General features: G+C 40.0%; 2 protein-coding genes and 1 long non-coding RNA gene across 23 annotated transcripts; 1 reads left to right on the top strand and 2 right to left on the bottom strand.

Moving 5' to 3' along the window:
- Window positions 1-15269: 15269 nt before the first annotated feature.
- KIF25 (kinesin family member 25) lies at window positions 15270-58332 on the bottom strand. Of its 2 annotated transcripts, XM_066178700.1 has the most exons (15): window positions 58207-58332; window positions 57392-57457; window positions 53323-53439; window positions 51308-51446; window positions 46432-46535; window positions 45135-45223; window positions 43556-43598; window positions 39736-39803; window positions 34758-34832; window positions 30264-30413; window positions 29017-29193; window positions 23109-23260; window positions 20428-20625; window positions 17877-18032; window positions 15273-16231 (listed from the first exon to the last, which is right to left on the bottom strand). In XM_066178700.1, exons 1-15 carry the CDS (start codon window positions 58282-58284, stop codon window positions 16074-16076), a joined length of 1770 nt encoding a protein of 589 aa, XP_066034797.1. In that variant the 5' UTR covers window positions 58285-58332; the 3' UTR covers window positions 15273-16073. The 2 variants fall into 2 exon arrangements, with proteins under 2 accessions (XP_066034798.1, XP_066034797.1); XM_066178701.1 differs by lacking the exon at window positions 17877-18032 and having other exon boundaries at window positions 15270-16231.
- A 4729-nt stretch (window positions 58333-63061) lies between these two features.
- Window positions 63062-177938, bottom strand: AFDN (afadin, adherens junction formation factor). 20 transcript variants are annotated; one of them, XM_066178679.1, is made up of 34 exons: window positions 177427-177938; window positions 143767-143962; window positions 142141-142256; window positions 140446-140609; window positions 139825-139985; window positions 138676-138833; window positions 133413-133524; window positions 132831-132998; window positions 131415-131459; window positions 126807-126901; window positions 125783-126045; window positions 123555-123624; window positions 121344-121459; window positions 117773-117834; window positions 116701-116906; window positions 113015-113035; window positions 112124-112269; window positions 109794-109888; window positions 107418-107683; window positions 106777-106920; window positions 105363-105561; window positions 103628-103731; window positions 102073-102159; window positions 85910-85975; window positions 85679-85752; window positions 85070-85188; window positions 83847-84041; window positions 83489-83580; window positions 82866-83054; window positions 79235-80257; window positions 72729-72863; window positions 70015-70528; window positions 65978-66056; window positions 63062-65244 (listed from the first exon to the last, which is right to left on the bottom strand). In XM_066178679.1, exons 1-34 carry the CDS (start codon window positions 177535-177537, stop codon window positions 65100-65102), a joined length of 5736 nt encoding a protein of 1911 aa, XP_066034776.1. In that variant the 5' UTR covers window positions 177538-177938; the 3' UTR covers window positions 63062-65099. The 20 variants fall into 20 exon arrangements, with proteins under 20 accessions (XP_066034776.1, XP_066034778.1, XP_066034777.1 ...); XM_066178681.1 differs by having other exon boundaries at window positions 72729-72857; XM_066178680.1 differs by having other exon boundaries at window positions 142141-142253.
- Window positions 177939-180847: 2909 nt separating this feature from the next.
- LOC136287679 (uncharacterized) lies at window positions 180848-184966 on the top strand. Its single transcript, XR_010720254.1, has 4 exons — window positions 180848-180923; window positions 182883-182938; window positions 183033-183170; window positions 184898-184966. It is a non-coding gene; the product is annotated as an uncharacterized lncRNA (long non-coding RNA).
- The last annotated feature ends 55109 nt before the right edge of the window (window positions 184967-240075 follow it).

The raw sequence follows: 240075 nt of genomic DNA, 5'->3' as shown, positions 1-240075 counted from the left end.
CCCCTTACTTTGATTCATACTTTAATGTTGTTGTTTTCTTTGTTTTAAATAAATCTGTTCCTTAGATTTTTTTTCCCTCTGCTTAGGAGGCAGGTAAGGACTGCAGAAAGTCACTTTGCAAGGACAGACAGAGTGACTGTGTCCTGCTTAGTCATGGATAGGTCATGCAAATATATGTGTGTGTGGTGCTGCAGGCCTGATGATGGTGGAAGCGTAGGGTGTTTGTGTGCCATACCAAGGGTACTTCTTTGGTGATCTTGAGAGTGGTGGATCTGGCTGGGCTGGCTCTCACTAGGGAAATAACCATAATTATGCTGTTTGATTCAAGCATTTGGTGTGGAAAACATCCTGCTACCTTGTTACATGCAAATAAATTTAAGTTTGATTTCCTCCCCTCATCAATTCCCAGCATTGGGAAGCTTGTTCTTGAAGGCCCTGCTTTGTGCCCAGATTTTGACAGCCATCTAGAAGCAGAGGAATACTATTCTACTGGTTGGGGAAGTGTGTGTTGTGCAGTGTTTGTCATCAAAAGCTGAAGATTAGCCTAATTCAGGAAAGGAAGGCAGCCAGACTACAAGGAAGGTTTGAGCTGCTGTTTTGATGGCGAGCTCAATAGTTGGTAAATTGCATTCCTATAAGTCATTTAAGTGGCAAATCCATGAAGTCCATCATCTTGCTACTTCTGTGTGAGTGTGATGTAGAGACAGGCTGTGCAGGTGCATCTGCATTTACTGAAGTGGGACCAGCTGCTCTACATCCTCTGACATGAATCCAGCACCAAACCCAAGCTGCGTGCACTGTAGCCGTGACTTAATTGACTGTGCCCTCTTTGATCACACTGTTCTTTCTTTTTGTAACAAACCATTAGGAGCTGTGTGTTCACTGTAGCCTCTTTCCCTTTGTTCCAAACAAAGCCAAAATGCCTTTGCAAAGTACTTGAAGTATGTTTACTGCATCCAAAATTAATTCTTCCAAATGGATCTAAATGGGTAAAGGAAATCAAGCCTCCCAGTGTCAGTCGCTCCCTGTTACCTGGGTCCTGTTTGGCTCTAAGCCATGGAAGATGGGCATGGCCAGGATCCAGCAGGCCAGTGGCTGTACTACAGGGAGCAGCCTTGCAGCAATGCAGGAGCCTTGCTCTTGCAGCCACCGTGAAGCTGGAGGGATGGCTCTTACTGCAGCAGTGCCTGTCCATGAAAAAGGTGAGGGGGAGGTCTGGAGTGAGGGCCCCACCAACCTGTTGCTTTCCCATTCATGCAGATGCAGTTACTTATGGTTCTGGGAATGCTTGTTAACAAGAAAAAAAGGCAACAATTCAGTGGGTATAGTTGTTCGGAAAAGTGTCATAAAGTGCATGTGCACCATGTGCACACTTCTCTCAAAGACAATCACATGCATATCTGCTTCAGCCTAACCATATCACGGAAGTGTTTACTGCCACCAGGGAGCTCACTCTTCTGGTTTTGCAGTTAGCAGGCATCCAAAGGATTTGGTGAAGCGCTGTAATCCTGCTGCCACTGGTTACAAAATGCACCAATGCCTGAAAACAGTGTAACTGACTCTTGCATGAGCATCCACTGCCTTGTACATTCCTGGGGGATTCCTATATTTATTCATGGCTGGTAGGAAAGGCAGACTCTACAGGTCTGACCGTGTTCTCTCCATGGTCTGTGCAGCTCCCTCCAGTACTGTAAGTGACATATGCATATGAAGGGGAGACCAGACACTTTTGTGTATAGACTGAGAATGAATATCTTACGAGCACTGTGAATATCTATTATGCAACTTTTGTATTATTAAAAAAAAAACAAAAACAAAAACCCACATTTCTGCTAGTAATACATTTATTTTTTGTTTGGATTTAGAAGGTCTCTTATTTTTGGGTTTGATAGTTTGGTAGACATTAGTGTGTAAGCATTTATCAGCTGATGTTAGAAACTAGCTGCCAATATTTGTACATATTTGTAAAATACTTATGTTATAATCACTCTATTTTAATGGTAAAAGTTTCTCCTTTCTATGAAAGGATTTTCTCGTTTAAAATAAAATATAAATAATTATATGTACACTTGCAATAAAGTATGGATAGAAAAAAGGTAATTATGTAACTTTTTTTGTGTCCAAGGAGGACTGTGTCTTCCATTTGAGATGGGTTGTTGAAATTAATTTGCTGCCAGACTAATCCATATGAGCTCAGCTTGTGATGGCAAACCCAGAGGCACTGTAGTCACTGGAACAACTTGTGTTCCTCCTTGCTGTTCTCAGTAGCACAATGCCAAAGGGCTTTTGCCAGGTATTAAGAACACAGCTGAGCAGGTTCGAGTCAGCGGGACACTAAAGGGAGCTGAATCTGACTGAATTGACAAGGTAAGCTGCTCTTAGGTGTTAGTCAAGAAAACCAAGCGTGTGAACTCCCAAGGATGTAGAGAGATCCTGTCAGCATCCTCCTGGGGGCTGCATCCAAGGACAGCTGCCAGCCCATGGGATGCAAAGTGCCGCTGAAGAGCACTCCACCAAAGTCACCTAACCTGCTGGCCTGGAATCTGGCAAGGATAAAGGAAAGTTTTCTTTTCTTAGATCATAAACCCATGAAGGAGTGCCAGAGGAAGACGATCTTGATCTCTTCACTGGGAGCCTCTTGTAAATGTTGTTTTCCTTTTCTTGGGAAGAAATTTACTTTTTATGTACTCTGATATTGTAGTGTTGCCTTTATTATTAAGATTTCCTGTCTTGTACCTCATATTTTTGTCCAGTACCTGCTGTGTTTCCAGTACACGAATTTGCAAGGACTTTGGAAACTCATCCAACTTTGGCTTGGGGATGTTGGAAGAGGGTGATTTGATACATGGGGCTTTGTATGGAGATAAAACTAAAAAACAGATCAATATTTAGTCACCCACATTTGAAGGACTTGGTCGCTTTTCTTTTTTTTCTGTGCTTGGCAAGTAGTAGCACTTTCTTGCCCTCTAGGGTGGAGTGCTGAGTCTGTCTCAGAAGATGGGGCTTCTCATGGTACCAGCAAATCCTGTGTGGGTTCAGTCAAGTGCTGCAGTGTGGGATGGGGACAATGTGGTTACCACACTGGATCTGTGTTGAGGCATTCCAGCTGTGGGAGCTGCATGGAGGTAAGGTCTGAAGGTGTGTGCTAAAGCTGATCAGTAAAACAACCCTGGTCTTTCGGGTGAGGTGAGAGCAGTTCTTTAATGGATTTCTTGGCAGCAAAGTCTGAGACACTGAAGGCTGATACAGTGTTTTTTAAATGAACATTTCTGAGCAAGAACTGGTCCTAAAGCCTCTCACTGGAAAGCTGTAGCTCCTTGCCTCCCAGCAACGTGGTTCCTCTGTCTGGGTCGGGTGGCTCCTGGTTACTTTGCCCGAGCTTCTCGTTCAGGCAGCTGTTCCCTCATCCGTCTGCTCTGCCTCTACCTCGGAGCCCCCGCTATGATGCCTCCCCCTTCTTGGAGCGTCCTCCCGGGTTCATGGTGCCAAGGCCTGACTCCTGCCTTCATGTCTCTCCTGAGCGCCCACTAGTTGGGGCGTGGGGAAGAGGAAGGGACCCATCGTGTCCCTTGGCGATGCTGCCCGGCCCGTGACGGCAGCGGCACCAAGGGCGCAGCACGGGTGCGGCGGGGCCGGGCCGGGCTGTGAAGCGGGGCAGGGCCCGGCCGGGTCGGGCTGTGAGGTGGGGCCGGGCCGGGCCGGGCTGTGAGGCGGGGCAGGGCCGGGCCGGGCCGGGCCGGGCTGTGAGGCGGGGCAGGGCCGGGCCGGGCCGGGTCGGGCTGTGAGGCGGGGCAGGGCCGGGCCGGGCTGTGAGGCGGGGCAGGGCCGGGCTGGGCCGGGCCGGGCCGGGCTGTGAGGCGGGGCAGGGCCGGGCCGCGTCGCGCGGGGGCGCCCGAGGAGCGCGGCGGCCGCTGCGGCCTCAGGGCCGGGCTGCGTACCGGGGGCTGCGGGCGGGCAGGGACCGGCAGCCGGCTGGCCGAGTGGTGCCGATTCTCGTCGGGCAGCTTCTGTCAGCAGCCTGTGGGCTCCAGGCTGACCGTCTCCACTGGGACGAGGCAATTCGGGGTGATCGGTACTTGGGTGAGCAGTGCCCAAAGCTAGCGGTGGCCGTCGGGTCCTCACTGAAAGCGTATGGGATTGGTTCAGGTCTCGGGGATCCAGCTCCTGCAAGGAGGGATGTGTACCCAAACTGCCCTGGAGAGAAAGCTGATGCCCTTCAGTCTCTGATCACCCTTGGCACGGGATAATTCAGCCGTGGAGCGCTGATACAAGTTCAGAACTTTCCCTCCCTTTGACAAGTTGGTTTACGAAAGGCAGAGCCGTTGAACGGGATGAGAAGTCCCAGGGGTCCCGGCAGCTGCACCCTGAGATGCTGTAGCTGGGACAGCATGGATGGAGGTGTGTGTGTGCTGAGCCAGCTCTGGGCCTTCCGTCACCCACGGGCCATGGCTGGAGAGAGGTTGGGTGTGAGGGAGCCCCAACTACCACTCCAGTGAAGTGGCTTTTCTCTCCAGCTTGGAGCGAGCTTCCTTTCTGCAGAATCTCTGCAGTGTCAGGGCACCACCACTGGGTATTTCCCTCAGGTGCACCCAGGAAATCAGATGTACTGAATTTTTAATTCCATACTGAATTCTTAATGACATCTGAGTGCCGTTGCAATCACTTGCCCGCCATGTAACTCCAGCTCCACGGCCCCCTTGGGTGGCTGAATATTAGGGTTGGGCTGCTGTCTATTCACATCTGGGCCCTTCTTCCCTTGCCTTCAGCCCATTTGGAGCAGGAGCAGCTGGCACCATGGCTGAGCCCACAGCTTGGTGAGAGTGCACAGGTGCCTCTTGCACAATACCCTCCTGGCATGGCACATTCTGTGGTAGCCCTGACTGGTGCAGGGCTTCAGCAGGAGTGGAGCACAGGAGAGGGTGAGTCTGGTGTTAGCAAGAATGCCATTGGTCAGCAGGGATGGGCTGGAGGAAGTAAGATGATGGAGAAATGGACAGAAAGGACCTTGTTTTGCTTCTCTCATCCAAACAGCGTTTTATAAAGTAAACACAGCTCAAAGTAGTTCCCGTCCTTCCTTTGCTGACACTGAAGCTCATTTCTGGGGGGCACACTCCAGCCCATGGCCATATTTTCATGCTGCCAGTCAGCCAGGTAATGGCTGTATCTGTCCTTCTGAGTCCTGAGTTTGTCTCTGCAAGCAGGAGATTTTAGTAGCTAGAATAAGATCCAGTTAGCAAGCCTTGCATGGAAAGTCTGTTGTTCTACGGCAGAGGTGTAATGATGAAAAATCGTATTTCTCCTTTCTGGCAGACTGCAGGGGCAGCTGAGTATGGGTTATTGAAGAGCATAGCTGTGGTATTTTAAAATTCTACTTTGTTTTTACTCCTGGAAATATAAACATTGCATTTTTATTTTAAATCTCATAAATACATTTATACCAATCTCTGTTTTTCTTTTTCCAATCAATGCTGTTCTCATGATACAATGAGATAATTGGATATGGCATTTGCTGCTTTCCAATCTGCAGCCTTACATCTCAAGCCACCAGATGGAAAATACCACTTCAGTAACAGCAGAGCATTCACTGTAGGAAAAATTATTCTGTGTTAGCCACTGAACGTGTTCAGCCCCTTTGCTACAAGCAGATGACAAACAGCCTGAGCTGTCTGACAATCATGTCAATGGAGATCAATTCCCACATCCATGTTCTCCACCCTTGTAAAAAGAAAGCCTTGACTGTGGGTCCCTGTCAAATCAAGGGTTTTCAGACTGGAAGAGTTGCATCAAGGCTACTCCTCTCCCTGCTCTTCTGCTCAGTGCAGGCTTTGGGGCTTCCCTCCCCTCTGCATCCTCTCAAACTCAAGTGTATTCAAAAGAGCTCTGGCTATTGGGATAGAGATTCCTGAGCAAAATCTTGCACTGCAGGAAGGCAGGTACTTTTTCTCTTCCATGTGTGACTTCCAAGGATGAGAGGGAGGAGGTTTTTGCCCTATTCTGAGATACCCACTGCTGGAAATAAGATCTGTGATGCAGTTTATTGTTGTTCCTGACAGTGGTATTGAAATCTTCCCTGTCTGGCTTATGAGCTCCACTCCTGTCTCTAGGGTTAAATGGCTCTCTGAGTGTATGGAAGACGCATGGGAAGCCAGCCTGGATTTTACCTGTATTGTCCCCTGAAGTGGATCCTTAACTCCTCTGTGTTTGCAGGACCAGTGACACCATCAGTATCCCACTCCTCTCCCCTGGCACACATGGTGCACCACTACTGCTGTCAGGAAGGGTTTTCTGCCCATGTGGTCTTTCTGTGGCTAATGAAAACTTTCTGCCTGTGGTCTTTCTAGTCAGATGTGAAGAGAGGGCTCCCATAATTCTTATGCCAGTGCTACTGGATTATGTGATACATTTTTGGGAGCTCCTGTTGTTGGGATGGTTGGGAAGGACGTGCCAGTCACCAGAGTGGGTGCATTAAGGCTGGTGAGGCACCTGGGGGCAGGGGACTGTGTTAGTATTGTCAACTTTGTCCCGCACGTGTGCAGGTGTTGCAGTGCTCTAGGTTTTCTTTGGAAACTCAGCTCCCTGAATCATGCTTTTGCATAAGGCTTACAACTTGTAAGAAAGAAAACAAGGAATGCTTCCCAGCATCCCTGGGTAAAGGGAAAATTTGGCAATAGGAGTGTTTAAGGGGTCTGTGCCAGAAGGGCAATAGAGAGCCTCAAGTATAGGTGTGTTTTGGAACATTGAGATCCAAGCCTGCCCTTACACAATGCCTCAGGCTGGGAGTGTGGGCAGCTTCCTTGGAGTGGCTGTGCCCCTGGCCTGTCCCCACCCAGCCTGGCTGGCAGCACTGGCATTCAGGTACAGCACATCCTGCAGTGGGATGGGTGGCAGGGTTTGCTGTGGGAGCAGCTGGATTTGACTTTGCTTAACAGGTGCTCTGCATATAATCGGGAGGATACAAACCATTGCTTTCCAATCTGCTTCAGCAGAAACCCATTTGAGCGCCAAAATTTTCAGCATTACCACTGAAAAACATTGGGCAGCTTAGGCAAACTTAGGGAGAGCTCCACAGCCATAATGTCAATTTTATCCTGCTTTCAGGATAAACAGAGGCAGATAGGAGCTCTTAGAGGCTTCTTTTCCCCAAGGACACTGCCAGAGCATTAGCTGAGCTTTCAGACAACCCAGTATCTTTAAGGTTAACAAACTTTAAAGACTCCTCAAAGCTGTTGCCTCCTCAGACTGCTACTGCCACCACTCTGGCCCTGCTTCATTGAGGCTGTCCTTAGCTCAGAGCTGCCTCTCTAACTCCAGGCAGGTGCCCACAAACTTCAAGTATAATTTCTTCCCATTTCAGGATGAATGGTTAAAACAGAGATCCCCACAAGGCATGATGACAGCAGAGACAGTGAAGTGGTGACATCCCAGGTGTGGAGGAGCACGAAGTGGTTTCTGCTGTCTCTAAGCCACTCTGCCTGACGGCAGGGACCAAAATATGTTCCTAGTGGCTCAGGTGTTTAAATTGCTGCAGCTGGTAGCAGGTCCAGGAGGAGGTTGCTCCAGAGGAAGGCAATCAAGGCACAGGAAATCAGCTTCATTTCTGAGGCAAAGAGCCAAGTAAGAGAGAAGGGCTCAGCAGAAGCTCTGGGAAAAGTGAAGAGGAGGCTCCAGTGTCGTGGTCATGTGGATGAGTTGCCCAGGAGAGAAGTAAGAAGAGAGAGCCTTGCTGGGGTAATGGGGTGGGGCTTTTTTGCTTCTTAGTCTTTTCCAAATGTTGTTCACTCTAAGAGCCATACCAGTTGCTGGGATGTATCCTGCAAACTGTTTTCACCATCCTCCTATCTGGTGTGTCCTAATGGTGAAACTGCTGACTCTTCACTGGGATGTCCTGGTGTAAGGAATAACTTGCAAGGACTACAGGCAGCAATGGCATGGGAGAGGGCAGCAGTAACTTGGCAGGACCTTGATAATTATTCTGTGCGCACTGCATTATTAGGCCCGGGCTTATTTTACTCCTGACTGCCCTTATTTTATCATGTCTGTGGCTTTCAAGTTGCCTGAAGCTTGGAATTCTTGTGGGAGATCAGCTCTGCAGTCCCGATCTTTTGAGCTGCAGAGGACCTTAGCCTCAAACATGTCAATATTCCAACAGTGTCCTCTCCCAGGGCACATGTGGTATCATTGCTGAGTCCAAACTGGGAGCAGCCTTGTCTGGATGTAGGCCACAAATGCCTGGCAGTGTGAGCAGCTGAGTGAAGGGGACAGCAGGATGTAGCAGTTGGGCACCTGCAGGGACTGACCTGGTGGCAGTGCCACTTGGTGAGAGTGGGTGGGAGACACTGGCACCCTTCTTTAGGGGGCTCTCAGACCTGCTCTGTCAAAAGCAGGTGAGACTCTGGCCAGGATCTGACAGTATCTCAGCAATGAGGAATGGGACCTCAGCTGCCTGGTGCTAAGTGCCAGTAAAATCTGATCTGCCAGGGTTGTTTTCAGGACTTCTGTGAGTCAACATTTGTATGAGTCAGTGTCATGGCATCTCCACTATCTCGTGCCTGCCATTACTTTATCAGAGCTCCCTCAGGACTCGGTGCCCTTTTCCATTTTTCCCTTTCTACTCCTTTTGGGAAGTAGATGGTGTCCAAAAGTCCCTGGGCTTTTTTGAGGCTGGATACTTTTGCTTTCTTGTGTCTGGTGAGGTTGCCTTGCCTTCAAGCTTCCCATCACCACGCCACCCTGTAACTGTGACATTGTGTGTGGCCCAGAGCACACCTGTCTGCAGGACTCCTGTGTGCTGTCCATGCCTGGCCTTGTAGCGTGTAACCTTCTCTGGCTCTCCCAGAGTATTTGGGGATGTTGGGATCCTCTGTGCTTAGCTGGTCTCTCCAAAACCATGTCCTGGGCAAAGGTGTTGTTCCTGCCTTGTGCAGCACCAGGCTTGCCTGCAAACAGGCAGAGGTGTCCCCAGTGGCACCACCCCTTCCCTGGCTTGGCAGGGATGTTCTGTAGAGGGACCACCTCACCATGCCATGGAAGTGCAGGGCTCACTTCAGGAGAGACACAGCAGGAACGAGCATGGGTACTTGCCTCCAGTAGAGGAGGTGGATTGAGGGATATGAGTGGAGAGAGCAGCTGCTCTCTTGGCCTGAATGTGGTCTGAGGTAATACCTGTAGTGACTTCTAAGCTCATACAAGGTCCACAACCAGACTGGGTGCAGTCCTGGGGGTGTGAGGATCAGGAGCAGTACCTGTGTGCTCAGCTTCCCCAGGTGTTGCATTTCCCTGCTGTGTAACTTGACCAGGGAAGGTTTCTTTACCGGTACTTCAGGACCCTTCCTGGGACTGTACAGGTAGCTTGCTTATTGTCTTCTGCTCCATGTCCCCATGCAACTGCACATTTTAACATTTTTGTTATTCACCAACTCTCCTGTCTTTTGTCTGTATTCCTTTTGTCTGTATTCCACAGGAGCTGAACTCTTGACTTGCAGGTGGGACTGCAAAAGTTGTGACATTTTGATATGTCTGGGTTTATGGGACTAAGGTCCTAAGAAGGGTTTAACATAGGCCTACTTGTGCTGGAAAACTGTAGGCCTATTGCTTGCATCCCAGGTCCTGAAAGTGGCTGTTGTGAGTTTCTTACAGCCAGGTGGTGCCCACATCAGTGTGTCCATCAAAAGTCCTCTCTCCTTGTTCATGTGGGCAAACGAAAGAGCTGATGCTGCTGAACAGCTTCTTGTGTTCAGGCATCAGTGTCACATCCTGCCCCTCGCTGTTGCAAGTGTTATGCCAAATCTAGCAGGTAAACCAGGTTCTGGTAAGGAAGCGAAAGTCAGCCTTTCTTCTGGATGGAGACTGGGAGGGCAGTGGACTGGGCACAACTCTTCATAAGGCAGCATCAGTGGGGGCTGTCCAGAGGTACAATGCCCTTTATGGCCCATTGTCTTCACTGGAGACAGCCCAGGCAGAGGCTGTTGCATTGCCTGGCACCTTCCCAACACCTGGGTGGTTGTCCCTCTGGGCTGAGCCCTACACCATCTCCATGAGGTGTCCCTGTTTAGATCCTGCAACATTGAAGTGCCTTCTGTGAACTTTGTCCTGTCTCTGTTGGGAAGTGCTTCCCACAAGTCAGACACTGTGAAATAACTTGTCAGATCTGACTGCCTAAGCTTGGTTGCATTAGGAGACACTGAACACTGGCATGGTAAATACCTGCTAACCGTTTTCCATGGGTTCAGCCTTGGCAGCAGAGCCCATCAGAGCAGCCTGGGTTCCTCATCTACCTCATTTCTAGGTAGCACATGGATCACTGCATGCATCCACCCACACCCAGCCACCTGCCTTGGGAGGGTGTGGGACATGGGTCAGGGGAAAAGGACTGCAGACACCTGGATCTGAAATGCAAACAGAACTTACCAGAGCATGTGTAATGCATATTGTGACAGGAACATTGGTGCTGCTTGGCCAAAAGGCTGGAATTACTGGAGGCCCAGGCCTAAAGCCTAAAGAAGTGGTGCTCACTAGTGTATCGGCTGCCCTGCAAAATGCTCCCATTTCTGAATTGAGTTGTGTGTTTTCCCTGGAGCTTGTATAGTTTAAAACAACAGCTCAGAGAATGTAGTGGGCCAAGTCTCTGTCTATGTGTGCATGCTCAGAATGAGGTGGAGGAGGCTCATGCTACAAAAAGCCCAGATGTTTGAAGGGAGGGAGGGGCTATCATCTTCTGTTTCTTGGAACTTCAAAGCTTCTGGTGTGGCTTCCAAAACTTTTTATAGTAATTGGGTGGGGCTTTTTTGTTGGTGGTGCCTTTGGTTTATTTGTTTTGTCTTCTTTTATGTAGAAGAGGGACACAAGTCCAGAGGAAAATGAAAAGGAAAACCACTCTTGGTGGTGCTGCCTTTAAGTGAACTGCTGGGCACTGACTCATCCCAGCCAGGATAACAATTTCATGTAACAGAAAGAATAAGAGGGGATACGTGCTGGAGGAGATACTTGCAAATATGAAGCCAGGGGAGCTGGGAGAAGGAGGGTGATAATTTGGCTTAACTGAGGTTCCCCAGGGAAAGGAGCAGAGGTGCAACTTTAGGCCTGCAAATCCATGGATATAATGTGCTAATCTCATGAGATACTTGTGTGAATTCAAGAAGGCTCAAATTTAATCTTGATTTTTTTAAAAATAAACAAAACAAAAAGAGGAAGATGCATCATAAGATAAAACCTGGTTTGTGGATGTGAAAAAAGGCAAAAGTAGTTGTAGGCAGTGTTTCCTCTCTCCTGTGCCCTTCAATTAGATCCCCCTGTGCCCTCCATTATATGACGTGGCATTTTGATCTGGCTGGGGCTGTCCCTGTTCAAATGCCAGGTTGGTTTTGTGAAAGGCTGTAGAACCTGTGGCATCCCTGCACTCTGGGCCTGTTTGCTCCTCCACGAGCAGATGCTGCTGCTTCTTCTGGCTTGAAGGGACTTGCAAGCCCATCAGCTTGTGACTGCTTCTTCATAGCAAGAGCCAAAAGCCTTTTCCAGTAACCGCTTCATTCTGCCTATTCCTTGCATTTTGCAAGGGTTTGGAAAAGTGCTTCGTAAAATGGAATCAGCAATTTAATAACAAATTAAACATTTTTGTGAACCTTCCAATGCTGATTATGGTTTCTCAAGCCTGGCTAAAAGCAGGCTCTCTTTGTGGTGTGGCTGCTGCCAAGTCATGAAGCCACACATGGAAATTAAATATATAATTTTCAAACGTCAGCATAGGTCAAAGTTTTGTTTAAGAGTGGGCAAAAGGCACTGGCTGCTTTCATTACTGGTTTGTTTTAACCCCGTGATGATATGTAGATCTCTTAAGCAATGCTAGATCACAGTGCTTTCTTGGGTTCTGCTGATAAGAGTCTTCCTAGGTGATGAGGAAGATGAAGGGCTTGTCTGGAGGGGCTGCAGAGTGCTGTGAACTGCAGTGTGGGTTTAGCACTCAAAGCTAAAAAATGGTAACCTGCCCTGCACAAAGATGTATTTTGCAGGTGCCAAGTCAAACATCTTCAGAGACAACTGGTAGAGACCTGCTCCTGTGCCACGTGATCTGCTCTGCCTCATTTTGTGCTGCCTTTCCCTGTTCAGAAAGCTGACTGCTGCAAGGGAACTGGGGACAGATTTGCAAAGGCTGAAAGACACGTTGGACCAGCAGTGCAGAGCTGGACAGGCACGGTAGGGTTCAAGGCTGAAAAACGTAACTAAAAACCTTTCACAGCAGTCGCATGTTCTTCAGGATAAGGTTCTTGAGCAATCAGTTTCCCTGGCTGTGGCAAACTGAGAGCTGGTGCTCTAAACCCTTTGCCTGGACTCCCTTGCTAGACTAGGGAGTCTTCAGAGTTATTGCTGAAAGTAGATCTATCCTCTTAATCCCTTTCCTTTGGCTGCAAGGCAAACCACCAAGCACAGCTGATAAAATCCGTCTGTAATGATAAATCCGCAGAGAAATGTGGGCACCAAACTGTACTCTTGGGCCACATTTTGGACTTGTACTTTAAAGGTCATTGTGTGATTCTAGATAAGTCTAGATTTCTGCCAGCTTTGTGTAGGTTTACATGTACACATTTCTGTGTCTATTGCTGTCTGTTATCCCAGACAAGCACTTGCTGCCATTATGCCTTGGGGATTGTCTGGCAGAGTCCCATTTTCCTTGCTCTATCTCCAGATCTGCTGAATGACCTTCAAGCCAGAGTGTTCACATGTTCTGGGACAGATAAGGGCTCAAACATTTGTCTTTGAACTGGATCCAAAGTTTCTGCTTTCTGGGAGGATGCTTGGCCTTTGGGTTAGAGTGTGGAAGCTGCTTCCCCTTTTAAATAAGGTGCTCTGGAGTACATCTGCATGACCATGAGGCCCTGGGCCTCCCAGGCAGGTGCTGTGCTGGTTGGCTTCACACCATTGGCTCCTTGGCCACCTGGACACTAAACCAGGATGCTGAGTACCAAAAGTCTTCACGAGAGCAAATACTCGTTTGCTGTGGTTTCTGCAGTGGGCAGGCTCTTTGAGGAAGAGTTGGAGGTTTCTGGATACTGTTGCTGAAATTGTCTGCTCAGCTTCTCTACAAGGTGATGAAGGCAGCAGCATAGATTGAAGAGGAGCTCCTGAAGGCCAGTTGCCATGGGTAGTTGGGGCTTGTGGTGCCACATCATGTGGATGTGTGCCTATTTCCTAGGGCTAGCCAGGGGACTGTGTGAGGTGTGACATAGGTGAGCACTGACTGAAATGTCACTGGAGGAGAATGAGAGCCCAGCACTCGAAGGTTAACCTGTTGACTGCCACCAAGGCATATGGATCATGGATAGGAAACAGCACCCCTCTGTTCTGGGCAGCACTCTGAGACAGTGACCCAGTGACTTGTCTGAAGCAGTGTTGAGAGGGCTCTAGCTTCAGTGCCCTCAGACACCAGCTGGATGCTGCATTATGCACTCATGGACTTTAGTGAAAGGATCTTCTCCTGATTTATGTTGTTTTCACTCTCATTTTGTTGTGCCCCGGCCCTTGCAGAGAGCAAAGCTGTTTTAGCGTATAGACTGCATGGGCATTCTTAAGAACAAACACCTTTTCCCTGGTGCTTATGCCCTTCTATCTCAGTATTTCAGAATGCTTTCAAATACCACTTCACTCTTTCTTTCTCTTTCTCTCTCAGGATAGGCTTTTAGTGAACAAAGGAAATCTTGAGGTCAGCTCTGTGAATATCTGTCACATCTACTTTTCGAAAACAGATGTAATTTCAAAGCATGAAAGATCTAAACAATGAAAAATGACAGCAAAGAAGTATAGGGCCTTGCACATACTGTTTTGCTTGCTCCCCAAGACATCAGTTACATGTCTGAATATTCTCTGGCAGGCCCGAGTGACTCTTGGGACAGAAGACAATTCAGCTTAGATGTGGGAGTAAAGCCATTTCACCCTTACAACTTTTACCCTTCTTCCCTTCTGACACTGGGATAGAGCAATCACATCTCTATAACCCAGGAGATTCCAAATCTGAAAGCTGTTAGAACAAAATGTTAACCCTGCTGCACTGCATATCCTGTACACTGTTGTGCAGGTTAAACAGTGTGCGATATGCTATGCTGACAAGGAAAACAGGAGTAGGGAATGCTGCATACTCTCAGTTTGGCAGAGTTCATCTTAATGTAGAAACTTAACCTTTTTGCTTCTATCTGAGGGGTTTATTTCTCTACTTCAATAATGAGTATTGGTGCTTTTCTCCTACAACAAAGATTATAAATAAATCCAAAGTTTTGAAGGGCAATTTTTCAGAAAAAAAAAAAAGAAAGAACAGCTCATGGCAAGTTGCACTTCTGTGTAACACTTTAAAAAGTCAAATCCTTAAAATACTTGAACTTGTAACTGCTGGTGGAATCAGCCCTTGTTACTTAACCTCTCTTTGAGCTGTAATCCAGGCTGCTTTAGTAGCCCAGCTGTCCAGAGACTAACGTGAGCTTGAAGCTGCTCCTGCATTTCATTTACCAGGCTGACATTCCTCGCTCTGACACTTTCTCACCTGAGACTGCTTTCCTGACCACTCAGCTTCCTAAATTCCTGTGGCCAGATTTGTTTCCTACCCCTCTGTTACTGCTGGAATCAGGTAAATTAAGGCATTTTTTACCCTCAAGACATTATTTAGGAAAGCAAGTGTTGTTACAGCTCTCTGGTTGGATACTTACGTTCTGAGCACCAGAGCACTGCAAGCAACACAGCAGCTGTTCTACATTCAAGGGTGAAATTCCAATAATAGTATGCTACATAATCTCTCAATAAATATTTGTGCTTGTGAATGTTAAGTGACTTGGAGTACTATAAACTCCAGCTTTTGGGGCAGGCCACTGCAATTTAAGCCTTCTTGCAGTGACCTAACAATGACCTCTCTCCCAGTCTAGGGGCAGAGTAAGTTGGTGGAAAAAAATTTGAGTGGCTCCTGAGGCCTCTGTAGAGCAACAGTTTAGTGCACAGAACATGACAGATGTTGTTTGAACCCCTTATCTTGGACCTATTTCTCACCTCCTAACATTGCTTAAACTTTCTTGAAGCTTCTCCCAGTGTCACTTCATTCACAAACCCTGCATGATGTTGTCTCACCACTGGTGTAAAAAGGTGAAAGCCTCTTGCAGGTGACAAACAGCATATCACAAGCTGCTGTTGGGTGTTTTGTGTCTTATTCCTTTCTTAATCTGCAGGCACAGCTTCAAGGTTCTGATGTGTTTAACTTGCTTCAGAAATGCAAGTCTAACCATAGGCCAGATTACTTACAACAGTTGTACAAGTTGGGTCCCATCAGATCTGTAGTTCAGGGCCTCTCAGCATTCGTGGAGCAAAAATACCCCCAAACAGGCAAAGTTGTGGGTTTAATGAACTCAGCAGAGCTGGGACTCATTCCAACCATTTAACTTAAGTGTGTTTTCAAAAAGTTGTGTAATCCCTCATTTGCTTTCTAAGCTACATTCCAGAGGGATAACAGATATAGCTTTACTCATTTTTCTCCATCTCACTAATGCCATTATTTCCTACCTAAAACCAGAAAACAGAACTCCACTCAGAACAGCTGATGGGTTCCTTTATACTCCTACCTGCTGCTAGTGCATTAGGAATGACCCCACACATGCTAGATAAGAAGAGCAGTCAAAAAATGATGTCTCATTTTAATCCAAGCTAGGAGGAATATTTCACTTGCTGCTTTGAAGCACTGGAATTTAGACTTGTGACTTCTGCTGAGAATTCAGAATGCACCCTTGGCCTTTCAGAAGCAAACCATCCTAAATCAGGACCCTGTTGACTTAGGGCAAGTAGAACTAAGGAAACACATCACCAAAGCCACATCTTAAAGCCCAGTTTATTTCTCTACCATTCCACCCTGGTGGGTAGCTGTTGTCAATACTTGCTATTATCTTTGGAGCAAGAACATCATTAGCAGGTTTATTGCTTACTAAGGCCATGTTGAGGATTGTTTATTTTATCTGGCAGCTGATATCTAAAAGAATGGCTTAAGGACAACAATATATATTTTGGTCCGAGGAACTCATTAATGATACTTTAATCCACAGGGGTCTTGGGTTTTATTTTCCTTTACTCGACACTGGGAAATTTTTTTTCTTGACTTGTCCTCTCTGAACTTGCCGAGCGCGAGTTCCAAATCCCAGAGACTGCATTGATTCTGTTAAGTACTTTTGGCCAGGAGAGATGCAGAGCATCACCAACAGTTTAGCATCACCTCCTAAAAACAGGGAAAAGAAAAAACATAGTTATTTACCTCATTATTTTCAGTAAGTTATACACTGTTACCATACTGATCTACACAACAGTAAGCACAGGTTACCATTGCTTTCATGAAGCAGAAGACTGCTCCTGAAGAGGGCTGTTGAAACAGACAGCTCCTTCATGGTGAGTCTATATCTAACAATATGACAGTTGCTCCCAAGCATTTCACAATCTGTAATGTAGATTTTTTTTTTCCCTATTAGTTTCATCAGTTAATCAGCATGTATGTTATGGGTCTGGAAACTTACTTAAGTTTCGTCAAATATTTGTAAGTTTGGGGTAATGGCAAAATGGCTTGTTTGACAATAAAACAAAACAGACTTGAAGTTTACAGACAATGATTAAACAAAGGAGGAAATGGCCATGTCCTGGGTTGAAGTATATTCTATCACCATCTTCATGAACTGTTGAAACCAGGTGAGGCAGTGCTCCCTGCCTCCTCCACTCTGGCTTATCCTCTGTTAATGGGCCCATCAGCACCTTTGCTACACAGCTCACAGATAACCCCCTCCTGGGCTACCTCCTGGTAATGGGCCCATCAGGCCTTATCACATGACTCACCATCCCATTGTGAGATGCTCCGCCCAGAGGGAGGAACCAAGCATTCCAGCCTGGATATAAGCTGAGACTCTGAACACCAGGGGGGCGCTTACCCACTGGATTCCCAGAGGACCCGAGCTACCAGACCTTTCTACAGGATCACTGCTTCAGGAAGACCACCTCATCTGGACTGCTTCCATCACTACGCTCAGGTTGTATTCTGACTCTGTCAGTGGTCTTTTGTATTATTGCATCTATTCTAGTTTACTTACTTTCTTTTTTTTTCCTATTAAATTGTATCTCTGACTTGGAGCCTCTCATTTGTTTTGCCTTCAAACTACTAGGCCATTTTCAGCACTTCACCAAAGTCAGACTTGGTTAAAATCAGGCTCAGTGCCCATACAACACAGCTCTCACTTCTCTTTTTGGCTTTCCCTTTTCACAGTAAGGACTCCAGTACTAAGTGAAAATCAAAGCTTAAGTAAAAAATTCATAGTATTTCAGAAACATTGAAGAACTGTTACCTCATTCACTGTCAATGCCTTGAACTGGAGATTAAAAGCGTAACGGCTAATATTTTCTGGCTGAAAAAAAATGGACTAATGTACTACACATGTGGACACAAATCTGACATTAGTGCAGGAATAACACTTGCTTTAAAACTGCTTCTATGTAGATAAGGAGCTAAAGAAAAGGAAGTGACCCCAACACAAAAGGAATTTGTTGCAGAGTGCCATGCCCTGTCTTCCTGCTTTGCCTTGCTGCTACAGGGCACAATGTTACCTGACATGAAACACTAGTGAAATGCAACTTTTACCCTTTACATGATCCTATTGAGATGTTGTTCTTCAACTGAGCTTTGGAAACAGCAAGGTTTAGCCAAATTCAGGAGTTCAGAACTGTCGCTGTGTACTCACGCTTTCCCAAGCCAGAGTCTTTGAAATAAAGGCCAAATTCAAGCAAGGAGTATAAGATCATCTTCTAGTTTTACACAGCAAAGGAGAGGCAAAATCAGGAGAAGCAATCTATATTGTTGAACAAGAGTCAGAGCACTCCCTCACCCACAGAGTCCTGGAGCAGATGTGTAAGTTTGCTGTTCCGATATGGGACGTGAGCGCGCTGCTCAGCTATGGCACCCAGAACATCAGCCAGGGCGGACAGGCTGCGGTTAATAAAGGAGGTCTCTCTCAGCGCTGCCCCTGTCACTCCAGACATACCTGGTGTAGAAAAAGGCACTGGTAATGCTATAAGCTAAGCTACTTCAAAACTGTAATGTGGAGATTCTGTCTTCAAAACTGTAAAAGAAGATTCAATGTCTACAGATAGTCCAAAGCATCTCATGTTAAAATTGATCTCTGCAGATGTGCAATGCATTTTTGGCTCCAGAGGTATTAAGAACAAGGGACCAAGAAAGTGGGAACACCTTAAGATCAGACAAGATAACACTGCTTTTGAAAACACAAGTCCATAATGGCCCCAAAGAGAAGCCTATTTTGTCCACCATTTTTTATAATAGTTAGCTGTCCCATCTGTATTTTCTTGGAAAAAGGGGAGAGGCACTAGCTGTAGAGAGAAAACTGTTCAGGAGCCACAAGTGTAAGTATTTGTCTTCACCAAAGCATGTGGAGTGGTGTTTTGTGGCATGGTTTGCTGTAAGGAAATGGATAAAGGAAAATTATGCCCTTCTACCATTCACCCAGCATGGTTGTATGTGGCTATGCTGCCCCTGAACAACACTGTGAAGGTTTGGTCTATGCAACACATTGCACCAATTCAAAGAGGTGCTGCAACCTCAACTCTTTGATCAGTCTGGATGAGGGTGCTGTTAAGAGTAATTAATTCCTGCTGTCCTTACCTTTGCTATTTGGGGAAGAGAAATTAGCTCTTAAGCATTTAGCATCATATTATTCAAATTCAAGCTTTCTTGAGGATAGTGGATGAGGTACAGATGCACCTGCAGTTATTTCTCCTTACCCAGAGCACATGATCCATGTCAGGCAGAGCTGAGGGCAGTGGGATGATCAGATGGGGCCAACAGCTTCCTGTACTGCCTACTCTCCTATCTCTAGGCAGGTACAGAGAGTGGCCAGAGATCTTGTTTTACCCTTAGGCCAGCATTTTCTAGCAGAGGAGTTCAAAAGGGCAATGTGAAAAGGTACAGTACAGCAAAGGTACAGCAAAAACCCAGGAGTCTGGACAGGGAGGGCTGTAGAACTGTGACTGTGGGAGAGGATGAGTTTGGAGTGGTAGAGTCTTCAGTTGTCAGACAGAGAGCAAAAGCCAAAGAGTGGATAACAATCCAAGATAGGATGAATCTCAGGGTAACTTTACTGGGGTCATTATATATACAGCCATCCCCAGGCTTCTTGTATATCAAGGAAAAGTGGACTCCTGGGGTAACAGGAGTTATCTCCCTAAAGGAGAAAACTGCAAATAGGGGAGGGGGTACATGTTTAAACTGCTGATTATCTGCATTTGGTTACATGAATTTTGACAAAGCATTTAGCCGAGTTTTCAAAGTGAAACATGGTTTGCTAAAAAGGGACCAATTGGCTTGTAAATGCTGCAAATGACCAGGCCAGCTGTACAGGCAGCAGGGCCGGGTGCTGATGTGTGTGAGAAGCTTGAGGTACTGCTGCTCACTTAGATTTGCCCACATTTTAAAACAATTACAAGTTAACATTGCCCTCACTTTCAGCAGAGTATGTGCATCAGCACAGCTGATGGCAGAGGTCAGTCTGCTGCATGTGCTGGGCCACATCTAACACTGATGTGAGCACAGCTCTTCTGGCTTCACTGGAGGATCTGGCCTGCCGAGCCCCAAACCAAGGAAATGTTTGTCCTGGTTTAACTGAGAGAACACACGCCCTTGTTGCTCAATTACATGTTTTCAGCATTTAGAGAAAATGAAAAAATAATATATTATATTAGGTTTCTCTGTAGAACAAAAGTTTAACAGTGAGCAACAGCACGAATTCTTGGCAGTAAAGTAAAAGACTCTTTCATAATACTGGTTCACTTTTCAAAACATTATTTCTGGAATGATACATTTGGTTGCATGGTTTTTCTTGGTAAGAAAGCTTGTCCTTTAGGAAATAATCAAGTTTTTGAAATTATTGTGTGCATAGAGGAAGCAGGAGGAAAATGCTTTGAAGAACCAATGAAAACAATATTATCTTTTCAACACTAATTTCCTCCAAGACTTTTTCCATAATAAAGCAGAAAAATCCACACACGGTGATATCAATTATTACAGATATTTGTAATATTTACATAATTTATGCCCTTTAAACATTTCTGTACCAAAGACATGCTAATTTTCAGAGTAGAAAAACAGGCCTAATAAAAGCAGTCTGAACAAATAGTGTATCTATGATATGGGTAACCGTCCTGGGCTTATTTCGAGCTTATACAGCCATACTTTAAGTTAAACTATACTAGTGTAAAACTGGATCAGTCAGCCCTCAAAAATTTTTTTATGCCAGGATCCGTGGGTTCAAACCACCCCTGTGTGAGAGCAGGGGAGCATGTATCCCTCCATAAAGAACTAAGGCATTTATTGTAACCTAGATCTGTGAGGATCCATGCCCACAAACAGACACGTTCACTTACCGACACACTCGCTCCCAGCCAGGTCCACCAGCTGCAGTCTCGTTTTGACTTGCTTCATTTTCTCAGTTGCTTCAAGTTGCACTGGTGAAGAGGCTCTGGAAGAAGAGGTGGATTTATTGTCTCTCATTTTTTGTGGAAAGGTGCAGGAAGCCTCTTTATTTAGTCTCTGACTGGTTTGTTCATCTTCCCATAAAGTACCTGGTTAATGGAAAAAAACAAAAGAGAGCTTTGTACTGACAGTGAAAATTGAGATGGGGAAAAAATGGGGCATTAATAGGGTATGTACAGTACCTTCTGCTTCAGGCTGTTCTAACAGAAGCAATGTACAAGCCAGAATCCATGGCACAGGCAGGCCAAATGACTTTTTCTATCTTATTTAAAGTTTCACTCATCAAACTGATCATACCAGTTGGTTACAAGCTTTGGTGTAGATTCTGTTAGATGCAATATCCCCATTGTTCACACATTCGTGTGGTAAACAAGAAATGGGAGTCCAGTAAGGACTTCAAAGAGGCTTTTTTAAAAGTTTTAGACTGATTGCAACCAAAGTGCTACTTCAGATGCTTTGGAGCAACAGGCTCTAGAAACTGGTTCTATGTGTTTGACACGTCACCTGCTGGTGCTCTGCGAAAAAAAAATCCTTATCCTGCCTGTTCTATTTTTGTGCTTTGCTGCTGTTCCCCCAAGACTTCCTTCAGCCCTCATATCCCACTGCAAGATCTCCACATGATGAGCTATTAGCCTCAACAGTGTTATTTCCACTTGTTCAAGTTGGTTACCTACTAGTATCATTCCTCAGCAGAAGCATCTGGCTTTCTCTCTTTGCTGGGAAGGAAGACATAGATTCTCTGGGAAAGCTCTTTTGCCTTAGCTTAGCAGAATATTTGAAAAATGGATTTCCCAAAGCAAGTTTGGTTGTTTTGTTTTTATTTTTGTTTTGGTTTTTTTCTTAGTGTTTTGGTTTCCATCTATCTCTTTCTTTCTCTCCCTGAAAGAACAAAAGAATAAAAGGCACATATTCTGCTACAGGTCATAGAGACAACAAACCTCCTTGGGTGCTTACAGAGTTCTAGTTGGAATAGTAGAAAGTTTCCAACTGCAAAACTTGACTAGGGAGCAGACTGACTTGCATTACAGAGCTCAGTACTTCTCCAAGTAGGCTGCTGCTAAACCCTGAGCCAGCTCTTCCCAGTGTAGGCCGAGCAGCTGTGTTGGTTTACACACAATAAATGGCTTCAGGCCATACAGTGTCAAACTAAGTGTTCTTACTCCTCTTCAGTTTTAGATAATGAAATTAAGAAACAGCTCTCCTCAAACAACAGATAATACTGATCAAAACGCTAAAATACCTTAATCAAACCTGAAAAAGTGCTGGCTTGTCAACCTGGCTTTAGGTGCAGAACTCATCGCAGACTTTACAACTTTTTATTTAGTGGCTGAGGTACCTGACGTTGAGATATCTGACAATGACACCTGGCTTTTAAATCAGGATCCTTTCCTTTCAAACAAGAGACAGGCTGTGCTATCACACGCTGCTGCAGTGCTGCTCTGTTCCCTTACAGTACTCATCTTCCCCCATGTGCTGTGAGTCAAAAGTCAGACAATTAGACATTTCTGCAGAGCTTTGCTGCCAGGAAACACTGCATGGTGGGGTGGCTGCAACTGGAAGTGGCAAAGGGAATTCTGGGCTAGACAAGATGGCTGCTGTGCTAATGGTGCAAGCACTGACTTCAGAAAAGTACCATCAATCTAATTGACAAAAATCTGGAGCTGGCTAGAGTTAACATCAGGAATGCTGGACCTGCAACTTGTAACTGTGTCTTTTGGCAAGGCCCATAGGTTAGAGAGGGCACTGTTTGTTCTGCTTTGCTGATACTGTTGGTTTAATTTCTGATAGCCATCTAAGGGAAAAAATGTTAAATATTTCCCACTTTCTAAAATCATATTGTTGTTGCAGAGTATGAAGGAGATGGACCACAGCACTGGAAGCCTAATTATAACATGAGCAAAAGAAAACAAAGTTACCCCCAAGAGCCCCAAAAGAAAGTTGTTCCTCTACCAATAAACTGGTAAATCTTGGTGTGGTAGTGAAAAGTAGAAATATCAATGTTTTGATAGTAAATAGAACAAGTATTTTGTCTGTTCATACAGTGGCCTATTATTAACAGTTCAAAAGTTTCTGAATTTAAAGGACATTTTTGCAAGGCAGAGAGTAAATAAATGCAATTCTTTTTCAACCAAAAGCATATGATGATCCCTAAAATTTATGGTTAGCTTAACCACAAACTTTGTATGACGTGTAATTATTCATTCTAAGTGATTTAATGACTTTATTTGAGTATCTACCTTATCAAGATCTTTACTATCTTATACCTTATGACTTTCTGTTAACATTTATTCATTGGTTCCCTCATGCAACAAAACTTCAACAACTCTGTAAGTCAAGGCACGTAAAGAAAAGTGCCAAGATTTTACGAAACTGAAACTTCCAGTAGCATTCAAACATGAAAATGGTCTGTTATTTAAGAAGGAGCATAGAAGTTTGAAAAATAGAAAAGAACTGAGGGAATGTATCAAACACTGGAAAAAGGAAGAAAAAGCAATATGAAAACCTCCCAGTCCACAGACTGTTTTTCTAAAAACAACTGGCTCTAGATGTATTTTAGCAACATCCTACTTACCAAAGTTATCTCCAAAGACAACTGTAGTTATGGTCAATGTCACTACCAGATGAGAACGAGAGGAATGAGCATGCACCAGTGTTGGGTGCGTGACTCTCAGCTGTAGGCCTTTGTTGACTAGATGCAAAAATTCAGATGCATTTTCAACAGTCCTAAGAAGAAACAGAAAGGATATTTACCTGACTTGCAGGAAAAGTCACGTAAGAAAGCTGACAACTTCAATGAGAACCTCAGCATTTCCATTCCCTGCTCTTCTCCATATACTACTCTCAGTTTTGAGCTGCACAAACAACTGTATTAGACTTTTCCAGGTGGGATAAAGATGAAAATTCAAGCCAAAAGCTGTGATGCAGTCCTGAAAGTGCTGCGGAAGTGGCCTGCCAGCCTTGCAGGTCCAGAGGTACTGTAGCTCAGCTCTTGAAGCAGCAGACATTTCTATATCTCCACACTTTGGGAGAAAAGACACAGGCTTAGACATTGGTGGAATCTCTGGTCTTACAGAAGTAGATTTGTCCAATTTATGCTGAGGTAGCTCATTTTCTTAGGTACAGAATTAGGCAAAAAAACCCCAAAATTTCTCTGGGCCTCTGGAAGTCATATTTCACATTTGGAATTAAATCCAGAATCCCTGGAAAAAAAGTCCAGTTCCACTGTTCAATGAGCACAATGTCAGAATAAATAGACATAATTTTCTACAAACCATTTATCTCACACTATCTGTTTTCTTTTCCTGTCAAAGGAAGTACTACAAATATGATCGATCCAAGGGCAAAGACATAACACACACAATGAAATGAACATAGAAAATGAAATAAACAGGTTAGGTAAAGAAAAAGACCATTGTGATTTTCCCTAGGTTTGCAATGTTTAAAACAAATGAGGTAAGAGTGCCTACCCTTTTCTTTCACTGTGTTGCCTTCTTCAGTCATTGAAGGTAGAACACCTAAACAATTATTTTTAGATGGGGGTATAAATTATGACTGTGTATCATAGCCTGGTCACTGAATGCTCTCTAACCATTAATAACTCTCATGACAGGCCACAGATTTGGTTCCACAACACGGCAGTCAGCAAAAGCAAGCATGTGATAAAAGGCAATGTCTTTATGACTTAGATTTGGCTGATTTCAGTAAAAGTCACACTGGGCACAAACTTACTTTATGCTAAGAGCCATACTTGAAGAGTTTAGAGAGAGAACAGTAGAAGAAAACAAACTATACTCAACTAAAACAATTTCCTCAAAAAGCAAGGCAAGGGCATCTGAAGCACAGAAAAGCATTTGGCCGCACTCTATCTATAGGCACTTAGGAGAAGCAGCCATCTAAGTGCAGTTCCCTTTGTATGCAGGGCTGCATGAGGTAAATAATCACTATCGACTTCCCCTATCAATCCTGAGCCACACATGCTGGCCTCCACTGTGACACCTCCACCTCTGGGCACCCCCTGGGGATATCTCCTGCTTGTCTGACCTGGTGCCAGCAGAGAGCCAGTGGCTTTAGTTCCTGCAGTCAGAGCCTGACACTGGGGTGATCCGACTGTTGCCTCACATCCAAGGAGGCACACATCCTGCCTTCCCAGGCCTTGAACTGAATCTTCCAGTGGCTAGTCAGCCAGGACTAGAAGGCCTGATAGGGAAGCAGCCTTGGCTAGGTGTCTTGGTTTGGAAAGACAGGTGTCTGCCAGGGAAAAGCCAGAGCTTCCCTTGGAATGGAGAATATAAACCCGCTCCCTCTGAATTATTATAATTTTGAAATCAAGGGGCTTTCAGGCAAAGATATGGGAATAGGAATAACAGTTCTTTACTATGAATATTAAAAAACCTAAAAATGTAGTAGTACAAAAAAGCAAACAAACAAAAAAGAAAAACACTGCCAGAGTCAGAATATGACCTGAACATCCTGTTGGTCAGGATGTTGGGAGCAGTCCAATTAAGTCCTCCTGGAGTGACAGATGTGATTCTGTTGGAGTAGAGATGATCCTATATAGAAGGGTTCAGTGGTGGTGAGATGGATCCAATCTTCCTCTGGGAATCCAGTGGAAAACAGGCTGTCCTGGTGTTCTGAGTCTCAGGTTTTATCCAGGTAGGAATGTTTGACTCCTCCCACTGGGTGGAGCATCTCACAATGGGATGATGTAATTTTATCAGTCATGCAGTGAGCCTTAATGGCCCATTAACAGCACACATCCCCCTGGAGGGAGGATGGGTTGTGGAAGAGATAAAGAAACACTGCCTCACCTGGTTTTAACAGCAAGACACCTGCTTTATGAGATAAAGAAAACCACCTCTTCAACAGATGGGAATAAAATACCTCTTGCATTGCAACCCAAGACACTAGGATGCAGCACCAGGCTGTTGGCTTCCGCAAGCTGCTGCTGTGAGCTGGCCAAGGGTCAGTGCTCCAAGCTGCTGCTCTGTCCCTGCATTTGCCAAGGCAGACAGGGCTTGGGTGTGCTGTCAGTGCTGGTCACATATGGCTGGGAAGCTGTAGCTGGCTTTGAAAGCAAGCAACATCCCCAGCCCAGTGTGGTGAGCTTGGCATAGTAGCTCCTCCGCAGGACTGACAGAAATAATATTTTAGTATAATCTCTACGACTTCATCGTGTTCTATGTGCCGCACGTTCCAGGACCAGATTCTACAAAGAGAAGCCCTGTTGTGGTTACGTTAAAAATTTGATGCTGAAAGTTCTCCAAAGTCAACCAAGCTATAAAAGAAGAAAGAGACTAAGGTTTTTGTGATTCAGTAAGATGAACATGTTAGCAGGAAAGAGACTACTGTACTTTCATGGATATATGGAGAAGCCAATGAGACCCAGCAGGCCAATATATTCTAGATCAAATATTATCATAAATGAGGATGTGTTTTTATTCAAAGCACCAGCTGTTTACTTTAGATTTCAGGCAGCTGGGTGGCCTCATTCAATGGTTCCTTTACTTTGTTTGGGTTTGTTTTTTCTTATTAACCTTTCTATGTAATTATTAATATAACCTGTTTATGAATTGGACTTTTTTACTGCTTGCACTGTAATTGAGATACAAGTCCATATTTTTATTTATGTTTGCATTAGAATTTAGTATTAACTGATTGAGATAAGTGGCTTTTAAGAGTTTCAGTTCAAGGCGCCAGGCTCCCTTGCCATAAATTAAAATTTGCAGAAATAAACAGAGCAGTCATTTTATTAACTGGAAGGACAAATGAAACCTTATTGCAGCTTCTTTTTTTTCTTTTTGTCTCTATGGCACAAGACCCACTGCTTCCCACCTCTCCCTTTCCAAAAACCTAAGAAAAGAGATGGGTCACCCAATAACTATGCAAAACTCCCTTGAGAAGTAGAACAGGCATTTTTCAGGAATAAAATTATGCCAGGCCAGCGTCTTAGTTACTGAAATACCATAATTAAAAACTACTTGGAGGTTTGGATGAAACAGGGAAAGTTCAACTCCCAGCATGCCTACACTACATGCACCCGTCTTCACTTTCTAAGTCATATGGCTCCTTTCCTGTCTAGTCAAAGGAAAAAGATTAGCTCCTCCAAGAAAGATTCAGCACACACAGGTTAAGTTCTGCTCCCAGCCTCTTCTGGAGTTTTTCATTCCCTTGACAGCAGAGTCTTAACTAGATACTAAAAGTTAGAGTAGAGTCACAGTTGGGAAAATAAAAGAATAGAGACAGAGAGAAACCCATTGGTCAGCATAATTCAGACAGAAAGGGCAAAACTATTCATCACTTTAAGCTCCAGTCACTTTTCATTCATCCCATGTTCTTATGGAGCATGCAGAGTGCAATCAAGCTTGTAGAATTTCTATGGAAATTTATTTAACCTCAAGACCAAAGAGCAGGCAAACCCCAGACAAATGTTAATCCTTCTGAGAATATTGCAGTGCTTATTATTTCATAGAAACAAAGGAGAGTCCTATAGCTCCCACAGTGAAGAAAACTACTTGACAATTTCTCTGGGTTCCCACTTTTCTATGAGCAATTAAATTGCTAGAAAGTACAAATGAAAAATGTGTATCACTAGGTAGAATAAAAGTAGGTTTGCACAATCCTCCAGTACATTGTTGTATTTTTATCAAGGCTTGCTGGGAATAGCATTAAATCCACATGAACAAACTACTGGTCTGCTTATGTGACTAAGTCCCACAGGACAAAATTATCTCCACTGATGATGCATTTTATTTAATTGGCATGGGATGCATTTCATATCTGACTGCTAATTCCCCTCGGAAAAGTAGAGATTGGACCATGACAAGAATTATTATAGAGAAGCAAAGAAAAACCATCACGTTTCCTCAGAAACATAGAAAACACTAATGCTGTTCTAAACATTTCAATAGAGCAAGATGTTTCTTTTCACAAGCATTATTTACTCAAGGAGTAGGAGGACACTTCTTTATGTGACATCTTGATAATGCACATGCTCCCTTCTAGAATCTGTTCTCATGCCGGGTGCTCACAGAGAGATGTCCAGTTTAATTCCACTGGGTACCATCACCTCTTTGGTGCAACTAGTACTGCTGATCCTAATTTATTTTTTTTCTAGCTAATGTTCATACTATAAGCACAAGGCCCAAAGAAAGGCCGCAAAAATGGTGAAAGGCCTAGAGGGGAAGCTACATAAGCAGAAGCTGAAGTCACTTGGTCTGTTCAGCCTGAAGAGGAGACTGAGGGGAGACCTCACTGCAGTTACAACTTCCTTGTGAGGGGAAGCTGAGGGGCAGAAACCAACCTCTTCTCTCTGGTGACCTGAGGGAACAGCCCAAAGTTGTGTCAGGGGAGATTTACATTGGATATTAGGAAAAGGTTCTTCACCCAGAGGGTGGCCAGGTACTAGAATGGGATTCTTGGGGCTGTCCTGTGCAGGGCCTGGAGTTGGCCTCAGGAGTTGGTCTTGTGGGCCCCTTCCCACTCAGGACATTCTATGATAAACGACACAACCATTATTAAAATGAAGCATCTGAAACAGATTCCCTCTTGTTAATAGATGAAATTTTATGAACACACGATTTTTAACATCTAATTACCCAAGGTAAGTTTTTTTAATATATAACAAGAAAGCACTGTACATTTGCTTTGTATTGCCACACTTACCTAATGCCAAGAATCATTTCCATGAGTACTAGAACAAATCCTCCTAATGCTTAGTAAGTAAAAGAAGGCATTAAAGTAAGTATAGTTGTAGCCTTAAATACCCTAGCTTTCCCTAGCCTGTCAAGTTGTGTAAATAAGGATCAAGCCTGGCATACACCAGTGCTGGGAGGGTACATCTTAAAAGTGAATGGTGAAAAGCTTTGCTGCTTCTTAGCTTTTAGTTTGAAGAACCTTGATTTTCAAGACCTACAAGTTCAAATGTCAACATAACAATTCCAGCTTTAACACCTCCAGTTATGAAAACAGAACATTAAGCAATATTAAGATGGATATTTGTATTAAAAGATCACTTAAAATCTTATTCTAATTTTTTGTAACTCCAATGCATAAAGGGAAAGCTAACACCCTACACCTGCTAAACGATCTGCAACTGGTACATAAATTTCTATTATGATCTGTAAATTTTATAATTCAGCAAGACTGAATGGAAAGTGTTTTGTGACTAGATTATCCCTACTTTTTCTACAGCTGACAAGATGCCAGAGATCCAGCAACAACTAAATATGCAGCAATCTTCATGCATTCTGAGTGGAAGGCACTTAACACAGGAGTATAACTCAAAGTAATTTTACAGTTATTTCTGGAAGTATTTTGACATTTAGAGCCAACTGCAGTCTAATAGGCTGAGCTAACAGTAACAGAGCTGTTCTTTTGCATATGGTAAGGACATTGTTTGAAAGCTATCTGGTGCCTATAATGCAGTTTGGTGACAGCTCTACAGATCGGGTTTGGATGGTGGGAACAAGCCATGTACTCACTCATGTGTCAGCAGCGGCACATCGCTCTTCCCTTCTTTGGTTGTGACAACATCGCGTTTGACGCCAAACACTTTTCCATAACTGTCCTTGGCCAGAAGATCAAAAATTTCATTATTATACACTTCTACAACAGAAACCTCAACCCAGTAACTTCCTGGTGGCTTTTCTGAAATAAGCCTGGCAAATAAAAAAAAAAGAAAAACATTTTAAAATCTGAAGGAAAAAAGCAAATGCAGAAGTCAAACCCCAGATGAACAATCTGTAAACAGAGATCTATTCTTTAATTGTAATAGAATTACAATCTGATAGAAGCATTTACTAAGTATCTGCAGGCATGGAATTGCCTCATCCATATGCTAATGTCACCTTGAAGAATCAGAATATACACTTTCTTTATACTTGAAGAAGTAAATAGAATTTAATTGTCCAAACAGCTGTGCCAGCTTGTTTTTTCCACTAGCCTCCCACCTCAGGATTTTTTTATACCATTTCTCTGCTGGCAGTTACTGTACTCAGAGCTCAGAGTATAAAATCTGGCAGACTGCAAGCAATGAACAGAGATGGGAAACTATATATCTGTAAGAAGTTATCTGTTCACAGCCTCAGAAAATCCATAAATTAAGGGCTTCTCTATTCAGGAGAGTATTTACAGTTAGACAGTTATTCTCATACAAAATTGGTAGTTTGATTTAGCTTATACCCTTCTCCAAAACAAACAGGCTTAGCTGGAAAAACTTCTAATGGCTCTTCTACTATAACATAGCAGCATATTAGTTCAATCCTGTATTAGACTGAACTAAAAAAATCTAAGAACCCTAAAACAAAAACAGACTGTGGTTAAAAATTCTACTATCTTTCTTCCTTGGGACTGGGTTCTAATCTGAATCCTCTTCATGTATTCCAGTTGTCAATTTTCACAGAACTTTCTGGAACTTAATTATCTTTTGGACTCCCACAACTGTGGCTGAAACATTTTCAAAAGTTTAATTAGAGTCTGAAAGCCAGATGGACAGATAACATACAGTAAAACTGCATAATCTTATTGTCTTAGAAAATCGGATTAAGCAGGAGAGAGACTAGAAATCTATGTAAGACCTTAAATATCAAATGGTGATCAGAGAAGCTACAAATATTAACCGTTGGGAAGCTGAAATCTGTAATGATAGATACATTACAATCATTAATTCATCCTTTCTATACAGTTTAGAGTGACTGCCACTGACAGAAAGGCTTTACTTAGTTTTTACCTGAACACTTCTTGGGTAGCTCGAGGAATAATTCCAAGTTCTGATTCCTCTTCTATGGAGAATGCTAAGTTCCCCTCTAACTGTGGTCCCAACATTGTGTATGTCTTCCCACTTCCAGTTTGCCCATAAGCCATGATACACACATTGTACCTGAAAAATAAAAGTGCTGTAATTTATTTTACCATTACCAAATGCGTCTGTTAGGTGGCAAGTCAAACTCCAAACAATTTGGGAGCAAAAAACCTAAACAAGAAAATAAAAACACTGCCCCGATTTCTTTCTGCAGATCTCAATGTCTGACAGCAACATAATATCACCTAAACAGATTTTATTTTTTAAGCAGAGTTAAAGGGATGCTTTTAAGTAGAAGTTTAAAGGATCCTTAGCTTGGAATGATTGATACTATTAGACCACCTTGCCTGCCCAACTTTCAATTTTTGCACTACTGAACTGGTTTTTAATCAGCTCCTGAACCACTGCAGTTTACAGTACAGCAGTTTAAAGTAAACCATTTCTGGGCTTGATTTGTGTTACAGTGTTGTGCTGCAAACCACTGCACTTGTATCCTAACAGCTGGGAACAACTCATCTCTCATAGCCTTTTTCAGACAGGCTCATTGGTCATAGTCCTCTGAGAAGACAGCCCTAAAAATAGGAGGCACAAATTTTAAACCAAGAGCACCAGTTGAGAATGAGCATGCACACAATGACTACTCTGGAACAAAGGTGGCAGGAACTGCTCTGGTAAGGACAAGAGGAAATGAGAATGTACAGTGTCAGTGCAGAGGAACAGGCACCTATGAAACATCATCTTCTGAAGTAGACAAGTAAATATGTCTAATGAGCAGAACTCTGAAAAGGCCTCTTGGCTGCACTGAAAATAATAAAAGAAGAATTGTTCACACTGTGAGCAGTGTTGTGGAGTCTGTGCCACAGGGATCAGAGCTGAGATGTATGAATCCTATCTAGAAAGTGTGTTACTAACACAATCGGATCAAAGTCAACACCTTAAACAAAGTAAGTGGGTGGATACAGATGCATCCAGCCACAGCGCTGCTTTGTATGGAGGACCAACACTGTGCTGTGCAGCTGCAGTTTTGCCCCACCTTGGCTGTGCCTGCTCTGCTGCCCCTGCCACCAACTCGACGTTGACCACAGTACTGTGCCAGCCAAACCCTTGAAAGACATGCAGTTATGCTGACAGGACTGCTCTCTCCCTGGACTGTTTGGGTTGCAGAGATAAGACATTAGCGGAACCTTTGTACACGAGAAGTGCTTCACAGTTTGCAGAAATTTCTGTCCTACTAGAGACTTGCAAGAATGAGCTTGCTCCTGTTCTGCCAGGGAATAAAATTTCACTGCCTAAGCTACCTCCTCTGTGGGCAGACCTAAAACAGCTGCTTTTGATTATCCAATGCTTTTCCTCATATCAAAAATGTAGTTTCAAGCACATGCCAGCTTATTTCAATGAACACCCCTCATCTAATTGTTTTAAATGTATGGTTTCAAGTAATGAAATACTTACATGCATATTAAACATGCCTAGAAGCATTTCAGGAGGATTATTTTGAAAGCTTTCACTTGTTATTAAGAAATGTGGCCTGATAAGCCACACCGAAAATATCTGTGTACCCTTTCTGGAAACGTGAAGTCAAAGTTGCAGTCAATGAATCTATAGGAAGGTCCCTCCAGATTTTAGCATGCACTGCAGAGTATAAAATAGGAGTCTAGTCTTAGATTTGATGAAGTAAAGGAGAGGAGATAACTGTAATTGAAAACAAAGAGCACTACAGTAAAATCAAATGTGATAGCAATTAGGGCTGTAAATCTGATTTGAGGGATTTCTTGAAATATACACTGCTGACATAACTCAGTACCAAAGTTCCCACTAATTTTGGTAGTTTTTAGATAGACTAACACTGAGTAATTTTCACAGTTCCACCCCTCATACACACTGCCTGGCCAGCCTGTACCTTATTGAGACTTGTAGCCCTATTTCAAAATTAAACAGATCTTTGGAACTATAAAGGGAGCCAGATGTTTTTCCTTAGGAAAAACAGAATTACTCCTCTTTACAGTCTCACCTAAAGGACTTTCCTATAGTCCAGCTATTTAAATTTTCCTTAATTGCTGTTAGCTGTAAGACAGGAAGCATCATGGACAAAATAGTTCTGACAAGATATGGATGATATGATTAGTTAAGTGAACAGAGGAGTGTAACATTGAAGACAGAGGTGCACGTTGGGTATCAGTAGTAACTTCTTTGCCAAAGCCAAAACAGTGTTTTAGTTAGCCCAAATGAGCTAAACCTGGCCACAGCAGTACCATATCTAAGTAGGTACAGGGGATAATGAATTGTTGGGAGATTCAACAAGAGGACAAGCAGCAGATTACTTTATATTTATTTATATAATAATAGTTACTTATTAATACTTATTAATTACTAATAGTTTACTTCATTGGTGTTCTAGCTCCAGCATAAAGCTTTCAAATGGAGAAGTCTGAAGATTTTTGACTTTGATTCACCTTTGTGCCCTGATATTTCTCCTTCTCCACTTTATTATTACACATAACAATTATATTCCTGTTTAGAAAAATTCTTATTGTCAAGCTAAAATATCAGTAGTTTTGTAGCACTCCTCTCTTAAAAAGAGAGACTCTAGCAAAACTCTTTGCTAGAGTTCACTCCAACAAAGTTATCCCTAGGAGAGAACACTGGTAAAGGAAATGAATAGAGGAGAAATTAGTTCTTTAAAATAAACAAGTTGGATTCTTCAACACTGTAAAGAAAAGAAAAGTTATCTTACTCCCTTGTTGGCCCTGTATGGCTCAATGTAAACTTTGAAGCCTGCTATACTTTGTCTGGTTTACACATGGAACAATCTTTTCTTCCTGTATATTTGTACTGAAAAATGAAACAATCCATTAAGACAGAAAAACATAGAAAAAAATAAGGAAAAGGAGAGAACACTCCCTTCTACTCAAGCTAAAAGTTGTTACAGACCACTTCAGAACCCAGACTAAAACAATCAGGAGCAGCAAAGAGGTTCAAGGTTCAGACTAAGTATGTCTGTTTCACATTTACAGTGGGAGAGCTGCTGTGTTCAAAGGCACAGACTCGCCTTTCCTGAGAATCTGCTTCTATTTAAACAGCACTTCTGGAAGAACAAGACAGGTCTTTTGTTTTCAGTAACAGAACATTTCCTAACTGAATATAAAAATTTTAGCTTTTAGGACAGGAGTTGCCCGTTTTAAGAATTAGTAGGTGGGAAGTACAGCAGATCAAGGTACAGATCAGATACGTCTCAAGACACTTAAGGGATGTGTTGAACCAAGGCAAAATTATGATTGTTGCAAAAGGAGAAGTAAGGAGAGAAACGAGTAGTTTTATGACTTCTTTAAACTCCTGCAGCTTAGTGGTCCTAGGTTGGTCAGCTAAAGAAACTGTGGTTACTCATCACTGGTAAACAAGAATAATGCAATCTATGACTTCCCTCAGCCAGGGAGCCCATGGGGACCTCTCTGTAGCATATGGAATTCCCAGTATTCACAGTATCTTTAGATACCTCTCCTAGGATGCTTTTAAGAAAAGCAACCTCGAAAACTTCAATGTGCAGACTGCTGGGAACAAGGATTTTCACTGTTCAACTATGCCACTGTGAATGGAAAGGGACTGTCTTTTCCTCTACAGGGAGCAAAAGGTCCGTGACAGCCCCACCATATAATTAAGTGGTATTGGAACAGGGATAAAAAAGGAACAAAAAGGAAGTTATGTATAAAACTCAGTTCAAGCCTCAAGGAATATAACAATATGCACATCAAAGCTTCTATGCAAGAGTAGCTTAAGTTGGCTCAGTACTTAAGAAAAATCACACTTTATGAGCTTCAGTAGCTAGAAGTAATTTCATGTATTTGTTAGTGCTTGTTACTGATCAGTTTTTATTCAAACCAGAATTCTGTTTTACCCCAGTGCCTGGTGGAGCACGAGTATGATTGAGAATGCTCAGTTGTGGTTCAACCAGGAACTGACTGCAGCACCTCCTATGGCCTGTGTTGGACACATAACCAAACAGAAAGTGGCCCTGGTGGGCCTTTTGCACGTAACGCAACGTTCACAGTGAACACACTGATGGAAAAGATGTATCATACAATACAATGTCTGCAACTGGAAAAGTTATAAAACATAACCTAAAGAACACAAAGAAAAGACATCTTCCATTAGAAGCATCAGTTTGACAGAAGCAGATCAGAGGAAGAAAATTGTTTGTTTGTTTGTTTTTACAAATTTGTCTGCTCTGCTAAATTTTGTAAACCATATTTTCACTGTTTATACAGGGAAACAACACTCACTTGGTGCTGAGTAGAAAGAAAACAGGAAAATGGAACTGCAAAGTCACAAAACTTGACTAGATCACCATTATTAAGTATTTTTTTAATTGATAGATTTCAGTAGATTATTGTGCTTTAGCTTTCTTACTGCAACCTTTTAACTTACCCATCGAGGAGAGATGTAAGCAAAGGGGCAACATCTGCAAATACTGCATCTTGAGACTCCAAATCATTGTAAACTCTGAGGAACAAAGTGCAATGATTAACCAAATTAAAAATATAAATGTTGTCACAAGAACACAGACCATAGAAACTGTAGGCCAGTGACATAAAATCTGACATTTCCGTGTCAGAGAACTGAAAATTAGAACTCCAAAGTTCTCACTCACATTTTGGGAGCAGCTGTATTGTGTTTTGGGGAGAAAACACACAGGTGTACCCTTGTGGATTTCTGAGCTCATCCTAAAGCTCCTGCCTTCCCCTCTGGCACACTTTTTTTTGGCTGTACTGGATCCCTGCAACTTTTCCCCACCTACTAGAATGTGAAATAGCCCTGCTCCCTGGGCTTCCTATGTAGCACATTATGGAAGACAGCGGTCAGGTTGTACTGCCCCTTTAGATGCGGGTAAAGTTTGCGGGGAAAAAAAAAAAAGACTGCAAACTTGCTGAGGACTTGTCTCAGAAGACTCAGTGGCATAGCAGAAAACAGAATGCTCCTGAAGGTCATTTTTAAGGATGCACTATCTTTGTGGGCAATATTAGCCTAAGGTATTTCCATCTCCAGCCCTGATGAACTACCTACTCTGAAATCAACATTTTCACTCAAGGGAAGACTTTCTTTTACATAGTGATGTGGAGTGCAGACCTGTTTGTAAACAGAATGGAAGATAAATTGCATGAGTTACTCCACCTCTTAGAAAAGAGCAACAACAGTTCAATACTTGGGCCACTACAATGGTGTCTGAAACAACTCCATATGTTTTTTGAATGCAAGGAGAAAAAAAACTCTAACAGTTATCTTCAAAGAAATCTTTCCTCCAACTCTTTCAGGTCTGTATATATAAAATCAAGACCTGAAAATAGGAAATCATCAAATTAATTTCTTCTGTAGCACATCAGAAATGTGTCCTCCCCAAGATTACAGCCTTCAGCACCCATTATTTATACAAGATGAACAGAATCTAAAATATGAATGTCATTACCCACAGTTAAATACTTGAGGTATGAATGTTTATTTTTTGAAAAAGTTTCCTTTTCTGGTGTCTTTCTGTGGTGCTTGTTTCTTTTTTTTGGGGGGGGGGGGGGGAGCAGGGGGTGGTTGTCTAGCTCTTTTCCAATAGGTGATATATTTTCTTTATAGCTCACAGCAAAATGGCTGATTAGAAACAGGAATTTTGGTAGCAGCAAACATTACAAGGAGTAGTCACTTCTCTGTGTATACAGTACACCAGTACACTTAACAGTATCCCACAGATTGTACAGGATACTACAAGGTTAACTGAATAAAGACTAAGTGTGCTCTTCAGCATTTACTCAAGCTTGTTTGTATATCTGACTCTGGTAGAGTCTATAGACTGCACAAATAGAGGTTTTGTATTCATGCTCTCCATAAATAAAATTATACAGAGGGATCACAGATAAACAGATACAGAATTGGAGCCAACACACTGAACTCAGCATTTTTCCTAACAACAGTCAGAGGAAGGAGCAAGAAACAATATGGCAGCCAGAGACACAATAATTCATCTCTGTGCTTCATCCTAATCCTTAAAAGCAGTACACTGGCCTCAAAACTGAAATATGAGCTGAATCTCTGTTTCAAAAAAAAATATTATTAGAATTAGTGTTCAGTTTCTTTCTGCATCTTGCTAAATTCTTGGCCCAGAGCAACATCCTCTGGCAATGTGTTCCACAGACTAATTGTAAGCTGCATGAAAATGTACTCTTTTTAATCAGGAAAGGAGCACTTGTCTGGCTTGATGGACAAATAGTGCTTGTATTGCCATTCCACTGACGTGCCATCATAGTGCACTGAGAAACCCAACAACTATGCAGGGATGTGGCACAGTTCAGACCGGGAGGATACACGCACTGAATACTCTGTCCCTGCTTTGAATGCACATGAGCATATGCTTCAGTAAACTTTGCATATGCAATCTGCAAGGTCAATATAAAAGAGTAAAAGCACTTCCAAACACTTTTCTTTGCTTCATCTATCATCTGCAACTGATGAAATATTCATTAGCACCCAGTTCTCCATCTTAACCAGCTAGGTCTCTAACTCAGTACGTGTTGAAATTTTTTTTTCTTTGCACAATAAAACATCCCAGAGCTACTACATAAATTAAAAAAAAAAAAAAAAAGAGAGAGAAAATACTAAGAAAGGCATTTTAATGATTAAACATTCACAGCTGATGACTTTTGTTGCCTAAGAAAGCAAACACATTGCTGCTGGCCACAACCCAGGCTAGAATCAATCACTCATAGCAGTTCATTTGCACAGCAAAATAAAATCACCAAATCAATTAGCTTAGAAAAGACCTCCAACGCCATCAAGTCCAACCTTTGACTGAATGCCACCTTGCCAACTAACCCACAGCAGTAGGTGTCACATCCAGTTGTTTCTTGGACACTTCCAGGGATGGTGACTCCATCACCTCCCTGGGCAGTGTGTTCCAGTGCTGAAGCACCCTTTCTGTGAAGAAAATCTTCCTGATGTCCAACCTGAACACAGGCTGGACACACACCTAAGCCCGAGTGCAGCTTGAGGCCATATCTTCCAAGTACAGCCACAGCTGGGGTCAGTACAGCTGCGTCAGGGTCAGGCTCCAGTAGCTGATCCAAGGAAAGGCACGTGATTCCACATTACAGTAACTACTCAAATATTTACTCAACTTCCTAAAGGGGTTTTACTGCCACTACTTAGCTGCTGTGGTTCAAACGCTATCCACAGTGAAATAAAGTGGTTTAAAGTAGTCTTGAACTAGTTTATGCTACACTGTAACCACAGCCTTGGCTGAAGCATGGACACCCACTTCATTAGCTATCTGAAACCATGAAAGATGCTGCAAATCCAAAGAATCTCTTTCTAAAACCCCACATATTTTTACCAGAATGATAGATTTGTCCCTGTGTACTGATTAATGTGGATTTCACATTGAAAATTCTGAGCTTCCTTTTTATTTTGCTAACTGATTTGCCAATAAAATTATAAAAGCATAACATGTTGAAAGCTGGAATTTTCTTCCTGAGCTGAAATCAAATATTTTGACATTTATTAGTTCCATAAAACATTGCTAAAAAAATAAACATTTTAGAGTTCATAAGAAACATATGCTTTTCTGTTTATAAAAAAATAGCTGTACTGGGACACTAAAAAAACATTCCAGGAGAACTGCATTCTTTGGGGGATTTACATTTTTTTAACCCTTTTCCTTATTACCAGGATCTACACCACATTTCCAGAATCACAGCACCTCTGTGTCAATAGCACTAACTGTGCTGCTCTACAGAGCTGAATTCCAGCATTACTCTGTGTTTACTTCAACTGGTATGGCTGAAGAATGAATTACTTTGAGTAACTTAGCAATATGTGAGGGGGCCATGAAGAGATCTCATATGCCTTGAATCAAAGAAGTGCTATAACCTGTAGGATCAGTAAAGCTTCCCCAAGATCTGCATTATCTCAGGATTTTTCAGGTGCTTGGTGGCCTACATGACAGCAGTCCCCATTCTCCTGTGAGTAGAAAACTGCAGCAGTTTAGAAGAACGTCTTGGGGAAAGGGTCAATGACTAACAACATTTAGCAAAGCTACAGGAATTTTGGCTGAACAGGCTCAGACATTAAGTTTAAATCAGGACAGATATTTCATGCTGGGTACATCTGACTAAATCAAGTTTTGCCATCAAGTAAGGGAGCAGGAAATTGTCCTCCTGTATTCTGTTTTCAAAGGGCTTTGTATCATGGTTCATGGTAGACAGCCGCCTGAGTCATTGCAATATATAGATGCAAAGTTTGCATTAGAAAGAGGCATTGGGGTAAAATTTTGTATTTCTTCATTTACAGAGTCCTCACTGTATTATTTAACTCTTCATTCCTGTACTCTGAGGTCCAAGTCAGCACCATTTTGAGAGAACAGAAGGCACCCTTCAGCCTGACTCCTAGCAGTTTTCTGTCTCAGTGACAGAGACTGGCAGTGACTCTGGTGTCCGACTGAAGCCCTTATCACAAATGGTGCATTCAAAAGCTGATTCAGGTCTGTGGATTTTTGAGCATCTAATACAGAAAGTAGTCCCACTGTAGCCTTTCCCTTGGGGAGCACTGATTCCCATGCTGCTGCTCCGCCTTGCTGCCTCTGGTCAGGCTGTTTGAACATCAACTCATACAAGTGCTCAGTCCAGTTTCTGCCAGTCATGCTCTATGTCTAATGCTGAAATCTTGCAATCCACCTGAATTCATAGAATCATTGAATTGTCTGGGTTTTAAGGAACCTTTAAAGGTCACCTAGTCCAATCCCCCAGGAATGAGCAGGGACATCAACTAGATCAGGTTGCTCAGAGTCCCATATGACCTGGCCTCAGATGTTTCCAGGAATCTGATTCCTAGTCCCTCTCTGGGAAACCTGGTCCAGCATTTCACTGCATTCACTGTGAAAATATTCTTCCTTATATGTAGTCTCAATTAACACTCTTTGAGCTTAAAACCATTACAGCTGTTCCTATTGCAACAGGCCCTACTAAAAAGTTTGGCCCCATTTTCTTATGAGCTCCCTTTAAGTACTGAAAGGCAAAGAACACTTCCTTATCTTTAACCTTCCAACATGTTGCAAGGATCAGGACAGCTACTCAGATTGTGGAAAGAGTCAAGGAAGTCTCTATACAGGTTTCAAACTTAGCTGTATCAGTAGTCTTCACTGAGAGGGAAGACTCTTATCCATTCCCTGAAATGCATTATTTTGGCCTGGGAAGAACAAAATTATCACATTAAAAAAACCCCAAGAATTTCTCCCCCTTCTCCCCTGCTCAAAAAACCCAACCAAAAAGAGCATTTTCCTCTAGCTAGTGCCTACTAAAAAAAAATTAGTCTTCACTACAGAAATCTTCCACCAATTCAGATTTCCAGATTGCTACACAGGACTACCCACCTCTCAAACTGAAACGTCTTGTTTACTGAGGCATGACCAGGACGGCCACACTTGACAAGGACGGTCTCCTAAGAGAAAAAGGCAAATTATCTATAGTTAATATCACAGGCACACACAAAACCAAATACGCGTCAATTCTAATGTATCAGGCAACAGCTTTAAGGATCAGGAAGTCCAAGACCCTTCTCTAGCAGTCACCAATTCATGAGGCTTTGGAGCAAGTATAATGCAGAGAACTTGCAAAACCACAAGAAAGGCTCTCCAAACCCATTCAGGTTATTAAATAACAACCAAAAAAACATGCACTTAAGTTCAAGAGAAAGATCCGAACACTTACCTGAACGTTTTATTGGACCTAGAAAGTCACAGGCAAGTATATGCAAGCTCCCCAGCTGCCACTACAGGCACAAAAAAATTGCAAGAAGGAGTTCTTTTTTTTTTTACTATTGGGCAAATTTTCAGAGTGCCTTTTCAGATTGTTTTCATAGATATCTCTGTCTAGAACTAAGCAGAAGATGCACATTTCATTAAATAACATGCTAGTCCACAACTGAGAGAAAGAGCTGCACTACAACAATCTGTAGAATTCCATGAGTTTTTAATGGAATCCACTTTCCAGATGAGTTATACAGTAACTTTGTAAGTCTGACAAATATATAAGCAGCTCTTTAAACTCTTACCAGAGTACAATCTTAGCAGTCTGATGTGGCTTAGCTAGCAAATTCTGTGCTCTTCTGCTCCTCATGGCAAATGTTGCTTAATTGCTGAGAAAAGCAAAGAAAAAAGATGTGGGGGCTTACAACAACTTGGGTGGAAGCTCTTCAGCACACAAAATAATTCATCCCATTCAAGGAGATTTTCTATCTTATTAACCTGTGGTTATATTACTGCACTTGATGGGAATGCTGAAATTCCTAATGTGCGTCAGACAAGTAGGTTGGAGTGCTGAACTAGTGGCCTTCAAATAAGTATTGCCAGAAGTTATAAAGAGCTGAGCAAATAACAATCACATAACAGTATGTCCAGCATGCAAAAGGCTAATAAACATCACACTTCTTCCTTTGAGTTTATGAGTATTTCTGCCTCTTTGGAGAAGAGAAATGTATAATTACCAAACTAATGATGACAAAATACTTACTCTACAGAATGAGCTATGTTATCCACCCCAGTACTGACAAATTTAGCTGAGTACAGATGTCAGTATAACACTGTTACAAAATGGCCTGACATAAAAATTCTAATAGGATCAGTAACCAACAGGCTCCAGGGGAAGGAAAAATGAAAAAAGTCTGAAAAATACATAGAATGATGGAATATATTTCTGATTCAGATATCAAGTTTACTTCCAGACCAGCTTTCTCCAAGGTGAGAAATAAGAGAAAAAGCCTCTATTTGCATAACACAGAAACAAAAGAATTGACTGTTAAAAGGCAAAAGTTTCCGACAAGCATTTGTAATGACCACATCCAGTCAGGTTTTGAATATCTCTAAAGATGGAGATCCAAACCCTCTCTGGGCAGCCTGTGCCAGTGTTTGACTGCTCTCACAGCTTCCTCCCATGTTTAGGCTGAATTTCCTGTATTTCAGATTGCACTCATTCCCCCTTGTGCTGTCACCACCAGAAAGAGTCTGTGCATTCAGTACCTCCTCATCTGCTCATTCTCTCAGGTAGCGACAATGCCAGCACTGTTCAATGGCCTAATCTGTGTGGAGTGGTTCAACCTGATGTGTGGTGTGTACTCACTCTCCACGGTTATTGCACAACAAGCTTCAGAAGAAAGGCTCAGACAGTTGATGTTATTTTGAGGAGCTGAGCATACACAGGACAGCAAAAAGAAAACTTCAAAAATCTTCAAGCGACTCAAAACTGAAATGCAATATTCTTCTGTACATCTAGTAAAATCTTAAGCCTTTTTTAGACTTAAAATCAGAATAATGTTTCTCTAGACAAGATGAACAATGTTAGAAAAGACCACGTGTCTTAAGAATGATATGAATTTCTAAACAAACAAAAAAAAAACCCACTCAGAGACTAAATGGAAGTAATGTAGTTTCTGTGCATCTGGTTCTCAAATGTGGCTCTGCTTTCTAACACAATCATGGCAAATAGCTTCCTGGTTGTGTTGCACACAAGTATTTTCAGGAAAAGAAATCTGGAGAGACAGTCATGATCTAAAAAGCAAAGCTAATAAATTCAGCATCTCTACCACATACAGTCTTCCTTCACCTTGATCTAAAATTTCCTTTAAATCATTGTCTGGGAAATGGTTAACCTGTTTCCAGAAATACAATCTTTGACCGGGTTGCAATAACAAGGCAAGCCCCATATTTTAATCTGAAAATTGCACATTTATCCTAGCCACAAGCATAACAGCTTCAGTTGTTAACAGCAAAGCAAACAGGCAATAAACATTGTTCTCCTTTACTTTTGTAAGGTTAGTCTAAATGGACTGCTTTTTCTAAGGATTCTTGCAACACTTTTTTTTTTTCTTAAAATAAATTCACATTAAGAAACTAACATTTCACATTAAGAAACTAACATAAAGACTAGAGGTGTACGATCAAAACTGAAAAGTATTTTAACTAAATAAATGTCACGGCAAAATAAAATATTTGAAGTCTATGTTGTGTTTTCCAAAACCAGGAAGTCAGTATTTTGCAAATTTCATTTCTCAATCAAGCCCATGCTTATATTTATATTCCTGGAATATTTAATAAGACTGAAGGTCACTCTTTCATACAAACTAAAACTTATAAATTGGCATAAGAAAGCAGACACTGCCTTGCCTGTAAACGTATCAATAGTGTAATACATCAGATATCAGTACGAAATAATCCAAAACCTAAATATTGCCTAATTTCATCCTTAGGCAATAAAATTTAACAGGTCAGAAATGACTGCAGTATTTTATAGTACAATAAATGTGTCAGGATATCCAGAGTACTATTACAGACCCCTGTTTTTTATCTCCTGACATATTTACTCGTTCTTCATCTCTTTATGAGTTCCATTAGTTACCTAATTGCACACATACAGATATGGATAAATATAATTATCCATTGTATGCAAGTGAGAGCTGCCTAATGAAACTATAATTTGGGAGATTTAAATGCATAACATACTGTAGGTCACTTCAGCAATATTTTAAGCACTACAATATAAAAGAGAATTTGGCTCATCACCATGTAAGTAACAGCCAACTAAGCAGCCAACTAAGAACTATGGCAGCTATGAAAATTAAAACCCAAGTTATTACTCTGACCTTAGCTCACACTACTGTGCCTTTTTAAATTTTATATCTTGGTAATGGCCTCAATTAATGCTGGAATGTCATTTGGATTTGCAACCTCAGTGACCATTCTTCCTCCAATGGATCTAAGCCAGGATACTTTAACATGCTTGACTGCAGCACCACATATGCTGCTGTGGTTCACGAGGTATCAGATTACTGTACTAATGCATTAGCTGTGTTGCAATAGTAAAATTTGAAAAAAGCCTGACATAATTTTAGAAACAGCTACAGCACATACAAGGGGCTCAAAGGGACTGACAACAGGAAGTCAGCAGCAGTTTGACTGTTGCCAACATTCAACCTCCAGTTAAAGGATGGCTGCCCCAGCAGAAGCTCCAAGCTATTACCACTGCAAAGAGTCAGGATGAGAATAGCACAAACCACCTGCTACTGCATCCATGGGTAATCAAATCTGAGCACCACCTGACCTTGTTGTTTCAGGTTTTTTAAACTCATGATCCTCATGCCCCTCTTGTTTCTTCTAGTATCTATGTATGTGCTGTTGAATTCCACCATCAAATACTCACATCATCAGCTGCATATGCCACTTTTTCTGAGAAGTTTCTTCGCCTGTAAGGGAAGAAAAAAACATCAATATGAGAAAAAGAAGTACCTTTCAAACCATAAATGTTCCACTCAGCTGAGAAAAAAACAATGTTTAAAGTGTCTGTGAATTACACACTATCTGAAGAGTACCTTTCAGAATAGCCACTATTATTGTACCCTATGTACATACTAACACCACAGTTAATTTTGGATAAAGAACAAATTAAAATGCAATCAAGCAAAATAATCTGCTTTAGAAAAGACATTTAGAACAAACCAAAATAAGATGAATGCACACGCAAGACATTCTGTTATTTTGAGATTGTTGCATGAGCTTGTATCAAGAGGCTTTCACTTTAGAAAATTAAAGTGAAAAACACCCTCTTTTCAAGTATTTGTCCCTGATCTTGAATTCATGATTAGTCCAAACACTGACTGGGATTACTGAGGTGCATAAATCTATTTATGTGTGCAAGTTTTTGGAGAATCAGTCCATAGTTTTACACATAAGTTTTATTTAAATTACTTTTTGATACATTAAGAAAAGTTACCTATGACAATTGTTTGTTTGGCCCAGTCCATCCTGTTTTATACTGCAAGTCAGCATCTGATTGCACTATTTCATACTGCAACAAGAAAAGTGAGTGGGTTCCTTCCCAGGCATACCAAGCACAGGTTAATGCAAGTTTCAACTTCAGGCTTCTTGAAATATCTTGTCTGTTATTTTTGACATTGTTTTAATTAAAACAAACCGTTGGTTTTTTTTTTTTTTTTTTGTAAGATTTACCAAAAATTAATAAACTTTAAGACATTGAATGTACTCTTTTAGAATTACCAGGTAATAAAAGAAAACGCCAAATCAGCTATTTACTGATAAAACAAATTATAATGTTACTGGTTTCTAGCCACCCACCTAGTTTTCCCCTTCTTTCTTTCTTTGTATACACTTCTATCCCTACTTTCTTTCATGTTAGTCATCTACTGAGAATTCAGCCTGTTAAGCAGATACTTGCATCTAATCCCTCTTTTTCTTTTGGATCTTGGAATGTTTTGACACATCAGTTACAGTAAACGCTTTATAAATTAGGGGTGCAGAGCCAAATTAGACTGAAATAGAATTACCAATGTTTGTGGTGACAGCCAATGTGTTCTATAGCATTACAAAACAATTGTAATGCTGAGTGTGTTTCTCTACCCACGACTTTTGGCAGCTCTCACATTACTGCATCCCAGAATTTGTATTGGATAGTGAATACACTCTAAACTGATTGCAGCTGTGTTACTTCTGCCAAGCCAAGGATAATCCTGGCTTGGCAGAATAACTATGGCTTTCTATTGAGATGGACATACTTTCAGTCTGGGGGATGAGATTGGCTAGAGCCAATTTAGCAGGAGAAAGAAAGCAGCAATTTGTTTTTATGATACCATCACTGTCTCCCCACACACATAAAACCAGAAAAATCAAGGACATGGTTGTTCTCATATAAACATAACTATTGTTTTCTCTGTATTTGAATTATGAGTCAGATAGGATCTAACACAACCAAAACTGAGTATCACCTGTCTTGTGATACTGAATGTCCAGCAGCAGCATCAAAAGGTAGCAATGGTCGAATCCTGCAGTGGACTCTGATATTTCCTCTCAGTTCCTGGGATAAGAATATTAAGCTGTATTTAACACAAGTGATTGGAGATGATAAATACACTGAAATTTGTCAAACAGACATGAAGATGTTTAAGAAGGCAGTGTTTACCACATCACAGCCCTAGACTCTGTGGGGAGAAAAATAGAATCAATAGAATTTGTCTTAAGAAGGTAGGAGAAAGTACTTGAGGAAGGACGAGCTCTTCAGAGTACTGGAATTGTATAGCCCTCTCCAGGTCATATGGAAAAAAACACCCAACCTCTGAGCCATTTTTCCCATCCCTTCATGTGTCTCCTTCCTCCTCACCTGAGCTTTTTCAGATACCTCTACTAACACAACAGACAACATTGCACACACCAGTCCTGAGGAAGATGTGGAATATAAAATATGTTGTATATTTTCCTCTCCACTGTGTTCCTACATGATTAAAAAGCCAGTAGGTGATTTTTCACTCCAGGCCATTTTAGACCAGTTTATCTCTTCCATTTGTTGGTGATCAGTTTTTCTCATTTTGTATGATTGAACATAGCTTGCCTGTGAGGACTATTGACCACTGGTATTAATGCCCCATTGCTCTGGGGAATATCCTTTCAGTAAATGGCAACACAAGGCAAAATCTAGAAGGTAAGTACTTTTTAACAAAGAGATTCATTGTCCCAGGTAGAAAAACTTTTAAAAAATTGTTTGAAGGAGGCTTGTGTTTCTAAAAATCAGGTCCTGAATCGGGAAACTCAAAACTAGTCATTTGTGGGGATGGGAGGAAGAGTAAATTTAAAGTACAAATAGGAAAAAATTCATCCTAAAGGAACCATCACTAATGGCTCAGCAGGATACACCTAGAGATATCTGGAAAAATAAAAGATGACTACTTTGCAATATCAAGTTAAGAATTTTAAGAATTTTAAAACAATTTCAGAAGCTGCAAATTTAGAGAAGAGGATGAAGAAACTCAACTTTTGTCCACTGTTCAAAATGGATGATACTCCTTAGGGCAATAGGTCACATGAGTGCATCTGGAAGATCTTGTGTAAAAAGAAAGGAGTGGGGTTTATTGTAAGACAAATGTGCCTCAGCAAATAAAGACATCATATACAGACAGCTGGGGCAAGTGATATATCCACGTGAAGTATATTCTTTACTTATATTGGTGAGGAAATTATGGGAATATTTTCAATCAAATAAGTCAATGTTCTGTTATTTAACATACTTACAATTAAGCTGTTATGTAGAGCCTTCCTCTTCTGCTTTTCTTTCTCATACCTCTCTGTCACCTCTTGTAGCGACTGCTCAAGATCAAAAGCTTTTATCTGAAACACTAGAAGAAAGCAGTTTCAGAGATATAAACTCCATGACTTTACAAAAGGAATTGTCCAGTAGCACCTCATGAAACATAAACACAAACCTTCTCAACTTCTATGGAATTTCAATTAGGAGGGCTAGTTTCTGATTTACTAGACACTTATGAAAAATCCCATCATAGTTCTTGCTATGTGAAGCTACAAATAATTACCAAAAGTACACAAGTGAAGTCTTGAAAAGCAATCAATAATGTAATATATTTAAAGGCAGTTCAATTGTGTCAGTTTAGTTAGAGCAATGTTGCCTGCCAGTGAAGCCTGAAACCTACATTTGAAGCTGCCTGTTCCTAGATGAGGCAGTCACTTGCATGGTTCATACTACATCTGCACTTATTAGACTCGTGGGCTAACTATACAAGAAGTTAACCTGTCGTTTATCCTCAGCCTCATTTACAGTGCTACTAATCCTGTACAACAGTTGTAAGGTTCCCCTTTAAGACAGGTCCATCACTCCATGAGGAATTCATAGGGAAGATGGATCATTTGAACCCTAGGGAGTCTCTTTCACCAAACTGAGAAGACTTGTATTATATAGGACGGGTCATTATAAAAGCCTTCTAATTTCACAAATGGTTTTATTTCAGCTCAATTACATAAACACTGAGCAGGCCTAAAACAAACATACAGCCCAGAAGACGCATTATGTGACTGTAAGCTTGTGTAAAAACCAAGCTTTTAGGAACCCCAGTGGGAAATCAATATCCCCAGAAATTAGTGAGCAGTTTGCAGACGCAGAGTATCAACCGGTCAAAACCAGGGCCTGGGAGCTGAACTAGCAGGATGGCCACCAGCCTCAGTGTGTGCTACCTTGCAGAGCAAGGAACAGACTTAGCATCTCGGCATGGTCACACATACAATTTAATCTCTCTGGTACAGACTAAAAATCATGTATTCCAAGGGACATTTGTGTACACAAGAGATTTCTCAGATCGTTTTTTGCTAATACCCATGCCATTCACCTCCAGCTCACAGTGTTCCTCCACAAGGGTATGCATGCAAGGGAAGCATGATGTTAATAGCTGGGAAATCAACATCCAGGAGTTTCACTATGAAATCCTTCTCTTGAATCCAACATGTGGAGTAATACTAGCATGCTTTGGTTTGGAGAATCCCATGCAAATATGTTACCATAAATGTTCAAAAGGGCTGCTTACAGTCACTGACCCCTAATCATACTATAATTTTTAAAACACAAGGTTAGATTCCATTGATCTTTTCAGTAACCTCCAAAATAAGTATCTTCCTTTACATATTTGTGTACACACACTTTGAGTTCCCTAAGTCTCTTAAATAAGCAGTAAGGTGAAGTAATAGATGCTGAAGGTACTTTTCCATTATTCCAGTCCTGAAAGGAAAAAAGTTTCCTAATGCATAAATTATTTTTTTCTGAAAGTAGAGTTATATAATTACAAGTACAAACACTCATTTAACATTTTCCTAGTTTTCTGCTTGGCATCAGATGCAAGCTATACAGGAGTTACATTTTCATCCTTAACATAGCGGTAGACATTGGGTACATCTGTTATAAAATAATAACAACACACTCTTCATTAGGCAAGAGAAGGAGTTACCACGTGAATGCAGCCATTACATCCCTTTTCCCCATCCTTTGCCCATTCCATTGAGCCATATGGAAATTTTCTGGGAGCTGGGAATGCTAGCAACTTTTCTGTTTAAATGTTACTGATCACAGTAACATCAGTCTAACAGTCGTGATGTCTTGCAAGGGACTGTGACCTTTACAGTCCCTTTCCTTCAACTGACAGTCCCAGAGCTTTTTATTCCCTCCCCTTCAGTGCTGCACCAGACATTTTGCTCTGCTCACACAACTGTTTCCTCAGCCACACAAAGGTCTAAAAGCAATCCTTCCTTCTGAGTAAATTCTGTCTTGGATGAGCTCCCTGATCTGTTCTGTGTGTGGTTTCACAAAGAGTTATACAAACATAACAGAAAGGCCCATAACAGGGACATGAAAAACAGGAGCAGAAGAGCCTAGCACAGCCACAGCACAACTGAGATACAGATTTGTAGCTGTCCCCGTAGTTCCCTGGGGTTCCTAATGTTTCTTGCCAGTCTAGAATCCATTTTAAAAAGGAGATTAATCTGATCATGTCTTCTAGGACATACTGCAGCTATGATACAATAGACTTAATACCAACACTTCTTTTGAATTCAGCTGCATGTTATATTCCATACTGCAACATTATTTTTTGTATGGCCTGTTGTAATAGGTCAAAGGTTTTAAACTAAAAGAGGGTCGATTTACATCAGATACAAGAAAGGGGGTTTTTACAATGTGGATGGTGAAACACTGGAACAGGTTGTGCAGAGTGGTGGTGGATTCCCCATCCCTGGAAATATTCAAGGTCAGGTTGGATGGGCCTCTAAGAACCTGATCTAGTTGAAGATGTCCATACTCACTGAAGGGGGAATGAAAATAGATGACCTTTCAAGATCCCTTCCAAACTATTCTGTGGATTATTCTTTGGCCTGCTACAATATTTCTGTTGCTGGATCCAAAGCCCCTCTCCTACTTCCCTACTCCACACTAAGGGGAATGCTCTCAAAAGGCAGCTGAGCTGGTGAAAATCACTTGTGGAGTTGACGATAAAAGATGATGGTAGTTCACATTCCACCAATACAAGTCATTAGCACAGTGCAGAGCTCACTTCATCCAAGAAAAGCAAAGCACATGGGTACTAGCACATGGACAAAATGGGAAAGGTCCTTTTTTGATCTTCTCCATCCCAGAGGGAAAGTGTCCCACAATTGCAAAGCATATCTAAGTCATTAGGCTTACAACTCACCACAATTTCCTCTTTCTGATAATATCTGCATGGTGAAGCAATCTGAAAACTAATCTTAAATTTTTATGAATTCCTACCTTTCCAAATATCTGCTGAATTACTGCATCTGTCTCAGTAGTATCATTTGCAGTTTGGTGGCCAGTGTTTTCAGCAAAAATGATAGCAGGGAAACAGGCTATCCATGAGGGAAACAGGCCTCCAACAACAGAATAATGGGCACTTCTCTCTCTTATGAATTGCTACTGCTTAAATTCCAGCAGGAAAGGTGGCAGTAGCCTGGTTTTCAGATTGTGAATAAATATTTCTAAACAAAGGACTACTCAGTTATTATGAGAAAGCTTTATAGTTTGTTGCACGTCAACTACAACCTTGAAATTTACCTACTCAAATGCTTCTTCTGTAATTTTCTCTCGTTTTCAATTTCTATTTTAAGATTAAACTGGTAATATATACTGTCCCCAGAATATATACTTAGGGCTTTCTGTCTACAAAAGATTACATGTAATTTAAGGATGGCAATTCCAATGGTCATATTTAACCTTAACAATAGAATCTCCATCTAAAACACATGACAGAGAACTGAAAACCAGCAAATTCAAAACAAAAGTAATCCAAAAAAGTACCAACAGACTATTTTGTTATAGTTAGGAAAGCTTCTCCTGCTTATGATTTCAAAGAACAATGCACCAGGAAGTGCAAATTGAGAACAGTCAACACAATTTTGCCAGGCCTCTGAAGGAATACTTATTTATTTACACCACAACAGCTCAAGTGCCAAATTCAATCTCATATCTGTTCATTTAGCCCCCTGCTTCAATAAGAGAAAAGTTCACTTTTTAGATAAAGTTAATTTTCAACTTTGGTTCTTTTTCCTTGATGAAGCATTTTCTCTATAAAAATAATACAGTAATTGAATAAATTTTAACTTAGTACTTAACATACAGGAATAAGTTCTGTAAACACCCATCACCAGGAGTGCTGTTTGTTGCTATTGACATGAGGAATCCCACAGGAATCAAATCAGTCCCAAAATTAAAGAATTCAAGGAAAGAAAATGTACCTTTTCAATGGCAACACATGGATATCAGAGCATCACAAAAGGTCTCTGAGTGTAAATTTGTGTATTTGTTGGAGTTCACCACTACGTGTTCACTGCTACACTTCAAACAATTTAAGCATTGCATGTGCCATGTGATCCTCAGGCCTGGCAGCAGCTTCACCAGAATCAAGGATATTGAAAGCAGGTGTAGATAAATCTGTGGACACCAAATCCATGGGATCCAGGTGTAGGACAAATGCACTTAACCCTCAGTGATGAGGGCAGAGTACTCTGGCTCTCTTTCCTATGCATACATGAACAAGGAAATACCTGAATTCCAAAACAGTAGTCCATGTGCTGTTAGTATCTACAGCCCAGAAAATGCAACTGGTTTTTGATTCTGAAGTAATTTTTTTTTCAATAAATACAAAGAAATACTAAAAATCAAGTCTCTCCTGATTTCAGGCAGTATTTTCAGAAACCTCTGAAATCAAACAAGTCCCTTCCTGGTACAGTCAAAAGCAGACAAATTTCAGCTTTATAAAGCAATGCATTCTTTATTCGGCACTTCTAAAATAGCCAAATAACAAGCCTGAGCACTTCAGTTTAAAAATGCTACAGCTTAGCCAACTCAGCAGCAGTCTAATAGCAGCTGTAATCCACACAAAAGACAAATCCAAATTATCAGTCATAACCTCTGCAGAGTTATTTGTACTTCTAATGCTTCAGAACTCCTTGATGATTTAATGTCAAACAAGAAACAAGGGGTACAATTTCAATGATATGTTTCTCAAAAATCAAACTCAACCGTTTAATGTTAGTAACACTGAACAATTACATTGTTGATGTTACATGTTTGAAATCTAAGTGCAATGAGCCTTACTTTGCATTGCTTCATTCTGCAGCTGTATCCCCTGGACTGCTGCCAGAACTTGGTAGAGACAAATCTTGCTTTGACGTTGGAAGTCTTTTGAAAGCTCAAGAGCAAACGAATGAAGGCTCTTCAGGTCTTGCTTAAGCCTCTTCTCAGCAAGAAAAAAAATATGTTATAAAGACACAGAACCAGCAGTTAAGAAGAATCAATATGCAACCCAAATTATTATGGTGAGACATCACAGGCAGGAAGAACTCTCTACTTGATGGAAGGAAGCCCTCAGGAGTATATCTTTCAGTATGTTTAGAGAAGAATCCTGCAAAACATTCGGCAACGTAATTTCTTAAAAGTTTCAGCAAGACTTTATGGATCCTAATAATTTTAGCATAGCTATTTTGACTGTAACACAGCTTCAGGTATAACCAAGTCTCTTTGTTATTTCATCAGACAAAACCAAATGTGTGTGAGCATGTGTGGGCTCTGTCCACTTTTAAGTCATATCCAGAATTAGCAATGAAAAACTGTGATCCATATATCCCTTACTACTTTCATTTTCCTCACTTTGATCAGAAGGTATTTGCTAGGATTCACTCAAGGCATTTCTTGTACAGGCTAGTTCTGTCTTCCTATGAGAAGAGATGTATTTTGAAAAGATCCGAAAATGATGTTGTTCAGAAAAGTATTATGGATGTAACTCAGAGTAATATACATGATGAGATTTAAATGTTTGTAAGATCAGCCTATATTCACTTACAAGTCCACCTAAATAAAAACAAACTGACCTGATTTTAGGATTAGTAAACATTCTTGACATCCAAGTCCTGAAATGGCCATGTAAAGCCATCTCTAAGGTGAACTTAACAATACCTTCTGTCACAGAACCAGTGTGATATTTCATTGTCAGCCTGTGTAACAAAGTGGTACCTTTGCTGTGACATTTTATTTTTCTAATTGTGGTACTGACCTTGAATTAATTAATTAGTTTCAATGGTTAAAAGGCAATTTAAAGTAAATGGACAAAATCATTGCCATTTGCACTCTCAAAAGCCACATAATGTAAATGGGAAGGAGTAGTTTTTTTGTTATTGTGGGTATAGGATGACTGTTCATCTAGACTTTTATTTAGAGAGCCTTGCTCCCTCCCTCCTAGTATTCATTGACATCTGATAGTTTACCACTTCAGTCCACTGGTATTGCATCACAAGCAGCTCTGCCATTCTAGCTAACCAAAAATGTAAAATAGCACCACAAAATTTACAGAGCAGAATGACTGTAATTGGAATAAAACAGTATAGTTCCATTGGAAAGGACCTGCAACAATCATCTAGTCCCACAATGCTGCAGTTAAGCTGCATCTTTATGTCTGTTAAGAATCAGATTTTTTCCTGAGATACTTGTCAGTCATTTTATGCAGTATTCATTCAGTGCTGCCCTGAGAAAAGCTGATATTTGGTAGTGTCGCTAAAAGGAACTCACTACTCTATGGAGTAACTTCATAAAAAAGTACTTCAACAAGGGCAAATATAATGGACTGGCACTAGGAGAACAGTTTCAGTCTTTCTGATGCAAAATTAAAACCTGAGTGAGCATACAGCAAACAACCTTTCCTGTGAGATCTGCCAGAGAACTCCTAGTAATCAGTGGAGCTCTCAAATGCTTTTTTTAAAAGATTTGCCTACCTGGTTAAAGTATATCACAATTACTGTTTTTAGGGATGTCTGTATGACAGTCAAATGGGGAACTGAAAAGCTTTCATTAGAAAAATATCTACCTCAGGTATTAATAGCACCCTATATGTAAGATCCTGGAGCCCAGGAGCATCAACTTTTACCAGCCTCTCATGTGACTTTGCAGCCTCTTACAGCAAAACCACTATGAAATCATTGTTACACCTCACTGTAAGCTCTGTTGTGAATACAATAAAGCCACAGATCAGGTTCATATCACACCATTTTCTGGGGTTTGATAAGCACGTAAATGTTTAGGGCGTTGATTATGTCTACATTATTACTAAACGCCTTTACCTTTATTGCTCCATGCAGCTGGGTTACAACAGAACGCCTCTGCAATTTCAACTGTTGGCCATGAACAGCATAGAGTTGCAATATTTCACTGGTGCCTCTTCCAGCCAACCCTTGATACTATTAAAAAAAAATTACAAAAAGATCACTTAAACCACTCATGTTTCCTATTGCATTCTGACCCCTTTTTCTCTGTAAATATTTGTAATTCAGTGATCTGATTATATAGGATGTTGCTAATACTTAATTTCTTTGCTTTTACCTTTTTCTGAGTCATAGGAAGAATCACCTCACGGTAAGAGGCCAACATCATAAAATTCTACCATTCTTAGGGTTGTAAACATGAGCACCAGATTCCTAAAATGCTTTTTCAGTACCTAAACCCTCTTACTTATGCTTGAGCTGGATCGAAAGGGTTAAAACTATGCCTTCACTTAGGGAAAAGGGCTAGTTACTCAGCTGGATTAAGTGTCTCTGGAAACTAGATTTAATGTAGAAAGCACTGTGGAAGGATCTGAAACAGAAAAAAGACAAATATAGAGGTGTCAACTGCTGAAATCCTGAAGTAGCTGGTAATACACAGCCCCCAGCTTTGTGCCCCCTGACAACACCAACTCCACTACAATCAGTAGGGTTGCAATGGTGCCAAGCTGGGCCAACAAAGCCCTACTCTGGGTCTTTAGAGATCACAGAAAACCAAAGAAATTTTTAAAGTTTGTGGAGAAGAATGCTTTCTAACAATCTAAACTTACGATTATGCAAAAGAAATTTTTATGGCCAACTTGAGAAATTTTTGAGATGTTGAAATCAAAAGGAAAATAGAAATAATGCAACTTTAAATATTTACAGGCATGAATGCAAAAAGCGTCATCTTGGTAGGGACTTCTTGTGAAAATTGGCAATATGGAAGAATCTGTATTACACTAAGAAATGCATTTTTGTAATTTTCTGACAGTCCTGGTGATTAAAATGAGCTGCAACTTCTTCATCTATTTTCCCCTGCCACCTGTTGACATCTATCACTCCTTAAACAGTACTAATTGCCTCTTCCTCTGTTTTTGAGATGCATTTGTATCTTGCACAGACTTATTTCCTACTTTATTCACACCACATATTCTGTGACTGCAATTCCGTGCTATTTAGATTAGGAAAGCATAGCACACCAAACGACATGAAAGAGCTAAATCTATTCACACAATGAATTTGATTCAATTCCAATTATCTGATAACAATAGGTAAAAAGCAAACATTTCATTGCAGTTTAACTACAGGCGATATTGGCAAAAACAGTACAATACCCTGGAGCTGTTAGGATAAAGAAAGATCGTATTTTCAAAAAAAAAGTGCTTTACTTATCGAAACCAATATTTTCATGGGGCTTTCTCACCTTACAAAGCATGACTCTTCTATTTTTACATGCAAGTCGCAGCTCTGTATGACAATGCACCACCTTAGCACTAACAGAAAAAGTTCTTACAAGAAATAGCAGGAAGAGGTGTTTTTTTTTTTTATTGTTACAGGCTTTAAGCTCCCAGATATTGAGACTGATTCTATACAGTGTTTAGATGCTCTGAAAATCTAAGGATCAGTAATCTCACGTTACCCAGATGCAATTTTTACAAACAGCTTCACAAAAATGCACAGGAGTAGTGCACCAGAATTAGTATCTCTAATCACACATGAAAAGTTAAGCATTTATGTATATAAGCAATTGCTGTACTCAATCCTTGTTAAGTAAGCTTAGGATAGTTAAAACCTCCTTTTAGCACCTAATCTGCACCATCTGCACAGATTCCCCTTGACCCTCCACATTTCTCAACACTTAAGATAAAAGCAGAAGGGTCGATGCTATTGTCATTGCATCACTTCCACTATCAAGTTGATCTTTATTGAAATGTTGCCTTGATTTTGAGGTTTTCTCCACTAAAATAGTTTTAACATTCACCAGAATTGTTCATAGGCCAGCACTTGCAAACCTGTGCTTGAGCATAGAAGCAAAAAATGGACTAAAATATTTTTACAGTCAGCTTTCTTATAAGCAGAAGTGAACCTGAACTACTCAATAGTGTTCTCCAAAGGGAAATCTCAGTTTTGCAGTCAGATCCATTCTGGCAGACAGCTTTATGTAAAGAAGGCTGCAGGGTCAGGACCTCAAAGACTGCTAATAAAAGCAAGGGCTATGCAGGTAGATAAACAGACTTCCAAACAGGAAAAAGCAGAGCAAAAGGAGGAAAAAAGAATCTGACCTCCCATGTTCAGTAACAACCCCTCCAGTATGCTGCTGGGATAACAATATACCAGGCTGCAGGAAACAGGAGAAGTGTTGAAATTCATCACTGTCACAAGGATGTAAAGGAAGGTCTACAGCAGCAGATAACATTTTAATAAGACTGATGCAACCTATAGACAAACATTTACACTGCAAATCCTTATTTATGGCAATCCTCATAAGTTTGTCTCCAAAGCTTCCCAGCTCACTCCAGCCAAAATGAATCCAATCAGCTTTTACAAGTTCAGAATGAGACCTCTGTTAACCCTGGTCCCTGTGACTGAACTTGTTACAGCTCAATCACTCAGGCAACTCCACAGGCACATCTGAAGGATCAGGGACAGACAGACAAGGGCAGGAACTTTTCTCACCAGCATGGCTGGTAGAATTTTGGGACATATGGTGCAATACTGCACAACCTTAAATAATACTAATTTCAATTAGTATTGCTTTTAATAGAGAGTCTTCAAATAAGGTAAAACTATCTCATAGATGTCAGCTCAGCTCATATTTTCAGATTGCTGGGGCAAATTAACCAAGAAGAGGCAAATTTTTAAAGTGTATTTAAATAACTGTCTGAATCAGTGCAAGAACCATCACTGCAGGGTTAATTACAAAGGATTTCATTCGACATTGTTTCTGACTGATGGTGGTAACACAGTCCACACTCCTTGAGTAGGTGTCCATTTCTTCCAGCACCATTTTTTAATAAAATGAAGCAGCTCTTTATTTCCTAATAGAAGCTTCATTCTCTAATACACAAGCAACTCCTTCCTACATCTGACACACCTTACTGACTAGAATTATTTCTTTCTTGTGCTTGTGAGGATAAAAAATAATCAGCTGAAATACTTAAGGCTTTCAATGAATATTGCAAAGCAGAACAAAGACAATAAAACCATTTCCTCAGAATAAATCAGTGTTCTTCTGCATACCTAGCAAAACTCATTTCAGATATCTCACCTGTTTCCAGTTAGATTTTGAAAAATGTTCAACCCACTTTTATCCATGGGTGTTAGCAAACTCACAGGGAGGGCAAATGGCTTCCCTGAGGTCACCCAACCAGTTAATGTTTCAGCCCAGATTAGAAACTCTTGGCCAACAGTTTGTATTGCCACTAATACTCAGAGCTGGCTCTGCTCCAGCAGCCTAGATCTATATTCAAAATTCTTTAAATCTCTTGAAATCCCACCTTTGAAGGCCCCAAACATAGGAGCCTGTGATAACAGGCTGCTCCTTATTTCAGTGAGGATCTAGGAATAACCTATGGTTCTGCAGAAGGACATAAGGCAATGAGGGCATCCAGTTGTTGCTGTATGCTGTGTGACAAGGCACATGTGCAGCAATACCAGTACTAAAACCACACATAGCAGGGCAGCCCTGGTAAGTCTACTCCTAATGCACTGTCTCTCCTGCACTCTGTGAACAGCTCTTTCAAAGCATCATCCCAATTGTGTTTGAAAGTATTCCTGAAAAATCTGTCATTGTCTTTTAGACAAACACGTTCCCTGTAAGAAGAAAGATTCCATATTTAATGCTTCCCGAGTCATTTCCTCAGCTCAGCTTTCTAGATTTTAAAAAAATAGCAAATATTTAAATTCAAGCTGACTTCTAGTTACTTCATCAGCCTGTCACTACTGCTACCATTCATGATTCTGAAAAGAGACGCTGAGCCTTAATGCCTTCATAGATTTTCCCAGCTGGTAAAGAGGGCAAACCCTGAAAAGAGGATGGCAGACTTCAGTGTCTTTTTTTTTTCTATTTCCACAAAAATTCTTTTTGAAAAAAAGAAACAGCGGTCACCTCTGCAAGTTTTAGATGAAGCGCAGCATTTTCAGTTTCCAGGACAACTATTCTTTCTTCTTTCGTCTAAGGAAGAAAACCCGCCCAAATACACAAAAATGAAAATTACACAAAACAAAACAAAACAAAAACAAACAAAAAAAACCCAAAACACAAGTCTGATTAATATCGTTTCATTAGCATATTCCACTGTTTCTCAAACTTCTGAGAATAATGGATTGCCTACCTCATCTCCTAATCACAACAATATTTGCATATGAACATGCAAAAATTAGGATAAACTCTTAATATGCCTTCATTTCTATTTTTTCTGTTATGTTGCTTGCTTGTGTGGGAACGCATAGGTACGCAATTCAAAGCGCTTTTGCTTTGCGAAACCATCACCTCCTGCTGGCATTTTCCAGAACCGTGGTCCTTAGAAAAGCACAATTTGATTTATTTATACATAAGCACGTAAGTTTCCATTTCCAAGGCAGCACTACTGGAAGTCTTCGACAGCGTCGGACGCTCCCTCGGGGCAGGGGCGCCTCCGGAGCGCGCTGAGTGCCCGCCCCGCCCGGCGCTGGGGCCGGAGGAAAGGAGGGAGGGAAGGAGCGCTGCTCACTGCTCCGACACTCTACTTCTACCCCAGCCCCAGCTGGAGCAAGCTCCTCCAACACTTGGGAGCCCAACAGTCCCCCGCACACTGCCTGACTGGGGATCCCCGCCTAGGAGCGAGCAGGCTCCGGGAGCGCGCTCCCGTCCCTCCCGCTCGGCGGCCGAGGCGCGGCCCCGCAGCACGTGCCCGCCCGCAGGCCCCGCCCGCGCCCCCTCACGCGCAACCGCTGCTCCAGCTGCCGCAGGCGCTGCGCCCACACGGAGCCCGGGTCGAGCCCGCGGCGCGGCCACATCATCCTCCCCGGTCCCGCGCCGAGGCGGAGCGAGAACTCCTCCGGCTCCGGCTCCGGCTCCGGCTCCGGCGGGGATTTAACCCGGGACGCGTCTCCAGCGGTAGCGCGGCTGCCATGGCGACGGGCCCGCCCCTTCCCCGCCCAGCCAGCTGTTCCCCGTCTCTGAGTGGCAGGGTCATCAACCAATCCGTGCGCAGGGAGCGGGAAGGGGGCGGGACCACGACGGGCACCTGTGACGGAGAGCGCCCCCAGCAGGGAGGCTGAGCAGGGAACGGGTGTGCTATCCATGGGGTCCCTCCGCCTGCAGCGTCCCGTGGGACAGGTGACCTCAGACGTCCATACCCATTATCCAGAGGGGTGGGGGATTCCTTTGCCTGCGGCGTCCCGATATCAGAGACCAAGGCCAAGCATTAGGGCAGGGAGTGCAGGAATAGAAGGAAAACCTGGAGCTCCCAAGGCTGCCCGGTTCCTGGGCCCAGGGGCACAAATCTCACACCAATGCAAAGGGCGAGGAGGAGAAGGACAGAGTTGAGAGCTCTGATATTGTCTACGGGACTTCCCGCCTAAGCAGTTGGTGATGTGTGCTTTGGGCTAAGGCTGTAAGGGCCACAAAGAAGATTAAGGGATAGGGACATCTGTTACATGGAATGTGCTGGGGGAAGCACAGCCTGGAGGAAGGGAAGGCTGCGGGGGATCCAGTCAGTATGTGGAGATACCTGATGGGAGAGTATGAGCACCACAGACTGTGCTCTGTGGTGCCCAGGTGTTGTAATTCACTGGGGGAATGGTTTCTCCCTTCTGACCCCCTGGAGTTTCCTTACCACATAGAATGACCCTTCCTTCCTTCTCTGACCCCATTGGCTATGGTCCAACTATCTCTTCCCTGAGCAGGGGGCTATATAATGCCTTGCATTTCCTTGTTCTTTCTCTCTTTTAATACAACACCCAGGGGCCAGGACAAGAGGCTGGAGTGTAAGGATAGTGTGAGGATAGTCAAGCACTGGCACAGGCTGCCCCAAGAGAAGATGGAGTCCCCATCCTTGGAGCTACTCAAATCCCAGTTAGACCCAGCCCTGGGCAAGCAGCTGTAGCTGACCTCGCTTTGATGCTGAGCTAGATGATGCACCACAGAGTCTGTTTAGTAACTGCGACCATGGCTGGCATTAGGGCTGCTCTTAGGACAAAGCCCGTGGATTCAGATGGTGTGGAACTCCAGAGAAGCTGCCCAGAGCAGGATCTATTCATCCAGGCTATGGCTGGGGGTCTCACACTAGGGCTTCCAAGACGAAAATGTCACACGCATTAGCAATATTACTTGGTACTCTACGGTATTGCACTGAAAGATTTACGTGGTCTTGAAAGCAGTCATTATACTATTTGGCCACAAAACACGTAAGTATACCAGATACAGGCATGTCAGCTTCTTGGAAGTGGGAAATCGCACTATTTTTGCACTGTAGTTGTTTGGGGATTTTTTTGTTTTGTTTTTTTTTTTCTTTTTTAAACCAAACCCCACATGATAATTACAGAGGAATCCAGTTCTGCCAAATAGCAATCTCAAGTTACTCTCTACCGATCATGGCAAATGTGCTCTCACGCAGGCAATAGAAAATCCAAAAAACCAGAGCAGTGCATCCCTCCATGTTTGGTACAAAAGGAATAGTGTTTCCTTTACTGAGGAGCCGAGATAGAGCCTATCTATCACAGACCAACCTAAACACCCCTGTGCCGCTCTGTCCACCATCTTCTGAGATCCTGCATCTTCAACAAGTTGCTACAATCTATAGCCTGTTTAAAAAAAAAAAAAAAAAAAAAAAAAAAAGACCCATCTGGCAAGTTAGGGTGAGTTAGGCTTGGCACACAAAAGTGTAACTCAGCAGTTCCTCCTTGCAACTAGTTCTGCTTTAATGGAAAAATGAGAACTGACAAATGAATACAGGCTAAAAAAACAGTTCAAAAGTGCTGCAATGGTGTGGATGTTACAAGATGTTGGCACTAGGTAAGGCAGACAGGATTTTAATCAACATCAGCTATTTTGGGGAGGAAGATTTAGTTGCTTGCAGGGTGTGACTCACCGTTCTTGACAATGAGCTGTGATTTTATACATAATGCTTATCCTGCAGCAGCAATCAAGTCAGAACAATGTTATTTTCCAGCAAAACTCAGCTTCATCCCAGAAGGATCACCTCTGAAGTGTTATGGTTAATCTCTCCCTTACTGTGGATTTTACCCACTGTTCATGAGATTAAGGATCTTGTTTCTGTAGGCTGTAACAGACAATACTTAATCTACTATCACTCTTTGAAGTAGTAACCTAAAACTGAGCATCCACTACTCCTATTTAGTCATTTCTCTGTGCACCTCTGAAGGTCAAATAGTACTGAAAATTGTCCCATCAGTAGAAAAACAATGCATCTCAGTATAATGTGTGACTCATCGTAACAGCACCAAATCTCCTTAGGGATCTTTCTATTTTCAAAGCTTAGGGGAGGTTGCTTGATGGGCAGGGAACAAAACAGCCTGTTGATGAGACCTGGGCAAGAAACAATTATGAAATCCAGCCATCTTCTAGAAATGCTGCCAGCCTGTACTGCAGCCAACCCTTCTACACTGATTCTCTGCTTTGAAGAATCTTTTTTTCCCAACCTTATACCAACTTGATAACATATTCCCCTTGCAAATGCAAGGCCCTGCCATATTACAGATCCTTCTGTGGAACTTCAGGGCCAGAAATCTAATAGAACTGTCTAAATCCACATTTAACTCTATTAATTTTAGCATCAGTGAAAATACTATACATGGATTACAAAATCTATCGGTGGATTACACATCTTAGAATACTATTAAGTAAGCATTGTCTTGAATACTTCTGATGCATTTCACTTTAACCCCAGCAATGGAACCAACGAGACCTAAGAGGTACCAGCTTCATAAACTTCTGATGAGTTGTCCATTGCAACATTCCTAAATGCAGTAACAAGAAACACAATGGGTAGAAAAGCATTTGGGAAAAAGCCCAGGAGAGATGGCCAGTCTTCTGTCAAACACGGATTCTGCTGTACATCCCTGTGTTTTCTACTGCCTCTATAAGGTCACATTCTCCACACTCAGATGGTAACTTGAGACTGCTGTACTGCACACAGCCTCTTAACATTATTTGGTGAAGCTGTAGATCTTTCATTGCACATTTTTTTGGTAACTGTAGTTCAGTTATGAGCACCTATCAGTAACAATAAACTGAGATTCTCTGGGTAGGTGTATTGCACTGTGGTCTTGTTAAGTTTACCTGCTATTACAGCTGAGAAGGAAGTCAGCCAACTCCAGATTTTTAACATGTGAGGCTTTTTCTTCTGGGCCACACAGCCAGTAACTGACCCTGAGACAGCAGCACTATTTGACAAAACAGAAGGAATTCTGTTCCAATTCTTATCATCACATACATGAGTCGCTACATGTGTTTTAAGACTGTTATTACTGAAGCTCATTTTTTACCAGCACTATATTTTGTTATTTAATTGAATTAGGAGATAAAGAACAGTTTGTTTCATTCTGCTACTTATGTACCCATTGATTGTACAAACAGCAATCTCTAGGATCAAGTATATTACTTATTATTTCAGGGAACAGGATGCATATTATGGACTTTGTCAACATCGTCATTTCCCTGCCTTTTCCTCAAACCCCAGCAATACTGTACAGATTACCTAAAGGAGTTGAAAAAGTCTATATGGACGATAGGCACAGAAGGGAGAACTTCACACAGGTGTAAAATGATTAGTTTTGTAGAGAGCTGGCTGCAAGTATAACTTCATGCAGTTATCACTGTAAGGGCCATGGTCAGTGAAACCAAGAGCTGTGCTGCCGAGGCTGACAGCTCACGTCCCTAAAGCAAAGCCGGTGCTGCACTGCCTGCCAGCATCACACTGGTGTGCTCACTGAGCAAACCTGACCTGAAGGCCTAGCCCAAAACACTGTTCCCACTGAAAATGCATTGCTACTGCTGCACACTTCACACACAGTTCCTCTCTCATAATCCCTGCAATAGTTTGGTCTAGAAATAAAAGCTTCTATGACAAGGTTCACAGCTGCAATAACTACAGACTCAAATACATCACTTTTTGCTTGTACTGGCTCTTTTGTTTAGACTGAGGGACTCACATACAGAAGGATTGTTTCCATTTTCTTCTAGTCTAGACATTCTATATTCAAAATTAAAAGCTGAGTTCTTTTGAGGTTATAGGTGGCTCTCAATCCCATCTTCAGCAGATGTACAGCTACAGCAGAAGGCATCTACAGCACTTCACCTTCCCAAGGAGAATCTGAACTGCTGACTCCCATTAACCACAGCAATCCCAGTGGAGACTCTGCATACACTATTTACTTTTCCAAAAGATGCCATGTTCTAGGTTCCTCTTTGCTGAAAAGAAAAACAACTTTGCACTTGAGGAAGATACAAATACAGTGTGATTAGTCTGTATAATTGACACCACTGGTATTTACTACTTTGTAAATTGCTGTAAAAATCACTGCCTTCAAGTCATCACTATAGGTATCAAACATTAGGCTAAGAAATTCTCCCCTCTGATTAGTGAAGGTCAGCCTCTGTTGATTCTCCATGTAAAATTAATTTGAGGTTTTCATATGAGATACACTGACTTTGCTTGTAAATAAATTTTAAGCGGACAGGCAAGGCAAAAGATATTAAGAGCCCCTCTGATTTATGATAATGTTGTTAGGAATGCAGAATTAAATAAGAATACAAAAAACATTTAATGCAAAGTTAAATACAATACAAACTTTATTAAAAATAGGTTGCAAGTGAAATACAGTAGAAATGGGATACTACAGCAGTTTTGATGTTTTTTTCAAATAATGCACAGACAAATATGAAAAGCACTTTTACACATATTCACACTTGACCCGAATGCCCAATAGCGGCCAAATCCACTCAACTGAAGGTTATAGGTATTTTTTTGCTAAGCCTTTTTCAGAGTCTAGCAGCAACAGTAATTCAGCCACAGCATAAGTTTTTTTCCTCGAGAAAAATTTGTCACTGTAAGGCTGCTAGTGTTCTCAAGATAAATTGGGAGAGGCTTGCTTTTGCTGATGAACAGACAGAGCAAGCATGCAGATCCTTCATTAACACTTTGAACCAGTTTAATCTTCTACTTCATATTTAACAGGTGAAACGGTAAAAGCACACTTTCAAATAAGAAACCTGAAATACGTAAAAAATATTTACACTCCAATTTTCATTAACTCGCATTTATTTATCATACAACTCTTATTAAAAGTGATTTCTTTCCTAAGGCAGTGAAAGTCTACCCCTTTGTATTTGGAAGTGTGCACAAATCCCTAAATATATATTTATAAGAGAACAATATGATACAAGAAAAAAAATCATCTAAAGCCAGTAAAGGGCTTTGTCAAATAGAAAATTTGTTTGGAATCACAATATATATTGTCTTAACATCACACAATGAGAAAGACTCTGATGAGGTCCTTATTCCCAACATCATCAGCCACTTAAGCATAGCTGAGGAAACAGTGGGAGGAAAAAGATTAACAATTTAAAATTAAATAAGGCTATAACAGTGTGAAAAAATAGCTTGAACTGCCAAAAAGGCTTTCAGTACAACAGTAATACGATGTCAGTAAAACCAGCTAGACAGAAGAGGAGCTCGCTAGCACTGCTTTCTCAGTGTGAGCAGGGATGGATCCTTGCTTGCACACCAGCTGTGTTAATGACCTTAGGAATGCTCCCACTTCCAGACTGCAGTATTGTATTTGATGCTTTACACTTCAGTCTTCTTCTCTAATATGCCAATTCATATCTCCATAGGAAAAAAAACAAAACTATTGCTGAACTGATAATTACAGACTTATCAATACTGTTCCAGGCCCAATAACTTGCCCAATAACTTCTGATCTGAATTTCTCAGAAAATATACCCCTGTGTTCTGCTCACCTTCTAACTGGAATCCTTGCCTTTAACATACTACTAACATTTTGGTCCTAGCTGATGAAGGGCCACTAAGTGTAGCCTACTATCTATTGCTTATGTAATTTTTAATGAAACAGTTATCCAAAGGTTGTTATCTTCACGTTTTTCAAAGTTTGAAGCACATACAGTGAGGATGCATCAACGCAGACTTTTCCAGAGCTACAGATAAAATCTTAGGCATCCATTTTATACCCAACAAATACATAGGAATAGAAACATTTTTATTCCAAGATGCTATCTAAAGAATGTGTGTTATGCCAGTACTAAGTAATGGTAAGATCTGTATTGATATGTTGATCCTTCTATGAACACCATACAGTATGTCAAACTTGCATATGAAACCTTATTTAAGGTGACCCAGACATTGGCTTCTTGTCAAACAACCTAAAAAACTAATTTCTAGTGCACAGTTTAGTTTAGGCAGTTCAAGCTATTCTCACTCTCTCTGCTCAGCAGCTAAAACAAAAGTGTGTCTGTAAAACACCAGGAAACAGAACTTATCTTTGACAAGTGCTACTTGGTCTGGTGCAAAAGAACTTAACCCCCAAAACAGAAAAAAAGTTACCTTCACGTGATTCATATCTTTAAAAATTTACAGTGCTTTCATTGTATAAACCACAAGCTCCTGGCAAAGTAATCAGTTTTCTTGCTATTGCAACATCTCTTAAGTCTTAATTAACAGTCTTAGATATAGAGGAATCAAAGTCACTCCTTTCAGAAAACATTCATTTTCTGTTCATACTTAATAGTGTGCCCCCAATCTCAATCCCTCAATTTGGAGATCATCCGTTACATCTGATAAGGTGCTTTAATCTTATTTTGTGTTCAACTCATTTTCCAGTTCCATTAGTTTCCTAGAAGCTTTTACTTTATTGGATACATCCTGACCCTGTGAAAAAAGTCGCTGGCGTTCCCTGAACGTCAAGTTTTCTGGTGCTCCAGGTAAATCTGCATCTTGACTGGAAGGGAAACAAAAAGTATTTTTTATAATTCTTATTTACAAGATCCTTAAATATAATCATCCTTGATGACATGTAATGACTACAGCAAAGGAGTCTCCATTCTGTGTTCTGAAAGGTTTTGTTTCTCACACATACCTTTAACTCTGACACTGTGCTATCACTTCAGAGAAATTTATGACTTGACCATTTATTGCATGTCCAAATAAACAGAAATGCTTGCGAATTTTCAACATGAATGGCAGGTATAAACTAAAGCTCTGCCTGTATTAGCACAGCATTACTACTTTGGCTAAACAAGCAAGCTTTTCTGTGGCGGCACATTTCTAAGTAAAAGCACTGGAAGACAAAGCTTTTATTGTCTCATCTTCAGTATGCTACATGGTAATCCTGCACAAGATATATACACAGCTTATAATACTTATGCTTATTAAAAGTTTGGTAAGAATCCCACTGGAGAGGTACTGTTCACATTTATAAATACACCTAGACCAGTTGAAGTTGCTCATTTATAGTGATCATTTTGTTTACTTAGTTGTAGTGCCATAACTTATTGCTGTTCAGCAGTGTTTCAGATCATCTAAGGACCTGTGGAGAGAACTTAGTTGTGTTTTATAGTAACCCATAGAAGAGCCAACTCTTGAGTAGCCCCCGGAGATACAACGACAACAGAAAATACTGCAGAAGTTATCCAAGCTAGTTGTATAAAAGTTAATGGACTCCTGTATATCACCTTTTAGATCTTTTGTCTCTTGGATCCCGATAAACTTCCCCAGCAGCTGCTCCTGTAGATCCAGTGTATGAATTTATTCCTTATGCAAAAGAAAGAAGTAAGTTTAAGGACTGCAGCTACAACACAGAAGTTTTATACCGTATTCCTTCAAAAAGGTGCAGTGCTTCTTTCAAGAAATAATCTCAAATGAAAATCATAAATAATCAGAGTTCATCTGACCTCTAGAATATTTCATCCCAGTACTATTAAATTCCAACCCTCTTAAAATGGCCTAATTTTTTTATTCCTAATTTTGAGTCAAAATCCATTTTGTTTAGATTATCCAGCACATGCCAAATCATGGTCTTTATCTTAATATGGCTTATTGTAAGACACTAGAAGCTGTTCAAGGAGATCAGCAGAAAGAGCAACACTTCATTATCCTGCAACAAACTCCACAGGAAGTACGTTAGCTGTAGCTCCTCTCTTTCTGAGGCTTAAAGTAAGCAAAGATTAGTATGTAACATCTTTGCAACTCAGCAGAATCAGAATTTTAGTCTCTGTTAAGTCTGAATGCACAAACTATCACTCAAAAGATGGCCCCTTCCTCCCTCCCCTGAATTTAAATTTCAAGTAACTTGCAGCACTGCACCTTTAAGTTGATATAACACACATTATATTAATTCTTTGTAAAGGCCACAAGACAAAACCTTTTCTTTCCAATCAGAAGTTTAAAAATTTAATTTATATTTAAGACCATATTTTCTTAGTAACTGTCAGGAAAAGAGTAAAAAGAAGTGTCAGCACACAACTCAGATTCGTCTTCAGACAGTTCTGGTCTCAATACCATACATGTTATGTCTTGTGAACCTTCTTTGGTACAAAAGGAGATGTTTGCTTCTTCCACTGGTACATCTAACTTCCCAGAAATATTAAGTAATTCTGAATGAGACTAGAACACACAAGCCAATTTAGCTAATGCGTTGTAGGCCAAATTTTTTCCACCAAAAATTTGCAGCAAACCAAATCATACTAGGTATGCCAGGCATATCAAGATTTTTTCCTCTCAGTTGTGAGTCTTACATTCCTCTAAGTACTGCCTTCCCTACTTTGAAAAGCTTGTAGCTGGATCCACAAGCTGTGGCTCACAGTTTCATTTGCATTAGGATAGTGGTTTTCATTTGGGTGTTGATTTTTTTCCTTGGTGAAATGACAAACTCAGTGGTCTTTAGAAACCCAGTGGAAGAAGGCACGAGAGCAAAATTTGCAGAAGCATGGTTTACTAGAGTTAACACTCAGAACAGGAAAGAGCTGTAAAGGACAGGAATGTAACAGAGTCAGCAAGATGGGAGATGGTCAAACTGCACAGTGAATTCTGCATTTTGTGCAAACGGCTTTGTACGTTACGCAGGCAGTCTTCATAGAAGCTTGAGCAATCAAGTGAAGTTAACCTGTTCTCATGGCTATTTTAAAAATTATGAAATAAGAGTATTCAGAATTAGTTGTATGGTTTATGAATTAGGCTATTAAAGGCGAAGCATCATACTACAATATTCCTTAACTGTTACCAAAACCTTAACTATATCTTTGTAAATTGTCCTTGCGATCGTGTTCCAGGAAAAACAAATGTGCACACACAATACCACTGAATGTTTCACTTTCCTGAGAATCATTTTTCAATTAATATTAACAGAAAGCAGGATTAGAAATGCAATTATATACTAAATGGCATTCTGAGTTGTAGATGATGGGAGGCAGGGAGAGTGGTGGTGACAACTAGTGACTGATGCTCTAGGGTTGCTTAATTCATTACATGTACAGCCTTCAAAGTACCAAATAGGGAAGGGAAGCAATGGCTTTTACAAGCCTGTGTGCTGTGATGGAAGGCACATTTTACTCTTTATTACAGTCAGCTTCAAATAAGAATTTCTACAAAAGGAAGTCCTTTGAAAGAAAACAATTCTGTACGGACATACAGTACCAAAGTTTCATGTCAGAAGCCTACCATTTCAGAATACTCTTAACTCTTTGTGATATCTGGTGTTCAAAAACTGAAGTCATTCTGATATAATATTGGCTGTGGGTTTATCAGTGGCTTCACATGCACAGTGGTTAGGCATAACGGTAGTACGCAGCAGGTAGCATCCAGAATGTCTACTTATACTCCAGACTAATGAGAACACTTTGAAAAGCTAAAACCTTCCCTCACCTTAAGATTCAGCACCTATTACAGAGCCAGACAGGAGTGACAGATGGGCTTGGAGAAGAGAGGTTACTACCACAGAGACTACTACATCCTGAGGATCTCACAGGCAACACCAGTGTAAAGGACCAGGCTTCCCCTGCCTTCACAGGACAATCAATGCGGATACGTTTTTTTTATGCAGCTTGGGTGTTTGTGCTGACCACAAACCGTGGAACTACTCATCATCAACTGCACCAGTGGGACAGTCATTATAACTAAGCTGAACTGTCCCTTCAGCAATATTAAAAGCTACGCAATACTGTGCGGAGCTTCTCTTCAGCACTGGAAGCAGTTCAACTGTAGCAGAAGCTAATATGCCCTGTAAAGGAAAGGATGCTGATCTTCCTTGCTGGAAAATGATGACTTGAGCCTCAACTGAAAAGGATGTGGACAAACAGCTCAGTGGCCTTGTATATATCCTAAATCAGATTCACATACCATTGCAGCTGGATTAGAAGCGCTTCTAATAGATGGAACCTATTTGGAGTCTCATATTCTCCCTATGCCCAGGGCACACTGCTGAATAAAGCAAGTGAGCAATTTTCCTAATTTGTTAGGTAGGCAAAAAAGTGATGAGGAATATAACTTTTATACGATTCTACTTGCTCCACTGAGACTTGAATTCAGCAAACAAGTTGACCATTCAGCTAGAAGTCAGCATAAACACTTTCCTCCTTGGGACCTCAGGTGACTTACTACCCTTTTCATTTTTAGAAGGATGAATTGATCACCTAGAGTCGGTTGTCAGGCACTTGTTAATCTCCAGCATAAGTAAAAAGAATGAACTAGGAGAATTTCATGGCCACCACCTTCAAAAGAACATAGAAGAAAACAAATGTAGAAGCACCAGCAGATGCTGCTGTTTAAAGACAAAGTATTATATCAATAAAGTGTAATCTTATCAGAGTGGGACATACTAAAAGAGTAAAGTATACAAGATTTCTCCTACGCAGCAGCAGTTCAAAATAAATCCCAAAACTTTGGATTGAATTAGCTTTGAATTCAGGAGTATCGTTCACCTAGTACTCTGCAGGTAAAATATGGTGCTGAAGTTACTGGCAGCTAGAGCTCTAACTGAAATTAAACTTCATTGCAGTTGGCTTGGAGTTATACAACAACAAGATGAGGAGTCAAAGAAACACAGAGGTGTGAAAGGGAAGGAGTAAAGCAAACAGTACTAAGATGAAATCTAGATTTTTGTCTCTCTGCAGGGAAACTGCACTGTACAAACCAGAATTCAGGAATGGTGCCTAATACATGGAACTAACTGCAAGACCTGTATTTCTCTTGGTGCTTGTGTATTTAAGAATTACATCTACAAATGTAATTTTTAAAGCCATTTGCACACACTATTAAAAGAGAGAGAACCCTGGTACCAATAACAAAGCAGAAGATAAGTTCTGTCCATGAACCCATTAGGAGAGGTTTCCTGTGTTCAAGAAAGGTGCACTTCCAGATGCCCTGAGTAAACAGCAGTCAGTCACACAAAACAAATCACTTGGAGATACAGAGTGAAAGCCAAAACCAACAGTACTTTGATTGATCGAGTAGCAGTTAAAATCATTCCTGATTCATACATGAAAGATGGAATTTTTGCTTTTAAAAAGTCTGGGTAAAGAGCAAGAAAATTTGAGAGATCAAAATAATTAAAAATTGAAGGATTCATATTAATATCAGGATTTAAGTTAGATCACCAGAGTGAAAACAGTGATTAAGGGAGGGGAAAATCACAAAATAAGTGATTCAATCTAGAGCAGTGGAGTTGAAAATATGAGGATAGTTTTGTAGAGATGACTTATTTCGTTGTTTCTACCTTTAGAGCTGCTGGCATGGATGAAACTTGGTTTGTTTGGTGGGGGCAGGGGCTGGCTTTTTTTGACAGTAGTACTGTTGGCATTGACAGGAGATGACTGGAATGAGTTGGAAAGAAAGATGCCATCTGAAACTGGGCGAGGCTGGCGGGAGGGCTGCTGTGGCTTAAGGGTGGCAGGAAAGTCACCATAAGATTTTCTTGTGCTGGAGTACTTATCCTGACCTGCTAGATTGGAATCCTCCTCCTCATCATCATCATCATTGTATGCAACAAACTTGGCAGTATAAATCGTGTCAGGGGAGAGGACCTGTGTTTTGAGGTAAGAGGTGTTTCGCTGAGGTGGGGGAGGAGGAGCGTTAGATGAAGGGGTTGGGGATGGGAGTTCATATTCCCGTGGAAGCGGAGGTCTGTACAGACCAGGCTCGTCAGGTTCCAGCAATCTCCGTTCAGCTTCATCGTGCTGCCTGCGCCTTTCAGCCTCTAAGCGACTGTAATACTCCTCTTCCTGGCGCCTCTGAAAGCCCAGAGGAAACAGAAACACAGTGGTCAGACATTTCAATCCACAAGATGTAAGCTTTCCATCACTCAGCCACAAACATCTTCTGTCAATCTTTTTTGTCTTCTTTTCTAGCAATAAGCAGGGCATCTATATGGACTCGTACAAAGAATATTTACTACTAAGAGCGAATGATTTTTATGGGTGCACCCATGTTTGGCCAGTGGTCAAACCATCACGTTTGCAAAAAGCCAGCAGCCATCCAATAACACAGTGTAGCTGTTATACACAGATTTACCACTGCCTGTGGTCACTAAGGCAGGTTACTGCCTGGGTAAACTAAGGGCATTCCAACATTTATTACTCAAACTGTAACTGCAGTTAATAAGGTGCAGATTTACTAAAGCTGTAGAGAATCTGTGGGAGAGGAAAATAACTAAAATTAACTACCATCTTAAAAAAGGAACTTTGTAATTTTGTTTCATGCTTATACAATGTTAATTAGTCAACAGAGCCTTGGAATAGATGACTCCTAGCAAAGTTTCCTGTATTGACATCAGGAAAACTACTTCCACAGAAAAATCAATTACAAAGAACTTTTCCAAAACAGGTATCAAATAAATGCTGTTAAAAAGCATTTAAAACAGAAACTATGCTAATGATATTTATATGAGGTTACTGACAATTTAAAAGGTCATGAAATATCTTCTATGTATTCTTCCTCTTGAAAAGACTGTTCTGTTTCTAAACTAAATAGCATTTAATTCTGTTCAGCTCTTGCCTCAAACACATTGTAAATTAATACAAGGGTTTATTCAGTAGCTTGATAACAAATGAGGTGTATTTGGGAACTGTATGTATGTTACAAAACCCTTTGGGTATAAGCATAGTATAACTTCTGCTCGGAATATATGACATTTGGAATAACCATCATTTTTGGTGTTAATCCACATGTCCAAAAAAATCCACCTTATCTGCTTATCTGTCTAACACTGAGTCAGTTATCCTGAAAAAAAGAAAATTAATAGATCTGATCTTGTTCATCTACAGCAAAGATGTGAAACTCATCTCCTTGTACTACTCTCTAAAATCATTTTACTGATGGTAATGAGTTCTGAGTTGGTAGAAGTATCTCAGTCAACATCTGTCAGTGAAAACCCTTTCAAGTGTGATCCAACTGCCATTTGGCTGCACCACTGTTAGAAGTTAGGAAAGCCATAGTTGTTTTCTCTTGGTTGCATTTTTTTAAGCTCCCCACAATATACTTTTAAATACTTTCCTCACTCCAGATACACCTTCCTCACTTTTCTCTTATTACCACCTCTTCCATTTATCAACCCATACTGTTTATGGGAAACAATTTAACAAAGCTTGAAAATTAAATGAACATAGTTAATATATCTAAGGTTTGGAGGCTTTTTAAATGTATTTGCTCAATTTTCCAAGATAAACAACTTTAAAAGCTAGCCTTCTTTTTTTCCTTCTGAAGACAGTGTTACTAACAGGCAAACTGAACAGAAGTAACTGCTTTCTCTAGGAAGAAAAAAGTCTTAAAAAACATACTGAGTCAAGTAAGTTGCTTTGTCTTCTAGTTCTATCAGTTAAGTTTCTCATATTCATGTATAATATTTCCAAGGAACCTGATTTTTTATGATTTGACTGCATACTTATCTGCTGAAATTATTTACTTGCTTTCTAGAAACCACTTCCCTCCCACAGTCCAAACATAAAAAACTATATGGAATATTCATCACTACTCCACTGTACTTCATACTTCTCTCTGTATCTATATTAAGAAATACTAGAGAAATATCTAAGTGCCATCTCTGAGACACAGGAAAACCCAACAGCACTAACTGAGCCATGAGAATAAAGAAGGTATGCAATTTATGCTGGGAGCTGAGGGAAACAGGAAGTACCTGATTTCTTCCATAATTTTCAGAAAGGCTCTGAAGGTAAGAGCCTTGGCCCTGCCAAAAACCCTCAGGCATTAAGCCAGCAGTACTATTTCTACAATACCAGTCAACTCCAGCCAGCAGGAATAGGCTGTTTGTTTAATTATTTTTTGGTTTGGACTGGACAAACTGAAGCCTTGGGCTATGACCCTTATCACCAGGGCTACTGTGTTTAAGCCTGCTGACCCAACACTGAGCTGGTACTGGCCAGGCTGAAGGGGAAAGGCCTGCAAGAACCCCTGTGGCACTCAGAAGACCACAACCTTTTCTTCAGCCTCTCTCCTGGTCCGCTCCTCCTCTTGCTGTCGGCGCTCTTCTTCCTGCCTGGCTCTGTCTTCTGCTTCTCGTTTCCGCATTTCTTCCAACTGTTGCTGCCGCCTGCGTTCTTCATCCTGTAACTAACAGAGCCAATTTTAATTGGTCACTCACATGGGCAAGACGGGTCATAAAAATGTAACCAAATACTGGCATCTGAAAGTAACTCATTCAGTAGAAAATGCTATACTACAGATCCATCAATATAATTTCCAGCCATTAGGAGTAGACTTTGTTACACTGGCTTGCCTAAAATCCCTAAGGAAAAAAAAAAACCAAAACAGAGGCACACAGAACTACATACATCAAAGCACAAAGTAGGAGGGAGACATTTTAGCAGTCATGTATAAACCCCTAGTAGAAGACTGAGGTGACTCATGTTCTAAAGAGCTTCAACAACCATAGTCTCATAGGTACAGTAAAGTGAAATTGAATACTTGGAACCAACAGTCCAAGGCTCCAGCAGTCAATTGTTTTTTTTTCATTCTGGATTAGAATTTAAGCAGCGGAAAATCATGACTCATTAGTCAAAGGGTCAATCCATTTAAAGTAACAGGCTCATTCAGCAAGTCCGCAAATAGTCTCAGGAGATAAATAAAGTCTCCCACTGTATCTGCAGCAGATGTGTTTTGGAAAAAGCAGAGTGAAGGAAAGAAAACTTTTGACTAGTGAAATTAAACAACTTACAAGAACAATTCGTGTCCAACAGAATATACTGGTTTATATATGTGTATGGTGTTGCACAGATAGGAAAACTGAGCACAATCCAAACTTTGCATCACTCTTTAAAGCTAACAGTATTTAAGCCCTTGATGGACAGGAATATTCACTGGCACAATTAAACATGTAGAAATTAACTGGGCTACATGCTGTGTTATTTCTTACTGTAGCATATGTTTTTAAGTAATTTTTTCCTCCACACAATTTTTAAAATCCTTATTAGTATAAACCAACAAATAATTTGATCTTGCTATAAACTGCATGTAACAGAGATACTTTTCTACTCCTGGATTTTATTTTACAATCCAATTTCACTTACAGAAGAAGACCCTTAAGACACAAACCAGTACAAGAGAGAAAGGGAAATTAAGCCTTAATAAACTTTGTGAGAACAACCTTCATGTAAGTATCTTCCTCCCCAATTAATTAATTAATGAAAAAAGTCTAAACAGTTTGGCTAATTTTCTTACAATTACTTCCCCCCACTGTTCATTTTTGAGCATGAAAGCTAAAGAACAAAATTAATTAATTTCATTTAGGCACTAATTTGTTGAATGTATTCTACAGGATGCTACTTCCAGGTAAATTCCCCCTACTTACAGCTAAAACTTTGTCATTCCTAACTGAAAATGATAAATATAAAGATCAAGCTCAGTTTGCACTGTAGAGCAGGGAACAGAGTAGTTAACTAACTCCCTGCTTGGATTATGACTTGTTGTCTTAGTTATTAGAAAGACATTATTTTAGCAAAGGAGATAATATTGCTGTCAAAAGGAAAGACAGCTAGTAACTCACAAATTTATCCAAGAGAAGTCATTTCCTCTTAATTAAAAAAAAAAAAAAAAGGCAAGCAAAAACTGCATGGTGAGAAAATACAGGAAAATTCCTGTCTCAACTGCATTTAAAAAAGCACCCTGAACATGGTAGTTACTGCTCCCAGGTTATGGCATGGATACCCAACTGCTTAGCAGCAAATATTCCTATTCAAAAGCACTTAAACAAGAAAGAATTTCCAGCTAAATTAAAAGAGAAAGTAAGACTGGTTTATTTAATTGTCTTCTGACCATAACTAAAAAAAGAAGGCAAAAGTGACCAAGCTGCCTACCTGGAACTGTTGTTAATATCTGAATCATAAGAACTGTGAAGACAACTGTATCCAGGCCAGAGGCTATTCTAAACATTATACTTATAGGAAACTGGCTAAAAATTATATGGAAGGCAGAAGAGAGAATACAGCAACTATTAAGAGATGACATTTCATTTCTTTATGATCAGTAACTAGTTTCTACTTCGGAGCATTCCCAGACCAAGGCAGGCAGCAGTGGGATGATGAAGTATTGCAGAGCACTTGCAGGCATTCGTGTCTGTAATTCGGTGTGTACAACAGTAACCAGTTCAAACTTCACCCCAAATTTTCAAGATACAAAGGAAAATCAGCTTTGTATCCCACTTCTCGTGAGACGCCTGTAAGATTTCCAGGTTGAGTATTTTGATTGGATGCCTTTCCATCCCAATCAGTTTTCTCTTGTTCACAAGTCACATTTTCACCTGATTTACTGTACTTCCACATCTCCTCCAACACCACATGTTTATATTTTAACAGTGAAGAACAGCTAATTCATACAGCCAGAGTGACAGAGAATAGCATTCTCCCAGCTGTAACTGAGCAAAGCAGCTGAGCACAAAGCAGCAATTCTTTTCCCCTGCTCTGACCCATCTCTACGGCAAAGTGCCAGCTGTTCGCTGAGCCACACAGCGTTGTTGGTGATAGGGAGACATACACTCGCAGTACTACTCCTAGGAGGGCAAAGAAGTCTACCTTTCTTCTGAGCTATTGCTCCTGGTAAAGGGCCATATCAGTGGGCTGATCTTTTCAGGAATGTTAAGATATTCACAGAACTGGCAGGCCATTCTGAAATCCAGGAAGTCTCAAATTTCAGACAACATTCATTTCTCCAAGCACTGCTTAGAACACTCTAAAATGTTCCAGGAGAACTTTAAATTCATACCCTTTTATTTAATGACAGCTAAAAAGCTGGGTCAGATCTCAAAGTGGCCTGAGGAATTTAAAAAACAAACACTGTCTAAGCTGTTCATCCCCTTCCTTCAGCCTTGTAATTAGCAGAGGAGCTATCAACAATGCTCACCACCCTAGACATACAAAAAGAGCATCAAACATGAGAAAGTTTTGTTTTGTTTATAAGAAACAAAGTAGCGATTACTTGGGTATATAAAGTGGCATTTTTTAGATGTGTTTATGTCTCCAAAGTCACATGAATGGGATAAAAATCATGAAATTATGAAAAAGTTGTATTTGCTGGGAGCAGTGCTCACCTATTTCAGAAATAGTTTGCTGCCTTTTTTTAAAGCTGTGTTTATGAACACCATAAATCATCGACTAATTCAGGCCATACATCCATCTACCCCAGTATCTGCTGCCTTTGACCATGGCAAGAAGAGCTGCACATGAGCCTGGCCTTTTCTTCTAGCACTCCCCTGGCCCTTAGCACACTACCAGAGATGTCAGCTGGTACAGCCTTGTGTAATCCTCTGAGTAGCTGTTTGCAGGCGTGATGTCTCTGCATTTGTCTAATCCGTTTTTCAAGCTGATGATACCGTCTGCCTTCACCAACCTCCTGTCGCTGAAAGATCCAGATGTTTGCAGTCTGCTTGCAAAAGTACTTTATCTATCTAGTTGCAGCTCCAGGAATCAAGGTTTGAGCAAAAAGATATAGGTGTAATAATAAGAAAATACTGATAAGACCCTACGTCTGAAAAATCCATGACTCCTGGGCTTGTCCATTAATTCAGAAAGGTGAAATGCTGCCCCTGTTCCACTGCTGCGAACTGCTTAACACTCACATAACACAGATACAAAACTGAACACCTTAGATTTTATAAATTACCTGAAGGATGCATTTTAAAAGGTGATTTTCATTTTCATATGGCAGTGCTGAATATCCAACTCCATATCTCGAACCGACACATTTACAGTTTTTTTCAAGCAGCACAAATTAAATTTTACTAACAGGACTTGCAGGCATCACCTTTCTTTCAAACTGGTATACTGATTGTACTGAAACTGACTTTGAAAGGGATGTATTTCTGCTCTGGAAGACTACAAAACTCCTTTTCCATGTCCCCATGTCCAATGAGTGCAATAAAATACAGAATTAGCTGGAGTCATAGCAATAACTGCTCCAGCTTGAAAGCCTGTCATGTTTTAGATGCAAGAGAATAGTATTAATCAATTGAAACTGAAATTATATTGTAACTGAAGAATTGCATGCTTATGCAACCAACTTGGAAATACCAGTTCAGAAGTAATTTTTGAGTTTACAACCCATTTTTATGTTAATGCCAAAACCAAACACCTGTAACACCCGCAAACAACAAGGTGTCAGCATGTGCTGAAAAAGTATGCTGTATTAAAAGGCTCTCAGTACAATTTCCCTTCAAGCTGGAAAGGAAGTGCTCTTAGAGCACTTCTAAAACCTGCATGGGCGGGAAAGGAAGCAATCTTACCTCACAGCCTGTTCATTCAAAGTTATTAGTAAGATTTTATAAACAGAAATTGCAGAAAACAGCAGATAGTTTTATGTTAGACCACTGCTGCAACAAATAAATCAAGTCTGGAAGCAGAACACATCTAAGAGGAAGGAAACACAGGGAAAGGAATCACCATATCTGAAAACATTCAAATGCATGCTTGCAGTTAACTTACTGCTTACTGTATCATCGTGATCGTTGAACACCCAAAGATGCCAAATCATCATCCAAAGCACACAGGGTTGTTATTAATAATAAGGAATTGAAATGGGAAAGAGATATTGAAGAGAAAGAAACAAACATACCAAATCTAGAACAGAGATTGCTGGCACAGCAGTCTGCTGCAGGTAGTAAGAAAGGGGAAAAAAAAAGAAAGATGCACAGTGTAAATAAAGATAGGTTAGGTTTATGCTATTTCAAAAGCATTTTATTTTAATTTTTTAGTTGGCTGCTTTAGAATGAGCAACTGAATGGACGTAAATGTGAAATACAGAAATGAAAACAAATAATCCAAAATTTTTATCAGTATTGACTCATGCAACACCTCAGCAGTTCCACAGAGATGCTACTTAACTGCATCTCTAAAAGTGAAACGTAACCAAAATGCAAACGTGAATTCAGTTCAAGACCACTGTTATTTTTTAGTTTCAAAATGTTCCAAAAAGCTGGAAGAACTTCATGCACAAATAGTGTTTTAAAGCCAGCAATTGCAGAGAAGACTAATATTGTTATGCAATACAACTGGCATTTTCTATTTCTTTTTTAATGACACATGGCTTTCTTAGCCTTGCCACAGTAAACTTTTAAGACAACGTTTGTTAAAACGGCAGTTCTATGTGAATTTTTTTATGCCCATGTCTATGTGCCACAAATTGCCTGTTAGCAATGCTGGACTTTAGGGCAGCCTGTTTGCAAATATATATATTTGCATATATATATAAATATATATAAACATTTTCCTTTCTTCAGTTTCCACGTTTGAGGTATCTATTGTTTTACACAGTAATAGTTAGGCACAAGAAAAAAAGGAAAGTAATGCAGACTGCAGCGAATATGAGAAGAGTAAGATTAGGAAATTGAAACTGCCAAAACAATCCTGAACTCAAATCCTCCTCAAGCCACTAGCTATTCCTGAATGTCAAAACAAGCATGTCCAAACATTTCTCAGGAATTAAACATTGGTTATCACAGAATTAAGTCAACTTTTCAAGACAAACACACAGAAGACAGTGAACATATTACAGAGCTAGCTTTTAAGCCTGGAAAAGCATAGCTATTGGTATGTAACTTGGGAATCCATGCTGTTATTCAGAAAAGAACAGATTTTCCTATAGAAACTTTTTCTCAATAACAGTAGATTTAGAAGAGTCTTGGGAGACAACAGCCACTAGCAGGAATGGTTAAAAATTTAACCATACTATTTAGTTGTATTATCTTATTACATATTACGGGCTTTCACAGAACTGAAGCTAAGGTAAGCAAACCTCAGAGGCTAATTAAACTGGACACCATGAAAAATCCAGGCCTGTAGGAGGTGGAGCACTAGACAGGGTGTATTAGCTATTACACCACGCAAAATCACATGGGTCAAGCAATGTTCCCTCCACTGCTGAGGTCAGCACTGAGGGGTGGTAGAGGTAGAGGTGGCAGCTGGATCAGACCAGCAAGTTGGAATGTCTGTTCAGCACACTATTCCCTGGAAACAGTATGCATTCAGTGTTTGTGTTCATGTCCCAAGACTATAAATAAAAACTTTCAGAGGTAAATACACTGGGGAGGGGAGGGAGAAATCACACTATTTTTATTTCTGATTCTCCTACAAACTTTCATAATTTCAAATGTTTTCGCTTACCTTTCTGCAAGCAAATTTCTGCCATATTCTATTTTCTAACTATACTCTAGGTACATGGCAAAAACTCTTTATCCACAGGGAGCTTTTTCTCCCCCAAACCAGAAAAATAAATTCAATCGCTAAATTGAGTTCTATAAAAGGTAGCTTTGATACTTTCATAACACATTACTTAACTAATGAAACGATGCTAAGTTATTCATTTTAAAATTCAAGCCATTTAAGAAAGTGTCATCCTCCTTTACCCTCTAAGAACATCAAAATACTCAAACCGTGAAAACCCACCAAGCTAGAAATTTACAGTATTATTTTCTAGAAAGGACTATCCCCTTTTACCCTTGCTCTTCTTTCTGCCTCCAGTCGCTGCATGATGAGCAGAGTATCCACTTCATCATCCTCCTCTTCATCATCATCTTCATCCTTTTGCTTTGATTCTTGCAGTCGCTTTTGGAACTGCCACTCAAGCATGAGTTTGCGGAGGCGGTCGTTTTCTTCCGCCGTACGATCAGGCTTGTTCTGAAGTTCCTGAATCTCTTTACTCAGCATGTCCACAATGTGCATCTGTTGCTGCTTCTCCAGTTTCTCCTTTGCATCCCGTTTCCATGGATCTGGAGAGAGGCTATCACCAGAGGACAGTTCTTCCTTGCTGATAGTAATGTACTGCAGATCTCTCCGCTCAATAGTCCGTGGCTGCTGTTGGGGCTGCAGCTCTCGAATAACTGTTTCTTGAGACCTCTGCAAAGTTGAGGGTTTTTCTGCTTTCACTTGTTGAAGGGAGACAGGAGGAGCCACTGGCTGAGCAGAAATTAGGGGCTGAGAACGCATTTGGCCCAGTTTTCTCTCCTGCTCACGACGTTTCCTTTCTCGTTCTTCTTCCAAACGTGCCTTTTCCTTCTCATACCACCTCTGATGCTCTTCTCTTTTTTTACGTTCAGCAGCAGCTACCTGGGAGGATGCTTGTGCTCCTATCTGATTTGGAGGAGGAGGGGGAGGCAGAGGCAAATCCATTTGTAGTTCGTCAAATTCAGCAGCATAATGCACTGGAGGAGGTGGTGGTGGAGGGGGAAGATCTGTTCTGATGGGCTGGGAAATGGCCACTGGAGTCGGCTGGCTAGCAGCTGGAGTTTTCCAACGGCCAGGTCCACTTTTAGTTAAACATGAACCAGGAGACACTGGTTTGGAGGAATGGTTCAGGTGTTCCTGGCTAGACGTGCTAGAATCCACAGATGAATTCATCCACTGATCGCTGTCTGACTTCCGATCAATGTACTCCACATCCTTCCGTATAACAACTTCCAAACGATTCCTCTCTGGCTGGTAAACTTTGTCTCTGAGCTCTTCCTGGGAACGAGCTACACGCTGAAAAATATTAAACAAGGCATATGTATCACAGTTCATCCACATTAAAGCATATTTTAAAATGGCTTACAAAACACATTCTTATTACTGAAGATAATTACTTTTAACAAAAATCAGCATTTCCATGCCCAGTAGGTTTCCCAAAACCAACAATAAAATACTCTTCTCAGTCTCCTTAATTCATTCAAGCAATGGAAGACTTAGCAAGCTCCTGGGAACTGCCTGGTGACTGGACTGGGAGGAAGGATGAATGCAAAATGGAGTTTAAGCTGAAAACCTCCCAGCTCGCACAGTTTCTCAGGACTATCCCTGACACCCCCTCCCCCACACCACATGAGAGTATGAGAGTCCTAGTATCTCTGAGCAGTGGCTCAGTCATACCAGCTCTGCTATCCAGGCTTCAGCTGGCTTCACTGAACATCTTTTCTATTGGGAAACCAAACAGAAAGGCTGCGGAGAGAGAGTGAGAGGAGCGTCTCTGCCCACCCTCCTCCACTAAGAGGCGAGATGCCCTGCAGGAAGCTCCCATGACTAACGCAGTTCAGGGTACAGAATCCAGGCAGGCAGTCTAATTCTACCTGCTCCTGGAACACGTGTATAATGCTCTGAGATTTCTGTCACTTTAGCGCATCAAACACCAAGTCTTCTTCTATATAACCTCTGGGTCCCATTGCACTAAACAAGCACCTGAAAAGGAACACTGGACCATAAACCACGATTATTAAATCTGTTAATAATTTTCTTGAAGCAAATATTCATACTTCAAATGTCAGGAACTGCTAAGCACTGAACACATAATGCACCAATTATCAACAACTGAGAGAAGACTAACAAAGCAAACTCCTTTTATTTTTCTCCATCAATGACATTAACCATGACCTCTAAAGAATGCCTTCTTTGAGAGGAACAAGTGTATTTTTTATGCTCTATTAGTCCAGCAGAGCTGAACACACAGTTATTTGTGTTAGATTTGCTGTAAAGATGCACCTAGCCAAAGTTTGCTAATGCCTTCAGAACAGAAAGCAGGCATTTAGCAGCTTTTTTTACAAGCCCAGTTCTCTCTGCAAAGATTAAAGTGGATTTTTTTATTTTTGTAAATATTTTTCTTCTGTTTTCTTCTAATTTGCAACTTAAAAGAACTATTGTCTGGCAAGGAAAAACTATGAACATTTTCAGTGCTTGTAAGGAGTTAAAGCTTCTGTTTTGCTTTAGCAAAATCCTTTTCTGCCCTGCCTTCAGCCTTAAGGCTATAGCTCAAATTCAGTGTCTTCTGTCAACAACTTTAATAGATGAGTTTCATCTTTACCAGTTTTAACCACCTCATCTAAGCTACTCAAGCTTGTTTTAAGCAGGGGAGAGATGCATGTTCAGGCAGCAATTATCATAGAATTCAGTTAAGACAAATGGGTAGGAACCATTCTCTGGAGACACCCACCTCCCCTTCTCCCATCACTGACAGCACATAGATGCTAACTATGCAGCTAAGATTATATGATATGAAATTATGAAATGTAGAAGAGTTAAGCACAGAAATTCAGAAAAATATTTCTGTATCTATTTGCCACAGTCGTTCAACTTGCAGCATTCCCTTCCAAAATTACCATCCTACTTTGCACAAAACATCTATTTTTTAACAGCCCAAATAATGAGAATTTAATCTCTCTAAGACTAAAAAACACTAAAAAGAATGTGACTTTTTACTGAATTCACTTGCCCATACATGTGTGAGCAACCAATAAACAATTCTTTCTTAGTTTACTTAGAATCTCAAGATAATTTACACGACCCTTTTCCAAAAGTAAAAGATAAGCCTGATGTAAGGTTCTGCTCTTATCACTAATTAAGAAATAGAAAAAAAAAGAAAAAGAAAAAAAAAGAAGAAAAAAAAGCTCTCTATATTTTTAAGTCTGGTGGATTAGAGAAAGAAGATCATCCAGTAACTAGATTTAGTAGATCTAGGTTTAATTTCCTGTATGGATTTGAGTGAAGTTCTCACTAACAGGAGGAGAACAACACTGAATTTCTAAAAGTACAATGGATGTAAATTCATTCCATGTCAAGATGCATCTACACTTTGATAATAGATATGATTTAAAATCATATATTTCCTTTTTTAACTAGGAGCAGGGAATGTGTTTCAGTGAACACCCTGGATAGGTCTCAAAGTACTGTTTTATTTCAATTTTAATACTTTATCACCTAAATAACACACCCTTCAGGCAAACATTTTCCCACATAAACCTTGGAAGAATGAAGATTTGGTTTGCTTTTCAGAAAACCACAAAACATTTTACAAGATGAACCTTGCTACCACTTACACCCCATTACCTTTAATGGGATTAAAATATCCCAGATAACAGGTCTGCAGAACATGGTAACAAATTCTGTGAAAGGATGGGGGGAAAAAGGCAAAATGAGAAGAAAAAATCCCAAACCATAGGGTTCCTGAACACAAGCCCATCTTGGCAAAAGTATAGTTGTTTCCATCTTAGAGTACACTTACAGAGAGCTGACTATTCTGAAAAAAAGTCTCTAGTAGTCCAGGAATGGAAAGCAAGCAGTTTCTTTTTGGTTTGTTTCCTTATACTGAAAAAAAATTACTTCTCACCTGCATGGTAGAATTGATAGAATGATTACTTTCTGCCTGGAGCTGTGGTTTTTCTTCATAATTAGGCCACTGACTCTGAGCCGGACCCATTCGATCCTGGGACTTTGAAGCTGGGAATGTGAAATACTCTCTAGTATAGGTCTGTGTTGGGATGGGATAAGCTTCAGGTCGTGGTGGCAGAATCTGTTCCTGAAAAAGAGAGAAAAAAAAAAGGTAGAATTCTCTAATCACACAAATCTGTATGGAAGATTGTACTAAACATGCATTTTCCAAATATTTTCTTTTGGAGCCTCAGAGCATTACTCATCTGGGACAGGAGATGAAGAGGCTGCAGTATCAAATATAACTGTGGCTATGACTCATGTTTTTATGGTCTCAAAGTGAGTATGCAATATTGTACAAACCTAAGAAATCACAAGGACAACTTCATGAACAAAATTTAATTAAACCATTGAAAACTGTCTCAACCTTTCATTAGCTGTAAGAAGCAACCCCCCCCCCAGTCAAAAGTGCCAGCATTGTGATCAAATAGTTCAGTAAGACACTGGTTTGACTCAAGCACACGGACACTATTGATAGATAAAGAAAGTTTAATAGCCAGCATTTTGCTTGCCACTTCTGACCTCTGTACAAAGATTTCCAGTAGAGACTGAGGTTATTTTGGTGGTAGTTCCAGACGCATAAGCATTCTTTCCCCCAGGGCTTGGAGGCTGATCTGTTGGAAAGTTAAAGGAAGCATTTACACGACTGTTAATAATAATTTACAGAACTTAATAAAGACTTAACGAAGTAACAGTATTCACAAAATAACTATGATTTTGTCTTTAAGTACTTCTAGCAAGAGGCTTGCTCCAAATGTTACCACTACACTGGTATTTTAAACTTAATCCACTTTTAAAAACAGTCACCCCCTTTTGAATCAACAGCTTCTAAAACTACTGGAGGAGGCATCTATCCCCAAAGAAGGATATCTTTTCTTACTTGCTACATTGGGACTGGAACGATGATCAGCTCTGTTCTTCATCAATCTGTCATCCCCTGGCAGCTTCTTTGGTTCACTGTACTCTGTCCACGGCAGCTGAGGACTCTCAGGTGATCCATTTTGCGTGGAGTTGTTATACAGCTCAAAGCCTTCACTCTTTGGTCGGGGTTTACCTGAGCCACGGCGGTCAGAAACTGTAACAGTTGGATATGTAGTTTCTCCCTTTCACTTAACTACTGCCTAGCGTACTTTTTTTCAAACCAGAGCTACCTTGAGCTTATATTTAAAAATTAAGTTCCCAGTAAAGCAGATGCTAGATTTAAAAATCTTTATTTCTTCAAATATGCAATCCCAATCTTGCATCAAATACAGAGAATTCCTTCAATTTGTATCCTTCAAAAGAACTTCTGACAAGGTACCACAGTAATTGGAAAAACTAAATGCTATACTGAAAGGTCTCTGAATGACCAAGGCATATGGCATCTGGGATGGTGTTGTGAACTGTGATAATAAGGATTTGTTCTTTTAACCCATTCTTTCCTATACTGTGGTACTACCCTGTATGTAGAAAATGTCTTCATTGACAAAACTGTTTCTTTTACAATATTATTTTATATTGGACATTAATGTGTCTTTTGTTAGTACCCTGAAGTAGGATGATAAAGTAAAACATTGGAGAAGCATCCAAGAACTTCTCATGATCAGACACTGAAACTTATGGAGATATGTTTCAACATTTCTAGTTAAAAAAAAAAAAAAATTCAATGGCAAAATACATTCCAGGGCTTCTGTTTACATTAATTTCTCTCCTACTAATTACACTGCATTCTCTGGTTACAAGGAAGACATATTCTGAGAAGAGGGTAGCTCTTATGAAAGGGACAAAAAATGCCATTAAATTTAATGCCCTTTATATTCACTATATTCCATTTGTTAAAATAAAAATTAATTCAACTCAGAATTGTGTTTAAATGCATAATTAAATTTTGAAAGGTACACGTGCAAAGGATTTATTAATTACTAGACTAGGAAAATTAAAAACCAGACGAATTTCTGATAAGAAAGGAAATTTCTTTTTTTCTGTGCAATTATATTTCTTTTCTGATTTAATATTATAGTAATGCTTGGTAAGATATTGTAAATTATTATATTTTCTGCACTCTTATAAATGCAGAAAGCAGACTTACAAAGCTGTTATTAACATCAGTATAAGTATCTTTACCTCTTTGCATCATTGGGGATGGCTGATTAAGCAGGGTTGCTAGACCATGGTAAATTGCTCCTTGTTTTGCTACTTCCAATGTTACTACAGAACCTGTCCTAGTCATAAGTTCTGCTGCCCTGCAAAAAAAGGCAGAGCAAATAAAACAAAATTAAATTAGGCACTGTATTACTTAGTTACCCTTATTATCAGTAATCTGTTGCTTGACAAGGCACTCTTTTTTCAGATTAATACTTACAATCACTTTGAAAAAAATTACAAGATAATGACAAGATGATAGGCTTATGCACACAGACAATACCTACTGGCAAGTACTATTTATTTCCAGTTTCTGCTTTAAAGGTCAGAAGCCAAAGTATTTAAAATTAGAGCTAAATAAAGATTGCTCAAAACCAAAATCCAAACGTGTAATACAATCTCTTCTATACAGATAACCCATATTATATGAAAAGAAAGGAAAAATAGTACACAGTTGAAATTGTTGATAAGGTTATCCACAGGCAATTATCAAACGCCAAGACAAAGCCTAAAGTGTAAAGAAAAAGAGCTTCTGCCCATTTTGGCTAACATTTTCTTCCCATAAAAACAACCAAGGAAAGCATTCTGTACCTCTCCTGGGACAGGCCCACCAAACTTCGACCATCCACACTAAGCAACTGATCCCCTGCAGCCAGACGACCATCCTAAATACGTATTCAACAGAAGAAAATTCATACACCAATGTAACATCATCTCCATTTAAACAATCAATCATTCACACAAACTAGTAAACAAAGGATTTTAAAGCATTTCCAAAGGCTCTTTCTACTTTTGAAATTGATGATTAAGAATATTACTAACCACATCTGCAGCACCTCCTTTCACAACAGACTTGACATAAATTCCAAGTTTGTCTTGACCAGCACCCTACAGAGAAAGAGGCATTAATTTAGTTAATTTACATTTGATCTCTTAAGCACTTCACAAACTTTAATCAAAATTTTACATGGCTAAGTAAACCTCTACTTTCTCATTACTTTTATATATTTTCAAACTGGAGAAAAACCAATTATACAGAGAAGCATTACATTCAATTACAGTCATATGAAAAATTTAATATTAGGCCTACTAAAACTGCAAGCTTTGTTAGAAGCAAAGAATATTTCGTCTTAATGTATTTTTTTCTTATTCAAACTTGCATTAACTAAAACTTATACTTTAGAAGTTTGGTCTAGTCCCCTTCTAATAAGAAATACTTATTTGCACTTTTACACACATGTTGTTATTTATACCTCTTTGTATTAAGTTTTAAAGAGAGCACTGTACCCCAGTGAAACAAGGTAAATTGCAGATTACATGAAAAAGGAATAGAAATGTTTTTTACATTCATTAGGACTGTAAAGGAGCCAGTGTAAAGGAACAAAGAGTGCCTCTAGCTTTACATAAACAAGTAAAGCAGACATAAAGGTTGTAGAATTTACAGAGCCGATCTTTAAGTCTACTGCAAAACCATGCAATTTTGTTCATAAAACATCTTTCTCAAAAGTGTTCTGCTACATTTTGAAAGGACTGTTAACAATGAACTTATTGCAAGACAGATACCAACAGATACCAAGATACAAGAATGAAAGCATCTATGCAAGCCATGCTGTTGTGTCATCCACATGCTCCAATGTACAAGACACCACACAGATCAGTCCAAATGTTAGTATCACAAAACTTTAAACTGTCTCTTATAATGTAAGAATATCACTTCTCTTTTATCTACTATAGCAAATGGTGCTGTTTTACGCTGCAAGTCACTTAGAAAAGTGCTAGGTATGTTTTCAACAGAGCACAGACTTAATTGTATGATCATTTTTCTAATATAACCCCCCAGGTTGCTTTGATATTGAACAAACAGCTTCCTCCTTTTCTTCCCCTCCTCCGTTTCAACTCTTTTCTTTTGGCAGCAAACGCATGCATTGCTCCCACTGTTATAATAAAGTAAAATAAGAATCAAGGTGAAGATTATTTAAAAGCTAGTGTTACACAAACATGGTTTTCTAAACAAGTGAAAGACCTATTTTCATTAAGTCTTAGGTTAATCCCAACTATTTACACAAAAGCCGCAGAAAAATAATTCTGTCAAGTCTTATGATTCCAGATTAACATTCTATGCGTCCAAATTTTTCATAATAATTGCTTAATCCATACTTAGGGATAAAAAGGAAAAAATGCAAAAAATAACTGAAATACAGATACTTTCTTTGTCTAGAAAGAATACAAAGACAATTAAAAGAATTTAGTTCCTTTTTGATTTTTTAAAAGAGCTCGAAAGAAACACTGCCGCAGCTGCAGAATATTTAACTTTATACAAGAAAAACTGGCTAAAGCTATGAGAAACACAAGTTAGAAAACAGCTAGATAAATGTAACGGAAAATGATATCATGCTTCACAAATCACTTTTTCTTTCCCCCAAGTGACCCAGATGTACATGAGGAAGGATGATCTAGCTGAACACCTAGACTTCCAAGACGGACACCACAAGATCTTTTAGCAGGAATTCTTCAAGACTTCAAGGTGACACGCAATAAGAAAAAGCTTGTCCTTTTGTATTAATACTGGGTTCAATAATGGATCAAAAGTTGTTAGTTTTCACAAGGAATGGAAGCTTGCAGAGGAGCCCTAAATGAATGTGTTGCTCACCATGCTCATACATGTTCCAAAAAAAGGCAAACAATAACGTAACTAAATGTACTAAATAGAAGATTCCTCAAATAAGTCAAAACCAAAAGTTGGAGATGGATCACATGATGCTGAACACTGGAGCAGTAATGGGGTGAACATGTACTTCACTGGTTCAAATGTGAAGTAATGTTTCAACCTTCTAAGGTGCTGGTTCCCATCAGGGCACCGTTGGCAGAACCAGTTACCACCTTCCCTTGGTGGGAACTGAAAATTAAATTATAGCATTTGTACGTCCCTTCCTCTGCCTCCAGCCATTGAGTATACTGAAGGCAAGCTCCTTGAATTCCAAAGGGCAAAAGAATCAACAGCAGCTCACCCACCCACCCTTGCAGTTATAACCTCATGATCACATCTGTCATTGCAGGAACCAAACAGCAGCTTTTCTTGGTGGCCACACTGACCAAGGATAACCAGATTCCTCTGAAGCCACCCGGAACTGACAGCATTTTTATTAAGTCCTAACTTCAAAGGACGCTAGCAGGAATCTATTCCCCTTAGGTCCAGAAATTCAGACAAATATCTGTCTCACACAAAGATTAGGTAAAAACAAGCAACCTTTGGAAGAGCACTGCCACTTGAAACAGCGCACACTGTAATCACGCAAATTTGGTACTTGTGTAAATGCATCAGACACTATATTCACCCATATACATCACCTTTCTCATGCTTGATTATGACTCTTACTGCACATTAAAGGAAGTTGTAATCTTCCATATAAGCCTATGATACGTAGCTTATATTGCAGATAATGATAAAATAAATATTTTCAATTGTACAAATACCCATAGGAGTGGTTTCTAAACTGAAACCACTTTTCTTTCTTAACTCTTAAAATTTAGTCACTGATTTTAGAGCCATCTTATATCAGTTCAGAAATCTGGAAGTCAGCGGAACACAAAAGAACAAAGCAGAAACCACCATGGTCACTAAAAATCTGTAACGGTAACATTTACAAAACTGTTTAGAATTCTGATTATTCCCTTACAAAAAGACACTAACAGAACAATAAGGTTCAGGAGATAACAAGAATCATCAGAAACATGGAATACCTTTCTTAAGAGAACCAGCTAGGCAGACATGGGCTCCTCAGCTCAGCAACAATCAAGGAACTGAAGGCCAATGGGATTATGAGTTGCATTTGATAGAATTATTTATCATCTCTCTAATCAGCCAGTAGAAAATACTTTCTTACTTCTCCTATCATATCTAGCATATTTTAAATAGTAATACACAAACAAAATACAACAAACCTCCACCCTGCAAAACATTTTCCATAGGATTTCATAATTAAATTGGAAAACAGCCAGGAACAAGACTGCTGAAAGATGCTAAAGTGTAAACAGAATCTGAGACTCTCACTAGGGCACTTTGAGGCTTTAGAGAAAAAAACAAACAAACAAACAACATAACCTCCCCCAAACAGACACAATGCACTCTGAAATAACAGAAAGCTAGAAACCAGGATAAACCATAGAACAGTTTGGATTGAAAAGAACCTTAAAGACGATCTGGCTCCAACCCCCTCTGCACAGACAGGGACACCTTTCACTAGACCGGGTTGCTCAGAGCCCTGTTCAGCTTGGCCTTGAACACTTGGGGCATCCACCACTTACCTGAGTAAGCAGTTCTTAACCCTCACCACCCTCACAGTGAAGAATTTCATCTCATCATCTAATGATAGTCATTAGACCACTCTTTCGACTAATCTAAACTTACTCTTTTTCAGTTTAAAGTCATTCCCCCTTGTCTTGCCCTTCTAACAAGTCCCTCTGCAGCTGTCAGGCTCACCCCCTTTAGCTGCTAGAAGGCCACAATTAGGTTACTCTGGGGCTTTCTCTTCTGGCTGAACAATCCCAATTCCCCCAGCCTTTCCTCACAGGAGAGAAAGATCATACACTTGGTTTTGTTATGTTCTTTGGCTAAAGGCACCACAGCTGGCAGATACCGTATCAGTCAGATTTTTGCTCTAACTGCGTCTATACCCTAACCCTGACAATAATTCTTCATTATGACTCAAAGGAGCTGACATTCCACTCATTACTTCTTTTCCAATGTTTTTTATGATGTCTATACAGTTTGTCAATCTCCTTCCTGTTTTTTAAAGCAAGTTATGAGCAGATGTCTTAGCTCCAAGTCATCTTACTTAAATACTAAACTAATGCATTTTGAAAGCATGAAAATTATTTTAAAAAATCTGTTGAGATTACATTAAAAAAAAATCTTACCAGTTACCACATCTATTCATGTCTTATTAGAACCAGTGAGCTTCTCCTCTAATTCACATGTCATTTAACATGTTTCTAATGATATGCATGTGCTTTCACAAGCCTGGGAAGACTTCTCACTAAACACCCTTAAAATCAACCTTCCCTTCAACTTTTACCCTAAGCTTTACAGTAACTTGAATCCAAATTCCTAATTTCTGTTGAAACAGACTTGATTCTGCTTTGGTTCTACCTTCCAGCAGGATGCATTAGAAGGAAATATACAATTATTAGAAACACAAAAAGATTCTTAGTATGTAGCCACCCATACTAAACTCCAAAGTGAATAAAATTCTCATACATGTCACATGGGTTTTCCTGTTTTCATTTATTGACTTTACAATAAAACATTTCTTTGTGAACTACTTATTAAACTGCTTTCCTTTCAAAGGAATGCGAAGGTCAATGTAATTAAAACTATTCCCCCACAAATAAAACAGAGCAATAACGTGTGCATCAGTAACAAAAATATGATAAACCTTCTTTTCACTTCATTTTATTTTCTCCAGTCTTTAATACCAGAAACACATGTATCCATATGGCTTTTAGTCCAAACAGAAGAGCACAACTGTAAAGGAGTCAGATGACTGTGGAAACCAAGAATGCAGTAAGCATAAAGAGATGGCTTATCCCCTTTCCCCAAGATTAACATACTGAAACCTACAGCATATTTTCTCAAATATACATAACCAAATATAAAATCTCAAAAAGCTTTTAAAGTATTTTTCAAAAAATAATGTAAGATATTCTGTATTTTAAAAAGCCTCATCCACTGTACCACACTCTATATTGCTACCAATCTACCCATTTTCTTTCACACTTGATTCAACTTTTTTCTGCAGTCCTTGCAGAAAGTAAAAGATACACTTTGGAGGAAAAACTTGGGGAATCCTCCCCTTTAAGTAATAATTTAAGGAAAAAACACACTAAACTACTACTGCTGCTTCAGTTCACCTGGGTGACAATATTCCTGAAATGTCTGTAACACTACTCTGAAGACCTCTAAATTATATCTACGTTTACAATGCATAGCCAAAACAGAAGCCTAGGGGGAAAAGAGTTCTACAAAGAAGATATTAGCTGAACAGAATTCAACAAATAGTGAACTGGGGACTGAAGAAGGGAACAAGGTATTTAAAAATGCTGATACCTGAAGTACCTCAGACCGGGACTTCACTATGAGAAACATTCCCATTCTGTGTTTTTACAATTCAGTTAAATAATCAGTACACAAAAACCTTTATGCACAAATAAAGTGCATAAAGCAGAGAAAACTAGTTTGGATGCCAGCAGTGAAGCACTATTCACACATTCCAGGATTTTTAAAATACTATAATAATAAATTAATTACAGTGACAGTAGTAGTGCACTTATACAGAGTGTCAGGAAGAAACCCACCTGTCTGCTCCCATGTTGTCTCACACTTGGAGCTGTGCAGGCACTACTGTGTTGTGGCAGGTCCCATGCCAGACCTGGCTGGAGGTTCAGCTGATCCCAGTCTCCCGTTCCCCTCCTCCCAAATACAAGCTTTGTTTCCAACTTAATCAGCTTCCCTAAATTGTTTACAGCACATCATGACTGTTTGTAACAGTGCAAAAAAGGAGGTTGCTAGGAGGGGCCTAGATCATTAAGGGTGGTTTGATTCCATTACTTGGGGAATAATGTTATTTTCAACCCAACAACTTAAACCATTTGAAATTCCTAAATCCTACTATAGCTCACCTATTGACTCACTTTTCAAGCAGCTCTCTGTAGTGTCTGCAAAACAACTGTATTCTAGTGGGAGCTGTGCCCCAAAACAATTACAAAACAAACACCCACATACATGCAGGTTCCCACACAGAGAAGCAAACTACACAGTGGAAAGTGTCTTCATCTTAAGCTTTTGAAAGCCTGCATGGCAAACGCACTGAAAAGACACTTCCCAATTTTGTCAAGTCCCACCCATTCCCCTTCTAAATGTAAAAAAACAAATCCTAACTTTAGCAAGGGATGAAGATGAATGACTCATGTAAAACTGACGAAAATGCATTTTATGCGCATTTTATGCAATGCACTTTTACTCATGTAATTGCACAATGGGATAAAAATGTTGTTCCTGTCCCCTCTTTTATTCCAGAAAGCTTTATTAGGTCTCTGAGGCAAAACATGAAAAGATTCTTGAAAATAATCTTCTCCATGCTTGAGCTTATTCATCTTTAAGGTGCACAAAGCCAACATATTGGAGGAAACTGAGGCAAGCTATTAGATCCAGTACCCAAGATCAAGCCGCACATTTGCGTGAGATGCAATACCTGTATAAAGATTTTTTAATCATCTCACACTTATCTTAAGAAGTAATTAAATGTTTTAAAACAGCATAAGTTGAAAGATGTTAACACATTGCATTTGCAAGTTTGTCTTGCACCTGGAGTATGAGAATAATTAATCCTAAATTTGCTGTGGTTTACAGGTTAGAAATCTATTACAAAGGACAACTTTTCCATTTAACTGGAATTTTAATAACTGTATTTTTAGAAAATTTTCTAATCCTACTTGGGAGGTAAAAATAAACACAGGACACTTCTGCATACAGAAGTCTGTTTAGAATGGTAACTTGGGTCTTTACCTAAATGAAGAACAGGATGTATGGGAAAATGTTTAAGTGACCAAACTACCTTGTAAAACCTAAATAAACAAGGGGTCTTCCCTTACTAAGAACTAGAATAAAAGGAGATACAAGTCAAGAGGATAAATGAAAAACGGAGGTATGAAACACTATCAATAAATCCAGAGATTAAAACTCACCAGGAGTTCCATTTTTCTTAGCTCTACCTTTATTTCATCTATGTGCCCCCTTACAGGGTTTGACAATATTTAAAGTGGGACTGAAGGAAAATATGGAAGCTTTTAGAAAAGAGGAGTAGCTTTATTTTTTACAAGGCAGGCTACTTTGAAATAGTTCTTATCACAGAACAAAAACATGTTTAGAAAAATCTTACAAGATAGAGTCTAAAATTACAACCCTAAGGCTATAAATAAAATAAAAGACAAAGTAAAATAAAAAGCAAGGAAATAAAACACCAAGAGAGTTTACTAGGCATTTCGATGATGATGATGATTGTTGAGTTTCCCATCTGTACTGTTCATAGGCCATGAGTTGCAGAGTCCACACAAACCTAACTTCACCCAAAAATATGACCAAAGACTGTGGAGCAAAGAACCATTAACCAGCTGTAACTGCAGCAAGACCTTCCAGTTCTTTTTCCAAAAAACACTACTATTTATCTTGGAGATTAATGAATTCAGACAGACTGGAGCCAACAAAAAACCCATTAAAATCTAACAATTAAAGCTGAAATTAAAATCTCACCTGAGAGATTTCCAAGCCCCTCCTTGCTCTAAAAGGATTGTGCTCAAAATATTGCATTTGCTTAAAAATATCACTAAGAAAACTGTAGAAACAAAAGAGGCAGCATTAAAAAACACCCAGGCAAAACAAACCTTCACAGCCACTTCTATAGAGTATTCAGACTCTACAGAAGAAATGAAAAGAACAAGATAATGAAGAATGAAGAAAAGAACAAGATAAACTACAATATCTAAAAAAGAAACTGCTAGTCCTACATCAGGAGGATGTAAAATTAAGGATGTACCAAAGTTCCACAGTAACGTAATAATAAGCATGACATTTAATGAGAGTAGTTAAGGAGAAAAGATCTTATTGCTAGTGTTGCTATGTCACCAGATGAGTTTTATAAAACTTTCTTGTCAGTAACAGACACAGGAAACTCTGGCTCACATACATTCCATCAGCCATAAAATCAGAACACACCACATAGTGCAACTGTATGGAAAAGTCACAGTTTGACTAACAGGAATATCTAACAGACTTCTTAGTGGCAGCACCACAGCTATCCATGAGCTGGTGAGTCACCACAGAACCGTTAAAAGCAAGCAGAAGAAATTCTGCTTGCTCCTCCTTCCCATTTGGTGTTTGCCAGGACCAAAGCAGCTGTAAAGGCATGGTGAAAACAACAGCCAGCTCCTTCAAGTGAGAATCACCATGCACAGCTTCATTCCCAGGTGAGTCACCCATCCTATGACATGCTCATGGGGACCTGCCACCTTCAGAATGATGGCTTGGAGGTGCTGAGACACCACACAGCCCCACCAGTGTCCCAGTCTAAAGAATGAGAGGGAGTGAAGGTCCATCTGTTGACCAGGTGCTAACCTCAACAGCTGAACTACTACCATCCCCACAAATCATGCCCCACCCAGCATAGGTGGATCACAAACCAGCTGTACTTTCTGTGCGGTTAACAATATTCTTGCAGTTTTAGGAGACCTGTAAAATGACCTGGATTTCAATACCTATAATGAGAACTAGAACTACAGAAACTATTATAAAAACACTTTTCCAGTTGTTAAAAATAACAGTAGAACGGTATTACATAATTAAGGAAAAACTATGCATCTGAGGAGCAGATCTGCAGTACAGCAGCTAACCAAACCGGTGCAGCTCCAGGCAACTAACAGAAAGGTCTTGTCATTACTTGTTCTGAAGCCTCTTCTGCCCACACCCATTGAGCTTCATGTACTTTGTTTGTCACTGCCATAAAACTGGAGCATTGAACAGTTTCCAATGAAGACTGGCCAAATCACACCTGACTAAAAACATACCCTTCAATAACATTTTTGTAAAAAAATGTTAGATGTATTAAAAGCCAACTTTCATTTCCATAAAACGTCAATGTCTTCCTAATGACCTTTCAACATAGAAATGTACACTTCTGTCTGAAGTACATATAAATGCAAATGGTTTCACATTTCACATAAATAGTAAAACAAAAAAGTAGTCCTGAACTGAAAGTATCTTCACTCTCCAATTACACTTTGAATCCACAGAAGCGTCATACAGTCACCAACCTTTTCAAGTAATACTCCAATTAAGGTGGCTTCAGATACCAAGACTCTATGTCAAAACACTCCAGCAGTTCACACAAATCTTTTAAAATAAGTAATTTTCAAGATTTTCTTGGATTTTTAATATTTATGCAAATATGAAATAAGATTTTATTTTGATAATGTAGGTATCACATACATGTGTGCACACATACACAAATATACCTTACTAAAGGTATCTTGGATATCTCATAATGCTTTACAGCTGACAGTTTTCCCAAGTCAGCTAAGCTTCTATGGTATTTTGTAAAAATTAAACAGTTTAATACAGGATGAATCAACTGCAAATAAAATGTGTTTAAAGAAAATAGCATAGAAATGTAGCTTATCAAGCTTGATACCAGCCTGAAATCTTTTATCTGCCTACACCCAGAGTAGATTTGACTGATTTTTATCAAGGCTAATTCCTGATTCCAGATTCTTAAGCTTACACAGAAGATCTCTGCAAGTTGTAATAAACATCCTCCAAAGCAAATTTATGGAACATAATCAAGTCTCACTCTGACTGCCCTGACAAGTAATTAGTCTAGAAGCAATTAAATAACCCAAGCTTGTAAGCATTTTAAAAAATAACACTTTACTAAAATATGCAGCAAATTCACTCTCCAGGAAGCAAAAGCAAAGGTTTTTGACCACCCAAACACTCACATGCAAAAAGCTGCATGTGTTCTTTAGGATGTATCCGGATGAGTATATATTTTATCTACTTTAGGTACCAAACATAATAAGTCTAACACACACTGAACTACTTGCTGTGGGCCCAGAGTCAGGAGAAAGGCCAACTTTGTAGCTACTGGTCCCACCTCTAGCAAGGGCAATATCTCTGGGGAAAAAAAAAATCAGAAAACCCCCACTTTGTCAGAGAAAGGCCCGTGTTGCCTCAAGACCAATGCAGACACTTTGGAAATCTGTCATCATTACAGAAAATACTTTTCAAATATAGATGACGTGAACCAGCCTACTGTATCTAAAACTGATAGCTGTGACTACAGCTGCACTGAGTCATGTTGTACCCTGACTTAAAAAGAATTTTAAAACTGACCCATGCTCTACATACAACATACTTCTGCTTTCCCATCTCACATACTCCTCCATGTCGGGGGCTAAAACCCAAACGTTTCTGGAGCTAGACAAAGTACAAGTGGCAAAATATTTGCCCACAAGTGGGCAAAATATTTCCAATTAAACAAAACAAGTACTGTAAGTTCAAACTTTAGTGATAACCAACATTATTCAGCAGGTAAAGAAAAGCCTGTTAAGGCAACACCAGTAGTTTAAACCACTGAGGTGAATTAGTACTGAACCCTAAAAAAAAAAAAAACAAAAACAAAATCAACAAAAAAACACCTCCACAAAACAGTTTTAAATCTTATTACTGAAACATTTCAATTAATTTATGCTGGGAGGAAAACATGAATGCTGCCAGAAGATTTCATGCTGCCAAAAAATTTCCTTAAATACTTAGAAAACACAGTCACAGGAAGACTTCAAATACTGAGGTATCTAAAATCTTAAGACCTAGAACACATGTAAAAAGCTAACGAAGTAAAAAAAAAATCCTATCAACTGTCTACACTTGCAAACACAGGTTAGAGATCCACATTTGTATATTGTTACCAGTATAATTAACTATATAAGCATAATTTTCAATTTTTGGGGAAAAATAAATAAATGAATGTTTAAACCTGCTCCTTCTACATGGATCTCTTACAAGATATTTGTAGAAAAAGACCTTCAGAAAAATTTTACATTAAAATTGATATTTCTGTTAAGTCTCAAACCCTCCTTAAATTTAACATCTTGAACTGACTGCTAAATATAACAAGACAAACAATGGTTTACAAATTAATGCAACTTAGAATCATTTAACTTATCCTAAAGAACAAACAAGGTTGCCAAAAAATGCATATTATTTATGGGTAAGATGTTACATACTTATTTTTAGAACAGTAAGCCTGTTCCCTGTAGTATTTACTGCTGAACTGTCATACTCATGTTTAAAATGCTTCTATTAAAAAAAAAAATCACCTCTCATACTATTTCTGTAAGCACTACTTAGTCTGACTACCTGTTAAAAAAATCCTAGAAAATACACTCTGATTTATGTGCCACTGGGGCCATAAACATGTATTTTAAGGTCCTTGTATATATTTTTAAGTAACTTTTACTGTTTATACTACTAAAAGATGACTGGACAAGAAGTTGAAGTGTGCCATACTTTTAAGAACTAAATCACAATACAATAATGAATACAACCAGTATGCAAAGATTCATCAACAAAACTTGCTCATTCCTGCACAACATGGGAATCCTTTCTTTTGAGCAGTAGTGACCTAAACAGAATTTAAATGCCTCTCCTCTGCGAATGCATTGAATAAGATACCCTAACTGCAAAGAATTTGCATGTTCTGGTCTTTTCAGAAGAGTCTAGAGAGTATTAAAAATCTTACACTGCTTGGGACATCGATTTTAATTATTCTACTAAAATTCTATAAGAGGAAAACAGACTTTTAGAGGAACCTGGATTAAAGCCAACTAATATGACAAGTAAACAGATCACAGGTCATGCTATTCATGCTCTGGCACAGTAAAACAGGAGTTATCACACCTGAAACTTTAAATATTAATAGTCACTTCCACAAATTTCAGAAGTACATATGAAGAACAAGCTATAAAATTAGTTTTTCTTTCTAGATTTTAGAAAGTTAGCTACTGACATCTGACTATATTTAACTGCATGCTGTATTACACAGTTGCTACATGAACAAATAACTACTGGCAGGTTTAAACAGGCAAGAGAGCAGGAAAAAGTACAGGGATAGTAAAACTTCAGAGAAAAATAGTCCCAACAGAAACCTGAACGGACTTACCATGGATTCTGTTCTTCCAACAACAGAAAACCACATTTTGATCTCCGGGACTACAGATCCTTGAAAGAAAAAAAACAATTCTCCACTTCTCTTCCAGCCCTCAACAGCAACCACCAGCTCTAGTCTGCTGGATTTTCCAAGATACCCATCAAGATAACTCGGAGCTCGATGCTATGACACAGTGTAGCATTTATCAACACCAGCTATAACCAATACAATATTCAGACTCTTACGTAATCAGTTATGCTGTTCTGACTTCCATTTACTTTAGAGGCTTTATTAAACTCTGAAAACTGCTAGAAAAAAAACAAAAAGGGAGCCCTTTTGTACTAAAGACAAAAACCTCCAAATTAAACAGGAAGTAATGTGCTGGCCCACAGATGGCTAAGAAGTCACATGCAAAAGCCCCCAAAAAAGTGATATATTTTTAAAGTAAACTGCATGCACACGCAGCTTCCAAATCATCTGGATTTCATAAAAACTTAACCACAATGTGGTTGGGAGTCTGGCAGCTTTTAACATCAAAACATCTTTCAGGGTTAGAGCAACCAAAGTCTGCACAAAACCTCAAAAAGCAACACTGTTCTCCGTTCCCTATGCCCGACCACTCCTACCAACTACATTTCCATATACCTATTACAAAAGCTATTGCTAATAAAGATACAGAGTATTACTGTAAGAGAACATGCAATATCCACCAAAGAGCAGAAAAAGAAGTTATTCTTCTGGATCACATATGAAGCTATACAGTTTAATTTTAAATTTAAAAAAAAAATTGGTTTAAAGCATTCAGTTAAGAATTGCTGTTAGGTATTTTCCCAATTTATAAAAAAAAAACCAAAACAAAACCCAAACAAGCACAACACTGTTTGCACTGCTCTGGAAGCTAACAGCTGTTTCGTCAGTAAACTTGTTTTCCCTGCTAGGTTTGCATATAGCATATGCTCTTACTACATGTTTCTTCAGAGGGGCAAAGCGAACACCAAAGTGAGGTGAATTAGATGATTTTCTGCTCTCTCTGGCACTCCTGGCAGGCCTTTAAAACTTCTAATTAAATAAAATACAAGTAGCTGTGATTAGAAAGTGAAAGAAGTAATGCACTTAAACATATTACCTATCTCTAGGTGGGAAGAGGATCCAATACAGGATTCCTCAGGGACCTAACACTTTAATACACTGCTTGGCTCACCCTTTCAAGGTTTTGTTTTGGTTTTAATTACATTAATGTACAGATGTTTGCAATCACCTAGTATCACCAAGGTGATACTTCTATCATAAAAATAAGGAAGTGCACAGCATTTCATTGCAAGGTGCATCCCTTTTCTGCTTGTACAACCTTTGCTTCAATCCTTGTTTTTTGATTGCAGAAGAGGTGTAACAATCACTTGATAATTAGGAACATTTGATGTAAAGGTATTATATAAGGTATGATTTCTAATTTCGTCATTAGAAACTCTTAACTGGCACAGACTTTAAGCAAATAAAACCACAAAACTAGTAAAGTAAAAGAATTATTAGATTACAAGTTTTTAGATGTTTCCTCAGAGATGAGCACAGATTTACTAGGAAAGCACACATTTTTTTGCAATGGGTAGAAGGAAGAAAAGCAGTTCATTGGTACTATTTTTCCTTATGGTCTCCTGAGAATCTGCCCATTTTGTTCACCACTAGAATATCATCAAGCTGCACATCAACAAACTTTATCCAAAGTCTGTGACAAGTTTGAGAAGCCACGTAACACATAGCAAGAAAGGCAGGTCAGCACTGACATGCAAAGGTATTCTCACAACATGTTACTGAAAGCAAGTATTTTGTCACATCACAGGAAAAAAACGGTTTTCCTAACAAAAGCTAAAGAGATTCAGGTTTGTCCTTCACTGGTTGGAGCAGAGCCCATTGACCAGCTGCATTTTCTACTGCTACAGCCCTTTCAAAGCACTGTAGAAAAACAATAATTCAATAAACACAACTGGGTCAGCCATCAAACTGGGCACCTGTGCAGGGCAGCAGCAGCAAGGAATTTCCCAAAGTATGAGCTTTCATTTCTTCGATTTTATGAGCACTTAATAGCCAATCTTTTACTATTAGAAAGTTTATAAAAATCTGAATCTGTTCTCATACTTGCCTCTCCCTCTCATTTCAGGTATTCCATCCAGTTAATGTTTAGAAAATTTTTAAAAATAGTCTATTGGATTTCTTCCTGCATTTTCAAACTTAAAAATGAGAATTTTAACTTTTATACTACTAAAAGATACACTACTCGAGACATTGTAGAAAAAAAAGCTAGTAAATATCAACAATATAAGGAATAGAAAGAAAAAATCCACCAACCCTTGCTAGCTTCTCAGTCACACTCACTCAATTCTCTAAGCAGTTCTACTCCGACCAGATTGAGAAAATTAACATTTGTATATTCTTTGTATTCTTCTTTACTCTCTATTTTTAATGAAGCCTATTACAGGAAAAACATGCTGATAATTACTCACAGTAAGCAATTTTGAACCTCTTGAAAATAATCCTACTTAACTACTACAGCAACTTGCTTCAAACAATGAATACGATCATTTCTATCCAATGAACATCCTGATGACTTCATATTAAGCAGAAGTTTCTACTGTACATACACCAAAACTAAACCAATCTGTTTTCTTGCTTATTCCAGACCAAGATTTAAAACATAACTGTTTTTATATCAAAATTCCAATATTAGGGCAGCACACAGCAATAAGATGAAATACGACTGCCTGAACCCGTGTTTCTGCAACTGTGCAGATGAAAATGGTTCCTTCCATGACTGATCATGAAATGTATTAAATAACTTGTGAAAAACTTTCAGATCAAGATCATGCACTGACCAGTAGCACTCCTACACACTGCTAATGAAGCTAAATGCCATTTGTTAAATCAACATCTAGAAGCCAGCCAGCTCCAAGGAAAAAGGAAACTTTTCTCCCTGTAATATGCTGCTTCACTCTAGATGAGAAATTAGATTTCAGAGTAAAGTGAAAAAAAACCAACTTCCATGGCACATTTTGAAACATTCAACGGAAATGCAGGTGGCAGTCACAAGTCTGATACATATTTAATCCAGTGTCAAGACCAAGTATTTGCATCTCAAATTTTTAACCCACTCCACTAAAATCAGAGCAGAATACTGAGTTACATTTTTCAGATCCTGAACTGTTTCCTCAATAATTGCTGATTGTTTATCGCTATATACCTGACACCAGGGGTTCCTTTACAGATGTCAAAAATAATTCTTAAAAGCTGACACCATGCAAGATTACCATTTCAGTAACAGGCTATGAAATGAGTGAAGGTTGTAAAAAAACCCAAAAAAACCAAACAGTGTTGTTTAGAAGCAATTAACTATGTGAGGTAACTTAAAACAATCATGTTTTCAGCTCATGCACTGAGCGCCAAGGAGTGCCACAGTATTCTGAAGTTTCACGTACTACACAGTGAAGAGACATTAGGAAAGACTTGTTCCATCTATTGTACACCATGTAATTGTAACACAGACTTTTGAGTATCATTGTTGCATAATTTATAACAAGTTTTAAGCTCAAAAGATCATGTCTGCTATTTGATTCAGTTAATAAAGCAAAACCAACCAACTAGTGGAGTCTTCCATCTGGTGGCTGGAGCTGTACGTGCATTCTATACATTACTATGTAGCGCTACTAGCTACAGCACACACCCACAATTTTGGCTACTATGCTGTAGGTCTCTACTGCAAAGAAACAAAACTGAAGTCATTCTTGCACCTCTACAGTGTGCAAAAGAAAAGGTGTTGTCTTCACGGCACAAAGTATTCAAACTGTAATGCATACATTTGAGTTGTTTTGTTTATTCATCAATTAACCCACACACAGATTCTTTGTTTACTTCTTTACTTTCAGCAGAAGTGCTAGATACACCTGTTTATTAATTCTATTTAATAACACTGCTAATTTTCGGCGCTCAAAAAACTGAATAAACCTGTAGCAGAGGTTTGAATTGAAATGTCCTAATAATTATATGCATATTATGTTTTCATTTGTATTGCCCACATCTGTGTATTTTACAGAAACGTTCCCCAATCAGAATAAAAGCATGATCAACAGAATATGCACAACCAACTTAAGGGAAATAGACTTTTTCCATTAACATTTTCCACAGTAGGCTGATAAAAACAGAAGCTTTTTACAATAACACTTAAACTGACTTCCATACCTTGGCAGCAACAATGCTCAGTCCCATTCCATTTTGTTTTTTCAGTGTTACAGTGATAATTTCAGGTTCTTTTCTCAAAGGCTGAGCCTATCAAACAGAGAAGGGGAAAGAAGAAAAAATTCTAAAGATCATATTCACTGCCAGGCTAGGAAAGAAACTAAGCAAAAAAATTCATTACAAACTAAACTACTTTGTTAGAGCAGCAGGTCTCACATCCTAAATAATGTATCTGGTCTCTATTTGACATGTGGAATATCTAACATTTAATTACAAGATTTAATTAAAATGGATTCATATTAAGTACTACAACTGTGTTATATTACACTGCTGAAACTTTGAGGTCTGCTCATTGTTTTTCCTTCTTTAATTTAGTAAAGAGATTACTAATGAATCACAAATCAAAATGTAACAGGTCTATAAAATCGTAGTAACTTTCAACAAAAACTGAAGTTCAGACTCTATTACAGGCCCCTATTACAAAGGTGAGGGTGACCTACACAAAGAGCTCAATTTTTAGTGCTGCATCTAGAAGATATTATCTTTGCAGAATTATTAAGAAGGCAATTAATTTCAAAGGCAGAGTTAAAGCTTTGAAATATAAGTTCCAAAAAACTTCATTTCTGAATACTCTTGAATACAGCTGGAGTCCCCAGACATACTGAGTATATTTTGCTGGGTTTTTTTTGTCTTTCAACACTGCCAGTTCTTCAACTCAAAAAGTTGTCATCACACTCTTCATTAGCTGAAGCATGTCAATTGGAGCACATTAGCTTGTATTCATACTGAAATGTAACTGCAAGTTCCACAAGACCCATGACAAGTAAAAATATAAGCCAAGGAGAGTAATTAAAAAAAATATTAGTACTTTCTGATTAAGTATTAGAAATGCAAGTAGTTTTTAAGCTGAAAATACTAATTTAAAATATGACACTACTTATGTTTAGTTGCTCTAAAAATTATTTCATGTAAAGCCACCATCTTTCCAAAACCAAGCTGCTCTGCAACTTTGATATTCAAACAAACAAGCAGGAAAAGTCCACCACAAAACAAACAAACAAACCCTTAAAACAGAAAAGAAAAAATTCCTTACCTTGTGCTGCAGAGAGACCCTTTTTAGTAAATATAATGTAAAGGAAAACTAAAGATTTTTTTTTTTCCAGGAAAAAGCACCAGACTAGAACTTAATACTAAACATTTGGTTGGTACCTGCCAATTTATACATAAAAACAGCTTGCACTTCCATTCATAAGTTATTTATAGATCCATGTCCACATATATTTTTGCCTGTGTTTAGAAGATATTTCTTCACTGTTTATTTTCAAACTGGAGGAATATGATGAAGTATGCTTATGTGAAAATTATAATCATGCTACAGCCTAGAAAAACAGTGACTTAAAAAAATCACCAAACAGTTCCTTAAATGCACCAACTCACTGAGGAACTACATGTTTAACAATGAAGCCTGTTCTTCCTAATAAGGACTAAAACTGATCACATAAAGGTCAATGCCTTGCCAAGACTGCAGTCAGTAATTATTCACTGAAACACTACCTACCAGCTCAGCATTCTCATGGGACAGGTGACTTTCGTAATCTGCACCTTCAAAGTATATTGTCCACGTGCCTGGTGACCGCGGATGAGGTGTTAGTCTACAAAAACCTGGAAGAAAAAGTAACATTGATATAGTCATGGTATTTTCTCAAGGGACTAATTAAAATAAAATAGTATTCATCTTTTTATAGTAATTGATGTCTCAAATCCTGTATCTCAGATGCCTATATGGGTTTTGCTGCAATTCTATGCTATTACCTACGAAATCCTATAGTTCTATAGCTGTTGCTTCTGAGAAACATACTTATTCAAAAACATTGCAAGCTCATAGAAAACTCTGGGGCTGCAAAATACTGCTTTTACCAACCAGGTTCAGCAGAGACATGAAACACCAAATAATCTTTTAGAATACAAACTATCAGAACTCTGATTAGAATAGTGCTACTGAAATCTACTTTGCAGAGGGTCTAGTTAACCAGTATCAGCATAGATTTAGCAGAGGAGAAGCTTTGCATGCACTCATTATGGTTTCAAATGCAGCACTGCAATCAACGGTATTTCTTTTGCTTTACATTTTGTTATTTGAAAAATTCCTAAAATTCTGAAAAAGAAGCCACAGCAGTTTAGAAATATCCAACATTTTCTCCTAAATCAGGGATATTGAGAACACACATCACACAGAAATTATTAATCACTCCATCCAAATATATTATATTCTCCTCCTCATAAAGACCATTTTTCAGCAATTCAGTTTACACTGTTTCACACCACAAAGTCCCTCAGCATAATTTAAGGGATACCCAAAAAGTAAAACTTTGAACATATGCATTAAAAAAGCCTTACTTGTAATGAAAATACAGCCATTTGTATGGCAACTGAATTATACATACCAATTAAAGAATTTATTCTACTAGTCTCCCATAGTCTCAAAACTACATCCTCTGTTACTCACTGGACTTTCAAAACACCCTGTTTTTTACTTTTAAATGCAAGAATATAGTTTTTCTATAAACTAAGTCGGACGCAATAATTGCAAAGGTTCACTGCAGTATAGAGAGAGTCTGCTTTTTCAATAGTCTCCTTTGCTACAGCCTCTTATTTACCCTGACATTGCTGTACAACTTTTTTTAAACAACTGCTTTTAAGCAAAAAATTAAGAAATTCTAATAAAATTGAGTAGCACCAAATAAAGATGATAACATCTTCGTTTACTGTAAATGCTCAGACAGACCCCCTGCTTTACTTTTGCGAGTTTAAGTCAATTTCATGCAACCACAGGATCTACTCGGCATCTGAAATTCTGCTGGACGACAAATGCCCAAACCAAAAGTTCTTACACTGATCAACAGTGAAAGAACTATTTTAAGCTCATGCTGGTTTTAAATGTTACATGGAAGCAGCTGATGAGTAAAAAAAATAATTGATTTTAGCTATTCATTTCACATTAATTTTAAAAATCAAAAGTTTTGGAGCAAAGGCAAAACAACGTTTCAGCAGGCACGAGTAACTCAGCACTGCTTACTTAGAACCTTGAAAACTGAAAGAAAGGGATAGGGAGAAAGGGTAAGAATTAAAAAAGCTTTAATAATTTTAACGGCTTGCATAAGCAAGCACTTGAAGACCATAGTATAAAAAAGACTGAATCATACACAAAGAAAAAGTGGCTTACACTTAACTAAAACATATTCTACATTCTGTGTTTGCTACACCGACCATTGTAGAACAACTAAAGAACTAACCTCTTTGACAGAGTGGATCTAAAAATTCTTGTAAACCACTTGGAACATTTCTGACAACATCACAGGAATAGCCATCTTCTGGTAAAAGAAAAGGTAGCTGTAAGTCAGGATCCTCTTCCAGCTGGACTTCTCGGCCATCGCTGCGAGCAAGTTCATCAGCCGTATTTTCTGCAACAGTTACTACATTCTCTATCAACTCCTGGACAGAAGGCAGAAATACATCGTTACGAAAAAGGGATAATTTGAAAACTTTTTTTAAAAACCTTACATTAAGAAGATGCTAAGATTGCATGAAAAATCAATTTGAAAAATAAATTACCAGATATAAAACTTCTTTGGCTCTGTTATGTAGAGTCAGTACACTGCATTGCTTTATTTTATAAAATCCCATAGATAACAGTATTAGCAAATGTGACAGACGTTCTTATTTTTACTTCAGTACTTTCCAAACTTGCAGTGCATGTTTTTAATATAGTAATAATAATAATAATAAACCAAGCAACAATGGATTATTATTATTATTATTATTGTACAATACTACCTATGTGTAAACAGGTAATATAGGTTATGTTCTTCATCAAAAGACTTTGTAGTTTGGTAGCCAATACATAAATACATCTCCAACCTACAAGTCCTTTTTCCCATTCCCTCAACACATTTTGAGCTGTAGTATCAGTGCTTCTGACTTAATAAACAAATATATCCAAAGTTAATAAAAGATGGACTTTGCAAACAATGCATTCAGCTATATAAATATTAATAAATATTAGACTGCCTCTGCCTTTCCGTTCTGTTTGATATCATTGAACTATCAAAGTTTACCTGAAGACTGTTTTTTACAATTCTGCAAGAAACACAGCTGTCTTTTGAATTTTGCCATGGATAAAACTTAGTCGTTGTAAACATCAACATCAAACTACAGTCCCAAAAGCAACATTATACATATACACATTCATTTGTTTGTTTATTTATTTATTTCAGGTATTAATATGTTAATCAAAGGACAATCTGTCTACAGCTTGTATGAAGGGATTCAAAATCCCTGGATATTTACATCCTACATGTCTAGAAGTGCAGTGTTTCTGAAGCTTTCCTTTGATTTCTACAAATTATCAAATTTTGTTCCTTCTGGTTACACACAGAACCAGATTTTAGCGGTGCTCTGTTCTCTCTTCTAGCACCTTTCTGTATTTCATGACAAATGGTGTAAGATGCAGTGACACCTCTCTGAATATGTGCAAAATGGAATGGTACCTTCCTTTCCAACTCAGTGCAAGAGATTCTTGTTAACACCTTGCTTGAATCAGTGAAGTATATGCACCAAAGATAAGACAGCTATTTACAGCTGGTGGTGTTTTTTTTTTTTTATCTCAGGTAAGTTAAAACTGCTCAATGAGTGATAGAAGAGACTTACTGTTGGGATGAGTGGTTCATCTGGAGCACAGTGATAATTCTGCAACAAAGCTTGTAGCTGCAGAGAATTCAGCTTAAAGCAAGTACTGTTAATATTTGGAACATCTGCATGTGAGTATTTGTCCATGGTAAGCAATGTGGTTGCCTAGAGGGGAGAAAAAAGTCCCAGATGACAAATTCAAACCAGAATAAAACCTTAAGCCTTGTGTCTAAATGTTCTTTAGATAAGAGACAGGAAAAGAGAAAGCAAGAAGACAGATTTGTAAGAGAAGCAACATAAATAGCCACCCAAACAAACACTAAACACATCTCCTGTACCAAAAGATGAATTAATACTAAGTCTGTCATAAATGAAGCATATCAATTTTTCAGCTACTCTTCCTGTCTGTTCCGTATAGTTACAGCTCAATCTTACAAATAGAAATTTAACAGCCATGTTCACTATTAATTTCACTCACTACTTAAACATTAACATTACTGAAAACGTGTTTTGTGTCTTTACCTCAAAGCTACCACAGCATTCCAGGACTGATTCACACAAGCTGTACTTGTCCACATGCTATTTTTTACCAACACAGCATAGGCAAATATTCTCTTTGAATATACAAATATGTGAGAAGTGTTAATCACAAGTACACTCACCTGTACTATTCTGCTCAGGTGGCAATCAGCAGCCAATTCTAAACCTTGTTTTTCTGCCCAGGCTTCAATGTGACCGAGCTGCTGGCGAACGATAGCTCCCCAGTAATGTGAACATAACCCTGAATCTGGGGCTGTAACTAATCTGTTAAAAAGCCACATGTTGATAAAATGAAACAGCTGAGAGAAGAGCTGTATGGTGAGAGCAGCATTCACTCTGCATCGCCGCAACAGGGACATGGCTCCAGTCAAGGTATGCAGCACATCATCTACAGAGATAAAACAAAAAGTCACTCGTGTTCACAAACTGCAGGGGTACACCCGGTTTAAGCAATAACACAAAGACACTAAAATCAGGCTGGAGAATGCTAGGTGGAACCTACATGTATTTAAGTTACACAGAATGTGTTTCAGAAATACATTTACTGCTCCATGATTTTAAAGATAGAGCAACATTAAAGGCTAGGTGAAACGTAACCCCCGAAATGAAAATAAATTCTTGGGGAAAATATTTATCATACAAGTAGATAACTGGCTATACCTGACATTTAAATCACATCTTCACTTTAGTAAACTGATTTTTCTATTAGTTCTTCTAACAAGTTGCAACCTCCATATTCTACTGTTTCAAATGCATATTCCACTTATTCCACAGCTTCTTCTAAGTATCAAATTCTACTCAGAAATTTCAGCAGAAGTTATTTGCATTGTATGATGCACTTAAACTATAGAATGCACCTTCTGTTTACACATCAAATCTTTAAAACGTTGTTCAAACTCACATTTTCCAATTACTCCATTGCAGTGTTACCTAACAAGCAACAGGGACTTCTATTAGCGTCACCAAGAGCAAACACCCACATAAGCTTCCTAGTGGAAGCAACACATTTATCTCCAGGTCTTCTTTAAATACTTTTAATCAGAAATCTCTTTTGAAGAGAACATTAGTTTTTTTTAGATTTGAAACTCAGGATTGTGACTGAAAAAAATATCTGTACGTTTTAAGAAATCTATAAGGCAGCTCAAAAATAACTGAAGTAAGAATAGCATCTGCTTTTATTCCCAGAAAACTATCAGGTTGAAATAAAGTATCTGGGTTTAAATACTACAGAAGTCTTTAAACCCAGAAAAGTATCAGTTTGCTACATTTTCTGGGTTTGTGTCCCCAGACGTACTCTCACAGTACAGGGCATTACAAACATAGCAGTGCATCTTCAGTCTTCCTTAAAGGCTCAATGCAGGAGAAAAAGCAGGAACAGACAGCTTAATACATAAAGTACCAGAAAGTATCTATGAAATTTGTATAAATATTCTTCATAGTTCAACAGAATGCTCTATTTAATTGTTCTGCAGATCACTTTTCCTTCAATTATTGAGGCATTAGAAGTCTGAGCACAGACACAGGGTGATAGCACACATTGCGCAGGGTGCTCTGGTAGACAGGAAGAGCCCAGAAAGGTTCATTCCCGTGAAGCAAGCATTATGTTTCAAGCATCATGGCAGGGAACCCTGGCAGGAATTTACACTGCCAGTCAGCCTGACCCTAGTAGCTGGGAGGCTCTTGATCAGGTTCTCCCACAACCTCTCTACAGCCAAACTGCCAAGGTGAGGACTGAAAAAACTGAGAGCAATACATGGAGAGTATTTGTTGGACCATAGGACTTGGTGGATTTGCAGATACAGCGTCCAGTTGGCAATCACGGATTAGTGATTTCTCTCGTGTTTTGAGGTGAGGTTGTTTAATTAATGACTTTAATTAATGATCTGAGGAATCTGATGGAGCACATTCACAAGTGCAAGTTCACAGGTTACACCAAGAGGGGGGCAAAATACTGATACACTAAAGAGCAGCAGTATTTTCCAGAAGGTCCTCAGTAGGCTGGAGAAACGGGCTGACAAGGACTTCATGAAGGTCAAAGGCAACTGCCAAGTCCTGCACGTGGGACAGAGTAAGTCTGGGCAACAGCACAGTACAGGTGCCACCTGGACAGAAAGCAACCCTGATCGAAATTATGGGGAGATCCTAGTAAACATCAAGTTGAATGGGATTGAACAGTGTGTCGTTGCTTGAAAGGTATCCATGCTGCTTAGTCAGCAGCAGTGCAGCTAGCAGGAGAGAGGGAAGCATCCCTTCCTATGCATTCAGCATTGCGACACTGCATCTGGAGCACAGCATCCAGTTTCAGAATCCCCATCACAAGGATACAGATTTAAGTGACTCAAACTCAGCAGAGAGCTAAATCATCCATACAAGATTGATCCAAATAATTCTCAGGGGTTAAGGTAACTGGTAAATGTAGTACCACTAGTAATACATAGACTTTTTTTCTTAAAAATTAATGGTACGGTTTAGAAGACACTACGATCAAGTAGCCTAACCTATTTTAGGCCTCTGAGGATTATTTTCTTCTGGATCATCAAGGAATGCTGGCATGTAGTTATTAAGTTCTGACTGCAGACAATGAACCAGGTACCTGGAAGGGAATGGAAAAAGGTGAATTTTAAATCTTCCATGTGTTTATTACAAATGGTTCTAAAGAAAAGAGTTTTTCAAATTACAAGATTCTTGAAATTTTTGTGTTATGAAAATGATTATAGGAAACCCAGTAATACTTTTTTAAAGGCCTGAGAGACCAATTTTCCCATGAATTTCCTGAAAACATAGGACAAAGAATTAGGTTGACGGGCAACAAGCACAAAGCATTTACATGCAATATTACTACCACACCGGTAAGAGACAGTCACATGCTACATGTAGAGGTGCTGTCAGGCCAATCTTGGGCTCCATAAGTTTTCAAGAATATTTTTTTCCAAACAGATATAAACTTTTTTTTGTCTTAAAATCTCGCAAGAGTAATACTTAAAAAAAAAATCACGTTGTGACGCAACACACCAAATCTTGAAATGGTCCTACGGCTTTCTGTGAGAAATTTTTTTGATTCTTTTATTTCTCTTACCTTTAACTACCCCGAAATGAAAATTTTAGTATCCTCTCTCTTCAAATAATTAAACATTATCTTTAACTTTGTTTTTGCTAATATATTTTCTGTTAAGAACTGAACTGAAACTCAAAAGGAATCAGACTGTAAACACATGTATACAAGAAAATATTTCATGGCTTTCTAAAACTCTCCCTTCGTTTCACTGGAAACATTTTTCATGAAATACCCACTATTGCTAGAAATTAAACCCATGGTAATTTCAACAAGTCCTGGAGTATGCCAGTTACCATCAAGTGACATTTTCACAGCAGACTTCTTTCTGTTCAAGCTTCAGTTGTGCTTTTTTATTTGCCTTCTAAGTATATATTCCAGGGGTCTCCAGAAGTTTAATACATGCATTTGGAATCTGCCATGTTACACTATACTTAGGGAAAATCCACACAGGTAAAATTCTAGAATAATTTTGCATCCAGACTGCTCATAATCTATATAGAGAGATACAGTACCATGCCTTCCTAGCCACAGCAATATTCTGTCTTTGATGACTACCTGGCCAATTAAACTAGCAGGAAGTTATTTTAAGACACCGACTCAAGACACTGAGCTGTGGCAAAAGGCACAGCTTCATTAACAGCTAATGATTTAGAGATGCAATAAAAATTGAAATACTTTCTCAAAATAGCTAATTGCTATACCCTACTTGCCAAAAATTTACCAGCAGAAAAAAAAAAAAGAATCTGTGGGAATCCATACAAAGGGGTCTGGTGCTCCCCTGAAACCTTTTGAAAGCTCAGAAAGCAATGACAAGGTTTCAAAAACTACACATATTGCTCTTGTGAGAAACACAGCCCCTCAAAGCTAAACCATGGTTGGGTCTTCCAGTCCTGCCACAGTATAAAAAGGGCGCACAATACAGTATTTCATATTACAGAAAAATGAAAATATTGTATTTAAAATAATCATTCTACAAATGGGAGTAGGCTGGGTCTAAGTCCCCCAAGGTACACTGGGACTTCTCCAAATACTAGTTTCTGATTTTCAAACTTGTTGAGAAATACTTGTTCAGTAGTGGTTCAGAGAAGAGGAAAAAAATCTGGATATGAACAAAAATTAGCCTTTCTTTTTGATTAATGCTGTGCTCAGCCAATATTGTTATCTTTATTCAAGGACACTTTCCTCTGAGTGCTTCCCTTCCCATTTTGATATTTCATTCAATTCTTTTCTTTAATTACTATTGTAATTGCCTGAGCTGAGACGTATAGCTTGATTTTTACTCCAAGCCAAAAACTGTCCTTCCTTTTTTAGGTAAATCTGTGCAAAAAAACCACTCTTTAAATTGCTATTTATGAGAATCATGAAAGTAGATTATATTTAAAAGCCCTTAAAAAGCGTAAGATTCATTACTTTGAAGACCCAGGATTTTACATGCTAACAGCAAAACTAACCTTTCCTCACAGTTTCACATTTAGGAGAAAGCAATCAACACAAACTAAATTTCCCTAAAATTTTCACTGGCAGCTCTACTACCAAGAGATCATCTAACAGACGAAACTCTTGCACAACTCAGTGATCCATATTCACAAAACAGGGCATCTGTCTTAAGAAGTAAGTCTAGGCCATTCTTTTAAGTTTTCCCCTCAGATATTTAACAATACATACACAAAGGACATTATTGCAACATCTAAAATTTGGCAGAAATGTGAAGTTGTTCTATAAATCACAGAAACAGAGAAAATGGTAATTTAAACAGAAGTTTGATAGCCTTACTTGAATGCCATTTGAACCAAGTGTGCCAAAACATCTTGTGCATCCACAGTAATTCGGCTAAGATCTCTGTCTTGCTTTATGAAATTAAGTAGTTCAGATGCATTTGCCATCCAAAAGGCAAGGGCCCCAGCAATATTCTTCTGTTTCTGCAAGTGGAAAGAAGCAAGAAATAATACAGGGAAATAATTTTCTGATAAAGCATGGCAGCTTAAAAAGACTCCAAAAGATAGACCAGTACCTCTTCCCATTTCACCAAACATCTCTCAGATACCAGATATTTGCAAAATGTTTGTACGTAATACCGCAATTGCCGTAACTACTGAGTTCAATTTTAACATGTTCACTGAACACATGAAATGCTAACAAATTGCCAATAGCCATATCAATGAAAGCCACAGTGTAAGCATCTCATTACACAGTGCTAAGAGCTTAGCAGATGCAGTATCTGGTAATCTGTGCACTTTTAAAAGCGCATATTCACTACTGCCCACTGCCACGCTGATACTGCGCTCACTGGCTTTGATACCATGTGATTCAGTATCAAGTACTGATCTATCTCACCATCTCCCGACCACAAATGCCAGGCCAGGCAACCTCAGATGAAATCCAAAGAATAGGAACCACAGAAAACAAAAAAAGAAAATAAAGGGAAGAAAAAAGAACTTTGGTCATTTCATATCCACATTGAAGTGCGTTAAGCAGAAATTATGGAATGCCGTAAAAGTTGCAAAGTCAAAAAAGGATTTTAGTACTGCATGTTCCAGTTGCTGAATGAGTGTTATGAACTGTTCAAGTCCAGCTGTTTGAGTATTGTATTTTGATATGGAAGCAGCATGAGAAACTGAGCTAAGCCAACATAGCTAGGATCAGTTCCCAGCAAATATATCCTACCTGATCAACCTGGTCTACCTCCTGGAGAAAAACGGACGAAGGAAATCAAACAGAATAGAAGAAAGAAACTTGTGAACAATCATGAAAGCTTCAGAAATCAAACACTAAATATGAAGGTACAACACATGTTCACAGTTATACACAGATGCATTAATCAGTAGCTACGATGTAACTGAGCTCCTTCTAAAAAGTTAATTATTTTAATAGGACCAGTAGCACAACAGCTACGAACTGAAGTGCCTACATGTCATGATTCATTCAAGGAATTAATGCCTTAATCTAGTTGCCATCCCAGACTGGTTATTCCATGCTCAGTGTGCCAGAAAAACCTTGCAAAAATTTTTGCAGGCAATGGGGTAACTAGCCATCCAAACAAGATCCTGGGAGCCATTTTCCCACACTGCTGCAATAGAGACAATACACAAACACACACAAAGAGGGAACAGAAACTCCCCATCCAAAAAGAAAAAAAAAAAAAACCAAACCAACAACCAAACAACAACATTCAAAAGCAAACAAAATACACAGAACACCTAGGACAGATTTAATACATAACTTTTCAATTTAAGAACAAAAAGATTGTTTGAAACAACAGAAAGAGTCAAATTAAATACCACACTAAGTTTCTTAAATGTTAGTAAATATAAAGCTACACTGAGTTAAAAGAAAAAAAAGAACCCACCAGATGTTTGTCTAATTATTTAGAACTGAGCTCTTAATTATTTTTTGCTCTCTGTTCAGATCACTCTCCCCTACCTGCAATACAGTGAGCTTAGATGCAAATATTTGAGGTGCTACTATTTTAATTTTAGTTAGAGCTCAAAACGCCAAATTGCTGCTTGTTTCCTCCCCCTTTTCAACCAAAGCACTCTTAACTGACTGAAGATGTGTTGGCACAGAACAAAAGGAAATGCTCTTTCTACAAACAAATGTTAAAATTTAAAAAGGATGGATAATGCCACAGAATGATTTGGGAAAAAAAAATAAGGGTACAAAAAAAAAAAAAGGATTTTTAATATGAACTAAATTTCTAATCCTGCTTTTTTTATCAAAAGCACTAAGCCTTCTCATAGATCTCTCCTATTTTATACCTGTATCATACAAAGTCATCCATAATATTTGGATACAAACATTACACATCAAGTATTAGATTTGTTAGCAAATACTTCTTGAGCAACTTCACAAAGACACTTGATAGCTTTCTGATCTAGACAAGCAAAATCAGGATGTCAGCCATTAATTTACTCCCTCAACACAGCACTGGAGTCTGTACTTCTCACTACTTCTGTTTTGGGTGCCTCTCTTCCCTTGTCTCTCATTTGTTTTCTCTGTCTCTCACACCATCAGATCCCCTTCAGTGCAGTAATGCCTTACACTTGACACACCAAAAAAGCTATTGTGATATAACTTCCTACATTGTAATTTGACTGTGACAGCCATAAATACAACCATTTATGTTACACCTTAGAAAAAATGATTTGACTTAGCTTAGCTTGTACTGCTTCTACTCCACTAAGACAGGTCCAAGCTAAAGACATCTTGCTGGTCATTAGAAATAATATATTTCTTTGCCTTCAGCCTATTAACCTTGAAATTCACTCAAGTTTTACTCTTTTCTCCCTGGTGTATTTTCCTCCCTTTACTCTGGCTCCTTCACAGTGACGTTTGAATGAACCTTCTACCAATTTTTATGCAACCTCTGACCCCTTTCAGTTTATTTCTTGCAACTAGGCAACCAACAAATGCTGCTTCCTTGCTGGTGTGCTCCTCAAGATTTAGTTTGGAGATCAGATTCCAGCTGAAGTTACAAGCCTGTAGAAATGGCCTTCCACAAAGGACAGCTGGGTTTAACAGTTTTGTAATAGTATTAGCAGGATTACAGAAAATACATTTGCTTACAACCACAAGGCTTCATGTGACTTGGGAAGCCTTTCTCAGTGCGGTAAATGAACATTTTCACAGGATAATCTACTTGCTGGCTTTGTTTTCAAATGAAACCCATGTTTGAGTTCACCCCACTAGTATCTTCTAGCAGCCACCTTGTAGCCATTCAACAATAAGAACAGAAAACTTTATCTCTGCTTTCCCACTGTGCCCACCTCTGTCAGTACAAGTCTTTCAGGTTCGCTAGAACTAGTATACATTAGTTACATAAACTGAATGACTTTCTTTGACTCAGACCTGTAACTTCCAGTTTATATGTGAAGCCTACCCTTCTCCGTGTACTTTCTGTTCTAGCTGCTGAACTGCTTATCTGCAGGCTCTTGCCAGTTCATGCTCTCCCCTATAGCCAGTCTCCTCTCCTCTACAGTCAGATTTAATTTCTTTTTCTTTAAGTAAAAGAGCCTGAATATCAATTGCTGATCCTATTTCAATTTTATCAAATATCCATTGCCTGTGACATCAAGATTCAAAGCAACATACTAGTTCTTCACTTCAGAAGCAAACTGCTGTTAAGTCTCTGATCAGCTTTGGAATATACACAGAAGGGCAAATCTTACTTTCTTATTGCAAAGCGTCCTCAACACCAGCATTTCCTCCCCATCTTTCTTGTGAAAGGCGGCAGCCTGTTATACAACATTACACAGGTGTCTAGAGCTAACATTCCACTGCTGAAAACTTCCCTATATCTTTCCAAAACCTGAACAGAAGCTGAACAATTTTGGTTTGCTATGAGTTTCATGCCACTCCTGTTGTTTACTTTCTTACTCTCCCTTAATCAAGCTGTTCTGTAACACTTGCATTGTAAATTCTCTAAGGCAGGACTGACACATTTGTTATGCCTGTACAGCACTTAGTGCAGCAGGATCCTTGCTGCTAATCTGGCAGCACTATTTGCAACAAACACACCTGTTTTAATAAATTTTGAAACAGATTTCAATTTTTCTTCTGAGAAAAAAGTACAGACAAAGAAGTTTAATTCATTAATTACTGAGGATACATGAAATAGGATTCCTTTTTGAGAAAATGACCAGTGTGTTTTATCAATGCAAGGTGTACAATGCAAGGTATTGTCTAATATCACAGACAATCCAGTGGATCTTATCTTGCATTTCTACACAAAACAGAATCCCGCCTGTGATGTGCAAGAAGTCTTGCACATATAGTACAAAGAGTGTTAGACTAGATATAAAATGTTGTAACATTTGAGAACTTGTATTTCTCTTTACAAAGCAGTTGTGTCAGCTTGGTTCAAGTTGTCCAAGTTTTATGTTCAAGATGTTTTATGTTTCGTGGTTACAAAAGTTGCAAAAGTAACAGGGTCAAAATTTAAAAGTCACGATCCTTTTTAATATGATCATTTCAAGTATCAGTCAGTGCAAACAAATGCTACCTATACAGTACTCTTTAATAGCCCCATCCAACTTGTTTTACAAGGGTTTACAGACAGAAATGTTTGCAAAGATCTTACCTTCTAGAAAAGAGTCATCACTTGTCAGAGAACATCATCTTGAGAGCAACAGCCACTCCCTAACTTCCCACATTGCTCAGGAGAGAGTTTCTTACCACTGACATTATTCACTGACATAAGAGCAGTGACTGCCCTTCGTAAGGGCAGTCAATGCAGGTATTATTGTTTAATCAACTGCTGTTAAGGCTCAGACTAAGAAAAAGGCTAAGAAGTTTGCTAGATTATCAACAAAACGCAGGTCACTCCCCTGACATATTTTGGCAGAGTAACTCACCTGTATCACTCCTTCCATCATGTTCACCATCTTGTTGACTATTGCAATGACTTTGTGAGTACGCTCAGCAGGAGTGATGTCAGGTCTGTATTGGCTGGACAATACATACCGACATGTCATATACAAAACGTATGTTGGTGACAACTTAAAATGAACTGTTGAGCTATTTGTGTAATTTATAATGGCAGATAAGAAGGCATCTTCAGCTGTAGACAAAGAGGAAAAGAAACGATGTGTCATAAACCCAAAGACAGAAAGAAAATGAAAGAAAACAATTTTATACCTTGAGGCATACAGGATTTTCTTTGGGAGAAGGAGAGGAAGGGAGAGCAACTTACAGGAATTTGAACTCTGAGTTGTCTATTACATACTACAGTTAGTTAGACACACTAACAAAACACTTCTATATAAAGCCAGAAAATCTGATCATGGGGAAACATTTCTGTACCATTTCCTGTCTACTGAAAGTTTGCATCTTCAAGGGAACAAGAAAATGCAGGATTTCTCTTTCACATTTTCCTCCAACAAAGCCTTCATACTAATAAAAATCAGTCTTTGCTTGCTCACAAATCTATTTAGTTTCAAATATCTGAAGTATGGACAATCTCCAGTATGTTATTTTTCTACCAGATCTGAGCCCTTAAAAACCTGGGGACAAAAATTAAACTTTAAATGGCAACGTCAACCTAATCAGATTTTATAGAAAATGGATTGTGACCAAGATGCAAGCTATTACACAAGGCATACAGAACTACACAGAAGACAATGAATCCAAGGTACTGTTGAGGAGATGGGATTAAAATTTTTTTCACATTTGATCTGAATATCAGAAGATAAGGAGTTGAAATGCAATCAGAATTAAGATATGCATGAACATGCCTCAATATCTAAAGTATCTGTTCACCCTCCCAACACAGCAAGTTACACTACTAGACTGTCTGTATACATCTGTACAGCCACAGTTTCTTTCAATCTTTACTTAAATTACCCTTAAGTTTTCAAACTGGCTGAAATATTACAGTATAGAAGAATGCAGTAACAGGTTAGTATTGTAACTTCACAATTTACTCACAGCTTTCCCTGAATTCAATACTGGCAGGCAGTATCAGTTCTGGTCCATGGGTATCCTGAGATCTAAAGAAAGATGAGAAAAATTGAAACAAATAATCCACATGGGTGATATTACTGTAAGATTACATATTTCTCCAAGGACACTGATTCCAAATATTGACACAACAACCTACCACAGCATGACCCTTTTTTACCTTTTCTCCAGAACCATTCAAGCTGTATTTGCCAGCAACACAACAGATAAAAATACAGACTTGAACTGTGGAGTCTGTGATATTAATGAACACGCTCTTGTGCGCTGCACAGCAGACAGACAGGATCAGTTTGCCATCTGCCATTGACAGGATTCAAGTAACAAATGATTCATGGACACATGAAAGAAATTTAATGAAGCTTTGCCTGAAACATCAGCTTGGTTACAACAAATGTACTTTGCTGCCTTTCATGCCCTCAAAATTTATGAAGACTTAGTCAACCTATTTCTCCTTTTTTCTGGTAAAAAGGGAAAGGAGGTCAAACCCAGTCCCTACTCCACATAGCTACTGCTACACTATATTAAGAAACAGCGATCAGAATTGTCCTCACTGAAACTGACTGCAGAGCTATTTCTTACCAGAACACATCAGAGAAATCACAGAGTAGAAAGCTGAACAGAGCTTTCACTTTTCTGGTGCCTGCAAAAGGTTAAATATGTATTTCACAGAATCACAGAATATCCTGAGTAGGAAGGGACCTATCAGAATCATTGAGTCCAACTCCTGGCCCTGCATACGACACCACAAGAGTCACAGCATGTGCGTGAGAGCATTGTTCAAATGCTTCTTGAACTCTGTCAAGCTGGTGCCGTGACCACTTTACTGGGAAGTTGTTGCAGTGCCCAATCACCATCTGGGTGAAAAACCTTTTCCTAATTTCCATCCTATTATCATTGCCTTAAACAAAGGCATTACCTGAGCTGTCCTCTGCAGCTGGGCACCTATTTTTAGGAAATGAGTAAAAGCTTAACATCTTCTGCATGCAATAACCATTTTAACCACATGTAACACAACAGGCAGCTTTCTACTTTCCCCAACAACTTTGATAAAGAAAGGAATGTAATATAATTATATTAACCTCATTCTCCTGAAGATTATTAGTTATGCCACAAGGCAGAGATACAACACTGAAAGCCTTTATTCAGTTATCTCCTGTAGTAAAAATCCACAATATCATTTTGATGGCTGATGTCAAAAGATCTAAAACCAAATTTTAGCGTATTGAATCCAAAAATCTGGGGTACCTTTGGGTTTTGGTGGGGGTTGGTTTGGTTGCTTGCTGTTTTACAAACTTGCAAAGCCTTAAACCAGCAGAGAACTCAAGTTATGCCGCCTAGACAATGACTTATTATAACAAGTGCTCAGCAACTCCAGTTTCTGGGGAGCTAAAAGTTAAGGAAGAGCAGGCACAGCATAGCAGTATGTACACAAATGTCTGCCATTTCAGTTACATTTCAAACATGACAGCATGCTGACTTCATGAAAAGCACACAGGTGGTGTGTCAATTGTAGTATTCTGTGTCCTTTCATTGCCATAAATTTTAAATTAACTAATTTGTCACTACTTCCACACTGTCAAAAGTGCACCATCTTTTCACTGAGATCTTAATTACTTCCATAGAAAAATTACTTATACACAGCATTATAAAACGGAACAATAGTGACAACTCCAGAGAAATTTTTAATCTTTCATTATAGGAATGGTAATAAGAGATAGAAATATTTTAACAAACTGGCTAGTAAACTAGTGAAAGATTTCGGCTCATGATTTATTTTATTTTCCTTAGAACAAAATCAGTTTCACCACTAAGAGAGGAACTGGACTCCCAGGCCATGAGAGACAATGTGTCATAAATGATGAGACCTGATATTAATGCAGGATTGCTTACAGACTTCTGGAAATTGGCCATAAGAGGCAAATTAATACAAAGTATTCTTTAAATATTGTTAATTTAATTTTATCTGTAAATTAGTTGTCTGGGAATTGATGCAGTAATCATTGATTACAATGAATGTATCTGAGAAATATGATAGAAGTGCTGTATTTAGATAAATAATATACAATACATACTAGAGACATATAAGATATATACAGAAATAAAGTATCAATGTCAGAGCTGGTGATGAAGATCTGTGTGGTTGTAGTTATCATAAATTAAAGTGTTATCTAGATGCCTCTAAAAATATTTTCTGCACACAGGAACCACAGTGAAAAAACCTTCGTAAAAACTAGCAATGAGTACTCCTTTTAGAAGGAATTTAAGAAGTTAAAAAACCCTCAACAAAATGAAGCCAAGATACAGCTCACAGATGGCTCTGTGTTTTTGAAATACAGAGCTACAGCACAAGATTATCCTCTTCACAGAAATCTCATAAACTTCATACACATACAGAGGCACAGATCAAGAAACATTAACAGCAGAAGCCTCAAGAACTTCTGACAGGCTATAAAAAGTTCAGAAAGAAGCTTTGTGCACCTTTTATGAGGAAAATTACAATTAAAATACTACTAATTCAGGAAGGAGTTGAATCTTCACAATCTTAATTAAATTTTAAAAAAGAATCTGAAGATGACCAGGCACTCTAACAAGAGAGTGCAGAGAACTGAGAACAGAGTTGTATTCTAGTCTAACTTCACTGAAAGTATTTAAGATACCCCTGGCTATAGAACACTTGAACATTCAAGTTCAAGTGGAAGCACAGTTTTCTGCCCTTTTTTGGTTGTATTTTTTTCCTGCCACTCACATCTGGAATTCTCTTTTCTGTCTAGCGAAAAATATATCAATTCAAAGGTACAAAAAGCTTCATATTGCAAGCTTTACAACTTGGGGTAACTGCACATTTTAATCCTGCAGCACATTTACATTTCATCCATTTATCACAGCTGTTCATCTAAATTTAAAAGCTGATTTATGTAGACAGCAATACAATCTTGTATTTTTTGAAGGTTTTGAAAAAAAAAATATTCACATTCTCACTGATTTGCTGAGGTGTAATAGGAGACTGTAGAGATCATCTGATCGAACTTCCCTGCTCAAAACAGGGTCAACAAGAGCAAGTTGCTCACTACCCTGTCCAGTCAGGTTTTAAGTATCTTCAAGGACAGAGACTCCACACCTGCTGACAACAGCACAGCAGACATAGCAATGACCCGGTTATTTCACTCTCCAGAGTATATCACATCATCTTGCCACTGACAAATGAAAATTTTAAGTAATTGTACTTTTCGTTTTATATGACACACCTAACCGCAAATCAACAATCAAACACGACTATCAGCCTGACTTTACAAAAAGAGAACCACAAATAACAGAATTGTGAAGTAAAGGATTTGATTTTTGGGTATTTCTAAGTAATTTGAAGATTTTTGCTTTGGTTGTTAATCCTGGCTTTTATTTGGAGAGAGATCTCAAAGGAAATCTCATTCTCCTTAGGGAAACCCAGATGATTTAAAACACTCTAATGCAGCACTTGATCTACTGGAAAAACAAATCCATTTTTTTGATTCTGAGAAGTAATGGCTCCCACTTTTCCTACCTGCTGTCCTGTCTGCGGTAATCCTGCTGGTCTATTCTGATCATCGGCTTCACCATTCCTCGCTCGGCTGTGCTGGATGCGGACGATGTCCTGTCACCGTCCAGCCTGCTGGTGCTCTAATTCAGAACAGAGACACAGGTGCTTAGCATGCAAGCACTGCATGAGCCAGTGTTTGTGCCTAGCACCACTAAAATGAAGCTGAGGCTTGAAAAGAGATGGAGAAACAGAAGAAGGGAGTATGGCACAGAGAGTGACAGCTCAGCAGGCGCTTTCACCACAGTGAAGCACTGAAGAGCCTGCTTCCAATGCAACAGACAACAAGGGCGAGCTGAGAGCAGCCCTTTGCTAATGCACTGCTAGAATTTATAATGCAGCTTTCAAACATCTTTAATCAAAAGCTGCATAGCTATCAACACAAAGTAAGAATGAGTTGGGAATCAAAACTTTAGGTAAGAGACATTTAATTGGATTTACAAATTTAAAACCAGTCATGCTCCCCCACTCTGCTTCTGCAATAGTTCCAAGTGTTTGCACTACTCATCTATAACATAATTTATCCTGATTTTAAGGAAAGTCTGATCTGGCAGGCAGTACAAAATTTCCAATACAAGAAGGGGCAATTCAAACCGTGTTTTTTTATGTACCATTTAATTTGTTTTCTTTTGGTGCCTCATGCTCCTTAATAGGAAGCTTTTAATTTATGATTTCTAATTCAATCAAACTCTGTCAGGAATGGAACAAATATATTGCTTTAAGGAGCAAAATAAATAGCAAAATTTTTTCAGCATAAAGAATACAAAACAAGACATCAGTAAAATAGAAAACGTCAACACTTCATAGAAATTTCTAGGACTAAATAATTTGCTTCAACATAGGAAAACCTGCCAACAAGCGCATCTCAAAGCAAGAGTTTGAACTAAATCACTTTTCACCAGCATACCTCAGAGAACTTTCATTAAACTTACTGTCACCCCTTTTCCAAACAGAAAAGCAAACTTAGAAGAAAGCAAATGTTAGAAAATGAGTGATTCATCAATGCTTTAACAAGATATTGTACACAGTCTCAAGCACTATAACCAAAAAGGAAACTAAATTTTCCCATCAATCCCTAGGTCCACTAGAACTATTTTTCTAATGACTGTGAATAGGATATGAAGTATGCTATATAATAAAGCCAGAAACTCTTAGTATGAGAAATTATAAGACATTTTATTAGTTTACTAAGTTTCTGTTCTTCCTTCTAAAATATCACTAAAATTCCTATCAGAAGTAGGTAAAGAACACATAAAAGAAAGCAGCGTCCGACGCTATAAAGAAAGTAGAGAAACTGAATCAAAAGACTGTGGTAAGAAAACAAATGAGACTAAAAATACATTCAAAAGCTATCACTGCTGCATTAATATCACTATTTACAAGTATTTCAGCTTTGTAATAGTAGAAATAAAACATAGAAGGGAATGTAGTTCTGAGAAGATTATTCCATTTCATACTGCTGAAGTAATTCATTCTCTCATTTCATCTGAGGCATGTGATCATAGCAAGTAAGGCATTAACCATTGTGTCATTTACTCTACTTGTTTGCTCTTGGAAAATGCTATTCTGACACATAATCTATTAACAGAAAGTGCAGAAAGAAAACAAGAAAAGATTATCACCTCATAAAATGTTTATAATTATGACTGCAGAGACAGTTTGTTTAGTCAATGTGTGTACAGGAGCTCTACTGAAGTCTAAAGTCACATCCATTAAATTTTAAAGGCCTAGTTAAATTAAAATTGAACACCCTTTCACATTTTATATAAAATATTTATTTACCCTGTCACAAATGACAACAGCCATATGCTACAAACACAAGGTAACGATGTGCCAGTTCTAACAAGAATCTCTACCTGCATGTAATCTACTTTCCAGAAGTCAATTTGGGGAGAAACTACAAGTTTGGAGAGTTTGCCTATCTAAAAGATGTTACTATTCTTGACATGAGATGCATGCCCAATGCCAATACAAATTTAAACAAAAGGGTTTTGGAAAAAAAAACCCAAACGCCAAATCTAAAATAATGATGCATATAGTATCTGAGCCTATCCACAAGGCAAAACAGATGGGGAGACCGATAAATTGGCCACACTACCCCAAATACTACTGATGATGTCATTTTGATTTAACTTACACATGTTCTTATTTATTGCTAACTAAGTCATAATACAATACCTTGCTTGCTGGTAATGCTGTTCCACTGTGAATATCTCCCTCCAGATCAAATGTGGTTTCCTGGACAGCTCTATAAGCAAGATAACATTTCCAGTATGTTTTAGAAGTTATATTGTTAAACATTTAGCAAACAAGGAACAGAGTAACTAAAATTAGTAAATTAAAATTCAAGGGTTATATCATGAGTCCAGTTAATATTAACTTTTTTTTTAATACTGTATTGGTTCTTCATATTATTAAAACCTAGAAATATTTATGCAGATAATGTCATTTGCAAAAAGAGATGCTTAGTTTATTTCTTTCCAGTCAAGTGAGAAAATATAAACACACATGTTGGGGAAGATGAATCAGGAAAACCTTATAAATACGATTGTTTAGCAAAAGATTCTGAAAATATGAAATCTATAATAGAAATGGAAGCTTACTTTGAGTTGTAGGATACTGAGTCTTAGTTACTATATAACCTGAAAACAATAGCCTAGCCAGCTTAAGGAGAATCCCTTTTGATTGAACAATACCTTTCAGCTGGCTAATGAACCAAAGGTCAATGTAGCAAAACAGAAAAGTCTAAAGAGTAGTTTTTAGAGTTTATAAAATATAACATAGTATGGTAATGTAGCAGTTCTTATAGGCTATATGTAGATTCTATAGGATTTTGTGTCTTGTATTGGTTGGTCACTGTAAATTAGAGCATTCATCACAAAAGGAGATATAATGCATTGTAAGAAGGACCTCGCTCTCTATTCCCGGCTCTTCTACCTCTTTTAGCTCTTACTTCTTCCTCCTGCTCTCTGATCCCTGCCACCTGGCTCCCTCGCTCCCTTCTCTCTTAACCCTTACCCCTTGCTCTTTCTCCCTCCCTCTTTGGGACTTTCCTTCAGCTGAGGCTGGTGGCTGAAGGCAAGGCCCTTTTTACCCACGACCCATGCAATAAAACAACATATCCTAGAATATCTCAGGTCAGCAGAATTCCTTCTTCCTGCCGTCTGCGGATGATCCAAGACACACATAAACATAATACACACAAAACATGTTCACTGAATTGCATTCACCACAGTAGACTAGCTATAATTTTTTACTCAGCTCTTTAGTATTAAATGTACAACATAATATATAATGTATATCATTCATAAATCATAGTAATGCATGTTACTATCTCCTTATTCTAGAGATTTAAAAAAATATTTGATTGTTCAAGCTGCAACAGCCCTTTGCCACAGATTTTATTGCCCAGATAAAGCTCTGCAGTAATACAGTGCTTTCCAGTTGACCGTAAATTTGCAGGAGCACTGATTTATTGATCTGCAGACTAAATGCAGAATGAACTCAAGATTTAAGGAAGAATATTACATGACAGCCACATGGCTGGAGGTCTTCCTGCAGACAGGGACCTGCAAAAAGCAGTGTCCTTCCATATGAAAATACAGTGAAGAAAAAATAAAAATGGTTAAAGCATACATCTATATCAACTCAGCAGATAAGCTTAGCTTCCAAGGTATCTTTCTCTCACTCATCTCCAAGCCAATTTGCTACTTTTCTAAATTACATTATCAATAATGTGTATACTAACAATAGTAGCTTTGTTTGGACCCAGAGAAGATGGAAAATAAGATGTTGGGTTTTTTTGAACTAAACACCTGAACCCCTATGAGTCCAAAAATCTATGATCATTATTTTAATTATGCACCTATCAAAAATATGAATGAGAAACAACAGGGTAGACTTCTGGACTGTCAGTCCTTGCAACACATAAACCAGTGTAATTATCACAGTAATCACACTATAAAATGTGGTTGTTATATTGAAACATACATAGTTGCCTGTCTTAACAGTCTAATTTCATGATTACTTCGTTTCCAGATCCTTTTAGTGGAACTTTGAAAGTTATTATCTGAAAAAAAAACCCACAAAAACCAGACTCTCTGAAAACATTCAGCAACTTCTTGACTTTTCCTGGAGCTCGGATGAACTGTGAAATACATAAAAATAAGGCATTATAGTATTTTTAACACAGAAGTAAGCATGAGGAAAACTTGCTTGAATACTTCATAAGGAAAAAGACACTTGCTAATCCTACATAAAATCACAAGGTGGAGCTCAAGTATTAAAATTATATACTTAACACTTTAAATAAGTTCACACACTAGTCCCTGGCCATTCATAATGCTCTCATTCTTTCCCAAGGTTCCCCTTCTAACCTCAGTAGGATGAAAATAAATTTTACTCACCCAGTTTTGTGTCTTGGACCTTTGACCATAAGACTTGCATCAGTAGATCTTTTGGAAATAATATGGTCCTGAGTAGGATCCACAAACTTAAATACATGAGAAGACCCAAACTGAACCTTCATTCCACTTTGCAGCATGGTAGTTTCTGAAATACGCTGACCTTCCACATAGGTTTCAGCATCAATGCTTCTCGGGGTTACAGTAACAACTCCATCCATATTAGTGAGGTCACAGTGATGAGGCTGAATTCCTGGACCAAATAACTGGGAATAAAATTAATTAACACAGAATAAATTGAATTATACTGTAGCAGAAATAGTAATAATTCAAAAAAGACTAAGATGTAGCTTCCCCTCTTTACAAACTAGCTATTTAACTTCAATTCTGAATTTACAGAGATTAGTGGTACTAAAATCAGTGAATTTCCCTTCATTTTTCAACGCAACAAGAATAATAAAACACACATTTAACTAACATATGCAGCTGAAATCCTTTAATGAAAAATTTTTCACTGTTTCGGTCATATACTGTTTCCTTACACTTGCTGTTTTATACAAAATCTCACAATGCAATTAAATATAAATCAACTAAATGATTTATGCAGGACATGAACCCAGGGTACTGTAAGAGACTCCCTGGCATGAACTTCATACAAATACGTTTGTTTTATACTCTTAAAAAATCCTATCTCACTGGGATTAAGACTTGGACTTGAAAGCCATTAAGCAGTTACAGTAACAATGATATGCACTATATGATCCAGTTACGAAAAAGAAAACCCATTTTAAATAATAAACCCCTTAAATAATAAAAACTTGACTTAAAATAATAAAACCCTTCTGTTAAATCAAGAGTGGAAGTAAATTAAAACAGACAGTTCTGACCATTAATAAGAAATTTCAGCAGTATGTTATCCTTCAAGCTTTGAAGGGTATTTACAGTATATTTTATTACATTCCACAATGACACATAACACACCAGCGATCAGACCAGTACTGTAAAATGAGTCTGCTTTTTTCCATACCTGAATGGAATTGTCATCAAACTTTTCGGTTCCAACTTCAGTGACACTTAATTGTAGACGATAGAGCTTTGGCTTATCTCTGGAGTCAGAACCATCTGTACAGCAAGCGATAAATCTTAATTTGCAAGCTAATAAAGTTCAAATATTCACACAGTATTTCTACATTTACTGCAACTTAGCTCAGAATAGCAATGTTCACAAAAAAAGAAAACCTGAGTGACATTCTTTCCAGATTGTTGGGAACTTGGTTGTTCCTAATAACGTAAGATCCCTGAAAGCAGAGAAAGCCTACTTGGAGCAGCTGTTTTCTACAAATGCAATGAATAAAGTAATCAACAACTACTATTCTGAACATATGAAAAGTCTTTTCTACTTCCTTAGTAGTTTATGCAATACAACGGTTTTTGTAAATCTCTAAGACTTTATATGAGTATACCAGTATGGATTTAAAAGACAAAGAAAATAAACTACCTGCAGATTCCCACATTAATAGTATGTACTGACCTTACTAAAGCACACATTATCAGCAATATCTGCTGCCAAGTGATCCACATACGAAACTGTTTCTAATTCATCAGATACTGAACTAGACCAATATTAAAAGACAGTCCTACAAAATGTTTACATATGACAACTTTAGTCAATATACAGGACTTCAGCACTTCTGGCCTTACCTTTATAGTTCTATCAAGCTATATTCTCACCTCACAGAAAACTGGTAAAAAATAAAATCCAACTTCCTACTCCTCTCAGAAATATGTACTGTCCAAATAGCATAAAATTTCACAAGATCCACTGAACATACAAAGTATACACAATTTAGCTGGTGCATTCACAGGCTAACACAAATGGCTTTTGGCATACATAAAAAGCTTCCTCAATTCCTAGAAAATCCTACAACTTTAAATACGAGCAGAAACTGAAGTAATACTGTAATTTCTACCTTCTCTCTTCTAATGCCATGGCACATACACTGATACTGTCTGCAAGTGGGCTACTAGGTATCTTCAATTTTTTAAGTGAAAGTTAATATACACAGAAGCTCCATAAATCTAGTTGTAAACTCCCAGAATCTGTTTATTAAAATCAGAATGCAAACCACTTAACCATAAAATAGTAGTTATTAATTCGCCTCTCCTGGTGTCTTTATGTCCCAATAACATCCCAACAGCCCCAACAACCCCCACCAGGGGGGCTGTTGGGATGTTACTGGGACATAAAGACACCAGGCACAGGTAGCCCACAGACTAGCACTGTAAATACTAAGGTTAAGTGCTGACACTATAGTAATATGCAGTTATTGAACATGGAAACACTATCACAACATTAGTATGTCATCCATCACAAAGGAAGCATTAATCATAAGACCACTCGTCCCTCTAAACATCTTTCAGGTAGAGGGATAAACCTGTTATGAAATCTCTGTATTTCAGTCTAGAGAGGCACACATTTAATGTCACGGTAACCCAGGAAAGATAATGCTAGTACAACAATGTCTTCAGCAATTTGAATTGTGTGCAATTTTAAATACTTAACAATGCTAATCAGAAATTATATGGCTGCATCTTCAGTATCACTAAATGCAGATATGTAATAGATTACTGAATGCATCTGGCAGCTTACACCAAATTCCATTTATATTTATTATGTCTACCCACAACTTACACATCAAAACCATAATTTATTTATTTATTAATCCAAATATCAAGTATTTCCTCCTCCTACCCACATCTTAGTTTGGTAAAACTGGAACCCACGTGTGTGTGCTTTCAAGCAACAACTACTCAAGAAATGTGTATTAGTGTCACAATGCTTCTCCTGATGCAAATTAAGACCTTTGTTTCTCTGCAGTGTCTATTCTTTCCCTTGAACACACCTTTTATTAAAACCACAGCACTAGATAAAAATGCCATTTTTTCTTCCACAAAAAGGAGAAAATTTTAAGGAGTTATTCAAAGTTATTTGGGTAATTTGTTATACTTCACCAGTAATAAAAGCCAATTTCTACAGTAAAAGGTATCCTAATCTTGAAGATAATTACTACAAATCCTAAGAATGATGAAAGGCCTCTTTGTTCTAGGGGAGGGATGTAGGAGGGAAGGACGAGTTGTGTTATACTACAGTGTAAAGTGTATTTCCTGGTTTCCAACAGCTGGAACCTCACCTAAATGGTGTTCGGAATGTATCCCTTATAACTTACTGCAGCAGGATACATATTCTGCTATACCTAAGGTGAAGGCCCTACTCCCCAGGTCATGACAGTCCACAAAGGCTGATCATAGCAAAGGATGCAATACAAACAGATTTCATTACTTAGTTTATGCACTTAAGAGTCATGTTCACACTTCCAATAGTAATGCTAAATAAACTGCTGTAGTGAACAGAAGTGAATAGTCACTGTGAGGACATGAAGTCAGTGGTTTGTAACACAACCATGTATTTTTTTAAACAATAGGAAAAAACCAAGACAGGCCGCCCTTCATGGATATGTATCTTAAATACTTTACATCACCCAAACCAAAACAGCACTAAAAGGTGAATCCTACACCATTTTGAAAATCATAACTTCAATTGATTTCACTAGTCCAAAGCTTGAAACAATGCTGGGAAATAGTACTGACTTAGCACCAGACCAAACCAAATGATGAAGATCAGTTCATAGGAAACACGTAAGCCCAAAGTTGAACAAAAATGGTCATGCAATGGACTTAGGCTGGCCAGGAAAACACCCTGGCCAAGGCCTTCCACTTCTCTAACCTTCTGCAATTCTTTCTAAGCTGTTATATCTCCATGCCCTCCACATCTCCCACTGCTATCTGTTCTACAGCTCAAGGTTGCTCTTTTTTGTGATGAAGCAAGGAAAAAAGCCTTACGGGTTGGCCTTTTTATTTTTTTATTTATGCTTTGTAATTTTAATTTCAGGCTTGTAGGATCTGAGGCTCACACCTGAAAAAATGGAAGTCTGCCATTTTTCTCAGCCTTTAAATATTATGATTGTACAACTGAAGTTATTAACATCCCTGAACTCACCAAAAGCCATATTCACAGATAATACAGATGGAATCAGCTATTCAAAGTGCTGCTGAATGTCATTTCAGTCTATCCAGTCTATTTCTACCAGATTTATCTCAGTTTACTGGTTCATTCACAGGACTTGGATACAGAGACAATTGCTGACTGCCACATGGAGAGCCACAAGCTACTGAAGTGCATCCTCTACCATACAGAATCTAATCTTCAGTCAATGGAAGAGTCATACAAACAGCACCATCAGCAGCTGTGGACAAGCGGAAAAAGTGGACATACTTCACTAGCAAACTTACTGAATTTGTGCAATTGTACATTGCATGAAAGTGAGTCTGCTGGGTTCTTCTGCAAAAATATAAACAGCCTCTATTTTGACAGAAGAACATTTCTATTTGAGTTATTTCTGTAATAAATACAAGTATACTAAAGTGCTCTTTTTCCAAAGACACAGTCTGACTCTAGTGTATGAAGACCTCTTTTCACACACTGAGATAAAGATTTAAGAAACTGTACTTATATTTTTTTTTTCAGTGACATGCAACCAAATTTCAATCTTCCTACTTAATGGTTAAGTGTTCCTGCAGAGCCCATCCATGATTTTTCATTTGCCCACTCTATGAAAGCTTTCTGCTCTCTGGAATAACAATGTTAACGAAATGGAAATCTGAATTCAATTCATGTAATTGAGCACAGGACATAATTTGAATACAGTTCTTTAAACCCCAGTATTGCACTCCACAACTATAAAAGAAAGGGTGAGGAACACTGACTACCACATTTAGTTCTTCTATAGCAGTCTAGAAAAAAAAGTAAGGAAACAGGAAAAAAAAGTAAGAAAAGAAAAGATATTATGGTAGACATTTCACAGTGAAAACAAAATGGCTTTGTATTCTTTGTTATTTGGTCAAATCAGAACACATCTACACATTACTCTAAACTCTAAGGAGAATTAAAGATCCATAATGATTTGCACATTAATTAGGCTATCAATTTCAAACACTTAAAAAAAAAAACTGAACAAGTCTCTATGGTCTAAAGTGCTAAATCTTTAGACCACTAATGTTACACAAACCAGGCAGCAGAAATACCAAAGGATGGTATGGAACACCACAGAGTAGAAAGTGAGGTCGTTTTCCCTCAATGGTCCAAACACTATTTCACACAGCAATCATCACAGATTTTATCCACTGCATCAAAACAGTCAAATACTGAAAAGGACAGTTAAGTTTCCTACCATTTACCCAATTTTAACTGTGAATTCTGCAAGCAGATGGATCGAAGAACTTTTAGTTCTACTGTAACATTGCTCATAAACCACACTCTGAAATTTGGCTGTTAACCGTAGCTGGAAGGCTGAACTCTTTGGGTAACAGCATGTTCATGATCTATCTGATGTTTGTTCACAGATCAAATAATTAAATGGCAGCTGACAAAACAGGTAACTGTTTCACAGAAGCAGTCCCTTGGGAAAAAAAACCCTTAAGATAAGATAGTCCTTCATTTGTCATAATGAAACACAAGATTTACAGTTGGAGAAGTTTTTAGTGACTAATGAGAGAACCGTATCAAATACAGCGTTACCTTCATAAGCGTGATAGTTGTAGTAGGCAAAGTGATTCCTTCTCCCTGGGGTTAGAAACACATGCAGAGGACCCAGGTGAAGCAGGACAGATACCATGCAGAACATGCGGAGGAGAGCAAGAAAAGAAAAGACAGGAAAGGGTGAAACCGTAGCCAGAAAACACCTATTCAATTTATAAGGATGAAGTTCATTGAGCTCTTTCAATTTTAGAAACTGTGTAGAATATAAAGACATCAGTACTACAAAGCTACTGAATGAAACAATCCTTATTGTTTAGAGAAGTGACAACAAGCTGTTAGAAGAAAAACATGAACAGGTCAGTCCCACAGGCAATGTGTGAAGCTCAGCACACAGCACTGACACCTGGGCACTTCAGACTGGGTTTACTCTCTCTGTTAATGGGCACCACTGCCTGAGCACAACATTTTAATGATAAAGAACCAAATCCCACAAAGAGTAAGAGAACAAGAAAAGAAATCAACAGTACTATCAAAAGAACCCAAAATATTAATATGCAAACCAAGCCTCAACCTGTAGAACATGACAGTAGGTTTCATGCAATATGTGTACTGATAATTCCATCTGGATTTAAAACAAACAAACAAACAAAAATCCCCATGCTATTTGACCTTAAATTTAACCTTTTTTTTCAGTTCTGATCCAGCAAAGGTTTCAGCACCAATTTCCAGCCTTGCTTCCCAAAAGGTACACAACCAGACTTCAAACTGTAACATTTACTTGAATACCTGAGTGTATTCAAGTTACACTTAATAGGAAAAAGAACTATATATAACTCAATCACCAAAAATGCAAGTCCATAGCCAAATCTATAAATACAAGGATGACAGAAATTAAGAGCATAAGTTATGTATGTTTTATCAGTAGTTGTGCTATATACAATCATTCCCTCCTGGCTCTTCATAGATCATAAAATTAACTGCAAACTACCACAAAGCCCAGCAAGTTCTAATTATGCCAAAATAAAACTCAGCCTTGCCAGTGATTTGAAAGTTCCATATAGGCTAAAAAATGTTTAACATCTAAGTTTGATTTAAAAATTCATGTTCTTGTCCTGTTAAAATGTATGATTTTCCATGTATGGCACTGTCAAATACCAGGTATGCTACAGTGCACTTGTGAATGTAAAGGAAATCAGATTTAAGCTTAGTAAATAATTCCTCCCCTTTTTTACACTCTAAACATTTGGCGCTAAGATTTTGATATTATAGCAATAGGCATCTCTACCTTTAGAACTGTTACCTCCAATTCAGAATCTGACATCAGAAAAATAACTCGTGGCACAGACTTCCTGCCACACAGAGTTCCTTGTGCTTGCAAAGAATGTCTTATTTTTGAAAAATCCAAATGACTATATAACAATGTAATTTAGCTTATTAGATAACCAGGATTCTTACCTGGGCTTAATTCTACCAGGTATGGTAGCTTCTCAGGAGGAAGGCAAGAGCCATAGCCAGACCCGTCAACTCTTTCCTTCCCCTTTAACGGCTTTCCATCAGTTATCTTCCTGGTTTTCTTTGGGACATAATCAGGAGGCCTCCTCTTCAACTGAAAGACCAGTATTCCTAAAACACAGTATTATACATCCTTTGAGTCACACTGCCAGTGAATAAGCACACAACCAACATCTATTAATCTGCAGGTGTCCCATAGGATTACTTTCAGCTTACTAAATTCCTGTCACTTATTTTTAAGTTAAAACTATTCCAAAGAACTACACACAGATTAAAAGCATACTTCAGTATAGTGGATAATTTAGAAACTTTAGGATAAAATGCAAAACTTTCCTACTACCTAATGAAGTAATACTACAGAAAGTACATAATAAAACGGCAAATAACTCTAATACTTCCTAGTACTTTAAGTGTCCAAAACCAAAACACACTAAAATATGTGTTGGAATTTCTTCCTTTACAGGGGTTCCACAACATGGCTTACAACCCAAGGCACAAAAACATCTTAAAGGTTTTTGGACATACCTTTATCACTAGGCCACTCCCTGAATATCTGCAGTGGACACTCATCATCATCAAGAATAGTTTCTTTAGCACCTTTATCATCAGAGTGCTGAGCACCAGGAGGCAGCATGACCTAAAAAAGAATTATCAGTTTTCAGAGCTGTTGGTGGACAGTTAGAGCATTCAGGGGTATATTCTCTGATAATTTTTCTTGCATGTGTTGTTTATAACAAGAGATACGGCCAAAGAATTCAGAAACTTGGAATGTATTTTGTTTTCCAAGATTTTCTACCACTCCTCTCTCGCCTCTTCCTACGGTTAAATCACACTTCCCAGAACACCAAGTAAGTCTAAAAAGCAAAGAAAAGCACAAGTTACACTTAAAGTAGGCGAGATCTTGTTTCAGTAAAAAAAAATTATTCCAATTTCTCATCAGCCAAGACAAAAAAAAGGAAAAAAATCTGTGGAGATGATAGTCCAGAAACAGAACGGAACTCTCCATTATTATTTCACACACTGGAATCAGCCTTTCATTTTGCTAATGCCATTCTGCTAATGTAACATATATCTTTAAAAATGACACAACAAGCTGGCAAAGACTATGTCATAACTTCTGTATCCTAGTCTCACCCAAAATTTACCTGATTTACAAGGAACTAATTTACCCAATTTACAAGGAACTAAGGACACAACTGGAGCATTTCGCACAACTGCTTCATGCTGGCTAGCTCTGGGAGAAACAAAGCCAAGCATACTTTTGGAACAGAACTGCAGACTGTTCCTACCTTTTACAGCTCTACCTTATAAGGCAGAGGAAAGGGGAAGCCTTGATTCACAAAATCTGATCTTAGAGGAGATACAGCCTGTAATTTCATGCATTACTGCTCCCCACAGCGATCAAGAAAAAGTGACAATGACAGGTAGCATTACAGCTATTGAAGACAGATCTTTCAAAGCTGAATCAAAAAATAAAATATATTGTACTCCCACACTTGAAATCCTAACAACGTTATTTAAATTCATAGACAGTTCTATTTTAAACAAACTACTCTAACTTATTCCCATCTGAACTATGACCAAGGTAAGACCTTCTGAAGAGAGGCAGCCATTGGCTACAGCACCCTACTACACTGCAGCCCTCTAGAGACTTTCCACTCTCATTTGTTCCCTCCTTTCCACACCCATTTCTGTGTTAACCAAGTTCTCACAGATCCACCTCAAGCATCCTTTCATCTTTTTCCAAGCAGGAAACAACTATATTTAAGATCACAAGTATGTAATCCCTGAACCATTTTCTATGCAAAACTTGGCTAAACATAGGTCTAATTAAATTATCTTTAATTAGATTTTCAAATAGACAAGATATTATAAAAGAAGGAAAACATTAAAATGCATAAGCCAGAGGGAAACAGAAATACATCTACACTCAAATCTTATCTTGCCAAACTATTTCACATCTCAGATTTTAAAATCAATTACATATACAGGATAATTAGGGTAACACTGTGTTTCAAGCCATGTTCAGCAAGCAATAACCTTAAAATTCTAAAGCCCTTGAGACAGAAGGTAGACAGTTACAAAGCACAAAAGACACACAAGACCAGGACCTGACCAATACTGGACTGCGGAGGAAACCAAATGCAGTGAAGCCAGAGGAACAGATGCGTTACAAATACCCAGGTGCTAGTTGAACCTGATACTACTTCTACCATGGAACTTGGATAAGCATCCATACTTGGTGCTGGGTTTAAGGGCAGCAATGGTGAACTAGACAAGCTGGAGAACAGGGGTCACAAAGGCACCCTCATCCTCCCAGTCAGTTGCCATTCCTGTCTTCTCTCAGGAAGCATGAGCTGGTAACTCAGACATCCCTCACCTTAAAAAGAATTGTGACCTAACCTGTAGAAACACACAGAACACCAGGTATCTGAGCTCCTGTGGGCCAGGAGGCTTCTAATCATTATGATGACACTTTAGAAAACACCTCTGGTTTGGGCGAACGCTGCCTCAGTGCCACCCACAAAACTGAAATTCCTACATTTTAGAATAATGGAAAAGCGAGGGAATAAGTCTGTATAATGACTGGGTTTTGGCTTATGTGTAGAGATTTGCTTGAGTTCTTCAAAATAGATGCACTTAAATACGCTTTTGTGAATTTTCATCTATACAGACTGCTGAGATCAAGCACAGACAGTTCTTTGATTTCTGCAACAGCACAGGAAATAGAGATGGGTCAAACCAGCCTAATATCACAAGCTTTGGACACAGTCTATAAATAGAAACAAACACAATACTTAGAATTAGGAAAAATACACTCTGCTTCATCATGAGTGTATTCACAAGCATATATAAATTATCATAATCATTCCATTCTATATTTATTAATATAAATCCTAAAAATACAAGCTGAGAAATTTAAATGAAGACCATAGCAACTTCGGACTTAACTTTCAAAGCAATTGTTGGAATAAACAAGTAAGAGAAAGTAAGTATCTGAGTATTACGCCCCCCGTTTTAAGTAATAAATAGAGATCAAGTTATCAGGCCCCTCCTTAATAAAAGTCTCACATGAGAACACCCCATGGTGCAACAGGTCTTCAATAAGTTCTTCTGCCATTTAAATGCTTTTTAAGTCAAAGCCCTCATATCTACTGTATATTTGAGTATATCTGCTTATTGTGATTTATTAATCTACAATTTTCCTTACAAGCTGGGAATGCAGGCTCCACACATGTCCCTACTAAAACAAACAAACAAACAAACACAAAGAAAACCACCAAAACCAAACAAAACACACACACATTAAAAAAAAAAACTAAGAAAACAACAGCAACACCATGAAACCTCCCAACAGATCTTGCTAAAATACTTAATGTCTTATGTCTCTAATGACTGTCTTTAAAAAACCCACTAAAACTACTCACCATGAAATACATATTTTTGCTTGACATTACAAAAAGTTATTTATGCCTTACCCTCAAGTAAAAACATAACTGCATGCTAAAAACAAAAGTCTAATCAAGATTCTACGTTCAAGAGTTAACTGGTTTGCTGCATGCCTGAAGTCTAATGCCCTGAGTGAATATGCACAGGTAGCTTGGAAGACTGTCTAATTAATTTGACATCTCCAGAGATGTGCAGTGAACCCCATATTACTCAGGGAAACTCAAACCAAGCAAACTGAAACAAACAAAACACACACATTGGAACAAACTGGCGTCTACTTGCTTACACAGAAAAGCACTTTAGAACCAGGCACAAAGGCACAGCCTGATACACTGCAAACCAATGTGCTAAAGCAAACAACCAATACGAAAACACCATTTACAATAAAAGTTGACAAAAATGTTATGAAAAACTCCTACAGTTATCTTTCAACTGAAACTTCAGGAGTGATCCATATTACAGGTACTTATGCAGCCTTATAATGGTCTTGTCCTGTAACTTAAAATTCATCTTAATAGTTAAGTAAATGTCAACTGCTGAAATCTTCAAAGACACTGCACCTGGCACTCAAAGAGAACAAAATGTTTCAAAACCCCAACCAGTAGGAAACTGATGTTGTATGTTCCACTGATAATAGCTGAACTTACAAAATGTAAAGAACAGGAACATGTGCAGGACCTGTCTTACACAGAGTACTGTAAAGTGCCAGAAGAAAGGGGCAAAAGCCAAACCAGGGACAGAGAACACCTGTGAGACTCCAGCATAAGGAGTGCCACTGGACAAATTCAGTGGCGCGTTTGTGAGTTTCCAAAAAAGACAACAGTGATTAAAGACACATCAGGCTAACTCTTGGGTATTTTAATGTTTCAAGCAAGGAAAGCAACTTTATAAAATAACTGGAAAAAATAGATTTTAAAATCTAGACTTAAAATACTCCACTTAATTAATGAAACAAGACTTAACATATTAAAAGCCAAGCACTGTATGAGCAGACGATGGCCAAGCAGATTTTAGCCAACTCCAACTTATTGTGAGCAAATGCTACACTTAAGAGTTACAAAAACAGATCTGCTGTTAGTCACTGAAGACCACTCATTTATGTCAAATGTAAACATAAGCACAAAAACTTACATCAGTTCAGACACTTACTGTATGAAGACGTGTTATTCAGAAAACACAAAGTAATTTCCAGAAGTACTTCCCAAAAAACTAATATAAAACAATTTCTTTTGCAGCAATAACTTCATTAACCTTTCCCAAGATCAACACAACATTCCCCAGACTATTATTCACATTAAACATACCCACACAAGATCAGAAAATAGGAACACCACCTAGGTGTGTTAGGGGGAACATCACCACTACAAAAAGAGTAACTTGCAGCAGTTTCCTGGGTAAAGGTGCAATTAGCCCAACAAATTCCCTAATACACAAAGATTTTTAATACATCATAATAAGTCTGAACTAAGCAAAATGGAGTAAACTATCTTCAAATTCAGTCTCAGTGTCTCTGCTGTAGCCCACGATTCTCTCAAACCAACACAGTATTGTGAGCAACAGACTTATTCCCTATTTTTTCAACATTTTAAGGAGCAAAAAAAGTGAGTTTATTAGACAAGTCACATCCAAAAATGTAATCAAACACTGGACTCAAACAAGAATCAATATTTTCAAGCCTCGCGATTCTCCCGGAGAAGACAACATGGTCACAAAGTTTGTAATCTTTCATCCATACTGCCCATGGGACTTCTTGATTCAAGCCACACCTCTAAGAAACAGTAGTTCTACACAATTCCTTTAGAACTCCTAAAATAATTAAATCTGAAAAAAAGAGTATCACTTTAATCTTTTCTGGTTTGTAATGAGGGTCAGCTACCACTGTAAGGTTTAAGGAAAGAGAACACAACATACACCTTTCACAATGGAGCTCACCTCTGCACTTCCACTTCAGAGTGGACACTCTTAGTTCAGGGAAACAGTTTTGTGCACAGATTCATCCAGGTATCCACAGGATGAACTTTCATTTTATATATCTGTGAATCACCAATACACTTACTGATATAAAGCCACAGTTCCAAATGAAGAAATATGTCATTTTCAGTATTTATGTTTTTCTATATAACAAGCAATAATTTAGTATGACTGGAAGACTGAAGTTTTAAAAACAAAAAACCTGACATGCCATTTCACAATTCCTGAGGGTGTTAGATTTGGGGGGCAGGGGGAAAATGTTAGTCACAGAACGAACCGAGTCCTTCTATTTAGCTTGGATGCTACTGCAAAAAAAAAGAAACCAACCAAATATGAAACATGAGGAGATTGTGTTTCAGTAACTTACACGAGCAATACAATAATCCTTGGGATTTTCTTTTTCCAGGCCATATTTTTCCAGTGCTTCAATAACTGCAAAATCTGCAGTATCTGTAGTGGACAGCAGGATTGTCTTGTATGGTATATTTGGTTTCAAACTGTCTGCATAAATTCTCAGCGTCCCACCTAGGAAACAAAATGGAATTAACAATGCAACCAGAGAACACAAAGACAGACATGAAGTCATTTATAATATTTCTAACAGTCATTCATATATTTCTTATTATTTCTAATAAGAACAAAGTTCTTTAGAAACAGTTTTACTACTCTAGTAATAGAAGAAAAATTACATAATGTCCCCAAAATAGATTTATCTCTGCCATCACTAAAAATCCCCAGCGATATTTACATAATTTATCTCATAAAGTCTTTTTCATAGTGTTTCACCATGTTTAGTATTACGTGAAGTTAAAATGAAATAGTTGCAATGACTGGTTGAAGAACAGACCTTTTCCATCTTGACAGGAAGTTTGTGCTGACCTCCTCTCTCTTGAACAAGCCCATTTAAGATTTCCCTCAAAACAATGTTTTCTACATCTCTAATTCTTTCCTCACTACTATTCCATGAACAGAGTATGTCATTTGAGGTTTAATCAGTTTGAACATTTCTTCACTTGTTCTTTTCTAACGGTATTTATACAATCGTTGTTATATCCCCACCCCATGAATGAAAAATACTTAATCAGTGCTGTACACAAGATCTACCAGAATCCTTCATGCAGAGCAATCACTCCTTTACACCATTTATTTATGCTACTGATTGAATTTTCTCTTTCAGGTTATTCAGTTTGTTCTTAGTACAATGAATGTCAGCTATTCCAGCCAGCCTAAGTCCATCCTTCCTTTTTTTCCCAGTTCAGCACTGTTAGCAAGCTCAATGAGCATACTCTCAGTCTGCCCACCACTCTAAGTTCTGACCCGCACTCACCATGGAACACGCTCCTGTAGACTCCTACCCTTACAAATCCTTGGTTTAGTCACACCACAGATAAACTAGCCATGTGCAAAAAACGTTGGAGCAAGCAAAAGCCAATTTTTCTACAGTTGCTGGCCTTCAAGAATGTTCTCCTGATAAAAAGTTTACTGTTTATAACTTAAGCAGAAGAACTCTAAGTACCTGAGTCTGGTCTGCCATCCGAACTGCGGAATTCCTGCATTCTCTTCTCCAGTTTCTGCTGCCGCCGCCGTTTCATAACCACCTCAGGATTGGATATTGTGCGAGTGAAGCTGGTCTCAGGCATATCTTTGTAAACCTCAGCTGCAAGGCGAAAATTCTCACTGCCAAGTTAGTTTAAATAAAAAAAAATGTCATTAAGATCTTAAAATACATCTATCCTTATTATTCACATAGGACAAAAAAGCAGTAGGATTCATAGACACAGGAGCTCATTTAAGTTATTGTAAGATAGTTTCTACATGAACTTCATTTTTACTAAGGTTAATGCTGTTCATACACCCATGCTCACCTGATAAAAAGCTAATTTAAGCACTGCTAGTTGCTAGTTTTCCAAAAATACAAGAGGTCATCTACCTCTTGTACATTGGGGCTTTATACTATAAACTTTAATTTTTATATTATAAACTTTATATTATACCCCTAACTTTACTATGATTTCCAATACTGCCAAGCATGAGAAAGCTGAGTTAGCATGTGCTTGCAAGTCATGCTTTTTCTTTTGCAAATGTACTTAAAAACAACTATCATTTAAGGTTTTAAAAATAAGTTTAAACCACTTACATATCATCCCCATGAAGAAGTCTATCATCTCTATCTGACGCTTGTCGCAATGCCTCTTTTTCACGCCTCTTTTTTTCTTTTTTTTCTTTTTTTGAGAGCGTTCGCTTGAAATTCTGAATTACTCCCTCTTTTTCTTGCTTTTCAGGCCCATTACTCTGAGCTTTCTGAAATAAATGAGTTTAAAACAGCTTCTGTCAATTTCAATCCAAAGAAAAGTTAGTATTGGTTTTTAACTTTGCAGATGAATCTGTTTAAGACACAGGATCACTGACCCAAAACCAACACTCCATTACACAGCAATGGGACTAATGCTCTCGAGGAAAGCAGAGAGAAGGCAAAAATGTCATGTTCCAAAGAAGGTATGAACTGATTCTACTCAACAAAGTGAAGAAATTGCAGAATTTTACTTGAGTAATGCCTGCTATCTACTTGGCCTCAAAAGATTAACTGAAGGCTGCAAAACAAATTGTTGTTTCTGAGTAAAAATACTCTGTAACAATGCTGTGCCTAATCTACTTTGAAGGCAACTGTGTTGGAGCACCAGATAAGAATAAACTGCAGAAGGAAAAACATTACAGAGGACTTTTTCCCAATGGTGTACTTTTCCAAGCTGTTATTCCAGTGTTCTCCAATTCCTGCTCCTTGCATACACAAGATACCTGTAATCCTAGGCACATTTGCCTTCTTTAGAGAAGATGACAGAGCATGAGAGAAGAAGATGCAGATTTTCTCACTTCTATCAGGAAGTGAAGAATACAGAGAAGGAAGATTGCAAATCACTTACTTCAATTAATAGGAATAGCAGGGTTGGTACATGCAGTGCAATACATCATTAACTTTCCCTTCCACCCTGTAACATGGATGTATCCTGCAGTCTAAAGCCCAGTACAAGCTCAGGTAGCTATACACAAAGCACTTATAAAATTAACAAGCTCTAATTCCAAAAGCAAAGGAAATTTAGTGCTCAGCACAACATCAAAAACTTGCCTTAAGATAGCCCACACTGAACCGCATGTTTTCCATAGCTATAGGCAACCAAGCTACATATAATATATATAATTCTATGACTTTAGGAGCCAAAGTCTAATCTAATTTAATGTTTAAATTGCTAATATTAAAGCAAAGTTTTGTACAGCTGGTGTTGGCAGTTCATTCATTTTGCATTTGTAAGAGAAAAAAATAATCAATAACCAGAAAAGCAAAACCAAAACAAAAAACCCTGCACAAAAGGAAAGATTCTTCCATTTTTTTCAAGAAACAGAATGTTACCTAAGGAGGTAATAATTTTTAGCTCTTTAACTCCCCCAGCATTCCCTTTTAAAAGCTTTGCAAGAGGCAGGATTACCTCCCGGTGTTTGCACTATATACTATTTGAGGAAATTTTCAAGTCTTCATAACAGAACAAAGCAAGCTTTAAGTTCTCTAGGCATTAAACATTCCAGTACTAAACAGCTACATGGATCACAGCATCACCAGCCATAGAAAGATAACAAAAATGCTGCGTTGCCAAGATGCACTTTCAAGTATTTAAAATTACTTGCTCCAGATATTGACAGTCATGAGCAGCAGTTGTTTCCAGGAATTAAAAAAGTAGAAGTTATGTTTTCCTGTATAACATTTTCAAATTTATATTGAAAATTAAAATTTCAGACTTCAAAACTGCTGTAACCACTGGCATGGTGCATAAAGACTCACCTTTGGAGGAAGCGTATCATTTTCATTCTTGAGGACAAACCTTCCCTCGCGATCATCTTTGTTCCAGTTTAACTGTACAACAAGAGGCTTCTCATCCACATCTAATCTTCTTTCTTCTTCAAAAAAATGAAAAGCAGTAACAGTTACTTGGTATCTCAGGAGCAAACATATTTAGAAATAAGTTAAGCTTTAAAAAAAAAATAGGCTAGCTTAAGAGAACACATCCATAGATATTTTCCTGTTAAGTATAGGGACAGAAAGAAAGCTTGGGACTGCAGAATTAATTACATGTCCCCTTTCCAGCAACGACCCCAAGTGTATTCCATCTATCTACATAAGCTAAAGGTCCCCCATAAGGTAGTACTGCATAACTCCTTTGTTAGAACTAAGTCTCAGAAGACAACATTACCACTCCAGAGGAGAAGTTAGCTCTAGAGCTGAAATGTTTAGAACTTGGTAACATCCTGGGTCTTCCAATTTTTCTTACTTTAAATTTACTTTAAAGTAGACCATAGTCTGGTTGCAGCCTGAGAAATACTATTCTAGAAAGACTGCACAAAAATAAACAAGAATACAAAATTTCACCAATAAAACAAATCAAAAACCTTCACAACATCATGCAGATCTGAGACACCATTTCATTTTAGTATATTACATCTGTTTTAAGTATATGGAAACACAACTGACAGAGTTGTTAAAAAACTTCAGCAAGTCTTGCCATTTGATTTTCCTTTTGAATAGAAGGAGACAGTACTTATGCCCAGGAAAATAATGATGTCTTTGTGGTTATTTTTATTTAGAAAGAGTCCTATTGACCTTGCATGTCTCAACCATCTTTTAAAGACCAGGAACTTGCTCTGCAAAGAAATCAATTTCATTTTGACTACAGGCACAGTGCTAACAGATTTTTCAAGAAATCTAAAGCAGAAAAAATTAAATTATTTTCAGTCTTTCAAATGCAGAATTTAATGTCATTCAAGCACTTTTGTAAACTTCTGAAGTAGAAAAATAAAAAGTACAATCAAAAGATAGTTTCTCCTATATCCGTCTCTACCACCACAACACACACTATCACCTTCTAATCTGAAACAGACAAATTTCAGCAGTACCAAAGGCTATTTATATATCCAAATTCTTCAGAGGTAACATTACAGGATCTGTTTAAGAAACACAGTGGCTTCAAGCAGTATTAAGCTGAACTTATCCCAGTTTAGCAGTAAAAGAACATGAGTTATAAGGCTACCATCAAAGGCCCACAGTTTCAAAGAATGGAAGATGTACTCTTAACTGCTCTAACTTAACAGTCCTAGTCTCCCATTATAAATTTAGTCTTTACCTCCTAATCGCAAAAATAGCAACTCTCTCACAAATGTCAACAAACTAACAGGATGTCAATTACAGCATTTGATAGATCATAATCAAATCTTACATGAACTGCAGGCGTAGTATGCATAATGAAGTTTTGAAAACCACTCCCCGAAAAACAATTAGTAGCAACACATTTGGGAATAAAAAACCCAAGTCTCACGAGGTTCAGAAACTGGGGGCAAACCTGAAGATACTTTGACTGGGAGTAGATAAGATGGTGGTGTGGACACAGGAAGGACTTAATGGATAAATACAAACCTCCACTGACATGCACTTCATAAAGTGAGTATTTAGGGGATGACAACATTCGCATGTCTGGCCGAAACTTCTCTGCAAGAGTTTCTATCACATCCTGAGTTGTGGCGGTACTAGAGACACGGATACATTTTGTTGCAAAATTTCCAGCTGCTTTGTCTTGAAAGTAGAATCTCATTACTCCATGAAACTCAAGATCCTGTAAAGAAATAAAAATACAAATCTGAGTGCTGGCTAACAGTTATAAGGGTCAGAGTTCTTGTAAAATTTGTTACAAATTTATTATGAAAATATCAGGCCTTCAAATATTACACTGGTTTTCAAAATTTTCATAACAGTAGAATTAAAAACCAGGACAATACAAACTTCAAAAAAACGCTATCCTGCAAAAAAGAAATTAAGGACTACCTATTACTGAAAATACTGAACTTGAATCTTTAAGTATTCAAATTTACAACGATTGTCAGGAGAATTAATAAAACTTCTTTTCTAAAGCCTAGAGACACATCTTCAAGACTGAGAACAAGTCCCTGCAGCCCAAGTCTGTAAAAGTGTATGCTCAAGGAACAGCAGAGTGTCTTGAAGAGAACACTTTGCTGTCACAGAAGTCACAGGATCATCTTTTCTCTCCTCTTTCCACCCCACTTCATGCACTCCTCTCTCGTGCTGGCATCTGTTTGTCCCAGAAACAGCCTTTTAAGGAAGTTAAAACATTTGACAGCTGTCAACCAGGTGGCTACACTACAACTGCAATGGCAATTTGTTCAAACTATCGTAAAGTCACATCCTCATGTGTTTTCCTTAGCCACTGGAGTCTGTGCTCTACTACAGCACACCAAACTTCAGGAGGATACTGTCTGCTTATGCTACTCCACTACTGATCTGAACAACAACTCCGAACTCAAATTTTAGTTCCAGCAGTCTCCACCTGGGCAACTTTTGCCCCTTGCATAAATCCCAGCAATCACGGGGCCCTGCACTCAAGGGCAGTCAAAGATACTCAAGTCTCCAGTTGACTTTGCCAAGTTTACTCTACAGTTTAATAATCATTGCTCCTGTCTTCACTCTCCAGAGGCTTTGAAATAGGCAAATCCTTAGGTGCTGAGCAGAGTGACAGATTTTATGCTAAGCACAGTCCTTTCCAGTACTACATCTGATCACAGGACACACACCACAACGCTTCTTTGAACAGCAAAGAATCGAGATATTTACTGAAGCTACTCTATCACTCAGAAGACCTTGGCCAAAAGAAAGGAAAAAGGAAGAATATTTTAAAAGGAATGAAAAAGACAAATAACCTACACTTAGACAAACATCTGTGTCAGCTAGATACATGCAGAAGTAAGCACTGTTCTTCCCAGGATAATCCCAAGCCTACATCAATACAGCAGTCTAATGAAATGCACCATGGACCTTGACAATGGCCAATTGTGTTTTGTTCTCTGTTGTTATCCTAACAATTTACAGAATTAATCTTTCTGAGCCTGCACTGCTGTTCTCACAGAACCATCTATTGTACTTCCAAACCAGTGTTCCTTCCTGCAAGGAGTTACAGTTTCCACATTCCTCACTCCAGCTAACTCCCACCTCTGCACACACTCTGAACATAACAGCAATTATACAACTGTGAGTGTAATTCTTCAGTTGTGAACATTTCTGTAACAGCTACCAGTCACCTCTGAAAAGCATCTTGACTACTTCATGTCTTGTCTTTAATTATATATACCACATTATTAACGAATTATCCATACAAGGACTTAACCCTCTCATGCAGAAGGCTACCAAAAGACTTCTGGAAATCCCACCTACCATAGCAAATTGGAGCTTCCTTACATGTGCTCTTGCTAACTCCTTCAATGAGCTCCAAAAGGTCTGAAGCACAACTTCTTTTCTAAATCTTGTTGACCTATCCACACTCTGTTATAACAGACACCACGTGTCGAGGAATTCTGTAGGTTAATGCAATTTCTTCTCACACAGATTACATCACCAGTGAGCGTCCTTTGTAATTCTGGCCTCATACTGCATTTGCACCCAACTACCTGAAGGTGTCCACCTAACAGAGCCATTACAGATCGCTTGGGAAAACTACTTCATCTCTCGCTTCCCAACAGAGAATGTTACTGGGTGAACATTCTCTGGTTCTAGCAACTTGCTTTCTTGCCTTTTTCTCTCTTAACATATGCTGATTTGAAAGCATTCCTCTCTTTTTTAATCTCATGCTTTTATATTCTACTTGCCAGATTTTATATCCTCACAATTTTCCACATTTGGATACTATTTCACCTTTCTAGTAACTTATCTTTACCTGATGTTCAGTTGTGCCAGCTTCCTTACACACTTCCCTTGATAGCTGGCATGCTTGTGGTCTGTACCTCCAGCACAGCATCTTTAACTCTCAGCAGGCGCAGGTACTTGCTACTTACTTACCCCTTTTAGCTTTACCAAGCTTTCCAAGGGTGGCTATGCTCCATTTCCAACTGGGTTGGAAAGTTCTGTACTTTTTGCAAGGAAAAGGAATCTAAGTGTGTCATGATCTCTAGAAAGGAGAGCATTCTCACAGGTAACATTCTGAACCATGCGTTTCACGCGTGCTTTTGCGCAGATTTGGTTTAAACTCTTCTGCTACTACTCCTGGACTATGATGCTTCACAAAACAGCCACAATATTTTTTCAATCAACTTAAAGTTTCAATCCACTTGCTTGACAAAAAATCCACTTGCAAAGGACAACACATGAGCCTCCTGCAGAAGTATCGTGAAGCACAATCACGTTCCATCATGTCCCATTTACAACATTTATTTCCCTTTATATAAGGTTTTCCCCACCACCATCTCAAGGTACTGCTGAAGCAAGAATTTTAAGAGAAAAATGAGCACATTGCTAATCTTCTCCGTGCACTATGTACCGTGTGAGTTCCTATACATTTTCCATTTTTTTTTTTTTATTGGTAGGGAGAAGAGATTATTTTGCTGGTGACACATTCCACTGCCAATTAGCCATGCTTTTAATCTGCAGATTTTTTTAACAACACAGCAGAAATTGAAGAGCAAGGGAATGGAACACAGGTCCATTCAGCGAAGATGCGAAAAACAATGCAAGAAGCTTTCTCAACTACCATGTTTGTTGCTGTTGTTAATATTAGTAATATCAATAAAAATAACAATGTAAGTTACAACTTATTTCTACTTCCAGACACTAACAAAGCAGACCAGACCAAAGTACATTCTGAATTCTCATGATACAATGTCTGTATAAGCAAGTTTTGTTTTCATTTTCCAAAAGACGTATTGTGTTTTGCTAATATTGCCCTTTGAAAATCTGGATATAAAAAAAACAACTGAATGCACTGAACACTGACTGTCCATTTCCCCCAACCACTTCTACAACAGCTTATCAAATTGTGTCCTCACAAACCATGCCCTAGTCCCCTCCCCACTACTTTTTCCAAAGTTTTCTGTTAAAAAAAAAACAACTGCCCAACAGCATCACAATCTTCTATCACTTCCCCATATAAAACTCCTTTTAATGTTTCATCTTCATTATGTTCCAAACTGTACCTTGGGGCATTGCTAGACTATTACAGATTTAAATAAAAGTATTTGATGACATGAAAGTAACTGGTTTCACATTTCAAAATATCAGGAAATAGGAGACTACAAGAACAAAAAAACCCCTCCTAGTCTTCATTATATTTTTGATATCACACGTGCATTTGTGTGTGTGTGTGTGTGTGTGTATAGCTCCAGTCCAAGCCGTATTTCACTTTCCGACCTCATGCTTGGCAGATAAATCCCAGCCACGCAGAGACAGATACCACCACTCACAATCAGACAACATGGCAGGCACTGCACTTAAATTTCCACTCTCTACTCTAACTCTGCATTAAAATGTAAATTTCTCAGAGTTTTGTGTTTCATCCTCAAACTCATCCACTTCTGAATTTCTTTGTGAAGACTGTTAGGCACGTACACTGCAGTTTATGATATGAAATTGTGACAAGAAAGAGGCTAAAGAACAAAAATTGCTTGTCCTAAACCAGGTAGGTACAGAAGTATTTATTATTCCTGGATATATTCCTGTAAATGAAGGAATCTCCCCAAAACACTTAAAAATCTCTTGAACCATCTTTTTCTAAAGAATTGCCATTTATCAGTGAACAAAAAGAAATTAAAATGTTTTCTGGATTTCAAGAGTGACTAATTACTTAAGCATATGAACACTCCTAAATTCCTCTTAGGAGTTTATATGCATCATAAGCAATTTTAATGATTTTAATAAGCTCTATCACCTGATCACATTTAATATTCTATGTATCTGCTGTTCATGGCTCATGTAGGAACTCAAGGATACAGACCAGTCTTCAGCCACAGAAGTACAGTCAATTTTCTTTTCACAGAATTTTAATTCTGATCATCTAGACTGCAAAACATATTTTAAAGAGAATACAGTGAAAGTCAGCTTTTTAAGCTTTCAAATAATAAAGGCCACTTTCCTCAAATACAAAGCATAATTATTCATTTTTATCACTATCAAATGAAGTTATGGTAGTTTCCAAAAGTATATCCTACTCAAAAGGTTTCAACTTACATAGTAATTGCCAGTTAACCATCATTTCCTGGTTTTACAAACAAAAGTAAGCTACACCACCTCTTCACTAGGCACAAAGGAAAGAGTTTATAAAAGCATTTCAAATACCTAGTTATGACGTTTTGCATAAAGTCAATGACAGGCAGTAACTGCTTCAAAACCAATGGGTTAAATGTTCAAAAGTGTGTCTTCAGAAAACAAAAATAAAAACACACAGAAGCATCAGAATGAACACCTGAAACAACACTTCGGCAAAGGGAAATGACTTCTAAATTCTACAAAATCTTGTGAAAAGTTTGGATTAAGCACTCTTAGAAAATATCTGCTTTCTCAGTGCTATCACTCTCCTCTGACATTCAGTCATCAAGGACCTCAGACCATCATTAAATGAAAAAGAACACTATGAAAGCAGGAAGCAAACAAACTTTAATACAGAACAAAGTCAGTCCCACAGAACAGCCAAGTTATCACATCAATTATCTTCAATGTTTTCCATGAGGCTTCACAAAAGTGACTCCTGTTCCTCAAAACAGTTTGATCTTTAAATCTAGCTCCCAGTTACTTTACTGTCAAGGGTGGATTTCTGCTTTAAAGCAGCAATCAGTAATAATCAAGATCACTCACTTGAAGTTATGCTACAGAAATGCAAGTAAGTGAAAGAAGGAGAGGAAGAGCATTTCAAGCTCCCCTCTCCAATTATGAAGAGTGGTTATATACACATATGACAAGTGTTAATAATTATGGAAGGCAAAGGTGTTTAATCCTTTGGTAATTCAAAACAAAGAAAATCCCCACCAAAAAAATCATCTCCAAACCTCTCTTTCTGCCAATTATCCCACTTTTTTTACACAAGAATATAATAATCCAGAAGGAATATGAAAAACAAGTAGAAAGAAATAAAAAGACTGCACAGTACATGAAGCTCGGAAAAAGCCTGCAATGTGACACAATGGGATTTGCAGCAGGGAAACCTGGACTTCCTGAAGAATCTGAGAAGCTTCTGCAAACAAAGCAGTGATATCCAGGAGTCATAATCTACAGCCATGCTCACATATGAGAAAGGAAACCCCTCCTTTAAAGTGTCAGAGATAATGAGAGAGTATTTATCACAAGATGTAGGGCTCAGCAATGAATGAGATCAAGACTACTCTTCCCACAAGCCAGCAAAGAACACCTATAGGCTTTTAAACTCCTATCCCACCTGTATCATCACAAAGCACGGCACAGTTCAATATTTAAAAATACTACATACTACCCATTCTGTAAACTATTCAATCTCCAGAGCAGAAGAGAATATACAAGTTTCCCTTCAAAAATCCTCAGTGCACCCCCTCCAAGAGGCTTTGATCTCTTTCAGCTGCATTGATAACACTGTTTGCCTCGCAAGCACATTCTGCATGACTGCATCTAAAAAATACCAAAAATCCAGCACTAAGGACATCACATCTTTCATCGTGCCCCATTCAAATTCTGCAGGCAAAATCTACAGAGAACTAAGCTGCAATTACTATTCAGGTACATGTGCTTGTTGCTCAGGAGTTTTGCTAATAGAATATAAATAACAATAAAACCAATCCACAGTGCAAAAATTAGAATTAAAGCACATACAAGTTGCTTTCAAATGAATTCGGGTTGCAATATTGATAGAACAGGCCAGCACAGCAACAGTATTATCACTGCAGGATATTCTGAAACACTCATATAATGCCTTTGTATCTGACCTGTCTACACAGCAAAACGGAATTGCTTCCTCTGCCCCTCCAAAAGCCAAATGTATGCAACAAATCTATGGAATTTTAATGAGTACAAGAATATTAAAAAGAAAAAATTTATTTGCTACAGTATTTTAAAACCCACTTAAATCTGTCAGGGAATAAGCACTGTGAAATTACAGGAGGGTGTGGCTTCTTGCACTCATTCCCAGTTCTAGCACTCAATTCCCATAATGACTGCTCAACTTGAAACTTGAGGACAGACAATACTATTAAAAAGGAATTCCAAAGAGTTTTTTTTTTTTTAATCCTGGTAACTGTTACAAACTGTTTTCCATGCAGCAAAGAAATGCCGTGATCTTGTTAAGCTACAGTTTTTGAATTAACTTCAAAAAGTGCAGCTTCATGATAAAAGACTACCTTTTAATCTAACAGAAGAAAGGAAGAACAATACAGACGAAAAAACAACTCCTATAAAAAATAATTCTCATCAGCTTTACTTCCTCTTCCAAACCTTTGACACCTGGATCAACAAAGACTTTCCACTAGAGAATGAGTCACTCTGCCACAACAGTTCAGACGCTGAGATGTTCACAGAAGCAGGACCAACAGCTGACCTTTCTGTCAAAGAGAATTACCAAGAACCCACAACATGAAGATCATAACTAAGTGAAACCTCCTCTTTATTTTCCTGAGGAAAATTGCATCTTAGGAACCAGCCCCACTACAAGTATGAAACAAAACCTCAAGACCAAAAGACAAGAGATACTAAAACCATTTTCACGATATAAAAGTAATGCAATGAAGTCAATGCAAAACCCGCCGCACTGTATGACAAATGGTACACAAAATCTCAAACTAAGGCAAAAAATTCAAGTCTGTAACTATCACATCCACAATCCAAAAAAGGATTAATTTTCCTAAATCCAGCTTGAATGCCCATGTGAACCTTGAATTATCATAGATGTAAATTTTTTTACTGGATACTTTATATGCATTGTCCCTGCTTCCTGTTGCCTATCTGTGCCCAACAGCAAGACTTATTTAACGCAGAAACTCTTGGGATGAAACAAACATTACTGTAATCTTCAATACTTTCCTGCTAACTTACACCCCACAGATCAAAAAATTAAGTTTCAAAAGAGACCCATCACCAGGTAGATGACGCAGGGTACTTCCTACGACTCCAAAACAAAACAAGTTGTTTTCAGAGTAGTCTTTTACCAGAGCCACCACATTCTGTGTGCAGCCATCAACCACACTTCATTCTTTGGCGAATACACCAAAGTTTTCACAACCTTTTACAAAAGGCATTGTTACAAAAGCAACATGAAGTGTCTTCACATAAGATTTATGAGTCGAAAAGCAGCTACCATTAAAAATGAAAAAAAAAATTGCCAAGGGCACTCCTCAAAAGCATGACAGACGTTACCTTCCAACTCTCAATTTTCAAACCTACAGTACGTGATCAGCAGAATCAGCACAGCACTTTGCAACACAGCTGCTGCCTGCCCCCTGCAGGGTGTGCTCTGTTCATCAGCTGCAGTGGACAGCATTTACACAATCACCCAGAGAACACGCAGACCTGTTCTTTGTACAAAATGAAACCTGCAGTTAAATGACGAAATCAAACAAAAAATGTTTTCAACAACAAGCACCACCAACAGTTTGGTGACTATTTAATCATTCATTAGACTGATTAAATTAAAAATAAAAATAAATCTACAGAAGATTAAATCACATCCCCAAGTTAGAACATACCACCCTTTATAAACTATATTGATGCTGGTATCATATAGAGACTCTCCCAACACTCTCATACTGAGGACCTTGCAGCAACTGTCAACACATACTCTGAAAAAACCAAAACACCCAACGAAAGCTTGTTAAGAAAGTTGTTGTTATTACGATTATTGTTGGAAATGGTTTGAAGGTGGTGATATGACAGTAACAAAATGGAAAAGTGACTGATATACATCTGGTGTATCAAAATACCCTGAAGGCCTCCAACAACAGAAGAGAGGTACAGGCAGAGTTCAGTCACACCTGAAACCAGGTAAAAAGTGAGTCAAAACCAAACAAAGCCTCCTTTGAATTAATCATGACATATTTAAAAGAGGAAAAATAACAAATAGCAATGGGCCTCAATAAAATATTGCTTACCTTTCTACTATTTATCTACAACCTGTCACTATTGTGCAACTAAAACAACTGCTAGGGAGCAACACCAGAAAACTTAGAGGAGAAGAATTAAAAGTACAGACTGTAACATTTCTCAGATGCATCTTAAAAACTCACCAAAATAAATCAGAGTTCTCCATACTATTTACTGTGTTAAAGACTGTTCCTTTCGAACAGTCCCATTTAGAGGAAAAGAAACAAGTTAATACATCCACCTCAAACCAAAATACAACGGGAAAACTGAAGGGGGAGAATGAAAGTTCAGACACTGGAAGTCTGATTTTTCACTGACATTGCTACTTGCAGAGCTGCAATCCCTGTATTTAAAGCATCTTCAAGCATCAATCAGGCCACAAAAAAGACTGCCCTTACTCACTTTAAAAGTGCAGACACACAGTCAGCAACAGAAACTCTAGTGCTGCAGAAAGCACTCACTGCCTCATACTGACACACTCATTCCCACCTCCTCTCTTATGCCAGGCACCAGCACCCTGCAGCTGTACAGCAACATGAACCAGGTTAATTCAGAAGATATTTCCCTTCCCTTCATTCACTGTGGAGGAAATGGTCAGTGCTGGCAGCTGGGGGAAACGATCCTTCTGCTGGCACCTTGTATGAACTTGAAGGAACCATGAAACAGCAACCCCTGCCAAGCTGGACGCTCCATTCCCACTTCTGCACCAGCATCAGCACACAGCTGAGTCCAGCAGGAGAAGCCAGCAGGCACTTACTGTTTTCTGTGCCAGGCCAGGCTGGCTGGGCTGTGAAGTCTTGACACAGGTCAGGTAAGCAGTAGACCAATGAAGGTAACAGAAATACAGCAGAAATGCAGCAGCCTAGCAGAGATTGGCAGTCCTGATGAGCTAAGTGGAAACTGCAGTTTGTTACAGGAATGGCAAGTCTCTGAAATATTTTGAAGACTTAGTCCACAAACACGTGGCATTTAGATAAATTAATTTTCTGCAGTCACAAACTAAAATTTAGAATACTGTAAACTTAGGGCTGGCATAAAATAACTGGCATAAAATTTTTAGATTCCAGAGTTACATGATAATTTCTCTACAACTTAAAAAGATCAGTTTTTACTCTATAATAAAACTCTGATAGAGCAATGTCTTAGAAACAGTCCTAAATCCATAAAAAAATGACAATACAAGTAGTTTGCAAATTTATCCCTGAAACAACAAAAAGCTGAAAAGATACTTCTTTTTGAGTGAAAACTCAATATCTCTAACAGAAATGTCAATCTACTTACAGCAGAAAGCTGCATTACTGAAAAAAGCATTTCCACTCATGAAGCCTGGTTTCTTGTGGCTGTCTTCCCAAAGCTGGTCACAGTTTTATTATAGATGGCACAAATAAAACTATTCTTCACATTTCCCTCCCACATGGATTCTCTAGTGTCCAGAAGTACATACACTACTTAGTACAAACTAAATCAAGTATCTTGTGTCTTTCTGACCACTAACAGTGGCAACTTCACACAGGCTGAGGAGTCAATCAAAGAACCAACAGACCAATTAAAACCAAAATTTGACAAGCTAGTACCCACTAATAAGCTGTCACCAGCAAACACATAGAGAAACCACGGCCACTTCAACCACCTGACATTCACTTGACAAAATATTCATACTTCTTTGCTTTCAGTATAACCTCTATATTGGAAATAAAAGAATTAAACTCTCACCATATGACAAAAAAAAGTGACACCAGCAATCCTTTAAACGAACAGCTGTCTGGATTCATTTCTTGTAATTAGCACTGCATTTTTACTGTTTTAGTATCAGGCTTTAGTATGATGAGGGTATCAAAGGAAACCATAAACACAGAGTCATTTTTACATAATGCAGCAAGGGTCATGCCATGTATTTATGCTGACACAGCCAGTAAAGTTTGAGTCAACTTCTGCTCTATAATGATAACCTAGATTTGTTACCCTGGTTTCTCAGTCCTGTGGGATGAGCTGGAATCAGCACTATACAGGGTTAAGACTTCCAGCTACACTGACCGGAGGAGAAAAACGTTGGTGCCATCTGATACTCTGATACTCGGCATGCAGGAGCTTTGGCAACCAGGCTAATTAGTCAGGAGTTTGAAGTAGGAATGCTAACAAGCCCAATAGAAAAACAAGCACCTGATTCTCCTGAAGTAGCCAAACTGAAGCCCGGAAACTACGTGAACCCCACCCCCCTCCCCCCCCCCCAAAAAAAAAAACCACACAAAAAAAACCCCAAACACCTCAAAACTCAGTATTTTGATTTAAATACAACCTATGAAGAGATTTCAAAAAGTTATTTCTCAAATAATTTAGGTTAGTGAAGCATGTTTAAAGAGATAATATAAGGTCAAAATGTACCACTCAATGCAATTATATTGTAACAAATTCTGTAGAAATGGGGCAAAGGACTTCTTTCTGAACTACTACTGTTTTTCTTCCCTACATGAAATACTTTCCCTTTCCTTTTTAAGGGCAAACCAGCCATACTTCAGGCTATGGAATAATCAACATCTACAAAAATAGTTCTGGAAAAAACCACAAACTGAAAATCTGCACTGATTAATGAAATTTAGCGAGCTGATCTGTGTCATAGCCAAAGAAACACAACCACGCTGCTTTTATATGCAGCTTTTTCTATAGTAAACATACACAAGTTAAGACATCCTTCAGGTTACTTCTACCACACATTCAGAAAACACGGTATTCATTCACTACAGATACAACTAAACGTGTAATCAAATTAACACATGAAACTGACACACAGTTTGTGACATTAGAAAGCATTAACTTGAACACTTAAAAAGAAATATGGGGTTGACATTACAACTTCCAAACAGAAGCATGTCCTAGAAAGAGTTGTTTTTGTTTGGCTGGGTTTTTTTAATTTAGTCACTCAAAAACTCCTCCGGGAAGTCTCATTTTGAATGACTTGTTTATTTTTATATTTAAAGGAATGGGATCATTTCTTAAAACTTACAAAGCACTTTATTAATGCCATTAGTTATCTTAATGTTGGTTATCTTAATGTTGGACTACCAAGGGCACAGATAGCTTGTGAAAAATCTATACAGTAATTCTAATAGTTTGGTAAAATTCATCTGTTGATAGCCTTCTCTCTGCAAATCCTATTTAATCCTGTTGTATAATCTTTGGCAACAATTTCATCAAGTACTGTGCTTTGTGAATGACATTCAGCCTCAGTTGCATTTAAAAACAACTGCTGGCAGCTAAAAAAGGGCTTTCTCTGCAGTACCACTATATACAGTATCTTCACACTGACAGTGGTTTTGCTCTCCCTGTGTTGTGATGTTTTCTTTTGACTGTTCTCATACTACAAAATCCTCCATTCTAACACAAAAGCTAGCTCAAAGCAGTTCCAAGCATATAATAAGGCTTCTTCCTAAGGCACCTGCACAACTAAAACATGACTTTGCTTCTGATTTTACTCCCTCACTGCTCGGTTTACTTTTAGATTTGAAAGAGAAGATACCATGTTGCTATCAACATAACAATACACTTTAATGTCTCGTGCTTGAACTGGCGCCCTTCTCGCTGAAGAAGTATTTTACATTCCAATTAACTACCGACTTCCTTTTCTCCAATGGGGTTCCACACTTGCTCCCAATCTACAATAGCGTCTGTTTTGCCAGACTGGAAACAAGTTCATTGGCTGAAAGGTCCTGCTCTCTCAAAAAGCTTATCTAGCAAGAAAATCTCTATACCTGAATATTTTCTTCTTTTATGTATCTTCCATACTATTACCATTATTATTGAATGTACTAGTCATATATACCTAGAAATAAATTCCCCCAAAAGTCCCTAATTGTTGATTACTGGATGGCTATCTCAAGAGAGGAATTACTCCCTACGTCCTGTTTGTGGCAGCAAGAGAAAATATGACATTAAGCTACTCCAATGACAACTAACAGTGACATTGGAAGGGGCTTTCCCTACCTACCCCCACTCCAGCTGTGTGTCATTTTAATTGTTTCAATACAAGCATTACGTGAACTCTAATGAGCCAGTTCAGATAGAAAAGTCCAGCAAAAACTAATCCCAGTCTCCCAGCTTCCCTAACAACTTCACCATGGAGTCACATAAAACCCAATGCCAGCATAAAGGAGGGATTAAAAAAACCCAAACAAACCTGCTCAATTGAAGAAGGGGTGAAGGGAGCACTCTCTTGCAGCTTAAGCCATAAATATGAAATCTCATCCACATGATTTTCCCTTGGGTAGCTATTGACACCCAAAATAAAACCAACAGCAGTAGTTTACAGAGGTAAGGAATGCTTCTGCAGATTCAGAAATCCAACCAATCAGTTGTATGATAGAGGTTGGCTTCCACAGTGGAAATAAACTGGTTATCTGTGGGAATGTGGGAATTTCATCATCCCTGTCTAAACATCTATTTCACTTGCCTAAGGATGAACAAACAAAACATTATGAAAGTAATACAGTATTTAAAACTCAGCGTAATAGACCTAAAAAAGGCTATTAAAATAAAATCAGACTATAATTCAATTATTACATCATTTAACTGAGGAGAACTTAAGTCATGGTTGTGTTTTAGTACTGGAGGACATAGCAATTCATGCCTATGAGGAGCACTACACACAAATAAACACATTTTTCTAAAATTCACAGTTTTTAGCTTAATCTAAAAGTAACTAAACGTATCAAATACCAAGGTGATGTTATTTTCTACTGTAAACAGTGTTTTCTCCAAAGCATCAGGAGCCACCGAGTGCAGAGTACACAAAAGCTCCAATCACCAGCTTCTAACTCTAGCCTGCAATTTTTTTTTTTACATGTCCTGAGCTGCTCAAGGGTTCTGCTCAAGCAGGAATGACACAAATGGTACAGGAATTACTTAGCAGTGCCGAGACATCTTCCACAAAACACTGCTGCATCAGATGTTGTCCATACACAAACACTGACAGAGTTTTACAGCCCCAAAAGTCTCCGAAGTCCTGCAGAGACCACAGTAGCACCATTCCAAGACAACAAGCCAGAGGAGGAGAGTAAACAAAATTATTAAAAGAAAATGAGATTGAAAAAGCAGACAATGAAAAAGTCAGTCCAGAGACAGGGTGAGCTACACGTTTAAAAACCTCAATTAGATCTGCTGAAGGTATCATTTCATTGTGCCACCAGTCATTAAAACAGAGAAGCGCTCAAAAACTTAACTATGGGAGTAAAAGGTTGCTTTCTTTCTGTCACGGCAGTATTGCAGCCACGGGCACTGTATTTTCTTTTTCTCCTACTGCTTCACAGTCTCTTATTCCATGCTCAGGACAACAATGCAAATGCAGCGACTGTAATTGCCAACACTATTCCCGATAGAGGAAACAGCAGTTGACCAGTTGATTACATAGGAAGCTCCTCATTTCCTTTGCAGTTCTCTTCATAACAGCAGAAATCATCTAGAAAAAAGTATGACGTGGCAGTAGCATAAAGACCAACTCCAGCGACTTTTTGTCAGAAGGAATTCAGTCAGAATCCACCATTAGTTTTTCAAACAATAGTCGAGATATACATACCCCAGTTCAAAAAGAAGTCTGACTTATTATTTTCTAATTGTTGATCATAACCTCTCAAATATTTTGGAGTTGAGTCTCTCATTAGAGTAAGTGTTCTGTGCAAGACTACTCATGTTTTATGAAAAATTATGATTCTCAAACAGTAGCAAGGCAGCTCTTTTCCCAGTCATAAACACCTATATATCATTACTTCTTTAAAATTATATAAGACACCTTAAATTATCATTTTGTTGCAATATAAGGTAATGCAGAAATCTGGCTTCACTTTTAGACATGATGAGGGGTTGAAAGGCAAGTATGGGATTGATTCAGTTGATCAAGTGCTCCAAATTTGAAGCAGTCAAGAATCACTTGCTCACTTTTCATTTTATCATCAGAACAAATCCAGTCTGGTAGGTCAGCAGCCAAGCTCATAGTGCCCCGTCATTTTGTATTGCCTTGCTCTTTGGTTCACCAGGGTTGCCACCGCCTGCTTGCAGGAGAGGGAGGAAGTTTCAGAGGGCCGGTCAGTCAGTTCATCAGCAGGGTGTGTGGAGTTGGGAGGAGATAGGAACAACAAAAAGACGACTGAAAAGCTGAGTACTTAATCACCACATAGGCATCCTTCACATTACCACTTTCTTCCTCACCCTTCCTATCCACCCTAGTCTGGAATAATTAACTTAAAAATAAACAATGCATTTCTGTATTTGTACATTGCTTAGTCTAGGCAGCAGCTTCATTCCTAAAACTGAGAGAGCAGATGATTACAGATCTTACAGAATACAATTCAATGGCTCCCTTCCAGAGTTTGTTCAACCAACATTCAGACTTCATGTTGTCATAACCAAGGCAGTCTCCCCCCACTCACTGCTATGAGTGTCTTCAGCTGAACAGATTCCAATTATGCAAGGAGTCTATCAGAAAGATATTTTTCTTGAGGAACTACAATTCTGATCTCTGAACAACTGGGGAAAACCAGTCCTGATCTAATGACTTCCCAGGATGCACACAAACCTTTTTAACTATGTTTTTTTGGAAGGAAATCCTAGAACAAGCATCTGCTCTTAGGGATTAACAGCCAAAGTAGTAGTTCACCTACTTAATGGCTAGCAAATTTGCATCAAAATAGATGCAAACATAACATGCAGAAAAGGTGACTTAAAGCTTCTTTAAACTTAGTATCAACATACACAATTTAATGCTGAGTTTCTGAGATTTTTCTTACTTGGTTTACTTCAGTTTAGAATTCCAATTATATTAATACTGGCCTAAGAACATTAGAAGAATTAACAGATTAATGCTTTCCAAGTTTTAAAATAGCAACATAAATTTTTACAATAAAAATACTCCTCTGAATTAACAAAGTAGTTACAAACATCTGTGGCCAGATGAGATTATAGTCGACTTTCAAACTAGTACTTCAGCATTTGTTCCATCAAAAATGCTACACTATCAGCAGAGCCTATTTTTCAGCATCACACAGAGACCCACATCACAATAGCAGAATTCAAAACAAAGAACATGAGGTTGACTATGAATAATTGAACTAGTCAACACACCATACTGCAAAAATACAGTTTTATACACTAACCATAATCAGGAGTGAAAGCAAATCTTTATTCCCAATAAACACTTATCAACAAAAATAATCCAGCACAACTCAATCACTGCAACTACCTATTCCAGTAACTAATACAGGTGTGTGATCTGGAGAAGGAAGAAGCATAGGAACAGAAAATGGGAGCAAAACGGTGCAATTTACACAACTTACAAACACTTCCTGTCCTGCAGCACTAGGACCTTACCCCATCTCCCCTGGGCAATCTATCACACAGAATTCATTGACAGAACATAGTTTGCTTAAGTCAAAGGGCACATAAAATGATCCTGAAACATTAAGGTATTTTCAGTCCTGAAGGTTGTGTAGGACAGGTAGAAGAAACCTATGCTCAACTTCAGGAAGAATCTAAGCATTTCAATATTCAAAGCTTTCAAATACATGCCTAAATGTTTTGCCAAAGGAAATTCTTCAAGGTGGGGGTTTAGGTGGGGTTTTTTTTACTTTGCTTTTTGTTTGAGGTTTTCAGCAGCTTTTCAGTTCAACAGAATTCAACAAGGGCAAAAGCAAAGTCCTGACACTGAAAGGCAAAATGTCTTGCAACAACACAGGCTTAAGAAACAACTGGCTGGGAAGAAGCTCTGCTAAAGAAAACCTGAGGATCTTGGGGGACAGCAAGCTGAAGATAATTCAGATGCATGCCCTGGTAGCAGTCATCATGCTTAGCTGCATTTACAGGAGGAATACAAGCTTTAGGTCAAGTTGAACAATTGTACTGCTCTACCCATCTCTCTGATCTTGGGCTGTCAGTACAGGAAGGACAGAAATAAACTGAATTCAGCAGAGCTACAGAATGATCAGGAGGCTGAAGAACCATCTCAGGAGGTGAGACAGAAGGAACTGCATTTCTTGCTCCTGGAGAAGAGCTGGCTTTGGGGAGACCTACAAAGCAGCCCACAGGATCTGCGAAGAGGCCATGAAAACAATGCAGCAATGATCAACAGGGCATGGTGGGAGGACAAGAAACACTAGACATAAGTTGAAACAAAAGCAGCCTTTCAACTGACTATACAGAAAAGCTTTTTCACCACTAGGACAGCCAAGGCAGTGAAGGAGGGTGCCCTGAGTTACTGCAGTTACTGGTCCTTAGATCTTTTTCAACACCTTATGAGAAAAGCTCTCAGGGGCACCAGGACTGACCTTGCTTCAAGCAGGAGGTTGGACAAGAAATCTCCTGAGGTCTATTCCAAATCAAAGTATGCTAGGATCATATTTAAACATATGTGGAGGACAGGCTAATTTACTAAGACTGTTCAGCTACAGAAAACACTAATTGTTAGAGCAGCCAGCCAGGCAGATACCCTTAATTTAGACAAGATGACCTCCAGCCAACAGGAGAGCTCCCAATACCGAGATGTCCCACATGTGTATCTTAAGAAGGGCCATGACAAATGGAGGGATGAAAAAAACTAGATGAAGTAGTTTAAGTGGCAGTATAACATTTGTATGTTTCTCTTCAGGTACAAGCCCAACTAGTAGACATTAGAGACAGTAAAGCCTATATAAGTGGTTCTACTACACATAAGAAGAGTAATTAATAATGCAATGCAATCCATCACAATTGGAAATAAACTGAAATGGGTATATACACCATGGAACCATCTAAGATTACAGGATAATTCAGGGAGAAAAGAACTTCAGGAGTTTGCAATCCAACCTCCTGGTGAAAGAAAGGTCCTCTCTGAGGTCTTATCAGGCTCTTTGGCAGCGTTATCCAGCCGGCTCTTAGGAATCTCCATGGACAAAAACTGCACAACCTCCCTGTGCAACCCGTTCCACTACTTGACTATTCACTGGCATCTGCGAAGTTTTCTTTTGCAGAACACTTTTGTAGTTAGTGAACTGCATAATGATTTCACTTTTAATACAGACAAAATGAACTGTACACCTGAAATAGTAGTTCTTTTAACACAGAAGTTCATTCTTCAAGAAAGATTATACAACCAAAAAACAATGAAAGATCAGAAAACTCAAGAAATTTAAGGCAAAAACTCAGAAGTGGCTTTGGAAAAAAGAAAATTCAATATTCCCCAGCCTCCCTACATCCTCAAACCAGTGAGATTTTCCACAGGTTCTACATGTTACTTTTGAAAGCAGTTCAGCCCTGATGCTCCAGACAAGCATCTGAGCTGGAACAAGGGAAGTGATTCACTACCATCAATAAGTCTTTGTTGCTACCCTATGGTTGCCATAGGGTATGTGAGGCACAGGAAGGCAGGAGTGGGTGGAAATAATAATATTAATATTAATAATCACAAGTTAACCATAGCAAACAGCTTGATTTTGAGAACACCACAAAGCAACAGAACATCAGAAGAAAACAAACCAAGAAAGCAGGAACAAAAGGAAAGTGCGGTAGACCAAAATAAGAGATCAAGAGAGGAATTATCAGAGGGCTGGAGCACCTCTCCTATGACAACAGCTGAGACGTTGGGGTTGTTCAGCCTGGAAAACTGAAGACTTCAGGGAAGCATTTTTCTAGCAGCCTTAGAGTACCTAAATGGGGCTATGAGAAATGTGAAGAGGGATTTTTAACATTGGCATGTATTGTACACGACTAAGGGGAATGATTTTAAACTGAAAAAGAGTAGATCAGTTACTATGAAGAAATTCTTTACTGTGAGGTTGCCCAGAAAGGTCGTGGATGTCCCATCCTTGGAAGAGTTCAAGGCCAGCAAACACAACATCTTTTCCCCTAAGCCAAATTTTCAGACATTCTTCTGAATGACAAAGAAGAGAAAGTATCATTTCCTCTCTAAGGATGTAGGTGTCCATTTTGTAAGCTGTTGTCTTTGGACCAATCCATACTAATAAACTTAGATGGATTAATTTGCAAGATCAAAGTCAGAAATGGTAGTTCCAGTATCCATTCATTTTTCAGCTATGATCAAGAACTACTGAACTTAGACATGACATTACTCGCTGTCCCACACACTACCCCCTCTACATCATCAGTAAGGTTTACAAAAATAAGCACCTAAAATTTTCATGTTTATTTCAAAAAGAAAGTCATCTCAAGGAGCAGATTTTGACAATAATTTTACAATAATTAAGCCCAGATCAGATGAATTTTTATTAAAGCAGTGCAATCTTTTTTTGTTTGTTTAAGTAAAATCTGTTCACTATTTAAATTTCAGTCCTCTGGAATATACTTCAGCTTTACGAAAGAACTGCTTGAAATGCTTTTCATTTTGAAAATACAATCTAATTCTTTCAATATATTGAAGTAAATTTTACACTGCAATTTTATACTTGCAACTGAAGTTTTTTTGTAATACGCCTCAGACATACAAAAAACCATACCTTTTTATTCGTATAGAATATTATTACATAATTTTTTTTCTTAATACAGAATAAGAAAGTGAGAAGTATTTCCCATGTCAGGACAGTAACTTTGCTCAAGGGAGTCTACTCATAAAAATGCTCATTTCACCTTCAAACAGCACATTTGGTTACCCAAGAGCTATGTTTTAAGAGGTGCTATCAGCTCTATTTTACAGATTTCTTCTAGAAGAAAACAATTTACTGGTTCTATCACGTAGCACTGGTTAACAAAACTGGTCTCTACAGCTCTGTTAATCAGGAGTTACCTGAAGAAAGTGTTTGCCAGTGTGCTGTGCATGAACTCTTACTTCTACCAAGTCCTGCACTTCTGCCCAGTAGTTAGTTTTGCAGCCCCATTGGCTGCAAACAAAACAAACATGGTCTGTATGTTTAGTTAACTTCACTGAAATTCCCACCTTTCATCTCTACATTGCAAGAAACTACCAGAAAATTAAATGGTTGCTTACTTTCAGGCATTTTCTTGCCCTAAAACAGAATTCTATCAAATACCCTTAATTTCATCCTTATCAAGGGACTGTCATTTGAGTGGCACACAGCAAGGCCAAGTTACAATGCAAACATTAATGCAGATGATTAACCGTGAACAGGACTATTTCGAGTTTAAACAGGCTCAGATTACAAAAGCATTCAGTAACTTGGTTTGGCTTACTCAGATATTAAAACATAGTTAATGAAGGCATAAATGATACTACTGTAGAAGACTTCAAGTACACTCTGACTCACAATGAAACAATTTAGGCTTTAACTAACTGCTGGTATTAGCCAAACAATCTCTGCAGCAAATCAGAATTAACACAACTGAAAAGTTACAGCAAAGAGATCTATCCTCTCATTAGTGAGGGAGAGTGACACAAGAATATGAGAAGATGACCCAAAACAAAAATTCTGTCAGGAAGCAAAGATAGCAGCATGCAGAAGTGGAAAGGAATTTACAAATCTAAGGAGTCTCTAGCTTCTTTTCCTTTTAATTAACAACCAATAACGTCTCCCAGTGTAGTATGTATGCTAACTAGAGCATGTGTTTCTCTACTACTGAGGACAGGAAACTTTTCCAGACTTATTCCTACAAATATTTTCTATTTGTATAGAAACAAAAACAAAGGAAACAAAACCCCAAACCCCAAACAAAAACGCATGAACATTTTATATACTCTTAGTTAACACCATATCATTTATTCTGTGAATTTTTTTATTACTCTCCATAGTGAGACACAAACTTTCCTTATGATTAGGTACTTAGAGTAACTCATTCAAGAATATTTAATTTTTATAATTATTATTACAAAGCATTTGGGGATTTTGAATTTCTTTGTAGTCAGTATTCACTTCAAAAATCTTAATAAACCATATATGCTTGCCTTAATTAACAGCTTACAAGATGTTAGAATACCAGAAAGTCACACACGTGAAAAAAGGAAATTGTTGGGGAAAAAGTTAGGGCTATTCAGCCTAGACTCTTCAGCCAGGAAGAGAAGGTTGTGCAGAAATCTCAAGCAGCCTTCCAATATCTGAAGGGGGCCTACAGGGAAGCCGGAAAAGGAGACTGTCAGGAACTCCAGTGATGGGACAAGAAGTGATGGGTACAAAGAAAGAGGGGAAAGATGAGGTATTAAGAAGTTCTTTACTGTGAGGATGATGAGGCACTAGAACAGGTTTCCAAGGGAGGCTGTGGATGCCCCAAACCCGGCAGTGCTCATGACTGGATAAGCCCTGGAGCAATCTGGTCTCCTTGGAGGCGAGACCCTGCCCATGGAGGCGGGGCTGCAACCTGGTGATCCTTAAGGTCCATCCCAACTCCGTGGCAGTTTGATTCATCCAATTTGGAACTTAAGTTACCTGTTCACTGAAATGAGGCAGTCTCATGTACATTTGACACAGCAGTATTTCTGGAGCCAACAAACAAAACCCCAAACATGAAAATTATTCAAGTTTTCTATGAAGATACCTAACACTCTTTGTACTGTATACAGTTCCCCTACAGAGAAAAGGGGCATTCATTTTTTGCTATCCCAAACAACTCACTTAAGATTTAAACCAGAGGTGGTGTGCAACGGTGCTGGTAGATGACACACTGAAGTGTGATTAACTCCCTTCCTCCTATGTTTTATGAGGTGAAATCTCAAACTAGGATAACCTAGTAATTGCATACATTTATAAAAATCTGTCTGCTGTTTCTGGCTCTGTAGTAACTAAATTTACAAGTTTTCAACACATTACTTCATGTATCTGCATTACTTTTCCCACCCCACTGTCCTGGAAACATTATAACAAAATGAGAATGTTAGATGGCTTTTACAAACCAAGACAATTTAAGATGATATAGCTACTCACAAGTACAAGCTAAGCATGATTTAAATAAATTTCATCTTAGAATCACAGAATGGCTTGAGTTGCAAGGGACCTTAAAGAACATCTAGTCCCAACCCTCAATTTCCCTAATAGCAACAACTTGGAGAAGCACTCTAAGGGAAATAAAATCAAATCAAGTAATAGAACTCAGTTCCAAACGTACTTGAATGACCATTGCCCACTTTGAAGAATTAGACTCAAAATTGCTCATTACATGAGCAAAATGTATCATAAACATTCTACCTACAGAACTGGTTTAGATAGATAGTTAACGTAAGGAAAAGTCAGACAGCCACATTGTTTTGTACTGGCATATTCAAGGACAAAAGCTCAGTAATTAAAGAAAAAAGTGTCCTTGCATCTAGCAAGTAACCAGCTTTTCCCAAAAACAAATGCAGTAAGCTTTAGCAAAACCCGAACTTGTTGAAGTTTTTTATTCTTTTTACCTAGATTTCCTGTACATAAATATATAAAGAATTTTTAAAAAATAAACTAAGCACCAATTTTAAAATGCTGTCAATGTTTAATGATGTTTAAGACAGACAGACATTGGGGTGGAGAATAAGGCAGAGAAAGGGCTGGCCAAAGCTCCTGAAAGCCACAGTAAAAAGCAGCATACAGATTTAACTGCTACCATGTACTTGTGGCTGCTGTAAAAGTCAATATGGTGAACACCACAGAGCTGGAAGAGAATCAAAGATGGGCAGTTCTGCGTGGCAGAAGACAGAACCCCAGGACAGCAATCAGACAGCAGCAATGGCAGAAGAGGGTCAACATTGCCCCCACTTCCTTTCTGTGCCTCTCAAGCGCTGAGAGGTGGGTGAAGAACGCTGTGTGTGTACCCGTGAAAGTGATCATCCTCTCTTACAGTTGCTGAGGTGGAAATAGCTTCAGATTATTCACACATCCATCAGCCACGACAAAGAACACTGCCATTCAACATTTCACTTCATAAATTAAGCATATCAAGGTATCATAAATGTGCTGGTATCTCACTCAGTTTGCAGGTTTCTACTACTACTGATAGCATCATGATATTGCCACAGGAGATAGCTGACCCTAGGAAAAGGGCATGTCTATGAAGGATCAGAGAAATTGTCCTGACCCCTCTGTGACATTAAGAAACATCCTGTACATCCTCAGGATTTGGGTAAATTAAGCTCTACATGCTCTGAGTACCATCCTTACTACCTCTGAGGTGGTTAGGAAGGATTTTTTTCCCCTTGGTGCAAGATTTCCTTCTCAGCAGCTAAGGAATTCAAGTATAAGCTTAGTCCAGGAAACTCAGTCTGTTTCTACCTAGCAGACACCCAGAAGAGATGACACGAGCCAAAATCCTACTAAAAGGAATCCTCTCCAAAATAAGGGAAAAGTATCTATGGTTATAACAGTATAGCAAGCAAAAAAACCCACTCCCTTAGAAGAAAACCCGGATAGGTGTCACAGCCACCATCAGCACATAGACTAGGTGGTTATAAACAGGTCCAACTGCAAGGCCACTCCAAACTCCAAAGTCCACACGGCAGGTGTAGAGGATTTAATGGCTGATCTGTAACCTCACGGGAAACTCCTGACAGAGGCAGATAATCAGAAGGCTGCTCTCTGAAGCCAGGATGAACACATTTGAAGGCTGCACTAATTGGCAGTTTTTCCCTGAAAGTAGAAGATTGGAGTGCGTGGTTTAAGGTTGTGGATGTGAGATGTTTGGTGCAGAGTGCGTGTGGGAGGAAATGAGGGAGAAAAGGTCTCAACACAGGTAGGTTTACTGAGGGAGCCAGATTAGTGCATTTATAATTATATACATGGATATTTATGAGCATCCATACACACAGGAATGTTCAAAGACCTGGAGACAAATGTGGAACATTGAAGATAAGACAGGCACTTAAGTAAGTGCTGAGTTTCAAAAGGTTTTTGCAAACCACCTGTATCAGAACGTTGTCCAACACTTGAGCTCCAGTACATGACTTTCTCACATTGGTCCAATGCTACCCCATTTTTGTGCTGCTACTTGACACTTATCACTTAAAAATTAATGAAGACTTTGAAAAGGCAAAGTTTTCAAATTTGTTTAATCTCTCAAAAATTTGATGCACCAATCCTTAGATTTTAAGCTCAAACTTGAGAAAGCAAATTGTGAAGCAGATGTAGTTGCAGGTAAGAAAGCAAATCATGAAACAAAAGTATTCTGGATCTTGTAGTAGACCACAATTTATTTTCAACAATAAGAATTAGTAACGCCTTCAGAACTTCTAATACTCAAGATACTGAGCCAATATCAGAATGTTAGGAGATACTGTTGATTATTGCTTCAGAAAATTCTACCAGAAATTTGAACACTGTAAAATTCCAACACTCTAATTTCATCACAGATCCCGCCTTACAGGTCACTTTTAGTCAAAAGCTACAGGCAGGCAGAAATCTGAAGGTAATAAAGAACAAGGTGTTTTACTGTAAGTCCTGACAAAGGCTCCAGGAAAGAGCCAAATCCTCTCTTCATTCCCTTCTCTTTTTTCCCTATTAAATGGCTAGAACACCCGAGCCATACTGCAAACCCAGCTCATATATTGAAAACTTCCCAGAACTGCAATAATGTCACCATTCTGGGCTGGTTAGGTCTTTGGGTGCTGATAGATGGCTTTGGTGAATATACCAGCAGTCAGTGCATAAAATTACTTTTTAGTTCTCTCTCTCTCTTTTTTTTTTTTTTTTTTTTTTTTTTTTTTTTTTTTTTTTTTGGGTCTACATATCAATCCTTATCTGTCTGAAAACAGTTTGCTATAGGCATAACAAGTGAATTTATTGAAATAGTCCTTGCTGCACTATGGCAACAAGAACAACTCACATGAAATACTAGATACAGTTTCAGTACTGCTGGAGACTTTATCAAAAGTATTACAATACATCTCACACAAAACAAAGAAGGGCCTTGTTAGAGCATTTCACTGATTTTTAAAGAAGGAAACAGTTGTTTGGCCTTTTGTTTTTTTAAAGGCTTCAAAGGCTAAAGAATTAGAACACAAAATGCAGGAATCTTAAGTAATTCCAGTTTCTTCATTATACAGCAAACACTAGACCTAACAGGCAAATCCAACAAAATCAATTAGCAGGATTGAGCAATGGTATTTTTCATTAGTAAACACTGTCTTTCCATCACATTTTTCCAATTATTCTCCTTTTCCAGATATGAAAAAAAAACTATCCTCATCTTTCAACAGCCAGAACACATCCAGTGAGTGCTAAAGAAGCCTTAAAACTTTCATTCTGTCTCCACTGAAAGTGAGTAGCAGCCATGTGCAGTAAAGCTGGAAATCACTTTAAGTGGGAATCACTTGAAGTGGAAACAACTTCCCACGTTTCCCAATAAAAGGCGCAGCATTCTACGAGAAGTGTGCAACGCTTGGGTATGATCCCAATGCAGAAAATATTCTCAAACTCTGCATGGAAGGTGAATGCAAACCAGATTCCTCAATATAAAAGAAGTGATCTTATGAAAACCATTTCAGCAATGCAAGCTTTCTAAAACACAACCTGGTTCCATTTTGTTTGTTTCCACATGGACATTTTCCCATCCAGGAGGACACCGTATCATAGTCAGCACTGTCCTGATGTTTTTTTCAATTAAGACCATGACATTTTTATTTTTTTTTTACTAAAATTGAGAACGATAACAAAATGTTTAAAGGGCCCTTTTCAATTTCAAGCTGATGTACTGCTCAAAGTAGAGCACCTCCTGGAGAGCAGAGGGAATGAGACCTTTCCTTGTTTTAGACAGTGGGGAAGGATTTCTTTGTCCTTTGAACTCTTGCCCAACCGCAGGCTATCCACCAGCCCCTCATTTTCATTAAGAAGTGAGATTCTGATCTTCCACTGGGTTTTGTAAGCAATACAATCTATGTAAAAGCAAAATGTAAATATATGTAAAAGCATGACATTCAGCAAATTGTCTCTCTTGCCTCTAAGAAAACAGAGGAGTGTGGACTGACAAGGCAAGTCACCTAACAAAGAGAAAGCTCTACTAAACACATCATGGAGTGCTTGAAAAGTCTTTACACTGAAATCTTAGTTCACAGATACTGCTCTGAGCAGCATACTTTGTTGGTCAAATAAATAGTTGCCAGACAACTCCTTCACTTTTTCACGCTGTAGAAGGTGCTCTCACAACAAAGCAGAGCCAGATATTGAGCCATGCCCTGGGACACGATTCACCAGGTCATCAAGAAACTATCATCTATTACTTGGTAGTGAGTTTTTGTGAGAGCTTCCATATTCCGGAGTTCTAGTTACAAGAGTGCAAATTATCAAAGTAGTAAGAAAAACACTGACCAAATAAAAAACCCCACCCTGCAGCCATTGTTTCAGTCTGCCATCACTCTGTAGCAACTAGTACTGTAGTGCATGAAACCCATGCCAAAATACTTACCCAAGAGTTGACCTGGCACTAGAAGTCATAGCCAAACATACTCAATTTCCAGTTTCATAACAAACCAGACGGTTTTCTAATGTTCTTGAAAAGAATCACTATAGTAACTCTTATTTCTTAAAGTTAAATCTATTTTATACTCTTGGAATACAGAAGTAAAATTAGAAATTGACTTATAATTATTCTTAAGATATACCAAGCACCACCTAATAAAAGCTTAAAATTTCAAAACTGATGATGTGTAATTTCTGCTCTTCACTGAAAGAGGAGACATGAACAAACTTATAGGAGCGTACACAGTTCTATCAGTACAATCGAACTCTAACAGACTCTTCTATTAATATGATGAAATTCAAAGACAAATTACAAACACATGTAACCAAGTAAAATTTACATTTACATTTAAGTGCAAATATGCATTTAAAACTAACACCCTATACTGATCTTCTAGATGACAACCCTAGTACAGGACTTTTTCCAGTTCTTCCAGGATTCTAACTCAAAAGAAATTTCCCAAAGTAATGAGTAATCTACAACAAAATTCTGCAAGACAGACCAGGGCAATAAAGAGCACAGTGCACAGAGAAATAAAGCAAGCAGTCTCTAGACACAAGATGTCTTCATAGGAGACAGGAATGACCAAGAATCAGAGGAATGGCTCCCTAGCAAGAGTATCTGTGCTGGAAGATGATCTGAAGAGGAGCTGTCTAACTTACAGGTGAGCACACAAGGGAAGAAGGCAGGTCTAGAAAATGTAATTAAATATAGAACAATCAGCTGATAACCTTGAGGGCAATGCCCATAACAGAAGATGACCATTATCCTGAAGCATTACACAAAACGCACCTAACATGAGAAAACATTAGTCAGGTAGAATAAGGAGGTAGAAAAAAAATAGGTAACTGCTGGGTGAAAAAAAAAAAAAAAAAGAACACTGGACTTCTGTCAAAGCAGATGTTTTCAGTCTTACTAACTAAACAGTAGCAAAAAGGCAGAATTGCAATTCAATCACTGAAGGCAATCAATCACATGGAAAACTTATCCCTACACTGAAAGAAGTTATAACGTTATACATCTTCATTATGCAAAAGCTCACGGGGCACAATACAGCCCAGGAAGACAATTTGACTGCTACTGCTAGGTCTGAACTACTACAGAGTTTTATCTCTGTTGACTCAAGTTTTCATCTTAGATTATCAAGCTTCCACACAGGGACAGTCACAGAAAAGCAGTAATTTTTACTTTCAATTAAAGACCTGAGGGAAAGGGGGAATCTCTGCAAGAAGTTTAAGAACAGTTATGAGCCAAGTCATGCATGCATCCAGAAAAACTATCCATTACCTCTGGTTTATATCTACCTAAAAACCTTAAGAGCAGAAATTAACAGGTTTTAGCTATTTCACAAGATGAAATGAGCATCACTCAATTTTTATTTTACATGTAAATGTTCTTCTTAGCCAAAAATCTTGAAAAATCAACAACTACCTAAACAGTGCTTTACTCAAATACACTTGAGGAGAGACTTCCATTAACGTGAAGTTCACTTTGAAAGACAGAGAAACACTTCACTACGTATCTGTAGTATCTGCTAAACTAGATTTCTCTTAAGTTTATCACAACATTTAGTTTACTAATGCACACTGTAATTCCCAACTCCACCTTCATCAGAACCACTGGTCAAAACAAGAAGTTATTTTCTTTATGCATGTTCTAAATTTTGCACAGATACAATTTATTTCCCTTCATCTATAACAAAGCAACTACTCCAACAGATATTGACACAAAGATAAAGGCAAGAGTGGTTTCTTATCATCTACAGCCTTACCACAAACACCAGTTCAGTTCAACTTTTATCCCTTTCCAGCTAAGTTTTAGTTTTTGTTACTCCCTTTAGATGACAAAAGTACCCAGACACAAGAGCAGAATTTCATTAATTATAAAGCTAGGTTTCCCTCACAAAAATCATAAAAATATGTTGCTCCATTCATCTTGGTTTAACCTCTCTCAAAGAGAAATGGTTTGACAGAAAAAACACACTTGCACAAAGCAAATCCCTTACATGTCCAGAGGACTAGGGGGGTTTTCAGCTGAAAAGTAATGCTTGTCAATGGCATTTTAGGCAGGGAACAGATTCACACATCAGGAGGCAATTCTTAAAAGCCAGTATGTCTGAATTGTATGGACCTAATTAGACATTAGCTCAAGAAATAACATATATAAGGAATATTAAAAACAAAGTCTAAAACTTCTTCCTAGAATTATTTTCATTACATTATGTTGTCTGTAGACTGTGATCAAAATCTTAATTCAAACTTATAATTGGGATTCTCTAGAAAGCACTAAGACTTCATTTGTAATGACTATTCACTTTGAGTCAGTTAAACTGGTCTCCAAGTAATCCTTTTGATGCCCGTGAGCAGGCCTGCATCCCTGCCTTCTTTTCTTCAACCATTTTAATGCAGAACTAGAGCTCAATGGACTCAGTAAAGTGCAATTAGCAATCCCAAACCTCTAACTAATGCCTCAGTGTTTTTATCTCCTCTTGAACTGTGCCTGCTTAGTGGTAGCAATTATTGAGAAATTTTCTGTTCACTAAAAAGCACAGGCATCAGTCCTCAGGATTCCAATCACCTTTCCAGACTGACAAAATACTAAACATTTGTTGCAAAGAAAGTTTACTTTTCATACCATAGGTTTGGCAAACTTCACAGGACACTGTTTTCAGATGTATTACCAGCTTCTTGAGATCTATACAGTATGAAGAGCTGCACTTGCTAAAACTACTGAAAGTGGTGGAATCCAACTGGTGGAGATGGCACAAGCATTTCTACCACTTAGATGGTGTTTCCTCAGCTCCAGACTTGCACTGCCACCACCAGTATCACCCATACCACAATAGGTTACCAATTTTAAAAACAGGTCTTAAAAAAGCCTCAGAGGCAGATTCTTAAAAGGGTGAGATCTTTTTATGGGTGAGTGAGTAACCATGCAGATAAACAGCAGGGGGGTTAAAACCCAAAAATTCCCATTTCTTATTGCTTTAATTAGATTTAAATAACAAGCCTGCATTAACTACCACTATAACCTTATGTCATATACCACTCTTCTCTGTCATGCCTAATGAACCAGAATCAGATCTGAACCCAAAAAGTGAAGAAAAAAATTCTACCAGCCCTAAAATATCCTGCCACACAGTGTACTGTGCAACATTTTCTGTTAATAGATTGCTTACTTGTATTTAAAGCCAAAGAAAACAATATCAAACATACTGAATAGACCAAACGTAAGTAATGCAACACATGGGAAGTCAATATTTAAAAAAGCCAAAACAAAGCAACATGGAAAATAAAAGCCCCACCCACATTCTGAAGGGTTATTTCTAATACCTTGTTGCTAACACTATGTAAGTTTCTTCAGACAAAAAATAATCAAACAGCCATGAAGACTTTTGAAATTCCTTTTTTTTAAATGGGGGCCACTTTAAAGTCAAACTCTCAGGACTTATCCTCAGCATGTTATTTCTCTAAGCTTTTCAATTAGACCTTTCTACTTTTGCTAACACAGAGGTCTATTAGTCTAGAACAACATTTTCCATCAGAAAACAAAACTACAACAGATCAATGCTTCTGACAACAATCCCTCAGCCCTCAGGCAATTGTTATTAAAAAAACTCACTTGTTCTAAAAAAGTGTCTTGTCTCAAAAGAATTAAATGCAATTTACATTTCTAGCCCACAAACCATGTTTAGAAAAAACACAACACTTCTTTTCCTCTCATATACAGCTATGGAGGCATACATTAAAGATGAAACCTTATTTTGTCATCAACAATAATCGTAACACCCAGTTCAGACATGGCATCTTATCAGATGCATTCAGTGATAAATGCACAGTCTACAGCACCCCTCCATCCCTTCCTCTCACCCAAAGCATCCATGTAACAATCAACTCCACTGAGTACTCCAATTAAAGGAGGAGGTTAAAAAAGCTAAACTGTATAAATGCAAATCACTTCCTATCTACAAGTTTCCAAACAACTCTATGCACTTATTACAAAATCATCCATTCAAACTTTTTCTTGAAAACTTTGGGTCCTGTAAGCCCAAGACTTAAATCAAGATCAAACCATCATTTTATCTCCTACTGCAAAAGGTCTGAGTCTTTTCTAAGTCCCTTTACTGTGTTTCTATGCCTGAACAAAAAGAAAAAAAATTTAAAAAAAAAAAGGAAAAAGCATCCACAAAACTTGGTAATACTTGGAACAAGGGAAAGGGAAAACAACTGAAGGAAAGAGTTAACATTCTGCTCCATTTTGAATCTGTTCATTTATCTACAAACAAAAACATGATTCACCCCACCTTTCCCCAAAAAGTCCAGTATTTTTTTCAGACTTCCCGAAGAGAGTAGCTGCCTTATAGGCTGAAGTAGGCACATTAAAGCTTAACCAAGTTTAAATGCTGACCAGTATCACAGATACCTTTAGGAAAGGTCTGTACCCAGCAGCACTCCTGAAACATCACCATATAAACCTCTGCTAGTAAATGCAGTTTTGGTTTTGTTCATTTACAAGCTTCTCAAGCCACAGAGCTTCTCTGATCTACTCTCTGAATAAAAAGAATTTTAAAATTTCAGAGAAAAATAATGCAAATGAACAGATCTCTCAGAACAGCAACAATGTTTCAAATAGGTAAACACCTAATAAATTTAAAAGTACCACTTTGCTCTCAAGTATGAGTCCACAAATTACTTCAATGAAAGCAAGTGGAGATACCAAAGCCTCACTCCACCCAAGAAGTCTTCAGCTTTCCTAACAAGTGATACAGAGAGAGGAATGCGCAGCTTTAAGCATGCAGTAGAGAAGTTTTCATTTCTGTTTTGCTGGGGGAAAGCAGCTCTGAATGACTTAGTTAACTCTTAGAGTCAAAGAGAAGTTAAAGAGAAAGTCAGTAACAGAACTCAATATGCCCTGTCCAAGGCTCTTGCTCTTCAATGTCTTGCACACCTCAACAATTTGTTCCTGAAGTGGCACAAGAGGCAAGTAAACAAGCAGATCTCTAATCCCTTAGAACTAGTCTACTCAATAAAATATTAACAGGAATTCAAACAGATTAATTTCAGGAACCACTTCTCTGAAAAAAAAAAAAAAAACAACCAAAAAACCCACCCATTTGAACTACTTTCAAAATACTGCCCAACCTTCAAAATAAAGTCCCATGTTACACACTGCAGTGAAGTGAAGAGGATCTAATGGAGTTGGAACAACTGTATCTCACCAAAGAATGAGACCTTTCAAACTAATACCACGGTACATCAGTAGGTCACATGTGGATGCCTTTCATGTCACTGCATAATCTATGTCAGAATTCCAGTCAATTTACATTAGATTTCACTTTTCCTTTGCTTTACCGAAAACATAAATCTCTCTGAACCCCATCATTAGGCCTGCAATTACCTCCTCTGGAAAATCCTTCTCTCTGACATAGGAAAGTCAGGAGACAAATCACTTAAACCAGGTTATTTTCATTGAGGAAATGCCTGAAGAATCACTACAAGGCATCAACTCTACTGATACATCCAACCAGCAGCTCCTGGATGACAGCCTGCAGTCTGGGCTACAAAGTTCACCCAGCAGGCCAACAACTGTGTCTGGGCAGCTTAAAATGATCCAGTCTGACCCAGTTCAGGCACACACACAGCCAAAAGTCACATCCAAGTTACCGCATCTTCCCAGATGCCACACTTGCTGCAGTCTCTAAAACAAGCAAGATGTGCCTTATGGTCAGGCTGAGCCTGGAAAAACAGGGAAACAACAGAGGATTGTCAGTTCTCAAGCAGTCTAGTAAAAGGGCTTTCATTGAAACTAATAAACAGTACAAATAGGAATCACACCACCATCTGGGTAGAAAATATTGCCAAGTTTGTGCCAGCTCAGGGTAAGAGTGAAAATAAATGTGAACATTCAAAAGTGTAATTACCTGGAAGGAAAATAGACTTTATCTATAAAATTGTTACCTGCTGCCCAGTTTGTGCAAACACACCTGCAGCCTTATCAAATGCTTTCAGAACCAGTGGGCTAAAGAGCTCAGACATTCAAGGATATTCTGCATGCACTTTATTTTTTTATATTCAGTAGTTCAACTGAAATGTCATCACTGACAGTGGTGAGTATGCTCTTATACAGGCTCAGAGCCTTAACTGCAGAAGTGTGGAGGGAATGCAAGTAAAATTATTTTTCCTTTCAATAATAACTACAATGAAGCTGGTGACTTTTGTGCAAACTCTAGTTAACTATGATAATAAATACACACGGATGACCTAAAGAAAGTATGATTTGTTAAACTACTTACTAACAAAACCACAGGAGCACAGTCTGCCATAAACACGAAGAAGACAGGCTGGAGTTAGAATGTACTGGGAATGGACAAATACATTAATATGACAAAAAGTTCAGTCACAGTCAGTTAGCACACAACCTGCAATTCCAAAAAGACTGTGCTGTGTTCTAGAACACAGTCATGAAGGCTTCTTGACACTGGCTTCAGCCCACTTTTTTGAGACAGTGACTGTCAACCAACACTGACACTGTTAAAACCTAAGCGATGCAATCAAGGAACTAATTATGATAAATCTTGCAAGATGTAGGGAACAATCACAGAAAACCGTCATCTATGTGTTCAAGAAACTGTCTGCAATGAGCAGAACTGAAAATACCCGAAGGTGTCGTAGCGCCTAATCTTAGAACTGCTTTCAACACTTTTTCGTGGCTCTGCTAGCAGTCAGCACCTGAGTACAGATACAGGAGCCAGCTCCAAGACCAAGCCAACGCGATCCTCAGAGGCTTCTGTTAATAAACAACCAGGGCCAGGCCAAGAGCAAGTGTGAATTTCCTCCTTTTCCCCGGGAACACGCACATGATCAGCCTCCACCCTCCAAGCAGGGAGCCCGCTGTCACACACAAACAGGGCTGGAACCTGCCCTCCCCCTACCCCCCCTTCGCCGCTTTCAAACCAGACGCGCAGCACGAACCAGCCAAAGGGAACATGACAAGGGGCAGCGGGAGGGTGTGGTTTGCCTACTACATTTTTTTTTTTAAATAAAGGACAAAACCCACCCTCTCTCTCGGCCATCAGAAACACCCACTTTTCATTAGGCAGAAATTGCCCGCTGTGTTTTTCCAGTACGACGTATGAACTCGGGTCTAGGGACCTGCTCGGGGTATTGACTTTAGGCGGCGGGCTGGCAGCCTGCAGGCTTGGAGAGCCAAGGCGCTCCGTCCGTCACGCCCTGGGAAAGCCACTCCGGGGATTGCACCAGCAGCCCCGAGAGCCGCCCCACTTTAAGCAGCAGGTTGCTTTGTAACAGGCGCTTTCTGCACAAAGACGAATATTTAAAGAAACAAACAAGCCAGCAACAAAAAAAAGCGCCCGGGATTATCAATCCTCCTCCACCAGCCGCCTTGTCGGTACTGGTAAAGTCACAGACGGACAAAAAAAAAAAGCCCACGGGAGGTACCCGGTGTCGGGCTCGGGACGGTGGCAGCTCCGCTATCGTCGCCCTTGCCCGCCTCCTTTCGCCACCTCCATCTCCCAGCGGGTTTCGCCCCTGCCTCGGAGCCGTCTGTCCCGCAGGGTCAGGCCAGCATGTGCCTGCGGGAGGGAAGAGAGGGAGGAGGGGAGGGCTCCGGCCCTTCGCTCCCTTCCTCTCCCCGGCCGCTGCAACCTGCCTTCACCCGGGCACGGCGAGGGGCCCGACCCTCGCTCCGCGCCGAGAAAGGGAACCCGGCCAGCGCAGGGGAGCCCGTGCCCGCGCCCCCGGCTGGGGCGGGGGGCGGCGCGGGGGCCCGGCTGCCGCGGGGCGCGGCCTGGCCCGGGCGCGGCGTCTCACCGGGCCGGCCGGGCGGGAGGCCCTCGCCGGGGTCGCTCACCTCGGTGGGGTCGCTGATCTCGAACAGGTCCAGCCGGTTCGCGTTCCAGTGGTTGATGATGTCGGCGAGTTTGCGCCGCTCCTCCTCCCGGCTGCCGCCGCCGCCCGACATCCTCGCCGAGCCCGCCGCCGCCGCCGGGGAGCCGAGCCGGGGCCGGGGCCAGGCCCTCTCAGCCGAGCCCCGGACGGAGCGGGGGGTCCCTCAGTCCCGGCCGGGGAGGGGAGGGACCGGCTCTCCCCGCGGCCACTGCCGGCTCGGGCGCCGCGGAAACGCCCCGGGATCGTGCCGCCGACAGCGATCGGCCCCGGCGGACAGCGGGGAAGGAGAGAAAGAGAAGGGGGAAGGGCGGGCAGGGGCGGGGAGGAAGAGGAAGGATGCCCCGAGTCGGCAGTGGCCGCCGTACCTCCCGGCTCGGCAGCGCCTGTGGCCGCTCGCCTGCCCTGAGCCGAGCGAAGCCGCCGCTGCCGCCGCCTTTCTCCGCCCCGGGATCGCCCTCCCCTCGCTCTCTCCCTCACACACCGGCCGTGCGCGCCCCCGCCCGGCCGCCCGCCCTCCTCCTCCCCTTCCCGGGCGTGTGCGCGCCTGCGCGCGCTCCCGGCGGCCGTCGCCTCCGCCGGCGCGCGCCTCCGGAGGGTGCCCTCCGTGCCCGCCTTCCCCTGCCGCTCCCTCCGGCCTGGGCAGGCGGCCGGGGCCCGGCGGTGGCCGGGGCGGGGCGAGGCGCGGCCAGGTGCAGCGGGAGTCCCGGTACGGCGGCCGAGGACAGGCGGCGGCGGGGGCAGCGCGGCCCGGCGGGGAGCGCGATGCCGGCTGGAGGCCCCGCGGGAGAAGCGGCGGGAGCCTCGGGTGCCGCCTTAGCGCGACGCCCGCGGTCGGGCTGTGGCACCAACAAAGAGCCGCCGCGGCCGCGGGAACAAAGACCCTGCGGGCGGATCCCGGCGCGGCCCCGCCGCGGCTTTCCCCGCACTGAGGCGGGCGGGAATGTCGCTGCCCGGCCCCCGCTGCCCGCGGGCGGAGGTCACCGCGCACGGCCCGGGGGGTGGCTCCGGGTCAAGGCCGCCCCCTCGCCCCGCGGCCCCAGGGTCGCCGCGGTGCCTCGGCGTCTCCCGGCACAGCCGAGGGAGCCACGCTCCGCTGCTGCTCGGTCTCTGCTGCGCTTGATAATGGTTATGGAGTGCTTTGGGAGTGCCGCGTGAAAGGAATTGTCTAAAAAGGCTGTATTGACAGAAATTTCCACAGCTTGAGATGAACCTGATAAGAAGTTAAAGCATCAGATACGTTTTAATGGATTTTAGACACGTCGTTTTTCTGTGGTTTCTCAGAAAACGTGTCAGTTGCCCTAAGAGGCATCGCCCATTGTGTAGACGTTGGAATTCAGTCCAGCTCTGGGGGTTTGGCTTTGTTTCTTAACCCGCAGAAAAAGTAATAGTGGAAGATGATCCTGATAATTCAGCAGTCGTATTTGTTGTGCGTTGGGCATCCTCTGAAATTCAGTACTTGTACAATCCTGTTGGAACTGGGTTGCCCAAGTGTGTATCTTTTTTGGTTTCTTCGAGTGGTTAAAAAGGGGGAAATACTGTTTCCTTTTAGCATACCTGGCAATATATTTCAGGTTCCTCTTTGCTGAGGGAGCTCAGAGGAGTGAGTTCTGCTGATGAAGTTTTGATTTGGCTGGGTTATTTAAAGGAGATTCCTTAGAGGCCTTGTCTACATTAAGCAATTAAATTATTGTTTTTATCCAGTAGCACAGCACCTGTATAACTACCAGAAGTTCTGGTTTTACAGGTGAAGGTCAGTTATACTTTTGCCCTACATATGTAACTGTGCCATATTCAGGCTTTCCAGTTCCAAGGACAGAAGGGGTTCCATTCCTTGGGTCCAAGACTTTGGGAGGTGTTGAAAGCCTGTCTGAGAGCCTTGGAGAACTTAGGGGGGGGGGAGGCACACACACAAAACCTCAAGTTCTTGTAGTGCCATCCTTCTAAAGCAATACTGTATTCCTTTTAGATGTAAAGTGTAGAGAAAAGGAAAAAATCAAACATAACTCTTCTTACATAAAAGGAGGAGAGAAAATAGGTTGATTTTTTTTTTCCAAATCCAGAGCATGCTACCAGATAACATTGGCTGTTTTGCAATGCCTGCCAGCAACCATGTAAAATCTGTGATGTGATAGCTCACCACCCAAGGCATATATCTGTGTGCTCTGTCACAGATGACATTTGCAGAATGTTATGCTGGTTTCTATGCTTGGTTCTGTCTGCATATTGGTGAAATGGGTTGGTTCAGTCCACAGGGTGAGAAACACTGGCTGTATTGCTTCAGGATTAGAAAGGAGACTTAGGTACAAAGTGTGCACAGATCAACCTTTTGCTGTTTCAAACATAGATAGAAGTGTTTTTCCTGTGGAAAAGAGGTGGTTTCTCTGGGAAGACTGGCTACTGAAAGTGGTTGATTTAGTGTTGCTGGCATGCCTGGGTTTTCAAATGCCAGGGAGCACTAGGAATGAAATTATCACTGTGCTGGACCCACATGGTATATATAATCAGCTGAGAATTTACTTATTTCTATTTTAGCTGTGTCTAGTCAGCGTTCTAAACCATAGCTAGACTCCAGCCTGGATACAAACAAATCCCTCAAACGGAGCAGAATTGGAGCAGGCTAATAATGTTTAGATGTCACTTCTCAGAAATCCCAAGTGACTACAATGTGTACTTATTTCTGTGTAGCAGGAGCAATGGGAATACTTCTGGTGGTCAGATATCAACAGCAACTGTGCTGCTGATTAATTCTGCCTTGAGCTGGTCAGCGCTGAAGCAGCATTGGAAGAAACCAGGCCTATTTGTACCTGTTGAACAAGCTGTTGCCATCAACAGTCAAATGACAACATCTTTACTACAGAATCAGGATTTAAGAAAAATACTAGTGTAGACAAAAATGTCAATGTCTGAGTGAACCAGCAGGACCAGCATACAGAGACTGTACTGTGGAAGATAAAACATAAGCCCTGATTTCCTTGGAAAAGAAAGTGTGCAGGAAACAAAAGCATGAAATTACAGTGTACCAGCTAGTTTACAGTGGAAAATGTGCTGTTTCATTTGCAATCCCTATTTATTTTCATAGGGCCATTGCAATGAGAAGTAAAACAGCTGCTGTAAAGCCTGGAGAGTGACATGATTTCTGTGAACAGTTGTAAAAAAAATTAGATATATTTATGAATGGAAAGCATTATATGTATAAAATGCATTATAAACAGGATTATGTCTTTGACTATCATCAAGGCATCTTCCATGTAAGTTAATGCATAAAGTTACTTGAAGCCATTAAATTAAATTTACCTTTTTATTCTTTGTGAGATTTTTATCGTTTACACAGTGAGAAGACAATCCTATTTGAGGAGTTTCAAATTCAGGCTATCATTCCTGCAGGTACTTCCACTGAAGCTGGTGGCAGAGTTAGATTTAAATTTTTAGAAGATCACACACTAGATAAAAAATAATAGGGTAAGTGAAGCAAAAGAATGGGAAACAAAACCTGCTTCCCTTGCAAGTGGTGGTATTCTTTTTTTAAATTTCTTTTCTTGCTGAACAGTGTTCTTTTTCAAGGTGCTAAAGATAACTAAGTTACTGTAAGCCATTATTCTGATTGTTTGTTCAGCACTCAATATATAATATGCATTTTACAGAACAAATAAGATAAATGCCCTTCCTTGTAGAGCCTGCAAGCTAAATTTTGTCACAGGTGAAAGCACCAACTAGAAGAGAAAACCATGTAGAAGAAACATAGATATACAAGGAAGCCTTTACAATCCTCTTCATTCTCTGGACATCACAAAGTCACAAGTGCCCATGTGATTACCTGCCACAAGGGTTTGTCTGCTGTCTGTGCAGCTCCTCTCATTAATCACATTGGCATGTGTCAGTCCCTGCGGGATCTGATGGTTATGAGCAACAGCCACGTACAGGATCCCTTTATTTCTGCTCCCTGGCTAGTGCAGTCCATACAAACAGTTGTCTTGCATAGGGAAGGTTTGCATGAAGGTAGGGTCATGCTCAGCTGGTCTCCTGGCTGCTCGCCAGCTGCCCATATGGTTGCCAGAATGCAGCATTAATTTTCCAAGGCAGCATGCATCTGATGTATAGTGCCACGCTGTGTAAGTCAGCAAACTACTGAAAGCTATAAATTCATATGTAAGGCTGAAATTATTAAAGTAACTCTTCTCATGGCTTCCCAAGTGTGCATGTGTTTTGAGAGCAGAGGTTCCAGAGCTGTAACTTTGCATAATGCAGTGCAAAACTTTATGTTAGAGCAACATTAACAAACCTGGGTCATCAAACTGCAGTCTCCACATAGATGACACACCCACTGAGGAAAATAAATTATCCAGAATAAGGATTGCAGCTTTGGACACTATAAGTACACATAAATCAGGGAGAGTAAAGAAGTTTTTTTAATGCACCATTATCTCACCTACAAGAATTGCACACACTTGTACATCAAAGTATCTATTTCATACCCAAACTGGTATATGTAGTATATACAGGCTACATGAGCAAATTCCCGTTACATGAAAAATCTTTACTATGTATTTAGTTCCTGTTTTCTTACTGTTTTAAGGCAGAAGCCTATATTTAATAACCTTGACCTCTTTGAAATACAAGTAAGAGGGGAAAACAGAGGAAGTGTGGCAAGTTATGTAATTGCGTTTTGGAAATCTTTAGGTTTTTCAGTTCAATTATCCTCGCTCTATTTTTAAGGAGGGGGAACCACAGAACTGTATAAAATGACAGCTATCTCAATAAATGTATCTTAATTTTTGGTTCATGTGTGGATGAATTACAAAAACTGTCAAGAAACTTCCCTTAAGGAAGCTGCTTCACTTTTATTATGTATAAATCTTTCAAAGTAATTTATTGGTCAACACTTCCAGCATCAAAACCTCTGGAGTTATATTTGTACTAATAAAAGAGGCAGTGTAATGACCTTTCTCTAGCCCTACAGCCAACTGACCTAGCCTGACCACCTTCATGGTTTAAAATTGTTTAAGCTCTAAAACATAGTAGCAGCATGCATATTGCCTGCTGGAGTTGTCGCTGGCGCATGCTCTTTCCCAGGAGTTGTCTATGTGCTATCCATTTCACAGCCAGACATTGCTAACCACTTAACTACAGATAGTTGGGCATGAAGGAGTGGATCTGGAAGCTGAAATGGCCCAGGGCATGCTATAGCAGTAGAGAAAGAGCCTGGAAGCTCTTGTGCATCTGGCTTCAAAGCAGAGGGTCCTCTGCCGGATGGGGTGCTCAGGCATACCTGTGTTTGTAGGTTCAGAGCACAGACAGCCTTTGTACTGTCTTTACTGAACTGTGCTGTGATCCATATTCAACAAGGTGGATGGGAGTCAGACTGTCTTGTAGCACATGGGCATTCGGGTTGACTTCAGCAGGATGTGTGTTTGTCCTCAGGTGAACAGCTCCTGGAAATCAGAAGCACATGGAAGAGAGTCGGGTCCCAGTAAGAGGTTAGCACTCAGTGTTATCCTAATACTGCAATATCTGCTGGATTCATTTTCAGATAAATACTGAATGTTTTTCTTGAAAACTCTTTACATCCAGGGCGTGCTTTTTTCAAAGCAGAAGTATAGAGGAATTTAATGATTGGAATACACATTTGGTGATCAGATGATATCTCCTGGCCTTATCCAATATTATATTAAATGAAATCAGTTAAAGCGAAGTTCAGAGCTACTGCAGGTATGAAAAAAGCTTTCTGATAGTTTTTGGTTTTTTACAGATCTCTACTTTAAAGTGTTTTCTTGTCAACTGCTGTGTTGTGAAAGAAGATGAGAAAATGGCTGCCATAAGAAATAGAGTCTATGTAAAATTCTCAAGTGGACCGTGTAAATAAACTGACATATCATGTCTCCAGAAATTTAGTTAATCTCTCTGTGATATACAGTATTTTTTTTTTTAATAGTAAAGATTCTTAGGTAGAAGTTACACATTTCTTTTAAGCTGAGGGTAGTCCTCCAACCAGCAGTCCAGACTAGGCTATTAGTTACAACAATGTGTTAATCTTTTCAGGGCTCTTTGAGCAAGATGTAGTGGGTGTTTGGTCATGTAATTAACCTCCTGCCATTGGCCTCACATTCTCTCCACCCTGCAATTACTTGACTGAAAAAATAACACCTTTCAAAGCATACATGTATAGAAAATTAAAAGAGTATTAATTTTAATCTTCCTTCACACTCACACGATAACTATAACTCCTGTGTACATTTCATTTATTAGCAGAAGTCATTTCGCCACATCTGAGCAGCTTTTGTTAGAAAAGTTTGATTTTGGAGCAAACTGGGTCAGCATGCTCTTGGCTCTTGGCATTTTTGTTTTTACTTCACCTTTTTAGAACAAGTCCAAAAGTACCAAAAGGATTTTCATGTAGAACTATCCAGTGAGCTGAAAATGTAATGGATGTTCTATGGTCCAGCAGCTGCTGTTTTTTTAACACATATAATATGCGTGAGTTCTGTATGTGGAGAGCTTCAACCTTAAAGCAAATACTTCAGGAAGCTTGTAAGTGAAAATATTAATGTAAACCCGTGAAACGAAACAAAAAAAAAAAAAAGTCAGTCTTCTCCTCTACAAGTTTTCCATAGTAATGCTTCAGCATTTTTGAGGTCTACATCCTGAACAAGTATGGAATAGAAGTGGAGTTTGTATGTACAAATGAAAAGTAACAAAAAGCACCAGGGAGCTCCTGTGTAGAAACGTGGAGTGGGATTTATATTAGCTAACCTAAATTGTCTAGAAGTTACAAGAGGGTAACTGTAGGCTCCTGTATAGGTAATGCAGACAGCAATTGACACCCATCTTGTGACAGGACTAAACCATAATTTTAGAAGGCTACAGAGAAGTAAGATGAATCCTCCTTTGAGGGTAATTCTGCTATCCCCCATCTTCCTTAGAGCTTTAGTCTGTTGATTTTGGCATAGGCTTTGTCTCCAAGCCATGTATTGCTTGAGCAAATTATGCTATTTTTCTGTCAGGTATGGTACAACTATACTGGTCATCTCATTTACATGAAGATGAGTCTCTCCATCTGTGTTGGACCAAATGTCTCAAACTCAATGAAGAAGCTGGGTTTCAATTTACAGGTGTCACAGCTCAGCCCTGCCCTCCTGGGTAAAGAAGGAAATAGCCATGGGGGGGCATATTAAGAAGTAGATATGCATTGCAGAAATAGAGCTACCTGGGCTACATTTTAAAGCATGTCCTTTTCAGATGGCTAAACTTATCCAGCTGAAATTCTTTTCTGTCTCACCTCCTAGACAGCTCTCTGTGATGTCTGTGCTCAATACCGCATCTGCCAGCACAGGAATACTCGATAATTACGCTTGGAAATAGTGGAGCCTTAACTTTCCTCTGTGAGATCAACCTTTAATACCAGGTTGTGCTTTGTTTTTATTGCTTTTTTTTTTCAGTCAGATGCCTGCACCTTTATCCCATGCCACTCCTTTATTGTGGGAAGACAGCCAGCCAAAATCACAAAGGTATTTCCTTCACAAAGGTACTTCCTTCACACCTTTCTAATTCACCGCAGTTGTGAAGCTTGTCAAGTACTAACATATGGATAATGCACTTGCTGTGGTGTGACCTCTGTTTGCTATGTTAACCACAAACCTCACGTTTTTACCCTGTTTTCCACATCTCTCCCGTTTCTGTTTGGTTATTATATTCCTTTATATGTTACAGTGTTTCAGTATGTGCTGGGATTTGCGTATTGGTTTGAGGCAGAGACCAATTTTTTGTGCACATGTACAGCAGTTAGCACAGCTCAAAATAGCAGGGGAAGGTTGCATCTCCATGTGATTAATATTAAAGCTTGCTGGAAAGCAAATGGGACTACCAGACGCTGGTACAATACTCATCAGCATTTTGTATCCTTGGCTCTCTCTCCCATGAGTGCAACTTTGTGCAGTAACAGGGAATGGAAAAATCAGACCATCTCCTGGCCAGAACAGTCATGTGACACAATAGCAGCTACACCTTGCTTTTAATGACCCTCGTAGGTCAGTTAAGAAATGTGTAAGAGTGTCCTTACTTAATGTTATCCTGCAAGGCACTGTGGAATTTATTCTCTAGAGCAAATCCTAAAGACAGCACACTCTACCTTGTAAGCACCTTCAGGATCAACACCTCCCAGACAATCTCTCCCAAAAGCAGTTTTTCTAAGTGCAAAATTTGTCCCTACATTGTTTTCACACTGTAAAGTGCAGACAAAAAAGAAAACCAAACCATAAACAGTAGAATTTGAAGTAGATCTGACACAAAGGAAGTACTATTTCCAAGGCATGTATCCCAAGGAAGTTTATTCAGATCCAACCCTGCAGGCCAATCAAATGGTAAATTGAGAATTCAAAGATGATTGCAGACAAAGATTATAGAGGAGTACAGCTCTGTAAGTGAAGGATCTCCTGAATTACATTACTCCTACATTTCAAAATGGGAAGATACTACATTCTTGCTGTCTGACTAAAGTTAGAAACGTGCACAGAAATAGGCACCTAGATTAATGACCTGTTTTCCAAAATATCATAAATTCCCAGTCATCAAAGGCACCTTTGAGTCTTCATTAACAAATTTAGACCATGAGGCTTGAAAAATGTGTCCTTTGCCTCCCAATAACACCTATCTGAATATTGGAATTCAACAGAAAGGCTCTGCAAAATTGCTCTGCCTGACATGGTTATGGCAGATGGATGTAAACTGCTAAATGTGTGACAAATCACAAGTGTCTGGAGGCACTGCTCTGAAGCTGGGACATGCTGCCAGGCTGTGGGTTTTCCCTTCCTGGGGCTCTGCCTGCTCAGCCCTGGCCCCAGGGCACAGTGACCAGCTGCTCTGGGCCCACCGATGCTGTGCTCACTGGCATGTGTTTCCCATGGGGCTGCACTGGCCACTTCGCCTGTTGCTAGCACGGGTGCTGCAGGGGTCTCTGCAAACCTCACTGAGCATGATGCTGAGCCAAGGGTTCAGTCTGGTAAACCTCTCTGCTGCCAGTGTATGCTGCTAGCAGCATTTTACAGCTAGGGCAGTGTGGTCATCCCAAGATATGGGCAGTTCAGTGTGAGTAGGGTGTTTTGAAGGTCCAAGCCTATGCTGGATTTCCATGCAGTTATTGACCTTCATCTGACATCATCTTGTGAGAAGGCAGTATGAAAAGATTGCAGCTCCTTCTCACTATAACTTTTGATTTACAATGGACTAAGTAAGCTTCATCTGCTAAGGAGACATAATATAAAAAAATGCTCTGCTGCAGGCATGGACTGTGGCACAAGTACCACTGTGCAGAGGGAGCAATGGAAAATCTCATCTGTATAAGGGAGAATGAGCAGCAGATTTGTTCTGGCTTGTTTAATGCAAACTGTAGAATTCAATTCAACTGGTCTTTAGAGTAATTCAGTGACTTACATTTGGTGAAGTCCCATCTTTCATAACAGCTTGAACTCAAGATGGCAAGAGACAGAGGATAAAGAACCTCATGGGGTTTGTTACAGCCATTAATCATCCTTGCTGCTGAGAGATGTGCCATATCCAATGTGCCCAAATCCAACTTCCAGGCACTAATACTTGCCACGCTTCTCTGTTTTGTTGAATAGCCCTTTGGTACCTTCTATTTTCTCTCTTTTAAGGCACTCGTATCTTACCTGCTGGTTTAAAGAGACATCAATTTATCTTCTTTCTAGTAAGCTAAACAGACAACCCCTTCTCACTTTTTCTAGCTTGGCAGTAAGAACTGAGGCTGTTCAGTGCACTTGCAAACACATTTTGACTTTTCAGAAAACTTCTTGACTTTTCAGAAAGGAGATACTAGCATCCAGCAGAACAACAGTTTATATTTCTGGCTGTAGGAGTTGGAGCACAGACCGAGTTCTCTAGGGCCTCCTGGTACAAAGGTTAACTCTGCATTTATCGGGCTGTACTTCTTGTATCAAGTTCTCCCTGAACTTCCAGTATTGTATTGTTTCATTGGAGAGTACAAAGCATTACCAAATTAATTTTAAGAAATGCATATTAAGACAACATTCCTTCATGTGCACAGTAGCACTCTTTCTAGCCATATGTCTCTTCAATAAACATAAAATATCTTAAGGAGAAATAAATTCTGTCTGCAGTAATACAACTAATTTCATTCCTTAAAACCAGTCCTGTAATGTCTGAAAGTGCAAAGAAGCTTCTAATCACTCACAAATCTTTCTAAATGGAAATAAATATATATCATGTTGGGATTTTTTTTTCCCACATCAAGCTTTTAGGCCAAGAAGTGATGTGTTAGAGTACATCAGGGATGGTCTAAAGTTCAGTCCTAAGGATCTGGTGGGTTGTTTATGGAGGAAATGCTAAAACATCCTTAAGGAAAGCAGTGGTGGCTGTTTGCAGTGAATCACAGATTGCTTGCAATGGGTCTGAAGACTGTGTGTGTATATATATGATAACTCTTCTATTCTTAAAGAATGTAGGCTGTTCTGTTCTTGTTAAACACAATAGTGCAAGTCAGAGAGGACATGGTTAAAAATTCCCGTGATCCACAGCATTACTCAGTGGCCAGTTGGGGGGTTTCTGTCTCAGAACAAGCTACAGCTCATACTCTTTCAAAAGGAGAAAAATTATGTAGGAGTATTAAATGTGCTTTCAGAAATATTTACAAAATATTTCAAAGTCCTATTTACTTGCATTTGTCCATGGGAAGCAGATATATCAGCCTTCAGCATTTCAACAAGAGTAAGAAAGTGTAACAGATTTTAAAAAAAATAGCAATTTCATACTGTCATATATAATAATGTCTTGAGCTCAAGAGGCTCCATTAGACTGAGCAGAGAAGAACAGTCCTCAGAAAGTATTGTTCCTTTTAAATATAATTATTTTCATTAAGAAACATCTTAAAGTGACTGCAGCTGCCCAGCCTTGCTCTCGTATCTGTTCAGCAGCCGGTTGGATTAACTGTAGAGGAGATTTAAAAGGGTTATTCTGGGTTCCACACCAGTGGTGGAAAAATAAAATTACACCAGACCCAAACTGAATTAAGTAGTTAAGAACCCAGCCTAACACGTTATAATCACCTTCTTGCTACTGATGTCATGTTTTTCAAGCAAAGCCACTATGATCTTTAGCCCCTGATATAAATGGATTTACTAGTGACTGTAACAAATTCAAAATTGAGGCTCATTTGTGGTTCAAGATTTTTGCAAAGTGATTTGGAACTCTTAATGCTCAGTGATAAAACAAAAGCAACATTGAACCTTGTAATAGATACACAGGGAAGGGATGAGGGTAGAATAAAATCAGACCTTGTCTATTTTAGAAGAAAGTTCCTCTTTCCACTCTACCTTTTCCATTTTTTCTGTTCTGTTTTCCTCCTTCCTTCTTTCTTTCTTTTACTTGCTTTTCTTTGCCTAGCCCTGCCCATTCTAGAAGACAGTTACATATTTGCTGAGTTCCTCTTTTGAAGAATGTAATTCAACTCATGCTATGCTTACATGTCTTTCCTGACTACAGATATTTAGGTGAAGTCAGACCTTAATTCGAATCTTCAAAGACTTCTCCAGCTGATAACAAGATGCTCACAGAGGCTGGGAAAGCCACACTCACTGCAACTTCTCTGTTGTTTAAGAGAGGCTCTCATTCACAATAGGGCACTTCAGGACAAGATCCTCTCCTCACTGTTCAGGATCAACCCCTGGAAATTGTTCTCTTCCTCAATTTAGATACAACAGCAGGAAATCCTTTCCGTATCACACACCTCAAGTCTCATCCAGTGCCAGACCCCACACCCTGTGTGTGGAAAGTCCCACACTGTGGAGCAAGGTGTTTCGGTCACTGTTTCTGCTGTTCATGGTGTGCTGTCTCTGGCGCCCTTGGGGCTGGAGTGGGCAAAGGAGCCTGGTGCATGGCAGGGGGACAGATGATGTGCTTCAAGCTCACTGCTACCACATACCTGGGAGCTGAGGGACACCCAGTCCCTCAGAGTAGTGTCAGCTGCAGCAAATACCCTTTTCCTGGCCCTTCCTAGGGAGAGAATGCTGGGTAAAAACTCAGGTTGATCAATCCACTACATTTATAATACTGTGTTTTCTAAGAGGATGAGCATGGCACACATATATGTAAACAATGAGGAAGAGGAGAAGACACAGATGCATGTTCCAGGGTGTCTTGTTGTGCTGTGGTGGATCCTCCATTGCCTGACACTTTCACAGCTGTGCCCCAATCTACCCTGTTTTGCCACTCATCTTGTTCCTGCACTGAAGTACCTAGTGACGTCACGTTCCTGAACAAATTCCTGTGCTACTCCTTACACAGGACAGAAGGAAATTCACCTACTGGAGAGGGAGATCCTGATCCTATCTGATACAATTTGAATATCCAAATTAGGCAAACAAGTTCCCTTGTGGGAATAGTACTCTTCTCTGACATGCCCAACTGGTGAGTTTGACTGCATTGTTGAAACTGCCATATCTCAGAGTAGGGTGTAAACCTGCCACATGAGAAGGTTCAGTGTCCACTGACTCCTGAGTCTTTACAGAGCTGGGGAAGGAGTCACATCATGATCTCAGTTTGATTTTCCCTTTGACAGAGCTTTTCAAAACCATGAGCAAGCCTAATAGCTACTTATGAAAATTAATCATAATGTGCATCACCTCTCTTCAACCAGCAATCAAAAGTGGGAGTGAACTTAGAAATTCCCATTGTATAGAGAAGGAAGCAGATTCTGAGTGACTCAATAAAGCAGAAAGAGGAAGCAATCTCCTGATTCCTCCTATCCACTCACCCCCTCCTCCCTGTCTTGCTGCCCTTGGCTGTCATTTATGAAAGGTGTTAGTAAACACAGCTATTCTTAGCTGTCCCTGGGCAGACCCATGGGCACCACCCTGGGCTGAATACCTGTCAAGTACCCTAGATATGCCCAAGGACCTAGGCAAGTGCTGATCCAAATAGTTTCCATTCCTGTGGAGAGGGTAGATGGGAGGTGCAAGTGCCTTTCCCATATTCAGCAGCAGCAACAGCCCCAGCACACCACTTGCCTTGTCAAATTCTCCCAGTAAGGACTCCTTGAGGACCTCCCCACGCACAATCTGTTCCTGTGATGTACTACTTGCAGGTGAAGAGTTTTGTTACAGAGGCAGGTCAGCAAAAGTGTGTTTGAATCTCAGCAGCAAAATCTCCACATTCAAAGGCAGGACTCCACCACACTCTTGGGAATTACTCGGTAAAACTTGAGTTACAATTAAAGTAAAAAACCTCAAATTTAGGCACCAAGCAGAGATGAGATCCTAGAAGTTCAGACTATGCCTGAGAGATCTTGCTGGAAAATGTCTGATAGATGAGCTAGCAGCAAAGTCCACAATGCCAATGTGGAAGCCAGCATAGATTACAGAGAGTCTTAAGGGTTACTCAGATTATGTGCTCATTTATGTCAGCAGTGCTGGCAATTTGCCTTCTACATAGTGGCAGTGAGTATCAGCTTAAATCTACTTTGTAGCTCTCTAAAAAATGAATGCATTTTCTTGCAGAGCATTAAAGAAAAAAAAAAAAAAAGCAAACTAAATACAAATTGACCTGTCCTTTAGACAAGAAGAAATCAGTAGGTTATTTCATTACTAAGTTCAATATAAATAATTCCTTTATTAATACATGATAGATCTCTGATTCTAGCTATCAGATAAGCAAAAGCTTAGTCAAACAGATGAGAACTGGAAGAAGTAATTAGCAGCAGAGAGGCAATTTTAACAGTTTTGTGTTTGATTCCCATGGAGAATTTCATATGTCAGCCACATTTTCTAAACAAAAAAATTTTGGCAGTCCTGTGGAAAGTAGTATGTATGCAGATAGACTCATTGGCTTGCTTTCACCCAAGCTTGTTTTGATACAAAGAGATAAATGCATTAGTTGTTTTATGAGTATCTTAAATTTAGATTTTTAGCTGGTACAAATCAGTGGGCTTTCAGTGATTCAGGTCTGATTTAAATTCACCAAAGTCAAGGCAATGCACTGCAGTGAAGCTAAACTGATTTACACTTGCTGAAAATCTGGTGAATTTTTTAAGCCTCTTTTGTAGTCATATAAATACAGCATAAACTCAGTGTGAAATCATGGATGCATAAGAATTTTAATACTTGGCTGTGACACATATGTATGTGGCTATGCAAGTAAAAATGGGTGAATGTTTTACTCTCCAGTGTTTGTCACAGGTTTAATGTCACGGAGTACAACTGAGTGACCCAAAGTCCAGTTGTTCCGTATGAGTGATGCTTCTGGCATCACTTTATCTGTAGATAAAGGCAGGTCCTTACACAGTGCTCATGTTCCTTCTGTATTGTTGTGGGAATTGTAGCTCAGGCAGGTATAGAAACTCACATAGATATGACCATCAGCTCCAGCAGTTGTCCATCAGTCTAGGCTTCCCTCTGTTCTGACTGTGGTAACAGCCTTAGTCAGGAGCTCCTGGCATGATAAATACCCCATGCTCAAGCCTTCTGGTAGAGGAAGCAGAAACATAAAGAGTAAAGGCTTAAAAATGAGGGACAGTAGGACAAGAATTAATCCGGGCAAGAGGTGCAAAGTAATGCATGTAGACCAAGGAGGCATGGGCAGAGATAAAGATGACAAACTGTCAGGGAAGAGACTAAAGAAGTAAGAATAGTTTTTGAGCAATTCTGGGGGAAGGCTTCTGCCCAAATCTCAGAACCGCAGCTTTGAAACTGTCTCTGAGTCATAGCTCCTGTTAGTGTCTCTCTGTTAATCTACATCTGCAGCCTGCAGAGTCATTCCTTCTCAGCACTGGCAGTTTCTGAGCAGTTTTCTGTTTACTCTTCTCTTCTTATTGTGGGTAAATGACGAAATCTGCCTTGTAGAGACTCCGTCATGGGACAGTTTCCCTGTAAGAGTATTTGTAGCACTAGTAGTTCTGCCAACAGGATGATTTAGCCCTGGTTTTCAGGACAGACAAAGAATTAGTTGGCATTTATGCTTCTATTCCCATCTGAGAGTCACCATGGCTGTGATGTTTTATGCCTTGTTAATCACATTCACCAGCACAATGTTTATTTTCTTCTGTTTGCTCTGACTTCAGACAAAAGGTGGCTTGCTGTGGGATTCAAGGAGAGAATGATGTAAATGTCTGTGTGGATTCACATAAATAATATTTTCTAGTGCTGCTGGTATTGTGGGATGGTAACCTTCCCATGAATGCAGCTCCCAGTAAAAGTAACATTATGGAAAAAAACTTCTACAATATTTACTATATTTTTCAACCATTCTCTGTTCTCAACAATACAGAGCCGTGAAGTCCAGCCTTCCAGCACAGGAGGATGAGCTAAGGAATGCAAATCTGCTATATACAGTTTATTCCCTTGTGTGAATTTCACTCCTGAGCAGCTTTAAAATACTTCTCTCTTGCAAGATGAAACTTACAGTTGACAAACAGCTTGACTTGGAGTCCATTTGAGTACTAGTAAAACATTATATATCAGCTGTTTCTGGGGAAAAAAAATCACCATAGTGAAACTTACGTTTAAAATAAACATGCTAAATATCACTGATGGGCACATGCTTGATGATGAATGTTTATCATGGTTCCTTTTTAGTAGTGACTTCTATTTTTATGCTGAACTTTCTCTGCATTGGTGACACAATGTTATCTCAAGACCTTTCAGCCAGATAAGACCACACCAGTTTCTTCAAAATGGTCTTCTGTCTAAGGATTTTGTACATAATTGGGATAGGGAGGCACTGTGGGAAGCAGAACACTGACTATATTTAAATTACTTTTTAAAGCAGAATTCTTAAAAGTTGATGTAAGTTAGGGAGTGGACCTGAAAGGTTTTGGTAACTGATGTGACTTCAAGATAGGCCTCAAACCAGATTTGTCAAAATACTTTGGGGAGGTACTCTGGAAAGCAAGAAGAACCGGCTCAAAAAAGAATAAGAAAAATCTAAAATCTCTGTGACCATCTACCTTGGGTAGAGAAAAGTCACAGCACCAAAAAGCACCCCTACCAGCCTGTGACTAGGCATCTTGAATGGAACTAAAGCCTGTTCAAGAGATGTGACGGCCAGCAGATCACCATCTGCCTTATTGGCTGCAATCCTTGGTTTTACTTTGTGTGAATCCAGAAGCCTGAAAGAGTTGATATGTTCTCGGACTTCAGATATCTTCAGAAATTTATTATTCCTTTTCCCCCCACTGTTCTTCTATGCTGTGAAATGCCATAGTCTTTTTATGTTGCCTAATCTGATGCATGAAAATAGGCATATCAAATGCATGCATATGAGCACATGGCAGGTCAATCTAAGGGAGGCTTTGCTGTACAAATAAAATTTATAAAGTTGGTTTTTAGAGTCTATTGTACATTTAAAAATCTGAAAATAATCAATTATCTACAATTCTTTGTAAAAAAGTTTTCAAACTTCTTATCAAATAAACATCTCTGATGATAGAGGCAGGGAGAAGCAGCAACTAGATTTTCAAGGTTGCCAATATGATTTTCAAAAGCACAGAGAAGGCCGGCTGTTTTCAGTACTCAACCATTCAGCAATACAATTCTAAAAAGACAGCTTTAATCATGGTTCCTAAGACAATCAAATTGTCAGATGGTAGTTTTATTTCAGCACAGAGAAGGTTAACATTTTCAATCACAACTTTACCGGTTTCGGCAAAAGTATCTCTCTTCCTAAACAGAGGACATCCCTCTTCTTTGATTCTTTTTTAAATGCATAGGGTAATATCTGATTACTTTTAAATTTGACTAAATTCCTATATAATACTGAGGCTCATCCAACTTTGGTATGGCAGTTGCAATTATTTCTAAATTATTTATATTAGACCAAACCTGCCAGTATTTCAAGGCAGTGTCCCTGGCTGTCCATGTGCCCACTGACATGGCAGTGAAATCACTGTGTAGATGTTTGAGTGTGGCTTAGCCATTACTTAGTCATTTGCGTGACTTAACAACTTTCTTCCTCACTGCCTCTGCTGTCCTGTTTGTCATGCAGATGCTGGGACTGCTTGTGCAACAGTCTCAGCACTGCTGCCACTCACAGAGGGATGTTGTGAGCAAACCAAAATCTGCAAGGCTTTGCTTTCCACTGCTTGACTGGAAATCACAGAAGCTCAAACCTGAAAAATGAGCAGTACAGGGCCAGGTACAGCAGGCATGGGGAAGACATCTAGAGTATTATTGTCTCAGGCATCATTCCCCAGGACAGTCCACTCTTAAAACAGAGGCTGAGGGTGCTGTCCTGATTCTGCTCTGGGGATGGTGACAGCTGGCAGAGAGTTGGCAAGAAACAGAGGGTAAGAAAATCTCCCAGTGACTTGTGAGAAAAACATGAACCAAAAACCTCATTGCGTCTCAGCCTGAAGAAAGAGTCTGCAGATAAATCTGGAACTGGTGGATTAAATGAGAAAGACCTGTTAGGAGGGAGTGCTTTGCTGCAGCCTGCCTGTCCCTAAAGCAAATGATTTTGGACAGCTGCCCCTTGCTTTCTCAGGCAGAGCCATGTGTGGGCACAAGAACAGGTGTGTTTGGTGGCTCCCACAGTGTGTTGTAGTTCAGAAGTAGACATGAAGAGCTAGATCCAAGACAGTTCAGGTGGCTAAAACCAGGGCATGTAGAATTTTGCATCTAAACCAGTGTTGAGGGGCTTGGTTGCCTAGAGTGAGCATGGGGAAGGGTCAGTGACTCAGAACAGGACACAGACCAGCCAAGGTCGGTGAGTTGCTGCCAAATGTTCCTGTGTAGAAACACCATACTTGCTGCTTGTAGCTAAATGTTGATGAAGAGCGTGTATCTCCTATGTGTAAAATAAATTGGTGGCTAAGGAAACTATGAAAATACAGAGAGCTTCACACACCCAGGGGCTTGCAAGCAGAAAAGCAATGCACTGCATTCTGCTTAAAGGAAAATTGCTTGGTACTTTTTCATTGGCATGCTGTTATGTCAAAAACTTATAATTTGGGGCATGAGTATAAAAGTATTCATTCAATTTTATGTCTGTGTTGCTAATTTCTGGGGTGAAGATTAGTGTTTCTGGCCCACTTTATGAGTTCTGAATGCCATCTGCATTCCAAAATATCTAAACAATGACTCTTCATTAGATGCACTAAGAAAGTTCTATTTTACAGAAATTGTTGCATACATTTCACTGAAGTGACAGGCAGAGCACTCTCCTATATTTTTGGTCCCCATATATAATCTACTTTGAGCAGCAGAAGGGGGGAACTAGGAGGTTCACAGAGATTCCTTGCAGCCTTAACTGTTCTGTGATTCTGTGGCTTGGTGATTTTGTGCATAAACTACTGGTTGAGGAGAATGCTATTTTCTAGCCATGTTCCATTTTAGCCTTAATCTGTTTGTACAACTGGATTTGCTTCTGAATCAACAGCAAAGTGAAGGTGCTGATATAAAAAGAAAGATAGATACTTTCACAATTTCTGAAGAACTTGGAAATGAGAGAAATCACAGCTGTCTCACTTTCATCAAAAGGAGAAGTAAAAACCACAGGGGAAACCATCAAAACAAATGATGTCACATCTTCCTGTGTGTAATTGTTAGCTTGCTGTTTTACTGTTACTGTCTTACTGTTAACTCTCAATGAGTATCTGGTGCATTTATTTAATCTGATTACCTGTTTGAAGACAGTTGTTAAATACAAGCTTCCACAAACCATCTTCTGTTTCTGGTGAAGATGTCTTCTCTCCTGCTGAAAGCCTAAATTCGACCAATTTGATTTTGAAAAAAAAGAAAAGAAAAAGTAATACTCTTTTTCATTTAAAAGAAGATAAAAATTGAGGTAAAGGAGGGATATTTTAAACTACCTTTATATCACATCTGAACTCAACTATAAATCCTTCCTCTCTAGAAAATTTAGCTTCTCCCCCCCAAAGTTAAATAATAGGAATGGTGAACCAAATTTTGATAATTTTTAATTTGTCAGAACTATGGTTTTGATTTCGAAATTTCTGTTGCTCTATCTTCTGAGATCAATTCAAAAGCTAAGTTGTTGGTTTCTTTTTGACCCTTTTCGGGCTGCTTGCAGAAGTCTGACTGCCAAATTTCTCAGCTGGTGTCTGCTGGGTCCATTGTGCCAGCCAGCCACAGTGGTCCCTAGCCAGCAGCCACTCTCTCTGGTCCCTCCACTGAAGCCAGGGTGGCCTGCCTGGCCTGAGCAGCCCCTCAGGCACCACACCATCTCTTCCTCTGCTGGAAGTCCCCAGCATTGGGCAGATATGGGGCTTGGTGTAGGGAGGCTTTGCTCTTCCCCTGCTCAAAGGTCTGAGGTTACCTGCCCAGGGATCTCTCACTGTTTTCCCTTCTGCACACCCTTCATTTCAACTGCCCCATCTGTGCCATTTCTTCATTAGACATAATTTGTCCAACAAATGAACTGAAAGTAGCACTATTCATTTGTGCTTTTTCTGGCATGTGCTGGGCAGGAGGAACAGCTTCAATCTTTTTATGGCCAAAGTGCTGCCTTGCAGCACTGTGTTGCCAAGTACAGCTCCCACTAGAAGAGGAAAACTCTCTGCTGTCTTGTTGGTCATCCACAGGTATTTGCTTGAAGTCTGTGAACTGATATCTTCAAGCTTATGCATGAGAAGTGAAGCTTGATGTGGTCTATTTCATCATGGGTCAAAAGGAGGAGTAAAACATGTGTGGACTTGAGCTGGGGTCACCCCACCTGCCATCTGCCCCTTGGCTGCACTGCACAGGCCAGGGACCAAAGACTTGACCTTGCTGCTTTGGACAATGCCCTATGAACACAGAAGGTGGACAGCACTGTGCACTTCTGCTCAAAAGATGGTCTTCCTTGAAAGTGCCATCACAGTCACAGGGATGGTATGGATGAAGAAGCACTGTGCTGGGAGATGAATGCAACCAGGAGGAGGAACAGCTTAGATAGAAATCTGCCAGTCCTTTCAATGTGGCATCTACATAGCACTTCTTGTCGACACATCTCTTAAGTGCTTCCTTGCCTTTGATTCCAGATCCTTGTCTGCTCTTTTTCTTTTTTTTTTCACACCTTGCTATCAACTTTCCAGTAAAGGAGGATCTGCACTATGATGATTTCCAAACCCAAGACTATTTTTAAAGGTCGAAGAGCAGTATAGCTCCTTCTAAGACATACAGGAGTGCAAGGCTTGGAATTATTAAAATGAGCCCCTTTTTTCTGTTTTGGCTTTTTTGTTTTTTTTTTTTTTTCCTGAGCATTCAGAGTGTCCCTGGTAACCTTCCTTTGATTTCTGGGAGTGCTGGGGGCCAGTTGCCTGTGCCCTTTCCTCCTGACTGTGAAATAACATCCATGCAGCACATTGCTGCAGTGACAGCCACCTCCTGGGAAGGGGACACAGTGGCTACCAAGCACATATGAGAGTGGGAAGGCAGGTGAGGAGATGCACAAACCTCCCTGGTGCTGATCCATGAAATTCATAAGGCTGTGGGTCATGTCTGAACATGCTGCCCTCAGCATCCCTCTCTTGGGCTTCAGCTCTCAGTAGCTGTACCCTGCTGTGCAGGGGTAGCACTTTCTGCATGCTGATGAGCAGTGCTGAACACAGGTGTGCTTGTGTCTGGGCTGCATTCTGGCTGGGCTCGTGTCAAGCGCAGCAGGGCATACTGGAGGCTTACAGCTCTCAGTGTGTATCCACCAGCATGCTGCTGCCCACAGTCCCACTGGCTGTCACCTCCTGAGGTCACACACATGCACCATTGCTACACAGAAGACTGTTCACACACACCAGCAAGAGGCTCACTACCCAACAGACAATGTCCGCTCAGTTTTAGGGTTTTTTTCACTAGGACCTGTGTCCCTATGCTGGCAGCCACAGTGCAGGTCAGCAAAGGTGTTGCGGAAAATATTCCCACTCCAAAGCACAGACAGTGGCTGTCTTATTCCTTGCACTGTAGGAAGGTCTGCTTTTAGCTCTTGCCTCTTCTCTCATCTGGTTCATCTGGTGCACCATGACTTGCACAGCTGAGCAGCCCCTGAGGAAGGGCTCAGGACTGCTCATCACTCAGGTGTGGGCTCAGGTCCCTGCATTCCCATGGGCTGTGCTCAGTGTCAGCCCATCTGTGTCTCCTCCTGAGAGCTGCTGGGGGCATGAGCAGCAAGGGATGAGGAGAAGCACAAAACAGAGGACAGAGGCTGTGGTGCAGACAGGTGTCAGTGAGAAAGGAGGCTGTGGCAAGCACAAGTTTCACCAAGACCATGGCAAAAAAATAGATTCATGATGTACTAGAGTAGGGAAGTAAGAGGAAGAAAAGGAGAGGCACAAGCAAACAGAGATTCAGAAGCAGGGGTAAAAGGGGACCAAAAAGGACAGAAGAGGGAAAGAGAGAAGCTGATGAGAAGACAAATAGCAGTAAATAGCATTACAAAATAAGTAAATGTCAATAGCAATCTGCTCAGGGTACTGGGCAGAGGATGATGAACTTGCAATCAATTAGAGGTGGTGAATATGCTGTATATTAGAGTCAGCGAGCCAGCACACAATCAATCAATAGCAATGCAGAATTGGAGGATGGGGAAAAATTCTAATAGCAGACAGGTAACATACATCGCCCTCTTGGTGGGATACTCCTAGAAGGACCGTGGACTTGCATGTCTGGAAGTCGGAGGCATGAGGAGGGGAGGGTACTGACAGAGTACTCTTGCACATCAAAGAGGTGTTCAGCTGGAATGGCTGTCAGGATACCCATACAGATTCTCTATCAGATTTCAGATGTGCTTTGAATTCATGCCACACCTTGAGGAAGAATACAGAGAGCTGTCCATACAGTTTCCTCTCTCTGGAAGACATTGGCAGGTAAGACCAGAGTGCTTAGTGGCAAAAGGTCAGCTCTGATAAATGACTGGATTGTGGCTGGGATTTCAAGATTCTCCTCCATCCCCCACCCCAAGAATATATGCAGAGAATTGCAACTACCCTTTTTACTAATCTTGCTCACAAAATAATGTTCAGATGCAGCACATAAAATCAATCTAACTCACAGTGGGCAAGAAAGCATAGCCTAGATGTCCCTACAAATGCATCATTCTCCCACCTGTTCCTTAAAACTGCTGGCATGCATCCTCCAGGACTTTGGTTCTAAGAGTTCCTTGTAGAACACAGGGAGGACGTAATTAATCTGAGCATAAATATCTGCTGATCAAGATAAAATACAGGTCATTATTAATAAAAGAGAAATCACAAAGCATCTGTAGGTTTTTTTTTAGTTACAAATTTTATCCATAGGGCCTGACCTGAGTGCCTGGTACACATCTTTGAAAATCATCCTATCTCATTTTAGCTTTAATCTGTAACTCCACTGGATTCCTGCCATGATCCCAGAAGTGTGCTACGTGGCATATGCAAGTCTGTTGCACTATCTCCCAAAATGTGTCAAAAAGACACATATTTTATAGAACATGCCAATAGCAACCCGACATCGTATGCCATCCTGTCCTTCTCCCAGCCAGGGCTTTCAAGCTGTGGGATTTGCTTGCAGGAGGCACCTGAGCACAGCACCCTCACCTCCTCCCACCCCTCTGTGCACCAAGCCTTGCCATATGTACCATGCCCAATACCGAATGAAGAAGGGATGTGATAATATATCCAAGGAGGGAAAGAAAGCTCACTCCAGTGAGCAATTTGCCATATGAGCCATAACATATGGCAAATGTCTTCAGAAGGGAGCAGCAGTCATCTTCTCATAGTTTCCTTGCAATGACCTATTCCAGCTCATCTAAAGGATGGGGTGAGTGAAGGCTAGCTTGAGTTTTCTTGCATGCCATTCACGTTGCATGACTCCTTTGCATTTTGTGCGTGCTCCCAGGAGTGCTTGTCACTAGTTTGTGGACTTCTAAAGTGCTGAGAAATGCTGTCTGAATACTGAGCTGTCAGTGGGAAAGAAGCTGCACTGTCAGGCTCTAAGATGCCTTAATGCTCTTTATCATGACGTGTCCTTGAAGCTGCACAAAACAGCTGCTGCTGAACAGCTTCTCAGGACCTCAGCTCACTGGAGTCACAGCATTTCTGCCTCACCATCTGCTCTGGCTGACTCTGGGTCAGCAGCATGTTTTGGCATTTTACACAGAGCAACTTGGATGGAACAGAAAGCCTGGAATGATGCTGTGCAAGTCGGCAGCATGCTGCTGCTCCCCACAAGAGCCAGCTGGAATGATACTAGGTGTACCTGGCAGGAAAAAATGCAGCCACCTTTTTGTTTGCCTCTACACCATAGGGTAAAGTTCACCTGGAAAGACATTGGTCCCACATTTCATGGCAGACCTGGAAGTTCCCAGCGTAGGTACCAGTCAGCATCCTAAGAGAATGACCCTGGAAGCTGTGAGAGCAAGGAAGATGTAGTCTCCACTTCTGTGCTCACAGGCTGCTGTGGACCTGATCCTGCTGAGCACTAAACAACATGTGAGACCTATAGGGTACTCTTTAATAATCTGTATTTCACACTGATTTTGTGTAATTAAGATCAAAAGCAGTGAATTTTTTTTTTAATTTTTTTTTTCCTGCTCCATACAGCTGCTAACAAACATTTGTCTTGTTTTTGGGGAAAGGTGAAAAACTTTTCCTGGAATCCACAGTTTTTCTCCTGGTGACTAGCCCTTTGAATATGTGTCCAAGAAAAAAGAAGTGGTGTTTTGAGTCTTGTTCCAGTGTGGAGCTATATGATGGCATATTGCTTCTGAGTTATGTCTAAGGTGCAAGAAAATACTTGTGTGTCAGTAGAGCAGACTGCCATCCTGGTTACAGCTGCTTGATGGATGACAGGTTGCAGGAGCACAGAAGAAAAGGAGAAGGCTATGACCTAGGAATTAGGGGCTCCTTTCTAGTGGCAAAGAAATATAGCAGAAAGGGGCAGTCAGTGGCCCAGCACAGTGAGTTGAAAGGCCAGAGTATGGCCCAGAGTGGAAAGTATGGCCTTGCAGAGAGTTACCATTTTTCCGCTTATACTTTCTCCCACAGTCCTTCAGAATTGGGAGAGAAAGAAGATAAAATAAATATTCTATTTTCCCTATCAGAGCCTTGATACATGTGTGCAGACAGCATAGTCCTCCTTCTTGGCAGTCAGATCTTTTTTCTCTCCCAATAAAATAGCCTCTGGAGAGCAACTAAAATGAACAACTTTACTAGAGCAGCTTAGGACAGCACGTGGCGCCCTACATGGCCAGATTGAAATCTGAACTTCTGCCCCTTCCATGCGCATGAGTTCATATTTTGGCAAGTCTGTAGAGTTTCTAAACAATTATATGTTTAGTTGACTGGTTCAAAAGGGGAAGCCACTCCAGAAGAGTAAATAAGATACAGAGATAAGTTTCTTGAGAAATTAGGGTCTCAGTGAATACACAAATATACAAAGGATGTATAAATAAATCACATTTATAAATAGTTTACTTGTCTACCATTATTCATACTAGCTTTCTTCTCCAGTTACTGTTAAAAAGAAAATCGTTCCATAAGCATGTTTTTCTTAACTGTATTCAAGATAGCCAGCATGATGGCTTGAAATCATTAAAACACACAATAAAAAGATGCTGCTTCCCTACAGTAAAAATAAACATTCCTGTACAATGTCTCTCATTTTAATTTAATGCATTCAGAGAAGTTATTAGTCTTGTTCATTATAAAACAATAGTTTGTCCTGTTTTCCTCTTACCAGTAGCAGGGAGCAACCTCAGTTTCCAGTGTAGTTCTCCTTCTCTCACTGTCCTCCACACCAGAGCCTGTGGTTGTTGTGAGGACAAATAGGAAAGGAGTAACTGAAATAAGCTGCAGCCCCTCTGTGCGTTTCAGCCACTCCATTAGAAAGCCCAGCTCAGAGACATTCTTGGGGGTTTTTGTCTTGTTGTTGAAATATAGCCTGGAAAAAAAAAATAATCTGTGTGTTACAATGCCCTGTAGACCTGTGTAGGTCTCACTGGTCAATTTTACATGGGGATGGTGCCAAACTCACACTTCTTATGCTGACAGTGCTCCTCTGCAGCAGGAGGAAACTTTGCAGATCCTTTCCAAGTGGGCTGTATTGCCCAAGGGACAGGGCAGCAGAGCACCTCTGAAACACCTGACACGGGTAACTTGCTCAAGGGCACACAAGAAATCAGTAGCAGAACTGATTTTGAAAATTGGAGCATCAAACTCATGTGCATCTTCCTAACTGGTCTTTTTCTGGCAAATAATAGGGCAATGTATCCTTAACTGGAAGGTGATGGCTTGGGATTTTCAGAGTACACTGCTCATTACTATAATGTTTCATGGTTTGAGTTCCAGTTTCAGACAAAAGGTCTAATTAACAGAACAAAATAAACTCGCTTGTTGACAAACAGACTTTTTTAGATTCTGTTAAAGTGAATACTTCAAATATGAGGCAGCCAAAAAATCCCTAACCCGGTTTGTAAATCTTTCTGCTTTTAGCCATTATTTGCCTTAAAAAAAAAAAAAAAAAGGCAAAATAAAAAAGGAAAAAAAAAGCAAAGACAAGAAACAGAATTTCATTCATTTTAAGAAGCTTATGATGTCACATGTGAAATGTCAACAGATAGCAACTTAGACTAATCCCTAAAAGATGACCTACTTGAAGGTGTTTGACATACCAGGCAGTCTCTCTATACGGTATCAATGAATGACATTTTTATGAAGACAGATTTTAAATGCATCAGATTTTGTGCTAACCAGATGATTTACTGTTGGATCAAATTTTGATTTCCTAGTCTAACATTTAAGACAGAGACTGTTAAAGACACAATAATCTCACAATAACCTACAGACCTGAATTTTTCATGTTCCTTTAATTCATTTTTATCTGGTCTGTTCCTTTTTATTACCACAGATATGAAATTAGAATTTTCTTACAATTGCTTTCCTTTCCACAGAGGTCTAACTCCCTCCAGGTTGACAGCTTGCTCTTCCTACAATCAAAGGAGTGTTAGCCACAGACTCTGGTGGGAGCAGAAGTATAAGCTTAACAGATACAGATCAAAATTATAGTGAAATATATATCATGTCGGCAATTTTAGGGAAAAAGAAAATCCCAACCACTCTAGACCTTTCAAATAATCAGGGAGGGGTTTTTCTCCCAACAGAGGTATTTTCCATGTGGCACCGAACCCAAGGGATTGGAGATTGCTTCAAGATAATAAAGATGTTGGCTGAGCAAAATTCAGCCCTGCCCAGAAAGCCAGCCCAAGGTCCTAAATAACCTATAGGCTTTGTGCTGACCTCTGACTGTCTATGCAAATAAAATGGGTAGGCATGCCTGCACTGAGGCTGGGAAAGGGCATGGGCCAAGTGTGGTTGTACAGGCCATTCATTTCATCTGCTTTCTTCTTTAATTCCTTGTTTCATCAGTGCTTTTTGGCTTAAAGTTAATGACTCCTGGATGTGCCTGTAAGAGGTCTGCCAATTAAGAGGTGTTTGGTCGGGAATGGTTGCATAGATCCCCTGGAGGTGCTGAGAGAGAGATTTTGACACCCTTTAGTGCAACCTGTGTGTGGCCAGATGGGATGCACTGGAAATGAAATCAAACATTACCGCAGCCCCCTGACACACTCCCATGCCACAGGGATGGAGAGGCATTGGTGCTCATTAGCACGTGAAAGAGATTCATATTCTAGCTGCAGGTTATTAGGTATGAAAACCTGTTCCTCTGTGTGCTGCCTGATGTGGAGGGACTTGGGAGGGGCTGGTTCCAGGACCTGCCACTGATGGTTTAGTGAAAATGGAAAAGGCTGGTGAAAAGAAAAAGAGTACTGAAGTAATGGAGTCAGCACTGCAGAATTAGGATCTTCCAAAAGGCAAGATCATTTTGGGAATGTTTATGTGACAATGCTATATGCCTAGCGTATTTTATAGCATTAAAAAAACAAACAAACAAAAAAACAAACCACCAAGCAATTACAATAAAGATGATGCAGTAAATAAAACATAATTAATATGTGCAAACCAGCTATATTGACTGTGACTACTACACAGACCAACTTTGTATTCAGGGCCAGTTTCCAAACCTAAGTGAGAAGCAAGGGGCATAAACAAATCTTGCAATGCAGAATCAGATTTATGGAAGTTTAATTTCTTGCCTGTGTCTGTTGGCTTCTATCAAAATTGAAAAGCAAGTCAGAATGGATGCAATTCTTCTTTAAAATGCAGAAGGAGTACAGAAAAGCGAGGCCTTCTGGAATGTTACTAGCTGTTCTCCACCTCCACAAAGGGAGAATGCTTATTACACATCACTACTACATTTTTCAATAAAAGTAAAGCCTGGCACTTTTGTGAATGGCATGAATATTTTATTGATCTTATCCACCCACTGTGGATCTGACAGAAATAACTTTTTAACCTAAAATAATATTAAAAGAAGAAAAATAAAACTGAAACACCAGATAAGCGATTGTCAGAAGAATTGGGACTTATGTGCTTATCACATTAAATGAAATTATACTGGGTCTTTACTATGATAAGCAGTTATCAAAGTGGTCTCACCTCTACCTACTTGGATTTTGCCCATATTTTACAGAAAGTGTATTAATATTTTACAGGCATTTTTCTCATACAAGGGAAAAAAGCAAATGGGGGACAGTGGGATAGAAAATCTTGTAAGCCTGTAATAATGGAAAGCTCAACAAAGCTTCCAGTAGACAACAAGCATGGATGAGAAAAAAAAGCAGCCTATTTATTATAGAACTACAATTATCCAGGCTGCAGGATCAATTTTAGACAGACTAGCTGGTTATTTTCCTTAGGTCTATAATCCTCTGTTTGACTTTCTGTGATATGAGCTCCAACTGTTCAAATGAACCAGGCAAAGCCTATTCTAGTGTCTGTGATGATTTGTGTTCTGGGGGCCATCACCTGTGGCACCCTCTTAGTATTGCCAGTACAATCAGGAGGGCATGGATTCTTGTCCCTCTTTTCGGATCATGGTGTGATTTCTGGAGGGAGATCTCCTTATGACCTTGTGTGAACTGGAATTTTACTGACAACTCACTTATTTTGGGAACAACAGAGAAAGCATGTGCTGGCAGTTTTGCTTGACTGCAGAATTGTGTTCACCTTTGAGTCTTCTTCAAAAGATATGCCTTTTGGTTGTTTTGTAGTGCCAATATTGCCTTATGGTTAACAAATATATAAAAATTCAAGTGTGGGCAGTGATATACTACGTTTAATACTTTTTGCTAACAAAAGTCTCTTATAGAAGATAGGAAGCAAATACAAATTTTAATTGCAGTCTGATACAAATTGTTATGCAAACTTGGCTTTCTTATATATTAAATTTCTACTGTAAGAGATAAGGTTGTGCATACTCTCATATATGTTGTTGCAACACTTATTATTTATTTTGCCAGTTTTTGTATATATGTATGCATATATATATATATACAAAGAAGACAGATACGTCCATGTATATTTATACACAAGAGTAAATGCACAGGACAGTCAGTGTGATCTACTCTCCCTCAAAATATTTAGGAACTTTTAAAGTTGTTAAATGAAGATGAAAAGTACATGCTCTAAGAAAAGACACGAAGTGACTCAGACTTAGTGTTGTATTGAAGTTTGGGGTATTCAGCTTAGGAAAAAAACTAACAAACTATCAAACTTTTTTTTGGTGAAGAGGCTATTTTCCAAAGTCATTACATGAACTGGGAACCAGTTAAATTAAACCTTCCTCTCATTTTTTCTAGTGTCTGAAACCTAGGTCAGAACAGAATGAAAAGTGAAAGTCATTACTCTTTGGGGTGCAGCCAAGATGGGAGATGTTGCTCACATCTCTACTTGCAGCAAACTGCATGAATTATGACCAGGAGTGAGCCCCTGAGGACATTCTGCATTTTTCAGTTCTCTCAGCCCCTGTCCTCTCTGAACAGGCATGAGTTTTGAAGAGCTATGCTGCAAAATTTGTCAGTGATGACATTTTGTAGGCAGAAAAAAGGATGCTGAAATATAAACCATTTTTAAATGTATGCTTATACATAGAAACACACATAATGTATAAATAATATTTTTTTATTTATTTATATAGATAAAAGTGACTTCAAAACCAGGCTTTGCGTGGAAACATGATAGACTTTCCAGGGGACAGCATAGTGCTGTTGAGCTGGCAACTAAGGCATCTTTTGAAGTATTTCTTGAATGTTTTCTGCTTTTGTCAATTTAATGTCTTTGTCCCCTGAATGGAATAATCACATAGATTTCAGAACCCTGTATTTTCTGGAGGATGGTTTGGTTTTGTTTTTTGATACCAGACTGTGAAGTTTGCTTAGTGGTTTTGGGGTTTTGATTGATTAGGGTATTTTTTAGGATTTTTTAAGGGCATGCTTTGAGTCCATCTGTTTTAGTTAATGCAACACAAATTCCTGATAAATTCCTGCCAGTTATGCTGGTTGATTTTCTGCTCTTAAACTTTCTGCGGCTGGGAAATGAACAGTCTCCCAGCAGCAGCCTCATTCCATCTTTTCTGTGAGTGTGCAATGAGTGGAGTCGAATGAAAGGGCTATGATCAGTTGAGAGTTCATAGCAAAGTAAAGATAACCTAAATATTTGATGATAAACAAACCAGCAAAGAATATCCAGAAATGTATGGGTGAATGTCCTTGTGAAATCCCACAAAGACTGATTTATTCTAGGCTAAGCTGGAAAACCCCACGTTTCCAGATAGCCCAAATATTCCTAATTTCTATCAGGTTTTCGGCCATATGCAAGGCTGAAGATTGTTTCAGAGACAATAAATGACACTAGGACTCCTTAATAGGAAAAATATAATGGAAAATGTCTCAAATTGGAATTAATTTGTTTTCCTTGCTTCATGAAGAGAAGGGCATTGACTCTGGATCAGACCAGTGGTTACCATAGCCCCATGCATTGCCTTGAACAAGAAGTCCAGGTGCCTAGGGGCTTGCATACAGTTTTGTTGGGGTTTTTTTGTTGTTTTTTTTTTTTTCATAATTTCCCAGCTACCAGTAATTTCTAGTCTTCTGTGAGAAAGAGAAGGTGCATCTGTATTTAATTCTCAGTGGAAAGTCCATGGAAGAAAAATCACTTCTTAAGCCTCCTTCCCCCTAGTCAAGGTAGGGCATTATCCAAAGAGTTGGACATGAGCCTCTGTTGCACACTTTTGTTCTTGCAGTGGTTGGAACATTTGGAGCTCTTGGCAAGGGCCATTTACTTACCAGTGATTCAGCCTTCAGTAATCAGCACAATGGTGAAACTGTTCTGTGGCAGCTCAGGGACAAACTTACAAACTCTACCAGCACCTTCCTTTCTTGTCCATTTTATTCCTTTTCACGAGGTGGGAGGAAAGATGTGAAGCCTTCTTCTGACATTTAAATACATGATCTGATGAGTTTTTTCTGAAAAACACCCAAAATAAAAAGAATGATGAGGAGACACTTGGTTCTTCCTATTAATCAGCTGTAGCAACTTTTTATCTACTAGCCTTTTCTAAGGTTCTACATTAATGTTACATTCCCTACACTTAGCATTTAGACTAATTATGTATTTCACAGTCAACATTTTTGTTACTGCATTTTGCTTATGTTTCGGATTTTTTTTTGAGCATCTGATCTCTGCTTCCAAAACAGAAGTTGACTTTTATGCAGTGGCTCCAAATCAGTTGCTTTGGATTGCCTCCACGCCATGCTTCTGTCAGTCCTAAAATGAAGTCTTGGGTACCTGGCACTGTGTCAGAAATATGTGTTAAATTAATATATGTATTCTATTAATCTATTTATCAGCCTAAAGAGACTGTACTGATTGGAGTGCTCATGTTTGATAATATTTTCTCAGCAGATCTGCAAGCTTTTTTTCTGTAGGTCTTTGACTGGACCTCTCATAGCCTTTTCCTGCCTTCTACACGCCAATGCACCAAAGCAGAGTGGCAATGTGTAATACTTAGCCAGTATTTACCAACTGGCAAGGAATCAGGAAATCTAGCTTAAACAACAGGATTTAAATGAAGCAGTTCTACCAAATGAAAGGATGCAATTAGGTGTGGATTAATCCTGCCATTTACTGTGATTTGGAGATATTTTGCTGACAATAATGCTGAACTTCCCCTGAACACCTTTTTGTAGGGCCACATTGGAAACACACGTGACCTTGCCCTTGGAACTGGAAGACTGGTCCCTTGGGGTGCCACCACCAAGCATCCTCTCAATGCAACTGGGACAACATTCTTCAGTCATCTGGAGACTCTGAAAAAGGAGTGTGAATGCAACACCAGGGCTGCCAGGTCATGATGATGGTGCAAGCTGGCACAGACTCCCTAAAGTACACAATTACTAACCTGATAGAAATGCAGCTAAGGGCTTGTTCCTGATCTGGATAAGACTTGTATGGCCATATGATCTGGTAGATACAGAGTTGTTATTAATGGATGTTGAATCACAGACTCAGTGAATGATATCTAAGTCAAGCCCACTCCAAGCCCACAAAATGCTGCTGCTGCTGCACATATCACCTTATGCTACTCAATGAACCGATGTGATGAGATAGAAAATATTTTTATTATTTATATTGCCTCAGGCAAGAAAGGGGATGCAGGTAAGGAATATAAGAATGGTTAGACTGGCAATTAGAGCTAATATTAGCCTGTCTGACTTGCTTTGACATTAAATGCATTGGAGAATTCCCTCTGCCGTTATAAAGTCTGCTTCTCTGCGTAAGTCTAATTAAAAGGGGACAAGTTTCATGCATATGCCATTAGAAATATGTAAGGATATCTCAGCAGGTCCAGGATGATCCTGGTAGCAGCAGAACCAGTGTGGAGGTACAACATGATCACTGCTTTCAGAGGGAACCAAACATATTCTGCACCATGAAGAGGTGAGCTGCTATTTAAATTAACAAGAAAAGGTGGCCAATATTAGTTTAGCTTAATTTCTGTCTTAGACAACATAGCAAATAGTTCAAAGCAGCTAAGTGTGAGACAGATCATACTCTGCTCATCCAAACTGGTGGAAGGATGTGAAGAAACAGTGAAGGGCAAAGTCCCCCTTCGCCTTCCAGTATTTTATAAGATGTGCACTCCTTTCCACCAGATGATAAAAATCGCAGCTCACCCTTAAATTCTGCAAGTCTCTTTTCTCCTGCAAAGCCATATCAGTGACCCCATTAAATGCTTGTACATATCTGCAAGTTAGCACGTGGGTCTGGCAGCTTCTGTGCCTCTGCGGAAGCAATTGGCCTTACTACTACCAAGACCACTGCTAAAGTAAAGAGCATGGTTCTTTTCAGGATATCCTATGGGTCAAGTGTAAGTGTGGTGTAAGTCAGTAATGAGAGTGAAGAACAGTGCAGGAATTTAAACACCTCTCAGATTCTGCTCTCCTCTTTTGCAGCCCAGCACCCAGGCTAGTGGGATATTTGGCAAGTGTTCTCATTCCTGTGGCAGCTTGTTTATCATAACGTTTGAATTCAGCTGGTTCAGCTTGGTGCATATGTTTGCTGTTAAGCTCAGCTGGTACAAAACGTTCAGTATAACTGATGTGCTGTGTGTAAGGACACAGGAAGCAACAAACTGGTCCAGACTCAGAGGGTGTTCAGATGTGTATAAAGAGAAGCTGAGCAAATGATTAAAAATGAAAACTACTTACAGGATCAAATTCAAAGCACTTCTTCTCTGGTAGTTAATTTTTTTAACCAACTCTCAGTGAAAAATGCTTCAGGGTTCAAAATATATACTGTTATACAAACAATATAGAGTTAAAACTTGTGCTGAAAATAGAATACCATACTACTTCCATGGCCATACCCCTGGAGAGGATATAGTGTGGATAGAATGGGTCTGCTTTAAACACAGCAGACCTCCCGTGTGGCACACATATTCCTTGTCTATGCTAACAACCTTGATACAGATGTCTTGGCAAGCCTTCCTGCTGCCTACAACTCTTCAGTATTTTTACAGATGAAAAAGAGATTGCCAGCAGGGAATGTCACAGCATGTAGGGAATTAATTATAAGTGATAATAATCCAGCAGACTTATACTGAGATTGAAATGTCTCACAGAATCGTTTTTGTCCTTGAAAGGACAAAAAACTGGCTTTTTTGTGCAGTCCTATCTAGGGACATGCAGCAAAAAGGTTCTCTTGCAAGTCCTAAAATGAAACGAACCATATCAACAAAAGCACTTTCCCACTAGCAAAGTGCCACAGGGCATCAGCTAACAGAGCTGCAGCAGTTTGCTCTGCAGACTTTCCACACTACTGGCAAAGCTTAAAGATGGACCAGGTCCCAGAAGCTTCTGAAGGTTTTCCACAAGCAAAACTACAGCTTTCCAGTCTTTTGGCTAGCTGTGCTATAAGTTTTGGCAGAGTATATTGTCTAATCAAAGATGATAATCTTGGTGGCCCATGTATTGTATCTAAACCCATAATAAGCCCTTCATCACCTTACCAGCAGTTTGGGAGGCAACAGATAGTGACAGAGTCTCCTGCAAAATACTTTGTGCCCAGTTACTGCACATGGCTGCAATCACTGTGGCAAGGTGGGTACCATGCAAGAGCACAGCCCTTTTGGCATTGCCTAATGCAACCCTCGTCCTGTATGAGACCTGTTTGTGGCACGGGAGGACTGCAGTCTCATGATCACTCCTGGTAAGGCCTGCCCTGGGTGCTGCACAGTGGCAGAGCAAAGGAAACCATGGAGCAGCTGGCCCAGGGCCAAGGCAAGTGGCTGGGAGATGCTGGCTGATCCCTTAACTGCCACCGACATGACCTCACTGTGTATCCCTCTTGTTTCCTCTGGGGCAGGATATGGTTTGACCTTCCAACAGCCACAGAAGGCTGGGGATTGTAGCAAAAAAAAAAAAAAAAAAGGCTTTAAAATGGCAATTTCCAGCTTCTGTTATCCTCAGTACTATGGGGATGATGACAAAGATGAACTGGAGGGTGAGAGGTGGCCTTCCAGGCCAAACAATTTACCCTAATGCTGCCCACTGCCCTTGGCAGGTGGGATTTCACCTGCAGTCTGAAGCAGCTGTGAGGAGGGACCAGCCACTGCTTCCCCTTGCCAAAGACAGGTCTACAGAGCTTTGCTGCTCCTAGGTCTCTCAGGTCCTCTTTCAGCAAGGTATTCATCTTCAGTTAATGCAAGCAGCTACCCATTGTCACACTGGGATTATGCATGTGTTTATGGTTCTTGCTGAATGGGAGTCTTAATGCATTCTAGGGAAAACATTAAGGAAGTTGGCTTGAAGGCTTGGAAAAATCATCACTGTATCTGCCCAGACTGAAAACACAAATTGTTTACCTCTTTTTTTTTTTTTTTTTCAGGTAATTAACATGTACATGATAATTAACACCTGGGCTGTCAAATTTAACACTGGCCATTTTTCCTATTAATTAAGCAGCAGATGGAGTTTAGAATAGATATGTTTTTTAGATTTGGGATGAAACAGTATTTTTAGAGGAAGTATCTGGTATACTGGTTTGGGGGTGGTGATGAAACAGTGCTTAATAGCCCTGTTATCTTACCTACTCATCACACAACAATCCAGGAGCAATTATCTAGTATCTTATGAGAAGCTGTATGAGCTGCCAAACTTGCTGAGCGAGTATCTCAGCATCCAGATGGATGACAATAGCCTGGGAGCTACAGGACCTGCTGGGATGTTGTCTGTCCTGTCCTGGCCAGGAGAGCAGCAGCATCCCCAGAGGGCAGCCAGGATGGGTTCTTCTCATGGGGGATCCTGCCCACACTGATGAAAAGCCATTTATCTTTCAGAGGCTGGGAAACAGACTAAAAAGCCCAGTCCCTCACAGACTCAGAAGTGAGCATGACCTTTTCTGAGCACATTCTCCTTTATCTTCTGCTCCTCAGTTTCAGTTTTATCAATTCCCCACATAGTCAACCTACATTTACTCTTTTCTCATTCACTTCAGACCCACTGCAGGCATTGCAGGAGAATGCACACAAAGGAGTTTTTTCTCTGTGGCTAAGCCTTATGCTAAGGCTGAGGTGCCATGGGCATGAGCAACCAGAAAAAAATTTTAAAATCTAGATGGCTGCTCAGCTGCATGACGTAACACTCCCATTTACAAAAGACAGGAGACACACCTAGAAGACCTAGTTTGGAAGTAACAATAACAAAACAACGTGTCCTATCCACCCTGTTTGAAGGGCAAAGGCACATGGAATGCTTAGGGGAGAAGTGGTTCTGAAACCCAGTTATTAATGTTGTTTTCCCAAAACAGAGTCAATGGCTAAAGATCAACAAGGCCATGGCAGTTCTCAGGCTGCTCAGAGAGCTTGAGAATGATGACACATTAATGCTTTAGAGTAGCAGAAATCTTGATGTTAACCCAGATATTTAAACTTCATGGTGTTCATTGTTGTTGAGATTCAAGTTCTTTAGCAGATGATGCAAATAGCGGCTACATTCAAAGAGCTCAGATTCTGAACAGAGCTTCACTAGGTGATATTCTGATTTGCCCTACAGTAAGAGGCTTTTATTGTCAAATCCTGGAATTTGGCATCTTCTGCCTGTACAAACTTGATTTATAGTGTAAGTCTAATTGAGAACTTTCCCCACATTAGCCCTTCTATTTAAAATGGCAACATGCACTTCCTCATAATCATCTTGGTTTTGATCACACATTACAATCTGGGGTATACATCTGTCATTCATCTAAAAGCTGAGTATGGAAATCTGCAGCCAGCAGGGCAGGACTGGGGTATAACTTTAATAGAATTTCATCCACTGCTTTCTGAGTTGCTAGAACAAGGAATACACAAAGCACATTTTTCTTAAATCAGGGGATTTGGCTTTTCTTTTGGATAAGGTCAGTTGGTGTGTTGCTGGATTTGGAAACCCTACTCATGTCAAAGATTCCGTGGGGAAAGAAGCATGCTGGGGTTCCTACAGAGTCTTAGGGGTCAAGTTCTACTGGGGAAGTAACCAACTCAGGGATTTAGTCCAGTCATTACTGAGCACAGTGCATCCCATGGGTTTTTGCTTGTTTGTTTGTTTGTTTGTTTGTGAATGCAACAACAGTACAAGGACTTTAAGGGGTAAAGCCTCTCTGTAAAGCATATTGGCTGTGTCAGGAAGGCCTCCCTGGAAAGAAGAGTGACTTTGGAAAACATTATTAAAAATCCTGGAGTTATGAGGGATTACCAAACGAGTTTCTCACTGGCAGAATGAGACCTGTAGCTGAATTCTGATCCGGGTGGCTTTCTGCTGCCTCACACCATTGTGCAAAGGTGCGATTTCATGCCACCGCCAAGGCCGTGCGGTTGCGTACCTCTGAAATTGCCAAAGAGCTCAATTAGCCAACCCCATCATCATACACCTACCACTGCTTGTTCTGCTTTTGCCTTTCCTTTTGGACTTAAAAGGGTGGAGAAAACTAAGTAAGCACTTTGCTTATTAGCAGTTAGCATCTCCAGCTCCCAGATCTTGGGAAAGGAGAGTTCTTGTTGATAACTGGCAACACAGGCCGTGTCTTTGCCCAGAGCTCCCTGTGCTACCCAGTGCATGGTGTGGGCTGGGTGTGGTGAACAGGCTGTAGAGTGTGCCAGTCATGCTAGGAGTTTACTCAGTCTACTCACAATGGCCCCATCATCCCCGGGTAGGGAATCCTGGATGGAAATGAGCATGCAGAAGACATGTGCAGAGTGCGTTAGGTGTCTCAGACCTCTAGCACATATCCCACACAAAAATATAATACACCTGAAGAATATGGAGCAAACTGAGCCTGCATCACGTGTGCTGTACAGTGAAGTGTGGTAAATCAAAGGTGTCTGCCACATGTGGGACTTGCTGAGGAGGTAGGTGTCACTTTGGCAGCACAGACACAGATGGCCTCCCTTGTGCATAGTTGGTGTAAGAGTGTATGTGTGTGTGCAAGTGTGTGTGTGTACAATGGCTCTGGAGTCAGTGTGAAGCTGTCTGCTGAGACAAAATGTATTTGACATCCGCAAAATCTGGAAAAAGTCCAAATTCCTTTTTAGTTTCCTCGTTTAAACAGAACTTTTCTTGCTGAAAAAGAGGGCATGCTCACACAACCCCAGACTTACTGGACCCTAAACTCATAGTGATTTACTGTCCTGAAAGTACTTGTATGGGTGGGAAGACATTTTAGTACTTGACTCTGTTGCTCCCATGGAAAAGGGAGAATTGTATTTGCTGAAGCTAGTAAAAAAATATTATTCAGGATACAGGTGTCTCTCACACACCTGTGCTGCTCTGTTCAAATTAAGTTGCTGGTGATGGATGTGTAATTGTGTTTGCAGATGTGTATCTGACGGGATCTTGGAAGTATTTGCTCAAGAACAAAAGGAGCAGCGCCCAGTCCACTCCCCTTTGGCTCTGCAGGGAGAACTTGAGAGAGCCAGAGCTTCAGACTTGTCCCAGCCCTGACAGTGATGGAGATGGCTGTATTACCTGCTTTTCAGGGCCCTTGCAGGGTTTGCAGGGCTGTGACAGTTTGGGGAGATTTTAAGAGGTGACTTTGGACCTGCCAAGCAAGAAGTGTTGATGTGGGAATGCGGGGCAGACAGTGAGCACCAACCCTGCCTGCCCCAGGGGCAGAGGTGGCCACAGCTACTCTTCCCTCCTGTCCGAGGCCCAGCTCCCAGATCCTGCTGCTGCCTTCCTGCACCCAGCCCACCTGCTCGTTCCGCTCCTCTTCCTCCTCCTCTTCCTCCTACTCCTCCTCCTCCCAGTCTGACCGGCTGCTCCATGCCCTCTGCTACCTGTGTTTCTCTTGGCAATTCCTCTCATGCAGGTCGGTGGCTGCAGGCAGCCCAGGCAAGGTTTCTTGGAGGGGAGGAGGAAGGGAGAGAGTAGCCCAGGGCTACACAAAGATAATCTACTGTGCCTACAAAATTAATCTGTTCTGCCAAGGCCAGTATTAAACTATGCCCCTGTTCTTCTCATCACTGTACTCGTCAAGCAACTCTGTGCAATCACATAACCCATTAAGTGCCTTATCCACACCAGGTCCTTCCTGTAGGGCTTCTTCCTGCTCCTTCCTTTTCCCCATGGAATAAACAGAAATATTCTTAATTTGCAAGCTGTGACTAGTCAGTAATCCCATCAATATATTTTTCAAGGGCACATATAGAAGATTCTAAGCATGTCTGCAAAATCCAATTGTTTTTAGTCAAGGAACAATCGTTTTTGATTGCTATGCTCCCTCCACACTAGATAGTTATTCTCATCTTATTGTATTTTATTCTGCTTCTTTGTACTGATTTACAGCAGAGGAATACCTACTCAATGAAATATCCACTGTCACTGATAATTTTGCATGACATACATGATTAAATTATATTTAATTTTTTAATGATGTTCATAAGTGTATATGAATGTTCTCCCGGGGAATATAAATTTCCATGAAGCAACAATGAGCAATTAGCTACTCAGAAACCTGATGTGCTAAACAATTCATATGGGTCAGATGACCAAATGTGACTGTTCCAGGTTTAACATGGTTCCTGATGAACAGAAAAAATTTTACCATGCCTGAAAATAAGAAATCTTTCCTTATTTGATTTTGTACTACAAACATCACCTGGCAACTTGTTTGTAGCCTTGCCTCTCATCTGAGTACATCCATCTTGATCCATCCTGCTACAAAAACATTATGCCTTTTACCTTGATATTGATCTGTTTGCTGAGGATTAGCATTCAATTGTACAAACCTCTTAAAGCTTTATCATATCTTTAATGCAAAACTCATATAAACCCTTTTCTATTATGACAGAGGAGTCTATATCACATCCCTTAATCTGACAGGCTTCTGCAGGAATGAAAGATGTAGATATGATTGCAGAGTTTGAAAGTCCTGTTCTAAGCTGGTCCAGCTACCTGACAAAGGAATCTAAAGAGGATGTATCTATGCATCCTGCTGGCCTCCATTGCTTTGCCAGAGTTTTGTAATGCAAGATGCCTGTACATGATGCTTCAAACGCCCCATCTGCAAGTGTATCATTAAGTGTATTCTATATCCTTTAGAATATGCTGATAAAAATCTCTTCTTTAAGATTGATTTTACACCCTTCTGCCTAATGTGTACTATAAGAAGCAAATCTTCTTTCATACAGAATGGAATAAATCATCTGTGATGATAAATATTGGGATCACATTAGCATAAGCTGAAGACCAGTGGAACCACTTTCATGTGCTGCTAAAAGACTTTAGGTAGATAATGATGCTAGAATCTCTTTCCATGGCAGTCTGCCTTCTCTGCTAAACCCAGGACTTGTCAAGGATGCCAGGAGAAGCATTTGTTCTCCTCTTCATTGCAATCTTCTGACCTGTCGTAAGCACCTGTATAATATTGTTATGGCTAACTGGATCAGAGTAAAATGTCAAATTGTTCTAATACAATAAATGAAATGCATGTGTTGTTATAATGACCATGGCACAGGTGGCAGTATTAATTTCTTGCCTTGCCTTCATATACAGCCATGGACTCTGCTGCTTCCTCTCCCTGCTATCCTTTCCTCCTCCTCGGGTGTCTCCTTCATTTTGGTCTGTTGAATAGCTCTTTCTTTTCAATATTCTTTTGGTTGGAAGAAGTGGGAGGCAGCAGGATGGGATGCCAGTGGAATCATTTAACTGTCACAGTGTAGGTACCGGGCTCAGGATGGAATTCTGACAGGCCTCAGTGCCCCTCATCCCAGCCTTGACTGGAAAATTGCCCTCAGAGTTTGCAAGGCAGGGACCTTGCATCTGAAACCTTCTGAAGTAAAGGTGATGACTTAGTTACCAGAGTGTCTAGTGAAGTACAGACTGGAATGCTGGACAGGCATACTGCAGTGCACATACATCATAACACATGAATTTATTGTGAATTTATTGAATAAATCCACTGATTTATTTGGATGGACTTCAATCAATTTTCTTCCAGTTTACTGGAAAATGAGTCTTACAGAGGACAGAAACTACTCAAGTTACTATAACATGAGTAATTACATCCTAGAGTGCATTATACATCACCTTCCTTTTCTTTAGTCTATGAACAGTTAGCTCTTGCTGTTCACCAACATCTTTCCTTTTTTAGACAAAAGAAAGTAATATTGAAACCAAGAGTAGTTTTGCCTCCAGTGATTTACACCAGAGTACCACAAACTAGACAAAGCTCAGCTGCAATCACCCTTTTTTCTCACCAGGATATCCAAATAGTTTAGAACTAACAGGCTGAGATGGTCCAGTGTCACGGCAGTCCTGGTTCTCATCCAATGACAGTTTAAGGAGAGGTGAGAAAGATGTTTTCAAAGTGACAAACTCTGGATATAAATAGGAAAGTCACTCACACCCCTTGTTTCCAGTGAGTGATAATAATGACTGGTGTGGCAGCCTTGCCCTGGGTGGGCTCTGCAGAAGCTGGTGGAGGGTTTCTGATAATCAGAAAGATCCAGGAAGCCACATGTGTGCAAGGGCTGTGCAAGGAGGGAGGGGGCAGGCAAAGCCCAGGAACAGGGCACCCATGCAGCAACCTTGCATCGAAACCAGGCCTTTTCCTGCATTGCCTCTACATCTACATTTCTCTAGCAGAGAAATCATTCTAGTGTGAACTTCCTCTGTAGACGTGTTTTCCCAACCCAACGTTGTATGTAGGCAGGCAAGTGTTTTGAGTTCAGATTTCTAAAAGAGAGGGGGAGAGAATTCTTTCCTTGAAGTTGGCTCTGGGCAGTGTTGTGTGTCTGCTGTTGCTGGTCTCCTGTATTTCCAGCCTCTTTCTCTTCCACTGGAACCCTTGCTCCCCATCAGCATCAGGCATGCCATCTCTTCCGTGACTCCTCCCTCTCCATAAGTTTGTGGGGTCTCCTTTACCTGGGTATTCCTTTCACTGGACTAGAGTTTTCTGCTTGAGTCTCCCCATTTTAAACTTACAGAATGATGCTTTTGCACTGTCTGGAGCCAACACTCAGTCAGGATCATGCAGCCAAAGCACTGTAGAGAAACAGGAACAGCTTCCCTCACACATACTGTGATCCCCTTTGTAGTACTCCCTGGCCACCTTTTAGGAAAAGGTCATATTTAGCTAGCTGGGTTACTTGCCAAATCTTTTGTAGATCCTAAGCCAAAACCTCTGACATAAACAGGACTGGTATGCGACAAAGTGATACTCAATTATTCAATCAGTTTCTATTCCAACTCAAACTGGCTGAGGAATAATAAATGATGCAAAATGCTGGCTCCCCAAAACATTTGGCTAATCGATTCCTTTATTTCTGGTTCTAATCAGCGTTCCAAACTAATATGCATTCAAGCTTGCATTAAATATTTCTGTTGCTTATCCAAATCTCCTGCTCTGCATATTTGGAAGCCCCTCTGCTGATTGCCTCTCAGCAGGGGTGGTGACAGCTGTCCTGGGGCTGACGCTGCACCCTCCAGCTGCTGGGACTGGGGAGAGCTCAGCATCACGCAAATGCAAGAGCTAAATTTTGCCTAAGGGTAAAAAAATGGGGGGGAAAAAAAGGTGAAATCTGAACACAGGCAGCACCAAAATGAGATTGGCACATCAGCTCACGGCAGCTGGGGGAAGGGACAGTGCTGCAGATTGCTGGGCAGCTGCTCAGCACTGCCAGTGTTGCCTGCCAGCAGTCAGGCTTTGGATTTTTATTTTCTCTTGAAATCTCTTGAGGGGTAAGATGCTAAAGTGCAGTGAAGAACAGGACTGCAAATCACTGGCCTGTCTGGCTGTAAATGATTTGAGGGCATGATGTTATGTTACATGTGCTTCCCCATCTGCATCCCCCTCTGGCAGGCACCCCAGCTGTGCCGTGCCCTGCTGTGCTGTGACCTACCCAGCACAGGGAGGCCACAGCCTGCCTTGCAGCCAGCTCTGCCAGGGAGGGAAAGGAGAACCCTGTCCTAAACCCTGCTCATTTGCCACTTCGCATTGAAATCCTGCAAGAAAGGGCACGGGAGGAAAGATCGACTTGTTCAGTAAATCCCATTAGGATTGCTGCAGTCCCAGTTAGGAAATACCTTGTGTGCTCTCCAAGATCCCTTGACAAAGTGAGGGATTCTTTTTTTTCTGTAGGGAAAGTAGGTGATCCAGTGCAGCTGAAGCCAGCCTGCTCTTTCTGCTTGGTGCTGGGGGGAGCAGCCTGACACATCACTGAACAGGATCCACCTCTTGTGCATTCAGGAGTTATGTCTGACTCAAAGGCCAAGCAGAATAAGCATGTGAACCTTTCTCATAGCTGCCACTGTAGAAATTTTCCAGTTTGTTGGGCATGAAAATACTGGGCATTTGCAGGTATGGATGAGGTGATACATGTCAGTAGCCCCACTTTGGAGAGCAGACTACCGCTGAGATGGGGTGCAGGAGACTCCTTGGTACGTCAGCAAGACTGGGGCCTTCGGACATCAAATAACTTTTTCGATGTCTTTCCCCTGCCATTTTGTCAGCAGCCAGTAAGCTTCATTGAGAAAGGGCCCCAGGGCTGGGACTGGCATTACTCCAGAGAAGTTGCTCTGCACTTCTCTGCAGGATTAAGATCATCCTGGTGCTCCTCCCTTTGGTCCTTGTGGATCATGGTGCCAGCTCATCACAGCCAATGCATTCTGGAGAGGTGGTAGGAGGGGCCTGGGGTGTCCATTGCTATCGAACATGGTCCTGCCTCCCTGGGCATGAGGAGATCCTTGGAAAACTGCAGTCCTTATGCCAGGGTACATGCCAGGCAGGAGCAGTGAGTACAGGCATAATGTCAAGGGCTCAGTCTAGAAAAAATTACTAGAGCAGATGAAAGAAGGGCAGGGGAAGGGATTTCATCCACTTTATTTAAAGTCACATTTAGTTTCTTGGCAAGGGAAGCCACAGAGAATATTTTTTGGAGACCCAGCTACCCTGAAAGGTTTGAATCTGACATGGCTACCACTTCTTTCTGACTTGAAACACAGAAGAGAGAAGGAATGGTATCTGTGAGGCAGATTTGAGAGCTGTGAGTCATGCTTATCACCATCCCACTAATGCATCTAATTTGGACAATTATGTTAAACTTGATGTTAACCTTCCCCACAGTTCTTTGAAAGCAAACCAAAGTCTCTTCTGGCCAGGGGTACATAATCCTCCATCTTCTGTGATTACTATCAAAGGGCCAGCGTGCAGCTTAATTTGTTATTGGTTACAAGGTATGCTTAGATCTCAGGGTGGTTGTAATAGTGCAAAATATATATTTAATAATGAGTAATTATTAAATAGCTCCAAAATCTGTGGCTCTCCCTTCCTTCTTGATGTGTTCTCTTCCCAGCCACAAAGCATAGGAACCCTTGAGCATTCCTTTATGTCATCTTAAAACCATTACTCCAACACTTTGTTCTGCTCATTCTTTTTCTCTAGATTATAGCTACATGTTCAGACAGCGAACTATATCAGGCAGAGACCTTACCCCTGCTATATGTGAAAAATGTTTGCAACAGAATAAAAATATTGCTAACAGAACACTGTAGTAATTTTAAGTAGTCATTGAATTTTAGGACCTAGTGGTAAAAGTAGATGCATTACTTGGTCCTCTGACACAAGGGTAAGCACCGGTCTGCTGCAGCACACACCTTGTCCTGATGGGAGATGAGAAACAGAGGGTGAAGTGATGGTCAGAGAGAGACCATAGTGAGGAGAAACTGGGAAAGACCAGCACAGACTGCTCCTTTGTGGGAGGAACTGGCCCTGCGGGTAAGAGCATCCCCAGAGTTCACCTTTGATGTTTGTTAATATTGTCACCATCCCTATATATGATGTTACTTTTTTGTTGATTTCGCCATTGTTGCTACCTACTATCATTATTTGGTATTGTTACCTCGTGACTGCAGACATGGTGCAAAGTAGCTTAATTGAGGCATCATATGGGTATCAGAGCTGCTTCTGCAGCCTCCTGGCTCACATCTTCCCGTGGCAGTGACCAAGGTGCAGCTGGAGGCAGCAGAGACAGGGGCACAAGTCCTCTGCTGCTGCTGCCACTGCCCGAGAGCCGACAGCAAAGAGCTCTGCACACAGCCACGGGCTGCAACAGCTCCAGCTCCTGCAACCAGATCTTGACATGTGTCACTTGGGAGCCAAGGATCCCCTCTGCTCACACCACGTTTCACTCTAGTTGCATCCAGCATTTAGGGACATGGAACTCATTAACTGCAGAGTATTTTCCCTCACCCCAGTGAATAATCTTTTCTGACATCATGTGTAGGATTGCTAAACCATCTCTTCTCAAAGTGTTTCCCCTCTGAACTAACAGGGAAGGAGCAAGATGCAGCTGCTGGGGACAGAAAGGGCAAGGATGGGTTTGTTTTTTTTTTTTTTTTGAGGGCCAACAAGTGCCTCAAAAGCTAGTCACAACACCCTTTCATCAATTTTGTTCAGCACTCAGCAAATGCAGAGCCATTGATTGTCCACTGAATAGTCTGTAGAGCTCTGCTTTTGCTGAGTTGTACGTGGAACTGAGCCAAAAGGAGAAGAAATAATTAACAGTCTGCCCTGTCCATATGTTTAAATACACTACAAAATGAAAACAGTCCTGTGGAGAGTTCTCTGCATTAAAGCTTTTCCATCATGTGGAGTTGGAATATTTCCTCTATTCCTTAGAGGGGGACTTCGGACAATATTTGAGAAACCAGAGTTACTATTAATTTTAAGGCTCTTTCTTTCCAATTCTTTCAATTCATTATTCATACTTCATATGCCTGTATAAAAAAGAAATAATTTATTGTATGAATTGAAACTACTTCAGATGTTCAGAATTCATAAGTATAGTAGAAAAAAGCTGAAACGAGCTTAGATCCTGATAGTACAATCTGGAAAACAGAATGATCCTGTTTAAAGACAGATTTTTACTGAAACTTTATGGTCCAGACCAATTTATTTAAAATAGATTTGACATCACCAGACCCAAGCACATTTAAAGCAACATACTGGGTGTGAATTTCTTGGGAAAGAAATAACATTCAAAACCCTGTTAATAATAGGGGGTCCTTGTATGACAAGGAAGGAATTTGTGTCAGTCTCTGCTGATGTGATATGGAGCATATGTATCCATGTGAAGGCTGCCCATGCCTGTTTAAACAACTAATTTCAGAAAATCTCCTAAGAAATCCTAAAACTCCTCTGCTCCTATCAGTGCCTGTTGGCCCCATTATCAGACTCATTGCATTTGCTTTCTGGTGATTCACCAGCAGAGGAGATAGAAGCAGAACCGGCCAGCAAAGGATCCTCACCTCCCTGAGTAATCTGACTAACTCTACATCCAGTTGAAGGACCTGCACAAAAATCCAAACTCTCCTCTTGTTGCTGCTGATGTCCTCCCCATGGCTTTTCTGGCCCCCTGCATCAAGAGTCTATGCAAGTAAAACTGGCATAACCAGCCTGGTGTAGGACAGATCCCAAGATCAGTCATCCAGCCTGCACTGAGTGGTATTCTCAGCAGAAAAGCTAAGTGCTGAACAACCTACAGAGCAGCCAGCAGCTCAACCCTTAAACATGGTCTTCTGGATTTGTTTCACCCTTTTGGCCATTTGGACTCACGTTCAGTTCTGCTGGCAGAGCCGAGTGGAGATTTCATTGGCACAACCCAGGCTGCACCTGTAGACCTTAATCTCTCTAATCATTAATCTGGCACCTTGCAGTGCAAATACTCCAAGTGGATGCATAGCCCTCTGGGTTGGCTGGATGTGGATCAAATATTCTTTGTGGAATCCCAAACATCTGCTTGGCACAGACATTGCTGGGCCTGGCACAGTGGTTGTCCTCAAGGGTAAGCCAACTATTAGTTTTAGTTCCCCAAACAGCTGGGGATGGTTGTTGTATAACATCAGCACCCTCTCCCTGTTCTCCATGTCTCAGGGGCTTATTTTTTCTGTGGTCCCTTGTCCCACAGCTCTGACTGGTATGGCAGGTTTGCACAGGGCCCTGCTTATGTGTTATGTGTTCACAGTTGGAGCACAGGCTAGAGCTGCCTGTGGTGGCAGAGATAGCAAAAACTTCAGTGTCAATCCTCTACTTTCTGGGGAAAAAATGTGAACAAAGTGTATCTAGGGCTAAGAGATGTGTATCACTGGGTGAGCAGGAGGAGTGTCAAAACCTTCTCCTCTGAGAAGATAAAATCTCCATTTTATCTCCATTTTCTTCAAGGGATCTAATGCTCTTGTCCTGCCATATTTTCCCAGCACAGCCCATGTGGCCCTGCTCACTGCTGCCAAGCCCTCTTCTCTAGCTGTGAATGCTGGAATATAGTGGCATTACACAGATTTCACCTTTCTTTTATTTTTCCACTAACTGAAAGGTCAAAACAATTTGAGTTAAAGAACTATCTGGATAATTCAGTAATTAAAAGCTTGTGAGGAGGTGTAAAAGCTAATCACAAAAATAAATAGTTACCCAGTGACTTCATTACATTAAGAACTGTATATACTGCATAATATAACAGGATTATAGGGAGCTGAAACCACTGAGAAGCCATAAGTCATAGTTGGAATCACAGGAGAAACCCCACCTTGTTGTCATGGTCCAGGCTTAGGAGCAGCCTGGGAAACTGATCTCTGGGCACAGATGCCATCCTGGCATTCTCCTAAATTGAGTAATATGCATGCCCTTGGGTACTGTCTGCCATGTGCATATGTGCAGCCTCCATTTCCTGAGCTGCCCAGCTGAGGGGCCAGGGACAAATGAAGGAGTGGGGACAAGTAGGCTGGAAATCCTTGTGTTGTAACCAGCCCCATGTGAGGAATTTACTCTGGGAATTAGTTTGTTAGGTAGAGTCAGAAGGGCTGAACAGGGGGATGTCAGGAAAATAAGGAAAGTCATTATCATATCAGCAATGAAATTTAAATAATTTTATCCTAATCTTGTCCAGAGGGGAAAAGCTGGCAGGCATCTCCTAACAGCCGAGTAGAAATGTCCTGCAGAACGGGTTGCACCTCTCTTTCCTCCCCAGGCAGAACAGGGTTCAATAGCGAAGAATGCTTTGGTATTCTTGAGTGTTCTCCCAGCACCCTTACTGTTGTTGAGGGCAATGGACAACCATTCCTCCAAGTTTCAGGTCACCAAAATATAGGTCTGGATGGGGCTGTCATGGTTCACAGCAAGGCAGGAGCAACTCTGCTGACAACAGCCCTTTGTAGACACAGAGGTGTCCTGTGAGATGAGCATAGGCTGGACATGAACAATGAGTAGCCTCAGGAGAGCTATCAGGTATGGTTTTACAGACCTGGAAGTGTCTCACAGCCTAAATAACTGGTACCTAGTTTTTAAATCAAACCACTAAGTCCCTGGTAAATGGGTAACAGCATCTTAGAGGTGGCTCTTGAGCAGTAGTCGCAGCAAGAATTTCAGTGATGGCGAAATCCGCCTAAAGGTAAGGTGAAAAATACACAGGCAGGATATTTAAATAACAGCAACATTGTTATTTAAATAAGGAAACGCCTTTCTGAAGCAGCTGAAAGGACAGTTAAGTCTTAGCTAAACTGAGGGCCTTAGAGCTAAAAGAGACACCTCCACTGAGTCTTGAGGAGAAGCAGCCCAGGGAGAACCAGTTGACCACCGTTGTTCATAATACAACTGACACATGGGAAAAAAGAAACCTTGTCTTTTGTTAGAACTCATATTTTTCTTTTCTGTTAAATCGTTTTGATCCTGCTGGGGTCATCACATTCAAATAGTTCTTTACATTGCATAGTTAAATTTCTGTTATCCTCAGATGCTGAATTTTCTACTCATCCTTCAGGGCAGCCAGTCTGAATGAGAAAGGGTAGAGGGCCCCTTGTCCAGACTTTTTAATTTTAATTTATTGCAGTCAGTACTGTCCTTTACCACTGCATAGCTAGGGGGAAGGGAAGAGAGTTGAGCCTTCAGCTGGGAGATTGCAGTAACCTTGGTGTTCAAACACACAGCCAGTGCACAGCAAGAATCTGCTTTGCCTGTTGTATGCTTTTCCCCACAACACTAAATTAATTCATTTTCTTAAAACAGGTCTTCCCAATCCAAGGATCTATTTTAGACACAAAATCAACATTATGAAGTGCAACACATCACATTTTATACTAATGAATTGTGAAAACAAGCTATCAAAAGCTGAATCTCTTCTGTGTTCTTAGACAACTGTTTTTCACTCAGCCCAAATAGTAGCTGTGTTGTTCGTAACTAGAGCAATACAGTCCTGCTTTGCAAAGCCCCATCAGCTCAGATATTTAGTAAACTTTCGAATTAAATAACCCAGTTTCAACATCTACTTTTTGCAGCAAGTCACTTTTAAATAGGGAGGACTCTACCTTCAAAGAATATGAAAGGAAATAAAAATTGTTCACCAAGTAAGAGAAATCTAAATTTTCTGAAGCATTTTATGCTTGTGGTGATAAATTCCACCCTAAAAATTGTACAATTCACCCTATAACCTTCCACCTTATCAGTATGTAAACTGACCACATGTGAAAAATGTGATAGTATCTACAGGCCTCAATAAAATTACCTTCTTTTGTGTTGGAAAGGTCTGCAAGGTTACCATGCTGATACAGTATTATTTCCAACCAGTCAGTAAATCTTCTGAGTTTACAGATCTTTGAGTTTTGATCACTAACAAGGCTCTTATTTGAACCATTAAATCACACCATGGTCCCCCAATTCAGCAAGATGCTTAAGCACAGAATCCGAGCTTTAATGCCAAATAAACAAGTGTATCATACTGTTTTGCCATTTAGGCTGCTATAAAAACTGAAATAAAATGCATCTAGCTTAATGTGTTCATTAAATATTCTGTGTAAGCACACAAAATTACTATCTTAGTATTGTATAATGAAATCATAACTGCTGTCTGCAATAATATCACCATAATTCTTCCTGCTTTCCCAAGGAAGCAGTGTCAGACGTCTCTGAAATCTGTTCTATAAAAGCAATTAAATCATGAAAAAACAAACAAGAAAGGTCAGTCAGGACTGAGCCCTCAGAAGACAAACATTATTACGCTCCTAGAAATCTGACTTTTGTTTTTGTTCCCATCTCAGGATTCATTTCTGTACCATCTCTTCCTTCCAGTGTGCTCTTTTGGCTGTTGATTGGAAGATCTTGCGATACTCAGCATCATTACAAGTTATGACTTCATTCCTGTCTATTGATGTGTGTAGGTTTATGGCTCTTTGCCAGCCTCTTGAAGTTGTGATCCAAACCTTCAATTTCTCATGTGTGAAAGCCAGAAAAGTCTAGAGAGCATTCAGAATGCCAAAAAACATCTGATGTTGGCTTTCTTCATATATCAGATGATGCACTGTCAGCAGCATTTACAAAGGCTGGACACCAAGAAACCCACACCAGGCATGTACTGGTCTTTTTACAACCCATGCTGAAATATCTTGCTGACTTCTGTTTCTTGCTAAAAATGGGAGGAAACTCTCTTTTCAGCTTATTAACAAGCACAGGTCTTCACTAATGACTATTAAGCCTATCTAACCAATCTTTTTGCCCATCCCCTGCCTGGTGGGTCAGGCAGAGATGTGAGTATAGTGCTGATGGTTTGCACTCACCCTCTGGGCATTGCTGTCCCTTGGCAGAAGTCAGTATCACTCTTCCAGCAAGGTGCACACCACCATAGTCATTGAGAGAAGAGGTACAAAACCTGGCTTAAGATGGGTCAGTGCTCCAAATCTAGGTGGCAGCAGGTTGAGTCCTGTCCCTGCTGTTTCCCTCTGAAGCAGCCTGAGTGCCCAGGCTGGCATTGGTACCAGTGCCAGCCATAGTGCTACCCCAGAGGGTGGAAGAGCTCTAGCCAGGACTAGACTCAAAGCTGTGCTTACCAGAGCATTTAGGCATGCTCAGAGAAGCACAGGTGAGTGCTGTCTGTCCCCTTTGCCTTCCTCTTCAGCTTCATCAGCTGCCTTAGTTTAAGACTGAAAAAGTCTGAGGGAGAATGGTGTTTCACAAAATCTGCTTGCACCTCATGCTTCAATGGCAAGTTTCTGTCTCAAGTCCTTTCCCCATCTGCTGTTGTAGGCAGCTGAGCACTCTCAGCCAGCAAGGTTTCCAGCTCAGCCCCGGGCACAAATGGTCCCCTGCTTAGGTCAGTGGACTCTTGGTCTTCGAGGCCTCCATAAGGCTGGCCAGGGAGCCACCCAGCCTGCTCTGTGTCCCTGCTGGGCATACAGCCTCTCCTCAGATTAATGAGCCCTTCTGTTCACTAGGTTATTGCTGGTTTTAAAACAAAGCAGGGAAGCAGTGCTTTGGTTGGGAGGGAGGATCTGCTAAGGAAATATGCCTTAAAGAATAGGCTGTTATTGCTTTTGCATTGAGATTGAGAAGCCCTGAGGAAGAGCCAAGGGGGAGGCTGGGAAAGCAGACCCAAAGCCATTTGAAGTGGACAGACCAGATTTATAGTGCTAGACACTGGTAGCAGGGATACTGCTCTTTGATTTGCAGCCTCTCTGTTTGCCTGATTAGCAGAGTGACATATAAACACTTGGTAGGGAAGCTTGACATTAAACTAAAAGCAGCAAGAGTTGAAGTTGCAGGCTGATCGCAGGAAAACTTGGAGCCTTGTTATTTTGTGTCAGGAGTTCAGCTTTTGGGCTCAAGCTTAGTGATTTTGGCAAATCCAGTTCTCATTCTGAGTCAAAAAGCTGCTACTGTTACGATATTACAGAACATATTTGGAACATATTATTCAGCCCACGGCTCCTCCTGCAATTTCTCAGGTTTTCATAGTCCTCCATTCATTCTTTCCAGTCTGAGGAACACCAATGCTGCAATAGCCCTAAGGAGAAAACCTTAATTTAAAAACAAAAACACAGAGGCGGTTGCACAGAAATCCTTAACTGTGTCTTGATGCCAATGGCTACCTGAAATAAATGAAATGTGCTGTTGTATTGCCTAGCTGTATTTGGTTAACACTATGCCAGAGAAATATTTCATTCTGTTGAAAAAGGAGGAAAAAGAGCAAGTTTCGGACACTTGAAAATATTTTTCAGTACAGGAGGAATGTGGCCCAACTAATCTAGCTGAAAAGAAAAGGAGAAAAACTGAACCACCATTTCTGCATTAAAACACGCGCAATTTATTTTAGAATAAATTATAACAAAATTGAAATTTGAAAGCAAAGAGAGGAAAATCTTAAAGAAAAGGAAATAAAATAACTTGGATTAGCTTCACATTTTCTTTTTTTTCTTTTTTTTCCTCCTTTTTTTTTTCTCCTTTTTTTCAATATTTTGTTTGATCACAGACCCCAGAGGGGTGGCATTCAGCTAACCAAAAGAAAACAATTGTTACTTGTGATCTAAAGCTGATGTGACTCAGCTGAAGGACATCCATGGCTTGCTGCAGGCTTCCGGAGACCTGGTTTTAGCTCTAGGAGGGACACTGTGTGCATTTCACTCCAGATCCTCAGAGGTACTCTGGCAATTGTGGGCCGTTGAAGCCAAATTTAAGGGCTTTTGAGGGACCAAATGCCTGGGAAAAGTGCCCCGGGGTCTCCATCAGTCCTCAGTGGCCTTAGGACACCCAAGTCACTGGCAGCTCAAGCTGCTTCCCTCTCAGGCTTTGTATCTGCAGCTCTGTATCTTGAGGCTCTGGCTGGAGGGACCAAGTACAAACTGTTCTCAGTACATGTTCAGGATCCTATTCCTTCCCCCCATCCTTTAAACGTGTGCTCACAAGGTGGGTCAGCACCACCGTGCTCTTTTTACCTGCAGGAGACTGAGGTGTTGCCTGTGGGCAGCCTGCCAAGAGCAGCAACAAGCTCTTCCCATCAGTGCCAGGAAAACACAGCTCTGTTTCACACTGTACTGGTTTATCTGTCCTAAATCTCTTTGACGCCCACAACCAGAACAGACCATCTTTAAAACTGCCCCCCACGCTCACTGCAACCCCATTAAATGGGAAAGGAACTGGGAGAGGAGCTCAATCCAGGTTTTACAAACAAGGTGGATTAGGACTGAAATTGCTGCATCTAGTGAGAGGGGTTCCAACTTGCTTCTATGAGAAAAGATCTCCCCTTCTGTCTGTCGGTCATTGACATGCTCCCTCAGCAACATTTTAGTTGGCTGAGTCATCTTAAACATCACCCAAGGCAGAAATGGTCTCAAAGGTGCTCCTGAAGGATTCAGTGGCATCAGCAGCTGGGTCCAATCAAGACAAAAACAAGCTTCATTAGCTCTGCTGTTCACAGAGTGCCTTATAATAGTGTAAATATGTTTAATACCTTACTGCTTCTGTCCTAGAAATTTGCATTTAAAAGAAGGGAGCTTGCAGATTGAAATGTGTTGTTAGCCCCCCCAATTATATTTCTCAAAAATTATGACACCAGGTAAGAGCGCAGTATCATAGGCACGGAAGCATTCAAGTTTTAGCCTTGTGTATGTGAAGGACAGAGAATGTGGTCATTTCTTTGTATGCAGGGCTGGAAAACCCAGGTTTATTCCAAAAGATAAGCAGGACAGTCTCTAAATGGCTCGCTGACACATGGGATTAACATAACGAATTATCACACAATGTGTTGCAGTTTGAGGCACAGAGATTAATTGCTGAAGGCCAGATGGGAGCGGGTATGGGTAAATACAGCCTTTTGTTGAAAGAGGAGGGCTGACTACAAAGCTGCTCCTGGGGCTTTTGTCTTGGTGGGGCAGACACAGCAGAGCAGCCTCATGGAGACCTGCCCTGAGCTGAAGCGCTCACACCTTGTGCAGAGTCAGCGCATGAGCACCCCCATCATCTGTCAAGGAATGGGGGGGCCACTGTGGTGTCTCCAGATATCCCTACATGGCTTTCCAAGATGGTGCCACATGGCCTAGCACCACTCCTCTCCTTGCACCCTTGTTCCTAGGGCTTGCCCATTCCAGTCTGGATACCAGTTGTACTCAAGTTGCTGCTTCTTGGCTGGCAGAGTTAAAACACCTTTTCGTTTTCTCCTTCTGCCATTCCAGGACCTGGCTAATATCCTTCTGAAGGTCAAGGGTTTTAAAGAAAACTTTTAAGTGGTTTATGGAGATGACACAAGCATAAAGTCATAGTTCATATGGTAAAAAGTTTTATGTAGATTATTAATGAAAGCTGGCTGGGGCAACTAATTTAAGTCATTACATTTCATGTCATCATTGAAACAGGAATGCTTGTTTACGAGAAAAGTCACCTCTGTTTTAATATGAATCTAGAAACCATAGCTTACCAATTTGCTGAATATGTCTAAAATGCCTGCTTTAAAGGATCCTGCCTTCTAAGTATCACCATCTAGGGCAACATTTTGATCTGACATTTAAAACTGAATTGGTAAAATGACTGCCAGTGGGGCTAATTTACAGGAATGTGCTTCAGCAACACACAAAGATTATAGAGATGTTTTCCACTGTAATTTCAGCATTGATGCATTTCAATTGATTTACCATCACAGAAAGCATCTGAGCCCTAGCCCAAGTGCTTTTCTATTATGCTGATACCTTGCTTGTTGATTTAGGAGGGAAAAAGAAATTAACACAAATACTATTGTATTTACTGGCATTTACAGAAGGACACGTTAAAATGTGATGCTCTGGAGCACTACAGTGTTGGGCAGCATTTGGTATGTATCCTGAAAGTGTATGGAGAAGGAACAGATATGTGTTTGGTAAAAGCAGGAATTACCAGTGCCACCAACAATTCTACTTCACCAAATCAAAAACACTAATGGGTTTTAAGCTTTCCCAACCATCCACTGAAATAACACATTATCCCCCTCTCACACACATTGCAAGCCTCAGTTTCTCAGGTAATACCAAATAGGACCATCTATACCCCAGTAAGGAACTTCTATGCAACTCCAGTCTTATGCTTTGATGATATGTAAGTTTGTCTGTCTTTTTACCATTGAAAACCAGCATTCATTTAGTTGGGGAATAGGTACACAGTTTGTGGAATGTGTGAAGTAGGACATAATACATGAAAGTGGCAAAACACTCTAAGGAGGACATCAAGAATCCAAAGACAGATCTAAGTCTTGGCCATGTGAATTGCACTCAACAGACTGAAGAGAAGTCAGTGAAAGGTCTGAACTACATCTGCTCAGAAATTCCCAATCTGAATACTCAAAACTAAGAAGATTTTTTTTAGTAGTTGTTCAGTTTTGAGAAGGTTCTGTTGACAAAATTCCATTTAGTTAGGTTTCTTGCTAGTCCCTGAGGCAGGCTGATGGGGAAGCCAGGGTTCCAGAGTACCTGGTTTCATGGAGACCCCACCACAGAAAAGTCTCACTCAGGAGTTTCAGACTCACAGCTGCACTTCATGGAGCCTTGAAACTTGCAGAGCCAGCTCAGGACAGGGGTTTCAGAGTTTAAGGTTCCCAGGCTCGTAGGAACTGGGCCCAAGCTGTTGTTGTTGATGCTGATTTTTTTAAGGGAAAAAACCCCCAGAAAACAACATATGGAATTCAGCCAGGGAGAAGCATTTCACTTAAAAACCTTAAAATTCTAGAACTTATTTTCTCCATGAAGTTCTGGTGTTTGCTGCTCTGGTTCTAGATTTAGCAATGTTGGAGTTTTCCATGAATGGAATTTTGACAGCTTTTTATTTATCACCCTCCCACTGAGAGGACCCAAGTTCTCAAGGCACAGGAGATAAAGCTGCAATTATCTGCATGACCTTCTGCCCCTGATATCTCATGTTGCTGGGATGGGGTGGGGGAGAGGAGAAGGAGTTATTTTGCAGGCAAATCTGATTTTTATCCTTCCTTCCCAACCTCCCTCATAATCTCAGCAAGATAAATTTCACAGAAATCCAAGCCTGTGTTTCTTTGGAAACTTACTGAACAGCATGTGAGTAGTGGAACTGCTGAATCTAAGCAGCTGGTAGGTCTAGTCCCTTTCATTTTTGTTTTAGCTGTTGAATTTCTGCAGAGGCAAGTGTCATGTTGCTTCCAATATGGACCTCTGCTTTGTAGTACTCCATGCGTATTTCCAGTCATCAGGGTAATAAAGAAACCTCACCATATATAACATATGCCTCTCTTTTCTGTATTTCATTCTGTGTTGCTATAAAGGAATTTAAATGGATGACATCTATTAGAATTTAAGTTGTGAAGGAAGAGGTAAAAAGATGGTCATTTTTTTCCTTGTCAAATTATGTATATGTTCATTTTTACATAATACTGTCATCTGTCAGGATATATAGCTGTCATTACCTAAGCCAAAACTAAAAATCACTTCACAATAAAATATCTTGTCATATTTTACAGCATGAAAAAGGTTTCAGGGACAAATAGACCAGGGAAACCAAAATACTCGAAACCAATGTATGTTGACCAGAGCTGCAGCTGAATGAGCTTTTGAGATGTAGTATTAACGCTCACTTGCAATTTAATTTTCAGAGGCAGAACTCTGTGAAAGACTGGCTAGCTATTCATTAGGCCACCATGCATTCTTTAGTTGTATTTTAAAGTCTAAATTTAGATGATGGGAAGGCCATTTCAAACAATTCATTTAAAGCTAATATGGACACTGACTGATATGGGTAATTGTTTCTAGAAAAGTCATTGATCTACTGCATGCACTTGAAATTCAGCTGGAGCAGAGATTTGTTAAATTTCTTTTTATTAGAAATACCAAAGAAAACTGTGGTCCCCAGTTAGCTAAGCATTATCAGGTTTGACACTTCTTACTGCTTTATGTATGCAGCTTTTGAGAAAGAGGCTGCTTCTTATTGCCTTCTAGTCAAGAGAGGTGAAGAGCAAAGATGACAAAATGTGTGGTAGATGACAGCACACGGGCCATTGCAGGACCACCATCCCTGTTCCTTTTGTGCCAGATGAGAGCAAACTCCAGAGTGCTGAGCCACAGTCAGGAACTGGATGCTGTGCAGGCAGTAGCATGAAAACCTACTGCAAAGATTTGTGATGGAAAGCTCCAACACCTGAACTTTACCTGGATGTTTTATGCTTTGGGTGGAGTCTGACAAATACCTGTCTGCAGGTAACCATGTAAGTGCAGGTAATGGGAAGAAACTATCCAGCTGAGCAATCACATTGGTGCAGAACCGAGAGAAAGCATGAAACACCGATAAAGAAAATAGTTTTTTTAATAGGAGTCATCAAAACAAGACATCTCTGTTCATACCAATATTCACCAAGGATCCAAGAAGGTTAAACCAAAATATAGTCACTGTAGCAGAGATTCACTGTTTAGAGCATTTGTCTTAGATGTGGGAAAGCCAAGCTCCAGCCCATGACTGAATCATTTACACAGATGATTTGTGCATGTGTCTCCTGCCTCCCCAGTGAGTGCCCCAGCCAGCAAGCTTCTGCCTCATTCCAGGAAGGGAAGATACTTGGAAAGCTCTTCGTTTCATCCCAAGCAAAAGCAGGAAAAACTTCTGAACTCTTGCTTTTTTTGACAGAAGAAGGTTGTGTTCCTTTTCTGACCCTGGTGTGGTGTGAAACGACATTGGGCCCAGCCTTGCGCTCGCACACAATCCCACAGAAGAGCTTACCACTGCTCTCTTAGCAGACAGGAGAGCATGACTGTTGCTCACGTGCTGAGATGTCAGCAAGCAGACACAGCAACAGGGTAGGAGTGAGGCAGTAACACTGCCATGCTGGAGAAATCCTCACTGACTGTTTTATGCCCAGAAAGCAGCCCTGAGTTTAGCAGTGAGTTGCTAGAACAGAGGGAGAAAAAGCCTCAGGCAGGAAAAGGTAGAGGAGAAAGAGGATGGAAGAAACATTTATACCGTTCATGTTACCAGTTGTAAAGGCAGCAAAACTTACAAGTCATCAAAACTTACAAGTCATCAAATTAATCTAACCCAAGTGCTTTTTCCCCACAGTTTGCCACTTGTTCTAGCACATACTTTTAAACTCTAAGCCTTTGTACAAGCTCTGCCCTTCGTTCTGGGGAATAATCAAAGTTCTCTTCAGGAGAGGATACAGGAAGACTGGGAAGCTGCACAGTGAGGGAGGCTGTAAACACAGCAGTGTAGCTTGCAAGCCTCGGTCTGGTAGCACGTGGTGCCAGAAAGGGGATCTGGGTGCCTTCATTGCATGAGAGTATTGCTCACATAGAGCGTGCAGTGAATGGCACTTTTGCTACCTCCTCTGGACAAGGGTAATTCCATGAGTTTCCAGGCCTCCAGGAAATGGGCCCCCAGAGCCTGTGACAGGGCCAGGAACAGACCCAATTCCCATCTTCCTTGTGCATTACCGTGATGCAGCAGAAAGCCTGCCCTGTGGATCTGTGACAGACCAATGAGCAAAGACTCATTTCCCTGCCCCTAGTGTCCTCTCTTTCCTTTCATTTTGCAAGTCAGGAGAAAGACAACGTTTTGCCCCAAGCGTGGACAGCAGGAGAAATGCAATAATGACTTCACAAGAAATACTGGACAAGCAGATGAACAACTCCCATTGCCTCACATGCCTGCTGTACCTGCAGATGAGTGGCTTTTGGTCAACTGCTTATTTACATAAAGAGTCACATAAGACTGGTCTGACCTAAAAAATATGAAATGAAATGTCACAAACTTACACAGTTGCAGGACTTGCATTAACTAGGACAAAAGTGCATGACCCTCCTGCATTAAATGGTTAGGGTGGAACAGGAAAGCTGATGTTCTGTCAGGAATAGCACAGAGAAACATTTATTTCAAAATAAACAGGTAATTCTTTAGCCTCTAAAGCCAGTATATTGCTTTCCTTCCTGCCAAGGATGACTGAGTAAGGGATTATTCTTAGATGTGTGACTGAGAGTAAAAACAATCATAACCCTTCTTCAAACCTTAAGAAAAAGTGTATCTAATGTTTTATTTAAACAGGTCTTTGCAAAATTCATCAAAACTATTCCAAGAATGCATCAACAAATTACTCCACCACCCTTAACACCAGGGAGAGGCGACATCTGTCATGCTGTCTGTGACCAGTTCTCAAAGTTCACTAGGTGGTTCTTGCCCTGCCCTGCCCTACTGCCATCCATGGCAGCTTTGCCTCTAACCTACACTGCAAGAGCTCAGTTTAATATTTGTACAGCAAAGGAACAGTGTTCCTGTGGGAGACCCATGGGACTGTGAATCTGGTCTGACACAGGCTTTGGTCATATCTCCTGCATGACACCTGGCAAGCCCCAGAAACTCTTCCTAAATTTATCTGCAGCTCAAAGAGGAGCACTGCGACCATCAGAGAGGGAAGGTTTGGGGCTTAATCATCTAGTAAGTAGAAGAGTGAACCTTGCCAATGAACTTTGTTGTGCTATTGCTTTTATATTAAACTTGTTTTTACTGATACCTTGGCCAGTGATTCTTTAACCAATCTTAAAACACTCATGCATGATACTGGGCAAGGAACTCCACGAATAAAAAGACATTGTTTAGGTGCTTGCTTGCTCCTCCACACAAGCCCACACAAATTGCCCACAGGGAACACATCTCCATAAGCATCTCACTTAGAGGTTAGCTTGCATTTTTGTTAGGCTGCCTCTACATGGGAAAAAGCCTCTTCTCCTGGAGATTGTTGGGTAGATTGCTCGAGCTAGTAGGTTCAGTTGAAGTTCAGAGTAGCATCTAGACTAAATTAACAAGCCTTTTTGGTTGGCCTATTATTACTTCTTAAACTGGGAAACCACATGAGTTTCTACACCTGTGACTGAATAAGTAGCCTGTAAACATGCACATGTAGGGGTTTGTCAGTAAGCGTCTACTGGGACTCTGGCTTGGCCCTGATTTACTGGGAAAACCACTTATTCTTTGATTTCTTTTAAAGGTCAGATTCTCTGTACGTCGTTCCAGTGAATGTCATTTGTAGACAGTTGTTATCATGTTTACTTTGATCCTACAGATATTCAGTTGGAAAGAAGTACAAGGAATTAGGGGGCATAATTACTAGAGTTCCTTATGCCTGCCAATCTGGCTGCATTGTGAAAACTCCATTAAGTGCATTGGAGAAAATCTCAGGACAGACACAAAGAATTTAAACATCACTTACCTTATTAATCTGTCTAAAAGCATTGTTCCAAAGAGGAGGTTGAGTATAATTTCAATTGTTTTACAGTCACTGCAGTAAATATCTTCAATTAAATTTCTATGACTGTATAACATCATAATAATACCTTATACCTGTAGGGTTTTTAGTCAAAAGGCCTTAATAATTTTATAAATCTCCTTTCAAAGATTAAGAAGCTGATCTTCAAGCTGCCCCCGGAGATGGGACTAGACCTCAGAATACTTATTTTGCAGAGCACAACCAAAGCATTCAACTGCTCTTCCTCTAGTTATGATGTCTAGTTATGAAGTAAAGGCCCTGAAGGACTCCCACTTCAGGAGCTCTTCTCACGCAGGTCTGTCTTAGCAGCCTCCATAGCCTGGTGCTTTCTATCCTGACTCCTCTCGGGCTGCAGAGAAATTAAATACTGGAAATTCTGATGCATGAAAAATGGATTACTGTCAGAAACACTGTTATAGTGTAGAAGAAAAGCTATGGAAACAATATGCTTGCTTGTGATAAATATATTATAGCTGCATGGCAGCAAACATGTCCTACAAAACACAGAATATGCCAACTGCTTTAATGAAATGCATTATTGTTAAGATAAGTCGTTAAATGCAGCATGTACCCCACAGCTGATTACCACAAACCCTGGGGTGTAGTACAAGCCTTGTACAAGATACTTCTTTTACAGATACTGCAACTATCAGATGAGGGAATGGCTTTCTGAGATGACTCAGACTCCAGTTGTGAGCTGCTGTGACCTCTCCTCATGGATGCTGAGGATATGCCCCACTCAGTTTGGTCTCTTTGAGACAGGGGACAGGTTTCAGAGCTGTCGATCTTTTCCCTTCCCATCATGTCACCTGCTGTCCTCCATCTCCTTACTTCACTTGAGGGTGTATTGGACTACTGATTCAGGTCCCACAGCCAACCAGAGGGAGAACCGAAGAACCTGTGATCTCAAAGAAACCGCAAAATAATTCTGCTGAGACAGCTGATGCTGCACACACTTCTGAGGTGGTAAAATGGCGCCTCAGCCTGCTACATAATACAAATAAAGCAGTTTCTTGCACTGTGCCTTCATTTTAACTCAGCTTTGTTTCAGTCTGGAGTGTTGGAAACTCTGAAAGGGCAGTTTCTGGAGCATCATTCCCCACCCCACCCCACCCACCCCCTGCAAATGCCAACTATGTTATTTTATCCCAATGACTTCTACCACTCCCTACCTCCAACACCCCATGAACAAGCAGGATAGCACGTTGCGAGCAGCTCTGTTTAGTAAGCACGCAGGAATTTTCAGGATTTGCTCTCAGACAGGCCAGGAGGTTTTCTCCAGGAGACCCAAAGACTGCTGTTCTGGTGTTACTGTGTGCAGAGTTCTCAGCATTTCATGGGTCACTGTAAATGGCATTTAAGTTTGCTAATCCTTTTAAACTCCTGCACTGGTTCTTTTCATTAGGTTACTATACCCAGCAATTACATATGCGGGGCAATGGAAAGCTCAGCTTTTCTCTCTCCTCTGGCTCAAATTCTCAATACTTGGGGAAAATAGAAACAAACCACTGTATAGAAGCTGTCACCTTAATTTTGTGGATTTTGTCACTAAAAGGCAGCTTTTTGCATGAAAATGTTAACACAATGATAGCCAAATGCTCATCCAGCCAGTATCTTACACAGCAGTTGCAGGCACCTAGATAGGAAGAAGACAAGCAGAGATACTTTCTGTGCATGTTATCTCAAACTCAGCTTGGGGCTCTGGCATTTCCAGAGCCCAAAGTAAATTCTTTGTATTTGGGTTCCCCACATCATCCCTTCCTCCTGTGTTTCCCCAGTTGTTTTTTTTTTTGTTTTTTTTTTTTTTTGGCTTCATATACTAGATGCTAGGGGTTTACAACATGTGGTAGTGGTATACAATTTACCAAGGCACCATATGAAACAGACTCAACTCTTGCTTCTTTTGAGCCTCCCAAAACCTCTTGTTGCAAGAGACTACTTAAAGACCTTTTTTTGCCAGCCTGTTTCCACCCCACCAGGATAGTTCCTGTGGATTACTGCAGACTTGCACTGATGAAGAAAAAGAGCTGCCAGGGAGCCATTGTCATGGGGCATTCACCTAGAATAATCTCACAAGTGGACATAGTTAAAACCTGAAGAGTGAAGAAGAGAAAAGACAGGTACAGCCTGGAGCTTCATGCTTATTTTGAAAGGGTTTATCACTAGAGATGAAAGCTAAGGGGATGAACATCCCACCATCTTTTGTTTTCATCCTGAGGACTTGAAGTTTCTGAGGGCACCAGAACTGACTGAGCCTTCCTGATTTTACCTTTTCCATAGTATACCTAAGCGCAAAGTGCTGGATGCAGTTGGCAGAACAATGCAGCTGTGTAAGGGCTCCTTGCTCCACAGATTTGAGCAGCACGGGTGAAGCATCACCATGGATGGCTCTGCTGCTTGCAGCTCTGGAGCTTTTTAAGCAGTTAGCCCATTATCAGTTACACAGTTTTAAAGCATAACAAACATAATTCAACCAACCACCATACACCATGCTGTGAACACTCAATGGTTACATAACTTGTTTTTCTACCTCTAATTCAACTGAGTCTCTTTCCCACAGTCCTTTTCTACTTACCTGAAGTAACAGGCCTGAGCCATGATTTCATAAGGCCCTCCTTTTGTAAAGTTTTACTTATCAGTAACACACCCCGGAGAGTTTTCCACTCTAGTGCATTCCCAGGAGCTGCAGAAACACCATTACTCTTTATTTCCTATGGAGTCTCCTGAAAATATCTTCCAACTTTCTTAGTCCTATCACCCAGCATTGCCCTCGCAGTCACATGTACAACATATACTAAAGTGCAAGGTGTCTGTCACACACTCAGCAGGCTGACATGGCAGAGACTTTATTTTCCCATGGCTACAGTAGAAATGACTGTGTGACATGTGGGAACAGGTTTTCTGCATATGAATGGCACGAATGAACATAGTTATCAGAGTTGCCAGCCCTTGTATGAGCTGGACTCTGCTCGAGGCCTTTTTACTTAAGATTTTTTCCAAACTGGCAGTGAAGAAAACAGTCCGAAAGAAATATTGCTGCAACAGTCTGGAATCTTGCACACTTGATATCTGCTGGGCTCAGCTGGGGTTTCTGGTCCAGAACTATCTGGGCTGAGTCAGCAATTTAGCACTCCTGGGTGCCTGAGGCCAGGAGTGTGTTTCCCTATCTGAAAGGACCATATAGATCCCTGTATGTCTGGAAGTGAAGGCCAGAGCTAGGCTGGCATGAAGAAGGGCATGCTCTCTTGGCAATGCAGCCCTAAGGCATGATGTCTGCAGGAGCCAGAGGGAAATACAAGGCTTTTACAGAAGCTGGTCAAATGGTTTATACAAAAGCCACCAGCAGAACATACAGGGTCCTTTGAGTTCACCTTCATCTTCTGAATTCTTAGGCAAAGATCACTCGTTCAGGTCCAATTTCTTCAACTGTAAGTGAGAAAAAACCCAGTAAAGGCTCAGTCACCACCAATTTTTCTTTTCCTGTTTGAGTTTCCCCCTCTCCAAATTGTTAAGAGGTAGTTTGTGCATCACCAGTGCCCTTGTCACAGTATTTGAAGGATTTCCTGGCAGACAGCAAAGAACACACAAGCACAAGAGTAACTGACAGCAAAGGAGATGAACAAAACCCTCTGAGGCTGTTGGAGCAGTGGAACATCTCATTGCAGGGAAAGTATCTTCCCTTTGCCCTTGGTAGTCACTCA

The sequence above is a fragment of the Chamaea fasciata genome, unplaced genomic scaffold (assembly GCF_029207755.1).
Source record: "Chamaea fasciata isolate MVZ Bird 193981 ecotype frontalis unplaced genomic scaffold, bChaFas1.0.hap1 SCAF_3, whole genome shotgun sequence".
NCBI lineage: Eukaryota > Metazoa > Chordata > Aves > Passeriformes > Sylviidae > Chamaea > Chamaea fasciata.
The sequence above is the reverse complement of the archived record's forward strand: the minus strand, read 5'-3'. Positions and strand labels throughout refer to the sequence as shown.

Excerpts from the sequence above, each read along its gene's own strand:
- KIF25 (XM_066178700.1), bottom strand. The coding sequence starts at position 58,284 with ATGATGTGGCCGCGCCGCGGGCTCGACCCGGGCTCCGTGTGGGCGCAG. Across the intron at positions 53,440-57,391 it reads TTCATCTAAAACTTGCAGAG|TATCAAGGGTTGGCTGGAAG; the intron begins GTGACCGCTGTT and ends TTTTTTTAATAG. Across the intron at positions 30,414-34,757 it reads CTTACATCTCTCCTCGATGG|GTACAATGTGTGTATCATGG; the intron begins GTAAGTTAAAAG and ends TTTATTTTTCAG.
- AFDN (XM_066178679.1), bottom strand. The coding sequence starts at position 177,537 with ATGTCGGGCGGCGGCGGCAGCCGGGAGGAGGAGCGGCGCAAACTCGCC. Across the intron at positions 116,907-117,772 it reads TATTGAATTCAGGGAAAGCT|CTGAAGATGCCTTCTTATCT; the intron begins GTGAGTAAATTG and ends CTTTGTCTACAG. Across the intron at positions 72,864-79,234 it reads AGGCAGAAAGAAGAGCAAGG|TTACAGGATGAAGAACGCAG; the intron begins GTAAAAGGGGAT and ends TGGCTCTGTTAG.